This window comes from Corvus cornix, chromosome 9, assembly GCF_000738735.6.
Source record: "Corvus cornix cornix isolate S_Up_H32 chromosome 9, ASM73873v5, whole genome shotgun sequence".
Lineage (NCBI taxonomy): Eukaryota > Metazoa > Chordata > Aves > Passeriformes > Corvidae > Corvus > Corvus cornix.
Window position 1 is genome coordinate 11,564,769 of NC_046339.1, and position 288,358 is coordinate 11,853,126.

Genomic DNA, 288,358 nt, shown 5'->3' on the forward strand with positions numbered 1-288,358 from the left:
TTACTGGCAAATTATTTCCATTCCTCTTTCCTACTTGAGCACCTTTGTGCACTGCTTGCTGCAAGTTTGGAAGGAGCTGGGTGAGCAAATGAACTTTTTGCCAAAGGCCATGGCCCTTATTTATCATCCACCCTGGTGCTGGTGAGTCTGGAACTCTCTGCTTAAGAAAATGAGCTAGAAGTGTGTGTAATGTGGGCTCTACTGCAGTCTTTTCTTTCTTATTCTTTCCATTTTGTTTCAGGTGGATGCATTGAAGACGCCACTGTGTTAATCATGGAGTTAAAGTGGAAGACTGCATCTTGCCTGTATCAGCACAGTGATTGGATTTGCAAGACTATCCAGGACCTTGCATGAGCACAGTTCTAGGTAAATCTGAATTAATAATCCACAGTATACCTGGAAATATTTGTCTAAGAAGTCTGCATTTCAAAAAGGTATCAAGACAAACCCCCAGAATCATAGCCTCATCCCACCCTATCAATACTCCTCTGAAGTTTTCTAATGATAAAAACAGCCATGTAAAATCCACAGCTTTTTTTTTCTCCTCCCTCTCCCCTGCCAAACTTTCTCAAGTATGACATCAGCCTGAGCCCTGCTCATTTAGGATCCTCAGCCTCCAGTGCCAGATGATAATGGAGCCAGTGAAGGGTGCTTTGTCAGCTTTGACTATGTTCAGTGTGGTGTAGCACAACAGCTGGAATAATTGAGATAATCTCCCAGCTTGTGTGGGGGGCAGTGATGTTGAAGGAGAGGGGGGAATTTACAATGAAGGAGGAGTAAGGAGCAAGAGTGCTGTAGTACAGGAGCATTTCAGCAGCCAGCAGGTTTCAGCACCTCTTTGAGGTGTTTGTACCACGTGGGTCTGGTCCAGCACTTAGGGGAGTGCAGTGGAATGTGCATCATCACAGGCTGTGTTTGCCTGAGACTCATTTCCCCTGTATAACACTGGTGTTGGCTGTTGTGAGGCACAACTCACTGCAGTGAAAATGTGCTGGTTACTTTTTACACCAAATATTCACAAGGTCCTGCTCAGAGAGCCAACGGAGGGTCACAGTGATGGCAGGTGTGAGCAGCCACTCCTTGAAGCTGGCAGAGAAACCACTCCTGAAAAGCACAGTGAGATCTCCCTGTCCATGCGGGGACCTGCAGGAGCACTCTGCAGGAGCAGCCTTCTTAAGGATTTGTATTGCTTTATCGTAATCAAAAACACTTCTCTGAGTTTGGAAGAAGTTGAGGCCCGCCCAGGTTTACTCTGTTTTGGATGCAAAGACTGTTTGTAAAATCAGCCAAGAAATAGGATCCTTCTCTTAACTTAGGCTTGCAGTGCATACAGTCCTTCCAGGGCCAAACATGTGTGAGGCTATTTTGAGATTTGCAGGGTGGAAAGCAGTAAATTAAAATGTCATAACCATAGTGGTTTGGAGATTAGAGGTGACACGTATTCTCCAGCTAGGTGTTATCCCAGCTTTCAGCTCCACCTAACCTGGAATTAGGATTTCCTGAATTGGTAACTAGCCTGTTTGCAGCAGTTACATCCCATTTCCAGCATTTGTCATTAGCCCCTTAAGCAAAGATACAATTTGTCTTTTTGATCTTTATAGGTCTCTTCCAACCCAAACCATTCTGTGGTTTTACTTTCCCTCTCCATCACTCTGCTGTCCTTTCTTTCTCTACCAGAAGTGACACACCTATTTCTGCAGGTATCTACAGTTCCAAACCAGTCTCTGGACCTCAGGTAACTCTCAGGTAATCACATATGCTTAAAGCAAAAATAATCTTAAAAGTAAGCTAAGGAGGCTGTTTTGGATGCTACATGTATATAACTGTATAACAAAACCCCTAACATGCCTAAACTTTGCTTAACAGATTGCTTAATCTCTACAAATGTTAACCTCCAGGTTTTTATTTACTGAGTTGGTGTTTTATGATGCCATTGTCTAACTGAAATGTGTTCATTCCTTCTCCAAGTGCCACTGCTAAGCAATTTACTACTATATTGCAGGAGGACTGGATGGTATTTTCTTTGTTTCAGAGTAAACTTGGGATAGAGATGGTGTTCAGACAGTACAGATGTGACAGCTTCCATTGTTTTCTTTACGGAGTCTTTCTTACCAGATAAGCACTTTTGTTTTCAAATGGCAAAACTGTAATTTTCAGAGGCACCAGAGAGAACGGGCAGGAGTACAGGAGGAAGGAGAATTAGCTTTGTTCCTCTTTGGAGATGTGGGGATTTGCTTCCAAAACCAGAGCTGGAGGTGGCTGGAGCCCAGTTCTCATCAACTCTTGAGCTCAGGCCATTGCAGGGACAGCAGCAGCTTGGAGAGTCCCAATACTGCTCTCGTGTTGTACTGCTTCTCTGGAGCTTTCAGAAGCAAACCTATGGCTCAGTCTTTTGCTACAGAAAGGGAGATTGACGCTCTCAGAAGGGATCTGAGCTGCACAGCATCAGGAAGCAGGGGGAGGAGGGCTGGGAATAGTGCCCAGCTGGCCTTGGTCTGGAGCCAAGACCAGCCCAAATCACTCCCCTAAAGGTGGGTGGGGAGCAGAGGGTGAGGGCAGGCAGACCTGGTACTGGTGGTGGAAGCTGACTCCCAGAGCCAGATGGCATTTTCATTCCAGCATTCAAACACCTGTGGATCAGGGACATTCAGACATTTGACATCCTAGTAGGCTGTTGTTCACCCTAGGGAGAAAGAGCCATGGTGTATTGCACAGAGGGAGGATTACCAGTTCTTTTCAAACTCTCTCTCTTGGATTACCACAAAGGTAAAGAGCTCAGCAGAAGAGGTGGAGTTCTGTTCCTTCCCTATAAAGCATCTTAGGGGCAGTCTCGCTGCAATGTTGTTGTGCAGCTCAGCCAGGAGATGGGCTGGAGCTTTTGCCTCTAACAGTCCTTGGGACTCTGCTGTTACTGTGGATTCTTTTCACCACCAGCTACCTGTCTGCTACTCACACTCACACTAAACCACCAGGAGACAGTGATAAGGAAGGTCAGGTCTGGCTCTAGCCCATTTCTTAGAAGTTTCATAAGCCAGTGCTTTCGGCAGTGTGTGTTAGAGAATGAAATCTGAGCTGCTCTGAAACCCATGGAACCTGTGCCAACTGGGCTGGAGTTTCAGCCTGGAACAAAGACCAGAGCTCTCTGAAATACTGCAAAATGGGGAATTTTGGCCACAAGCCTCTCTCACTTTTGAATTAAGAGCTGTACTTATTTATTTATTTATTTATTTTTAAGGGGCTCTAGAAGCCAATTTTCCTCTCTGTGAAGACAGCTGAATCTGTGCTGCCTGCCTTGGATACTCAGGGCCACTCTCTGGACACAATTTACTCCCTGCTCTGGCACCAACCTGGCAGGACAGATGTGGCTGGAACAAGATCCCTGGTGAACGCAGAACAGAGCTGGGCACAGCTGGCAGCTTAGCACAACACTGGTACGGAGTTCAGGCAGTTGAGGACCAGGCAGGCTGTCAGCAGCTACTGCCATGCATTTCTCTCACAGGCATTTCACACGTGTGAATTTCACAATCCACACATGTGGACACGTGGCCAGGGGATCTTGGGGTCTGCCATGCATTTCTGTCTGCACATGCCTATGGACACATGGCTGGGGAATCTCGGACAGTCCTGGCTGTCTCTAATAGGATTAGTGTGCAACAGTGCTAGAAATACTCAGAGCAGCCATCTGTGGTGAGATGACCCTGTCTCTGTGTGTTTATAGCATCTGCATATCTTTAATGTGCTTCTGTTCATGGGCTGTTGTTAATTTTCATTAATTTCATACCATTCAGTGGAGAAAGAAAAGTCTTTGGCTCAGAGCAAAAGCCAGCCTAAGACTGTGAGTCTCTCATTAATCTGACAGTGGCAAGAAATCTTCCACAGTCAGGATACTGTGAGAAGAGATGTTCTATCTGCAATGAGGGCAGCAGGCACTGAGGACATGGCCTGACACTGTGCATAAAGTGATGGAAGGGCTCTCTGCTCCCACAGCAGCAGCCCTGCCACTAGCTGTTGTCCTCACATGATCCCACCCAGTCCCTTTTGCCACTGCTGGCTCTTGGCTGCTCCTGGGGTGAGTCTGCCTCAGAGGCTAAACCAGCAAATAATTTTATTTTGGTTTAGTGCTTTGGCCTAACTCAGACCACAGACAGCATGAGCATGAGGTGGGCCAGCCCCAGCCTTGGCTTGGCAGAAGCCAAATTGCCTCACCAGCTTCACTCAGCCTAAGACATAGACACCAGCTCTTCTCTGGTTGTGGACCAAACCCATCTTCAAACCCATGGGTGGTTGGTGCAAGGATGCAGCATGAATTCAGTCTTTGGGTTCAAAAGGGATGAAATGTCTGCAGGAAGTCAGCTGGGTTTAGCTTATTCTCTTCCTGATGGTGCCATCTCTCTTGCAAATTACTTTGCTTCTAGATGGCTGTGGTTTCAATTCAGACAGATGCTAACATATTTTGTTGTTTATCAGTTTATGCAAGAGGCCCACTGCTGTGCTGTCTGTCTGCAGAGTGCCAGTAAAATTGTCGACAACCCTGAAAGTGCAGTGCCCACATTCCCAGGGCCAGTTCCCTCTGCCTCACATAAGTATGCTGTGTCAAACCAGGTAAGCAGGTAAATATTAAAAATTTAGAAATTTAGCACATGAGCAAAGGTGCCAACTGGCAAGAATCCTCAGAGCAATAAGATGAAACATTTTGAGTTACAGAACAAAATGTCTGTGCTGGGGTACTGAAATACATGTATTTAATGTGTTGTTACTGAGGTTTGGTGGCAAAACATAATGAAAGCTATTTAAACAAATCCTTGCTTCATGTAATGTTGCTGTAGTCCAAGTCATTGCCCAGCATATCATGAAAGACAATATTATCCAGCTTTTGAATTGGTTCAATACCAATTACTTTTCTGCATCAAATATTAAGAAGCATTTTTCAAAAACAATTGGTTTTGCTTAGACATTAGGGAAAATAAAGTTAGCAGACATCAGAACTCTGTCGTGGGAAATTTGCTGCAAAGCAGGTACAAGCATAATAAAAGTAATTGTAGGTGAGTGCAGATAATTTAGTTACTGGGAGAGTGGCATTTTTAGAGATGTCAGAATCCTTTTTTATCTGTGTGTGCACGAGTAGGTTCTTTGAATGGGTTTCCATGCTTCCAGCAGTAGGAGACTCCAGGTTCCTAATGAGGCTGTAAGAAGTACAAGGACTTTTTCATGGGAGCAGGGAACATGGGTCACATTGGATTTTGCAGACAAGCAGTCCCCATTTGAGTTTGGCCAGCAGGTCCATGTCAGACTGGGTTCCCGAGTGAACACTGATCCACTGTCTGGGCTGCGTCACATTGGGGTGGCCATGGAGGGCTTAGTTCATTAAGTGACTTGTAGAAAAAAACTCTTGCAGAGGAGACAAGGGAAGTGCAACAGATCTGATGTTCAATCAAGGACAGGTTCCTCTCTAAGGGTGTCATCATGGGCTCACTGTGGAGCTCCTGCCTCTGGAGAACTCTTATTCCAGCAGGCAGCTGTACTGCATCCCAAAGCAACAAAGTACATATGCACTTAACAAACCCAAGATCAGCTCCTTTCACAAACCAAAATAAATTGTTTCCACGCCTGCCCAGATTCTAAATTAGCAGAACAAACAGTCATTTCAAATGAATGATTTCGAGTCAGAGGAATACAAATCAGACTGTGTTTTTTCTCATTGGAAAAATACTGTTATACCAAAAAATATTGCATAAATTTTTAATCTTCTACAGATGGGATAGAAGATTATAAAGTGGTCAACAGACAATGTAACATATTCTGGCTCCATGTCGGACATATCCAGATATTGACAGATATTCTCTTTGGTGCTTTTACACATAGCAAGGGTTGTCAGCTCCAGAGAACACTTTTTTTTGGCTTATGTGACTCAGCACCCAGAAAGGTTTTACCCCAGAATCCACCAATATGGGCAGTTTCTGTGGTTTATTGTGCTCTGCAGGAACCCCAGCAGCTCTGACAAAAGACGGCATTCAGGTTTTGCTGGAGGAGAACGGTGGTGCAGGAGAGTGGGAGGAAGGAGTGCCTGTGGTGTCCTGTTTTGAAGGGGAAATAAAATAGAGGGATCAGGCAACATTAGCTGAGACTTCACACAAAGCTATTTGGAGTCCTTCCTACAGTTCTGCCCCAACTGCTCCTAACTCCTGAGCTTTGGCTCTGTCTCTCTGCCATCCTCACCAGCCATGCTTTGCTTCATCTTGGCCAAAAAATCATTTTTGCATGGAAAGAGGTCAGTAGGTGATGCTAGTTCAGAGGTCATCTGAGGAAGTGTCAATCCCAGCAGGAAAGCTGCTTGGAACGAGTTATAAGAGGTTACCCTCGGGCAAGTAAAGATGTGTGATAAGCACATTCCTCTGAATGTGCTCATAATTTGATGCAGACCTCTGGAAGCAACACTATCAAATTCCAATTGTGCATATTAAAACTCTGAGCGCTTCAGGTCTGATTTAGGCTGCTGCAAAGTCAACAGGAGTCTCTCACTGCCTCCAGTGGGCTTTTAATGTGATCCTTATTGAATAAATAATCAAGAAGTAAACCTGCATAGAATCTGATTACCTGGTCTACAGCCTCTGAATGAACTCTCTGCTGCATTGTGGAATTACAACACTGGCATGTGAGATTCCAGTGAGCTAAGAGCAGAATTTCCATTGCCCAGCTGGGTACTTCTAGTCAGGCTAATCTCTGACTTCTGCTCTGAAATCACCAGTCTGTGTTACACAAGAGGTCAGACTCTCTGATTTAAAACTGTCCTTTCTGCCTTTAATAATCTGTGATGAGATCTTTTATACATGAACTCTAAGCAGCTGCAAGTGCCTGCACCAGCTGGCAAATCTGCCCCACAACCACTCACCCTGTTCACAAGTCACTGTGGCTCCAAGGCTGCCAAGGCAGTGCTCTGAGACGATCCAAAAGATCTCTTTTATTTAGCAGCACAGCTGTTTGTTATTCTGTCCAGGAGCAGTAAAAGCTATCAATTGCACAGAAGGACAACATTTTAAAGCCCACTAAACAGCAAATAATTCTCTGCTCAGGATATTAAAATATAGCCTTGTGCAGTCTACTTCTGGTCAGGAATTGCTTTTGCAGGCCCTTTATCTCCAGTATATTGTCTTATAGTCACTGCCATGTTTGAATGGCATGTTTTGTTGCCGTGATGAGGTTGAATGTATCAGGTGGAGCCTGATATACATCTGACACAGACCACTTTGTGATGGAGAAGGTGTCTGCAGCCAATCCTTTATGCATTTTTTGACTCATCTACCATTTTTGAAACTTGGAACAATTGCTCTAATTGCTTGCTTGTGTGAGGTCTTTGCCCTCAAATTCTCAAAAGCAGTTTTTAAGGTGCTGACCAAGCCAGGATCTAAGGCAGGCTGACTGCACGATGCTCTGCTGTCATCAGAGATTCCTGCAGGGCCAGATCCATCCAGACATCACATATGCTGGCACAGAGGGGATTACTGAGGAGGGAAGAGGGGTACAGGCCTATAGGCATAGACAGACAGACACCCTCTCCCCCCAAAACCAAAAACCTACAGTTTGGTTTTTTTCAGTCCTTCAACCACCAGAAAAAATGCTGGTCACACTGTTAGATAAAACCTACAGATGTGGAAAAATTTAACTTCCCTGAAGTTAAGACAGAGAATGTGTGGTGTCATTTGGCATTAAGTGTGAAATTTTGGAGACAAAGGAGGACAGATTCCTGCCCTGCACTCTGGAAAGATACTGGATATGACTTTGGGGACACAGGAGAGGTGGCACATAGTAAATACGAGGTCTGGATTTTAACACCAAGAGTCTTCATCCTATCTCCTGTGATCCTCTGACACTGTGCAATCATTTTCTAGCCCTCAAAATGATGGTCAAGGTTTGATAAAATGCATAACTCATCAGTATGTGCAGAAGCCTCTGCAAAATCCAGATGGGAAAATGACCTTGGTTCCTGCAGTTAAAGAGAAAATGAGACTTGGGCCAGAATAATTCCCAGGGTTTCACATTGATTTCATTGGAGTTGCCCTGGGGGTGAGTTTGATTCTCAACTCTTTGAAGTTTCCAAAACAGAGCAGAATCCAGATGGGCGGCAGTATGGAAGTGATGGGCTTTTTTTGTTTGGGTTTTTGGGGGGTTTTTTTGGTCAGTTATTTTAGTACAAGCTACACCGGATGTAAAATTTATTCCTGCAAATCTGTAGGAGCAGGCAACTATTTTACAAAGAAAAGATAAAGCCTTCACCTGGAACCAGCTCATGCTTACTTTGGAAAGATTTCCTTTTATTGATGAGCATGTCTTTCTGTTTGAAGTACCCCCAGCTTTGACTCTCAGGACTGCATCCATTCTCTCTCTCTGAAGCTACCACCTGCTGATGTGCTTGCAATAGCTTGTCCCAAAGAACATATTTCTGAACAGAAAACTGGTTTTACCTAATTAATAATAAGTGAGATCAAACTGCAGCTGTTGAAGTTAAATTTCTACATGGATGTGGACTCCCCAATTTGGGCATGTCTAGAGCTAAATTTTTGTGTTCCTTGGCCATTAAATATTGCCAATACTGAGCTTTTTTCTCATTTTAAATGCTACCAATTTATACAAGGCCTATTCAATCCTACAGATGGAATAAAATTCTGAAATAGTCTAGTGTTTGAATTCGGAGATTCAAGAATACAGAGGTGTGCATGGAATTTAGAAGTTGAGTTTGGTTTTATAGGGAAAAATACGGAAGTGAAATCCAAGGTGATTTAAACTAGACCTTTTTCCATGGCAAATTTAGATCTCTAAGTACCCATAGGGAACTTTCCCTGGGAAGTTCTGGTTCCACACCTTGAATGCACAGTTTGAATTCAGATTTAGGTCCCACCTGGCAGCCCATTGACCTTGCTGGGAGAATCACATGAACTTGTCAGTGAAGGACAAGCCTCACAGCACCCTAACTGTGACCTTGTGAAAATTCATTATATCCTCATGTGAAAACTCCTCATCTGAAGCCCAGAGGAACTGAGCTGGGAGTCACCAGAATATCCCATCTGTTTGTGAGATAATGTTTTCTGCTCCCACAGCAGAAGTCAGTGTTTTCCCTATTAGTTCTGTTTTCTGTGCTGTCTGAAAGCAGGAAGAACAAAACCCAGTGAAAATTAAAAAGTGAAGATAATACAAAGTTAAACACACCTCTTTTTGATCTTCAAATTGAGTTGATGTCAAGTAAAGCTTGTTCCCTATGCACTTTCTTCTTTGTTTAATGGTGAATTGAGTGAAACTATTTGACTTGCCAGCTTGTGCAGTAAGTTGGAAAATAAAATTAAAAAGTGGCAGTGTCAGAGTCACAGCGTGTAAGTGACCCCTGAGAGGCACAGTTGAATCAGACATTCTTCCCCTTTGCAGTGTCCTGTTATCATCTGATCACTCCATAAGCTTTGTGATCCTCATAACCCCTGCTCGGGGCTGCTCCTGGCACCATAGCCCAGACTGGGAACAGCACAGTAGGGGAGCTGACATCTGTGAGATTTTGGGGTTCTTGCTGTGGGCTCTGCACAAATCAGGGTCCTGGGAAGCAGAATTGCTCAAGATGATGAGCTTTGTTTTCCTGTCTTTCCTGGCATGTTTGGAAGAGGCATGAGGTGCTCTGGGGAGGACTCTGTGAGGAGCCCCTCTGGCTTGGGCCATCAGCTGAAAGCCTGAGCAGAGCACTTAGTTTGGGGTCCCACTGCTGCCCAAGCAGGAACTCCTCTGCCCTCTTTGGACCACAGTGCCCAAGGACTCAGAGAGGAGGATCTCCCAGGGAAACTCAGACCTCTGAGAAAGGAAAGCATCACCATACATAGGAGACAAGCCAGGAGCTGGATATAGAGACTTAAACGTCACCGAAGTCCTTGCTTAGGGACTGGCATTAAGATGGATCCACTGGTTGCTTTTCTCCCTGCAATTTTTCTTAAGGCTCAAGGAATTAAAATTCACCAAAGCCTTAATTTCTGAAAGTTATTAAGTCTGACATAATTTGTCCTTCACAATGTCATTTAGTTGGACTGACCAACATGTTCCTCCTCCCCAGGGCTGTCCCTTTATTCTTGTATCAATCTATGAGAAAGCAGGGTCGCAACCAGCTCCCTCAGATACAGATTGCACACAAGGGTAGCACAGCAGAATCATCCTGCTTTCTTCTACCAGCTCTGCTCAGTATTTAAATGGAGTTATTTAGTTCCCACGGGGAAAATTGTACTAGAATAGAGAAAGGCACAGCACGCAGCTATTATTGGGGCAGTGATTGTAATGAGCATGGAAAATGGAACAATATATAACCTATTCTTAATAGACTCTTGGGAGGGTTATCCTCTGCTACTTCTCAGATCCCATACCCAGACTTTTTTTTTTTTTAATAATTGATAATGCCTTGTTTTTTTTCCATTTGTATTGCCCAGTAAACATTAATGGCATTTTCCAAAGATGGATTATCCCTGTGCCTGCACCAGAGTATTTTGAATAAAACAAACTCCCTTCTTTCTTTTCAAGCAATTGTTTGATGAGAGATCCTGTCCTTTCCAGAAAGGACATTTGACCATAGAAGGTCAAATTTTTCTGCATTGGAACTCCAGTTGCCTCAGATGGGAATTCTCTGGAGTCTATGTGAGCTCCCTGTATTTGCATCACCACAATTCCTGCTGAATGCAGTGGTGAAATGGAGCTATGCTGGCCTAGACCTCCTTTGCCATGGAGAAGCTGCCTGAAGTCCAAGAGGGAGGCAGGCTGGGAAGATGTCCAACTTTCTGTGCATGCAGCAGTTCATTATGCAACTATCATGAATAGAAATCCTCTGTCCTGAAATGGGAGTTATTTAGCTTTAACTTCGTGGCCACAAATGTTTCAGCAGTTTTGAGATGTTCATGCTCTTAAATACGGTGCTAAAAATGTATCAGCCTGGCTATGGAATTATTTGGGGTTTTTTTTGCCCTTAATAAAGGTGTGTAAGAAGAATATGGGGAAATTGGTGGATGCCCATGACTGTAGCTCAGCAGCTGAAGCAGAGCAGTCAAGCTTAACTCTGTGCAGGTGAGGAGGATGTGAGCCTTGATGCCTTCTGCTCCATGGAAACAGCTTTCCAGGCTAGAAGGCTGAAGCATTGGTAGTGGGAGAGGGAAAATGTGAATGCCATGGAAACATCTCTGCTTCACTAAGGAAGGGCAGTGCTGTTTCTTTTGGTTTTACTCCTAGGTGTGTGCAGTGGGTCATCCCACAGCAGCAACTAAACATTTTGTTTCAGTTGTGGGAGAGAAATCTGTCCCTGAAGACAGTCACTTGTGTCTTTTCTTGTTTTAAATTTCCTTGATGCAGTGACATACAAACTGATCCTCGCCGTCTAGAACAAGGGCTAAGCTATGTCCCAGTTAATAGAGCTTTAGTGCTGGACATGTTTTGGGGCCAACATCTTCCCCATGTTAATAGTAGTGTATTTATTGCATGCCCATTAGTAAAGCCTGGGTTTGTGTGCTTTAACTAATGAGAATTCTATGCCTTCTTTGTTCTAGGAAGTGTCATCCTCATGAAGATGTTTTTTCATGCCAATCATGCATCCAGGCTGCAGTTTTGCTGGCTTGGAACGAGGAAGGATAGCACACTTTGTTTCCTGCTAGTTCTGCTCAGCCTTGGGTGCTTACTCCATCTCCTCTTCAGCATTGCTCAGTGTGGCAATGATGCCTTTCTGGGGCAGTAACTCTCCTGATGCACAATCAGTGCAGTTTAAGATATAAAGGTGTAAAGTGAAGCCCGTGACAGCTTGAGGGATTGCGTGGGCCTTTATCAGCCAGAACCTCTCTGAGCGCAAACACAAAAATGTTGTTGACAGACAACTTTCATAAATTGCTTTGTTGAGTGTCAGCTTCACTTTATAGCACATTGTCACATGCCAGTGCTGACACTTGTGGCAGAACTTGCTGGCACAGTATGGCATGCTTGTCTGGAGCTTTTTCTACACTTTCTTCCTAGGAAAATCCTTATGGTCCAAACTGGAGCCATTTCATCAGGTTTTGCCCTGGATGCATAGGTGAGAAGGGCTGTTTTGCACAGCATATACAGCCAGAACTGTGCCAACATAACAATTAAAAACAGGGTGAAACAAAATGAATGCTTTAAATGTACTCATATTTCTGTGAAGTATTTGCTGCTGCTGAACTTCTAATGCTCAAGATCTTCTATAGCAGCATCAGTTACTCACAGAGAAAATGTTTGCTGCAGCCTTACCAGACTTAACAGTAGCTATGGGCCAGGTTAGACAAAAACATGCTTCTTTTCTATCATTTACTTTTCTATGGTAGGTGTTTGCCCAAAGCCATGCCATCATAGCAAGGGAATTTGTCCTGCTGCTATCACATGCAGCCAGACAAGGGCTCTGGTCACTATAATGTTAAATTGAATCACAAAGCTTCCTAAATGGTTGTTGTGTGTGTGGCTAACGAATGAAAAAAACCCCATCACTCACCAAGACTTTCACACCAAGAAAGAAGAGTGAGAAGCAATGAAAAGACTGTAGGAACTTCAAAGTAAGCAAAAAAATTCTCTGTGGATTCCCCTTTTCCCTGAAAATTGGGAAGCAGCAGATGGATGATCTACAAAACCCACATCACCTCCTTGAGATACGGGCTGGGGATAGAGTTTGCAAGACAATTGTGTAAAGAAAATACATGAAACCCTTCATGGTATCTACAAGCTGTGGATCCCCTGGGCTTTCCCAGGCATCTGGAAGGTGTTGGGGCACCTGGAACCAAGCAGCTCCCAGTCAGCAGCTGGTGCAGGTGGATACTGTGGAGCTGGGCTGTGCAGCCTCACTGGTTTTTGGGCTGCCATGATGTCAGGAGTCCCTGCATTACATCATGAGCTGATTTTTGCAGCTTCCTAGAGGTCAAGAAAAAGCCCAGTATTTCCTCAGGGCTTTTATCATGGTTTATGCCATCATATGTGGCTCATGGTTAAGCAGGGAGCAAGAAGAGCCAGCACTTAATTTCAACACAGGGCAGAAGCCCTGCTCCGAGGTCAGGCAGACACAGGGTGAGAGCAGGAGCAATTGGCTCTTGCTGTGGGCAAACTCAGTGAGTGTCACATGAAAGGGAGTAGCTCAAACACCATAAAGGAGTAGATTATTTTGACATTTAGGCCTGAATATGGCATTTCCAGGGATTCTTGTAACGATTTGGCCGAAGACCATTAACAAGGCAAAAGCCTAGTGTAGAAGTGATAAGTGAATCTCACAATGGAAAAATTAGCACATGGTAGGACTGGGTGTGCTGCTGCCCACAGCTTTTTGGGGCTTAGGCAAAGGGTATCCTGCACATAAGGCCACAGCAATTTTTAGTCTCTTGTGCTGGAGCTGCTCTAGATGACATTGGTGCCCTTGGCAAGCTGCCCATGGCTGGGTTCAGAAGAGGCTTGTGGTATCCAGGTGTGCTGTGGGTGTTCTGTTCTGTGGCAGGTGCTGGGCTTTCTCTCCACAAGGGCAGCTGGAAGAGCTGTGGCTCAGTGCCTAAACATGGCCTGGTGTTTGGTGACTTGGTTAATTCAGGAAACTGCTAGCTCAACATGTTGGCCTTGAGACTCCCATTTCTTTGAGTGTACATCTCCAGTGAGCAAGCAGCCCCTCATCCTTTAATTTGGGGTGCTCTCTAGTTATTGAGGGAGCTGAAATGTAGGCAATGAATTACATCATATGGGGCTGGGTGTTTGTTGACAAGCTGAAGATGTGTTAGTGACTCTGCTCCAGTGTTGGGGGGCTGGAGGGCAGCAGTAAGTGATACGACAGGGAGCATGGGGGGGTTGCCTGATATAGGTGCAGCGTTAGGCAGCAGAGCCATGGCAAGAGGCTCTTTATTTCAAGGTTTCAACTTTTCCAAAACACAAAAGGACATGCTTGAAATTCATTCCTTCATGCTGATCCTGGGAGTCTTCCATAACCTTGAGATTTGGCTGACTCCTTGCTTCCCGTACGGAGCCGCTCACCGAGCCCTGATGCGCCTGGACACCGCCTCATGTGGGGAGGGAGGCACCTGGGGCAGAGTGGCTTTGCAGGAGCATTGTGGCCAGCCCTGGCACAGCCCTGGCACTGCCCTCTCCCACAGCCATAGCAGCTCTGTCTGTGTGGCTGCTGGCCATCTGAGGCATTGGCCAGGATGGCACAGGAGCCTCCACAATTGTGGTATTTGGGATTTCATACCCAGCCTGTAACTGCTTCAGGCTGCTTCCCCGTGTGTAAAGAGCTGTTCTGCCCCCTCTCCAGGCCCTTGGGTGATTGCTTTTTCATTTTTTTTCACCCCTTGAAGGACCTGTGCCCATGGCCTGAGTAGCAAAGGCTTCCCAGGTCCATCGGCCAGGGCAGTGCCTGTTTTCATCACAGCAGCTGCATCACTGCTGCTGCTGCTCGTGCCTGCAGGCCCTGGCAGCCAAAAGTGGTCAGAGCCTGAAGTTAATGTGTGTGATCAGAAAATGGGGCAGCAGCCCACACTGCCCTGCTTCAGCCCCACCCAGCAGTGAGGGTTCACTGCTGACCCCTGACACACAAGGACAGCGCCAGACAGGGAGGGCCTTGCCAGTCCCCACCAAAGCCATGGTTACTGCAGGTGGGCTCAGCCCTGGCCTTTCCCCATTTGCGATTTCTGAAGTGCTTCTCCAGCATCTGCAGCCCTGGCACTGGCACGACTCGTGCCCACATCCATACCCAGGCTGCAGCATCTCAGGGGCCTCAGACCATCACAGTGATAAGGCTGGGGATTGGAGGGGTTTGCAGCCTCTGCTTTGAACATGCGTGGTAAGTGTGGAGCCAGAACATTTAGGGAGACCCCAGCTGCTAGAAGGAAATGTCCTCACCCTAACACAGCCAGACAGGCACAACTACCCATGTTCCCCTATACCTGCTCCCTCCTTAGGAACACCCCATCTACTCCCTCCCCACATCCCTCATTCCATTGCTGAAATCCTGTTACCCTCTCATACAGCACATGCCTCACCATTTCCGTCTGACAGCAAGGATTTCAGTAGCATTTCTTGATCTGTTTCATATTTTAAAGCAAGCAGCTATCCCTCCTGCCCTTTATCTCCTAACTCTACCCTAATAAATATGATCACTTCATCCTGTGAGACCTGAAAACCCATTTCTGAAATTCCCCTGGCAACTAATACAGTAAAACAAGCCTATAAATATAAATAATTATGATAAAAAGGCACAAAATGCCAGACTTGGGTCGAACATACTCATGGAGTGACATTAGCAACAAATAACTACGCAGGGTTTGAATGTAGATGGAAAAGGCTGAATACAGAGTAGCTACTTCATTGCCCATAACTGTCAGGCTCCTAATTTGGGCAGGTCATATTTTACTGATAGCAGAGCAAACACAGTCATAATGCATCCCTACCTTTCCTGCTTTGTGAAAAATCCCATCCATCCCCAGGGAAGCAAGGATGTTAAAAACAGTGATGTGACCGTGAGGTGAAAGGATAAGACAGAAAGCACAGTCCCAGGATGCAATTCCCACATATTTGTTGCACATCATATGCTAAGTTCAATTTTCCAAAAGCTTTGTTTTATTTTTAAAGGTAACATCTTTATTATTATTGTTATTATATTTATTAGTTATTATTATTATTATGCAGAGATGAGATTTGTTTTTCCCCCTTTGATCACAGAGCAAACAGTTTGCTTTTGAAAATGTTAATGGAGTCCTGATTTAAAACATTTTTTCTTCACTTTTTTTTGTTGTTGTTGTTGTTGTTTTTTAAAACGTTGCAACAGGCAGGATCTGGGTTTCGATTTTCTCGTCCTACACAAAGAAAGATTCTGGAGTTCACACTCCAAGCCACTACCGGTAGGTCCTGCCTTGCTCAGTTGTCATCGTCTCAGTGTGGTTTCGCCAGGTGGGGTGGGTAGGTGGGTGGGAGGGGAGGAGTTGGAAGAAGGGAGGGTATTTGTCAGCTATGTCGAGTCTTGGTTAACAACTTTGCCTCCATTCATGGTTGGTGTCCCTGAACTTTTCCTTGAGCGTCCTTGTTTTTCTCCAATTTCATGCAGCGATGGCTCTCTGTACATGCACACTGCAAACAGAAGAGACACCCATTAAGAGCCCTGAAGTCACAGACAGTCGTGACCATAACAAATTATTTCTTTGTATATGATGCTGAATTCCAGCCCCATTGCAAACACACACACTTACAAAACCTCTATGACACAGCAGCAGCTCCTGCTACTGAGCAGGATCCATTTACCTGCCCTCACTGCCATTTGCTGCTGTCTCTGGATTCTTTCAAAGGCAGAGAGAGAAACGGGATTGACTACTCACAGATAAATCTTTCTAGGTTTTATGTGCTTAACAGTTTTTTCATGTTATATTCATATATATAAAATAAACATTTTAGCTCACAGAACCATATATTGCCTTGAGATGCTGATTATTATCTAACCACAGGTCCAAGAATGACCTGGTTCCCAGCCCCTGACCTGCAACAAAAGCCCTTGAGACCTGAATCAGAACTACACCTGCATCTGAGCCATGCAAGCCTTCTGGGTGTTGAGCTGTGGATCTGAAGTGGTGACTCGAGCCCATTTGGCTCCATCGGCCGAGAGCTGAGGTCTGCTCTCGGCACTTCCTATTTATTCCTCTGTAAATCAAGCCAGCCAGCCAAGGTCAGGGCTGTGAGCAGACACATGGGATGAGTTCAGTGACAGCAAGTCAGGAGCTGTCCCAGCTTTGCGTGGTTGTCTGGCAGCACCTGAGAACAGGGTGGCTGGAGGGCACCTTCTCTCCAGACCCTGGCTATGCACTGCATGTCCTATAAAAATGTACTTGCTGGAGCCCAGACAGCCAGAGAAGGCAATGTCTGCCCAAGGCATGGCTCATCCCCATGTCCTGGGCAGGACAGAGCATTTATCCAACTCACCAGGGGGACTAAGTCCACAGGAACTACAGAATTCTGTGATTCTGTAAGTCCTCACGGCTGTCCTTGTGCCATGTGAGGTGTGCCAGAGCAGGGGCATGGGCTGCCCACACCAAGAGGAGCATCTCTGATGAGCTCACTGCAAATGTGGCAGGGTATAATCATGATTGAAAGAGTGAAGCATCTCAAAGGCAGGCACAATGGAGTTGAGAACATAAGGTAGGTCCAGACTGCAAATGTCATGTCCAGATGTTTGCAAAAATTCGGAAATAAAGAAATGATTGTGCACTGCTTAATTTTGTAAAGTTGTCACATCACAAAGAATGGCACAGAGCTCCAACACAGGACAGAGCCTATCAGGGTTTGGTTCTGGGTAAGCAACAAGAACAAAACTTCAAAAATTATCTAAGAAATGAAAAAAATACCCCATGTATGAAAAGGCAATGTAAGCCTTGTATCTATAATCTCCCCTGATTTGCAAATAAATCCCAGCAATTAGAGGTAGACTGAAAATGACATTATTGCTCTCCATTTTTACTCCTGACTAGATAAATAGTTATAGCACTGTGCAACAATACAGGACAGAGATGAAGTGCAGTCAACTGTGTATTAATAGGAGGGATATTGAATTGAATATATGAGCAGTGAAAAAACATTACTTTTCCCATAGAGTATTTTCATGCAAGGCTTTTAAAGCAGTTTAAACACACACACACACACACACACACACACACACACACACACACACACATACACACAAACAGCCTCCCAGCCAGGCTCAAAGGAGGTACTGCTCTGCAAACTGTTACTGGTACTGGAGCCATTTTTTTCATGAAAATTAGAAAAGAAGAGAAAACATAGGAGTTGTCCCATGGGTCTGGGCCAGGATGAGCACTGCCAGGACTGCCCATCATGCCCATACAACAGATGCTGCAAGGACAATACATAGCATGGTAGCAAGAGATGCAAAAGGGCCCTCACATCCCCTTTCAGTCCTGAGTGCCCCTCACATCTTGGAGAGTGTCGCTCAACAACACGGTAATGGTGAATTTGCCTGTCGTGGCAGAGTACCCAATAAAATCCTAAAGAAAGTATGAAACAGTTAACAATTGAGGAAAACCTCTGCCCTTGTGATTTCTTATCCTGAGTTGCAGAGTCTTTGGAGAGCACTGAGGGTGTGCATCACTTCTGTGACTCACCTTATTCTCGGATGTGATGTTTACCCAGCAGAATTACGAATTTGTGCCAGAGTTGTCCCAGTGCCCCTGACATTCCCCCTGATGTTCCATACACAGTTTTGTCTCAAGCACACTGTTGCCTTCATCCTGACATCTCTGGTCCCAGGCTGGAACTGGAGGGGCCTCCATGAATTCTTCCCTCAGACAGCTGCACGTAAAAAGCTCATCTTGCCCACACCCCTCCCCAATAACCCACCAGGTTGGGCCAGATGCTTAACCACAGAGACTGAACACAGGTGAATGCATACATGCTGCAGCAGCACCATGGCATGTTGCCTTTCCTTAACTCCGTGCCTCTCAACACGGCCTCTGGGCAAAAACCTTGAGCTGCTTAATAAGGCCCACAGAGTAATGAATATAAAGCAAGCTGCAGCAGTAAACAACATTTGCAGCTACAAATGAAGGAAACCCTGTACCTGGCAAACAAATAGGGCAGGAACTATTAGCTTATCTTCCAGTCTAGTGCATGATAGAAATACTGATGTGGGGCATGGCTGGAGACTGCTCACTTTGAGCTTTTCAGACAGAGCTGTCAAAGCCCTCTGTACCAGACAGGCTGTGCCAACAGCCCATGCCAGAAAATCTGTAGCAGTATAGGACAAGCATATTTTCAGTATTTAGATACACCTACAGGATCAGTGTATGCAGTACTTACATGGCATCATGCACAAGAGATGCCTGGATATTCTCCCACTCAAGAGGCTTGTGCACGAGTGCTGAGCTGTGGCCATGGCTCAGCAGGGGCTGTAAAGCCCCTGCACTGTGACACACAGGTGTGTACACCTGCATCTGCACAGGCACAAGGCTTCAAGGACAGCCCAACGTGTTGTGCAACACAGGCTCTTGGACTGCAGCTTGTTCCTCTTTGTACTGAGGAAGTCTGAGCGTGACTCACGTGGGGAGATGTTAGTCATGGACTGGGGAGAGGGTGTTTGCAAATGGACTGTTGTGAGTGCCCAGATCTTCCCAGCTTTGAAAGTACATCTTTGGGGTCCAGGACTTGCAGCACTCACTGGCTGGTCTCTTTGGGACCCCTATGTGTGTGTGTGCAGACACACCTCCCTGTCACCTGCACTGAGGTAAAGCAGCAGCAGTGTGACAGTCGGCACACCCAGACGCCTGGGAGGTCTGCTGGAGCACACAGCACAAGGAGTTTTGGAGGGATGAGCAATTCAGCTAGAACAAGAGTTCCCTCCCTGCTTTGCCTTGCTTCTCCCACCCACCCACACCCACACACCAAGCCAAATACAGCCCTTAATGTCTGGAAACCAAGCTAATGCTTTGGAGTTTCAATCAGATAATCAGCTCCTATGCCCCAGATTCCAATCAACACATCCATATTCATGCTTTAATTGGAAAGTGCTGTTAGCCTGATCTGCTGAAGAGCTGCAGGCATTAATGGAAGGGGGTGAACACAGTGGAGCTGTGCCCATGACTGGTTCTTGCAGCTTTCAATTCCCTGCTCCCCTGCTAACCCACAGTGCCTGCCACTCACAGGCACAAGGGAAAAATTTGCACAAAGAACAAACTCACCAATTAGGAAGGAGACTGAGGGTACAAGTGAGGAGGAAGGTGGTGGCAGGGACCATTCTTCCTGAAGGCAAAGGCGTGGAAGGGGCTGCCTGTCACCCAGAAACAGCTCAAACTCTTGCCTACGTGCTGGCACAGGATCCCACTCTCATTTCTGCTTCCCAGACATGGCACTGGCACACCACCCACATGATGACACTGAAATCACCCTGGGCATCAGGGACTGCTTGAGTTTGGGAAGCATCATTTTGTGTCCTGACCCTAGAGTTTCTCACTTGGCATCACTGCAAGTTGAGGAGGTTCAGGGGATGCAAAAAACTCCATTTCCTTTCTCTAGAATATGGCAAAAAGTGTATTAAGCACTTTAGATATTTTCCACCCGCCCATCTTCACTCTGTATCCTTCCTTGCCCCAGACCCTTTTGAGTTAGGAGGAACCAAAATTTTTCTAAGCTGCCATTCAGCAGGTGGGCAGCCCTGAAGGATCACCATTGTGCCAAATGGTGCCTGGCTGGGTCTGGGCAAGGCTGAGAACACATCCTCTAGCAGCAGCCCAGAGAAGGGCTCCTTCCCTTGACAGATGCCACAGCTCTGGGTGTTGGTATCTGCCCAAGTGCCTGCATTTGCCAATGCTTCAGTGCAGAGAATTAATTGCCTGAGCAGCAGCACTCAGGGGCAGCAGGGAGTGAGTGATTAGGCACCCTCGTTTTCTGCCTCTAATTACTCTGTTCTAAATCCCAGCTGATGCATTTCAGAGGTATTTGAGCTTGTGTGTGTCTGGTGGTAAATGTGAAGGATGCTGCCAGGTGGAATCACACTTTGTTCAGATAAGAAGGGCAGCACAGGATGGCAAAAAGCCAAGCAAAATCATGGTTAAAATACATCATGTTTGCCATCTAATAAGATGATCAAGAGTCTGATAGATGAACAAGTGAGTTAGTGTGGGATAGAAAACATACCAAAGCCTCCCCCCTGGAAGACAGACCCAAGAGAGGAACTCTGTTAGCAAAGATTGATAGAGTGTGGAGATTTTGAGGTTTGATTTTTTAAGAATACTGTTTAGGATGTTGGGAAAGTGATGTTTTACATGGTCAGGTAGTAATAAGATAAGGGAGAATGTTTTTAAACTAAAAGAGGAGAGATTTAGATTAGACATTAGTAAGAAATTCTTTTCTGTGAGGGGAGTGAGGCACTGGCACAGGTTACCCAGAGAAGCTGTGGATGCCCCATCCCTGGAAGCATCCAAAGCAAGGCTGGATGGGGTTTTGAACAGCCTGATCTGGGGAGGGTGGCATCCTTCTCCATGGCAGGGGGTTGGGACTAGATGTAGTTTAAGGTCCCTTCCAACACAAGCCTATGATTCTATGCTTTATGTATTAAGGTGATACCTTGAAGCATTTTCACAAGGCCTACTGCATTTTCCTAGTCAACAGTGTCTTGTACTTCTTTACAACATCTGAGGACTCTGCCTTAACACAGCTTGGATGCTATTTCCCTGAGGAATGACACTGGGCAATATCCGGCTGCTTGGATACTCATCAGTGGTAATAATGGATCCAGACTAGCCATTAACAGGTCACTTTGTATCTGAGATGTGTTCATATCTTAAGGGCTGAAGTACCATAAATTCAGAGTTAGGGGCTGCTCTGCTGACTTAGATAGAGGAAGAGTTTTCTGCTTCTGTGGCCAGATTTGCCACCCCAAATGTTTTCTAGCTTGGGCCAGGAGAGAGAGGAAATATAACTCTTTGGAAGAGTGATCTGGAAGTTACGTCTTCAAGGAGAAGGAAATACAAATAACAGAGCATATCCACAGTAAGCATCTGATAACATTCCTACTTAAATGACTGGAAACTTCTCACATTGTTTGAGATGGATTTGGATATTTAGAAGAACAAGAGGCACTGTGGATGGTAGGGTTGTTCCAGCACTAATCATTACAGACACTTAAAGAGACTGAAATGTCTCTAAAAGATTGCTTGTTGTCCAAGTGACAATTATACTCAAGCTCATTTCTTGTGCAGTCTAGTTCAATCTCAAGGTCTTCACTTTAGGGCTCATTTAGCTCAAATAATCAGTGATCAGAAATAAAAAGAAATGTGTTGCGTATGTGTGTTTTGAAGCAAAACTGGCACCACACAGTACATCAACTGCTGCCTACCAGGCTGTTTGCCTTGGCTTTGCCTGTGCACAGATGGGAGAGGAACTTAACGTCTCTCCTGTTATTACTTAGTAAGTTTTTTGTGCTTTCATATTGATTAAGCTTAATCTTATTTCCAAAAACAAACAAATCCTACCTACACTAAACTAAAAAACCTCCTACCAACCAAAACCCAACTTTTCCAGTTGGTATCTATTGAATTTTGTACAGAATACCTCCAGCATCCTGCCAATCTATGTGAGTCAAAACACTGAGTGTTTAACACAGCAGAAAGCTGTAGCTGCTAAAAGCCACAGATAACACACATCCATACCCAGATACCACTGTGTATATATGCACATGTACTCCCATGAGTACTTAGACATTATCTGTGAGGATACATCTTATTTATGTATTAGTTTGCTGTCCATTTGCAATTTCAAGGAGACTTCTGAATTCAGAAAGCAGGATGAAATAATGGGAATCAAATGAGCTTGGGGAGCAATCTGGGGTTTTTTTCTGTCTCCCTTCCCTGTGAACACTCTCTTCACTAAACTGCTGCATAATTTTTCTGTACATCAGAAGCATCTAGGAAGTTTCATCTCAGAGATAACTGCCATTGAGTGGTAGGTGAAGTGATTCCCAGCAATGGATGTGACACCTTCCCAGGGGGAGCAAATTCCTCCTTGCACACATTCCTGTGTCAGCCATCACGTGGCAGAGCTAATGCTGGTAGTGGTACCCAGCAACAGGAAACCTGGGGGTGTTACTGTGGATGGAAGCTGTGTCCTGAATAAGCAGCAAAGCCCACACGCTGGGGCAAGCCACAGCATTCTGCAGAACCGACATGCAAATACAGTAGGAGAGTGCTTTGAGTATTTCCTTGGAGTCATAATAGAGAGAAAAAAGCTGTTAAAACAGGGTAGGAATTGCCCCTATTCTGTAACATCTCTGCTTTGCAAGCTCTGCTCACAGCAACTTTGATGGATGCGGTGCAGAGAAGTCACGTGGAGATGAGCGGGTTTTACTCCAACCCTCCCCACAAGCCTCTGCTACCTACAATGAATCTTAGGCTTGGGAACAGAGTCCTCCGTCTGGAGCCACAGTCCCAGACAGCTGAATGCTTTGGGAAGCTGACACGTGCCTTGGCTTGGGAAACTGCCAGCTCTTTGATGCAGCAGCGCTCACAGAGCCTGACTGCAAAGCATGTGGAGGAGGGAAAGAGTGGAGGAGCCCTTAATTTGGCTGCCAACTTCCAAGGCGCTCACTCGCTCGGGAGGTTATGTGACAGCTGTGACTGAAGCAAGTGTGGGAGGATGCAACTGCGGGAAAGGGAAGCTCTCGGGCTGGGCTGGGTTATTCAAAATGAAAGCCAGAGAGGCATTTGCTGCAGTAAGATCTCTGCTGTGGGTCGGCAGCTCTGTTAAGGCAAGGCTTTCCATGAGGAGAGCCACAGGAATGGCCTAGTTTAATGCACGCAGAAGGAAACTATTGAGCTGTTCAGCAAACACCGTGCATGCTAGATTAGAAAAGAAGGGTGGATTCAAAGGATCCCACTGATCAGTGTCAACACCCAGCCAGGCAGCGAACAAATACCAGAAGGAGGTGGAATCCCAGCTGGTTCTTGCAGAAGACTCTCCTCCTGGTCAAGGCAAGAGAGAAGCTGGTGACCAACCCCGTGCCTGAAGCAGGCCCTGCTCCTTAGCAAAACACGAGGGCTTAGGGCACCAATCCCACTAATGCCTCAGACAAACAACAAAAGGTTCCTGGCTGCAGAGAAGCTGTTGAAAACAAGCACAGGACAAGCAGCTCCAGGCCATTCTCTGCTCTTTCAACACTTCCATTTCCTGTTCAAAGGCCACAGATACTCTGGGAATGCTGCACTGAATTTCTCTCGTGCTTTGCTTCAGATGGTCTTTTCCTCACACTCACACCGGCCGGCCCCTGAGCTGGGAAGCTTTTAAAAAGGCTACTGCTGTGTGCAGTGAGCTGCAGCCTCCACCACTTGTGAGTGGTACCTGTTAGGAGAGCACGAGTTCAAACCTTCTCCCACAGCCAACATGGGGTAGTGAGAGGGAGCACAGAGCTGTGCAGCCAAGGCCAGCTCCAGGCTGCTGTGTTCCTGAAGGGGACAAATGGCAGGACTAAGATGGGGTCAGAAAGGCATACCTAGTTTGGGGATCAAAAAGTAGTGCTTTTTGCAAGCAAGTAATAAAAAGTGCTGTTTCCACAACCTAGTTAGTACCTGTTAAGTACTAGGCTTATCAGACTATCTCTCCATTTATCAGGGGCCAGCCCACAAAAAGCAAAATGTCCTGGCAGGAGCCTGAGGCACACTTCAGAGAGTGTACAGGCATCAGGAGGAGGACAGAACTTCAGCTCCATGACTTTCACTGAAGCCTCACACTGTGATGAAGACATATGGCACGACAGCATCCCATCTAACTTTGGACAACAACTCTACCCCCCAGTGACTAACTAGGATGTCTTTACATATGAGGAAAAACAGATTTAAGTTATCTCATGGTAGACATATAAAGAACATCCACAGCTGTGCTGGTAGGACCCATTTTTCTTCTGTTACTATGAACAGAGTGCCAAAGTCTAAAATCAGGTGAGATAAATCCTGTCTCTACTGACTCCATATGGGACTGGAAACCAACTGAAATACATTGGCAAAATCCTCTGAGAAGACAACATTATGATCACTGCTGCATCACATTCCTTTGGAACTGCTGGCTGCTTTTCTTTACCAGTAATTTCTTGTGTTGCCCGGCTTTTAAATTCATCCTTTAGCATCCCAAATTTAAGAAACCCCTTTGAGACTAGAAGGAAAGCAGAGGAAATGCTAACAGTGCAGCCCAGCACTTACCTGAAGTGTTACAAATATTTCTCCCTGCTTTCTGGTCTCGAAGCCCAACACCCCCACCCATGAAACCCTGACTCTGGAGTTGCTAACTCCCCCTACCCAAACCCCACTGAGGAAGAGAGTGGGCAGATTCCATACCTTCAATGGGTTTGGGTACAAAATGTGATGAGGGTTTGGTTTTTTTCACTCGGTTTCCCTTCATAATTTGACCTTCTTTATTGAGTCCCAGGAACCACGCTCGTCCGGATTCTTGCTGCCGGTACAGCGTGGAAGAATAAATAACGTAGTAGTTTTCAAAGACGGATTCTTTAAATTTGCACTCTGGTGTGAAAACATCCTGCAGTAAGAGAAAGAGAGAAGAAGAAAAAGCAGTGGAAGAATTAATCACTGATCTTCTAAATTAGGCATCACTGAGTGATACACAATGGTCACGCATTGTAGTTAACAACAGAAAACAACAGGGATCAGCAATGCCAGCTCACAGCAATAATACCCATCTAGAAACCTCCTGGCTGAAAGGCAAGGCTCTCCTTCCCTGGCAGAGCTGTGGTTTGCAAAACAGCCTACAGTGAACAGGCATGAAAAACGTGCAGGAAAAGTCAGAAATTTGCCAGGCTTTAGACTGAAATACTAAGCAAAAGAAAGAAAAAGAGAGCTGAGAAGCAGAGACAGCCTTGCTGTTCCTGATGCCTTCCCCTGGCTTTGCTCATACCTTCCCTGTGATGAGCAAATGTACAATGCTTCTTGTCTAAAATATTGAGGTTTCTTCAAATTCTTATAGGCAAAGGGCAGGTTATTGAACCATTTAAGAGGATTTAAAGAAAGGGGTGTACAAAAGCAAGTAAACTATTTAATTTCAAAAGCGACTCGAGGAAATGCTGGCACAAAGCCTGGACATCTTTCAATAAAGAGAAAGAAGTAATTTTAAAGATTTCTGGCACAGGTGTTTCTTCAGGTACCGAGAAGCATTTCCACACCTGCCCTGGAGCAGAGCACATACGGATCTGTCCAGGACATCCCCTGAGCCTGTGATGGCTGTGGGAGTGGCTCTGCCTTTGCCACTTGTGCTGGCTTTGCATGACGTCTCCAGGACGAAACTACACTCAGATATGGACTAGTACTTGTTATGTGCCAGTATTCAAGATTTTCTCAACAGAGAAACATGAAATCTCTTTTAAAAGATCTGACTGGCCAGGGAATTCTGTGGCAGTGGGCTTCCAAACCTTCAGTGAGTCAGATGTGGTTGTTAGTGGGGTGGGTTTTCTTCCCAGACTTTGATATTGAGCAGAAAACTTATCCTGGGCAAACAAATTCTCCAACTAACTTTCCAAAAACTATTCTTGCAAAAAAAGTTCAAGCCACAATGAAAGTTAATTTTCTGAAGCAAAACTGTTTCAGCAAAAAAATCCCTTCTTACAGGTCCCAGACAAGGCATTTCTGAGCCCTGTGAGTGAAGGCAGATGCTGCTACAGGCAAGTGATTCTCCCTCCCAAACCTCTGTCACTCCCAAGTCTTCGGGAGCTTCTCCATCCTTGCCAATGGAAAACCCATGACCAACATCTGAGCAAAGCATCTGGAGTAATTCCACACATTTACTGCAGACCTTAAGAGCGAACATTCTGAACATTCAGCAACACTCAGGAACGTGTTCCCAAGCAAGCTGGGGGTTATATAAAGTGTTGCTGGTGTGACAATAAATCCAGTGTGCAACAGACCCGCAGAGCCTGGCAGGCTTGAAGCTACAGAAGATAAAGCACAGCAGATAGCACAGAGCTGTGCTGCACACGTGAATTTTACATCAATCATTAGAACCACACAGGTAAAAACACCATCAGCAAAACGGGCCATTTTGCCCTATCTGAGGGAGTCCTTTCTGTCGGAAAAATAAATATTTTTAAAAGAGAATGAAACAAGTTAAGAGAGATCTAGATGACTTAGAGCACTATAAAATGGTGTTTGAAGTAGCTTCCCAAAAGAGCAGTGTTTAAGTGTTCCTTAAAGCTGCCCTTTATCTCCAGGCTTTGTCTTGCCTGGGAAGGCGCAGCTCACCTGGGAGCTGGGTTTGCAGGAGCTGCCTCTGAACTGCTGGCTCAGGGGCACTCCCTGGCACCAGGCCCAGCCAGGCAGCAGCTCTCAAACCAAACTGGACAACTCGATCCCCTTTCCCATGCCTTCACTACCCCCATCAATAAAAACTTACCAAGAAAATTCCCTTTAGGGGGACTAAAAAGTTGGCAGGCTGTGAAAGATAGCTCCCAATTTGACCTAAACATGGAACTAACACAATTTTCAGTGAAGAAGAAATAAAAAAGCTAATGCATTTTGAAAATGTAGTTTCAAAAAGAAAAAAAAAATTTAATTAAAAGTTATTGCAAATTAAGTTTTCAGCTAAATATCTATTTTAAAATTACTGCAGTATAATATTTTATGACATGCAGCAGTAGTTCATAAAAGCAGATGCTGTATTGTATATCCACTTGTACCAATAAACCAACTAAATTCTTATATTATTTTAAAGCAAATGCATGTAAAGACATCAAAGTAATGAAGATTTTTTAAAAAATAAATAAAAATCTATTATTTTCCTTTAAATGTTTAAGCTCTACCACAAGCAAACAAAAGCATCCCATTGGTTTTGTGAGTTGGCTGGTTGATTCCTCATCCCCCATAACTCAGTTGAAACAGCACTTCAGGATATGAACCATGGCAACACTACTATGAAACACCCCAGCTCTGTCCATCAGCACCTCAGAAAACCCACAGATTTGATAGCCAAATTCCAGTTAAATAATACTGGGTTTATCTACTATTACCCTTCTTCTTATGTACATCACCTCACCTGCCCCGACTGTGCCATGTGGGGACAGACACCCACAGGACACAGCTCATCCTGCCACCAAACTGACAAGTCACAGAGTCCCCACAGGCCTGAGCAGCAGAAACCTCTGTGGGCACTACCATGTATGGACTTGACACAAAGAGCAAGAGGATGAAGAAAGAACCAGATGACCAGAGAGGAGAAAGGGCAGAGGAGCAGGACACAGGCCACTCTCCCAAGCACTGCCTGAGGACATTTAGAGTGTCCTCTAAATCTTATTAACATGCAAATCTTTATGTTTTTCTTCACTGCTATCTTCTTGGTGCCCCATGGCCAGCCTTCAGCTACACTGCATCATTTAGTTTCATCACATGCCGTTTGCTGTCAGCTTTGGGGCTACCAATAACAAAAGGCTATTGGGATATTAATGGCAGAACAAGCTTCACTGTCAAAATTAATCATGGCAATTATGCTGAATCAGGTGGGAACTGTTTCAGTTGTCTTAGGCTGAGATGAGCTGGGAAGAAAGACAGAAGTGCAGGCGAGCATAACAGGCTTCACACTAACAAAGCAGTTTGCAGCAGCCACTGCTGCACAGACAGAAATCTGAGATAACAGAAAGTATTTTTGGAAAATCACTGGTCTGTTGACCAGACCTCTAGGGCATGCAAGATTTAGAGGTTTTTTTATTTGTTGGTTTTGTTTATAAGATAAATTCACCGTTGATGAAATGTGCTAGATAGGCAGACCTGGAGTCCAATACTTTCTCTTCATCTCAGATACAGAGTGGGTAAACATAGCAAAGGGATCCTCAGACTGTGCCCCCCACATGCTTCTGACAGGACATAAGGACATCCTGCCCCAGAGGTAATGCTATAGCAAAGCCCCGGGGTCATGAGCACCACTTCACTTCCTCACTTGCTGCAGGGACCTTTGGAAACAGGCTAATAACAAGTCCCACGCTATTATTTTTCCAACTCTCTCCTTGATTGAAATAGCATGACCAGGTACAAGACAGTGAGAGGACAGATGGCTTCTATCTTTTAATCACCAGTCTTTTTTTAGTCTTTAAACAAAGAAATAAACAGTGACTCTATTTTCTGCACAAAGTCCACAGAGGTCTCCTGTCAGGACTGCCACAAACTCAACTCATTCAGAAAGCCCACCAGTTCTTCTCATTAAAGAGTATGCTTGTGATTTGTAGAAAAAAAATTCTCTCAGTTTAACTCGATGTGAAATATGTTTTTGACTGAATAATTTTTGCATACAAAGTAAATAAATATATTTATTTGTTTACCACTTGGAGATTTAGAGCCTGAGGTATTTTGTTAAGTGTCCACAGATATTACTGAAAGTGGCTTGGAAAAGCAGTTCTTTTTTTAACTGTAAAACTAAAAACCTGCATGAAATATTTGTAAAAGAAATGTTAGTAATTTATATGCAAAATGATTAGCATCTGCTTGCAACTTGTTTCTTACATCTCAATCCAGTCCCTTCTACAAAAGGCAATTCTATTAAGAAGAGTAATTAGATTTGTTTTGAAAAAACAAACGTAGGTCTGGTTTGTGCTAACTGTAGTTTTGTTGGAAATTTCACAGTCTAAAAAAAAAAACCCAACACAGTAGCTATCACAGAGAAAATAAGGGAGATCACATTCAATGACACTTGGAATCAAAAGGAGCTAAATGGATGCAACGGCCACTGGGGGGGATTCAGTGTGTCAGACCTGCTCAGGGAGGGTATAAGGTACCACGGACTGCCCCAGAAGTTATTTCTGGTTTAGAAAACCAAGATGTTTCATTTATCCTTGATCCCAGTAGGGTTTTCTGCCATTTGTAGATGGAAATAAAGATGTGACTTCCAGCAAAAGCCAACCTCTGCATCACTTGAGCCAGTTTAGTTCTTCAGAGAGATGTTGGGAATGTCTGGGCCCATCAGTCCCTCACCACAGCACAGGCTGGCAGTGGTTTGTGAGAGGGCAGATTTTTTTTCTAATCCACCTCATCTTTCACCTGGTGTGGTCAAGTAGATCTAACCTAGCCTCTTTGAACACAGCAAGTTTGACTGGACTCTCCTTTGCATTTCTGTAAAGCTGGAGAAGTTCCACAGACATCAGTGCAGAGGCACTGCTGTCAAACCTGTGGGCACAAAGCTTCAGTGATGCAGTGACACCCTCGGAGATGTCAGCTCCTTCAAAAAAAGCCAACCCAACAGTGCTGTAGCCCTGGTGCAGTCACAGTGCTGCCAGGGCAAGGATGGCCCTGGTGCTGCTCAAGAAAACAGTGCCAGCCCCTGCCGTACCAGCCTGGGAGCATCCCTGCCACTGGGCATCCTCAGCCAGGAGGTGCAAAAAAAGGGTCCCCAGTAAGCAACAGCATGGTGTTTCTGGGTTCTGACCATGAGAGCCAGCAATCTGCTCCCCAGAAACCCCTGGTGTCCCCAGATCATGGCAGAAATGGTGACAGATTTCATGTGCAATGCTCAGGGAAAGCCAGCAGGAAACTGTCACTGGCTGCTGTTGCATTCAAACCCAGCTGCTCACTCAGCGTCCCCCCAGACTGGGCAGCTTTGCTCATATTGCTCACCATTTCCCTACAAACATTCCCAAAATTGCCAGATAAATAAAGATCTCTTTTTTTTTTTTTCCAAGATCTCCTTTTATTATAACCCAAAGGAGAACAGCAAATACACACATCCACAAGCAAACCTAATGACTTAATAAATTTAGTCACTGAAACTAGCAGCAATAAAAGAAAAAACCCATTCTGCAAGTAGTTTGTGCCACAGTTTAGGAAAGGGATGTTAATTATGAGTGTTGAAATATCTAACTAACACACTCCCAGAGTAACAGTTTTCCTTTGTTTACAGCACTTATGGGTTTCTCTTTTACATTCTGCACAATTACTAAGCCAGATCTTCAGATGGGATAGAAGCACTAAACTGCACCATAGTCTATGGCATGGCAAGGTTTCCCTCCCAGAGAATCTGACTCAGGATACTAACTGATGTTAGTGTTAATACTTAAGAGCTCGTCAACTCATTTAAAACATATTAAATAGGAATCATAAATATCAGCACAGCTATCAGCAGTGGCATTTCACTGTTGTTGCGGAGGCAGAGCATGGAACGATTGGATTGTGTTCACTTGTCTGTATGAGCGCTGTTCCATCCCAGGGAAAAGGATGGCATTACAGAACAGCATCTGTTTTACGGTGCTCTTTACCTAGTTAAGCCCATTTTACATTCCCCACTGACCTCAGCTAGGGCAGGGCTTCATCAACACTCCTCTGATATCAACAGCACTGAGAAATTCAGCATTGAAATCAATGTGCGCAGGACACCGTAGTTTTGAAGACATTTGGGCTTCCAGATGAAATGCAAATGCCCAACTCCCATTTAAACCCATGAAAGCTCAGAGACCACGTCTTTGAGTATCTGAGAATTTGTGGCCACAAACCTCATACAACAGCACTTGATCCTGGCATACTCTTTTTCCCAGGACAGATCTTTAACCACAGAGATTCCATTTGCAGGATAAGCCCTGTTCAGGCCCCAGCAGCACTGCCACAAGCAGAGATGCCTTGCACAGAGTCTGAGGCAGTTCAGTGCCCACCTCGCTCAGTGCAGCTTCTCCCCTGACCTAGGGTTGCATCTGTCTGGAAATGCTTTAAAATAATTGTAGCTGAGCTCTCTCTTGGCATGTGATCAAGAACCGCAAATGTGCATCCAAACTTTACATCTCATCACATCTTTGTCCAGATGGCAGGTGATATTCTACTCTTCACACTCCACTCTTCCTCCCCCTTCTAGCTCCATAAGAGATTGGTGACAAGTCTTCTTGGTGGCCTTTTAGAAGTAGGAGAGAGCAGATACATTTTAAAATAACAAGCTGCTACATGGGAGTGTACAGCCCCGCTGCAGAGTAGAGATTCACTTGATGAGGCAATATGGTATCTGAAAGCATTCTGACTCCGCCTGGACCATCTGTGGGCTGGAGGGAGCACATTTTCAAATAAATCATCATCCATGCAGGTCTGTTCTCCAGCTCTGGAAGCTGGGAAGCAGCATTAGCAAATCATCTAACTTACTGCCTCTGAAAATTTAACTAGAGAGCTATCTGCCCTCACTTTTGAGGGAACTCTGTGCTCAAGGTAAATAATTTTTCAGCTGGCTTCCCTTTAAAATGCCCATGCAAGAAATGGAGTGCAAATCTGCTAAGTCTTGTGAGCTGACCCAATATTCCTAGACAGGCAAAAAACCCCAAGTGCTGGACAAGCCTCTGTAATTAGGCTGCAGATCTTTGTATGCGGACAAAGGTTGTCCTAAAGCATCTTCTCATGTTCAAGGACTGATTAAATTATTCACGTCACCGCCACTAAGGAATGCTGGAGACAAAGGTGTGATTGCAGTATGGACATGCCCAAGGTGTCCAACAGCAGCAAGGACATCTGCCCAGCACACAGCAGAGTATTGACCAAAACCTGTGGTAGGTTTGCAAGACACTGAGCTCGGTTTCACCTCAGATAACCAGTTACCTCAATCACAGTGAGCCCCTTCAGATCCACACTAATTTGCCTTTGGCTACAAAGCAGATGAGTTTTGGGGATGGTAATCCAGACCTGTCCATCCCACCACAGCTCAGTATTGTGCTTTTTTGCTTTCAGCTCTTGGCCTGCCCACTGTGCAGGCACGTTTTCACCAAGTACTTCATAAAGTGCCCAAATTCATTGCACTGGCCTTTGGTGAGCTGCTCATGCAATCCTCACAGGCACACAGCTTTCAGCTTAATGACTGCTGACAAGAACGTAACTGGGGATGACTCTTCCAGCTAGGCTGCTCACTTCCATACCTCCCTGGAAAGCCCAGGGGGGCTGGCTGAGAGAACAGGCTCTGTCAGTAAGGTCTGGGTACCAATGACTGCACAGCTCCACGTGCAGTGTGACCTGCAGAAGCCAGCACATTGAGCTGCTCACCCATGTGGCACATTGAGCAAGTCACATATTTTGCCCTTTACTTCACTTTTTCTTAAAGATGGACCCCACATTCAAATTCATGGTTGGGTGGAGTAAATCTTCATCCCTCCTTTTCAAAATATAAGGTATATTTGGAATTTACTTGATTGATTTGGTTTTTAATTTTGGATCTTATTTCAAGCTGGAATTTTAAAGCCTCTAAAGTTTTGACTGCTATGAACTGGAGTAGTGATCACAGCACAGCTCACTCATGTGGCACTTGGCCCATCCAGTGCAGCACTGCTCTTCCAGGAAAGCAACTGCTTCCCACAAAAGGGGTTTCTCCTGACACCATTGTCTCTGGTATTGCATTCCTGGCAGCCTAGGGATCTGGTGAAACCCCAGGATAATTTCTAACCTGGGAATCTCAACTCATCTATTGTCTTTTCTACATTCTGCTTTCCTGACAAAGTGTCTGAAATTGCTAACAATGTTATCAACTCTGCTTACTCCAAAACACCATCCAGAAATACATCTTTGCATTCAGACATAACGATCATGAGACAAGATGGGACTAAATGAAGATATGCTAGCTGCATACAAGAAAAACAGATTTCCTAAATTAGCATCGTACTGCCTCATCTGCTAAAGCCTGAAATAACTATAAAGAAAAATAATAATGTAAGAACCCTAGAAACACAGCCAGATGGGATGCTCTGAACCTCTGATCTCTCTGTTTCTTGGCATCAATCTGAGTCTGAGCACAGGGCAGAATAAATTGATTTGTTGCCTTTGGTTACGTTTGCGATCCTGCTATTTTTATTATTGTTGATAATAATTACAATGTATAAACTAAAGTAATGGTTATGCATTTATAAACATGAGATTACTTTCTTCTGATAGTCAAAAGAAGCCTTTTAGTAGAAAATAAGCAGTCAATATTGGGTTTTTTGTGTTGTTATTTATATGAAAATCATCCTCAAAGGCTCAAACCAGAGTATAAATGCCTTGAACATTTAATAAAATGTCATCACAATGACAGGAGGACAGGGTAGACCTCTTCATTTCTACATTCTTTTGCTGAGGTCCTGAGCACTGAAAGACCAGACGGCTTGCTGGGTGCTCTGCAAACAGGAGATGTCAGAGTGAGTGGAGAAACAAATTTCAACCAAGTTCCAGTTCAGTTTCTTAGGCAAACACCCCCTCTTTCTAACAGAAATGAAATAATGCAGTTGTAACAGTGTCAGCAAGAAAAGGACTGTGAATGAGCCCCAGCCCTTGTAAAAAAGAGTCTTACAAGTGTTTTATGGTTTTTGACACACAGACAAAACCATTCAACGGTACAGCCTGCACAGAGTGAAGGTCTGAAAGAAGAAAATGGCCTCAGCCCAATTTTTTGTGTAGTTCATTTTTTCTGTGTAGTTCATTGTCACGTGGGCAGAAGATAAGAGGACTTGCCAAGAAGCTCACCAGGCCTATTACAGCCCTGAGCTGCTGATGTGCTGAGATAGCCTCTCTGCTTTGACTCTTAAATTCAAACTGTGCAACTCACTGGGAACACACTCTATCTTTCTTAATGCTGGAAAGATCTCTCCTGCATTAAACCAATTTCAGAGTTGTCATGACCAGGGCTGGAAATTCAATTTCTTTGCTGCTGAAACTTCCATTTTGAAAATGAGTGGTGCTAGATTATTATTTTGACAGCTTACTGACAGATGGGCTACCACTGGGCAATTAACAGCAAGTTCTGCGGTCTAAAGCATTAGCTGAGGCTGGGGTGAGCTGGTGTTGGACCAGCAGGTTCTTACACTAACGAAGAAATGTTACGAAGTGTGACAAATTTATGTGGCTTTTCCCTCCCCCCTGTACCCGCTGCTGCAGCGCCTACACAGTGAGAAGGAAAGGTTCACAGAATATTCTTGGGAACAGGCCAGCTCTGCTGCCCACTGGGAGAGCCAAGGGGAGCCCTCTGAGATCTGTGTCTCAAAGCCTGGGCCCCAGCAATGTTTCTGCTGGCAAAGCCAGCAAAAAAGGTCCATGGTGCTACCTTAATATCTGCAGGGTGACACTCAGGTGACACTTCACACCCCTCTGCTCATCCTCCCAACCCCCAATGAAGGTCAGTAGCTGCTATAAAGGAAGACTGTGGAGGGTGTGCAGGCACATTTCTGTGGCTTTTAGATATTTATTCACTGGTTTTCTGAGAATTAAGAAAATCAATTAACTCTGCTGTGACAGAATTTCCATCCACATATTGACCACAGTACCTCTGCATAGCTTGAATGAGCTGACAAATCTCACAGCCCAAAACAACTGCACAGACAAGACCGGGCTTATTAATACCTTGAATGGGTTTCCATGATATGTATGTGCTGACAACCTGACTTGTTCTTTTTCTGTTAGTGTCCTTTTGATGTGAAATAACCCGTGGACAATGCACAAACATTTTGAATGGACCCAAACTACGCCACAGCTCAGATCTGACTGTGCCAGTGTATGCAGCCAACTGACCCATTGCAGCTGATGCTTTGCTTCCCAGGAATCAGACAGATGGAAGTACATCATCAGGCATTTTGCAGCAGTGGCTACAGTGAAATTTTTCACTCTGTTGCACACTGCTAGAGAACACAGATCAGCTTTGGCATCTGATCCTGTTCAGAAGCCAACTAATGACTTCAACTTCCAAACTAAAATAATACAGTCACTCTAGAGAGAGTAATATAATACACTAACTCTATTTGGCACAATGCACATTAAAGCAGGAGACCATTTTATTGTGGGACTAGTATACAGAAAATTGTGCAACCATCTTTAAATTATATGACCCAAAATCAACAGAGCAGTCCAGACTTAAGAATTACTGCTTTCTGTTTGTAGCTACTTATTGCAGCATGCAGGCTCAGTAAGATCCAGGGTTTACAATTAGATCTGAAGGCATTTGATTATTTTTTACATAGACTGTGTTTACACTGCAGGACCAAATGCATAGAGTGGAACTGTTGGTGTCAAGGGCTGGATGCTGGCGCTGTAGACATTTCAGGATGGGTTCAGTCTGGTCTAGCTGCCACCTGGTCCCATGGTCTGACTATCTAGTACTTTAGGGGCACTCCCAAAGAGCACCCTTCAGTTTAGTTTCACCCAAAAGGGAAGCTAGTTTGCACAGCCTGAACCACTTGGTGGTGCAAACCAAAGAGCGGCATGTGAAGGTGACTGGAGGGATTTTTCCCAAAGTGCAACCCTGGTCTGAACTAAAGCATTCATCCCAGAGATATCTGGGATAGTTGGCTTACTGCAGTGGGGTATAATAAAGTAGGCGTGCGATGATGTGAAATGTCAGTGTTCTTAAAAGGGGCTGAGGGCACTGTATGCCCTCTGGAAAAGAGGGATGTGAGCAGCTGTAACCTGGGTGGGGGCTGTACACAAGGCCCTCTTCTGCCATGTGGAGTTTACACTTCACATTGTTCCTTTATGATCTCAAATGCCTCAGCCACACTGGATGTAGTAACACAAAGCCTTCCAAAAAGCACTCAACAACAACATCCACAAGCAGCTACACTGGCCGTAGTAACAACAAAATAGTTGCTAAGCCTCCCTACTTCAACTCAGTACCTGGCTTGTAGAAAGCCTGGAGTTTACTACACAGCACAGCTGGATTCTTCAGAGATTTGAAAATATTTTCCTTAGCATGATAAATGTTAAAGAAATCTTATTTATGTGTACCAGCAAACATGCTGAGGGGGAAGAAGACCTCAGAGCTGTCCTGACCATATCACTGAAGAAGAAACATGTCATCCCTGCTTTCTTCTGTGCTATTACAGAACTGGGGGAGGGAAAAAGGCCCCACTGAACCAAAAAAGCCCCACAAAAGAGAAACTATTTGCTCATGGGCATAACCGTTCTTTCTTACCATCCGCAATATTTCTTAGTTTCCATCTGTTTTCATCAATACTAAGTCCTGAATCATTAGTGCAGCAACATGAGCAGAATTGGATCCTCTAAGAATCACTAAAGCTGGACTAAACAATCTGTTCTAGGAATAAACACTGTTTCGTGAATGTTTGTATTAAAATTGATATTATCACTTCCATAACAACGGAGATGAAGGAGAAGATGAGAAGTCTTGGGGAAATATAACTTTCTGGGAGAAAAACCCACAAGGATAACCTGTGTCAAACTGTCTGATTTAACTCAACCAAAGGCAGGGACTTCATGCAAGCAGAATGATCTAGCAAAACTGCAATGATCTGTTCATACTAATGGACCTGAACAGTCACTTCTGCCCCCACAATCTATGGCATTGGGGTCAGCAACAGGCATGGTGCCCCAGCCTAACCTGCCACACAGGGGGTACACACAAACAGTGTAGCCATGAATGACCATCACCCTATGGCACAACACAAAAGCATCTGGAAGGTGAAAACCTGTGAAGCAAAAATTCAACCAGGCAAGTGGCAAAATACTATGAAATCACTCGGTTTTATTTACTAGTTCCACACTACTGCATCTGAACTGACCTAGGCAAAGCATATTAGTAAACTGCTAATTCACAGAGAAATACATGCAACTGCACTTAGAGGAACACACAGAAAGTAAGAGCACCATGGGGATCATTTTACTTAGAAGAGGGCAGTAAAAAATATGAGGCAAGTGAGGCACAAAAGAAAAAAAAAAAAGTTGTGAGATTTTGCTTTTTAAGTTGGTCATTAAAAAATAAACTTTCAACTGACAAGGATGCTTTAAAAAGTCTGATTTCTAAATTTAACTTTGATATTGAAAAGTCTTGGGTTTTGTTCTTTTGTTTTTTCGTTAGCGTATATTTGATAAAAAACCTAGGCGTGATAATCCTGGCGCTACACATTTTCAAAAGCCATTCTTTAGCTGCAGCCTCTTCAGAGGGTGCAGATAACATTTGCATGGATACAAAGCCCTTGCAGAAAGAATGTTAAGGGCAGAGCTGGCTGTAGGGTTTAATATGGTAGGAGCTGAGACTCAAAATCAGCAGCATTCACATTAATAGCCATTAAATTATTTATTCATATCAGGCTCTGGAAGGCAGTAGAAATACTAGGTTGTTCTGAAGGGCTGAACTCCCATAAACTTTGTTGCATGACTTACTTTCAGCTAGCTTTCTGAGGACCATACATTCATTATTACAAGTCTTGGCATACATTAATGCCTTTGGTTCCTTCTTTCCCTGATTTTGTGAATAGGGAAAAAAAAAGTCTGTGCACCAAGTAATGTCCATATCCAGGAAGCAGCTGCCATGGTGCAGCACAGTCCATGCTCCAATGCAGCAGGACAGAGAGGGTGCAGAGTGGAAGAGGCTCCCTGAATTGCTTGATTCTGCCCTTACTATGAAACAACAGTTCTCAACAAAGCTCCATCTATAACACTCCGATTTCTTTCCCCCAGAAATAATACGATCCAAAAAATACTACAAAGCTGTTTTCAGAGATACCTGCTTCAATAGCTGTCACTTTCTGCTTTCCAGCCAAAATCTAGCCCACAGTCCCTACGAACACAGGCATCAGGTTCAGGGGTCAGGAGTCTCGAGGGACCCCTGTGGAAAAGCTTTGCCAGGAAGGCAAAGGGGCTCTTCAAATGATCCAAGCGCCTGCACCCCTCCAGCCAGCTGCTGGCTACCTCACAACTGTGGGAAAAGCCATCTGAAAAGCATAACAAACATCTTGCTTGTGAGGCCAGAGAGACAAGCAGCAAGGCCACAGAAACACTGACCTGAGCTGCTAAAGTTACCAACAAGACGGTATTCTGCACTAAAAAAGTTCTCAGCCTTTTTTCACCCCCACTTATGTCCTGAGCCCTACTGCTGACCTTGATCCATTTAATTACATCCATAACCATATTGCACTGTAGCAGAATGTAATTATGCAATCAAGTAATGAGCTATGGTTTCACTCTTGGTCTTGTATGCAAAGCCACCTTTGAAGAGGGCGAAGAAAGAAGCGATTATTGCAAAAGGACAGCACAGCCCCATGTACTAATTACTGGTCATGACGCAGGGGACAATGCTGGCAACATTGATCCATCAGCTGCTTTTAATAGGGGAACTGAAAACCTTCTCCATGCTGCAGCCTCACAGTCAGAGCCATGGGTTTCATCCTGACGCCAGACCTACACTCACGACAGGCATGCTGTGTGATGGGCCTCCACATCTCTCCAGCCAGCAGCCTCTTTCAAACACACTTACTAAAACTAGAACTGCTGCACTGCTGGCCACTGCTAGATTGGCAGTCTGGCAGTGACCAGCACCAGCACCAAGGGAAAGGTGTAAGAACAGGGAAAATGCAGTGAAAGCTCCTTCTTGCTCTTGGCAGTGGGAAGCTTGTGCCTGCTGGATCCAGCAAGGGTGTCCTGGTGCTTAGGCAAAGCACCCAGCCTCCTGAGTGACCGCAGAAGTGTGGCAGGCACTGTGTGTTCAGAGCTGGATGTGGGAGCTGATGCAGATCCCCAAGGAGAGACAAGAAGGGCCTGAGCCAGGAGAGGCTTCAGTGAAACATCACAGCATGGAGGATTCCTGGAGGGGCTCAGCTTGGAAGAGCAGCTCCAAGATTGCACTTTGCTGCCCAGTTCAGTGCCCATCAGGTCCCAGCCTATGGAGAATTCGCCGTTGTTGAGATTTCAAGGTGTTTGGGAGGAAATGGCAAAAGAAAATCTGGTATTTTATGGAGATAAGAAACTGCCAAAATCAACTCTGACCATCATACTTGTCTGTATCATGCCATACTCAGATTTACACAGGCAGCTCACAGAAGTAGGATCAAATCCATAATGCTACAAGCAAGGGTGGAGGTATGTCCCTTTAGATAAACAAATGGTGCCTACCAGTAGAGCAACTGAGTATTTCCATTTATCACACTCACACAAGGATCCAACAAGAAAGTCTCACCATGGTAAGGAGGTAATGGACTAAGAGGAATGAGGTCAGTTGCATAAGATCCTTGAAAAGGCTGTGCCAGAAGTCAGGATCTGGATTTTCTGAATCCTAGCTTTCACTGTAAAAGCCTTCCTCTACTGCATTTGGGACAGAACAGGAAGGCACTGGTGTGTCAGACAGAGCAGAATCCACTGCCCGAAAGCTCCATTCCACATCACCTTCTGAGCCCAAGATCCCTGGCACCGAGGCACAACACTGCTGTGGCCCATCTTCTTTCTCTCTCTAGCAGGAGTAGCACAACGTTTGGGAAAGTGAAAGTCACTCAGCAGTGATGCTGAGCACACGGACATCAAAAAGCCCCGAAAGGTCTATGGAAATGAATCAGCAGCTTCTCCCTTTGCAAAGATAAATAGCTTTTTATGCATGCAGTATATGTGCTAGCATGTACTCTCCAGCTGACAACGTTCAGCCTCCAGTGTAACTTGTCAAAGTCTGATATGCTTTCCCTTTATCAATGTGGCAAACTGCTGAACCCCGTGTGCTCCAAGCAGTGGGCTGTTGTCCCTGTAGGCAACACATCTAAGCGCACTGTCATTCTTGCTACTGCACTCTGACACACGCATCTCCTGGTGATCAAAAGCCAAAACAGAGCCAGATGCAGCTCACAGCTTCACCAGCACAACCCCTCTAACCTGTGGATCCTCAAAAGGCCCTGAGATGGGGTGCTGTGACATACATTGATTTCATGTGAAGTCAATGAGAAAGCAATGACAGGTAGGGTGGCCACAGTGCTTCAAGGGCCTCTTCCTGTTACGGTTCTAGTTGCGCAATTTCTCACTGTTCATTTTGAACTGAATAGGATTAGGGCCATCCCAGCATGAATCACTCATGAGGCAAATTCCCCCAGTATTAGCTGTTCCCCACCCCCTTGCACTGCTGGGACAAAGGACAAATCTTTGCAGATAGTGACTAGAATTCTGTGGGATGAGAAAAAATTGTGTCCAGATACGCAGAAATTGCTGAAACCAAACAGTTGATGCAAATCTGATGACCAGGGAGAAGCTGGGGATTCCTGAAGTGTGTCAGGCAATCCCCCAGCTCCAGAAGCCATTTGAAAGCTGAAGGTGTGCACTCAGGGACAGAGCACTGGGGAGATGTGTTGGCATTCACAGGCCATGCAGAACAACTGCACGGACTGCACTTTTGGGAGAAATATGCTGGGGACAGCAGGGAAGCACAGTGATTTCATCTTCATCATATCTGACAACAATTTCAGGAATGACCCTGCAGAGTGTTTCTTAGGGCAGTCTGGACTGGGAAAGGGATGTGCTCTCTCCCATGCTTTTCAGGATGCCAGTTTACTCTAAAATCCCCAAACAACTTGTCTCCTTTAGTCTCACAATATGGGCAATACCACATCATACCTACCTCTTCCCTTTCCATTAATTCATAACTTAAAATATTTTTCTTCCTCTTCCCATTCCTCCTTCTTTATTCCCTGGTGTATTTTTCCACTACATAAGCTTCTGTTTCTGAGAGACAGTTTTCAATAACCAAGATAATCTATAAATTCAGCTACTCTGATGGGTCCTTCAGCCACAAGTCACAGGTACTGTGCGCCACAAACACTCAGGCAGTCTCCCCCTTCTTTCCATTTCGACTGACTGCAAGAAGCAACTTCTCTTTGGCAATTTCCAACACACAGAAACGTTAGACAGGAATAGGGCTTTTCAAGCATAATGAGAAGGAGACATCTTGTTCTCCTGATGCCTTAGGTTTTAACTTTTATATTTTTCAAATCCTGTACTGCTAAGTGTTTAACTCTGAAGTTTTGGGTGGCCTGTTAGCTGCTGTTCTCTCATGGTAGTTAGACATAATAAGCCTCTGTAGGTTTCCTCTTCAAGGACACCAGGCTCCAAAATGTGTAAACTAAAGCCTAGAGAAGGGGGGGGGGCAAACTTGGGGTAATTACATCATTAACTGAAGTTATAATTGGAGAATTAACCCTGATACGCAAATGGGCCAAACTTATAAAAGTGTGAAGAACCCATAACCCAGGGTACATCTTGGGTGGAGCCTTTTGACTGCCCAGGGTGTACCTTTGAAGGCCCTTCAAACAAATACCTACTTTTATTCTCTTATTCTTGTATAACCTCTGTTTTTAGGTGGCCCCCTCAAAGCATCACTCCCCTGGGAAACGTTGCTGACATGATGGAGCAAAAAAGTAACAGCACCAAGGCCTCAGTCAGCTTCTCAACCCCACACAGAGAGCCTGAGCCCAGCAGTCAGCAAGCAATCTTGATGTGCTGCACACTTGAAATTGAGGTTTCATGCAACTGATTTCAGCACATCGATTGCCCTCTCTCTGCTGCAATCCTGAATCATGGCACAAAGCAATGACAGATAAAGATCCTTTGGCAGGCAGTCTAAGCCCACAGGACAACACTAGAACTAGGAGCTGTGAACTGGTCCAGTCTGGGCTAACAAGGCATCTTGTGCCCATCATGGGATGGCACAGAGGTCTCCCATCCCTCCCTTGCTCTCACACGCGTAATCCATGGTACACAAACAGGCCTCATCACCTCCTGGCAGGAACTTGGGAAAGAGCCTCTGCAGAAACAGATATTCAGGCTCTGCTCTTCTCAAGCCACCTTGAGAGCCAGCAGAGCTCCTGGGGATCTTCTACAGGCCTGATCCCCCTGGCAGGCAAGCAGGGTGGCCCTGCAGCGATGCCATCCCGGCTGCCCTGTGGGATGTGGGAGTGCCTGTCACACTGTGCTAAGGCTTATCCATTCCTGTCACTCCCCCACGGGAAACAGGAACACACACAGCAGGCATAGATACTCATCATGACCCAGTGCATCAGTACTGCACAGGTGCTGCAGAAAAAGGCTCAATGAGTTCAATACACGCTGTGTTTTAATACTCTAAGCTGATTTGTATATATTGTGCTGCCTACACATGTGCAGTTGCTGCTTGCCTGGGATTTCTGCTACCCTGGATGAAACCTCAGCATTGGCCAAACCTTTCTCTTTCTGCCTGGGAGAAATTTTGGTGCGAAAAAGAAGTGTCCTGTTCTGCTGCCTCACTTCTGCAGCCAAGAACCTCTGGGTCTACCCCTCAACTTTTCCAAACCTCCTGTATGCAACCCTTGCAGCAGCTGGGAAGTGCTGCAGAGATGTGGCTCTTGCCCAAACACATGACAGTTTATTGCTGTTGCTGTCAACTCACTCTTGAAAATAATCCAAACAGCAGCAGCAAGCAACCTTGGCCAAAGAGGTTAATTTCCATGCAAAAGCTGTTTCCAAGGATCCTAGTCTTAGAGGCAGCACGCAGTGATTGATGGTTGGGAGCAGCCATATGCAGAAATTCATCCCCCGAGTGTGTCACTAGGACTGAAAGGGGTTTGCACAGAACAGCCCCAGTGCAAGGAGCTGTTGCTGCTGTGAGGAGAAAAGGAAAGAGGAGGAAAGCAGAGCTCACATGGTGTGGCCCAGCTGTTCTCCTTTGCAGCCTACACTGATGGCAATCCCAGAGCTGGGAGAGCACTCTGGGCAGTCTCATGCTCACAAGGAGAAGACAATCAGAAATTGAAACACAAACCAACCTCAAGCCTCCCTTCCCCTAAAAGATAATCCCTCTGGTTTGGCCATGTGGAATTGTATACCCTACCCCACAGCACCTGCAGGCAGAGAGTAACAAAAGCATTTTTTTTCTCTTAGTAGGAAACTGTTGTCATATAATCACTCCCTCAGCTACTGGGTTTATGGTGTCTTTAGCCTACAAATGCAACAACAAATACACAAAATGTGCTTGGACCACTCTAGGCAACAGAGGTTTCTCCTCCCTTCTGTTTATCTCTCCTATTTAAAAGCAGGTCACCAGAGAATTTCAGTAACTTTTGCTCATCAATCCCCACCTTATCCAAACAGCAGTCTTCCCAAGACAACCATACTGCAACTAGACCTTGGGCTCAGCAAAGACAATGTTGCCACTGCTGAGAGAAAGAGCAAGAGAAAGAAAACCCTTAAACCAGTTTGGGGTTCAGCAAATGCATTCAGATTCTTGTTTGCCATCTGTACTCTCTTTATTAAAACTGATAGAGCCATTTAGCACAAAAAAAAAAAAAAAAAATTGTTTGGGCAGGGCCTGGAAGACACAACAGAGGAAGGAGTTTGGCTGCTAGAGAGACAGCCTCATGTCCTGTCAAGCCAGGGTGGCTCTGTGACAAAGCAGGGGCCCTGACAGCTCAGGGAGAAAGGCATGTTTTTAAAAGAGGCTGTCTGCACAGACAGCAATTTGGTGCCAGTGGGTTACATGGTTTGTGCTTTCTAGGTTTGATTTTGTCCAAATTCATATACTATGAGAGGACTAAAGTGGTGCTGCAGCTTGTTCTGTCTGCGAGGAATTCATTACAGTGTGCTTGGCTCCTTGTCACTTGGAGGCACAGAAACCAGGGACCAGACTCTCCAGGGAATTTCCAATGTCAGTCATCCTTTCTGTACATAAGGCAATATTTAGGGCAATGATTCCCAGAGTCTGAATATTTTATTGATGTTATGAATACTAGAAAAAACAATGATGTGCATTGTCTCCATCCTGGAAGGGCCATCAGGGACCTCATGGGATTCCGAATGTTCACCTTGGTCTGATGGTGCCCACGCAAGGTTGCAGCCTCTTTGGTGTTGGATGAAGACACCAGAGGTTGCTCTTGGAAGGCTACTACCAGGGAGAGGACAGGTTGTGACTGGCTGTGGTTGGCAGCAGGATTTCCCTGATGTTCTGTCAATACAGATTTAATGCTAATTGCAATTTTCTGTGTCTTCAAAGAAGACAAATACACCACCCACAGAGGGCTAAAACTTTTCGAATGATCTCCCCTGACCTTGGAGATCCCTCGATGAAACCTTCCTCTGTATTTCAAATGCTGCTTTTATATTATTGATGAATCCTTCAGTTCTGCCTAGTGAAAATCCTTTAGACATTCAGAGGATCGGAGATTGGCTGTTTGGACAGGTGACAAGCCCATTTCTGCTAAGCCAATATTTTTCAAATCAAGAGTCACCAAGCAGTGGCAGTAAGAGTGAAACAAGATGAGAGCTGGAGATACCAGCCTGGCTCCCAGCTGATTTCCTGAGTGTCCTGCCAGCCTGAATGTGCTCTGGTGCTTGATTAATTTAAATTGGGAGTTTCTGAAAACAAAAAATGTCACACTCAGCTTCTAATCAGAGCGCAAAGGTCCCGCAACTGCTCAGCAGGCAGTGAATGCCCAGCTGCACTGCAAGATCATCATTCTTCCAGGATCTTCTACCAGTAATGATATTTTCACTGTGCAGCTCTTTAAACCGAGACAAATAACCTCAACAGCAGGGCAAAAAACCTCTCACAACAGTGGCTCTGAAGTAATTACTCCAGGGACCTCTGTGCTGTGACAGCCCCACGCAGGCACAGCCCTTGCACAGCAGGTTTTTCCTGAGAGATGGAGCCCAGCACTGCCTGTCTGAGTATCCCGCTGGTCCTTCCAGCTGCCTTCCCGGGTATCTCTACCTGTCTGAGTTTCATCCAAACCTGGGAAGATAAACTTTTCTTTATCCTGCATGTTCCTGGCCCTAGGCTATCCAGCTACCATGAAAATACAAACCAGTGGCTAACAGAAATGGTTATTACTAAAAGGTTTCTTGCTACATTACTTTTTCCACAGACTCTCATTTTACATCGAAACAGCCACCTTTTTCCAATGCATGCATGCACACTCGGTAAGCTATGAAAGTACAACTTTATTACCATGGATTTACCTCAAAGGGCAAAACTGAGCCAAAAATCAATTCAGGTTTGCTGACAAAAAGCAAAATGCTAATACTGGTGTTAGGGAATCAAAATGTCGCTCCTTAGCACCTGCATGAATATTAATAATTTCATTTTTTACATAACATTTTTGTTTCTTTTGCTTCCCAGCTACTTTGCAGAGCAGCTTAAACCTTTCTAAATTTGGCCTTTAACCAATTCATGCCCTTTTCTGTCCCAGATGTGCTTTCAGGTTTGAGGGTCAGAGGCTTTTTGCATTAAAATTAATTGATTTTGAGTGGCTCTTTTAATTTTGTCATCAGTTCAGTAATAACCTCCAGGTTTAATGGCTTCAGATCTGTATGTGTTGTATCACAGTGGATGGCCACAAGTGGAAACTTGACCCTGCATTTTTAAACCTAAAATCATCTGTCTTTCATACTTCAATTACTGTCACAGCCAGACTGTACCAGAGCACAGTACACGCTTGGATGCCCATCTCCCAAAGTAGATATTTAGCAGTTTCAACATGTAGTTTGTTCACTTGCTCAGGATATGAAACAGCTCTGGCACCTTAGCTCCAGCTGAGCATCAAAAGGGAATTAGGCACCTAAGTCATTTAAGCATGTCTGTAAATCCTATAAAGCTTCTGTAAGCATCTTTCCGCATCCAAATACTATTGGAAATCTGTGTTGTAATGTAGAAGCAAAGTAGAAGATGCATAAAGATCTATAAATACTCTGTTAGTGCTATTAAAGACTTACAAGTGGCTATGCTGTCCTACATGCAGGGCTCATTAATAATAACAGGATGTGGGATGAGGCTCAAGTCCTAATGCAACAAAAAACATACAGCAAACAAATTTCTGTGTGCAAAACTGGATCGTAACTATTATCCTGGCCCAAACCATATGAAAATCTTCAGCCTCCTCTGAGAAACCAATGAGACTCCAGGAGAGCCAGCTCACAGAGACACTAAACATTTGCAGCTCTTTTTTTGCCTGGTCCTGATGGCCCTGCAGTGAGGGCTAAGAGCACATAATCTCTGCAGTGGAGGCATTAAACTCGGCTGTGCTCGCTCTCACCATTTGAACTCTTTCAAGGGGAAATGTGCTGCTGTGATTAACTGGGATTATTAACAGTGCTCAATGACTTGTAATGCCATTGGTAATCAAACAGGTCTCAGAAAGTGGAAGAAGAGGAACTGAACAGAATTAAAATGCAGAGAGTGCCTACAGCCTGCCATCCCAGGTCAGTGACATGCCTGCACCTACAGCCTGCTATGTATATATAGAAATTAATTCACTGACTGCAGATCCACAAGATGAGGATGGAATATGATTCCAAATGTCTTTGCTTAGAAGACACTCAAGCAGCCAAGCATCATTTTAATGTGGAAATACTGCTGTCATATAAATCACTGTCTTCAGTGCCAGGAGTATCTCTAGAGACCTCAAATCTCTCTATCTGCTCTGAGGTAGCAGCAAATATACCAAACACAATCCTTATAGGCAATATACTTGCCTAACATGGTCTTAATGTCCCTGTGCCATACTTCACCTTCTCTCTTCTAAGAAAAAAACAAAGTAAATGCACACCATCCTCCCAATATTTCATAATTTTTGCCTCTAAACAATATTGTTTTCCTCCTATCTCTTTTTTCCTCCTAGCCTTCTTTTTTTTTCCCTCAAGCTTTCCTCTCATTTTCTTAAGTACAGTACCCAGAACCGGCTCCAGTCCTTCACCTGAGGAGCAGAGTAACAGCCCTTCCTCCCCAGTGACATCCATTCAGAGCCGGACTGAAAAGTGCTTTTTTAATAAAAAGATTCCCAAGCAATCTTGACGCATGTTCAATTTGTGGTCCACTGTAAGTTCCTGTTTCTTTCCTGCAGTGTTGATGCCTTCCATATTTTTCACACTTTATCTGTGCACTTAAGTCTTTCTAGAGCATAACTCATAAGAAACTTGTCTTTACTGAATTCTGCTCTATTGATTTTGAGTACTTCTCCAATGTATCAAGACGATACTTTAATTCAGGCTATATCCTTCAAAGTGAATCCCAGTTTGGCACAATCCACATAGTTTTTCTAGGAGTACGGTCTCCTATCACACACACTATTAATGAAAATGTTGGTTTAAATCAAACTCAACACAAACTACTCAAGACTCCTCAGTCTGTCCCCCATTTAACTGCAACACACTGCTATGTAGAGTGAATTCTTTAATTATGTGTTCTTCCACCTTACATTAAGTTAATCCAGGCCCCTTTGTCCAGGTAGGAGTTCCTTGTGGAGAGTTCTCACAAGGTTTACTGATACCACAGTGCATCACATCCCCATTCCTTCACTCTAGCCTGTTAGGTCTGACAGCTGCTCTGGCTCAGAAGGCAGGTTTGAAATGAAATGCTGTACCATCTCCCATGCTTTACACTAATGCAAGACCACAGTCCTGGAAGAAGCAAGCAGAGCTCCTCACCCTGCACCCTGATGGCAGTCACTGCATAGATGCAGTGGGTCCGAGAGAGCCTAAGGCCTGGGTTTTCCAAACTTACATGCTTTTCAGATACATAGCTCCTTTCTGTTCAGAAATACAGGTTTAGGCAGTTAATAATGGTAACTGGAATGTGGAAAAATCAGGGTAAGTCTATAAAAATTGGATGAACTTTCATGCAGCTAATTCTTTATACAGCATGTTTTTTCCTCTGTTCTTCAGCTGCTTAATAACTATTTCCCCTTGGAACAGCCCCTCTGTGTCCTTGCTTTCTCTTGTTTTTTTCTCACCCATCTTCAGTTAAATCTTCCCAATTCAGCTCTCCTTTGAGAGAGTGTTTGAAAGCTGCCTAGCTAAGTGATTTGCTCAAAGGGCTCCATTTCACAGAGGTGGGCTATGAGAGCTGGGAGGAAGGGCAAGCCCCAAGGGGAAGCAGCAAGCAGGTCCCTGGCACCGGTTCAGATTTTGTTAATGAGCCTGGCAGGTAAATGGAAGGAGCCAAGAGCCTATTTGGCTTATCAGCAAGGACCCTTTCTAACCTCTATTTAATTAGCTTCTATTGATTTTCAGTATAAGAAAAATTTCTATGAGATTCTGAGCAATTTTAGCGGACATGCTGGACTGACGAGAAGTTTGAATTCTTCCCCACTCATCACCTAAGATTCTTCTATTTGCATTTTTCTCTCTCTTTGGCTCAAGTTTCACCTTTTTCCAGGGCTGAAGGCACAGGTGGCAAGCAGAAGGACTGGAGACAGCAGACAGAGACCATGTTCTTGTGAGCTGTATAAGAGGAACCTGGGTGAGTGTTCAAGCACATGCAACAGGCAGCACAGCACGCTCCTTTATCCAGTCCATCCAGGTCTGTCAGTGGACTTGTGTCCAAACTGCTATAGCAAAGTCAGGCTGCTGAGCCTGCAGAGCCCCTGGCCCACTCGCCTGAGCTGTACAAGGTGCTCCTGTGGCTCTGTCACACCATTACAATTAGCTGTGTGTTCTTGAAATAACCCGAGCGCCATGGTGAAGCCCAGTGGTGATGGTTTTAGAGCATGGGATCAAGCACTGCCTGCCCTGGGTTATGTATCAGCAGCATGTAAGAGGGTACAAGACCTGCCAGGATAACTTTAGAGGACTGCACAAGGATTGGAAGAAAACACAGTGTCTTGCTCTTTCCTCTGTTCTGCCTTCTGGAGAGCTGTCAACTACTGCAACAGCCTCAGGGGAATCAGATTGTTGACTCCAGAATATAGCCTGGGAGTAAGCTGTCATGCATCCAGTGCAAACAGCTGGGAAAACTGGGCCAGGGAACGTCACAGAGAGCAAAATTATCCAACAACACACAAAAGGGTAGGGTTGGCAGATTACCTCAATCCTATCTGCTGGAGGGTATTTTTTTGTCTACTCTGAATGGACAAGCTATGAGATGAGATGGGAATACTGGGAGTTGACCCAGTCTGTTAGTTGCCGTGCTTTTGTTTTTTACTAGCACAAGAAAGCTGATTCCTGCTGTATTTGCCATACTAATGATGAGAGAGGCACCACAAATGACTGAGTTTTGTGAGCTCCAAAGCAAGGATTGATATACAGTAACAAAAAATAAAAAGCCAAAAGAGAAAGCTGACAAGACATGCTCTGTTCATTTACTTGACATGAGTAGTTTGGTTTTAATTATGCATGCCACTGCTTCACAGGGTGCTGGGGACCATCTCACCACAGCTTATTCTGGAAAGTAATTTAATTCTCAGTAACAGGAATCCTCACTGCTGCTCTGCCACGGCTGCTAAATCCTCATTTTGAGATTGCAATAGGAACTAACTGGCATACGAGTGGACAGGCTCTGTGGAAATCAGGAAACACATACAGATACTCACGTGCTCCACGGGCACTCACACAGTGAGCTACCTACTAGTCACAAGGGCTGTAAATCCAATTAATTGATCAAACCAACTTCAGCCACTAAAAATTTCCCTTTTTAAGTGCATGAAAACATGTATTTGCACAGGCAAATACACATCACAATGTCTCTGTTCAACAAAAGTTTTGCAGACTTAAGCACTAGATGGATTATACCAATAAAACTAAGATGGCAGAGCTGCAACCTGAGGACCCTGCAGTCAGAGAGGAAAGCAGGGATCCTGCTTCTCATCCTCCAGCAGTCTCAGCCTTCAGCTGGGCCAACAGTGCCTGATGCCAGGCACTGACTGTCTGAACAGAACAAAAGGAAAAGCATGCTCTTCAAGCTTTTGATGATTTTTATTATTATCTGCAACTAATATTTGGGCTCTGGTGAGACCAAGAGGATATTGATTACTGAATCAAGGACAGGAGAGGAAGGGAAAAATAATTTCAAAAGTGTAGTGACATGACCATTTCAAATCACTTCCTCTAGGTGCTGTGTTAATGAAAGATGGTGCAACCAGTTGTGCAGAGCTCAGCTCAGTATTGATCCTGACAGAGCAGAAAATCCTTTTCATGTCCGAAAGGGCACAAATTATCAATACCATCAAGGACTTCTTCAGACTGTATTCCCCATTTTAATTTGCTGTCAAGGAGTCCCAGATAATATCTGCATTGGATACAGACAAGTGCAGACACAGATTATATTTTTTGCATGCAAGTTCTTTTACTATACATAGGATTTGCCACATCAGATATGACCTGGGGGGTTTCCAATAAAACATCCCCTCTCAGAGCAGCACAAGCTGCTTCAGAGAGCATGTAACTGCTCCCACCAAGGCATTAAAGGCGTAACTTGCCTTGATGAAAATTTCCTCTGTAGCCTCAAAATTTAAAGGTTGGATTAAATAAAAAGTCACTGAATCAATTCACCTCCTGGGGAAGCCAAATCCACAGCCACAGCATTTTTAAACCTCCGTGTCCTACCACAAAGCAGTTCATTGCGGAACAGGAGATTGAACTGACGCATAAAAAGGTAATAGATTTTTAAGTAATAGGAGGGAAGATAATGCAGCCTATAAAGGGCCATCATAAAAAATGTCACACACTGACCAAGGATGGAAAATGACACTAGCACATCTGCCCTGACATGTCGCAGCTGCAAGGACAAAAAACAAAAAACAAAGCGAAGAAATGTTACCATCAGACCCTGCCATTTGTGTCCACAGGACCGTGACATGGCTCCATGTGGATATCCCCACTGCAAGTCAGCCCTGATCCAGCAACACATGAGGCTGTTTCTGAGAGTCTCTTCCAAGCAGGAGTGGGATGGCTGGATTAACCTCGAGCAGCACGTTTGATGTGCATGGAAACCCTGCCAAAGCAGCCTGTCATTTATTAAGAACATTTGTCAAGGTTGTTAAACAACCTTGACAACAAACCCACAGGCAGCAGCAGCAGCAGAAGGGGGCCTGCAACACTCCCTGAATCTGCTTTACTAAATGTAGCCTCATTTGATTCAAACATCAAATGAACTGGCTGTGATCTCTCCCATCTGAGGGCTGATAGGAAGGGTTTCAGAATCACAGCCTGCACAGGTGGCTGGTTGCCTCCCATGGGAAATCTTCCCAAATCCTCCCTGGAAAACACCTACATGTACTAGCAGGGCACCGTGTTTATTCACAGTGCCTTCAACTCTCTCCCTCTGGCCTCCCATGAGTCGCACGGGGGCTTTGCAAGGAAGATCCTCCCCCCCTTTTCAGTCTTTCCATCAGCTGGTGAGGACAGGCCAAGGGCAGGTCCCCAGACGGGCTCTCCAGGTTGGAGACAGCCAGGATGGATGAACTAGGCAAGGTGGGAGGTAGTATGTGGCAAGGCCTGCAGTGCATTCTCTGTGACTGTGAACCCGCCCTCTTGTCCCCATCCTCACCATGGCTACAGCCAGCCCTGCCTGCCTGAGAAAGGAGGGACTTGTGTCTGACTTGGGGGCCTCCACAGTACATTCACACCTCCTGTTCTCAAACTCTTCTTTGGTGGAGCTAAAGAATGATGAACAAGCAAAGCATAGCATTGCCTAAAAAAATTTCCAAAGCTTAAAAGAAACTTCTTGTGAAGGGCTTCATTAAAATGAAAATATCTGTGCGTTGCACAGGGTTCTGGTGGGACGTCTGTGGCGTGGGTCTGGGCCTCCATGCCCTTTGCAGATTTGCGTGCTCTAGCAGAGACTGGGCACCCCAATCTCACCAGCTGTCCCCAAATTGTTCCCAAACTCTCATGTTCATGTGACACCAAGAGCTCCATGGAACAGAATGATTTTCCAGCCACCCCTTATCACTTTGCTATTTGAAGTCTGGAAATCAGCTCCATGATGGGCAGGAGGACCCCACACAGAGAGGAGACTGTGGAGATGCTCTGGGCAAAGACCTAAGCTGACTTACTGCCTGGAAGATGGGAAGAGACAAATGGGAGATGAAAACAGTTCTGACCACGAGAGTAACTGGACATCAGTCCCAAAGGATTGTCCTCATGTATCACACAGCTCCTCCTCAACACAGACTGTTAATTAAGGTGGTACTTTTGGTTACTTTTCCTTATTCTTTTTCCCACTTAGCAAACAGCTGCTGGCAGTACCTATTAAGAGGCTTTTCCCAGCTTTACTTATGCTTTCATGTTCTAGTCATAAACCTGTCGCCAGCAAATAAGGAATGGTTACCTGCCCACTGACACTCAGGGAGACCAGGACTCAGAACATATGCGATACAGAATATATGAAGTAATCATTTCCCTCCAGCAATATAGGGTAGGTTGAGAGTTAATTATTCACAATTCATAAAATTGTTTGCAGTGTCTGCATACATTCAGCTATTATTAAGGATTAATAAATACTGTAACAACAGGAGGCTGTCGTTGGTTTAATTAACTAAACTATTGGTATCATGTTAGTCTACATACACATAGTTGAGCTGTACTTCTACAAAATTTTGGGCATTAGTGTGGTTTATAGCTCGCTATATGAGCTCAGTTCTGTTCACTTGCATACGCCTGTCCTTGTTTCTCCTCTCAAATACAGCCTGAATGGAACCATTTTCATCAACTACAGACAAGGAAATCAGTATAATAGTAGGCATGTGAATGATGACTGAGGAATCGTATATTTTATGAACAGAAGAGGCGGATGTATTTTTCTAGATAAAGGATCTGTCTGTGTTTGGAACGTCCTGTTTGGGAGAGAACAAGAGCCACTAAATAATATTCAGTCAGAATGTTCTGAGCTTTGGTTAGCATTTATATAAAAATATTGTTTCTTTATGCAAAGTTTGAATGGGATGTCTCATTTCTATCCTCTGTAGTCATAAAATTAACACTGTTATTGTGGCCTTTGGCATCTCCTATTATATCCTTTAAGTCTGATCTTTCACAGAAACATTTCGTGGGACTCTGAGTGGATATTCTGTGAATCTGTATCTAATAAAAGTCAATGACATAGTTATTTGTAATCATGAAAAGCAAACATGAAGAACATGCTGTATACCCTTCCCCACCATTTGTTCATAGGACACTTTGATGCCCCATTAGAGGTGATATCAAAGCACCTTATGTCTGTATTCCCCACTCTGAGACATACTCCTTCTTTAGATCTCTTACTCATTTCTCCCCAGTTAAACCACTGTGGTGGTCAGTGGGTAATCCACAGCCTCCATTAACCACAGGAGTTGTAGGCCAGGTCAGATCACAAGGGGAAACAGCTGACTTTTCTTAGATTTGTGGCGATCATTCTGGAAGACTTCACTCATGCCAAGTTTCACCCTGGCAGGGAACACCAACACCTGTGTGCAGATAGGTGTAGATCCACCACAGAGCAGAAAGGCCTCTAGGAGAAGTGGAATGGAAATTACAACATTCAATCAAGCTTAACATATAGCTGGATACAGAAAAACCTGCAGGACCTTCCTCACAATGCAGACAGGGCTAAAAATAAGAGAGATTATGGACTTCTGAGGGCCTTTCCATCCCCAGTCACTCCGAAGATCAAAGGCTGAGCTATCTCCTCCCTGGGCAGGAAGGGGAACAGTGTTCATGTCGGTGATGAATCAGCCTCAGCACCCATGAAAAGAGATAATGCTCTGTTTTGCTGACCATTATTATGTATGAATCAAGGGAAAATGCAGGATGAAAAATTATTCTTCTTGACATACAAATAAGTAAATATCTTTCTGTTTAAGAAGTTTTTCTCTTCTTTATGCCTTTAAGCTTGGACAATTTAAAATCAGCCAGAGGATATCACGACTGGAAAATGTTCCTACAATGCATGATGAATCTAAAACAACACTGTGCATGTCAAATTGCCAGAATTTTAGTGGTGGCTGCAAGAGAGACCTGCAAAAACAGGTGCTACACAGCTGGGACAAAGTGCTGCAGAAATCTGGGGGTTCAACATGTGGCGAGTCCACATTCACATACTACAAATGAGGACTATACAAACTCTGTGTAGCAGCAGCTCTGCAGAACCACAACACCTCTCTCAGTTTAGACTTAGATCACTTTCACTATAATGGAATAGCAACTCTTTAAACAGCCTTTATATTCTCCAAAAACTCAGATTTCGCTCCTGTCCACTCCCTTCCCCCTTATATTTCAAATTCAGGAGCATGAACTGAATACAGATGGATGCATGCAAGCCAGCTGCTCTAGTTTTGGGGGTGTTGAAGGGTGACCCAGTGGAATGTGAATTTCCATCTCTCAGAAGTGCAAGTGAAGCTCACACCGAAGGGAGAAGCAGGAGGGTCCTTCCCATCTGGACCACAGTGCCAAAGCCACAGTAGTTCCACAGGAGGCCCCCACCCCACTGTGCTGGGGGACAGAAATGGTGTGAAGAGCAAAGTGGAGTCAGGTCCAGCACGGAGCAGAGACATAACCAGGACAGACAGTGGGTCCTTACTAAGACCATCTGGGCTAAGATTCTTCTCACATATTAAGTAAAACAAACTCCTCACACCTCTTCATCCAAAAGTCCGTCACAGTTTGATACACTCCTTGTGCTCTGAACATCTCCTTAAACAATGAGACTCTAAATCCAATAGCTAGAACAAGCCTCAGGAAGAGAATTGAATCACTGATCGTCCAAAGTAACTTCTTTTACCCACCTGAGGTCATTGAAGCTTTTTCTCTTCCATTTTGTCCATTCACTTGAATGTTTTATATAACTCTCATTTTCACCAAGTGGGAGTTCTAGGCTCTTTATGACTTCTTTTTAATCTTGCATTTGAAGTAGGAAAGTAGTTTTAATGGATAACTGGGATTCTTGGCTAGCAGTGGATGAGAAGGAATAGAGCACCCAGAGGGACTGGTAAGATGGCAATGCAAGGAGCAAACACACATCCCATCCCAAAGGATCAATCACTGGCACTAATTACAGGGACTTCCAAGAGCAGTAAAGCATCTCCTGAGACCTCTGTGAAAATTACAGGGATCTCTTGTTATATGGGCAGCGGCACTAGCATGTATGGCATTACACACATGTACAAAGAGACACTGGACACAAACTACATTCTATCCTGCCCCAAGGCAGGGAGGGGAGCTGGCTGCCCTCCAGGCTCAGCAAGAGGGACTGATGGGGTGGTGTAGACCCTTGGCAACACTTGCTATGTGCCAAAGGCATGGCCAGCCCACCACGTCAGGACATAGCAAGTGTCCTGCTGCTGGGACAGCACTTCACTCTGCCATTTGGCTTAACCCTAGAGGGAGAGGGAGCCCCATGCTGAAGAGAGAAAAGTCTATTGCAACAGCTTTTGCAGTAAAGAAGGGCAATTTCAAATAATAAAGAACTTCTGCAAATTGTGAGCCACTTCAGTGATGCTCTGCTTGGTAATTCATACCAGGTAGTGCTCACAGGGTGATGAAGAATAATGGTACCAGTTTATGGAGGCCAATCTTCAGGATGTGTCTGCCTCTCCAGGCACCAGCAGGGCCGTATCTAGGGACGATGACATTGTTCCTCCAAAAGAGCCAACGTGTTCTTGTTTTTCAGTGTTTCTATCTCAGCCTTGACTTCAGACTCTCAATGCACAACACCGTCCCTTCCCAATACCATCTAACAATTGGATCTGGAGATAAAACTGGCTTTTTGCCACAAGTACAAAGAAAATATTGGAAGTTCCCTTTATTCTTGAATTTTCATGGGGAAAAAGAAGTCTTGAAATAGACAAGGATGAGTTGCTAAGGGAAGAACAGGAAAGTAATCCCAAAGAGTATTCCAAACTGCATTGTTTAAACTTACATTTCCTTGACATGAAAACCCAGAAAAAAACCCATTGAGCTAGTTTTCTTTACTGACAGCCTAATATTGATTTTAGACTAATTCTCTATATGCAAATGAAGTAATTAAAATCTCTGATTCTTTGCAATTAGTCTTTTATTGTATTTTTCTAATAAGTCAAGCCTTTGAGATAGCCAAGAGTAAGAGGTGATGGATAGGAAAGATGAAGGAGTTTTATGCTTCAAATGCTTCACTACAGTATCTCAAACAAACTGAGGTACAATGAGATCCAACTATAAATCCTCAGCCACGTCTCAAAGGAATCTGATCTGAATTAGTCTGCAGCTCTTTTTCCTTTCAAAAATTTTGCTTTTACCTTTCTTTCACCTTTCTCTTCAGACTTAAGAAGTATAAAATGTTGCACAAGATTTAGTTTCATTCTTTGGATCCAAAGAGGTAGCGGGTGCTGAACAATCGAGACACAAGACAGTGGGACTGAACCAACAGCCTTGCTAGGAAAAGGTTCTTATTCTGGAAATGTCTGGAATGTTCTTAGTTCAAAGCAGGGCGAGATACTGATGTATTAAGCAGTCAAAAAAAAATCAGGAAGGGGAGAAAAGAAAGTGGAATCTGTCACAGCAGAAAGGACATTTTCAATCAAATCATAATGTTATGACATATCAATGTCAAAATGAAAACTTCGTTTCAATTCATCTAATTGCAATATTGTAACATCTCATCAATTTGTCATTCTCCCTTTGAAAAAGTCTAGTTCTGTGAAACCCAGATTTGCCAACTAGAAAATGTATTAGATAAAAGTGTTGAAGTAGCTGCCTGCACCACTACTCTGACCTGTGGCTTGCACTGAGCACAGCTTCACATGGCACTGGTGCCTGTAACCTTCAGACAGTTTCAGTTCTCATGGGTCTGCTTAAACTGCAAGCTTAAAATATGCTCTTGGACTTTTACAGCATCTTTTGTCCCAACATGCCTCATAAATTACACAACATCTAATGAAATGTATCCCTGCTGGATGGAACATGACAGTAACACGTACTTTCATCTCTGGAGTGGTCACTTGTACCTTCTCAGGTCATTTACAGTTGAAGTGCCAGCTGATCAGAAACATGTTGAACATTTATGCAAGCTGGGACAAGAGGGCGTCTCTGTTTTCATCATACCCAGGATAATATGATTATATTCTGTGAATATGTTGTATTCTATTTGTGTCCCTTACTAAGCCCTGCCTGTAAAACGAATGGAGCTTGTGCTAGTATTGTGTGACTCAGAACATTAACGACAGAGAGAACAATTTCAGTGTATCCTATACAGACTGATTTGGAGATAAAGTTCTCAAAAGCCACCCTGGCAAATACAACATCCTTTTAGTGTGTATTGTAAAAGGGCAATAAATTACAAACATCAATACGGATAGTAGAAATCGGAGCCTGTGGGCCAATCTTGTACTGAATTAAAACAAATATCTCCTTGACTACAGCTGAGGGAAACAGCAGTGGCATCATATTTTATTTTAATAGACTGCAGAGAGGTTTGCCTGGGGAGAAATCAAAGTGACTTGATTATCCCATCGTGTTAACTAACATTTTATCACATTCAGGCTATGTCCCTAAACCAATTTAAAACCCTGCCATAAGAGGCTTTCAAAAGGGAGATCTGGGCTAAAAAGCATTCAGAATAACCCCTCTGCTTTTACCCTTTATCCCATGGTGTTACAAACAGATGTCCAAGTAGCTTTAGGTTCTGTAGCAGAAAGAGGGCAGAAGAAAAGCAGTAAAATAAGGTATGATAATGCAGGACCTGGTGCTGGCAGCCCGAATTCAATCAACATTACTGTTGCTAGGGTTCCTGTAAGGACCTGGCTGCAGAGTTTGACCCTGTCCAAAGGTTCTGTCCAAAACCCTGCAACATCTTTGACTAAAGCTCTCCACCACCTCCTCCCACTGTTTTTGCTTTGTGTCTTCTGACTTGCCTTGTCCTCCAGGCCAGTTGCAAATCCAGAGGAGAAAATGAACTTAGGCAACCTCTCTGCTGTTCATCTGCCTACCTGCCTGCTGCACAGACAAACCACTCTGCCTTTCAGTTCTCAGGGGTTTGTGACTGAGATTCACAAAGTGGCGCAGCTGCACGGGCGGGGCTGGTTTCTCCAGGGGCCTCATGGAGCTTTGCAGCAGGAGCCAAGCAAGAACTCTGCTTCCCCTCTGTGCTCAGCTGGCCACCAGAAATGGACATTCTACTGTTCTTCAGTGGAACATGAATGCTGTTCAGTTTTGATGCATTTGTACAGCAAAACCCAAGGAAGAGTTTTGTGATGATGAGAAGCAGTAAAAAAGATATTGCTAAAAAAAAAATCAGCATTTGACAATCAGTTTTAGAGGAGGAAAGGCAGTGTTATGGGTTGATATTTCCCTTCAAGAGGGGAAAAAAGAAATAACTGAAGGAGAGAGAAAGTTTGACACTCTCAGACACTGAGATTTTTCATACTCTGCAATCTAAAACTCAAGAAATGAGCTTCTTCTCACAAATTAACATCTTCACTTGTCTATTTTTTCCCCCAGAAAAACTTCACTTTGCCTTTTTCAGACAGCTCGGCTCCTTTTGCCACCTGCAGCAGTGAAGGCCGAACGCATGGCTAGTCCTGACTCTGCGGGAGCAGGCGGGAGCCAGGGCACAGGTGGTTCCTCCATGCCACATCCTGTCAGCTCATGTACAGAAAAGACAGGGTATGTGCCAGCTTCCATCACCATCTTTCTATACATCTATTTTGGTCCTTATGCTGCGCTCATAACCATGACAACTGCCTGCCCAAACTATCAGACATATGCAGAAGCTGTCTGGTTGTCTTGGCAGCGATGTTCCCAAAGTGGAGACCAACGGAAGGAGAGCCCGAGCTGAACTCCCCAAACCGCCCTGCACAGCTCGGCCCATTTAATGAGGAAAGCAACTGGAACCAGTTAGCTTTTCCCACTGCCGGTATCCCACTGCAACGCCGGGTCCCTGTGGCAAGAAGCAAGTGATAACCTACTGTCACAGGAAAGTACTTCCAACACTTTTGTGCAGCCTTTGCTTGGCTTATCACCATGACCAGGATGACTCATGGAATCTCCTCCTTGAAGAATGTTTTGGAAAATATGGGAGCAGGCCAGGACCAAGTATCAGAAACGGGGAAATACCCTATATTAGGTCTCATCCTGATCTCTAGCAGTTAGAGAATGCCTTAAAGCTCAAAGCATTTTCATAGTATCTCATGATTCGTCACAGAGGCGTCCATAGCTCTCCCTTGCTCCAGCTCGTAAGCTAAAGATGGACTTGCAGAAGAGCCTCAAACATTCTCCCTGCAGCATCAAGCAACTCCCCAGCTGCTGAAAACTCACCAAGTCCCTTCTCTTTGCTACAGCCATTGCCCCTCTTGTAATATCACATTTTCACACACATCCTATTGGAACACCAAAACTCATACTAAGTCAATGTTATCTGTAAGAAGGCAGAACAAAGGCAACTCAATAAACTCAAGAAACCGAGCAAGGAAGGTTGTACATGGCTGGGAGGGATAAACTTCTTTTGTCCCATACTTTCTCTTCCAGCTATTAAGCAAGGATAGGCTAAAATGGCATATGGGCTCCAGGACTGATCTGTTCATTACACTTGAGAAGAGGACATAGGTATGCAGGAGGACACCTGATGGGGATGGATATCTTGTACTCCTGGCACTGACACTGGGAGCAGTGAGAAATTCTATCTTGCAAGCCTTAGCTGGACTTGACAAATGGCCTGGAGCTGCTATCCAGGACATTCTCAATTAGATTTGCTGGCACAGCCTGTGCTGTCAGGGAGGACATTTTAGAAAATTGGATGGTGATCCATCAGTTTGGCGCTGCCAAAAATTTCACTCAAATTTGAGCTGGGAGGTGGAAGAGTGGGCCAGGCGACGAGGCTTAGGTGTGACAGTGCTGGGGACTACCCGCACATAGCACGGGTTTTGCTGCACGCACATCTTGGGAGCTGCTTTCCATTCTATCATTATGCTCAGACCCTTCTGAATACAGAATAGATCCAGGGCGTTAAGTACCAGGGTACTCTGGTGTTTTTCACTCTCTTAGGTCCCATTTATGTAATGGTGTCCATCCATGCAGTGCTGATGCCTCAGAATTACATTGCATTACTGAATTTTGCTGTTGTAGCTGAAACTATTATTAAAGTTGTCTGACAAATCCCGTGATAACCCCCTGTTTTCAGACGCTTATAACTTTGCCAAGTTTTAACCATTAAACTGATAATTTCAACTATTTCAAGATTAATTCACCTGGAAACTTTCAGCGATGACAGCTCAGACATTTACAGGAAAAAATATAAGAAAAATGTGTTAATTCTGGTGAAGTTTTCCTGCAGAAAACATCCCTCAGCCTCATCCTTCAGAGTAAAGAATATTCACCCAAGCTTTAGCTAAGCTGATGATCTGTGAAAATGAGCAGTTCACACATGAGTACAGGGGAGATGTGCTATAGTTCAAGAGCTGTTATTTCCTACTGATTCTGTCCAAACTGAATGCATTCCAGTGAACAAATTCCTGGCAATTTCAACTCTGGATGGTTACAGGCTGTGCCAGGACTGCTCTGAATTGACAGCAGAGAGATTTCTTTTCATCTATCTTCTCTGCTGGATCCTGACAAAATGGATGAGTTGGCCAATTTGAATACAAATGAGAGAAAGCTGGACCACCAACCAGAGAGACAAAAGGAAATGTGGGAAAAGGAAGAAGGCAGGAAGCAAGCTGGGACTGAATGGGCAGGAATCAGTAACAGGAACTACTAAGATTATTCAATTTCAGACGAAGGAAGAATTAGTACAGACTGCTAAGGACAAGAAACCAGACCAGTAGGCAAGCAGGGCTGTGCTGGAAGGGAAGACCACTGTCTCCCTTACTCTGACCACCGATGCTTTCCATGAAGTGGAGCACTTTCCCCAGGAGACACCGGAACAGCCCCATCCCAATACACCCTTCTTTCTGCCTGGTGGTCCTGGGAACTTGTTCAAACTCATGATCCACTGGATATTTATTTACACAAAGTGGAAGTGTGCAACCAAAGTACCAGGTCCAGCCATCCCAAATTCTGCTGTTTTTTACAGGATTTTCTTGGAGATGCAAGTCTTGATGCTCTCAGTAAACAAGGATCTACCTTATCCTGGTAATGAACTACCCAGCAAGAAGAGAACACTCTCATATGCATCTCCTCCAGATTTTGGTTTTAATCTAGTCTTGTAAAATCTTTTTCCATGTCAGGTAAAAGAAGAAACGCAGTGTGAATTCTCATCAATTCACAGAATGGCAACAGGTATCGAAGAAGAGAGGGACATACCTTTAATAGCTATTCACCTTCAAGAATGACAGTGAACCCTTACACAAGCTTCTGGGGAGGAAGTCCAGAAACCACACATCGTTTGCCCACCCATAAAATCAAGCCAGGACAGAGCCCATCACTCCTGCTCACAAGTCAGGACCTTAACAAGGGAACATCACCACAAACAGCTTCCTCTGACACAGCAAACTTTGCCATCCAGCCCGTCACACACTCCCAACACAGAAATGAACTGCAGAATACTCCCAGCTGAGCTCGATGTCACGTTTTCTGCATTTTCTGTCTTCACTGGCTGTTTTCCTACACAATTAACTCACCAGGTGGATATTAGCAAGAGGAAGAAAAACAAACCAAGCTGACTTAAGTACAGTAAGTAGAGCAGGAAATCGGTACCCGTAAGCTCAGCAACTTGCAGAATATTAATCACCACGCTGCAAGTGAGACAAAAACATCATAAACATCTGCATTTCTCAGCAAAGAGTGAGGGAGCCACAGAAGATGCAAAGAGATGAGCAGGTGATTCACTACATTTAGCTTCAGGAAAAATGAAGCACTGCTCTTGGCAAAGGTTGTGCCATGGACACAAAGGGCACTTGCTGGGCACCCAGGTGTGTCCTGGAGACAGCCAGGGCATGGCTGGGAAAAGCCCCTTAGTGAGACATGTGTTTAACCACAGGAAAACAACTTCAGCCATTTACACAGGCTTCCACTGCAGTGGTCTTTGGTAGCACCATGATCCATGGTTTGTAATTTCCTCACTTTTGCCTGTTCTAATTCACAGGCAGCATCCTACAGAAGCACATTTATAAACACTTCTGCAATTTTCCAAGGGAATACTTACAGGGTTTTTGCCATTTATAATTTGCTTCTCTCAATGTCATTAATAAACTACTTCCATTTAAAAAACCAATCTCACCATAACTGGACTTCTGGCTATAAAAAATTACTGTTCTAAGACAGAGGAAAATTACTAGAGGGAAAGTACCCCCCTAGTCCACCACTGCCCTGTTCCTTGCAATACCTCATCATCTCTTTCACAAGTCCATCAAGTTTCACTTTTAAATGAGTTATTGGATTGGATTCACTGCCAGGCAGTGACCATTTGTTCTTGTGCCAGCTTTGGCCTTCAGCATAAATACTGCCAGTATTTACCCCCTGGTGGTAATTTATACAGTAATTACAATGCATTTTCATCTTCCATTTTGCTGGGGACTAAACAAATCAGTGGAAAGCAGATCATATGAAAGAACTTTCTCTGAACTTGCTCTGCTCAACCTTTTTTAATACAACTAATGCACACACAAATTAGACTGGGTGTCTGTATTGATTTTTTTAGCGTTTCAGTATGTGCTCAACTCTCTGTGACTGATCTGTTCCTACTACAACTTGTGTGGTTATTTGGCATTTTCTGAATTGCATTTTACTACTGGTTCACAGTTTTACAGCAAACTTAGGACTGCAAATTCTTATTTCTAGGCCAAATTCTTTAATATTTACATAACACAACAACTTCTTGTGTCACTGATGCTGCACCAACTCCAGCACCCCAGAATTACTCCAGTGTTTCCTACACAATGCTCCAGTTGCCCACTGCAGTGACAGCATCTCCTAGACCTGGCTTTCCTCGTGCTTCCCTCAGTTAAACTTCAGCAGCTTTGCAGCCAGGACAGGCTCACCCTGTAGCACAACCTGTGGTCAGCTCTGTTGCAGGGATCCTCCCTCCCTTTGCAGTCCTCTCTTCTGCTAATCCTGCCCTTCCCAACTGCACTAGTAACACGTGTGGCATGACAGCAACCGCTCACTGAAATCCAGACAAACCAGATTTACTGCATTCCCCCTGTCTAGGACACCAGTAACAGAATAATCTGCACTATCTACCTTTATTAAACTCAGGTTACATTTTATCTTATTATCTCCATCATTTGAAACAGTTTTTCCCTTTCTGGATTACTCTGAAGCCAAAAGGATGAGCCTCTACATGTTCATAATGTTTATTTTGCTCATTTTTAAACAAAATTTTCCATATTCCCCAGTACGAAGGACTTTTTCATGTAGTCTTCATAGAATGAGCAGATGTCTGTGTGTCAACAGACTCATGATTTGGGATGTCAGATCCTTCAGCAGTCTGGGGCACTGTTTCCTATTTAGATGCAACTGCTTCATTCTGCTTCCTAAACACTCGCTTTCTCCATCCTCTCTGGCAACAGATTAAGTGATGAAGAGCACCATTCCTTCTGTTCACACATTAGTGGCTAAACAGCATTCCACTAATTGTTCTCCTTTCCTCTCACTATTTTTTTGATGGTCATCTCACTCCTCTCCATATTGGTAATTCTCACTTCTCCTCTATGATTTCTGGCCAAAGAGCAGTACCTTTCCTCACTGAATCACATTTTGAATTTTTGTGGGTTTCCTGCCTGCAAATATCTCATTTTTTATCTTTGTCTGTGGTTTTCTTTTTTGGGTTATTACTATTATTATTAATATTACTATTATTATTATTAGGGGTGGTTGTTGCTTTTTTCAAAAAATCTCTTAGACTAAATGTCCTTCCCTCCCCACCAGACTTTTCCTAGGTCTGGTATACTAATTCTACAGCTTTTTACCTCTCTCACAAATTAAAAAATCCATCCAGGCCACTTTTGTATTCAAGTCCACAGCTCTACAGCCTAGTTTGCCTCTATAACTAGTTTCCTTCACTTTCATGAAATAATAAATCTTTGTTACAGTTGAACGTTTAGCCTTCCATCTAATTTAAATTGAAACAACTCATGGCCTCTCAGTTGAAGGTCGCTTTCTGTGTCTAAGACTTCTATAATAATCTCAATATTTTGCAAATCTGCACTGCTTTTTCTTAGTTTAGTAACTATTCGGGAAAGAAATCCATGAATTATCACATCCTGGTATATCTGCACCCAGCATTACGAGCAGTATTTGTTCTCCAACATCTATTTGGAAAATGAAAATCTTTCAAAATGACATAATTTCTGATGGTTTTTATCTCACCAATAATGTGACTGAGATTTGTGGGTCTCAAATATGCCTTAATACAATGAAATACTTTTTTTTTTTTGTGATTGAGTTTAACCTAGAATAATTTCATCACAAAATTACAGCCAAATCTCATTAAAGCAGGCTGACTACATATCTCTGCACCTCTGCCTTCAGCAGAGCTCATTTGAAAAAATTCTGACAGGCTGTATCCTGCTTATTCCTGCTGAAAGAGGGAATTATTTTCCCAGTTAATTCCAATTAAAATAATTAAATCATGCAAGCTGTTATGCCCTAGCAAAGTTCTGTATGCAGAAGTGTTACCCGTACCTTTGGCTGCTAAAACTGGGAATGAAACAGTGATGCCAGGAGCAGAGGGAGAGGCACCCACCCCCCGTGTGCTCCTGCTGCTGCTGCTGGAAACCTGCTCTGAGGCTCAGGGCAAGGATTCCTGCCCCATGGCATGGCCACTGATGCTGGAGCAAAGCAGTCCAGCGTCCCCCTCTCCGCCCACTCCCATCACGCCGACAGAAATTCAGACTGCCTCGCCCGGAGCTGCGGTGAGTAATTCTCACTTTCCCCTGGTGAAAATAGAGCTGGGCTTGTCCGTTCTGCCTTCCCAGGGAGATGAAGAAAGGAGGTGCTGAGGCATCAGCCTGAAACACGCTGCTGCATCTGTGCTGATGGGCTGCTGACAGGCTGGAACAAATCCTTGTGCATATCCCTGCTGCTTTTTTCAGGTTCCCATGTGCCCTAAACAGAGAAGCCCTGTCCCCCAAAGGGGAGCAGGGGGTGTTCACAGAGCAGTCGCTGCTGCCTCAAGCACCACAATGCTTTCCCAAGAAAAGAAGTGGCACAGGAAGCAAGTAACAGGCAGCAACTAAGGGGAAGAGTTAAAAACCCTAATAAGTGGAGGCCACAGAGCCCGCACCTGGAGTGGGCACAAGGAGATGTTCACGACCTTCAGCCATGAACAGAGCAAAATGAAAACAACCACATTCCCCTCCCTCCCACAATGGAGCCCAAGAGTCAAATGTCAGGAATACAGCACATGTTATTCCTCTAATGAGCTGGGAAAACATAAACATCACCTAAGAGTCAGAAGTCTAGAAGCTCCTTTAACTAATAGATTTTCAGATCAGATGCACCTTAGACATCCACAATTAATCCAAAATCCAGCAGACTAGAATATATGCAGCACAAACCAGAGAAGGTGCTTCCAGGAAAACCCAACAGGTACAAAAGCCGGGTTAAAAGAATACTGTCATTGCTGAAATGAAAACCTGCCAAGAGATCAGAGAATGAAGCTAGGATGGAAATGCTGCCAGCATCCTTCTTGCAGGATTGCTGCAGGCTCTCCTCAGATCTGTGACTGGACTTTACAGCAGATCCCAACTTCTTTTTCCAGAGAGGATGCTTAAGAAGCTTCAGGGCATTGCACTTAAGCACCTTCTACTAATAGTTAATTTGTGAGACAGACAGTTAATTAACACACACTCAGTGGAAAATAAAAGCTTTCTCCAGCTTCCAAATTACTTGTTATTCTTTGCAAATGAGAGGGCTTTTTCTTCTGTCACAGCAAAAATGTCCATTTTACAAGGGTATCAAAAGAGAGGGTACTACTAACCCCTGTCTTCCCACCCTTGGTTATGGGCCAGGTCAAAGGGATACATCCCTAGCAGTGCAAGGACAGTGATTTCCATCACATACCTGTATTTATGTTCTCTACACACCTGGAAAGCTCCATTTTCCAGCTAAAGGCACTGAACCAGTGCACTTCCATCACCAGGTTGAAAGTCCCTATGTAATTTGCTGTGTTCATTTCATGGTCATTGCTGGTTTCCTGAAAACATCCCCACTCTTAGCCAATACAGCACATTACACGCTCAATTTTCTCCCTTAACAAATGCCAATACCTTTCCCTCTCTTAACATATCCCCTCTAACTCGACCCTCAGCCACAGAACTGTTTTTGTAGCCCTTCTCTGAATTCCTTCCAATCTCTGAGTCATAAAGGAGGATTTATTGGACAAAAGATCCACTTTTAATAATGCCTTCTGCTATATAATTTCACTGCTGAAGCTAACTCAGGCACCTTCTGTCCTGTTGGACTGTGGCTTGGAGCAATCCATGACAGCTCGTCTGGAGGAATTCTGCTGAAAAAAAAAAAGTCAGATACCAAACGAGAGGCAACACCCATACAGAGAACTTGGGTGGCGGGGGGAATCTGTCGAGGAAAAGCAGGGAGACAGCACTACTGCCCTTAATAACATTTGTTGTGTATGTGCTCACAGGTATCTATACATGCAAGTGAAACAATTACAACCTCTCAACCTGTAACCCCTGCTCCCTCCCCCCACCAACTACATCAACAAGTGGAAAAAAATCTTAAGTTGTAATAAAATTTCACAGATGGTTTCTGGAGACCTTTTAATTAACACTGCAGTTTCCAAATGGAACAAGATAATCTCCCTCCCTTCTCACTGAGTAAGAGCAACAAATGAGCTCCCTTTAAAGGCAGATCATCAGGAATGTTACCTCCTCATTCTGAAATGAGAGCACAAATTAAGTGGCAACATTTTTATTAATGATGATTGCAGGATCATCTCAGAGCTTCTGGAGTGTCTGGGAGGAGTGCTGGTGCACACCAAAGGAATCAATGCACAGAGGAACATGGTATTCATTAAAACAGTGAGTATTGCCCAAGAAATGGGAATGCTGCACGGACAGCGTTGGGCAACAGGCAGCTGTACCAACTTCTAGATCACACATCCCTGGCAGCAAACATTTCTTAGTGCAAAGAAACTGGTTTCTCTCCCATCCAGTCTGTTCAGACTGAATTTCTACACTAGCAATAGTGACTAATAGTCCTTGTCAGCAGTGACTGATAACATGTCCTGGATGCAGACATGAGCCAAGAGGTGGAGATTTATTACAGTGGTATTGAGTTGGACAGAGGAATCTGGACATGGAGGTGATAGGTTTTGCATGACATAACGAATCTCTTCCACAACCCACTTTCTCATACCCAAGTCTTCTCTAGCCTTCCTGTTGGAGTGACCTTCCTGTCACTTTCCTCCTACTTCTTACAAAGGAAACTATCAACACAAATGCAAGCATGCAAAATTTTTGGGGGCAGGAGATTTTTTTTACTGTTGTTTTTTAATGGCAACCAGATTGTTCCTTCAAAACAACCAGGACTTCCAGCAAGTTAATAGCTCCAGTCTATATCTAAGTGCTTTATTAAAACTGCTGTGCCTCCCTGGTTTTTTAATCACCTAAAGGCTGATACTGCAATACAAAAGACATTCACGTAGCATAATGCGGAAAGAGGCCCGTATGCTCCTGAGACACTGAAGACTGATTATTACCTCTCTTTTTGATTTCTGACTTCCCTGGTAAGTTTTAGTGGTCTTTGCAGATGGCTGTGAACCTTTCTGCTGGAATATTTATGCACTAGCTTATTGTAGCAGGTTGCTCTGTTGCTGCACTTCTTTCACTGGCTCTAATCTTGGAAACTTATTTGCATTTGCACTTTAAAGACATCTAAAGACACTGGATAGCTTTATTCTACTCTGTGGTCCCCTAGCTTCCAGAGCCATGAAGCCACTTCAGCTGAGTCTTCCAAACCATCTCCAGAGACATCTGCAGAGACCACTAAAACATACCAGGGATGCAAAGAATCAAAGAGGGAGGAAATTCCTCCAAGGAGGGAAACTCCAAAACCTCCCTGGGCAACCTGTGCCTGTGCTCAGCCACCCTCACAGTAAAATAACATTTCCTGGTGTTCAGACAGAACCTGTGTTTAATTTTGTGCCCATTGCCTCCAAACCTGGAGCCAGCTGAAAAATCCAGCCCTGCCCAAAAAGCTTGCCCCCTTGTTTCCCAGGCCTCTGGGCTAATGCCCTCAGGACATGTGACATCCAGAGAAAGACTGCACGAAACATGAGGAGATAGGAAAAAGAATAGCTAAGGCAGGAGAGTGATGACTTTTCACCATGAGTTAAAGTAAATGTTCAGGTCTTCCAGGACCTTTTCTACCCACTCTTCCTTGACCCTCTGTAACACAGGTTTCCTTCTGCCAGGGGTGCATCTAGATGAGTACTTTGTTGCTGGTAGGGATCAGTACTGGCTATACTGGTGAAAAGTTTAAGAACACTGCCCACAGCCCTGATCTCCAGCAATCTGTGGTATCCTTTACAGCCATCACATATTATGTGAAGAACACTTTTTTCTCTGTTTTAAGCTTGCTAATGCTCTCTTGGAAAATGTTGTCAGAGATGCTCAGACAGTGAGGCTCACCCTCCTCTGAGACTTCTCGATGGGGCTGGGCTTCCAAGGACTCACCTCAATGCTCGAACTCATCTGCTTGTCTCTCTTCTCTGCACACCAGCCTTTATGACACTTTACTGTCTCCAGGACCTGCTTTGCCCCACTATGTGCCTACACCTAATTGGTTTTCTATTTGCTCTGCTCTGTCACATCACATGAAACTTTTCAGGTCCTTTCCAAACTGCTGTGAGAGGACAAGCAGTCACTCAGAATACACCATCCTCCTTACAGGATGGATGAAAACCCTTCAGTCCTGGCCCAATCGCTACATTAAAATATTGCTCCAGGTAGAAATGACTCAACCAATTTTGACAGGGCCCTCACAGCTTGCTTTCCACAGAACAGGACAGCTTAGTCACACTTTCCATCTTGCAACTGCTTTCTCAAAGAAATCTGCAGGTATTCCAACACTAAAGGTGATGGGATGTCCTTAGCAGAAAAGGGACAGACTAATAAAGCTACTGAGGTGCCATTTGTCTGGGCAATGAAGGTGATTAAAAAAAAATCAAACCAATGAAAACATGAAAATAATTGAATGGCAGAACTTCATTAGGAGTGTGTATTTCAGTTAGCTGAGGTTGAAAAGGGCATGGTCATTGAATTGCTAAAGGCTGAAAATGTCCAGAAACACATTTCTCCTTCTCATTTATTCACCGTAATCTAAAGAGCAGGTTAAATAAGTTCTCTTTTGCAGTCTGGACAGTTATTTTCTGCTGACTCTGCAATCACACACAAAAGAACTATTCAGTGGCTTTTATTATTTAAAAAACAGAAAAGAAACTGAAAAAAATAGAAAGGAAAATGACTGATAGGGAATTTTAAAAAAGGTATCTAATCAGGAAATAGCATTATTTCAGATGCTTTCAAACCACAAAAGACTGTAGGAGGGGAAGTAAAAAACTGCAAATTTTTATTGGATTTGTGAATAATCCCCCTATTTACTGAAAGAATTGCTTCTGAATCTTTATTTTTCTCTGAACATGTATATTTGAGGAGTCAAGGCTATTTTCTCCATCAAGTATTAAGCTAATACATTAATACATTAGCTGATTTATCTAAATGAGCAAGAATCATATGTAAGCCCACTTTTCCAAATACGTAAATTTGGTTTGTGTCCTCAACATTTTTGTTATGACAGCCTCAGAGCAATATAATTTACCTACCAAGCATGCACACTGTACTTGCTATGCAATTACACATTCTGAGTATGGAAATTCGTCTTTGTCTTACTCAATGTGGATTTAGCTTTGTACAGATGACAATGTAGGTCTTCTGAGCTATTCCTCCTTCCTTCCTCAAACATTTTTCAAAGAAAATTTGGTCAATATTTGCATTAGAACCACAAGATTAGGGTCATCTGGGATGTCAGTTTTAAAAGTTATACTGCAGATTTGAGTGGTGCAAAGAAAGCAAGGAAGCAGCTGTAGCCAGGCTGCACAGAGCTCACCATGCACCAGCAGTCATTGCATCATTGGCTCCATCACTCGAGGACTCTATTTGGATGGTCAAACTCTTAAGCACAGCCATCCGTTAGCCCTGGGAAGATTAGACAGACAGATGGCTCCTGCAGAGAGATGAGTTAGAAAGATGCAGGGAGAGATATTTTCACCACATGGATGCTGCCAAATTCTGCAGAGCACAAGAGGTGCCCTGAGGTCTAGATCAAAAGCTAGTCCCCCAGGATCTTCTGAAGAAAAACACTTCCTCAGTTCAGCCAAGAATTTGACCAGAAGAGTAACTGCAGATACAAGAGACTTTCTGTTGAATTGAGGATATGCTTGTGTCCCTCATGACTTAGTAAGTGTATAAGGCCACTGAATCAGCCCCAGATATAACCAGCTTGAACAAGATGGATACCAACAGCTCCTGGCTCCAAGTGCTAGCAATTCATGGAAGTACAGCAATGTCCACTGCAGCCTTCTCTCAGGTGTGTTTTCAGTACAAAACCCAAAGAATAAAAGTGATCGGAGAATCTACGCAAGGACATCAACTTAAAAATACACTCAGAATGCCTGGCAGCTTTTGCTCACTTCATAAAGGTTTCAATGACTCAAGATTCAAGAGTTGCAGGAGGGAAAGTCCATCATTGATAATTACATCAATGTTCACAGAAACTGTGAAATTGTTAACCATAAAGAATTTTACAATTTGAAGTGACGCTACTGTGAGCAGATTATACCCAAGTATCTGAACATATGATTGATGACTACAGGCACAAAGAAAGGAGACACTGTGAAAGTGAAGATAAATAAAAGGACATAATGACCTAAGAAGTGCACGCTGCAGAGTCTCTCGCAGGGTCTTTGGAAAGATGTACAGGCTCCTACGAGAACCGTGTGGCTGAAGCTTTGGTTGCAGAGCACACAGCTCTTTACAGCTCCCTCTTGCTGCCCTCAACGTACCCACCACCCCTGCTGAGCATGGCAGTCCTCTGCTGTAGAGGGTAATGGTTTGATCTTTCCCAGGGAAGACCCTAGCACAGAGATGAGCTCATACCCTGCCACAGATTTCAGTGGGGTCTTACAGCTTGACTGTCTTGGTGTCTTATGCTCCAGAGACTCCTGGTATTTAGTCCCCTTAGTGGAAACTTTGAAAAGATCTCCTGGCTATAGAAAATTTCTTTCAGACAGTCTCCAAACAGATGACAGGAAAGAGAGTCCTAAATGATGAGCACAAACCTGAGCTTTTGAAGTCTGTAAATAAAAGGGGAAAGAACTGCAGGGCTTGTGATTACTTTGAAATCCCACTGAAACCACAGGGAGCTGCAAGAATTTACAGCACCACTGGTAATGAAGTAACTAGGTGTCAGAACACTGATTTAACTGAAAAACACGGTATCTAGCTTCTGGGTTTATTCTTTAAGGTGGTGTCAGGCCAATTTATTCCATTTTGAAGTCAGACGGTATTTCCCTCCTTCCCCATATCATTCCAACCTGACAAACCTGAAAACCAAGTGCTTCCTTTTGCCTTTTATTCTAATGAATAACAGAGCTATCCCAAATAGAAGCTGCCTCCGAACACGGCTGAATTATTGGGACACTTCTTTGGTTGAGAAATGTGGGGCAAAGAGGTCAAACAGGGACAGGATGGCTGGGCTCAGAGAGAAACCCAGCTAGATCTGGAGCAATTTCAACCCTGGAAGGCTTCAGGTGTGAGAGACTCATGTGAGCTCATCTCTTTCACAGGACTAACAACCTGATAGGAAAAGGACATGTGAAGGAGAAAATCTTCTGAGGTATAGAACAATGCAAAAAAACCTCATGCTGTCATGTAGTCCCCCTCTTATCTACTCAAGCTCTTACACAGTGCCCTTACCACAGCATCCAAGTGCCTGTCAATCAGCAACACGCTTATCTCCACACTGTCTCTGCGGGAGGAAGAAAGGAACCTTATCTCCATCATACTGATGAGCAGCTGAGGCAGAGAGATTAAGGGCTCGATCTAGTTGCCTTAACATAGGTTTCCAGTGCCATCTAAGATGTCCTGGGGCATGCAAGACACGCAGAGGGCTGGCAGGTAGGACGCAGGTCCTAAGGGAGATCCATGGTCTTGTGGAAGCCAGGCAGGGGATGCTGGCACATTGCAGAGGGAGAGGAATGTCGAGGTTTAGACAACTGAACTGAATCATCAAGTCAAGGCAAGGTATTTGTGGGAGAACAGGGAGCTGAACCCTACAGACTGCCCTATTAGCACGCTAAATACAAAACTCCCATCTGCAAAGAAGGACACAACATTTTTTTAAAATGTTGACTGCAGGCCTGTTTTATTACTAAATAGTAGTACCGAACTTTGTGTGCCTGGGACTTCCAAGAAAAACTACCACAGCCAGGAGCCTGTGCATTGTCTTCTTCCAGGCTGAGTGTAAACACTCATCCACACCTTTTGGCCACTATCAAGAAGGTCCCTATGGAACCTTCTGAGGATCTATGTAATATACAGTTATTCCTTGTCAAACTCAATAAAAACGTAGATTGTCATACAAGGAGCCAAAACTGGTATCAGAGTGGCCTTTCTCCACCAAGCCCACAAGCCCAGACCTCATCTGAGAGGTGAATGTACTTCATTGTGGCAGTATTTACAGAAAGACACTTTCATTTTAGCTCATGGCAAATCCCTGATGACGATTTAGGAGCTTGTAATGAGCTTACTGAGGAAGAATGAAAGGATGCTCAAGGTCACAGCACCCATAGGAGCACTATCACTCTTGACATGTACAGCAAACAAGGTTCCCAAACAGCTGCCAAACCAGAAATAAGCTGTATGCAGAGAAGCTGTGCTGGCTTTGCTACAGGCTGACATTTTGGTGCATTAGGCTGAGGACAGACTTGCAAAACGACTCGAGCAATTCGGACACTTGGTTCCCCTTTCCAACAGCTCAATGCAAGAGGTGGTGGTTAAGCACAGCCTGGAAGGTCTGGTTGCTGGAGCAGCTTCCTGCAGCACAACCTGCAGCCACACAAGCATCTCTTCTCTGCCATTTGTCCCCTTTGGGTTAGATTGTGGCCATGTGGCTTGCAGGTCCACATCCCAGCTGCTACCTGAAATACAGGTTTAACCAAATAACCCCCAGGCACGAGCCTGACTTCAATCCTTCCTTCTGGCCTCCCTATGAAGATGAAAAACACACATCAGACACAATCCTTTCCCCAGTCACAACAGGTACTCTCCCTTGTATTCACAGCTTCAACAGGGAGCAGAATCTGATCAATGTCTTAATTTACTTAAGCCTCACAAAGACTTGAAAGAGGAGAATTATTTTTATGTTATTGTTTTTTTTTATATGTGAAATCTGATTAGAATAATCCTGGCAAGGCAGAGAGTGATAAGCAAATAGAAAAGTGAAAAAATGCAGTTTTGAAGGAGGAAATTGATTTCCTTCCCTCCCTCCAAATTTGAATAATAAACTTTCACAAAGAATTTCTTTGCAAGAAACTCCTGGAGATGCAAGAAAGTATAAAATACTTTGTTAAACCTTTAATAAATTGTCTCTCAGAGTTCCTTACAAAAATGGAGATTATTGCACCATGGAAGTTTGAGACATTCACACTTGGAATCTAGTGGGAAACACTTCTATGGGGATGCAGAAAAATTTTACAGACTACTTGAAATTAGCCCATATCATGCAAGAAACTGAGGCTATGGGAGCCTGGGTGCTTTGCCACCGAGGCATTACAAACCAAAGTGTGGCCAACAGGCACCTTTCCCTTTTCCACACCTCTCCTTTCTTGTGTAGAAAAGTGGGTAATTCTCTCCTTTTTCTGGAAAACACTTGGAACTTTCTGGTAGACAAGCCAATCTTGCTATTACATCCCAGAAAGACATGATGAGTTTCAGTTTCCAAAGCAGGCACTATTTCTAATCAATTACCATTTATTCACCAAAACCATCAACCACTATTAACAAAGAACATTCGCTGAAAATTCATACTCTGATGCCTCAAAAAGGAATTGGTCTTCCATATATACAGTGGCATGAGCATGCACCCATTCACTGGACATTACCCAAAGACTGAGCAGACCAGTCTCAGGGATTCTGCAATAAATACACTCATCTCAGTTTTCTAATGAATACCAAGAATACCAGCTGGTTTGCTCTAGGTATAAGCCAGTGGTAGTGACAGCAGACACTAAAATATATCCCTCAATACCACAGAAATTGTGCTGGTCCTTCCACTATTGATTGCCTTGTTATGTGATGCTTTACAGCCATGCTTCCACCACTGAAAAAACCCTATGGAATAATATTTTCTGTTGAGTCCCACCCAATCCACCTCCAAGCAAAATCACCAGTGCAGAGTTGTCCCACAGTTCTCACTGAGTGTCTGGTCATGATCTGATGGCACGAGATGCCCTGGAGAAGGAATGACACAGTGTATGGCACCATAACAGCACTGTAAAGCACTGCTGAAGCTCTGTGAATTCTGGACAGATCGCCCAGCAAGCCACCTGGATGGTTTATAGAACTCAACCTAGCTCTGAGAAAACAAGTATTTCTGCACATCAGAGAGCTCGCTATCTTACTGTCTCTGTTACTGGTTTCTTCCAGCTGTCACTGGGAGTGGCACTCACTGGAGGTGGACACTGAATTAAATGCACCCGCAAGGGCCTCCCTTATTTTCATCTCAGTGAGAGCAAGGGGATGTACTGGGTGCTCAATACCTCTGAAAGCAGGGCTTTAAGCTATCTGAAAACCCATGCCTGCTTTTGTTACTGCAGTCAGTTTTCTTGTAAGACCTGGCTGTTCAGCTCCTGGGGGCATCAGCACATACCAAGTGTTTCTTTTCAGAGCACTGCTGCAATCCTGAGCTTCTCAGGAGCAGTTTCCAATTCTCCACCTGCCATCTTGTGAGGCCGACACCGTAAACAACCCCAGCTCCTTGGGTGGCTGAAAAAGAGATATCTGTGGAGCCCTGAGCAACTGCGCTTGACATATGGTATTAAGATGTGCAAGGGAAGATGGCTGGCAAAGGACGACTCTCCTGTGGTTCTTTTGCCTGCTCCCATTATCCTCAATGATGATTGCTAGGGACATAAATGCTGAGGAGCCAGAAAAGAAATGCAATGGGAACACAGAGGGAAAAGCAATCCCAGCCTACACAGTGCACAGCTTTGAAAGCAAACTGATTTGCTCAGACACAAGATGCTACACAAACAAGTTGTGCTGCTGCTGATGCACCAGTTCCCTAAACAATCACAGTGATACAAAAGAAAGCTTGTGATTAAGGCAAAGCATTAGGATAAGGGAGAATAGAAGGCCTAATCCAGTCTCCACGCTTGACCTTGGGCATATCACATCACTCCTCTATACTCAGTTTCCTTAACTACATGACAAAGTTTCCCACTTTGAGTGGAAAATTATCAGAGAGCATGGGAGAGCCCAGGAGGAACTCACAGGTAAGTGATAACAGATTCTTTTCTGAGCCTACCTCACTGGCCTCTACAGCCCCAGCTAAGTTAATTACTCACACTGTCAATGATCCAGATGATCCAGACACCTTCAAACCCACACATCCCTGGAGGCCAGTCATAGATACAGCTTTAGGCAAAAGAATTGCATTTTAACAACTCTCTATCTAGCAGACATGACAGCCACAGGCTGGGTCCTGCATCTGTGTGGTGCTCCCATCAGACATTAGAGTGACACAGCACATCCCTGACCCAGTCTCCCACCCAAAGCCATGTTAAGCATGAGCTCTCACTCGTTCTCCCAGTCCAACACTGGCAGGTGTCACCAGATGACCCATTACTGAATTCACCTCAAGCACTTTGAGAGTCCTTCCCTGTGCTCTGTTCCCTTCCTGCTCAGCCCAGTGTATGGTGGGAATCTCTGGCATCCATGGGGAAACTCTGCTGTGGGCAGTAAAAATAAATCATCAACTGGGGGCCAGGGTTTAAACCAGAAACAATCTTGAGTGCAACGGGACTATGAAGATTTTAACATGGTTGGCCAAGCTACAGTCTGCTCTTAGAGGTGCTTTGTATTTTTTCTCCCCTAAGCAAAAGCTCAGCATTTATAGATGCCTTCCTATCACACCAGGTGTCTACAGGACACCATAGACATCTCCTGCGGACAAGATCGTGGTGAGCCTCTATGAAGATAGGCAAGGAGGAGGTAAAAAAGACACAGAGTATCTCTAAGGACAGCACAGCCAGTGCTGTTTAGCGACAGCTTCTGCAGCATGTCAGAAGAATCAAGAAGTGCTTTGTCCAGCCAAAATGCCCAGAGCAGTAGTAAGAGGTGCAAGAAGATGGAAGTTGCTTTGGACAAGCCAGTGTAACAGCTGTAAGACTTTTTCTCCTAAGAACTAGGAGGGCAACAACCAACATTATGGAACCCAGCTGCTGCACACCTGCATGGCACTCTTCTCCTGAGCTGGCTGGATCCTTGGCAAAGATCTTTCTTCCAGCAGTGTGCTCTACCCTACTGGGAAAGAAGGGGCTCTGTGCAGCCACCTAATTGCCATGGGAATGGACACAGTACAGGAGAATGGGCTGCAGGGAACAGACAGCAGCTACCAGCCGCAGAGGGTGATGGTTCTCCTTGGCACCGAGTACAGTCCAATGCTCAAAACCCATAAGCCGCCCCAGCTCCACCACCAGCCTCAGGAGGAAGGGGGGAATCTCTCTGCAGTGCACATGAATCAACTTAGAGCAATATGGGACAATGTAGGGACTCAAGCCACCAGAAGCAGGAAAGTCACTTTAAAGGCATGGCTGGCATGAGTGCACAGGCTTCGAACACTGAGCAGGAACACCAAGAACTGCCCTTCTCAACCCCTGCTTGCTTCAGATTCCTGCTGTGGGAAGGAACAGCACAGCATGGCCACTGTGCTTGAGGGAATGTCAGAATTAGGCTAAATCTCACTCCTCATCTCACTCTGCAAGTGCCTAGAAAGTTGGACATTATCTTCCTTGGTGCCTCCTCACTCAATGGCCTTGTTCAAAATCCCTGAGGTTCTATTTTCTTCTCTTCTATTTCATGCTTACAATGATTTAATGGTGGGAGAGAAAAGGCTGTGCAGGAGATTCATACTGATTTCTATCTCAGGGGCTTTAGAAAGAAGCAGATAATCTTTGTCCAGCTACAGTAATTCCTCTGCAGTGTTCCAGACAGCATCTGGGAGTCTGTAAGGTATGGATGCAACTTCCAAGGGCTGTTATCAATAATGCATTTGATGTGCAGCCTTCAGCAGCTGACCAAGGAAGTGTCTTATAAAGAGAAGGAAATCCTTTGGTCTTCTCAGGAGGAAAGTGGTGAGGAGATAGAAGGACTTACCATCGTGGTGCCAAGTCTGATTTATGTCAAGGGGTTGTTCACATTTCAGAAAGCTTTTAGCAGGAGGCTGCTGCATGGATATGTATTTGGGGGATTAGGGAGCACATTGTGAATACCAAAATACTTTCAACTTACTGCAATCAGCTAACTTATAGGGAAGAGTTGCATGAAAGGCTACCACTGCTGCCAAAGCACAGCTCCTCTGTACCCTTGGATACCATCAGTATGTGGGAGGTGGCAGGACATCTTCAGAGTCTCTTTACTGCCTTCTCAATGGCTGAGACATTGAACCACCGTATTAACCTGTGACGTGTGTGTGAGGGACTGATTTCACAGAGGAACAATTAATTTAATGGCATTTAAACATTTCAGGGCTTGTCAGGCTTTTCCACAGAAGAGTAGCCACCTCCACACAACAAAGTATGCAATCCCTAGTTCATCAGCAGGGAAGAAGGTCCCCTTTTTAATCAAGCAAAAGCTGTTGAGGAGGCCACGCACATAAGAACACGTAGTTTGCACATGCTAAGATAAATCTGCTGGTTTGGGTATGTTATCCAAAACACACTGATGTGAGAGTGAGAAGAAGTGGTTAAGGAACAGGAAAAAGGAGGACAGCACTAAGGTGAGCAGCAGAAGCTGTAGGAAATTCTAACTAAAGAACAGCAAACCTGCTGCAAGCAAATGAAATTAGTCACAAAAGATTAAGCATGTAACCTAATTGCAGGCAGAAAGGTGATGATACACCATAAAGGGCCTAATGGGTACCAGTCCAACTACGATTACTTGGTTCTCCAGTCCTGCAAGCAGTCTAAAAACAACTGCTGGTGCAGCAGAGAGTGTTTCATTTAAGTTTGGTAAAGAAGGACCAAGCTGCAAGTCCAAACTCTGCTCTGAATCATCCTGTCTGGGCTCAGCCTCCAGCCAAGCGAGGATTTTCTGCTCTTATTCATGATGCAGAAGAGGCCATGACTTTAGTACTGGAATTCTCAAAATCCCCAATTTCTCATAATCCTGCATCTATGATTACACCCTCTACTCCCTCCTGCACCGCACCATTGTGTGAGGCTGGTGGCCATGAACCATGGCCATTGGGTAACTAACACTTCTCTAACGGGGTCCCGAGCCCACAGGCTGATCAGAATTACTGACAGCACAAACAGGAATGGGCAAGCACATGCAGTGCCCTGCTTGTTATCCTGCACTGTCACAACTTCCTGGGCAGGACAAAGACCAGCTGCTGGGGTGAATGAGCCTTGTATGTGGTTTGAGCTCAGGTAAAGGTCAATGTGTGAAACAACCTGCTCTGCAGGACATTAGTTAAACTAACTGTGCTGCAGAGGGTTTGAGATGATTGCTAAACTGACCTGCTCTGCAGAAGGTCCAGGGTGAAGCAAAGCCTCTATTGTAATAATGATTGTCTTGTGTCAACTTTCTGCCCTAAAGAACCAAGGACTTCTGAAGAATGTGCCTGTCCCCATGGTGTTGGGTGGCATCATCTCAAAACCCTGTGGGCCCCATCCTAGAACTCCCTGTACCATTCCAGAGGCAAAAAAACCCATGGAAAAAACCCCAGGTGTTACAGCAGATATTCATTCATTCAAAATTTACAAGTTGACTAATATAATTAAATGCCCTAGAAATAAACAACCAGCAGATCTGACACACTCAGCCATTTCCCCTCAAGGTTGACATTTTCAGTCTCCCAGAAGGGTTGGGCATATTTTTTAAAAAAAGTCAGTCCCTCTGGCAGTGGCTGTGGTGGGTGAGCAGGACAGGCTCTGCCTCTGCTGCAGGCTGCTTTCCCAGTGCCCTCCAAGCCCTGTCACAGGGCCAGCATGCACAGGACACAGTCTTTGCAGTGCCACCCTGGCACACCTCAGATGCCATGAGGCCAGATGCAAGGACCAGGCGAGGCTCAGGAGGCCCTGGAGCAGATCCAGAGCTGTGTCCTGCCTTCCTGCTCTGCTGCCTTTGGGCAATGCTGCTGGCAAGGTGCCCCTGAGCTCCTCCCCGCTCGCACACAGCTCGCAGGCTCCTGCCACAGCTCGCTGGCCATCCCACACCTCTGCAGAGCCGAGCACGCTTGTCAGCACACACACCTCATAACACATCAGAGCAGGGATAGCAGCACACACAGACCCCTTCCACCCTGTGCATCCTTTCAAGGATGGATGCCCTGCAAGAGAAGATGGGTAGATTCGGAGTTTTCCTTGCAGCATGGAGTGTCTCATTCAGAAAGATGCCAAATGACGCAACTGGAAGAGGCTGGTAATCCCCATAGCCTCCGTCCCTGCGACAGGGGTCATCAGGGAACACAGATTCACAAAAGCACCAAGGTGCAATTCCAGCACTTCCCTGAACTAGATCTTGTACACGCACATTTCAGGCCAGGTTCGTAACTCCTGCTATGCATGTCTACTTCACCAGTTTCAGGGGCGTCCTGTGCCAGAAGCCAGCCCTGTATCTTGGGATCCATGATAACAAGAATTTATAGTACCTGAATTGAGTTCCCATGATTCAGAGACCTCAATAAAGTTATTTTTGTTTTGCAGATGCTTAATCAGGACATCACCCTTTGACAAAAAAGCAGGGATAGTTCAGGCTCCCACCCAGGCCTTTCTGCTACAGTACCCTACATTCCCCACTGTTCCAGCTAGTCTGGCTTGAAATAGCCCAGGGACTGTCTCTCTTCCTTTTCCTTGGAAAACTGCATTACAACTCAATGTTTCCCATTTCAAAAGTTTTCTATCACTTGGCTCCCAGTTATAATTACATGCACACAGTCAGTAAAGTTTCTTCCTTGGGTTTTTTAGCCTCTCTCCAGCTTTCACCTCCAGAGCTGTTAGTCACTGTTTGGCAAAGGCACACCACTTCCTAGTTTTACCCATTCTGTATTTGAGTTTGGTATGATTAGAAAGGAGATCCAAATAATTTCATTAATACACACCTGACCTCAGTCAAACATAGCCTCACTCAAAACTTTCCTTGTTTCTCTTCATATCAGTGTCCTGGACCCAGGAAGGACAATATTTGTCCTCCCTCCACTACAAAATAAAATGTTAATGATAGTCCCACTGTAACCCTGGATATCCTGGAGTTCTCTCTAGGTTTTGCTTCTGGAAAACAGACAAAAGACAAATTATTTGACAATAAATTAATTTTAAAATAGACACTGGATAAATGGTGTTAAAAACAAGCAAAGCAGCCTAGAGAGTTTTAGGAAAAGCCAAATACTAGGCAGGTAGCAGAGAGAGAAGCTCAGTTATCAGTCAGTCTTGCATCCCCCAGCTAGCAGGATGCAAAGGAATGGCAATGAAAGGGATTTCTGCTGTAAATGCATCTCCAGAAGGACATTTTGACAGTCATCTTTTGATTTTTACCTGCTGGGATAAATGCTCCACTTGCACATCATTTCTGCTAAACAGGGGCTTCACCGCACACTGTCCTGCCCTCAGTCTAGACATGTGTTAATAGTTTCCTTCCAAAATCCAACTCAAACACTGTATTGCCATTGACTGTTCTGCTTTAACCTCATCATTTCCCCTAGAGTGGTTAACTGATCACACACAACACACAGGACAAAAACGGGCAAGTTCTATGCAACACTACTGCTGCCTAGCACCTGCTCCAAAGGCTTTGCCTACCTGCTTATCCATGGTTAGGCCTGTCTGGCCTCAAGGAAATCAGCAAAAGAAACACTGTGCAGAATATGGCAGCCTCCACTGATTCATCTCTGATTTCTACTCTTGCCTTCACTTTAATTTACAGCAACCCCTCCCTGCCGGTGTTCTACCCTCCCTCCAAATTTCAAGGCAATCATGTGGGATCAAGATGCTCCACCAAAATCTAAACATTTTGTTCTGATTTCATTAGGAATGATAAGGCAATATAAACCACTCTAAAGTTCTTTCAAAATGGGAATCTGTAATGTTTCTTTGGGGAAACATCAAAATGAGATGAGTCAGCACCTCTGACTGGAGCATTTTCCCCCCATTTTCTTCCAAAATGAAATTTCAACAAAAGATCATAATGCATCCCAGCACCGACAGACCACTGCTCACAAAGGAGAACAACCCATCCCTGCTCCTCCAGCTGGTGTTAGGTAGATCATTTCAGGTTCCTAAATAACCTGTGCAACTAAGGCTACGAGAAGTATCTCTATTGAAGCTTACTTATCCTTTATAATTTGTATTGCTATCAGATAAAACAAGGTAACAGCAGCTAGAAAAGCAGGATTAGGCCCAGCTGGTACTGATTTTGTCCTCTGAAGGTCTCTTGCTTGAACAGTGAAGTCTGATCTAACTCACCCCAGATGTGAATACAAGGGGCACACAGTCCCACCCCTCCTTGAGGGAGCCGCACCACGGTGCTGCGCTGGTAAGTTCAGGGAATACAGGTACTTCAACAAGATACCAGATGAGAAACCTGCTCCCTAAAAGCCACAGAATTTCACTGTGCCACTCTCCTCACCTTATGAGCAGAACAACATGGATGGCAGCAACTCAGCAGCAGAAAAGGGACCTCTTTATTAAGGACAGCTGTATTTACAAGTTTCCACGCTACAAGGGTGGCATGCCAGGGTGCCTGCCAGGAGCTGAACTTCAGGAACATTTGATGCAAGGCAGGAATCTGCTCCCAGGGGCTGGCTCTTCTTAGAACAGCTGCCTCCTTGAGTATCAATTTTGTTTCCATATCTATGAATAAGTCAGGAAACAGGAGGAGTTTTATATCTCCCAGTTAATACCTTCATTCAGCGAGCCCCTTTAAACAGCCAGGGAAGAAAAGCAGATACTCTGGAGAGAAATTAAAAGCACATTACATTGGTCTCCAGCTGTGCTTTGCCTTTGGAGACATTTCTCTCTCTCTCCACTGACCTGGCTCCCTAATGAGGCATGTAAACTAGGGAATTCCCCCAGCAAGTGTGCTTTCTTGTATGACTTGCAAAATGTCCAGGATAGTTGCCTGGCCTAACTGTACTTCTGACCAAATCAACTAGTACCACAGGAGTCAAACGGGGATTAAAGAAACAGCATTGGCAGGAGCGGCTTTAACGCCCCAAGCCTATCAGGGGAGAGAATGCAACATTATTGATTCCAGCCCCTGACCCTGGAGTGATGTAAACAGGAGTGCAGCAACCCTAGAGGAGTTGTAGCAAAATAGTTATAGCATTGCAAGCAGATTAAAAATACGGTTAACATACATACTTCCCCAGATGCTTGTTTGTTCTTATGCAAGACGTGTTTATTATGCAAAATGATAAAGCAGAAAAGAAGGAGAGGAAAAGAAAATGGAAAGACACACTAAGCTTTTAGCATGACTGGGGTTTTCTCAATGCTGCTTAGATTTTTTTTTTAATGATTCCCTTATTAGCAGGAATCTTCGAAGTGATTCAGGCTCTAATTTCAGCATTTCAAACTCACAGGTTTATACTGAAAAACCATAGTGAGCTCTTGTAAGCGACCCATTTTTTTTTCCTCTATATTCTCTATCTCTGCTAGTGTTTTCTAAGTCTTCCCAATAAATTATGTATCACAATTTGCCATTTAAAAAATAATTAGAACTCTGAGCTAAACAACAAGGAATATCTGAGAGCAATACATTTTAGAAGAGAAGTGTTTTGCACTTGGGGCAAAACCAATCCCAGCTGCAATGCCACTGAATTATACATATCATCATATTGAGAGCTGCACTTTCAGTGTACTTGGAGTGATTGGGTGGACCTGTGGAGACTCTACAGCCCCATGACAAAGATTTGCTCCAGGAGAACCAGGTTTGCCTCCCAGCCAGACAATTCACAGACAGTCCCTTTCCCATGCCCCTGTGAGTTGTTGCAGTCATAATAGAGGGTAAGATGGGAACCAAGGAGAGAAACTTCACAAAGAAAAGTTACACAGGAGTGGGAATTAATTTTCTGGTGGAACTATTAACTCCAGACAGACAGGAGAGCATGTTCTGTGTCTTCTCCCGTTACGATTAGGCTGTAAACTCACTGGAGTGGGACAGACCTCTTTATTCCATGTTTCTGAATCCTGTGCAACAACCAGCCCTTGGTCTCAGCTTCCCAAGTGCTGAGGCACCACAGACAAGTTATACCCATTGCCCTTCATTCATTCTGTGCATTTTTACTTTGCCATCAAATGCTAACAGTGGGTCTTCCAGAGAGTCATGCCCCTCCCCAGAACAGGTGCTGACTGAAACCTTTGTGCACCATCGGGGAATTCAGAGCGGCTGTACATTACAGGAAATCAAAAGTGAACAAACCTATGACTCTGCAAGCTTGCTATGCAGACAGTGGCTTGCATCCTACTTTCTGCAAAGCAGGATGCCTCCAACCAAAACATGACTTTCTTGTCTACTTATTACCTAATTCCCATGTCGACCTCAGAGACAGCAATAACTTAGTCTGGGGGAAACAAAATCAGGTATCTTGTGTAAGTAAACAATGCACAAGTCCCAACAGCTGCTTCCCAAACAAAGAAGGTTTAGCATCTAATAAATTTAGGCCTCTAAAGCTGGCTAGGAATATATGGTTGGCTTCAACCCAGCAACCCAACCTCACACTATCCCTACCTGAACAAATGAGGTAGGGATGAGGAAACTCATTGCTGAAGGTATCAATGTAGCCGAGCCCATCAGAAAGTCTCGCATGTTTCCTCAAAATGCTGTCTCACCATGTTTGGCTTTAGAGGACTCTACTCAGCCCTACTTCTGTGCTAATCAACACCAGAAAGACTTTTTCCAGGGGCTGGTTATTCTAAGCCTATTCATTCAAGAGCCCATTGGCCCAAACTCAGGAGCTGGCACAAACCATCCCTAAGACCAGGCTGATAACAGCCTGTGGTTTGATCCAGGGCAGAAGATGTCAGCCAAGACCTCAGCTGTCACAGAGAGATTAAATATCATCAAAAAACCCCACAAAACAAAACCAAAACAAACCCACAGCGATGACATGTTCAGTTACAGCATCAATCTGGGTTCAAGAGGAGGGAAAAACCCCAAACCAAACCAAAAACAAACAAACAAACAAAACCCATTACCCTGGACAATTTTATCTAAAACCAGTCCTAGACTTGAGGGTGTTCTAAGAAGTCCTTGCAGGGCTTCCATGTAGCATGGAAGGCACCCAAGCAATTCATTTATCAATTGGTCTGTGTGAGTGAATAATATCCGTGGGGAATGTTGACCCATTTTTTTCAGAAATCCCCCAAAAAAAGCTAGTGAAAAAAGACACGTACATGCACAGAGAGAGCAAAGCTGTAGTTTAGGGTCTGCTAAGCAAAGAGCAGGGACAATGTGTCCCTTGGTGTGGTCAACAATGAGGTCCAGGCAGCACAGCCTAGGGACCCTCACCCCACAAGGAAAGCTGCAGCAGCCAAAAGAGACTGCCTGAACAGGTGGAGCTCTTCTCAGACATATCCAGTTCTTTCATGGCATCCTGATCTCATCCCTTGTCCTTTACAATGAGCTTGACCCACACTCCCTGCTCCTAACACACTTTATCCACAAATTTTCTATTTTCTTGCCTTGGGGTTTGCTCCCAAGCACAGTGAATTCATTAATTTACTGCTGCAAGACAAAGACAGAGCCACCAGTCATCACAAGGAAAATATCCAAAAAGTTCCATCACCCTGGAGTAGAAACGGTCCAGTATCACCCTTTTACTGCAAGCAGAAACCTTGGATCCCATTGATAAAATGAACAGTTTCACTCTTACTAGCTCAGACAGAGCTCAATGCCATCAAGCTGTGGCATATTATGAGGTTCACTTCTTTAGCCACCAGCCATCACAGTGCATCCTTCCCCATCAGCCTTCCCTGATTAACCTTCCTACTCAAGACAGGCACACTTGTTGGAAATAAGCAGGCCCCATTAAACCACCCTCACTTGAATACATGTGTGATCTGGTGCCTTTTAGGATCCTTGAAATGACTAACAGATGTGCTTCCTGAACAACGTGGTCTTCCTGCCGACTACCACCTCTTGGTGTGTCCCTCCCACCCTTTATATCATGTCTCACTACTACTAGAAAGAGATACTTTTTCTCTGCATCTTCTCTAGTCTTTCAGCTGTCAAACATCATTTTTCCAACTCTCTGTTTCTTCTTTTGCCCAAGACCCACACCTTTCCCTCCCCTGCACTATTTGTTCAGAAAATAATGACCACTCATTGGTCCAAGAAGACCCTGTTGGCTGGCTGTGGCTCTGTGACACACTCTGATTTCCTGCAATCCTCATTTACAGGACACTGGTGGTAAAAGGAGCCTCAGCACTGGGCCAGAACCCTGTTCTGCACTGCACAAACAGGGCAAAGCAGCAGTCCTGAGCCCCTGACAATGTACCCAGAGGGACACATGCACAACAATGCAGTACCACACCATACTTGGTATTACCTTTAGGACTCTAATAGCTTTACAAAAAGAGGAAGTTTTCATTGTTAGTAAAGCAATTTAATTTATTTAGAAGCAGTCAATTATGTTTACTGGGCTATGAAAGAACAGGAAGCGTCTGGCATCCACAGAGATCCAGATTGATCTCTGTCTCTTCTTGACAAGCAGCCAGTTTTGAGACCTATCTCGCCAGGCATACTAACACATCCACTTGTTTTCTACCCTGAGCTGCTGGGGAGACAGAGCCTTGTTACATCTCAAGGGAAAAGGGTAAATCCCAATCATTTAGTGGTATAAAACTGACCAGGAAAAAAGATGGAAGACAGAAAAATTGCATAGAGAAACCCCAACTGCTGTCTTTTCAGTGGTCCCATCTCCATGCTCACATACACTTTTAAAGCAAAGTAAGTGCCCAGACAAAAGCAGAATCGCTGCACTGTAAACTTACACAAAGGCAGACGAGATAAGAATCTGGCTATACACTGTAAAGCTATCATAACTACAGAAATGAGAAGTGTATTATTAACTATCACTTTTTACTATGTAGAACTAGAACAAAGTTATTTGAAGCATAAAAATTCTGGCAAAGGGCTGCCATATTTAATAAATCACCAAATCAATTATTCACTGTGAAAATCAATTACTTACTTTAAATGAGAATCTTATGAATAACCTCATGCCCTTTCATGTCATCTAAGAAAGTTATAAGGGAATTAGTCGGCAAAAACTGCTGCACTTATCTTTTATGTGCATTAAAAAGACCACACAAATACAGGGAACTTCTGCCAACAGAATAGTCCAGAACCCTTTGAAAGGAGTCAGGGTATTGCTGTGGATTTACACTGCAGTCAAAAGCAGAATATGACCCATTGGGGCACCACCTATGACCAGGTATCTGGGTGCAATTCAGAAGCAATCCCATTGAGTCCATGCCATTTCATAAATGTGAAATCAGAGTATAACCAACTCTACACAACCTCCTCTACAACGTGACCTACGTTAAGTATGTACTCAAAGGAACAGAAAGTGTATCTTCACAGGTCAGGAATTATTGCCACAGTTCTCTGTGGAGACACTTTAAAGTGAATATTGCATGGCCTTGCACCAGCTCCCGCTGCTCTTGCTTTTAAAGGTTTGCTGATATGTGACTGTTTTCAGAAAAAGCTGGAAGTCCCAGCGCAGCCTGCTTCCTCCCACCCACAAAACCAAGGCACTCCAGGAGCCCAACAGTGCAAAGTACTTACTGAGCTGTAGAGATATCCCTCAGCGTTCATGGCAACGTATAGACCTGCCTTCACCCCCTGGATTGCCACCACGCGAAGACCCACAGGAATTAGATTGAAAAGGGCTGTAGAAGGAAAAGAAAAGCAAATGTTATGGACACATCACCCTGCATGGCCACTGCTGCTTTTGCCCCAGGGCCAGCCCACCCCACTCCTGCCTCTTCACAAAAGAGACTGAACTAGAATCAACCATCCTGCTTCCAGCCACAGGGAAGGACTGCAGCCATGGAGCTGATGGTGACAGGAAATGTTTGTAAGTACTGGGTTTGGCTGCCTCCCAAATGCCTTAACATACCCATCAGTCTGTCTGATCACTGCCTTTGCAATGCCAAGGGCTCATCTGTGCTCCCAAGTGAGTGCATCGTGATGGCTTTCTGAGGGCCAGCTGAGCCAAGGTAACTGCACATATACAGGACTTTGCCTGTGGCAAACACAACACAACTCAGTTTAGCTCACCCTGAAACACATTTAAGCCTAATCACACTTTCCTGTATTTGCCATATACTAAAAGAGTACACAGACAGTGACCACAGCCAGAAGGATGCAAATTAACTTGACTGTGTGCTTGCCCATGTGATCCTGGACTGTCAAGGGAATGAAGAAACTCAAGAAATAGTGCTCCACTCCAGGACTTCAGCACTGCTCCCCATTCAGGAGCAGCACTGGAGAGGACAGAAGAGGACAAGATCTTTCATTATTCAGTTTTACTGCAGTCCTTCTGATTAAAGCATTGCAACCACTTCCTCCTGGTTAATTACTTTATTGCTTGATTCCCACCCAGCAGACCGTGTATCTCATTGAAAGACCCTTCCTATGAGTATATACATTAATGTACTGTCAGGCTTTCCTACATTTCTAACAGCATGGGCTCAAAGAAGAGACTATTATTACCACTGACAGACTGAGCACTGAAGCATTAGCACAGCTTTGTTTCTACTGAGATTCATAGATCAAGAGTATTTAGATGTTGCCAGATCCCTTGTGCTTCAGCTTACAAAGAGCTAACTAGAACTCATCCCAGGAAGCTGAAGATACGGAATGATGGGCACAGGGTCAGGCAGAAATACAAGCACAAATACAGCGGAAATACTTCGCTCAAGGTATCTTCCCACGCAACAGCCCTGAAACAAGAATATGAAATGCCACTTTGCTCAGGACATCTACCAGGTGTCTTGGCTGAGCTGGTTTCAAGGCTGTCTCCAAAACACGATCCATAAATTCCAGCACACATGAATATAATTTTTTTCTTCACTTAATTCCCAAGGAAGACTGGAGGACTCCCCTCAATGAGCTCCCCAAAATGGAGGCACCTCAAGTCTAGTGAAAAAAACCCTACTCTCAGCTCCTTCTTGTGCTTTTAAGCACCATATTCAGTAAAACATCAAAGCACGTGCTGAAGGCTTATCAAATCCAGTATTTGTGTTTCTGGGGGAGAATGTCAACAGATGTGTATGGCAAATGCGGTCCAGCCTGAGTATTGGTCTGTGAGTAATTGGAGTCAAGGACAGTGCTACTCTGCTACTGTCCCTAGACAAGGCAAACACACCCCAGAGCAACTACTCAGCATTAAAAGTGTTACCTATCCCTTTCTCCCTACCACGAAGGTCTAAAACCTTCTGCAATTAACAAGTCTATAAGCAACTCCCCTTCCCTATTTCTTCCCCCTACTGAAAAATAGAGCATATTATGGCTAATAATGAAACAAAATGGGCATCATCACTCATTTCCTACAGCCAATTTGTCTTGCATAGAAAACTTGTGACAGATTGTTCAAAGCATTCATTAGGCAGCAAGGTGATAACACTCAGAATTAGTGGTTGCGAAGTTCCACTTGGAAGCATCCACATGTTTCCAAATCTCTTTCCACTTCTACATGCAAAGGGAGCACAGGAACAATACTACAGTGCTATGCTACAGCAGGAGGACCACTGCCAGTTCCCAAACTCCCTGCTGCACCCATCATCATGGCAGAGCATCTCCTCAAATGCAGGGGAGCAAGTGGGCAGGCAAGCACAGGGACACAAAGCTGACATAGGTAACTGGCAACCAAAAGTTTTAGAAAGCAAGTATCCTCCTCTATTAAAAAAACCAGCAGTTTGGGTCAATCAAGATTTTGTAAATTCCCAGAGCTATGTCTGCACTCAAATCTAGAAATACCTTCATAGAAGTTGATACCTTTTATTATCATGCTTCCAAATAAGTATTTCATCTTGGTTTAGAAGAGATTTAAAAGCTTATAAGCTTTATTGTAAGAATGTAAAAACGGGGGGAAAACCCCTCAATCAACCTCAAAAGCAAGATGTCTCATTCTTTGTCAGGAAAAAAAATTCTGATTCATTTGAATCACCAGATTTGAAAATGGGAAAGAGGACTAGCTGTGGTAGAATAGAATTGGACACAGGGTGTGCTGATGTGAAAAACAGAAAAATTAAAAACTGCTTTTAAAACTGTTTCTCAAATGCAAATGGCACATATCTTGTGCTATCTGCTGTTTCATGGAAGGGACATGCTCTTTTACCCCATGGGCAAAAGGAAATAAAACCTGAAAATGTTGAATATTTGTGCCCCTTTTCTTCCATTACATCTTACCATCTTCAACTAGCAGTATTTACGCCTGACCCTACTACTTCTAGCACACTCCAGTCCTAAACCCACGAGTATGTTGTCACTGTTATGTTATGGTAATTTATCAGCTAAATTCTGAATGCATGTTTCACTATGGGTCTAAGTTCTCTACAGAAATGGAAGTGAGGCAAGATCTGCCCTATACAAGGTGTGGTACATATGCTCAGCTTTAAACAGTAGTAAGTCAGAGGAGCTAAACTCATCTGTAACAGGTGATTTGTTCTCGAGCAAGACATTTGTGTTACACGTGAATAACAAGAACTAATGGAAGATGCAACGGACAACAGCAGCCTCAGCACCATGAGGTGGTGGATTAAGACCCTGAGGGGATTGGGGAAAGCTGCTGAGACGATCAAGAGGCTCTGGTGCAACACATATGAAAGAAGAAACAGAGGGAACTGCATTTGCTTAGCTCAAAGAAAGGAAAGCCGCAGACAGATTCTTCTCAGAGGAACACAATGAAAGGAGAAGAGGCACTAAACAAAAGCCTCAAACAGAAATGAAGACTGGATGAAGAAAATTCTCTGCAAGGAGAATAGTGCAGCATTGGAACATGAGAGGTTATGGAATAGCTCATTCCTGGAAATGTCTGAAAGAACTGGACAAGGCTCTGCACAGCTGAAGATAACCCAAGTGGGATGCTGAAATGCAAGCCTCCTTAATCTTTTTGTGCTTCTGGCTGGAAAGCCCCAAGCAATATCCTAGATATGCTGGGCTGTTTCGACCTGGTCAGTCCAGTTCACCTATCCTTTCTGTACTGTCTGTTTGCCAAGGCTTTTCAGATGTTCAGCAGGATTATGTAAGCAGACAAGGAAGGCCACTTGCTCTAATGAAGGGGCATTATCCTGCTCAGCCCACGGAAAAGCAGTAATAATGCAAGCACTGACAGCAGCAGTGAGCTCTGAAAGGCCATTTGAGATCAGTGGAGCTGGAAGGAAAGGATACTGCCCCAAGATGGGGTTCATACATCACCCTGAGAACACAAACAGGGGCCTCATACACCATGAAAACGCACTCCAGTGGGAAGAAAACTCTTCACATACCACAATGCCAGCAACCAGAGAATGTGCCCCCTTGCTTACACTGAGATGGCATGTCTCTAACGGCATGGCAGAAGGAACAGATGTCCCAAGTGCTGGTTCCTGGGAAGCTGGCTGGACGCCCATTCAAATGCCATTAGAACTTGGCTTCTGGGTTTTTTTTTCTTTAAGTGAGAGAAGGTGAAAAATAAATGCCATCAGCTTCAAGAACACACATAAAATGGGCAACAAATAATTAACTGAAAAATTGCTTAAATATTAGCAGTTCCTCTTGTATAAATAACTGGGTTTTTATTAGAACTTTTAATTGCATCAGATGTATCTGAGGGACACGGCGTGTCTCATTTTAAACGTTTATTTTGCCAGAGTAAACCAAGCTAATTCCTAATGAAAATTATGCATCCTTTCACAATGCTAATTTGAATAATCAGTGTGGGGACACAGGACACAAAGCAATGTATGGAAGATGGTGTTCACCAGTATTTAACTGTGCTAAGATGACTTCTGCGTGGAGAATAGATGGTCATCTAGAGTGGGAAGGATCTTCTCCTGTGGCCCTCAAGAGTGCCCTTCTCTGCTGTGGATGCAAGTTAACCTACCCCTCTTCAGGGATGGAAAAATATTATTTATCTAGTCTTCGATGAGTTTTGCTCTTGCACACACTTCTGACTGGCTGGTCAGGAATCTTCTGGAGAAGTACTTCAAAACAGAAAACAGCAGTGAAGTGAATCTGTAAGCTATTTACTTAGACAAGTAACTTTTGATTTTCTTCTGGTGAAAAATTGAGATTTTTGGAGGAAGAGAAAAGAAAAAAAGACACTCAGCTTTATTTTGGCACTTCCAAAGTGCAAAATGTGATTTTGTTTTGAAGCCGTAACTGGAAGCTTCGCATAGTTTATAATGTTCATTCAAGCTGAAGATTTATGGAGGAGACTATGTGGTAAAAAGTTACATAAAATTGAATAAAGCACAGTCCTAATTTCATTTTCAGGAGCCAAATATTATCAGGTTGGATTCTTTCCCTCTTTTGAGATCCCCTGAGATCAGAAGATGGGGAATTCTTTGGCTTCGATCTTCTCTCAAAAACTTGCCTAAACTTTCCAGCTCAGCCCCTGACTTTGAGCCAGTGGCTTGGCACACTTCAATGAGATGCCTCCTGTCCCACCAAGCTGCTGAGACAGGGCTGCCATCTCACCAGACAAATTTACACTCTAGAAGGGTACTTCAGCCCATCTATTTCCAGTTAAAAAGACTGGGTGGAAGCAGCTCTCAAGTACTCAGCACCTGGCCAAACTCATCTCTGACATTCCTGGGGGGATATATACATCACAGCTCTTTGGACAAATTGGGGCCCAACCTCAGCCATGGGAACTCAGGAGGTTCCCCTGAATCCACTGCGGGTGCAGCAGCTTCCCTCATCTCCCCTGTCAGACTGAAATATTGCTGAACTGCTCTTACATTTCTCTGCTGTTTACCTAAATTCATCCCTGCTCCCATTTAAGCCCATTACTTTGTTGTTCAGTCCTCCATGATAGATGAGGGCAATGAATCCCTGTCATCTCTAGCATATCTTCCCATGTTTTTGACAAATAGGCCTCCAATGGGATTTTCTGCAGCTTAAGAACAGCCTAGGTCTTCTTCCTTTAAGAAAAAGCAGCTAATACAGCCCACTGAACTCACCTCATGTGTTGGTGTCTGCCTGAGAGTATCTCAAGGCCAGACACTTCTTGAAGGAGACCTGTTGAGTCTCTGAGAGTAAAAGTGTGCGTGTGGAAGTCCACAGATTCTCCTGCTCCGCACATGAATCAGAAATTGTGCTACTGCAATTCCCAATATTTACTTTGTTCAACACCAGTGTATGAAAAAGGACTAAAACCTGACATTTGCATTTGATACAGGCCACATTTCTGGTAGATGCAGCCTCTTGGGTCATTCCACAAGGGCTTTGCCAGCCACCTGCAATTTCAGTCACCATCTTCTCACAGCTCCTCTCTCATGTATGGACCCCCAGCAGCAGGGCAGCTCCAGAACACACCATGCTCCTGCTACAGCACCCTGCAGCTTCCTGGGGATGGGGCAAACACCACGGACGTGGGGCTGCAGCCACCTTGCACCCCTGTCCAAGTGCACCTTCACAGGAGAATGTCAATGCCCTGACATGTGTGTTGAACCCCTACAGACACCCTCACCTGCAGCCCAGGCCCTGCCTTCCTGGAGAAATGTCACCTTCAATCCAGGTAGGAGCTTCCTTAAATTAGAGCAAAATGGGTCCACAAATCAAGCAGGCTCCTCCTTTTACAAAGTACATGAAGCTTGCTTCCATCAACCCTACCACACAGATGAACTTTTGTTCACCTCTAATAATGACTGGGAAGCCAAATTCCATGCTGGCCAGGTTAAAAACCCCTTTAGCAGTGTTACAGGGAGCTCCAAACCAACATAGGTAGGACAAAGCAAGACTTGAGTCCTATTCTATTGATGCAATTTGTGGCAGCAAGGATCTGAGCTTAACTGCCCACTTAGGGGCATCACTCTGATGCCTATGAAACGCAGAGATGCTGCTGAAAATATTCTACACCTTTTTTAACCTTTTGAAGAGCTTTGGTATTAACAAAACAACTTCTTCTTAAAAAGGAAGACTGACTACTACTTTGCACGTATTTAAACCAGTGTGGCTCCTGCACACGGCCATGGATTTTAAACTGTGTGGCTCTGGTGCACTTTGCTGTCCAGCACGAACCCAACTCCTTTGAACACGGTTTTGGAAGATGACCTCCTCTGACAAGGTTATTTGATACCCTCAGCCTTTACACCAGCCTCAAAGCACGAGACTTCAGTGAACAGCTGCTTTTCTCCAGCCTAGAAATTCCTGATGCTTGCTGAATTTTTGAGGCTAAAATAGTGAAAACAATTTTCTCCTCTTCTCCTTGGAGAGAGAATTCCCCGTATCCTTTACCCACGTGGCATGTGTATAAATATAATCTTTCTCTTCTGGCAGCAATTCAAATCATGGGTTTTATTCTCCACCCCACCCAGATGGCAGTTACAGAATCGGGGCAGGAGGGAAGAAGATCAGAGAGGAAACATATGAAATTATACTGGCAAGGTTTAAAGGGGAAGGATAGATAGAAAGAAATGTGCAGAAAACAGCTGTCTTCCTCCTAATCTGAGCTTTTCAAAAATGAAGCTGCACAAGTGAGACCCACTAGGTGATGCATTTCATTGTAATTGGGTTGCAAAACAGGCTAATTTTTCTTACTGTAGTCACTGTTTTCGTCCTTGGTCCCATCAATTGTACCATCTGGGTGCATCTGCAGGAAGTATTCCTGCTGGCTGAATAACCTTGTCACAATTCCTTTCAGCTGGGGTTCTGCAAAACAAAAATAATAATTATTACCAGATATACTGAGTAGCACAAGACTGAATTTGCTTGTCCCCCATTAAGCCCTGAGTAAATGTAGAAGTGCTTGGCAGGAAAGACAACTTTTGGTGACTCCTTTCAAGCGTGGTTGTAAAATATTCATATACAATACACAGACATACAGGTAAATAAAACTGAGATCAGATGAGCAGGTAAAATGAAATGCATACTTGGTGCTGTAGAAATAGACTATGGAAAATCAATTCTCTGTAAGTTACCTACCAAATAGTAGTATTTAGACAGTTGATGTATTTGGAATATGCTGCTTGTTCAGAAGAGTATTTGCTAGCACTGTTGCAAAGAATGTGCCCATTGTTTCTTATTCTGCTTGTGAAGCCAACTACCTTGCTTTTTGTATGGTTGAGTCACAGTCATGCAGTGACAGTTTTATGCCAATGAAAAGCTATTTAAATCACTGGTATTACAGTGGTGTAAACCCAGAGCAACTGAGTGCCGAATCAGGGCTGCATGTGAGTCCCACTCTGTGGGACTTGGGGAGCAAAATTCAAAAAGGAACAGACACAAGACACCTCCAAAACTGACCTCTGAAGCATTTATGGGCACCTCGGACCACCTCTGTTTTAAAATCCTGCATGTTCCCCCCCTCCTAAAACATGCCACACACTCTGGCAGATTAGAATCTTTGTCTCCAACAGGGACCTTTCCCAGCCCGTGTGTATCATGAGCCAGCCATGCCCTGGCTGTGTCTTCCTATTGCCTCTACAACGTTTTATACCCTCCTGCTGAAGGGGAAAAGGAAAACATGAAAAAAGCAAAACCAATTTGAACTTTACATGACAGAGGTGTCGTGCAGCTTTAACTGTCTCCTCATCACCCTACTGATCAAACACAAACTAAGTGGTCAAAACTAAATTCAATTGTAATCATGCAAGTCTTAAAATTTGTTATAGGCATTGCTGCTGGAACACTAGCGAGCTGGCTGCATGTGAGCAGACACACTTGCTGGATGGAGGAGATCCTCCTTGTGTGACGGGAGGTTGTGGTTTTACATGACCACCCACCAAAAGTAAATAAATAAGACCTAATTACTGCTGGCTCAATGGACAGGAAGGAATCCAGCGTAGCATACCAAAATCTCATCAGGCTCCTGCCTTTCATGCCCCCAGTGAGGCTGTTTAATAAGCCATGGTCGTTACATAACCGTGGTCACGTTGTGCGTTAAGTGTTCCCATCCGGAGCGCCGCTCTCGCTGCATCACTGCACGACTCCCCTTTGGGGAACCCTCGCCCTGCTCTCCTGCACTCACAAGCCCCCTGCAGCAGCAGTGGGGATCTCAGATGCAGACAGGCTGCAGGTGCAAAGGATTTCAGTTGCAGCAATCCCTACGCCAGCCAGGGGAGAGTCAGGTACTTTCTCATAGCTACAAAAGCCACTGAATAAATCAGATCAGCTGGTTTCTATGCTGCCTTAAAAAAGAAGTGATTTCAGTGCAGTGAGCACTGTAGGCTGCAGTCAGGCTTTCTCCCGGCAAGACTCAATGCTGGGACAGTAAACAAGTACAGTTGTACTGGTCCTCTACTAAGAGCTAGTGTTGGTCAAGCCAACGACATGTCAAAATGACACTTAGCAAAACACTTAGCTCATTCTTCTTACCTAAATGAATTATCTATTTTGTTGAATGCAGAAGCTTGATTTAACTTGCTTTTCATTAGAAAAGCTCATCAAAGCTAGAGGAAATGAAAAGCTGTATTTTCAGGCACAGATGCCTGCACCACCTTCCTCAAGTCTGTCCCTCTCCTCCCTTTTATCTAATACCACAATAGTAAAGGCACTAATAGGCACTCTTTGATATGAGACACCTACATTTGAGTCCCTGAATGAATCTTAGCCTCAATTTTACTCGCTGGTTAAATTTAATGTTTAAGTACTTTGCACGAAATGGAAGAGCTCCCAGAAGGAAAGATATAGAAGATAGTCCTGCAGTCTGAGGCTTTCTGTATGCTGGAGAAGTGGGGAGGTCTTGTCTTCAAGCTTTCTGAAGAGGAGCAGGGAGAGAAAACAACCCTGACCTTATCTCTTTTCTTTGGAAGATGACTTAGCTACAGGATAGAATTAGAATAGCACCTTTTCCTCCTTCTTTGGGATGAGAACTATATTTCAACCATGCAAATCATTTTGGAAAAGGAAAATCTCTCCCACTTTTACTAAATAGACTACCAAGTAAAACACTGACCAAATCTGTTTATTATTAAGAACTTATCACATTTTTAGAGTTTATCAGAATAGCACCCAAGATTCCCTGATGTTTCCTTGTATCCTTTCTATAGATGCAAACAGAAAGCTGTATCACCATAGCAAATACAGGGTAAAGCCCCAGGGTCCCTTTTCTATTACTGACCTAACAGACACCTGGTCAGCCTAAACAGCTGCCCCCTTCATAATGCCAGCCTTTTCTGAGTCATTGCCTTCCTAGGGACAAATTGGAAGGGAAATCTTGTCTTACATGACCTGGTTTTGCTGAACTTTAAGGCTCACACCCACACTCAAAAGTAAAACTCAAAGGGAGTGAAGCAAAGAGTTCTCAGCCACATACAAAACCACATTCCTCCTGGCCCTAACATAGTCTGAAAGCAGCAGAGCTCCTGTCTCTCCTCACTGCACAGATCCTCTTCTGCAGGAACATCCCTGCCCAGACTCTTTTAGGATGCCCTGTAGCACCAGCAAAAAATGCCTCTTTCAGACACTGAAGGATCAGAGCACTTTGAAGACACACAGTCTCTCCTTCCCTGGTTTCTGTATTTCCGTGGGTCTCTTTCTATAGGAGAGAAGTTGCAGCTGCACCTTTGGGTACCTTTACCTACCTGAACTAAACACAGAAGCAGTGCAGAGAGGTGCACAGCCAGCAGCGAATTCTCTCCTCTAATGCAAAGAGGGTTGGGAAGTTGCCTGGGCAATGGGAGATTTGTCTCACACAGTACAGCCATCTCTCCACCTGAGCTGGTCTCTCTTTGCATCCTCAAACCCCAACAGGCTGGCGAGGCCAGGTCCACAGGGTCTAGAAACCATGTGCATCTCTGCAGTGCCTGCAAAGGAACCAGCTCGAACACGAACAGGTGCACAGGTGACAGCAGCTGCTGGAGTAGCTGCTTCCCACCAGGCAACCTCTTGTCTTATGTCTGGGCATGAAGTGAGCTACTGGGATTTGCCATTCATACCGTAAGCAGTGTGGTTTGAGGCCTACAGACAAAATTTTAGGCAAAGGCAACTTTTAACAAGGAACAAGGATTTATCCATCTTTCCCTCTCACTATGGAACTATTACCTGAAGAGAAAATTGTATAATCACAGGACAGGAATTTTCCTACTAGCCCAGATGTAAAATGTTGCACGTGACTTTTAAGAGACCTACTTTTGTCATATCATATATTTTAACATCACTTCTTTCCATCTACAGAGCAATTTTATCAGTCTTCCAGCACTGCTAACCCTTATGCTGCAGCATTTGTGCTGAAAACCTCAATTTATAGAATGAAACCCCTCAAAACCAGTAAGTCTCCTTGTCAATTAAGGATGCTGAGACACCCTGATAAGTCAGAAGAGAAAGACAATGAAATAGACTGACAACTTTTCAGTTTTGCAATAAAAAGAGAACCACCCTTCCCAGCAGACAATATTGACAGTGCTTATTGGAGTACCAGAGGGAAAAAATACAATAAAACCCCACAACCTTGATACTTTTTTTTGTCTATACTTTCCTCAATGATACTGCTCTAGGCTATAATCGACAAGAAAAATAAGCAAACAGTAAAATAAAGAGAAAACATACAGCACAGATAAGCAAAAACTCTGCTCTGAGCATTTCCTTTCTATAATTCATAGAATGTACCACAAATCAAACTTAAACCTACTCCCTAACCTCAGCCTTGTACAGCAAATAGGGCTCAAATCCTCTTGCTTTTAAAGGCACAATACTGCATAACACACTTGGGATAAGCCTATTCCTCCCACTCAGGCTCCTCCGTGTGTGCTTCTATTCTGCTGTAGAAGCAGCTTTCCCTGCAGAGATGGAACTGAACTAAGATGGACAAGACTTCAGCACCAACTTAGTGTCTCCCTAAACACAAAGTCAAGCACTTCAGAATGGATTTAAGAAAGACGTTTTTGCTGCCTTAATCCCAAACTACTGACTCAACAGAAGAGATTTCCATGAAGCTTGTACTCCCAGTGCAGACCCCATACTACCAGGTTTCCCATGCAGTATGCAAAGGGATATTTTTATCCCTACTTTATAAGCAATACTGCTATACTTTAGGATGCTTTCCTTAAAGATCCTATTCTAGTTGCTCATATACAGCTATTGAGGGCTAGGGAGTACTGGAGAAAACTCAGTGGACTCTACGCAGATGCAGTAAGCTCAATTCCTTCAAATGTGGCAATTCCAGAAGATGCAAGGGAAGATCATGTCAGGAAGCACCACAATGGGGACATGAGAGTGCAGAACAGAACAATAACACAAAGCAAGACTAAGCTGTAACTCTCCTAGTCTGCAGGATCTGCCAGACTGGGCACTTTCCCTACAGTGAAGACACAGCTGACACCTAATGACCCTTCTTAGAGCAGTCATCCACTAACAACTCACTGAACATCCCCTGAAGGGCATCTTGCTTGGTTACCCCTTCCACAGGCCAAACTCACCATTTCTGCCTGTCCTGCTTTTAACTTTCTGAGCCCTTTGGCACAGCTGAGGGTAACTAAATCATGATCTGACTGCTAATCTTCCTGTCTCTTCTTAAATGGTAATGTGATGCTGCCATTATTCACTTCTGCTGTCCTGCTGCTGAGCCTTGAAGTCATCTCAGTTCACCATAAGCTGCTGTGCTTCCTGCCTTATTATGCAGCTACACAGTGATCTTCATCCTCCTGGGGCTTGCCAAGGACATGATAGTTGCAGGGTGCTCACATGTACTTTGATCTCCAGGGACACACTCACTGAAGGCCAGAATATCATGGCTGTATCACCTGCTCTGCAGTCACCTCCCTCACCCTCAAGCTGCAGGCATTGTCGAAGATATCTGCTGTGTGCTATGGGGAAAAGAGAAAGAGCACTGACAGAAATATCCCTCTTTAATGATCTTTTCAATCAGATCTCCTACTTAAGGTGAGTAAGCAACTCACCCCTTAACTGGAAAATGGAGAACACTCAAGTGTAATAACTCCCCTTAATGCAGAGAGGAGCTATGAGGTTATGCATTAATGCAGCATTTAGCAAAGCCCCACTTGAGGGCACCAACTCTTGTTTATTTCCACCAGCGAAGCAGCAGCACTAAACCCCTGCAGGAGGAACCCCACTCTCTTATCATCATTGCAGGGTAGCTCAATTTGCTCCAAACCCTGACCTCTGGAAGACCAAAGAATAGGGCACAACACCCTCTTCCAGCTGCAACTCCACTATGGAAGGCAGTCTACTATAGTCTCATTTCTTGTAACTCACAGAATGCCCCTTATTACGGCAACACAATGGCCTGAGGCTGCAGCGAGCCAGTCCCCACTTTGCCTTGGGCTGGGAATTATAAAAGCACTCAACACAACCCTACTCAGAGAAGTCACCTTAATCTGAATTCTCCAACTCAATGGCACAGAACTCAGAGGAGCCGCTTTTCAATGAACTCTTAAAAAAGATGAAGGGCTTAGTGACCTTTGAGGGATTTGAGCCACTGGCTCCAAGGATTCTTGCAATGCACAGCAATGCTCTTAGTTGGCAGGCAAGCCTCTACTTGAGGTTACTGGTGCAGAACTGCTTCTAAATCTAATCCAGAAGTTACTGTGCTGGGTGTCAGTGGTACTCAGTGTGGGTTATGGCATAAACTCTGAAGCTCTTGGGGTTACTGCCCTCTGCACAATGAGCTGTCAAATAACAGAGGACTCTGCAAGCTCAGATGGGAAGTAGCCATTTTCTATCCAGCAACCTGCAATAAGGTACAAGAAGGTACCTACTGCAGAATTTCCACAGGTGACTTGCCCATTTGTTTGCTCTCTTTCACTGCAGCTCAGTGCCTCTGTCTGGTCTTAGCATAGCAAGGCTGTCAGATGCCAGCAGCAGGCTCCCACAACACTCCCTCTGGCACCTCCTAAGGATATTAGTCTGGTGAGGGAGAAAGCACCTCCACCTCTCATCTGAACCACCTTGGCATGCTGCTGACTCCCTTCTGTGCCTGTGCAACAGTTTTGCTGAGGATGTGACTGCAAACACAGGAACTGTAATACATCTCAGGAGCATATTTCACCTAAATGTTCTTCAAACATTTGTTTATTGAAATTAAACATTTTAGCCTGGAATTTACACATTCCATTATTCTTATTTTCCCCTATTCAGGCTGCAGCTGTCATAATGGGAGGTTGATTTATGACTCACCTAACCAGCACTCAAATCCTTAGCACACCAAACCCAGCATGCAAGTCAGAGCATAAACTGCTCCTAATTTACTTAGATTAACTCTGCATTTTAAGTGCCACTGCAGAAACCGCAGTTCCCCTCCCCTAAAAAGGATGGCTTCCAGAATACTCGATAAGCCAAATTTTGCAAACACAAATTCTGTAGACAGAGAAGGGCACCGAAATCCCTCCTTCAGAAATACAACATTAATGAAGGCTTGTAATAAATCAGCACAAAAATCAGGAAGCTCCATGCAGATTACTACGGTGACAGGCATCAGCACAGAACTCAGGGATGAAAAGCTGAGGGAGATAAATGTTGGGGTTATTTTCCCAGCCAGGAGCTGCCAAGTTCTCCAGGGTGTTTGGAGTTAAGATGAAGTAATTTGGCTGTCTCAAATTAAATGCATCACTGTCGACATTAAGTTTAATAGCTCAACTCCCAACAATGATTCACTGTATCCACCCAAACTGGGAAGCTCAGGAATAACACCACTTGCAGCTGTGACAGGAGCTGCTGCCCTTGAAGACCCAGAGTGTGTTTCCTCTGGCCAAACACCCCGACCCACTCTGCCATGTAGTGACCACGGCTCTAAGTCTTCAGCAGATGTTGCACATGGCTGGCTGTGGCTGTACCTGCAGTGAGTCACGCACAGAGCAGGTCAAAGCATCGTGAGCCACGCGCGGGGATCCTGGAGGACATTCCAACTGTGTCATGCAGGTGCGGAGGTGGGAAATCCTGTTGCAAAGCGCTGAGCGTTTTCAGCTCCCACAGGAGTCACTCAGTGCACAGAAGTGCACAGGCAGGCAAGACAGTTATTTCCCAGCCTCACAGTGTTTTTCAGTTTCTGTTGCTGAACTCAGCAAAACTGTTCGGAGCTGAAAGACAGGTATTCCTTGAGGAAGCCTACAAGCAGGTAGCCAGGATGGCCTGGGCAATGCTGTCTGTAGCATCCTGAGTAACAGGCAGGGAGAGGGCCAGAGAACTGCAGAGCCTAGGGAGGTGAGTGACACGGGAGCATTTGTGTTTATTTGGATGTCTCCTCAGGCTGCCTGCACAGACAGCCAGTCATGAAGGGTAACAATGCCCAAGCATTATGGGGTTCTATCGCAAAGCAGGCATCCAACCCCACCTTGCAAAGCCGCCATGAACCCCTTTAGCTTAGATACAGCCCTTTAGCTTAACACACTGGCATGTCACCCAGCCTGTGAGTAGGATGGAGAGGTGTAAACAGACTTACTGACACCAGGAGTTGCTCACGAGGTCCGTGGTTTTGGTGGCACCAAACAGTCCATCCCAGCTCCTTTCCCAATGATGCAGAATGAAGGCTGTACCCAGCTTCAGTTTAACATGATTACAGGGATAGTGTCAGCCTCCAATTACAAAGCATTCATTTGGAGAATAAAATGGCTCTGGGACAACAGGGCTGCATGGCACACTCATGTATTTACTCATCTCAAGTGTGAATCTCCACCCAGGGCTAATAACTACAGAGAAACAACTGGTGTTTCCAGGATGCATTACATGAAATAACAGGCTGTGCTGGCAGGGCTGGCCTCTCTGTTTGAAGGACGTGCTTCCAAAAATGACATTTCCCTAACTCAGAGGGATGATGGGCTCAAGCCGTTGACAGCACCCATCAAAGCAATCGCCTCCTGTCACCATCAGTGAGTCACTAGAGCAGAATGGCACCTTGTAGGCAAAAGGAGCATCCAGAGAAGTGATTTCCTTTCCTGTGCTGGTGCCTGCCAGGAGGAATAGTAATTAGCTCTCCAGCATGGAGCACAGCTGCCTGCCTGCACCCCTCCATGATGCCTGCTTTGCTCTTACAAACATGAGTTCCTCCAGGGAAGTCTTATTTCTCACTTGCAGAGTAGGTGGAAATGATATGACTGCATCTCTGTGGCATTTATGCAGGCCCTCCCATATCCAGGGAATCAGCTTCACAGGGATGTTAGTGCAAGTCTGAGGTAAGGGGCAGAGAAATTAGTCATATAAAGCATTGAAAATTGGGGGTGCCACATGGAATCACAGCTCCATGTCTGTGGATAGTCTTAGCACAGCCTGTGGATGTCAGAAGGTAGAGAAGTCACCCTGCAGCTCACCCACTCTCCCAGATCTGGATCCCATGTGACAGCCACCTGAGGTCAACCGCTCAAGGATACTGAGGTACAAAGTTGTGGGCGAGTTTTCCTAGAAGGCAAACACCAAACTAATGTACATGACATGAGCTACCCACTCTGCACCAAGGACAAAACAGCCATCACAGCTGTTTGTGTGGGCCAAAGAGGAACCCAAACACCAGTGCAGGTGAAACAGTAGGACAGAAAAGTGGATGAGAAGTGACGGCCAAGCTGTCATCAGGTATTTTGGTACAGAATTGCTGACTACCTCTGGGTAAAACTGTCTAGCTGACTATTTTGCTGAAAAGCTCAGAGTAAGAGTAGATAAAGCTATACACAAACTCCATCTCACTAGCAGAAAAAAAGAGAGAGATCTGAAAATAGTGCAAGTTTTCATTTTTTCTTTTGACACAACTTTTACCTTGGAAATTTAATGAAAAAAATATTAAAAGAGCCAGAGATTAAATCCAAAGTTTCATTTTGAGTACAATGAAATACTGCATTAAGTCTGAATCCTCTTCTCCCCAGAAACTTCTTTTATTTGACCAGAGAACTAAAAAAATCAATTCTTCATACAGTTCACTCCCAGGTTTGTCTCTGCCTCCCCCAGGATGCGGTTTATGTTGCTTTGTTGATCCAGTGTGTTTTAGCAGCAGAAAAAATTTCAAAACATTTCCCTTTCAAGAGAGCAATTTTCTACACCTGTATTGACTTGAGCTCTGATGATAAAACCAAAGCCAGGCAGGAACAAAAGGCATACAGGAGATGTACGGCTGTTCCAGAATTTATGCAGGATGAGCTTTTTCAGGTAAAGGAATTAAAAAAATGAGAAATTTAATGCAAAAGAAGTTGTAGCTACAGCTCCAAAGCTGTCATTTTCCAGCACAGTCAATGCCTTGGCTACTGAAGGTTAAAGCTTGCTCATAAGTATGGATAGCAGAGCATACAAGATGTATTATTTATTTTGAGGAACACCCTGCAATTATTCCTGACATATTGTGTAATTAGCCAAAATTACAGCATATTCACCAAGAGTGAAACAGAAGATAGCATAAATATTATGTATGAGCCCACAGTCAGTGAGCACATTTCATCTGGCTGCAGAGTGTCTCATGAACCAACCAAGTGTGGTTCCCTGGCCCCCTGGGCTGTGCCAGCTCCTGAGCCGACACCCACAAAGGGGAAGAAACACTGGGAGTAAAATCCTGACTTTCCCCATGCCAGTAATCAGAGCTAAAGAGCTGCGGGAGGATTTAACAAATGGGAACAGCCACACTGCAGAGCTTTCAGGATGACTGAGCCCAGAGCCCACACCAGAGAAGAAGGGATATATTCCCACATACATTATCCCAAGAGAGGTGGAAAGGCGGGCTTGGAGGATGTCTGGAGAAGCTACTTGCTAGGGTTTGCTGCCTGGAGCTGACAAAAGGAAAAACTGAAAAGCAGCTCTGACCTCTTGCCATACTTGCAGCACCTCTTGGCCTGCAGTTTCCCAGAGAGAGGATTTCCTACAGACCTACATGTCAGACCCATCCTAACAACTTGTCTGATGGCTCAGAAATCCTGGGGAATGTTGTGGGAGTGCTCTGCTGTGTGTACATTTAGAAAGACTTTGTTTTGTTCTCTTAACTCCAACATACAACATAAAACTTCTTGCCTGTTAATCACATTTCTTCCTGGTTTCCTACAAAGATGTGGTTTGGATATTTGTACATTCTACCCAGAATTTGGTCCGTGGGAGGATGTACAAAACAAGTTTAAGAACATCCTTCTAAGGAATGCATATCTGGACTCAGCATAGGACTGAGGCTGGACTAATCAGTAGTGGGAGTCCCTTTCAGCCCTGCTGCTGGATGACCATGATTTGGTGGCATTTATCACATTCTGTATTCAAGGCAGCCCATCACTAACAGTGCTCACATGAGCAAAGCAGACACCATCCCTGCTATTCAGGCCTGCCACAGAGCTGGGATTTATGCTATTCTCAGATGCTACATCTCTTCACTTCCCCTATCAATCCCGCAGGCCTGAAATACTACAGAAACACGAAGAAGTCCCTCACACAAACAAAACATACTATGGAAACAACCACATCAATCTCCCACCCTGCTCTGAATGCCTAGAAAAGTAAATTCATTAAAATGGAAAATGGACAGAACATGCTACCAAAAAGCACTGAGCAGAAATTAATCACTTCAGATGCTATCGGTCTCGGGGAGGGCACCTGGTCCTACCAACACCGGCTCACAGAAGTGCCCTGAATAATCACTGGATGTCAACTCAGGGAAAAATTTAGGTCCCAGTGTCATTCTGCAAGCTTTAAATAGGCCTAAGTGATAACATCCTCTTTTGCTACAGTACTTCTCCTGCAATCTCGCAGCATTTTCCAATGGATGAGCATGTGAAACTCCTTTATTTAACAGGTAATGAGCCTGTGATGTAGAAAAATTAAAGCTTGAATCAGTCGGGTTCTATTACAAGAATTTTTTTTGCTCACTGCACTAATGCAGCTTAAGCATTCCTGTAGCAGTTTGGAAGCATTTTTGACTCAAAATTATGATGTTACTAAATTTCAACAAATCTTACACAACACCCAAATGCATAATGAAAATGTGCTGCTTGTGCCATTCTGGTCTGAAACCTTATACTTCAAAGAGCAAGATCATGCTAAAAATGGCCAAAACTCCACATCACTTGAAGTTCTTTCCTTTTGCTTTGTAAGAATACACCTTTTTTAATCTGCATAATGATTTTAATTTTCCATTAAAGCCAAAGTTTCCTTCGAACTAATGAAAACACTCCAGGTGTGAGAAAGCCGTCATCCACTTCGTTCCATCTAAAGCCCTGTTTTAAATAATGATGATGTTTTATTGCTCATCTCTCAGCACAAACACCTCATTTCTGGTATCAGGTAGCCCTCAGGACTCCAGTTAAACAGGCAGGTTCACCTGCCACCCAAATGCTGTCTTGGAAGAGACCTGAAATCAGTGAGCTCCCTCTCCAGGGATGAGCATGCTGAGGATGACACAGTGCAGATGGAGTGAAAACAGAAAATGTGCCTCTCCAACAGGTTTCTGAACAGAGCTCCTGCTCCTCCAGCTCCCCAGGATGGCTCAGAGAGGAGCTCTCAAACTTCACCTGGTGCTTGCTAATCATTCAAGAGCTGCTATTGGGCTGTAGCTCTAAAATACTAAAATTTATTTAATGGAAAGTAGGGCTGTGTTACTGAAGAAATAGGAAGAAAAACAGAAGAAGAAATGTTTATGGATGCGACAAAGGTAGGAGTGGCACAGAATGAAATTAAAAGAAAGCCAAAAGAAATATTCAGAAATGTTTCATTACTGATGCTGTGTGCCTGCCAGCAGGCAGAGCCCGTACTGATGAGCACACCACCACACTGTAAAAGCCAGCAGAGAACTACTGGTTACACCACACATTCTGCCAGCCTTTTTAGCCACCATCACAGACAATCCCCACGAGAGTGTGATGCTGATCACCAGAGAATGACCGCAGGGATGGCTGCAGATCGATACCAGAGGCAGCCAGTGACTCACCCCGGCTCCGGTTTCAGGAGCTGGGCCAGGGAAAAGCACCAGCTCCAGAGTAGGTGGATCGTCCAAGCCCCTCACCTGCCAGCACCTGATCCCTGCATCTCCTGCAGCCCAGTGGCTCCCGTCCGCAGGGAACCCTTCAGCAACCCGACCCTAAGCTGGGCACTGAAAGCCAAAACCAGCTGTCTTTTTGCTAATATCTGCTGCTTCTCAATGTTCTGGAAAATGTGGACTGGCTTTTTGCAGCCTGGCTTCATTTGCAGCAGACCCAATCACTTGACCTTTTGCAAACAGTTTTGCTTTGGGGGATGAATGAAATGTATTTATTTGGCAGCTCAGGCAACATGGGTGGCAACTGCTAGGCAAAGAAACTATCTGTGCAGCCAGCAAGGGGAGGGGACAGCCAACTATGCTATTCTAGATAAATATCAATTAAGTGAGCATGTTCTATTAACCCCAAGACCTATCTCTTTTGTTCCTTCATTTCAATCAAAAATGCTTAAGTATCTCAAGAAAGGAACATTTCAGGGGGATTTTACCTTTATCATAACTGCAATCGGGTTTCAGCTAGAAAAGAGGCACTAGTAACAGAATTACATTGCCTCTCTGTGGTTATTTTGCCAGTTCACAGCAAAAATGTAGCTGTCCACTGGATGTTAACACATGCCCTTAACAGAGCAGGCTGGTAGAGGGAAGGTGAGACAGGAGTGCACACAGCACCCCATGGATGCTGCTGTGGGATGCGGGAGAAGCTCTGTGCCCTCCATCACTGTAGTGACTGCGTCTAGCCCTGGGTCTTCATCCTGACATACAGCCCCCACCATGAGAGGCAACCAGCCATTTTCTGACATCTAAAGATGAAGTCATGCACTCCAAGCAAGAACTATTATGCTGAGAAGGTCCCAGGAAGAAGGACAGGGAGCACGGGCAGGTGACAGCATAACTGCTCCTCTCCTTTCACCACAGCTGCCCACCTTCTGGCCAGTGAAGTGCCACAGGTCCACAGCTGAGAGTTTCTCTTCAGGAACACAGCAGTGCCAGCCAAGCACCATCAGAAATCGAGTTTGTTTTTGTGCTCAGTAACACTGAAAGACGAGAGGGCACTGATGCAAATCAGACTGAATTGGACAAAATTCCACCTCCCACACAAAACTTCAGGTACAACAGGTGCACGTGCTGCCAAGAAAAGAGAAGAGCTGCTACTGCTACCTTGCTATTGAGACAAGAGCTCAACAGTCTCCCAAATGTAGAGCTCTGCCTAGAGCAGCAGAACCCCAAGCAGCATTTCCTCAGTGGATACCCCAGCACAGCAGAACAGTCACCTCCTTATGACAAACCCAAAGCCACAGAGCAGATGTAGGAGCAGAGCTGCACAGACCATGATGCTGCTGCTTCTAGCACTAACCTTCATCTCCCACTACAGCCCACTCCACAGGGAAAGGGCAGAGAGCAGAAATGCCCTGAGGTGCTGCATAGAGTCCCATCACACCAGCAACCAGCCAGCAGCTCCTCCCAGAAGACAAGGGCTCAGGACTCAGGCCACCACCCTGCCTCCAAGTTCATGGCTTTGTTCCTCTGTCACCTTTAGCCAGGGCATTCTGGAATGAACACAGGACAGCAGAGGTGTTTGACAGGTGCCAGCTTGCACCCAGGTAAATTTTCTCAGCAGCCACATAAGCTCCATCAGGGTGTCAGAAAGTCTCATTTCAGTGCTCAGAACAAGCACAGTTATTTGTCTAAGCTGCAGCGTGGGGGCTGGAAAAGCCAAAGTGAGTGGTCTGCCTGAACAGTGAATCCCACAGTCGTGTTCCACAGCTCTCAAGAAAGATGCCTTCTACTTTACCATTTCAGAAATGTGTTATAGCTGCTATTTTCAGAGGTACTGTTAAGAAGCTGTAGCCCTACAGCCCTGTGACCGTGCTGCACAAACTCAGTCTCCGCACTGACTCCCTCAAAGCACAAACCCCTCCGTTCCTGCAAGCTGGATGAGAGGCACCCATGAGTGTGTCTGTAGTTCTCCTACAGGTTTTAATAGAGATGCAAAGTAAAACCAGCCTCTGGAAAGGCCGAGTTATTTCAGGACTCTGACACATGTCAGAACAGGGTGAAGATAAAACAATAGATGTAGTAGCTTACTTCATGCTCAGAAAGGATAATGCATTAACATGAAGAATCTTGTGTTAGCTGGGGAGAGATGAACCACACACTGAACAAGAGAACAGAGTACAAAGGCACTGCTTCCTGGTAGACTACAGCCTGTACAGCCCAGGCACAGAGTAGATGACTTCAGTACAGGTCACATCTCAAGATATTTCCAAGATTAAGACACAACAATAATGCAGTCATAGCAATGACACTATGACAGCATACAGAAACGTATCTGTACTCAATGGTTAGCTCTTTATTTAAAAGTTAGTTCTTTGGAGCTGCTTTCTCTGACCTGTTCTTCTCTGGGCTCTTGGTCACCCCTTCTGCCAAGCCATGGAGTTTACAAATACGAAAGGGATATCAATCTCTTACATGTTTTGCTTGATAAAATTCTTCCTTTGGTTTTAGTAATAACAAATCACAGCTTGGTTTCAACTGTGCAGAAGTAGAAAATCCCAGAAATGATGTGCACATAACTGTTCAGAAGGATAGATCAAATGAAACAAATGTCAGAGGGATGAAACAAATACCTACCTGGCCACTGTGGTTCATGGTATTCCTGTTTGGGGAGGGGAAGGAAAGAAAGCAGATAAGCCCAAGTATGTTTGCACTTGCTACCTACCACAAAGAGACTCATAATTATGTTTGTCTTTTAAACAGCCTCGTCAGCTCCCATGGCAGCTCTGCTCTCCTCACTGCCCAAGTGAAGCTGATGATTGTTTTGGTTAATAGATAACTTCTCTGTTAAAATATGTAGTATCTGGGCTACTGAAATTCTAAATTTGCGTTGAATTCAGCAAAGCAAGGAAGGAAGAAAACCTTGTCTCCATTTTGGTATTTTTTTGGAACTCAAGCTTTTGGGTTTATATTTCAAAGGAACATTTCATTTAGAAGAAAACCTTCAGAAGAAAGAAAAATACACATATAAAAATCTTCCAAATGCAATTGCACCCTCCCCGCCCCCCCTTTCCCCAAAAAAGAGACCCAACAGCTGTATCAGTCAATGGTAAACTGATTTATATGGATCTTTCATGGGGAAGGAAAATAATCACTCATCAAACACTTTTTGCCCTGACTCTTCCATTTGGCTGGTGACGGAGGAATCAATCATTTCTATTGCTCTAATGGTGAGCCTCTGCTGGCTAACGATTTCCACTGCTCTCACAAGCACAGCTACCCCTGAGGCCATGGGGACAGAAGATATCTATCCCTCTCAGAGCTTGGATGACTTCCATGGATTTTCCTGGCATCAACCACACTCAGTCCAGAACTAGTACAAAGTGGCTTACTGATGGACATGCTCGCCCATAAGCTGTGTTGGGAAGCAGGCTGGCAGCTGAGTTTTCCATGCTCTGGAGAAAGCCAGGAACCTGCAGCTCTCCCCAGATTTTAGAGACCGAGAGCTTGGGGCTGCTATCTGGCCTCCCAGTAACCGAGCGCAGCCACGCACCACGACAGCCACCACATCTGCAAGTCACAAATGTGTGCGATACCATCCCCAGGGATCAACTGGATAAAATGAAACCCATCTGCCGAGCTGTCATGAGCTGGAGGGAGCCTCTTCCTCCCTCCTGATTATTTTGGCATTCATTAGCCCGAGTAGCGCAGAAGGAGCTTACAGCACCGCCGGCAGACCTGCGACAGACTGCCCCAGCCAAGGAGGATGGATGCCTTCGAGGCTGTGCCCTTCCCCTTGGTGTTATCCAGGCTCATGTCTGGCTGGAGACTTGGCATCCATGCCCTTATCTCAGCTAGCACTTCTACAAGCTCTTGCTGTCTAGGTGATGCCATATTTCCAGCCATTTCCATTCCTGTCAGCCACTTCTTAGATACAGGACACAGCACCAAATTCTGCAGAGGAGCAGGCAGAAGAATGTGATGGACCCCCTTGGCTGGGCACACACCCAGACACGCATGGACACACTTACAGAGAAGAGCGGGGATCCAGACGCAATCATCCTGCAGGGAGCAGCTATGCCCTGGGTAATGCAGCTGGCATTTGGACAGTAGCAACAGAGGGGACAAATTCTACAGGTTGGGCAGATATTACAGCTGTTCTGAGATGTAGCACTCCATAAAAGGAGGCAAGGACTATGAGCTAAAAAGGTGGTTTTTACCCTGAGCTTCACTTATCATTTTCACCCTGCATGAAATCAGAAAGGACTTCAGGATTTAAGTCCGGGAATTTAACAGCTTGCAGATGACAGACTTCTCAAATGTTTTAAATAAATCTCTGAATGAACAAAGTCTTTCTGCGTCCTTCAACTAAAGTTGCTCTTATATTTTACTTATACTGCTGCAAAAATATCTACATCCGTATATTTAAGTTCCAAATCTCTATTTATTATTCAAAATGAGAAATACCGCAAAGGGAAAACATGGTTTAAGTTATTGCTTTTTTCCTACATGCAAGCCATTTCCTTCACTTTGGAAGAAGCCTTTATATATCCTTAAGGAAAAACATCCTTTCCCTGGAAGAGCACAAAATATGTATCAGGCAGGGGGGAAAAAAAGGAATTAAAAAAATGCATTCTTTTTTCCTGGGGTGAAAAACCTGTTTGAGAATGAGCTCTGCATTCTAAACTGGAAATTCATCTACAGAAGCAACATATGAGGGGACGGAGACAATGCTATACAGTACCTGGCATGACCTGACCCAAAGCTGCCTCAATTCAAACAGGATTTCCCCAAGTAATAACACCCTTTCAGTGGACTTCACTTGCATAAAATTTCTAGCAATCCCCAGAGATATTGTGCCTGATGTTCCAGTCTGTTTCCCTTCGTGCAAGGCTGCTAAACTGCTCAGCTTTGCTGTTCAGTGGCCATGGCATGATGGAAGGCCACCTCTACCCCAGCTCTCTGGGGTGTGCTCTGCCTGAGAAGATGGTTGGTGAAGCAACAGTGACAGCTTTCACAAACAAGCTGGACCCACCAGCCCAGGCTTTCCAGACTGCTATAAAACAGCTGAAGAAGGGATGTGCTTGGATGCTTTAATTCAGACACAAATGGGATGAAAGTACTTTTGTTCAACTATTTGTTGGCAGGGAAGCCACGTGGAGAGAGCTGCTTGTCTAGTCTTCTGCATTCAATTCTTGGATCCATCAGTCCCTGAGGAAGAATCCACCTCTTGAAGCTGCACCAACAAGCCATGCCACACAGTAATTTCTTTTAAATCCTCTATCAAGTCACTATGGTTTAGAGCAAAATATATAACTTATAGATGTGCAATTGTAGCAAATGACCTGTATTAACTCACAATAATGGGATTAAGCCCCCGTGTGCAAATGTTCAGTTTAGTCCACAGCACTCAGTGTCCTTATTTGGCCTATTGTAAACTAGTAAGTCATGGAGCAAAACACATGCAAGAGCTCTAAAAGAACATGGTGTGCCTGTAACACAGCTGCCTTTTCCTACTGAAAAGGCAGACAAAACTAGTTCTCATTTTACAACACGGTCCCTATCGCAACCAACAAACAAGATGTTTCTGCAGTCTGTTTTCCCCAGAAGCTGATAGCTTTGATTATACAAGATATCCCTGCATGGATCTGGTTCCCCATAGCTTGCCAAAATCTGTGACTACTCATACCCAGTATGCGAGACTCAACTGCTCCGGGGTGCAAATTCTCCCTTCCCATACGAGAGCAGGAGTATGTCACCCTCAGTTCACACAGGCTGCAAAGTGGAGCACAAGGTGCCAACCAGTGCAAAGTACCTCTGCTCACCCACGTCTTTACTGAATGTTTACAGTACTGTTTGAATCACATATTAAAACATGTATTAAACAGCTTACTTAATTGATGTAAACTCACACAGTTACTTTACAGAAGCAAACAGCAAAGGGAACATGAACCTCCATCAGAGCTGTATTTGTATAAGGTGCAAGCTACAGCTCCACCACTGCTGCATCCTGAGCTCAGTGGCAGCAGGGCCCAAAGCGTGGCGTGCTGGTACCAGCATCAGGAATTAGGTCTCTGTGTCAGGTAACTGCTCCATAGCTGGAGTTAGTCTCACCTTCCGTAAAACTGGAAGAATCCTCTCCATTTGGTAGAGCTTGTTGAGTACTGTAGATGAGAACCACTCTGTAAATTTGAAGTATTTTGACAGTTACTCCCCATAGTTGTAAGACAAGGTCATGTTTAAAAAGGTAAGGAGAGATCCCCTAGCACTGTATAATCTCCAAATACCACTGTACCTCTTTTGAACATCGGTGTTTCTCTCATTCCCTTCAATGACTTGCAAACTACTGAACCAGCATACCATTAAGTACACATAATCACTGGGGTTGTGGGTCCCTGCACAATGTATGCACATTTCTTTAAACCACTTTCAATTCATTTACATGTCATTTTCCGTGCAGAAACTGAATTCTGAAATGAGCAGGTTATCTGGGCACAATACACTCCCTTGAATAAACAGTCTGAGCAGCAGAATGCCTGTGGCCTGCTGCCTCCTGAGCACCATACCCAAGACCAGGAATACAATGTATCAGCGAAATAAATCCCTATTTAAAAGATGGAGGTAGGGAACTAAAGCAGACACAGTCCACAGCCTAGGAAAGCACACTAGGATATTTTTCATAGCAACTTAATTCCTCTACCTCTTTGATTTTATAAAATGAATACAGTACTGGTTACAAGGGACTGACTGACAGCTCTAAAGATTGAGCAGTTCTATTTTTACAACACTGAGTAGTACTGATCCTCCTTCTAAGTCAATAAAAAGATTCCCTTAAATCACTCTGGACTGTAAGTTATCGAAAACATTCCTCAGCATGAAAGTCCATGTAAGTGTAGGGAATTCTTAAAATTCATCGATTCTTCACAGGCATTTACTTAGTCTAAGGAAGCAGAATTGGACCTGTGCAGCTAGGAGCACTGGGGTAGGACCAACAGAAAGCCTTCCCAACCACATCCTGCTGGAAGCCACTCAAACTTTAATGAGACAAAGCATCTTGAAATCTAGGTAACAGTCTACACTTCCCAGCCCTATTAGTCCTTAGGAGACCACACTTAATAGCAGATTAAAACAGAGAGGAAAGAGAAATAGGAAAAGATTACATCAGTGAGACTCCCAGCTCATATTCTTGATCCTGCAAAGAGTGATTCCCAAGACAAAATGCCAACATTTTCGGGGCAAGAGTCGTGTTCTGGTCTTGGCTCACAGATTAGCTAATATATAGGATAGTCCAACAAGCCACCAGTCATCCCAAGTTGAGTAGGAAAAAAAAGATGGGCAACTTTTTTCCCTTTGAATATTTCAAGTCGTGCTATATTGCACGTATTTTACAGCCTCTTGCGATACCTGCTTCAAAGCAGACCATTCAAGAAACCAGTTTGCACAGCCTAACCCATGCATTGAGTCTCCAAACATTCTCGTAACTAAATATGGTTCCTGCCCCACAGCCTGTGAATCTGGAGTGCTGACAGCAAACCAGAGTAATTATTCTTTCCCCTTTGTTGACAGTGTTGACAGAAGTGACCTTCTATGGTCAGGTCACTTCTTTGCCCCATTTCCTTCCCTTGTTCAGATGAGTACAGGTCATGTGCCTCAGTCTACAGATCAGAAGAGCAGCCTTAGCTACCTCTGACACCTCGGTGGAGAGTCATTACCAAGACACCCCAGCTTTGGAGAAGGGGCTTCATGACGAGACTGATCAACAAACACAAAACCAGTGTACACAGAAAACATGGGAGGGTTACACAGGTTGATAGTACATCCTGAATGGCTAAGTGAATGAGTATCCCTCTTTTTTAACCATTATACTGAAGAACACCTGAGAAAACTACGTCTTCACAGCAGCTTCTCAAACTAACCTCTGTTTTCTTACCTTTATGGTGATTTATAGCAGTGAAAAAAATAAAGCAAGACATAAATCATAATTCCACTCAGAAATCATGGAGGGCCTATTCTTGCCAGGTGCTGAGTTCTCACGCCTACCAAGGACAGCTGAGAGCACAAAGCAATGCTCAGAACTGAAACTGTGGGTGGTGGGACTTCACCGTGGGAATGTGAGCAATGTGTATACTAGGGCAAAGTTCTTCACAAAGAACCAAGACTGAGCGCACACAAGCACAAAAGAATAAAGGAAAGAAAGAAGACAAAAAAGGACCACCCTAAAGAGCATTTCTAGGTCCTTGCAAGCTCAGGATCAGGTGCAACCATCGTGCAGCTGCCATTGAGAAAGCTTTCTAAGCTAATGAAATTCTATGCAACTCTGCTTGTGAAGTAGCACTTGATGGATTTAGTTATCAAATGGCCACAATTTTAACTGATCCTCAGCTCATCGATTTCCTTATCTCCATGCAGAAAATAAGAGACCGTTTAAAAACTTATCTACAAGGAAAGAGAAAAATACAATTCTGGGTGAAGCTCACATAGATGAAGCCGCTGGGCCACTCCCGCCGGAGGACCCGTTGTGCTCACGCTTCGGACAGTGGTGGAGGGATGCTGGCAGCAGGTCACTGCCCACCCATCCCATCAGACCAGGGGAGGAGATCCGCCAGGACCCAAGTCAAAGTTGAGCGCGGAGCAAGCCTCGTCCCCAGCCGGTACCCGGCGGTGCCGGGAGCGCCCCCGGGCAGCCATCCCGGCGGGTCCGGGGCTGCCCCCCTCCGTAGAGTGGGTTCCCACAGCCCCGGCCCGCCGTACTCACCCGGTCTCCTCCTCACCGGCCTTTTCCTGCCGCTGCAGAAGCGCACTTTGCTGAAGACCCCCAGGACATGCCTCTCGCATAGGGAGCGCCCGTCCTTGCTGGGGCTGGAGCGGCGCTTGGAGGCGGACACCCGGTCGCTGTTGGACTCCCTCGCTTGCCGCTTCTGCCGGATCAGCGAGCTGGCGATAGCCGCTGCCATCGCCGCTCATGGGCCCCCCGCGCCGCTCAGCTCCGGGGTGCGCCGCCCGGGCGCGCTGGGGCCGAGCCGCCGCCGCGCCCCGCGGGGACCGGGACAACCCGCTTAACGCGCTGCAGCCCCGAGTCCCGGCGCCAGGGAGGGCTCAGCCGGCCAGGCGGAGCAGGGCGCCCAGGCTAACAACCATGGCTGGACGCCGGACTCCGCCGCCCATGGGTCTGTCCCCAGGGAGCGCAAATCCCGGCGCGGGCGGCCGTCGGCGAGACCCCCGGCCGGGTTGGCAGCGCCGTGTAGATCCGGGAGTGGCCGCCCCCGCTGGCGAAGGTCCGCTGTGTCCAAAGGATAGGGGGACGCGGAGGATCCGCGGGTCCCTGCGGCGCGGTGCCGCTCTGCTCCACCCGGGCGCAGGCGGCGGCGCTTCCTCCCTCCGGCCGCCCTCCGGCGAGGGGCTGTGGGATGAGTCAGAGACCCCTCGGCCCGCGGGCAGCCCCGGCCCCAGCGCGGTGGCTCCAAGGCGCTGCGCGGCAGGGCGCGCACATGGACGCGGCTCCGCGGCCGGGCTCAGGGAGAGCCGCGCTGCATTTCTGTTCGCACTCCTCCTCTTTCTCCTCTCCCCCCCTACCCACTCTGCTCTCAGAGAGGGCGGGAGGGGAAGGGAAAAGCAGCCACAGGAAAAAGCAGAAGGCCAGCAAACAAATTAAAAAGAAGGAAGAAAAAATTAAATTATAAAAAAAAAAAAAAAAAAAAAAAAAAAAAAAAAAAAAAGAAGCCCCCGGCCGCGAGTGCGGGCTCACATCGCCGCAGCTCGGCGTCCCGGGCTCACAGCGCCATGGCTGGCGCAGCTTCTCCTGCCCTGCTCGCCGCCTCTGCCCCGGCACCGGCTCTCTCCGACGGCAACAACCCACATCGTCCGGCCGACCGGGCGGCCCCCGAGCGCTCGGCACCGGGGCGGCCCCGGGCCCGGCTGCCGCGGCGGGGACGGCGGCGGGAGGAGCGATGCAAGGCGGGGAGGAGGTGGAGGAGGAGAAGGGCGGGGGGGTGCGGCTGCCACTGCTGCTCCGTGCGGGGCTCAGGATGCTCCGCGGTGCCGCCCGACGGCGGCGGGGCGAGGAGGAGCCGAGCCGCACCCGCTTCCCGCCTGCATCCTCCTGCCCGACCCGGGAGGGGGGAGGCGAGGAGAGGTGGGGGGGAGGAGAGGGGAAGGAGGGGCCGGGGAAGCCCCCCCCGGACGCCCACGCTGCGCAGGGCTGCTGCCAAGGCGGCGGGGAGCCCCGCAGCCCCGCGGCAGCCGGGCAGGAGCCGGGCTTCGGGCTTGGGGAGAATTGCAGCTGCTCCCGCTCGCCCTCCTCTACGCAATCCTACGTGATCGAGGTTCGGATGAGAAATATCGCGCAGGCAAAGCGAGGCAATTGCAGCTCCGCGGTGGCTCTGCCCCCTCCGCCCGGGCAGACCCGCCGCCCCCGCGGGCAGCCGGGCTTCCCCGGGACAGCAGCCCTCCCGGCGGAGCCGCCTGCCACTCGTGCAGCCACCCCGGCCGCCTCCCTGGCCACTGCTGCCGGCGCCCGAGCACTCAGCCGTGGCAGCCGAGCGTGTCCGTGGCTTTCCCTGCTTCTCCGTGGAAGCAGAGAGAAGGGACAACCCCGGCAGCCCGAGGGCTGCTCGGCCGGGGGCCGGTTCCTCAGCCGGGGAGCGTGCGGGCGGCTGCAGCGGGCGGTGGGCACTGCTGGGCTGCTCCCGGCCACAGCGGTCCCACGACACACCGCCATCAGCAGGTGCCGGGCCGGCTCCCGCCTATCTCCAGCCATAAAACTGCCCCGAACAAAACTGAAGGTGCAGATACATGCAATGTAGCAATGGCAGGACATAACTAATCCAGTCCTGAAGGTGTAGGTGTGATGCATGTCCCCAGTTGACAAGAGCATTTTAAACGAGTTGGTTATGCCTTAGGAATAACCAGCTTTAGCAAAATAATATTTTTAACTACTTCGCCTCTAAATTCTAAAAATTTTCTCATTCTTCACCTCTATATTTAAGCCCTAAGCTATTTTAATTTATTGGGGGAAAAAGACAACTAAAACAATCACCCATTATGTCCATAAAGATCAAGTAAACTCTGAGATTACTTCCTGATTTTTACTTAGTCTCTATGCATACCAAAACAAGCTGGAATCAGATTCTCCAGGCTGTTGATCTCTCCTTAACTACTGCCAAGGTTTTTTGAGCAGGTTTGCCCATCCCAATCAATAAAGATTTTTCTTCCCTTTCCTGTAGCTAAAATGCTTCATATTTTAATTTTCTCTATCAGATTATTTCACTTGACATCAAAGAATTATTGCAGTACAAGGTACAGGCATGGCCTAAAGAAAACTGTTTGCAATCAGAGAATCACTGTCTGAACTGCCAGTGAATTATCCAAAGTTTCATCTTCAAAGGATGTGAGAGTATCTCATATCTTTTCAAGAAACAGGTTTTCCATCTATATATAAAGATACTTTTTTGCCTGTAGTCTTCAAATCTAGGGTGAAAAAATGCTTTATCCATCCCATATTAGATAAGTTCCAGTTATTTTGATGTGCAACTCATTTGTTTTGTTGTGTAGCTGTAAACTAGGAGCAGCAGCTCTGCACTTAAAAATGATCCTAATCAGTGATAAAGTCGGCCAAAGTATTTTTTTTCCTCATGATTTGTGGATCTGAAAAGAGAGTTGCTGCAACTCTTAAGAAGAAAGGCTTCTTCCCAGGTCTTTCCTGCTTCTGCAGTGACTGAATTAAATTAAGCCAGAGCTTGTGAAACTGCATGTAGTGTTGCATTTGCCAACATGCAGGTCTGTCTTTATCTCTAGATGGCCAAGGAGTCCACAGGGTTTGGTTCTGAACACAGGCACAGTGCCATGAGCTCCTGGTGACATTACTGACACGTGCATCTGCCCCACACAAGTCAGAGCATGCCCCAAACTTCACAAAACTTTCTGAAGAGCCCAAGATTTTATAAACACCAAGCAAGCCCAGAGTGCTCTTGAGCTGGAGAATGGAAGGCCAACCTCATCATGCTCCTGCACTGTCATTCTCATCAGTGAAACATTACCTTTGGTGGGCTGCCAAGTGAAACAGAAAAGCCTCCATGTGCTTTTATCTCTAACAGTGGAAGTTCTCTCCTTCAACTTTCATTTGGGTAAACAGGGCTCAAAACATCTCCCACTTCATCTGTATCAGCTACACCTCTTCGATGGTTGTGCAGCCTACACTGTTCCAAACCAACCAGCCCCCGTGAAATGCACAGGCTGCATTCCTCATTGCTACCAATGGAAGCTGAATTGTTTGAGTAAACTGGGCCAATACGGCATTTTTCCTTAAGGAACATAATTTTAAAACGTATTTATATGTAATATAATATCTATATTATGTAGTTATTATGGCAGTTTTTCTCCCATGCCTCTTCTCCCCGAGCTTCCTCCTCACTTCAGTCCCAGTCTGCAAAGCTGCACAGTGCACCGTATGAAAAGGGAATGCAAGAGTAGCACCAATTCATAAAAGGACCAAGACAGACTGTTTTGATGACACTGGAGAGACATGCCAGTGCTCCTCCTGCAGTTTGTGGAGAAAGACCCCATCTGGCAGAGGTTCAGACTCGCTGTGCTCACTAAATATCCCCACCTCATCCCAAACAAGAGCCTCTCCATTAGGCCCTCACTATGGAAAGTGACCAATATCAGTATTTCAAGACATTGCCATTTCTGAAGTTTCAGTCTCTTGATAAATAAACTCTTCTGTCCTTAGTGCTGAGGTTTAAAATGAAGGCCTGGCTGAATTTCAGGGCTTTGGTGACTTGAGCAGAGAAGAGATCTAGAATTGCATTCCCTTACCTTCCTAAACAGAATGATCTATCTAGGTCAAAACTGAGGTTATTGGCATCTTTCCTTAGTGAAGTGCAATAATTCCCGCAGGGTTGCTAACAGAATATCCTGTTTATTTTTCATAGAGCCTTCAAAAGCCATGGGCTATGTTTTGTAGATTCAGTAATTAGGCATATCTCTGCTTTACTAATTCTGTACACACAGAGCTAACTACAGATACAAACATATGCAGGTTTTTTGCTGTTTTTATCTGCAGAGCTACTGAAAATGCATACATAAAAATTAGGGAAGAGATTTACATTTAATACCACTTTAAAATAGTGTGCATGTTGCTGTAGTTGAATGGGAAAAAGAAAGACGCCCATCTCTGGCCAATAATTATGAATGGCCTAATTCACCATTTTACAGCAGCATAGCAACAAATCTCTTCCAATAGGAAGGCACTGTTGAGTTTGAAAGTCTGCATGCAGACACGTCTTAGGAATTGTACCAAATTTCCATGCTGTGTAAATTACATCTAAAATGTGCATTGCCAGGGCTGCTTATTAAGCAGAATTAAACCCATATCCGTGTTTTATTAGTCTTATTCTTTACAAGGTAGCCCCTTGTTGCATGTCTAGCATAATTAAAATTCATGCAGCTTTGGCATTCTCCAGTCTCTCTGCGTGGGTGGACTTTTTGAAAAAAAAAACATGCCTAGGTAACCTGATAAAGAAAAGAAAATACCTTACTGTATTTTGCTCAGTTTCTGTGCAGGGTATGTTTACAATGCATGAGTTTATATCTATGTTTGGATGCCTAATAAGAATTCACATGGCCACTTTAAAATGTGCTATTTGGGGAGAGAGATCTGGCCCTAAAACAGCAGCAGAGTAGAAGAACTGGCCAGCTTTCTGGGCTGTTCTCGCACAGCTGAGTTTAGAGCTGACTTGGCCTTTCAATAAACACAGAAGAGCCTGCATCACCTGATTACTATATTGAAATAATTCATTTAATGGGCCCTTCACTCCCTTTTTTGCCTTCAAAGATTCAATTAAACAAAATTTGCAACTCATCACAAGAAATATTTATTAGTTTAGCTGGTGTCTTTCAGACCAGCTCCAGCCTGGGGAGAAGTTAGGCTTGTCTGGGTGTTAAAGCAAGGGGCAGGTACACAGCTGGCAGATTGCAGAATTAAACCACTACTGCAAAAAGCAGGCCACAAACAGCACCAACACAACAAAACTAACTGCATCCTAGAAAAAGAAATAATTCTACTAGGATTTTATACATTCACATACTTTTTTTTCCCTTTTTAAGAGAAGATTTTCTACTTAGCAGGAGCTTTTATTTCTCCTTGTTGACTTGCCACCTATATCAGATGGAGGCAGGGCAACACAAGAAAGCTTCTCCTCACTGAAGGGAGCTGTGGCTGTCTAGAAATGAAAGTGTTGTGAGGCATTTTTCTTCAAGCCTCCTGTATGGCTGAATAGACTTTTGTCTCCAGGGCTCTGGAAGCACCTGCTGGGATCAATTCCCTGAAACGAAGCCTGAAAAGGAGCAGTAGCAGGAACCATCTCAAACTGTTCCCACATATAGAGAGACCTCCCTGCAGACAGATCAGTGCCTGTCCTACATGCCAGACCCAGATATGAGGCTTGTTCAAGGTGGGCTCATCACAAATATGTTTTTATCACCTAAGCCCAACAGTCCTGTTCATCAACCATTCTGTCATTGCCTTCCCCAATGGGATCAGGGCATAAAAAACTGCTGTCCTTGCAATGATACACTTCAGTTGTGGCTTCATAAGTGGCAGGAGTCCAAGAGAAAGAGCCTGCAAACACCTGCCCAGTGACAGCTCCCACACAGCACTTCAGTCATAAGGGCAGTGCAGGGAGGAGGCCTCACTGAAGGATCTCCTATCAAGGAGTAATGGAAGGATGGACACTCTGCTTGCAGGTCACCTTGTGCAAGGCAGAGCCAAGAGCCCACCCTTGCTGAGCAAGGGGCACACAGACAACCAGCTGCTCCGGGCTTAGAACCACCCATCTACACATCTGGAAAGAAAACTCAAATATTTCTTGCCTGTACTAGAGCTGCTGAATTTAAAAGACAGGACAGACAGCTGCCTCTATTCCTTTCTTCCTCCCTCTACCTCCTCTTCCTCACTGGGCTCCTCCTACCACCCAGCAACTTACTCCATCCACTTTCTTAGGGACTTTTCACTCATGGCTACCTGTCAAATAGCCTTAAGCCACAGGAACTACAAGAACCTGGAAGAGGAAGGAAAGTGTGGACTTGAAATTTCACTCCAGGTCTTATGTCTGCATTCACAGTGTGTTAGAAAAAGACCACATCCCCTGTGCTTTCAGTGCAGAGCAGAAGCTTGAAGAGAACAGGTGGAACAGGCATCACCGAACAACCCCAGCTGTGAGTCTGAGGCTGAATACTCACACATCATGCCCTTCTCTGTCTAAAGCAGAGACTGAGTCCCCAGACCTCAGGAGAGCGGCACTTTTAGAACAAGACAATTCCTACTCTTCTCCCTAGGAGAGGTCAGCCATCCCCACTGTTCTCTTTGAATCCTATTTGATGACAACCTGTAGCCCATTTTGGCCTATAGTTTCAATATGCCAGAGATGCCCAGGTCCCATGAACACTGAACCTGGTTGTGACTGGATTTACATGTCACCTGCAAGAAGGTGGTGTGGTCTGGGTAGAGAGAGGAGTCTGACCCCACAGCGTAGCTTCAGGCCCAGGTCCCCCAAGCCCCTGGGCTCAGGAGGTCTGAGAGGCTGCCCATACTTCTCCCTCTCCCTGGGAGGAAGGAAAACTCCTCATGTTGTAACCATGCAGCCAGACACCAATTTCAACCAAAACCATTTCCAAGTGCATCAGGAAAAGCCTTTCAATTTAAAGTTTCTGTCAAGCTGACTTTTCTGAAAGTCAAAGAGATCCTTTCTGATTAGATCTTGGCTGAGGCAAACCAGCCCGATTATGTGATTGAGAATGATAAAAAGGAGGGAGGGAGAGCAAAACCCCTATTGTGCTCCTCCAGCAGGGCTGTGGGACAATCTGCTACAGAGCAAGTCAAGGCTTGGAGATTGAAGACATCCACCTCCTTAATGCACCTTTGTGGCACTGGAATAGGTCAAGAGGGGGAGGAAGGGCCAGAAGCTGTCAAGGAGATATACCGAACTCCCTCCAGACCCATAAATCTGTCTTTGTGCACATAATGGATTCTGACAGACCTAAAGAGGCCATGAAGAGTTCCCTGACCTCAAACTTTGCTTGTCCCTTCATCCAGTCTCCAAATCCACAAGCCCAGGATTTGCAGTCTGAGCTAGGTCATATCTCAAATCCTGCTGGCTCAGCAGAGCAATGCTTCGCTGGGGCAGCTCATCGCTCTGCCACTCAGCAAAGGGTCCTTCCAGTTTGGAGAGCTTGGAGGAAAAGCAGCAACTCTGACAAGACCTGGTACTCCCACTGCCATCAAGCTCTGCAGTACAGGAGTGCTGGGACATTAATCCTGCCCTAAGGATGCCTCTGAAATTGCATGCATTCAGATTGCATCTTACTTAACAAAACCTGCTTATTTCTCCTGTGTACTGCAAGGGCATATTCAACACTAAATGTAAATGCGAGACTACAGCTGTCATGCAGCCAGGCCAAGGTTTGAAGACTCCCTCATCCCCTGCTGACCTAAAGTGCTGGGTAAAAAGGATCTGGGTGAATACATTGCTTCCCCCACAAACCCCTGGCTTCCACATAGACCTCTCACTATTTGCATTGTAATTTATTTCCCTCCCCAGCAATCAATCAACTCCTCTATCTCTCCAGCAAAATGAAATCCTATGTCCTCTTTCCCTGGACTCTCAGAGCTGCTGCAATCCAGACACCAATAAAGATATCAGTGGTCTGGAAGGAAATCTAAGTTTGCCAAGGATACAAAGACTAATGCAGTAGTAATTAATGATCGCAGTAAGTCTGGTGAAGAGAATAAACTAACTGACACAGAAACTGAGTTTATAGAAACAAGTTTCCTTCTAACACAGCCCGATCAAATCTCTGGGGAGGAATTGTGCAGTCTGTATTACTTCAAGACTGGGCAATTTTTTTTCCTCAGAAAGCAGTGACTCTGGGAATTGGAAACCACAAGAGAGATTCAGCTAAGAGGAGCTTTCTGCACAGAACTGCAGCTAGAAGAGACCAAGCCCACGCATGGATGGATGGAGCAATAGAGAGAAAAATAAGCAGTGCTCTGTTACGTTTGTACCTAGTGCAGCAAACACCACTATCACAAGAGTCCCAAAGTCTGGTTCCCACACTTCAGAAGTGGCAGAACGTAGAGAGTCTGAGGACTACAAAGAATATGGATATAGTGAAAGACATGAGCAGTTTGGTCTCTTGGTTGCAGTAATAAGCACATCTACAGGGATTCACATAGGGCCACTCTTGAAAATGCTCTTGGTGCTCACCTGTATTTAGCCTGTTAATACCATAGCCACTGATAGTTTGGTGTTGCTGAAAATCTGTCCACAAAAGACAAATGGTTGAGATCCTCGGCGTCCAAGAAAATGACAGAGAAAACTTAGCCCTGACTGATAAATCTCTCACCTCTCAGTAAGAACATTTTTGAAAGGAGGGACTGTCTCAATCCAGCAAAGTCAGAGTGAGATCTGGAGGCTGTAAGTCAAGGCAAGGCTCATGTTTATTGTTAATATCAAAGGTAATTCATCAAGAGAACAACATGGAAAGAGTTATGATGGATTTGCTATCATTTCATCCTAAGAGCCAACCTCTTTCAAAAAATAGATGAGCTGATATCACAGTGCACAGGGTACAAGGCACCCTGGAGAAGTCACCCGTGTACTGAGCCAGCAGTACCTTCATCATCACTGACAAGGCTGGTCTGATCAGGGACCTGCAGCACTGTCAATCCCACAGCTCCCTTAGGAATGTGGCTCTCTACCACCCTCAGCTGAGAAAGGCTACTTCTAACATCTCCAAATCCCACTTAGCTACCAGTTTCTTGCCCTATTGATTATGCCTGCCACAGAGGACTTACTGGGCGTGCTCGGTGCAGTCCTGACTTGAGTTATGCTGGAGACCCGACTCATAATCACAACCGGTCCCTTCTGCCCGGCTTCTGACGCTCACCCAGCATTAGAGCTAAGATGAACAGAAATCCACTCTGCAGAAAATCCTGCATTCAAAGCTACATTTCCTCCCCACATGAAATTAAAATGAGACCTTTTGGAGCTCACTATGAAATGCCAGAAAAGAAGAGAGCACACTGATGTGGTAGAACTGGTGGTCTCACCACTGACCAGACCAAGTCTCTCCTTTTGCAGTAGGCAGAGCAGTGGCATGAAACTTGGCATTGAAACCCCTGTGCAATGTGCTCTTCTGAAATGACTATTTCCTTTCTCCCCTGCACAGTTTTGATAAAGTGGCATTTTTCAAGGGAAAGAAAGCACCACTACTGATTGTTTGGCTGCTCCTTCTGAATGCATCCATCACAGCCTCCCAGCCTGTACCACTCACACGTGTCTCTCTGACATGAACTACAGTTCTGGCCTTTTCTGCTCTCACACTGCTGAACTCCTGATGTGCCTAAAGCAGAAGATGCAATAGCTCCTTCTAACCACTTTCTGGGGCTCTTCTAGGGCTTTGTAAGAACAGCTTTTGGACATGGACAACCCCATTTCTTTGCATCCTTTATTCATGACCCCTCTACAGCTTCTATCTTGGACAAAGAATTCCTGTACGGCGTGACTTCTTTCTTCCTCTCTGGCCATGCTTGCCTGCCCTCCCCCTTCATATGAACATTTCTGTTCTCACTCCAGGGAGAGAGTTAGTGTCCCTTTGGTCTCATTCCATCACATAACAAAAAAACCATTCCACTAAAGGGCTGCTGGAGCCTGCTACAAACAGGTCATTGATTTGACCTGGCATCTGGAGACTACCCCAGTAAAACAGTAGAATTAAGCAGAGAGGGCAATGCCTTCTATGAGTCATGGAGAAACAGGCAACAGACCCTGCTTACCCATAAAGTCATGATCTAAAGCATTCCCTGTTGAATGCAGCTGGGTCCTACAGGATGAGAGGACAGGATCCCCTGAGTTTCCCTTCCTACTCTCACAAAGAAGGCTGCCAAGTTGGAAATGCTGCCTTCCCACCACCCCAAGGGCAGCATCAGCTTCCCCTCCTGTGACACCCAGCATGATGTCCATGGCTTATCCTTGCCACCTGCCCCCTCAGCTTTTACAGGAGCCCATGGGGCAGTCCTGCCCCTGCACAGGGTCAAGGGGCAGCCTCCAATAATGAGAGGAGCTGGCAAGACAGCCAGCAGCAGTCCAACAAGAGATGCTGTAGCACTGCCAAGTGTTGTCAGATGTAGGGAAGCTCACAACAAGAGCTTTCATCTTTCATTATGATTGAATGCTTCTGCTCTAGCCTGGTGGAAATACCATCTCCTGAGATGCTATGGGCTCACTGAAGCTCATGCAAGGTAGTATAAACCAGGGGGGAGGTTATTAGCATTTTCTTTTGGCAGAAGCTTATATATAAGACTAGCTGTGCTTGGCAACTGGAAAATACACAAGTGTGGGGGTGAGGAGCTTGAATTAAAAGCCACTTAAGTGGGTACTTGAGTAATTATTGGGAGGCTTCTGAAGAGACATTTTTGTCAGTAATTAAGGAGAACATGGCTTTGTACTGGGTACAGGTGGCAATATGGCAACAGAGATCCTCAGCACTCCACGGAGAGATGACCAGCTATCCATTAGCTGCAGAGGCGTGTTGGGATTTTCTGCCCAAAAAGCACCCTTCAGTCTTGAAAGAGGGCCAGAGCAGCAAAGAGGCTGAAATCCTGATACTCTCACAGTCTCAGATTTTCTGCACCAGGGAAAAGGAGGCAAAAAATTATTTTTATAAAACTGCCTAGTTCCTGGGGTAGCTGTTCTTCAGCAGAGTTAGGTCCCACTGGTATTTCTGTCTTCCAGAGGCCCTGTGTCAGCTCCAGAGGCTCTGTATTCCTGGGCAACCTCCCCATACAAGGAAGTGAAGCAAAACATGTTGGGCAGTTCCAGCCTAGGGCAGGGTTGGCTTACGCTGCCTGTCAGTGGCTTGGACCAGTGTAGTTGTGATTTGGTTGCAAGGATGCTCTCTCTCCCCTAACTTGTTTTCATAAGCCTGATGCAAGCTTTGTTGCTCATTTGCTTGGCTTTGGGAGCCCTTCTGTTTGCTAAAGAACGCCAATAATACACGTTCCCTTCTCATTGTTAAGAGGCAAATCTATTATTTCTTCAGTCCATTAGAGCAGCTACTTCTAGAAACTCAGATACTAAACTGGATACTTCTAGTGCCTCTAATACCCACTTCAGCCCACCTCAAACGCTGTAAAATGTGGGGTGTAAGATGGTGCCCTCAGATGAAAAAACTGATTTGACAGGGCAGTGACTCAGAGCTACTTTTAAGTCTGCAGTGACGAAGTCAGGCACTTAGGAAATTAAGTGTGTAGACCTGTAGCTACCAGGGCAGTGTCTGTCTCCTCATTAAAGATGCAGGTAAAGAAGCTTGAAGACAGTAGCAGTAAAAGAAGCATATGCAACACAAACATGTCCTTGTGAAAGAGCATAATTCATAGACACTTCATTACCTTCAACAACTTTGAGGTCCTTGCTTACTCATCAGCAAGTCTTAGCTGCCATAAGCCAAAAAAAATGTGAGCTGGGATTACCAAAATCTACATAAATGAAGCCGACTTCCAGATCTCACTGATGCCACAGGGATCTCCCCATAAGCTCCAGCCTCAGCCCCTTACACTACCAGTGCTCTGTGTGGGGTGTGCAAGAGATCCCTGTGCAGCCGGCACCCGCTCTCACCCCAGTTAAACATGCCAGACTGACTCCTGCAAAGCTCCCCTTGAAAAAAATCAGCTGACATAAGGAGGCAGACACCAGGAATTCATTCTAGAAAAGGCTACATGCTACTCTCAGCCTTTTTATTTGCACATGGATAGCTCCAGCAATTATTACAATTCTCTCACTTTTCTTCCTTGACTCCTGGCACAATGTAGAGTCTGAAAAGTCTTCTTTTGCTTTTTATTTATTTAATCATTTAACATGGAGTCTGTCAGCTTAAATCTGACCCAGCCTTGCAATTTTATGGGGAAAATAAAAATAGAAAAAAATATGGAGAATTCATAAACCCTCAATAAAACAGGAAATATGCCCACAATATTGTGCAGCTTCAATGCAAGCTTTTCTTTTTAAAACAAAGGATGCTCCCTTGTGCTGTTTGAAACCTTGGCACTAGAGCAATTAAGAAAGTGAAACTGGCTACAAACTAAAGCAGAATGGACATGTTTCATAGATCTTCATTGCCCAGGCAGAAAGAAACATAAACGGGGCATGAATAACAGCAGTCAGAGGACAGATAAGCTGAAGGACAATACTGGCTCAAGAGGAAATGGGTAGAAACTGGCCAAGAATAAATTTAGACTAGAAATTAGACATGGTTTCTAGCAATCAGAGGAGAATCAGGAATGAGACACTTCCAACAGGACCAACGAGCACATTGCTGCTCTCATCCTGGTCCTTCTGTTCCAAGGAGGCTTTTTGTGCACATTTGTGAAAAGATTGTGTGACACAGCCTGCAATAACATGAGCCAAGAGATCCTTTCTCTCATCTGTATCACGAATACTTTTGGTCTTTCAAAAAATCTCTTTAATACTCTAAGAATAGGGACACATTTGATGTGCATTCAGTAGGGTTTTTTTATTTAACCTTTGCTAATTGATCCATCTTAAAATATATCTACACTAATCTCCTTGCACATTTAATTGATGAATTGAAGTAAGCAACAGCAATTACTGAGTGTTTTTATTTAGTGGTGTCATTAAATAAAGTGAAAGCAAATAAGATCCCATAAAACACAAATGGTCTTATCTAAGAGTTGTTAGGGATGCAGTGACAGAAGTGCATTCAGTTAAATGGTTATATTGTTACCATCATTCAGACATCAGCTCCAAGCTTATCTAATTTGAAAGCCACTCCTGCAGATCTTTGTTATTGATTGGTGCAGTCTGCAGAGACACCACTCTCCACAAACTCATTCCAGAATAGGGAAGACGTCAGCTCCCACATGTGGGGTCCCCTGGCCAACTGGTACCCACATCTGTCTGCACAGGTCTTTTCTACTTGCTGGATACTTTGAGGATACCCAGCATCATCTGGGAGAGGAGAATTCCACTGGCAGGGCGAGTTAGGAACAGATGCACCCTCAGCTCTTCACCCCACATCCCCACTGACCAGGATTGCTGGTGTCTCAACTTAGCTACTACTCAGCCTAAGCAAAACATATGCTAATGCCTGTAATTTCTGCACTGAACTGCTATAGTGCCAGTTAACGTTGTTCAGAAATGAATTGCTGCTGCATAATGTACAGAACAACAAAATCACGTTTGCTACATATCACAGATCAGATAATTACCAACCAAGATATTCGTACACGTGTTCAACCTCTTATACGATGTAATAGGACACTATCAAAATAGAGCTCACATTACAATGACAGTTTTGGCTTCTAGCACTTTGGCTTTTATTGTAATAAATCCTAATTTTCTGATTTTTATCTGCTCCTCCCCCCCTACTCCTAGTGGCGTAGGAATTATGATTATGCCAGCTCTAAAACTAGACTGCCTGCTTTTAAAGCAGTCTTTCTGCCTGATTCAAAAGCACAGCACTAAAGCATTTGAGACACAAACACTGCAGATCACCCTCAATGCCAAGAGAAAGCACCAGCCTGACCAACTTCACTCCGACTGCCATCAGACCACAGAGTGACCACAGGTGCGTACCCCTCCTCCCCACACTGCCGATTCCTCCATCCATGAAATCAGGGTGATGATACTGCTTTTGTAAGCCTTCCCCATGGGAAAGCTTGCAAAGACACTTCCCTGGGGGGCAGATGGATTTCAGGGTGGGCTTTTTCACACGATGCAGGCAAGAGGTGCTGATGGAGGAGCTCTGGCTTTCCCCATGCTTGCACAGATGGAGCTGTCACGAAGGGCTCCCCTTTCAGAAGGGACCGACACTCTTCATCTGACACCTCTGACAGCATCCCCTCTGCTCACACCTCAACTTCTCTGCCTCTCCAGCAAAGACCTGATCATATCTCACTCCCTGATGTGAGGCCATAAGGAGAGACTTTGGCACAGATGCTGCAGAGCAGCCTTGGCCCCCCCAGCCACTCTCGCCCCCCTCATCAGCTCTTCCAGCATGTTCACAGGATTCCTGGATTCGCACTGCAATAAATGACAAGGTTGCCACCTTGCTTCACCAGGACTTCATTTTTCAGACTCAGTCCTTCTGCCCCCAGAACCATGAGCTCAGCAACCCAAAGGCAGGGGAGGTGTCACCAGACAAGCAGCAGGGACCCACTAATCCCCCCCAAACCCACACTTGCCCCAGGGCACCAGCAAAATCATTTTGACTGGTGAGAGACTCATAAGCATCAGGGAAGCCCTATCCTTCCAGTGTGTGAAACAGGGATTAGTCCTGCAGCCTCCATCCAGCTCTGGGGAAACACCAGGGCTTCACAGAGATGCTTCCCACTCAGAAAGATCTCTTTCCATCCTGCATAAATAAGTGAGGAATCCAACTACAGCAGCATGACTAGAGTAACTGTGCCCCACAGGGTTATAGGATTACAGCTCTCAGCACATACAATTTCAGAAAATTTCCAGGCGTTTTTTCACTCGTGAAGAGAGTGAAAAATAGTAAAATACAGTGTTTCACCAAGTTGTCTTCTTTTCCTACAATGAATTTTAAAAAAGTAGAAAACAATATTGGGGTCACAGAACTATTTTATTTTACTTTATATTAATCTTGTTTCTTTCCTACATTATTTAACCCTTAAATGGTTAGTCTCGAGGAAACCGCCGAAGTTTGTAAACTTTCCCCTGTCTTTGGGGGGTGTGGGGGGAACTACAAAATATCTTGGAATGTGTGTCTCATGGAAAAATTGGAAATGTAATTAGATGAAGACTTGGAAGAAAGTAATGCTTCCCAGATGATTAATTCATTTTTGGGCGGAGGGTTTATAGAATTGGGAAAATACCTCATTTTGCCTTTATATCTAACATTGGTTTTTGTTTGAGGTCATCGTGGTCACTGCTGCACCTAAACCAAAGCTTTCCCAGTTTTGTTTCCAAGGGCCTGTGGATTAGAGCAAGCCTTTTTTTTTTCCCCCTTGTGCAGATAGAATAGCTTGAACCAGGTATTTACAACTGAAATCAGAAGGGACTCAATTAATCCCTGTTATAATGGAAGTGGACAATCCCAGGGCACAAGGATCCACAGACTGACACATAACAGAGGGGAACAGAGCCAGGTATGGGAGCTGGAAAGTGAGAGCACTGCTGTCCAAGGTGACCAGACCACACCAGAACTGCTCCTGAAACTGAGCAACAATACAAGAATCACCACTGAAATTAGGGGAAAAAAACCCCAAATTTGAGTTTCTTTTCATCAAGTTACAATGCTGTCCCCCTGGGACTGACCATCTATATTGAGCCACAGGTAGTGACACCCAGAGCCACAGTTAGTGATTCCCCGTGCAGGAACGTGCACTCTTTGTGCTGTAAGAGACGCTCAACCAAACCCACAGGGATTTAAGAAAATTAGGATAAAATTCACTGCCTTCTTACATCAGTCCAGATTGGGTGTGCACCCCTGAATTTACACAGGAAGGACACCGCTACCGACTCCTACCTTAAACTACGCCTTTTCTGAAGCGTCCCTCTGTCTCCCTTTCCTTATTTCCATCATTTTTAAGGGCTGCGAACGCTCGCCCCAAGGGCCCCGAGCAGGGAACACGAACCCCACGAAGGCGCTCCCCGCACGGGCCCGGCGGCTGCGGAGCGGCAGCGCCGCCCAGCGGCACCGGAGCCGCGCACTCACGGCGGGCACGGGAGCCGGGAACAGCGGCGAGACACCCCCTTCTCCCCGACTCCAGAGGAAAGCCAGGAGAAAAACGAAAGAAAAACACTAAAAAAAATATTAAAGAAAGGTAAAGGAAGAAAGGAGAATATATAAAAGGAAGGAAGGAACAATAAGGGAAGAAACACGGAAGAGAAAAAGGGAAGAAAAAAGGAAGAAAAAGAGAAGAAACAGGGAAGAGAAACAGGGAAGAGAAAAAGGGAAGAGAAAAAGGGAAGAGAAAAAGGGAAGAGAAAAAGGGAAGAAAAAAGGAAGAAAAAAGGAAGAAAAAAGGAAGAAAAAAGGAAGAAAAAAGGAAGAAAAAAGGAAGAAAAAAGGAAGAAGAAAAAAGGAAGGAAAAAGAAGGAAAAAACAGGAAGGAAAAGAGGAAATATGGGGGAAAAGGGAGAAGAAATAAGGGAGAAAGAATAAGGGAGAAGGGGGAATGGAAAAAAAAAGGGAGGAAAAAAGGGAGGAAAAAAGGGAGGAAGGAAAAAGGAGGAAAAAGGAAAGAAATGAAAAATTAAAAAGAAAAGAAGTAAGCCCTAGAGTATAAACGCAGCGGAAAATTCCTTACAAGGACCTGAAAGGCTTGTATTAATAAATCAGGACTTCTGCACACACCAGCCCTCTCACAAGGCACAGTGGGAGCGCTCCCCTTGCACAGCCGGGTACACCTCCGCTGCTTGCAGGGCAGGGAGCTGGGGCTCCCCCACGCACCAAAGCTGCCCCAGGAGATTGTACCACGGGCCGGGACTTGCTGGAGGCTCAGCTGGAGGGAAATGGAGCTGCTGGCAGCCCGAGATGCTCCTCTGAATACCAGCGTTTAGAAGCAGGGGGCCGGACCCCGCCGGGGCAGCTCCCATCCGCTGCCCGCAGATCCGCAGCCTCCGGCCCCTTTGTGCGACAAAACAGGGACAACTGGTCGGGCTCAAGGGTGGGGCTCTCTGCTGAACAGAAATTTGAAATACACTATTTCGGCTTACACTAGGAAAATACCCGTGGCCTAGAAATCCGTGAAAGAAGAGAGGGATGCTCAGCGCCTAGAGAAGAGGGGGCGGAGGGGTTTGGCCACGCAGGACGTTCCCGGCGCCCCATCCCTCCGCAGGCGCGCTGTGTCCCCGCGGCAGCACTGCCACCTGGTGCTCAGGGACACGCTCACAGCCGCCCGGCGACAGCAGCCCGTCCTGCCACCCCTCTGCGGCCGGCACCAGCCCGTGCCCACACCCAGCCGAGCCGTGTCCAAAGGCAAGGGTTTCCCCGGCTGCACCACGGCTCTGCCCCTGGCCCGGGGCACCGCTTGCTCCCAGCGAGGCGTAACAGCTCTGCGTTGTTCTTAGCAGGGCCTTCCCGTCCATGTCACAAGCCTTTGCACTCGTGGCAGCTCTGCAACAGAAGTGCAGGTACCCTGTGCTGCAGGTGACAAGTCAATGAAATTATGTTTCATCATCTCCACGTAAAAAAAAGAAACCAACCAAACAAACAAAAAAAATAAAAAAAAAAAAAACACCCAAAAAACCACGGAAAAAACCCAACAAACATCGGCATTTGGTTTGACCAGTCTGTGGAATTTGTGACATTTTACAGTGCTAGTTTGAAAACAACTTGGAAGAACTGAAAAGAAAGAAAATTCATTTATCTTCAAGTCAAATGCCTGCCTGTTGTTTTATTCACAGTACTTTATTCTAAGTCTTTTTAACAAGTTAAAAACAGTGTATTTTTTTCTGTTGGAGTTTTGGACTAAGTGTGACATGTTTCATTCCTTCCCTCCAAACTTTTTGGCACTGCGCAAACCCCCACATCTGTTGCTCTCCCGGCACTAAGTTAAACTGTCTCTCCCCTTTGCACCATGCAGCCTTCGTGCTCTGTACCTAGCAAATCCAAGTGCTAGAACTGCTTGCTGCTAAATATAAAGGTCTATAACTGACACTGGGAATGCCCACTTGCTTCCACAGATCTTGCTCTGCCTTACGTATCTCAAAAATCTGAGTGCACACTAAGGTCACCTTCACTCCCTGCTGAAAATGCAACCAGCAACAGGGTAGAACAAATCGCCTGTATAAGAGTGCAGAGCAGCACCCTGCAACGTGCCCACCACACTGGCCAGGGACGGGACTTTCGAGCAGCCATAGGCAGCCAAGTCAGGAGCTGACTAGAGCCTTGGAGTGGCATCATTAAACACCCTGGGCTTGTTCTACAGGTAATGAGAGAGAAAAAAATGGGTTCAGTGCTTCTTTCCACCCCTTACACACTCCTTCCCCTCCTGCCTGGTCCTGGTCACTGCAAGCCAGAGCTCACTCAGAAGCAGGAGGAGGCTGCCTAAACCTGGACCTGCAGTTTTTTCACACACAAAATTTACAAGGGAGGCAGCTTTTGCCCCTTTCCCATCTGTTTTAGTACAGTCATCCTATATAAAGACGAGAAGGGGGAAGCTTAGGTTCTGCATTTTGGCTGCCTGAATATACATCCAGCAAAATCTGGGGAGCATCTCTGGATATACTGCCAAGCTATAAGGGACACTGCTCATACAGATGTACTAACCCACCAGCTCTGGATATTACCACCTGCAGGGTAATGCAGGTGCACAGATTACAAAGAAAAACATTAGCTAACTAGCTTGGCCTTAGCTGTACTGCTTGTTCATTTGTCCACAAGCAAGTTGTGTTCATTTGTCTACCACTGGATCTGTTATTCATAGCTATTTGTTTATGTTGCCTTGAGCAGTTCTCGGTCTGCCAGTCATGCAAGCCCAACATTTCTAATTTCTCCTATAAAATAGGAAAGTAACATAAGAAAGAGGCAGCATACAGCTTTCCACCACAGCATTAATGTCAAGCACTATATTCCACTTTAACAGAATAAAATGGGTTTTGCGGTACTGGCTAGTTGCTCACCTGGGAAAAGGAAATTTCCATGGTTCCCTTGGTCCCACGTCCTGACCCCACAGCAAGAATTGAGAATAGATCACAGGGGCAAATCTTTTAAGTTGTTCTTTTTTTTTTCCCCCCCTCAGGAAACAGATCTATTCAATATTTGTTCTTCAGATGATCTTTAAAACTTGCAGAAAATGAACAGAAAAAAAGCCACAAATGCAGCTATTCCTGTCTGAATACCCACTTCTCCTACTCAGAGAAAAGTGTTGGGTATTGCTTTAGCTCACCACAGAACAAGCACTGCAGAGCCTCATTTTAAATGAACTTGTGTTGTAAAAAGCAATGCCTTTACTGCTATCTGCTCTCTGACTGGCAAATACATTACAAAGTGAGAACGTAGCAGTCACTCATATCTCTGCCCCATTTAAATAAATCTTTGAGGTTACCTTGCCCAACAAAATCACACTGATAGAGCCCGTTATTTCTAATACATCACCGCTTTCTCTCCTGGGTACTATTTTCCTTCCTAGTATAGGCTGTTTATACAAGAAGGCATTTCCTGCCCTGGGAAACAGCCTTTGCAGTGCCATTGATCACAGCAAATAATAAGTACACACAGGATGCTGCAAAGTCTCAGTGGGCCAGCACCAAGCTCTCCTCTTAGCAATTGTTCCCATAGATTTTGTTTTGAACAAGGTGTCAGGACAAACTCCTGTGTATCTGCAGCACAGCCCTGGGCACAGCACAGGTGTAAGATTAAGTCCATTTGGGAAAAAAACAGACTCAAAAAGAACACAGCTAGTGTTCTACCTTGTTAGCTTTATGCTAGGAGAAGTAATTAAGGTTTCTGTGGGATAGCTGCATTTTAGAAAATTCTTCCCACTTTCTTGCTTGTAATTACAAAGCCTTCACAGCCAATGCCTGTTACACCAATGTGAACAGCATGAAGTGCAGCCACTTTTTGCTGGAGCTGGACCCTGGCTCAGGCACACAATGCCCCACCAAAAGCAAGAGGTGCAAACGCTGTTCCTGCTCATGCTGACATCTGGGGAATCACCTCAGACTTAGAGAGGGGCTGCCAGCAGCAAGCCAAGCCCCGCTCACATTTCTCCTGCTGCTGCTGTGTCTGGTGCTGGCAGCCCCAGTGCCATGAGCTCCTGCGTGCTTGCTGGGACCGGTGACAGCCCCGGCACCCAGCCTGCAGCATGGTGCCCATGGGCCAGTGTCACCTCAGCAGCAGGACTGCAGGCACAACACAAACCAGCCTTCCTAGGACTCACTCAGGTAGGAACCACAGCAGTATCTTTATCACATCTTGAATACACGTTGGCTGTGGGTTTCTGCCTCCTCCTCTCACCTTACAGTACCTGAGCTGACGGTTCCTCTCTCACAGAAGGAAAAAACGTGTCCTGCAGAGCAATAAACCCCTGGTTCATCTGTGTGTCTGCACACCTGGAAGAACATGGGTCCAGGACAGCTTTGCTTTTTGCAACACAGCGCAGCAACCTAGGCAGGCTCTGGGGGTCCCTGGAGGTTCATGCTCTGTGCTCATTGCCTCTGCGAGCTCATGGCAGGCTGACACAGTGCTCCAGCTCCCCCCAGTGCCTGCCTCCCCCTTGGGGAGTGGGGTACTGGCCTGGCAGCAGCTGCCGGTCTGACAGGCTCTCAGGGGGCTCTGACCCAGTGTTCCAGCACAGAGCAAGCCCCTGTCTCACTGCCATGGTTGTTTTCCTGTGGTCCCACACGCAACCTTCTTGCAGCCAGTGAAAATTCAAAATTACTCTTAGTGAATAATTAATTGTCCTCATCCTGAATCATCTTTAATGAATGAAAAAGCTAGAAACCTGCTGGGCACAAGAACATGGCTCTGTGATTGGAGCACAGATGTGCATTTTGCATTTCTGCACGTGCTCCTTGGTAGAGATTCTGGGACTGCAGGTTGAAATCCCTCTGCATTATCTCCTCTTGGGACCCAGAAACCTGAAAATGCTGCAGGAGAAATGTTTGTTTTCACTGAAGATGTCACATGGGTCACAAACCAGACACAGAAAATGCAATTCCCTGTGGAAAAGGCATTTCTGAGATGGGTGCAGAGAGAATAGTCCACAGAAAGAAACCAGGCCGAGCTTGGCAGATACATTAAGTGCCTTCTGTCTCGGCACAGATGTTTGGAGCTCCCTGAGACGTGCCCATTTTCAGGGCACCCCAGGAAGAGGGGACTCTCAGCCACCCACCAGCTGCCATCACTACACTGGTTCTGTGAAAGAGGGTTAATCTGTCCCTGCCACCAACGCTGCAGAGTGCATGGCCCATTTATCCCTGCCCGGCTGCTGCAGCGCTGCCAGCTCTGCTGGGGATTTGGCTGCTGACTGAGAGTCCGAGGCTTAGGGAAGGGCTGATGGAGGGTTCCAAACCTGTGCAGCATTCTAGCAGAGGCAAGTGTTCAAAAGGGAGCAGTGAACTTCTTCTCATCTTTAGAAGACAATATACTAATTTAAGCAGCAAAAACTGCCTTTAGGAGCTCATCTTCCCCACCCAGTGCTGGGCTATATAGGTGATGGCAGAAGCTCCACAGGCTGTAGGGGGAGAGAGCAAAGTCCAGTTCCCACTCACATACAGCTCCCTGCAGCCACGAGAAGCATCGAGGGGATGTTGTGGCTCCTCATTAAACCAGGATAAGGAAGGAAAAGACCTTAGGCACAATTACCTTAATGAAGCTGGCAGCTCTACATGCTAACAGCACCTGACGCCTGGGGTTTGAGGCACAGCTGCACAAACACTACCAAAAGCACTTCCAGACCCCTGTAAAAGCGTAAGCATACAGCAAAGCAAATACCTGCCTGAAAGGAGCCTGGATACCCATGCTGCAGAGCAGGTGGTGAGTTTGCCTCTTAATTAAGCATATGTTCGTGGAAAGCATCTGTGCGCTGAGAAGTCTCAGTCTGTCCCTGCTTCCACAGAAAGTGGCTGTCCCTGCCAGCAGCTGCCTCCTGGCTGGGTAATGATGTGGGTGACATTGGCCTTAATGCCCACGGGACACCTGCGTGGTGCTGGGAGACACAGCACAGACAGCAGTCAGAGGGTGGATGGTGTGTTTTTTTAGAATTTCTAGCCTTCAGAAAGCACCAGTGACTTGAGGGTGATGAAAAACTGCAAACTACAGAGGAAAAAAGTGTAGTGACAGTTCTGGAGAAAAGAGAGAAAAAGGACCACATGTTCTGCCTGGCACACATCTTTTGGGCACAGATTTTGTTTGTGCTGTGCATGGCTGCAGGTCAGGCTGGCGAGCTCGGGTAGCAGTGTGACATATGTCAAGGAATGTTTTAAAGTCGTGGCTGCTCCCACCCTGCTCAGACCCCATTTGCAGGCGGGAGGTGAGGAGGCTGCTCCTGCATGGGCTGAGCGAGCTGTCGGCAGCGTTCGATCAGCTGCCTCGCTGCAGGATTTTCTGCTTCATTATGGAAATATACCAGGACACGTTCAAGTTCAGTCTGGCTGTCACAGGACATTCTTCAAAACTGGCTTCATGGGCTTCTCTTTCCTGGTCGTGACAGGAATTCATCGCAAATACTCCCCACCTGCATCTCTGCTCCCCATATTGCATGTACTTTTGTTCCCTACACTGATATGTACGTATTTCAGTGTCAGAAAAAGCAAAAAGAGCACAGAATTTTGCACAAGTGATTCATTCTGATAAACACACAAAGCACTTTAACAGGTATCACAAAATTACATAAAAATGCTCTTCTCAGTTCCTTATTTTGTTCCACTCCATGAATATTACAGTACAAACAAAAACCAACAGCTACATGAAAGGTGGAAAATAGGCTGATATTTTAAGACTGTGGATGCCACCAGGTCTATCTGTCACTCTGTATCACTAATTTTCAGGCTTGCTGAGGGTTATCATTAAAGGAAAAGGCCCACATACACATCTAAACTGGGCAGTAGTTTGTAAAATTATCTTGCAGATTTGGATATGTATCTCTTGCAAGTTACAAGAATAAATAGAAATTGAAATCCAGTAAAGAAACAGTAACCCCAAAGTTAAGAATATTTTCTAGAACAGAATTTGGCCATGCTTTTCTGTCATGTGAAAATATCTGACATTCCCTTCAAGTGGTAGAAGCTGGGCACATCAGGGGCTTGGCTGAAAATAGCTGGGTGCTCAAAATTTTTCTATTCTAGGGATGATCACATTGACTGGAAGAATACTAACTATAGTCCAAGAGAGGAGTAGTCCTGGTGTTTCTTATGGGATATAAGTTTAACTGGAAAGTCCCATGGAGCATGGGCTGAAATGGAATCTTACTGAACTAAACTGAAGGTATACTTGAGCTATTGGCAGGCACATCTAACTATGATCTATTTATTTTGAATGACAAAAATAGCAGAAAAAATTTAAAAAGCTCGAACTGCAGAATAATTTATACCAGCACACTGGCTGCTCTGGGTATGTGCTTATGTGATGAACATACCAACACTGTTACTGCTGTTGGACCTAGCTAGATTAAAGAAAATTATGCAAATCTCTGCTCTGCAAGTCCCCAGATTCACTACAAACATCCTAAAGGGAAATAAAGAAGACTACTACTACAAGAAAGGTGAGGAGAGGTACAAGTCCAGTGATTGCTAATGCACACTCCAAGAGACAGCATCATTGTGAGATGTTACTCACAAAGGTGACTCACCCAAGGAGGGGACAGAGGTGAGACAGAGCCCTAAGCCAGAGCTCTGAGCTCTGCAGTGTGAGGGACTGGTCAGGTCTCAGTGTCTAAGACTCCAAGGAGGCTGTCACTGCTGACCTATGATCACCCAAAGCAGCATAACACAACAAGACTTAAACAAAGAGACATGCAACCACCACAACTGAGGGGAAACAGCAAAGTCTCTCTTGTAACCATGAGGGACCAATACTCCCAGGTAGCCCTCAGGCAACAAACGTGCCCTGCTCTCCTAACAGGACCACTCAGGGTCAAGGGAGTCCCTACCCCACCACCCCAGGTCTCTATCTCTTCTCCCATTATCAGCCCCTTGTCAGTGGTTCAAAGGACTCCAGACAGTTACCAAGAGCTGTAGGTCTGATGAACATCCTGCTCCTGGGGTACTGACAAACCTCCTCTACCCAGTGTGCTGTTCAAAGGACTGGACCACACAAAAAATACCCTGGTACCCCTGTCTTTCCAAAACATATCCCACCCCTGCCCAAACTGGGGAAGCATTTCTGCTAGTGCTACCAGGCTTATGACACAGCCAGCGAGAGCTCACCCCAGGCACTGGGAACACAGGAACAAATACACACATGCTCACCTGCCGTTCATTTCACGACAAGAGTGCGATTTGTAAAGCACCACTGCTCCTACGTCCTTGAACATTTAGGGAAAGACTTTTTCCATCAGTAAAAATGCACCCACATTTTGCCAGAGGAGGCTTAGATGTAGAAAATACCCTGTGGAAAGATCCCTTTTTTTTTTCAGAAGAAAAGTCATCTTTTCCCCAACAGACCAAGATGTTTATCTTTTTTTTTTTTACTTAGCAAGTTATGTTGTCATGGGGAAAAAAACCAAACCCAAATCAAAATGTTGTCTTCTCCTGGCTCTTCCCTCTACATCCTGCACTAGGGCAGCAATTTCTAAAAAACTTTTTGAATCTTTGGGAGCAAAGCCAGAAAGCATCCCCCATGCCCTGCAGACTGCTGGGCTCAAATTATTTAGTGGATTATCGCTTTATGATTAAAGGATTTTGGTTCATGTTCAGAGATGTTACAGTCCTTCCCATGAGGAGTCCTGTTCACTAAGCTACATCAGCAATTGATGCAAGTGTAAATGCTTGGAGAAAGAGGGACTAGATGCTAATTTGGGTCTCGTCCAGTATACTCCTGTGAAAAGCTGCCAGGCAATGCTGAGTTTGGGCATAGGTTGGCCACAAAATAAAGCAGAAGCAGTCATCGACATGTTTTTTACCTCATTAATGCATTTGTTTCCTGAATTATATGAAAACAACAAAAAAAAAAAGCCTCATGTCCAAAAGGGGTATAAGAAATAATTGATTCCAACAAAGTCATAGAATTGTAGAGTATTTTGAGTTGGAAGGGACCCATAGGAATCACTGAGTCAAGTCCTCAGGGACCTTCGGGTGGAAGCAAAGGCAAAAACATATATTTGTACTTCTGATGCATCTTTTCTTAACTCAGCGGCTGTTCTATATAAATATTTATCCTACAACTCTGGCTGCTCTGGAGGAATACAATAAAACACCATTTAATGAATTCACTCTAAACTAAAATCAAACAACGTGCTGCATCTACCCAGCTTACTAGGAGGACTTTCAAGCTCTCCCTTACAAAACCTGGCAGAGGTGGGGCACAGCTGGTGCCCCTGTTATTCTTTCAGTCTTGTCACAGCCCAGGGATTTTCTTTGCAAGGCACGGCATGTGGGCAGGAGGAAGAGGGCTCTCATGCTCCAGAGCACCCATCTTCCTGGCGAACACTTTTCCAGCCCTAATGGGATGGGATTCATAGCACTGCATGGTCTGAGCTTAAAAATAACCACTGAAGGTGGTTAGAAAAATTTACGCCTTTCAGCAAGTATCTTGCTTCCTTCCAGGCTCTGTATGAGCGATCTCCTGACACAGCACAGAAACATCTTTATTTTAGGAACAGAGTGTCGTCACCCTTTTCACAAGGGTCATCCTAAACCTGATCAGGTGCCTTTGCTCCACCATTTGTCTCAAATTCCAGGCTGATCACGCAGCCCCAGTGGCCAGAGAGCTCCAGGCTGCCAGGTTGGCCAGGTCTCCACAGCCCACTGCTGGGTGTAGGTTGGGGTTTTTCTGGGATAACTACATTGCAGGGGAAAGTGCAGAGACAGGTAAGTGACCCTGGCTTGCTTCACCGTGTGGCCAAATGAAGCTACTTGTGAGAGCCTCCACCTGGCATTTTGCATTTGTAACCATTTTGCCCTTCCAGGGGGCAGACAGAGCTCCCTTTAAGATTCAGGCTGTGTGGTGGTGAGCACTCCGAATGCGCGAGAACTTGCATTTCCAATGGAAAATGAAAATGCCTGAGTCACCGTTTTATCAGGTGCTGAATAAGAACAGATTTATTTTTTTCATGCCTATAATTATATGTTTGGAAGGGGCTGAAGCAGCTCTCAGAACAAGAAGGGAAGATGCTTGAGCAAGCTCTGCTGATGGAGAGGGCCTTTGGTTGGACAGAGCAGGGGGAAGAGCCAACAGAAACTGATGCTCCCTGGCAAAACATGTTCTGCTTGTTCCTTTCCAAAGTTCTTCCTCACAGCACAATAAATGTTTGCGCTTTGGGAAGGATCAGAAAGACTGGGCAGGTAAAAACAAAGGTTTTGATTGGCTTGGGGGACTTTTTGGAAAGGGTACTACATTCCTTTTAATTAAATCAGTCCCAATGTAGGCCAGAAACAAGTAAGTACAAACAAGAACCATCTTACCCACTTAAAATACATTAACTTTCCAGCATTTCCTAGCTAGCAGACAGGCCAGGATTGACATATTTAATGTCTCATCCGTATAAATTGTTTCTTCTCAACAAGAAAACAAAGCACAGAAAATAACAAAATACACTGCTGGTATCTTTCCTGACATATTGTTGTATCTGTATCTGGGTGTTCTTGGCAGTTCAGTGCCTGCCACATAGCACAACCCCTCCACCAGGCAGCTATCAATACAGGGAAAATTGAACTTACTCTTAATGAAAGGCCACAGCCAATAAACAATCAGGCAGTGCGTGTTCTCCATCCCATCATAAATGAGCCGGGGGATATTTGTCTTCTGTACACTGCCATGGCTCTCCCACCTCTGCAGCTATAGGCCTGAGTCACACCGCAGACTGGAAGGTCCACCTAATCTTTAGATTTGACTTAGTTGTACCTCAGGATGGAGAACATTTGAGAGCAATGAACACAATGTGAATATCACCAGGAGTGGGGTAGTGCCCCATTGCTTCAAACCCAGGTACATGTGGGAGTAGCTGTGAACAGGAGCAGTTCTACCCATTCCTTTCCCTGCCTCAGGTTACACCTTTCCTGCTGATTCACTCCCGACAGCAGTCGCACTTGTGTAGCCACATGATGACTCGGGTAAGGCTGGTTTGATTAAGAACAATTCATTTTTAAAATACCAGTAATAAGAATAGGTTAGTTTCCCACTGGCTTAACCCCCAGCACCAGCACAGGGAGGGAATAAGAGTACGTGCCCACAGAGGACAGATTCACAAGCTCATTCCCTTCTCTTACTCAGCAGTGAAGCCACTGAGGAGCTGCTGCCTTGATACCATGCTCCTACAAAAAGGACTCCCAAGTCAGCTCAAAGATATCTTGAGCTGACATGCCCTTCAAATCACTAACCTGAACCAGGTTTCCCAGCTTCCCTGAAGGGAATACTCTAGAGACTCATCTATCTTACCTTTTTAATTCATCACATGTTTAAAACAAAGCAAAATGAAACAATCCCACCTTGTCACCAATGTATGTCCCTTGCGAGCTCAGGTTTCCTCAGGAGGGAGTAAGAGACCTGACAGATGAGAGCTGTGCATGCCTGGAAACTGCTTAAATATTACCATGGCCATTTAAGAGTCTACAGAGATGCCAGTGAGATCTGACTCTCTAAATTGCAAGATCAACAACTTAGATGAAAGAACCTCTTTTACATTGCATCAAGTAGACTTGAGAAGGAAGCAGAAGGGAATAATAATCATTCTCAGCCTTTTAACAAACACCTGAAAGTGGAGAGGTAAGAGATGAAAGGATATCAATAACCATATTACCAAATTAAACTTCCCTGGGTAATATTAAGACATCATAGAAGTTGCCACCTTCAGGAGGAGAGAGAAAACAGATCAGAAAAAGACAGAAGTCTCCAACAGTCTGTTCTCAGATGGCCATTTCCAGTGGCAATCACGCTAATTGCACACAAATTAGACAAACTATCATGAATGTATTTTTCAAAATCAAGCCCCATTTATGTTAGTCTCACAAGGGTTTCCAATCAACAGTTTTCAATTGCAAATACAGAACAGTTTAGTCATCAAAAAGCAAAAGGATGAAGAATATACTGAACATGAAGGAAAACAATCTCTTCCCTCTCTTTCCCATATTTCTGTAACCAATTCCTTCTGAACATTTAAAAGAATATTTCCTATTGACACAAGACATAAAAATACTTCCGTTTAACGAGCTCTGCTCATCTTAAAAATACAGAGATAAAAATGTAAATGCACAATACAGTGTTTCAAGTAGCTTTGAGGGGGTTATTATCAAAGTATGAACATGGCTATCAATTATCAGACATACTGACTGATACTAATGTTCTTCATGGGAATGTGAATAATTGTTTCAAAGCATAATATGCCCCTTCATCATTAAAATCACTTAGATGTTATAATTCACCTGGCTTGAGCAATGAAAATACAGTCTGCTTTCCTTCTCTGAATAAGCACAGTTTTAGCAAATCACTTAAGCACGGGCTTAAAATTAACTAGCTGATTGAGGTCACAGCCCACTTTGCCTATGTGTTAGCACACTGCTGCAGGTAATGTAGCGAGGATAAGCAAACCCCAAACAGTGAAAAAAACCTTTTTCCTCTGAAATCTGCCTCCTGAGATATCACCATTAACCTTTAGTGTGCACAAGCCACTAACTCTGAGCCCTTTAGAGAGCCCCCTGTGCTGTTGCTGATTCAGCATTAGAAACCTTCACTGAGCAAGGCTCTCTTTGGAGGAATGGAAGGACAGGGCACTTGTTATCCGTCACTGAGCTATTCCAGCTGCTGGCTGGCACTTGCTAACGCTGCAGGCCTTGGCTTACCAGGTCATACTTAACCCTTAGAAAGCAATTGCCTTCATCTGTTTCTCTTAATAGGCAACCAATATATTCTCCCTGGCAAGCTGCACTTCTACTGAACATTAAATACTTTTACGTGAGAAATTTGTAATGCATGTGCTTTTAATGGGAGCTTACTGAATGGCTGGGAGTCTCAAATGCCTCTTAAAGCACAAATGAGGAATTTCAACCATACTCTCAAATTCCCATGGTGCATCTTCTGCTAAATACCTAAAATCCTAGCCCCTTTCCCCAGTTCCTGTGTACACACAGAGTAATATTAAACAGCTTTGAGACTTACAGTCCTTCAGTTGTCCACACAGGTCCTGGGTTATTCCCACAGGTACTTTGCAAAGAAGACAGCACTGTCTCCGCAGTACAGACAGGCAACGAGGCAGAGGAAGGTGTGGTGGCACCCACGGTAGAGTTACATGCAGGTACCCACAGCCTAAATATCAGACTGAGCAACTCTCCCTGGCTTCTCCCACACTCGGTGGAGATCTTGTCAATGCAATCAATGGGGTTTAAGCTCCATCTCATCTCACTGTGCAAATGTATACGAAAAAAGGAACTGGGTTTCCATGATCCTTGTGGGTCCCTTCCAACTTGGGATATTCTACGAAGGGAGCTCCGTTATGCCCCAGGCATCCTGGTTTCTCTCCTCGGGCTGTGAGGGGCAGCATCTCACATCAGAGTGGAACCAGCTCCCCCACTCCTGCTCTGGTCCATGGGCAGCCAGCTGCCAGCACAGCTCATCAGGCAGAACAGAGCTCAAAGCATCCAAAAGCTGAAATCGTGTCTCAAGGTGATCCCCCACGCTTCATCACACAGAGCTTCCGGCACGGCCATCCTCGTCTCCTGACGTGGCAATCACTGAGGCTGTGTCCACCCACAGCTTGAGATGCCACTTTAATCACAAGCTTGTAGGGACTGACAGCTACAGAGCTCATCATTTAGCCATAACAGCCTACTTACCAGCCTGCTTTCCTTTCTGTACCCCACATGACAACTGCTGTCTCTCCAGCTGAATTGACCCCACTGGTTTTGAGCCCCTAGGCATAAAGAAAAGCAATGCCTTACATGAGGCAAGTGTGCACTGTTGTGCTCCTCTCATTGCAACAAGCATTTACTAGAACTGGAGAAGCGCAACAAGAAAATCCAAGACTCTTCAAACTGTGAGAGACAGCTTAGCAGGAGTATGCTTGTGGTCTCTGCAAACACAACTAGCATAAGAGAAGAATAGGATCTGTTATTCACTATCTTGTTCACTACTGAGTCTCTGGAAAGCATCAATCCAAGCTAGCAGGAATCAAGTTCAAAACAAAGGAAAAGAGGGGCTTCTTCATGTAACAGGACTGGGGAAATCCTTTCCACAGGACATTATGATGCTAAAAATGTCCGTGAACTCAAGGGGAGACTGGTCAAGTACACAGAAGAAAAATCCATTGAGAATTTTTACGTACATTGAACCACGTCTGACTCAGATAATTTTCTAAGCTGAAAATAGCTAGCAGCTGGGAGAGCATTTCGGGTACACATCATATTCCTGGTTTCTTACTTTTTTCTAACTGTTTGATGTGGATGGAGAAAGACTACTGGGCTAGATGGACACTTTATTCTGGCCAGGATTAATTGCTCCATATTTTTCCGTTAGTTGATGCTACCTCCCTATGTCTTTCTATTGGTAACTTTTACAGAGAGGTTTCTTTTTTTTTTTTTTAACTAATTCTCTCCAGGCTACACTAAACCCAGTGAAGATCTGTCTCTATAACATACCACCACTGTTGATAAAGCAGAGATGAAGTAGGGAGTAAGGCACATTGGCTCTCAGTGTCAAAGCTTAGCGAGCGATTATAGAAGTGCTAAAACAGACAACTGTCCTTTGGCTGTTAGTGGGGCAACATGTGCTCGCTGAGTATCAAGACATAATTCCTCTAACATTTAATTCCAGCAGCATTTTACCAGACAAGTGAACAACATTCCCATAAACAATGGAGATGCAATGCCTTTCTCTCCTCCCCAACACTGTGCTGTCCACCTCTTCTACAGATCAGGAGCAACGAAGCAGCAGGGAAAATCTAATGAGTCTGAGACTTGCAGTGAGTCTGGAGCTCACATGAGTGAGCAGGGGGACAGGAGAGAAAGAGAAGCAATGCCTCTGGGCTGAGTGAGCAGGATTTACCAGTCCTTTGTCCCTGCTCTGGGTGGGAAATAGACCCATAACGGTCTTCCCAGCACATTTCAGGGGTCTGCATTTCTCTCTCTGCACCTTGCCAGTCCCTTGTCAAAACACGACTGTGTTACTGAAAACCTTTTCTTCAGTGGACATGCACGTAAGCAATGAACTCTCCTCACTGAGCAGACACAGCCTTATGCCAAAACAGCCCTTAGCACAGTCCCCAAGAGGCACCTATGGCTATTCCACAAAGCAGTGTCCCTGTCTGGATTTTTCTGCCAGTTTGGAGTTGTTTTTTTTCCCTTACTACTAACAAAGAAAAGCCTCTGGTTTGGGTATTTTTATATTTAGCAGACTTTTTCTATTATTTAGAAAGTGTATTTCCCGACCTCCTCTAGGAGGTGGGAGCACCCCTTGCCAGACAGCATGTTAGACAGAGAAGTATCGACCCAAAGGGCACGAGCTGTAGATGAGTAGGAGAGAAACTCTCATGGGAGCGCTCTCAGCAAGACCCACCACCTGCCAGAAACGCCAAACAAGTGCGAAATTCATTCAGTAAAGTGTTTCCTCAGGAAAAGACATGCTCCCATTTAATCGCCCTCCTTATTCATGCTTCACACACCATCTGAAAAAATTTGATTGTTCTAACTCTAACCTTTTCTAACCTCAAAAACAAAGCCCTCAACCAACTGTAAAACACAGTCACATTGCCTTCTCGGCCAAGGTGCTGTGAATGAGCTGCAGGGCAGAAACAGAACTCCAGCAAGATGTTGTAAGATGTGTGTCAGCCATTTAGCAGGAAAGGCAGGGCAGGGAAGATGCATTTCATTGCTGAGCAGCCTGCAAGCATCTGAGAGCATGATTTATAATGCCACAACTGCCTCTTCAGGTTAAGGGTGAGCACAGTAAAGGATCCATCACAGAAACTCCAGAAAACGCAGAAATAGAGGAAAAAGCAGACCAGGTTTCTTTGTCTTATCCATTAAAGGTAAATTATAGTTATTAGAGAGGAACACCCAAGCACAGCCACAGGACATTAAGCCATATGTGAATATATACATATTTGTCTGATCAACCCACTGAGTATTTACAAAGATTATACCCTGCTTGTACTGAGCATAAATACCTGGGGAAATCAGCCTTTCAAAAACAACACCTAAGAGTCCCTCCAGCCTCACAAATACACCACCCAGGATAACCCTATGCTATTTCTAAACTGAAGCAGCAGGGAAGTAAAGGGCCTGGGCACACAGAACTGAGAGCAAGGGGAGCACCATCCACTGGGACATAGGAAAGTGTCCCAGTCTGTCAGGGTCTGCGCTTGAATTTCACTGCTGCGATTCGACGTAGGCTCATGTGCCACTCTCTCCACCAACAAAAAGCCATAGAAGAGGATAAACAATGGCAACATTAAGTCACAGAAACTTACTTTTCTTACTACAGAAAAGTAGTGGCAGCACGTTGGCTGCCCAGTCCCACCAGCAGTAGAATCGTTATTTTCTCTGGTTTGGTTTTCATGTCAGATTGCAACAAAAGAGGAAATCCAGAACTAAGAAGGAACTTGCAGCATGGAGGACATTGCAAGACCATTCCAGTGGTTATCTGCAGACACACCAACATCACAGAGAGACTCGAATATTGTGGAGTGTCACACTTTTGATTCTTGTGCTTTTCCAGTTTGAATTCTCCGTGTAAATATGTCCAGCTCCACCCCCAGCCCCATAAGGAAGACTACTATTGCCTGTCCCTCTCTCCAGACGTACTTTGGATCTTCCCAGCAGACCTCCCCATCCTGAAAATCAGTAAGGCAGAGGAGGGAACACCAGACTGGGTACTCTTGTCCGCAAAGCAAGAACAGCATGTTTAGCTACATTTTAAAGCCAGTTTCACTAGAAGTTCCCCTTTTTCCATTGCTCTTTTTCAGTGCTCTCAGCTCCTTATTCCACTCCCATGCTCATATAGGCTTCCCACTCTGTCCATGTCTTTTCCACCCACTGTATGTTGAAGTTTTGAATTTAAATCACTTCTGTATACCCATACACATGCAATTTCCCACTCCTGGACCTTTCCTCTGCAGGACCCAACATTTCCTCTGCATCCCACCCACAGTCCCTGCAGCTACACTTGCACAGTCCATGGCACACCAAAGAAGTCTATTTGAGAAGACAGCCTGAAACAAGAGCTAAAAGTTGGGAACAAATTGACTGTTTGTCACAATCCCAGCACAGGGCATGGCCTTTTGTTCTCTCAACACCTTGTCCTATCTTCCAGTGGACCAGCAACCCCAGCAAGTGGGTATCAGGTGTAAGACCCTGGGGATCAGGCCAGTGCACTCCTCAGATCAAAGACTCCTGACCTACAGCAAATGGATGTCCCAGCTGGTCCCACACACAGCTGTGGCTTCATAAAAACACTCTCTGAGAAACCAGCAAGATAAATAGAAGGGACAGCAGAAACTCCCCACCTCAGCTCTGCCAGAGCCAAACAATGACTTCAGCCAAGTTGCCTCATCTTACTGTACTTACTGTTGCCCCCCCCAACCCCCTTGGCAGCACAAAGCAAACTGATTAGGACTGAGCAGTGACTGCTGGGCTATGTACAAGTGAGTTTTCAAGTGAACAAATGGCTTTGAATGCACATTAAAAGCAGGAAGAGAACACTAATAAGGAAACAATTATTTCATGTTTTTTTTTAAACAGGTTTTTTTCCTATTCTTTCCTCTTATCTGGAACAAACAAAGCTTTGAGGGAACAAATACAATTCCAGAGATAATCCACGCTTTGGATCCCGGAAGCATTTGGTACCGACTGCTGGAAAACAAAACAATGATAATGACTCACGCTGGGCCTGGGGGTGGCTCATCACAAAATTAGCAGCAGCTTCCATGCTCCCAGCTGAGATTGGCTTTGCTGGGTTGTTTTCACAGATCCCCAGGACTGCAATTTAGCACATGCAAATCGGCCCAGCAGCCAATCACAGCCACCATGCTAGAAAGGCATAAACATGCTATTTAGAAAAATGCTTTGCCATACAAAACATGATTACCTCCTTCCATGCCATTTCAGGCTATGGGAAGAAACGCTATTTTTATTATTAAACATTACACATCTCTTTTCCTCCAAGGGGAAGAAGAATTATTTAAAGGCCTTTTAAGCAAACATCTATTCACACAATTGAAAGCTTTGTGCACTATCATTGCATCTGGGGAGGTGATCATTCCTGTGCTGGGCACTTACGAGGCCACAGCTCAATTCCCGTGTCCAGTTTTGGGCCCCTTACTTCAAGAAAGACACTGAGGTTCTCTGTCCAGCTCCAGAACGGAGCTGGGGAAGAGCCTAGAGAACAAGTCCTATGAGGAATGGCTGAGGGAGCTGGGATTGTTTAACCTGGAGAAAGAGAGAATCAGGGGGGACCTTATTGCTCTCTACGATTCCCTAACAGAAGGTTGTACAAAGGTAAGGGTCCGTCTCTTCCTTTAAGTAACAAGTGACAGAACAAGAGGAAATGGCCTCAAGTTGCATCAGGGGAGCTTTAGATTGTATATTAGGAAAAATTTCTTCACTGAAAGAGTTGCTAAGCATTAGAACAGGCTGCCTAGGGAAGAGGTGGAGTCACCATCCCTTGAGGTATTTAAGACACGCAGATGTGGCACTTAGTGGTGGATTTAGCAGTGCTGGGTTAACAATTGTACTCAATAATCTTAGAGGTCTTTTACAATAGAAAAACTTCCATATTCTACAAAAAATCTCATCTAGTTTTCAGACCATGCTAAACTTTTGACGATATATGTACAACCTGGACTAAAAATTCAAAACTAGCATCAGTCTGGTAAAAAATTAAACAGGTTACTTCTGGAAAGCAGCAGAAAGGGCTATGGGAAGACAAGTGGCTTGGTTTTGAGACTAAGTTCAGTGAGCCAGAAGTAGATCACTCTCACAAACAAAGCAGGAAAATTTAAATTTCTTTAATGAACAGGGCTTTCCGTCTGGGAACTGATGGCTGTGAAATACCTCCAAAGGGATCTGCTGGAAACAGAAAACAAGCCTACTGTCAATGATCTGTGGACAAGGAAAACAAGAAGAATTTTAGGGATGATACATACCACTCATCTAAAACAATGGTTCTGATAAGTATTCAAGCATGTGGCCATCTTAAAATGGACTAGGTGCACGCATAGAGTTAAATATGCACTTAGATGGTTCAGTGAGCTGAGACCTGTCTCCGGAAATACTCCTTGGTCTTTGAGTGGACATGACCTAAGACAGTCACACACACAACTCCTAAGCTGAAGGCATCTGCTCTGAAAGTCATCAACTTTAAGTATCTGCCATTGACCCCAGATACTTTTGTTACTCTTAAGAGTGGAAAAACAGCAACACAGAACACAGTATTTTATACACACAGTCATTCTGGAAAACCAATAAAAAAGCTGAAAAATTATTTCATTATATTGTTAGTTAACATTTCCCATCAAACTTAGAGTTTATAATGCATCACAATTGCACATGGTGTTTAATCTCAAGACAAACTCTTCTCTTGGCTGAGATTGGGAAGCAAAGGAAGTTAAGCTTTATTCCTTTTCAAAGCCATGCAAACCTTCAGGTGAGAAGTACCATAAACCAGCAAACCTCTGCTTCAGAATACTGTTAATCATCCTGATTACAAGTATTTATGAAAATTCAAATTATTCTTATTTTTCTTGAACTTGCTCACTCACAGAAAGTAAAACATTTTCCAAATATGATTCAATATCAGTGACACTCTGGTAGGACCCAGACAAGTTTCAATATTCAGAAGACTGACTGAAGATCCAGCAATTCCAGATGCCTAGCTCTGTAACCTCAGACATCTGGCTGACAGCTATGCATTGCTAAGCCACTTTACACCCAGGGAATTCCTGGACCTACATTTCTTTCAAAGATTTATGAAATACTTTATTGCAAACTGAAAAATAAAATCCTGCAAAATATCAAAGTCTTTCCTTTACATAACTATACAGAACTGGGTGCAAGCACTTAAAAAAGTTATATGCATTTAACTAAGTTCATTATCTATATCTCTGGAATTTTTGTATGATAGAAATCAAGTAATTTCACCAAATAAAACTGCTAAGAAATTCATCATGTCTAGCTCAGTCAGAACAGATTTTTTTACAAAGATCCACAGCACTACGGACTTCTAGGAGAGATGCTTAGCCGACATCTGCATGAGAGGGTTACTTCAGAATAAAGGGAAGTGTGGATTTAAAATGCTATAGCTATTCTTGAATAATACCCCAGAGGAGTGCTCCTGTTATAATAAAAAAGATTTTTCAGACTTTTGTTTAATTCATTTCCCAGGTGAATTAAACTAAATCAGACAAAGGTATTCTTTCCACTAGCATATGAGTGTCAACAACAGGCATAATCCCAGAACAGCACAGGCACTTCATTTCCACTGGTCAGCAAGTGTTACTTTTCCAAAAACACAAAACAGGAAGAGGACGCCTGAGCAAAATACGTGCAGCAACAGTGGCAGAGAATGGCGGGCAAGACACCTGGTGCAGGAAGGAGAAAGTGCTGATGACCCCCAGTCAGATCCCAGTGCTTCTCAGCCTGGCAACCCACTCCCAGCTCCAGCTCAGCACCACTAAGCCACCGTTCCCATCTCCCACTAGCAATGCACATCCATACTCTGAGCTGCCACAGATCAAAGAGTCTCTGTGCTCCCTGAACTCAGCAAGGAACTGCAAGTTTCACTGTCTGTCGCTTATTTGCACAGAGCTGTTGCTTCCAGTAATTTGAAGCTGAACTGTGCAGTATTTGCTGTGCACTGTACTTGCTGTTTACTTGAATAAACAGCAGTGGGAAAATTTTCAAGAACTAGTGTATGTAAATAAAATGTAAATGAATGCACAGATGACTGTACAAGCAAACCAAGGAGTGTCTATTCTGCTCATAAGCCAAATACTATTCTTGAATATGCAATTGTACCTCCTATGTGCGTGACTCTGTTTGCATCTGCAGATGACTTGCATATGCAGACACGTTATGACAGTGCCCCAAACACTTTCAGGGCAAAGCAAAGATGTGTATGGGTAGCAACAGATTGGCTAATGGCAGAGGCACAGCCTGACCCTGCCTACCTAGACAGAATGCTTGGTCCTGTTGCTCCAAATACCAAACTTAGTGTTGTGATGCCTGGAGAAATATGAAGACCTACTGTGCCAGACATCATTTTAATTTGCCATAAAGCCAGCATCAATCAGCATATTTCCAGGAGCATCTCCAGATTTCACCAGTGTGAGACACCCATGGAAGCCAAGTTCAGGATTTACTTTCAATATGAGCTTAATTTGTACTGAAGGCATCAATTTACAAAATAGGGACTTAAACTGAGAAGTACTCTTATAAATGTTTGAGAATAGATCAGTCTCTGGATACAATCAAACCTCTACTACTGAAAATAAAGCTGAAAATGCATTGCTGGTGAATGCTGTTGCTGGTCGATGTGAGAAATATCTGTGGTTTTAGCAATGATGCATCCCACAGGAGAGTCTGTACAGGAGCCAAAGGGAGTACAGGCATGAGACAGAACCACTCATAGAGGCAAGTGAGAAATCCTTATTGAGGAAGACAAACACTCATTAGCAGAAATCTCCATGCTGCTATTATCCAGCCTATGGGTACAGGGCCTTTGGCATCAAAGTGACTGCAAACCAGGCACAGGTCACTCAAAATACTTTTTCACAACTCTATTCACAGCTACAACAACAATACAGTAATTATTTAATGTTTACCTTGAACTTAACAGTGTAGTAGCTACCTATTTCATAATGTTGGCTAGGAAGCCAAAAGCAAAAAAACCACACCTCTCAAACAAATGGGAAAAAGTGTTAGCAGAGAAAAGAAATTAAAGAAAAAAACACTTAACAAAATCAATTGTGGTTGCACCATCAAGAAGGGAAATATCTCTGCACATGCAAGACAGTCAGCTTACAAACTCTGAAACTAAGATAACAATTGAAGCACCTGAAAGATGATACAGGATGTTGCTGTGCTAAAATACTCGTAAAGAAATTCACAAAGGAATAGGATAAATCTCTTACCCTGCATTGCTATGAATTACTTGCACTTTTGTGGTGGCTTGGAGACCCATTAAGCCCCATTTTGCAAGGTGCTGTTCAAATAACCACAGCCTCCCCCTGCACAGACAAAGACAAGGCCTGCACACCTCAGAAGTGGAGCATAAGAAAACAACAGGCTAGAGTAAGCTAAAGTAAAGAGGTGAGAGGTCTTCACATAATAACAAAAATCTTGCTAATAATTTTGCCAACATCACAACAGAGCTGTACAGTACTGCACAACTACCTTCAATATTTGACTGTTTCTCTTTGAAGCATCATGCATTAGCTTCTATCAGAATCAGGAGTGGTCTAAGGCTCCGAGTCAGCACAACACACAAATACAAATCTGACTTCAAACGTGTGCTCACATCCATATGAGTTGTTTGCGTTAAAGAAAACACAGATATGAGGATATGAGCCAAGGCAAAAGGCTTGGTCAATCTGTCAGAGTAACTTCAGATCAGAGGATCAAGGGCATGTAAGTAGCTCACAGCACTCTGTGCCACCACTGTTGCAGTCCATGTTTCCACAGTCCTTCCGCTCCTGCAATTTTATAATCCTTTTGTTGGTTTACAATCTCTGACTGGCTTGACCCCACAGTGCCTTGCTGGGCACACCACTACACCTTTAGGGTTGTCTCCTGGGGCACGTTCACCTTCTGAAAAAGTAGCAAGGAGATTTCTCCTCCAGCAGGCCCAGCCCACAGTGACCCCTTTATAGGTGGAAGCTTTCATTTTTATTGCACGTTTTTCAAGAACATAAACCCCAAACTTAATGGAAAATTTAAAAGTGCAGCCAAGAAGAGGGAACATATTTTAGCAATCTGATTCAAAGCAACAGACCCCATCTGAGTGCTCAGGCTTGTGGTGGCATGGGGCTAGTACCTGGAAAATAAGCTCAGTTGGGATAACAATAGGAGATCATTCCCACAGACTGTCTCCTTAGAGCACAACCTCAGGAAAGACATAGGCTATGTAATGTTCAGTATCATTCTTCAGAGAGGGGGAGATGAGAAAAGGCTCAAGCACCACATATGCATTAAGCACGCTCCAGCAAGGGATCCACCTGTAAAGCCAAACCAGCTCCACCAGGAAACTATTAGGACACTATCATCAACTTCTAGTTCACTAAGTTACAGCCTAGCCCCCATGGCCTGAGCACCACCCCACTTTTACAAGTAGCTGATTGTTCTCTTTACTGCTCCAGGCTTCCAAAAGACACAAAACAAACACTCACACGTAGCACTATGAAGAAAACTCTATTATAGTTTTGCACTGAAAAGAGACTAGTATGTGTGATGCTTCCAAGTGCAGCCACGATTTATTCTATTTATTTATCATATTGTTCTTCAAACCAGGGCAGAACATACTTTGAAGGGAGTTCAGCATTCTCTCCCAAAGATTCTCCTGTTACCGTGAGCTTGTCACAGACAGCAACTTGCACACAAAAGTGTCATGGGAGGGAAGAGGCTACTGAGGCATAAATGGGTGCCTATAACCATTAACAGCTGTTCCTTAGCAGGGCCGTAAGGGAATCCAGGCTACCTCAGCAACAGTGTTCCCCCAAGAACAGCCTTTCTTTTCAAGAAACAACACCAAGCGTTTGCACTGGAGGCATGGACATTTTCTGCTTCTAGGACCAAGATCTCACAAAAAAACCCAACACAAGTATTAGGAAAGAATACTCTGAAAGACGTCCTCATAAGCATCCAATTAGTAGCTTCTACTACTAATAATAATAACATAGGGTTTTTTTCCATAGGCATTTACCCAGTATCATAGAGAAGAAAAGTCAGATTCATGGAAGAAACACATATAGCACAGAAGAAACTTCAGAAACACCTCTTAAAAAGCTTCAACAAGACCATCCTAAAACTCAGGGCTAGTACCACACCAAACCAAGACACTCATGCACTTATTTGCCTCTTCAAAAAGTGCTCAGGGAAAGTGTTTAGGATCAGGAATATTGTTCAAAAAATCATCCCACTGCTCTTCCTTCCTATCCTAGTGAAATGCTCTCTCCCCAACAGGCTAGAAGCTGAGAGGGGAGTTGGGAGTCTCCTGGCCCCCCATCAGGAGCCGGCAAGGATTTCCTTTTGCTTCTAAGTACATTCCCACTCAAAAACACATTAAACACCTTCCACCAGAAAAACATTGTGACATTACTTCTACCAAAAACAAAGTACAGTGGGGCCAACCCCAGAGATATGTGGGGCCACTGGCACTCTGGGGAAGGTTATCCCCATATTCGCCAGGCGGTAACCGAGGCCACAGTGGGGGATTCCAGGTGAGATGGGAGATACAGAGGTTACACAGGAAGAAAAAGGACCTGAGTGGGCTGCAGGTGGAATAGGGAACAACAATGAGGGTCGTGTGTGAGGTAGGAATCTCTGTGAGGACAAAGGACACACGTGGGGGTTCTGTGTAGGTGGGGACTCCAGGTGGGATTAAGCACAGGATGGGGGGCAGGCCTCGGGTAGAGGGGGGCCAGGTTGGGAATCCAGCGGGTGGGGATGCTAGGGGCGGAGGGGACCCGCGTGTGGGGGATGCCGAGTTAACGGGGACTCGGTCCCGGGGACGCCCGGCGGGGTCAGCACCGCGGACAGCGCCCGGCCCATCCCGGCCACCTGTACGCGGCGCCGGCGAGGCGGAGGAGCAGGGGCGGACGGCGAGGAAACGGGGCCAGCCCGGGCCGAGCGGCGCCCGGGCGGGGAGGCGAGGGCGGCGAGGACAAGGACGCGCGCTCCCCACCTGGGCTGTGGCTGGATCTCAGGCGCCTTCCACAGAGACACTGCAGCATATGCGAGCCTTTCTCCAGGAGAAGCCCGAGAATCCTCATGGATTTCACTTTGTGGCGCCCTCCCGCTCCTCGGAAAAGGGACCAGCCCCGGAGCGGCCGGCTCTCAGCGGCGGGGCGCCGGGCCCCCTCGACGCCAAACTTCCCGGCCCATCGCCGTGGCCCCGCCGCGCCCGGGGGAGGGAGGGGGACCCCGCCGCCACTTCTCGGGACTTGTCCGCCGGCGGAGGGCCGGCCGTGCCGGGAAGCGGGGCGGGCTGGCTGGAAGGACGTCAAGCCCTAGAAACACGCGCGGCCGGCTCCCAGCCCTGCCCCCTGCCGGCACAGCCCCCGCCGGGGCGGGCAGCGCCGCCGGGACCCCCCCGCCGCCGGGGCTCGGCCGCTCCGCTCTGCTGGGGCGAGGCCGGGCGGGGGCTCTGCCGCTTCCCCCCCGCCACCGAGGGCCCGGTCCCGCCGCCCCGCACGGCCCCGCCGCGCTCAAGTTCTGCGAGTCCTGGCGGGGAGCGAGGAAGGGAGGGAGGAGACAGCCCCGCCGCCTGCCCCAGCAGCGCCGGGGCCCCGTGCGGGGACGGGCAGGGTCGGTGCCCGCGGGTGTCCCCAGCGACCGAAGGCACCACGTGCGGGGGCACCGAGCGCGGGGCTCCCGGGGGCTGGAACCACGGGACCGACAACGTGGCCGGGAAGAAGACACACCTCTGGTCTTAAATCACCGGTGGGAGCGGGTGCCTAGCTAGGCGTGCTCCTTTACGGACACGCTGTAAACGAGGAAGCGTGCATATTTCCACCTACAAACCCACCAGCTTCCTGCAAAGGGCGCTCCATTGAAACTCAAGGTACCTTCTTTTTTACCCATTTTTAAACTGTCACTCTTACAGCGCTGCAGACTCAAGTCTCAGTGTTGGTGCTGCACAGAGAAAGGTAGGGCACGTATTTCACATGCAACGATGGTTAGGGAAAGATGCTCTCCTTAGAACTGTCTCCAATTCATGAAATTACACAAAACCCACAACACAAGGCTGGAAAGCACAGAAGCACAGAAAAACTCCTTCGATAAAACAGTACTATCATATACAAAAGCCGTTCAAAATAACTCTTTCGCCTGAGTAAGCTCTAATACTGCACTAAAAAGCAGCTCCCTCTGTGACAAAGAGGAACCCAGTACAAGGGTGATTTTCTAACTGAATTACCTTGTGCTCAACCAGGGTTCCCTACTCACCACCTTTCAAAGCTTTCTCTGCTTTTGTTTCTCCTAATACCTGGCAGAAGCGGCCAGGTGTCTCTGGCCAGCTCATGAGATGGACATTTTTCCAAAGAGTGCACTCTAGGATGCAACAGGCTTCTGGCCAGCACTTCAAACGGATTCAAGAGTGGGGATACAGACTTAGAGGTTAACATCTAGATCATACTACTAAGGCACAGAAACCAGGCATAACAAAAGAAATGCTGTTTAGGCGTGAGAAGCTATCAAGTATTTGTGGCAAAACTAATATTTTTGAGAGCACCTGGAGTCTTTCATGCCCTCAATAAATACTCCACAGTTTCAATTTTACTCCTGAATAGAAAAGGGAAAAAAACCAGTTAAAATGCCAAATTTTTCGTGAGATGGTAGCTCTTCTTTTCCAGTCAACTCTAGTTCATATGCTGAAAAATAGCATTTAACTAGAAGCAAAGCCAGTAGCATACAGTTCAGGACTGTTAGAAGGATGGAAGGTATTACTAACTAATCCCTGGGATTCATACTAAACTCAGTTTTTGTTGTCTGCTGTGAGTTAGGCTGAAAAATCATCACTCTCTCTGTCTTAACTTATAAACTGTTTTAGACAGGACCTTGCACATGCACCAAGTCACAGCAAAAAGCTAAATGAAACTGCCCTTCTCCATGTCCCCAGTTACCCAGGATCATTGCTCCATCGCACTCCTCAGCAATCCCTGCTCCACAGCCAGTCGTTCAGCCAGCATGAAAGACTACGGTGCCATGTCAGGGCAGGTACCAAACTGAGACTACAGCTGTTACCTCTCTCCTTCACCCAGAGTTGTCCTTCAGTCCTCTGCTACATCTGATCCTCAGAGAGCAAGCCTGTAGCCCTGCTGGAACAAGGCCAGAAGTAGTTTGCACAGTGAAGCTCTAACACAGAACTGGTGGTTCTTGGGTACTTTGGTAATAGCACAAAAAATAACAGTCCTCTTTCTGCAAATGCATCAGCAGCATGTTTGAGACGATAACAATTCTGGATCTGGCAGATCAAGGACAGTACAGTGAGATCCAAAGTCAAGGTGCCCTCCTTGCTTAGCAGCCAACATGGAGCTGTAAATGAGGGGGCTCTCCTTTAGACATGCCAGGACTGAAGTGCAGCACTAGGTACAAGGGAAGAGTTGCACTTAAATGTTATACATATCAAGATAGCATAGGAATGGGCAGATTTATCACATGAACATGGCAAGGGCAAGTGTGTTGGACACAATACAAATGTTTGTAAGAATAAAAAAATGAAAATGCATCAGGTAGCTGAATTTTGGGACCTCTGTTCATTAAACTAATGCTGTTGTTCTTGGAAAATCTACTCAGAATAACCCATAAAACCATCAACAAAATAATCCCCATTTCTTTAGGAAGCTTCCATCACCTTGCAGCAAGGCTGATAATCCAGCCTTTGTGGGGCACACTCCAAGGGGTCAGTTCCTGACTCACACTAGAGGAAAGGAGGGCAGACTCAAACCAGTGAAAAGAATGAATGTTAACCTGACATTTCCCAAGAAGGGCCATAAGGACTGCAACAAGCACATGTTCTTTCAAACTGAGTATGTTTAAGTAGGTTTAAACAGCAAAATGGAAGCATAAAAATGGCAAAGGAAGAACTGTGGTGCATATGACTCAAGTGTTTACATGCCACAAAATACTCAGTAATACTGTGTACCCAATTAGGTAAATCTTAGCCCAGTAAACAAAGCTTAAAGAATTTGAAAAGATAAATAGAGCTGACATAAATCAAGACATTGCTAGATGTGTTAACTCATTTTAATCTGAAAACAAGGTAAACCAAAATAAAATTTATTTCAGTGCAGAAGGACAGCATGTACCCAAACAATACTTCAACGGACATAGTGGTGCATACATCTCACCGTGGCTCCATTGATGAGCTTGCACTACTAAATAATGATGCAACTAACATCTCAAGCATTACTGTGAAAATGCTACAGATATTTAAATTTTTAGCCACTGGTAGAACAGAGGTATTAGAAATTATAGTGTACTTGAATAAAAGCAGGGATTGCATTTGCTGGAACACAAAGAAAGCTGTGAAAGCATCACTGAGGTCAGAAGACATTTACATGGAACACAGTGTCACGTGTGTTTCTCCCTTATTAAATTAAAATGCCATTGGCCTTCTGAAGCACTGAACAGAAACGAGAATATGTTTAGGATTATAGAATTTAAATTAATACCTTCTACTAAAAAGAGGAATGTACTGCGCTCTGATCAGAGAAAAATAAGGTGATTTAGCCGACAAGGCTCTTTGCTAGGTATTAAAATAGCATAATGTGTATGAGTTCACCAGTTACAAAAGCCAAAAAGGAAAGAAAATCTACAAAGCTCAAAGAAGAGACTACCCAGGAAAGGTAATTTCCTAGTTTTCATACAAAGGCAGTAATAATCTTTCAAGGTACTGGATCCATGCTGTTCTGTTTTCACCCAATGTGACTGGTAGCTCTTTGAACACTGTGACTGGTGCACAGACAAACAGCTCATGCAGGTGCGTTGTTTCTGGTTGGTTGGTTGGGTTTTTTGCAAGTCTCTGCCCTTGTTGTATTTTCTGGCCAAACACAGGCGGATATGATGAGAAAGGGCCCATTAACCTCAAGAGCTTTGTCCAAGCTGGTGCTGATGCAGATCTTGGACCTTGTCCCCCTCTCTGTAAATTTACAAAGCTCCTTGCACTTGGTGCTCATTTCTCGATGCTCACTCCATGGGTCCATATGTGATCAGTGATTACATATCAGAGATACTCCTCAGTGGTGGCAGAGAACTACTCCACAACACCTTTCTTCCCAAGAGCCATTTGAGCAAAATTTACGAATGGGCCACAAACTACAGCCCTTTCCAGTGCAAACCACTATCACCACTGTGCTCTCTGGATATTTCTGATTACCCTCTTCTTCCCCCCCCCCCCCCCCTTCTTTATGAAGGGGAGCACTGCTGGCAAGGAGGGATGGTGGGGTCTGCTTCAGGGACATACCAGCCACATACAGCTTCTACTGCACCCAGCCCCACCAAAGCACAGCACAATCACACAAGAGGCAGTGGGAACTGCAGTACAAAGTTGAGGGGTTTGCTGAAGGTCACACAATAAATTTGTGGACAGGTAGGGAATCATCTGTCAGTCCTCATTCTGGTGGTTTAATGAGAGGATTAGCCTCCTCCTGATCAGTAAAAAATTGCACTCATTATAAGGCAAAGATTCTGCTGAAAGCTCTTCCATGGATAAAGTATACCACATACCTTCTGAGAGCAAATAAAAGGTGACACAGAAAAAAAGACAGAGTTTGATTTTGTACATCAGACAAGAAAGACTAATTTCTTAGTAGCATTTCTGAACAAGAGTGAACAGAAACCACCAACTCCAGCTCCTGCTGAAGAGATTGACTTGGTAAAGTCTCAGCCCCTCTGAACTCACCAAAGCAGGTTCTGGAGCAAAAGAAAAGATGTCCCATAACCTTGATCATTTAATAGGTTTATCCTCAGACACATAAAAAGCTTATAGTAATGAGCACTCAGGAGCTGAACTTCCTGACATTAAGAAGAAATGTAATATTACATGTAAAGAAGGCTTTGTGTATCAAATGCCTCCAGTTTGAATTAGGGAAAAGTGGTTGTTCTGAGTATTTTTCAGTACAGTGACACTTCCTCTGAACCTGAACTTCTAGGGCATTTCCAAACATTTTGGCAGTAGTATGAGCAGCTCAGAACAGACACTCTAGAAAAGGAGCAGACAGACCCTGTTCCTTCCACCCACTTACACTGCCCAGCAGATGCCCTCATCTACAGGATGTCTCACAAGGTTTTTAAGAACCCATGATAGCTTTCTCCCCAAAAAAATTTTATACTCATTTTTGGAAACCAGTAATACCATTGGCCTCCTCACTATCTTTTGGCAAGGAGTTCTACAATGGCAGGAAAAAGCTTTTATTAGATTAAAACTCTCCTTCTTGATAATTCCATTTAATGCTCACCTCAACTTATAAGGTGAGCATTATAAGATTATATTGTGAAATGGTAATTTTATGCTCTCCATAACAGTCATGGTTTTATACACCTCTGTTGTATTTCCTTCCTCAATTGTTTCATTTCTGCAGGCACCTGAAAATGCCTAATCTGTTCCATCATTCCCTGGGCAGCAGCTACTCTTCACGCTCCACTGACCTTGTCACTGTTTCCTGCGCCTTTCTAGTTCTATCACATCTTTTCTGAGACAGGATAACTGCAGCTGCACACAGTACTCAAGGTGCAAGTGCTCCAGGGGTTTCTAGCATGGCAGGATGATAGTTCCTATTTGCTTTCTATACCTTTTCCAATAATTTCTGCTTGCATCTGCTGAGCTAGCACTTCCAGAGATTCACACTTTCTCTGCGGTCTTTTTCCAGTGAGGAAATAGACCCCAGGTAGCACCCCTTACCATGAGTGCCCATAAATTTTAAATGTGCGCACATATATATATATATATAATATTTATATATACACACACCCCCCATATATTTGGGTTTCATCAGTGGGTGCATTACCCTGCACTCCTCCCCAGTTTATACTGTTGTTAGTTCAGCAGAGACTCTGTATCAAGAAATCCTTCTGCAGCTCTTTCCTGTCCACTTCTGTTTCTCTAATGATTTTGTCTCCTCTTCATCCCCTCACTTTTCAAGATCATTTAGGAGCATGTCCAGTATTGCACAGTTCAGTCTCTCTTCACTGGCAATTTCCCCACTGATGAGACCTGCCCTTTTTTCCTTGAAGGAAACACCCAGTGAGGGAAGCATTTTAGAAATCCAGACTTCTGCCTCACCTTTACCCAGTTGCTCAGTGAACATTAAGGAATCTGGGGGGATGTTCCCGCCCCAAGAGCCATGCAGCCCCTTACCCAGATGACCAAACCTGACTGCCAGCCCCTCACAGGATGAGTGCTGTGATATTTTGCAGATGTAGTTCATGGCAAACTTTCAGATATTGCCACATTTGTCCTTTGAACCTGAGAGTTGCAGAAGCACCTTCTAGGTGCACCTCCTTGGTGGGTTCAAGTCCCCTGCCAGCTGTGGTTGCTGTTTCACATCTGCAGCCCTTCCAAGGGAAACATGCTGGAAGGCAAAAGATCTCCCCTGCCTGCCGATCTCTCCGGGCTCAGAGGTTATGAGAGAGAGGAAAGCAGATTAAAGGGCAGTAATGCAGCCAGCACAGGAAGATCTGACCCACAGGGCTCCAGTAATTGAGGTTATTAATCCACGGTAGGTAATGATGGCTTTGCCTGAGGCATGACCCAAGTTTTGAGGGCAGCAGATCACAGTTAAGCCAAGCCTTTGAGGTGGGCAACAAGCCAGCCTGCTGTCCAGCAGAGCTCCTGGTCTCTACCCACCAACAGCCCCTTGGCTCCTCTGCTTTCAGCAGGCAGCCACCAAGGCAAAGCCAGAGCTGGGATAGGTGCAGCTTCCAAATTCAGGACGTGCTCTTGGCTTTCCCCCCAGTTCCCTGCATGAAACAGGAACAACTGTCAGGCCACTTTCCTCATCTAGGAGTACGACCAATCCATCCACCTCACAGGGAAAAGTTGTCAGTCTTAATAAAGAGGATTTTCTGAGGGTAAAAGTACAATAGACCAACCATGCAAGAAGCCATCTCCCCTTCCCCTCCAGCAAACTCACTCCCTAATGTTCCAGAGGGCATCTGAGGTTGGGAGCAGCATCTGTGGAAGCACAAGCCTCCCCATCTGCCTACTTTGGTGACACTTAGAGCCTTTTATTGTTGTCTAGACCTGAAGCGTATTTATTCTGGCATGCTAATACAACACATGTGGCACAGCCTCATCAAGACAAGCAAGTTCTTGCCTAACTGCCTGCCTTGGGAATGATGGTACAAGAAATGCTTTCTGCTCCAATTCACAGCTGCTCCAATGACAGAAAAGCCACTACCAGGACACCATGGTTCAGACCCTCACTCTTTAAGTGGCCACCATGGCTGAAGAGTGCACGGAGACATGTTTGAAACAGATTTCTCTGGAAAGACCACTATTCTGGAACATGCAACTCCCAGTGCCTGCAGGATAGCACAGCTAAGGTTCTTTGTCAGACCTACACACAGACTTGTCCCTCCTAGCTCTGAAAGGAAGAAAATGACAAAAGCTAGGTATTAAATAATAACATTACAGCACAGTTATAAAGGGTCTATGTAGGTAAAGGAAAAATAATGTTTTCAGAGATTTGAAGATAGGATTTACAAGACCTTTATAAGAGCCACCCTTGAAATCCGGGCTTGTTAAGACAGGACTTCCTACTAGGTGCATTTTTTCCAGGTGAATTTAAGTTAAGAAGACTTTCTGTTTGGAAAATTTCCTTTTCTGAGACTCATGTAGTGTAGTCCTCACCAGAATGCAAGAGAGCTAAAAAAAAAAAAAAAAATTGTCTCTTTCTCAGAGCACGCTATTACTTTGGGGCAGATACTCCAAGGTAATAGTAAAAATAAAAAATAGAAGTAAAAAAAAAAAAAAATATTAACATGTTATTTTCCTTAAAATGACGTTTTTCTAAAGTATCTCAACTTTGCTGAAGTATTTTCACAATATTATGAAAATAAAGTTGCAAGGAAAGGCTTTGACTTTATAAAAATAAAACATTTCCATAAGATTCTCAAAGGCAGACAACTGAGGAATGCCAGGAGTGTTTGGCTGAGAGTGGTGTGGACAGAGAGGAACTTAACTTGCTCCCCATGAGGTCACAACCCCCTCTGCTATGCAGCCCCCTGCACACGGATATACACGTACCACACACTAGCTTCACAGGATAGGGAAGGTGTTTTTGCTGTTCATAGTTTCAGGACAAATGGTGAAGGCAGTTTATATGACCAGGCTCAGACCCTGCCAGCTACAAGGCAGAACCACTTCCTCCACCCTCTGCTGTAAGAGAAAACCCAAACCCAAGTACCACATTTGGGGTTCCTTTTTGCATTTGACTCATGGTCCAGCATCTTTTATGGTTTCTGTTGTTAGCTTTTCTCTGCAGCCATTAGAACCAGAAAATCTAAATATACCAAGTTATCATTCTTATATAATGGCTCAGGGATTTAAGAAAGGCCCCAAATCTTCTAAGTGTTAAAAACACCAGTTTGCAATAACCACACCAGTGACAGGTAACATGGCTGGCTCTCAGGGACAGGAATCACTGCTGACATGTGACATACTCAGTAATGGCCTTACTGTGCTTCTGCTGAGAACACGGCAGTGCCAGCCCACAGGCAGCTCAGAGTGATTATCAGCCCCTGAAAAACTCTGCTACCCTATGAGAAAGTAAAAATCCTACTCTCCTCAGCAGCTGAAGATATTTCACTTAAGATGGAATTAAAATTCTAGCAAAGCCCATTCCGAAACATGCATAGTCTGGCAAATTAGGGAGGAATAAGAAGTATTTGAGTCAAAGATGAAACACTATTATGTGAATATTGCTGTGGAGCACAACAAGAAAGTGGAAATCACAAAAGATAGATGACCAATGGGTAGAATTTCAAAAGGGGAGTAAAATACAGGAGGCAAATGCTTCTACGTATGAGCAGATAAATCAGCCAGGCATTTCTTTATCAGGCATTACCAGAGGCCTTGAAGGTCAAGCACCACGATGATTATCTACTTCCCACAAGCAAAGTTCAAAACCTGGACCACACGCACAGCACATGTAATGGACCTGGCACAGCACAAAATGCAGCTCAGCACAAGCTAAAGCTGTAACTGCAGCCACAGAATGGACCAAGCAAGGGTTAGAGGAGAGAGGATTTTCCAATAATTTTAGAGACCTAGAGCTAGATTCTGACCTGCTATAACTGGTATTGCTTCATGAGGCCTGAATTTAGCCCATACATTTCAGGCACTGATTTTTTTTTTTTTTTCCAATGGGCATGTTAGGGATGCAAAGCTGAAATGATAAAGCTGAGCTACTGCTCCATCAGCATGTGCTAAGCTATTTATGAGGCACTAAAACACACCTTTTCTAATTCTCACCTTAGCTTGTGAATAGCACGTGGCCAGGATGCCTTCTCCAGCTACTTGAGAAAAGTCACCACAGTGTACTATGTACCAGGCTATTGGCAGAGCCACTGCACTGGCTCTGCTGCAGGACATGTTTGACTTCCAGCCAGACCTGCATTAGCCCTCTGTCTGTTCACACTGGGACAGTCACAGACGTTATCTAAACAAGTGTCACCCGATGGCAGCAGTAGATTTTAGGAATTTCCCTTAAATGAGAAAGCCTCTGCAGAATCAAAAAACATAACTGCAGGCTTGAGTCGTCCCAAGTCCCCAGTGCTGCCTTAGCCCCATACACCATTTCTGTCCCTGCACAAATCATCCTACCAGGTATAGGGGGCTCACAAGCGAGTAGAACCACAGCCATCACTTTCCATTCCCAAAAAGCTGCATCCTGCAACTCAGCAGTGAAACAGTAGTTACAATGGGGAAAAATGTCCAATTAAAGCACAGCTGTTCTGAGCCAGTTCTCATGTGTCATGCATCCACATCCTCAGACCACTGACAAAATTATTTCCTTTCAGCTGGCATTTACTTAAACCCCCAACACAGAGGCAACCTCAACTATGCAGCATTGGGGTTCACATAAACCCTCCTTAGAGGTTACATCCCAGCAGTAAGGCCTTTGCTCTACCTGGATATCTTGAAGGTCAGTCCCACATTCAAATCCCTACCCTCAGAGGCTTGATGTACTTTTTCTCCACCACTTTCATTTCTTCACTGTTATCCTGATCCCATAGGGGATTTTCCATCTCCCACTCCCCTTCTCAGCCAACTGCTGTACACAGATTTAGCAGGATGACTCAGAACCAGGGAATGACAGCTCAACATTTTCCTGCTATAGAGCAATCACTGCCTATCTCCAGAAGGTCCTTGGGTCGGGATTGGGGCTTCTGCACAAGGGAGAGGGAAGCAATGGTTGCTTTCCAAGGAAAAACAGACCCACTGTGTGGGACCTCCTGCTGCTTCCCTCTGTCACAGCCTCAACTCGTCCTTGTTTAAGTCTCACAGGAGCAGCTTGTTGTAAAATACAGATTTAGCTATTTACTTTTCATGACAGCAGAGCCTCAGAGCTCCTGAGGTCAGCGCCAGGCATTCTGTGAGGCAGCACAACACTGGAAGCTGTGAGGAATGGGAAGGCAGGTTCCCAAGGGGGTGTCTTTTCTTTTTCCCTGCTGAGTTACAGCAAGTGTCATGGCCACATCATCTATTTTTCATTCCCCAGTGCTCAGTGTCAAGCCATAATGAAGCCATAAAGGAATCCAGCAGCACTCAGCAGTGCACAAAAGCACTCTGGCTCAGCTCTGCAGAGCTGTACTGCATAGTGTGCAGTATTGCAGGAAGCAGAAGAGTCTGATACCAAGAATGCTCCCCATTTTCATATGCTACGCTCCCAGAACTGCAGTGATAGCAGGTGAGAGCGAGGCAGGGCAGAGAAAAGCCTCGCTCCTTGTCACCCAGCTCCCTCAGTCACCACCCTGGGTGCTGCGAGAGCTGTCAGGCAAGGCCGCAATGTCCAAGGTGGTTAATGTCAACAGCCAGCTACACAAAGGCAAGCAGGCGAAAGCAGAAGGATCCTTCTCAGGATGATGCCCTCAAAGGACAGATGGTCAAAGATAACTTCTGAAAGAGTGCATAAGTGGGACTCCTGGCTCTCCACACAGCTGCAGTAACTCAGCTGCCTTTCCCCAGACCCAAGGCATCACTAACTCTGGCAGCAGGGGAGAAGAGCTTTGCTGCCAGAGCCCACGGGTGTGCACTGAACACAGCATGGCCATGGGTCAGGCTGTCCATGCAGAGGAGCAGGCATCACTCACAGGGAGACCCAGGGATCCCTCCTGGTGCTCGGCCACCTCCATGCTCACCACCCTGCCCCTTGGCAGAGCACCCCCACCAGGCTCAGGCAGGGCACCTGAGCTGTCTTTTGCCCATTTATCCAGACCAGAAGTAGGGACAGTTCTCAATGAGCACAGAAAAACTGGCAGCCCCAGTCTCCAGGTAAAACATGCAGTGCTTTTGATGAGATAGAGCAGAAACAGCTTTACTTGTACACCACTGGGGGAAGCATCTGGTAACAGGCCCACATTAACAATCAGGTACAACCTCTGAGCTGGCATCTGCTCCAGCCTATGGGATAGTCTGAGCAACTAAAACTGGAGCAGAGCAATTCCTGGGGAACAAGTCATAGGGGAAAGCCTGCACTAGTCTGTCAGGGATGCAGGCAGCAGTACTTGGATAATCTCATTTTAACGTATTGTTCTGCTCTTCCTCAGCGTGCTTTCCAGTTAGGTATTCACCTTGTAGTACCTGTTGGACCATGTCTCTGGTATCCCATAATTTTTCCCACAGTGCCATACTCACCAAGGAAGCTTTCATAGAGGATTCCTGCTGAGGCCAATTACCATTTTTCTTGGGGGTGTTTACACCAACTAGGATTGATGGAAGTGGGCACTTGGCCATCCTGCCACGCAGCAGCTGTGTTTGCACTGCACTTCACTGAGACCCTGATAGCTACATTTATTATTCCAACTTTTTAGACTTCTTTTTATTCCATATTAAAAGTTTCCTATTTCCTCACTATCTCTTTGTAAGTCCTGTTAAGATTCTAATGTCCCTGTCAAGATCTTACCTACTAGAAAAATCATGCTGAAAAGAGAGCTCAAATAAGCAAGTGATGGTTCAGCCCAGCGTCAGGGTAGTTAACAGAGACATGACATGCTGGGTGTAGACCAGCATGAGGCTCTTCTCCTAACACATCACAAGACGTTACAGAACACAGAGCTGCTGCCATCACTTTCATAAGGGCAGTAGCAATGAACACCCTTTCATAACCTTATTGCTGTCAGGATTTTTCTACCCTATAACTGCTCTTGAAAATAGGAGAGAGTCCTGGTGGCTGGGACCAAGCAGGAGCACAAGGATGCTGTTTCTGCATGTGGTGCAGTACAGCAGTTTCGCCATGTGGTAGGTCCAACTGGTCAGCATGCCCACCCCAGTCTTTCTTGGAAAAGGGAGAATAGGTTTATTCTAGGCTTAATAGGCTTTGTCTGATTCTTGTTCTTTACACAAACACTGTACCCACAATCTAAGCATCACAAGGGTTTACAGAAGCTTTCCTCTTTGGTGGTGTGGCATTTAGCAGCAGACTTTCTGCATACTTAAGGGTTATAAATGACACTATCTGTTCTTAAGACTACAGGCAATACTTTCCCATGGTTTAGTGGTTGTGCTGAGATGGGTCCTTGACTGCTGGCAGCAGTAGGGGTCACTGTAGCGTGTGTTAAGTGGGAGAATTCAACTAAAAATAAAAATCTAAGGAAAAAAAACCAAGCTGAAGCATCCTGTGACAACTCACCCCAGAAGCCCTGTCAATCTGCCAGGACTGCATTACCCAGGAGCTGGGAGTGAAGCTAAACCATCCACCCTCTAATGCTCGAGAGCTCTTTAACCCACTCCATCTTCAGCTGCTTTCCGTTGCTAGCTGCTTTTAACCTAGTTTTCAACCTCCAGAACTCTTATTTCTGGCTGCAGCTTTCATTAGCAGAGACATACTCCCCATTCCATTCCTAGAGATGAAGGCTACATCCCCAAAGTGCCCTTTTGGGAAAGTTGTCTGATGCACTTGCAGCCAGAGGGTGCAGTGCCCTGGAAAACAGGAGGAATGTAGCTTCCAAAGTGCATTTTTCCCCTCAGTACTAGAAGCCAAACCCCACTGGTGAGTTTTGTAGATGGGATTGTTCTTTCCTAACCATTGCCAGTTTTGTTTCTAAAATTGATGAGAAAGACTGATTTTTAAGGACACAGAGGGCTCTTCTCCCTTTCTTTGTGTCTTTCCCCTCTCCTTTTGGAGTAGCAGGTGATTCATTGCTTCTTTCTCTACTTTTTCACACCTCCATTGTTGATGGCCTCTTATAGAGGCACCTGGGGAAGAAACAGCTTTCAGGAAGTCCCAGTGATCACAGATATGCCCTCATCCGCAGCTTGCAAAGTGCTTTCTTGCTGAACTGGCAGAAATACTGATTTCCTGAAATACTCATGATTTCCTGAAGGAAAATCATCTCCTGTTACTACACAGACAGGCTGTACAAGGGGGAATGCAGCAGTCTGGGGTCCCCTCTGCAGAGGTGCTCACATATATACCTGCAACCTCCCTTACTGCCTGACTTTGAGGCTATCAGTCTGCATCTTGTCTTCCTCCAGAACTAGCTGTGGTCTGACAAGATCAAGATGGACATTGATAATAAAAGTGATTTTAAAGTGTAAAACACCTCCACTGAAGCCTTCTCAGTTTCATACTCTATGTCATTCTCTTAGTCTTCCTGGGAAGAGGCTACAGGGCTTTCGAAGGCTGGTGCACATGTTTTCTTTTCAGAAGTGTCCACACTCTTTTATTGTCAAGTGAATAGTTTCCCTAAGAGGGAGAGATGTAAACTGTCTCCAGTCCCAAAGTTTGTAACCATGTCAGCAAAGCACCACACTTAGCTAGGAAGGTCTGCTGGGAGACTGGATTGATCAGCTCAGACACCCCGGCTGTGCAATTACACAGCCTGCAGTCTTGAAGCAGCCTGAGTCCAGCCAGCCCAAAACACAGCCCAAACAAGTTTGCATCTGGCTGCAAAAAATCTTGTAAGACATATCCATGACTACTGGCATCAGCTCAAAACACTTCTTTGGTTTAGAAAGCATCAATGCCAGAAGATAGATTGGGGATGCTGAACATCAACAGCAGAGCTGCTCCCACAACAGCTGTGTGTGTTAACAAATCCTTACAGTCCGCCTTGGCAGAGACGCTGAGGTTGGCATTTCTGTCCCCACTTCACAGGCAGGGATATTGCAGCAGGACTGGAATAAGCAGAGCCTCACACGAGCAGCCCACAAGGCCATGGAAGGAGCTGTATTACAAGTGGCTTTGCACTGAGGACTGTTGGTGCCATGTGCTGGGCTCAGCACCCTGCCAAGAAGAGGCAAGACTTTGAAACCTAAAAGCCTGTCCCACACCTCCACACTGACTTCCCACCATCTCCTGTGGGGTTTCAAGTGGCTTTAAAAACAGCAAGTTTGGCTTGATGGAGGTCAAGCCACAGAAGGAGTTGGGTCATGTTGCTGTCACAGCATATTCTGTGGTTGAAGTAACCCAAATCTACTGCATCCCTTTCCTCTGGCTGAACCACAAAAAGCTGCTTTCCTTTAAGATGGCCTTGTAGATGGGCTTACTGCCTGCCAGACTTGTGGTCATACTCTCTCTCACGGCTTTTGTAGGCTAATCCAGCACAAAAGGCACTGGCTGCTCTCCACTCCAAAGCTCTGCCAAGTTGTGAGATAGATGGAGCTGCTTATAAAACATATCATAAATTAGAGCAGCTAACAACAACAATTGTTGTGCTGAATGTAGCAGCCTGCATCCCAAAGGACCTCAGCACAGCTGATTTACAAAAAAAAAAACGCACTCAAAACAACAAATGTTTTTGTAATTCAAGAATTTTCTTGTGAAACTCAATCTCTGCAGGAATTTTGCAGTAAGATCTCACTTGAAAACCTGCATAAATCCTCCCTAAGTGTTTGTTCTAAGTATGCAAACCCTAGAAATATCCAGTGCAGACAAACACTGGGGAAAAGCACACACACTCCCCATCATGTCCTTGTATTGCTCTTTCTGTGAATTCTGGGTGATGAGTTTGTGATTTCACATCCCACCCCACACCTTCCCAGTCAATAACATTAACAATATTTCACTTCTTACAACCAAGGTGCCTCTCAGAGCTCCACCTGGTTGGCAACTCTATCAAGACTGTAAGTCCTACATAGCACAGAGTTCTGGCAACACACGGCTTCCCAAACACACAAAGCAAAAAGAAAACCCAAGGCTGGAAGCTGAAACTAAACAAAGCAAAGTTCAGAAGTATTTAATGTTAAAGGTGATAAAGCACTGGAACAATTTCACAAGGTGAATCTTCCATCACTGGAAAGTTTTAAAGTAAGAGGGGATGTTTTCTTTATTCAGCACTGCACTTCAAGCAGGAGTCAATTGAGGGCAGTCCTGTGACTGGCACGCCCCAGGAGGTCAGACTGAAAGATCACAAGAGCCTTTCTGACCCCATAACCCAGGAATTAATACCTGGGAGGAGTTTCTTGTAAAATCTGTCAAACTACTGCCCTTTAAATCCCTACCTACAGCTTCTGTGCTATGAAGCCACAATGGAAAAATCAATTAAAGAACAGTGAAAATGGAAAAGGGAAAAAACAAGAAGCTACTGACTGAAAAAGGCACAGTGAAGGATGATGGAGGTTTGAACATTGCCCCTGCACCAGGCTGAGCAGGACTTGTTCTGGACCTCCTGGAGACCATGGGAGGTTGGCTGTTAGTGATTTCACTGGTACTCGCTTGGTGTCCTCTGCAGGTAAGTAGAGGACAGGGGTTTCCACTCTGCAAGACTACGAAACCTGTGTCACTCCCAAACACTGCACAGCCCCACCATACAGACGACCGAGTTACAAAGCTATTGTTCTTTCATTTGACTATCCCAATCAAGCTACCTTTGTGATTATAACTGTAGACCAAAAGACAGTGCATATGAACAACAGAAAAAACCCAAAACAAAACAGAAACCCAACATAAAAACAAAACCACAAAGCTGCTTTTTCATTATTATTGTACTTCTGCTTTGGAATCAGAGAAAATATAAACCTCCAGCAGCAGATCTGGGTTCCTCAATGCAGCTCAAAAAGTTGGCAGGAGATTGTACAAGAAATGGAAACTAGACTGCACAGATCCTCGGGAAGCCACCAGAGGGTAGCAAAGCATTTTAGAGCGCAGCTGACAGAAGCCCAGGCAAAGCGGTGTGCTCTGTACCTGCACCTCCCTCCTCACTTTCTGGTTGCTATTTCATTATTCAGGAAAATTACATTTTTATTCATCCCTATGCATTCCCTTTTCAAAATTCTGCCTTGCTTTCTTCGCAGATGAGAAGGAAAATTTGTATTTCAATTATGCCTACCCTTCTCCCTGAAAGAAGCTTGTTTCTCTCTTATTTTCTTCATAGTGTCTGTATCCCTCCCCAGCCAACTCTCCCCTGCAGCAGTGGGCAGCAAGCCGGGTCCTAAGGGGATGGCCTATGGTTCAGCGGTGGGGTACAACCCTGTGGGGAGGTATGAGGAGGGGAAGAGAGTCAGGAGGGCAAATAGCTGTTTCCAGCAGTTTCAGGAAACTGGTACACCAGAAACTCCCCACATTAGGAGTCTGGATTACCCAAACACCCTTGCTAGTGCAACATTCAGATAACACTCTGAATTGTTGATGGCAGTCCTGAGGTTCTGACTGTTTCAAAGCTGTGAAAAGTACAGGAGAGGAGGAGACATAATATTTTTGCAATGCTTTCTTTGCCTCTCCAAAATTCTCCATTCTCCACTTTGCAGATTCCCACCCCAGTTGCCCTCAGCCCCATAAGCACCTCAAAAAGCCAATAAACCAACCTCATCCTGATCCCCCTCACATGCCCTCTGCTGAGCGTAAGAGTAGGAAGGTTTCCAGTAACTTTTTTTTTTTAATTGTTCTTTTAAGGTTCCTGTGTGTTAAGTCTCAAGCCAAGATACAAGGAGTCCTGTTGCCCTGCTCTTGGAAGCTTACATGGAAAAAGGAGACCAGACAGTAACACAGGGGAGGGGATGGCGAGGGGAGAAAAGTCTGGCTTTTAAATAGCCAACTTTTTCATGCACGGTCTGCAGGAACCAAAAATAGCTCCTGAATATTTCAGCAAATCATTCCCAATAATTAAAATTGTGATGTGTTTTCTGTCAATCCCAAATGCAGTGAAAGCCTTCAGATATATTATTCACGACAAATTATTCATCCAGCTGCACTTGCAGAGTTGAAAATTTCCATTCGCTTAGACCTAAGTGCAAAGAAACCCTTCAGCCCCTAAATGACAGTCTTTCACATCTGCCCATTGCCAAAAAATACAACAAACTAATCTTCCCTGATCTATCCTATTTATTTATTACAGGTATGTCTTACTCAGGAGGTTAAGAGTGTAGTGCAGCTGACACTTAGCACTGATTAAGTTGCATCTGTTCAGCGCAGCTGCTTTCAGACCCTATTACAGATATATGAAAGTCACAAAATACATTTTCCACAAATTGTACTTCTAACTGGAATATCCCACTTGCTCTACCCAGGTGCTGTGCCAGACCGGAGGATCAGCCCTTTACCACATTGTCAGGAAGCAATGGGAGGTAGAGGAAAGGTTCTTGCAGACTTCCAGTTCTGGGCAAAAGCTTCTGCCTCTGTAGAAAACTTGATTATCAGTCCTGCCCCACCAACAGCAGACACCTTTGCTCACAGGCTCCCCAAAACAGACACCAAAGCTAAAGACATCAGAAGCATCACCTTCTTGTAGCACTATGAAAAATCTGTGGCATCGCTTAAATCCAGCCCAGCAGCTCACTCCTCCATTACAGCCTCTGCATGAATTACAAATGTGAAGCAGCAGAGGCTGAGTACAAGAGCACACTCTGGGCAAGGTCCATTTACAGACCTTTTTAAAGAAAGTACCCAATACATAAGGGTGTTTTCATTCTCTTGTAGCCGAGGTCAGGAGACCTCAAGGGGACATCATGTTTTGGAAGCATTGAGCATCCTTGATAGGGTAGTTGGAGCATGAGTATCTCAGTTTGAGACTCCCTGTCTGTCCAGTGGCTGGACATTTAATATAAATTAATCTGTTATTACAAATCATTCAACCCAGTTCTCCTTGACCTGCAAGGAGACATCCTGGGACAAGACAGGGAGCTAAAACAGGTCCTTCCTCAGTCTGTTTGAAGGCACAGCTGTTAAGAGAATACAACTTCTCTTCATAATTAAAGTATGATTATTAGGAGTGATAGAAAACACTGGAGAATCACAAACGTTCCCCTTTGCAAAAGACTGGCAATATGGGGAAACATCACACTGAAGTCACAGTTCCCTGTTGAGCACTTCTCCTCCTCCTCAGTGATGTGTCGCACTGTCATTCCAGAATGTCACCTTGATGGAGAGAACAACTTCTTGAGAGGAGTCATCAGCTTGGAGCAACAAAAGCCACCTCCTTCAGAAATACACCCACAGAAGTGTGCAAGGCCAGGACAAAAACGTCACATCAGGGCGTAATTAAAACTCCTGAGCAGTTCCAGGTCCTCATTGACAGTCTTTTATGTAATGACTGAACGCAATTAAGGTAACGACCTTCCCCATGCTGACATGTCTGCACAAACATACAGTTACCCCAGTGATGGGAAGGAGACTGACAAACAATTTGCTCAGGGAACAAGAAACCCAGCTAGGAGGTCCCAAGCCCTTTGCTGCTCCTGACTTCTTCAGGACATTGCATCAAGCCCTGAAGGCAGGGAGAGAGGCCAGAAGGTGCTCGTACATTAATAAGTCCTCACCCAGCAGATGCCCTTTCTTGGCAAAACATTCCCTTTCTATAGAAGATCAAGCACGTGTTGTTGCACAGCTGACCGGCAATTTTACAAACAAGCTTGGACAGACTTTCTGGGGACACAGAGACATGAAGCAAGAGAGATATTGACAATGTCCTAATAGACAAACAAACAAATTATAAAAACAAAAGCTATCTGTGGTTTCTCATGGAAACATTCACTCTTAGAAGCCTGTTTTTCCCTAAAGTCTGTTTTAGTTCTTGCAGGATCAAAGTGGATAATCAATAGTAAGCAGGGAAAGACGATCAACAGGAAGAAAAAAGTTAAACTCAAGTTTACATGACAGAAGTTGCACAGAAGTGCTGTGGGAAGACAAAGGCATTCATATTCAGATCTGAATTAGTGAGAACTATATGAAATCTGGACCAAAGGAAAATAAAAGCAAAAGTCTGCTAACAGTGGTTAGATCGCATGTGTTCTCATGCAGCCTTGTCTCAGTGACTCAGACAGCAAGATTTTAGACAAAGAGGGTTTAGAATAAGCATTAGTAAAGATAAAACCCAGCAGCAATACAACACACAGCACTCTTACACAACATCATACCTGTCTCATTCACCCTTCGACTTGTCCTGCAAACAGTGGCACGCAGAGCTAAAGCCTCTAAATGAAGCACAGCTCAGCCCATGTGGGCCAGCAGGCATGGACAAGTCATGAGGGCCAGAGACTGTAAGCTCTTTGGGAGTCCTCTTCTGTAAAACTTCTAAGATCTCATCATAATGGAAGTTACCCTACCAGAAAAGTCCCAAAACACACAGCAAGAAGACAGCCCATACAATTATTTTAGTCTTTGCACCTTTGCATCAGTGTACTAATAAAGATTCTCCAATTAAAACTCTTACCACCAACTTAATATCCACTCCTTGACTCAGTTTTCACTCATGTTGGTCTCCAGGCTGTACTAGCTCTGCTTGCACTGGTGCTACATCTGCCCACACTAATGTGAACATCCTACATTTCCTGGGGAGATTGAAATGGCACTAAACATCAGTGCTTGGCAACTGAACTTCACCCATAAAGCCTTTCTGGACAGGCCTGGTTTTGCCTACAGTCAGTCAACATGCAACTGAAGCCATTCTGCCAGCATTGCCAGTAAACACTTGTGCTCCTGCTAAAAGTCTTGTGTCAGGCTGAACAGTGAAGTGACAGGGACCTCACAATCCTTGTTTCATTATGACATTCTCTACAAAAATATGCCGTTGGACCTAGGTTTTTTCCCCTCCAGCTTGGAAGAAGTACAGTAGTTTGGCTGACTGGGGAAAAATGTTCACATTTCTCACTAAGAAAAACTGTGTGAGAAAAAAGCATTTGCAGAGCATGTGGTATAAGAGGAAAGGATTGATCAGATTACCTGGAGAACTGATACTTGCCTCTACTAAAACTCTATTTCTGTTCAAAGCCCTGCTCTCAAATTCTGAGAGGAGATAATACAGGATTTTCTTATGGTATTTCAGATTAAATGCTGCATAAGAAATGCAGTATCCTCAAAATGTCATAGTTATAAGCTTCTGATTCACATATTTGCCATTTGGGAATATTAGGTATGATTCTATTTTTTTAATGAAGATATAAAACATCAGAAGGAAAAAAGAATCCAATTCACAATTCTATCTGTCAAGTTTAGTGTGCACTGACTCCAGATTCCATAATAACATCACGCTGTGAGTGTGCTTTCAGCAGCAGCTCCAAGTGCATTCACATCAGGCAGTGGGGAAGGCACAGGCTGAGACAGATGACACCCAAAGCTCATCTAATGCATTAAAACCTTTTTGTCTTAAATTGATCCCATCTCAGATATGCTGAGTGTTCAGTCTCTTCTTTTTCTAGCTGATTTAATTATAACTTTCCAACTGGTAAAAACTGTGATATGAAGCTTTGTAAATGAGCATTTTAAAGAGAAAGGGGGATAGAAAAAGACTTAAATCAAAAATCTGGGGATAAAACACACTGGGTACAGCCATACAGTTTAACACAGTCTCAAACACAGGCACAAGGCTCTGCATCACTTGAAACGTGAGTTACAGTTTAACCTCTGACCACTCAAGCCACTGAGCCAGTCTGGCACACCACATGGTGGGCTTAAAACTGACCCAGAGCACCCATAGAAAACACCTCCTGTATTCACAGTCCCAGACCCCACATCTACATGAATAAATTGTGTCAAAATTCCCTTCACACCTCCCACCACTCCTTTTCCCTAGGTCCCAGTTTTACTTCAGTAGGTTTTCCAGAACAGTTTTTTCCCAGTATCTGTTTGTACAAGCAACAATTTTCTTGTGTTTTCTTATTCAAGGGTGAAGTTAAAGGAACAAAGGCTCCTCTTTCATAATGTATCACCTTCCTGAACAGACCAAACAAGGTCTCAATGAAAAACCACATGCTTTTATTCGTACCCATCAACCTACCAATAAATGTACAGAGAATAACCACAGAAATAAGGAGCTTGCCACCCTTGAAACCTTCCTGAGGGCCTTCCAGAGATGAGGTGTACTCCCATACAGCAGTGGTGGTCTTCAAAGCACAGTATAAATCATTTGGCATGTGAAACAATAGACAGGATATCTTCAGAAACGCATGTTCAAAGCGATTAGGGAAGGCGATGGAGCATGACAGCCACAGATTTTCTTCCTACTTCTCAGTGGAGACAGAATTGACTCATCTTAGTACAGTACCACAGTCCAAAATATTACATCTATAGTTGTTTTTTTTAAGCTGTATGCTTTACATGTAGAAAGAGAGCATGGAAATAAACATGAAAAAAGTTAATCATTTTATGGCCCCAACTCAAACTTTTTTTCCTTCAGCAGACGTAGGCATGCAAAGTGGGATCCCAATTTAACCAAGAGCCAACCTTGGCATCAAACAAGTGCTGATACAACCATATGGTTTGAAAGAGTTTTCTCTCCCTCTGCTAAGTACCACCTCACATCTTGGAGAGGACATGTCTTACAACCATTATCAGCAGCAATTATAAAAGGCATCTGCCTCTGGTGACAAAGAAGTGGAACTGCTGTGATGAGGGGCAGGGAAGGCTCCAGGCTGATGGTACTTCCTGGAGTTCCCATTGCTCACTGAGGACACCAGCACATGGCAAAGGATCTAATTAAGCAGCTCTACTGCTGGGAGCGAGATGTGGGGCACAGACAGGTGACTGAGCTACAAGGGAAGGGAAGAAAATGGAAGGGATGGGGTATTTGGGAACAGCAGAGCCAAGTGAGCAGGGATTTAGGCAGAGGAAAAACATGGGATTGGGGATACAAAGATGCTCCAGAGATTTTCCTGGCCTATTTCAGCTGCTGCCCAACCAGTCCTGTCTGTCCCACAGAGCAAAGGAGGAGCTCCTTGAAGTCAAACCTGCCCAAATGCCTACAGTACAAAGGTAACACTCAGCACAGACCCACAGAGCCTTGTGCTCAAAGAGTCACTTAAATGCCTGTGGGTACAGAAGCATCTCCAAAGCCAGCTGTCCACATCTGCACAGCCCTGTGCCAGGCTCTGGCCTTGCTGCTCTGCTCAGAGCACCCACACCTGAAGCACCATTACCCTGCAAGCTGGGGAAGTGACCCCAGGTAATCCAGGTAACTGTAATTTCATTGCAGAAAGAGAAAGGAAGTGAAGTCACTGCAAATATGATGTTGAATGAGGCCCACAGGCAACTGCTATGGTCCCAAAATGTCAAGTACCCTGTCCCTTATCCACTAGTCTGGATCATCACTTCATATGGGCTCACCACAAAAGCTCAAAGAGAATCCAGAAAAAACCCAAGCAGTTTACTATTCCTATGAATGCTGCCCTGCCCTTTTTCTCATCACAAACTCTTTTCTAAGTTCAAGACTAAATTCAATGTAATCCCAATACTGGCACAATACCTCCTGCACGTAATCATCAAGACTTTTAAATAATTTATATGAGACATGAATACGCTGCCATCTGCACACAAAGGAACTGCTCACTCCACAGCACTCATGCAGGTGTTGGTACCTCTGGAGAAAGGAGAAGGTGAGGTGGGGACAGCAGTAGGGTCATGCTGGGAAGCTGTTGCTACATGGTGGCTCTTTGGTGACTTAGGTAACAAACTGGATACAAGCAATTTAATCTACCAAAGCAGTGGGTGCTAACAGGAATCCCTGCTGGCAGGTGCAGCAGAGAGGACAAGCATCAACAAAACAGGCATAATAAAGGTCTCACCCCAAAAGACAGCCTAGACAAAGGCTGCATATCACCTCTGATAGTCTGGCATCACAATGGTGGGATGTGAAGCCTTGGGACCCCTCTGTGCAGCCATGACTAGTCTGGGCTAAAAAAAGTGAGACTGTTCTTTGACTTTGGAGCTCCACAAAGCATGGAGTTTCATGGAAAATTTAAGAAAAACCAGGGTATCAGTTACTCCTTCCCACACTGCAGAATCTCATTCTGCTCTCCACTTCCAAAACCTTAAAAATCTAAGGTACAGTCCAGGAAGCATCTGCCTTGATTTCAAACACAGGACAGAGAACTATCGACAGACCAGATAAAAAGGAATGGGCTTCTGTGTGGATGCCTCAGGCTAAATTAACTGAGCCACAGATTACACAGACGAGTACACAAGGCCAGATCTCATACCAGTAGATTGCACCATTTGAGTGGCAACATCAGCATCTGGAGGGTGTGTGAATTCAGCTCTGCAATAACAAACCTGTGCAGAGCTCAGCCGGTTGAGGCCATTAGGGACCAGGGCATGAGTCCCAGGCAAGCTGTTCAGCCTCTGACATCTGCAACACAGAGTTACATCACTCACAAGGTAAACTTCATAAAGTTTAAGAACCTTGCAGGATGACAGATCTACTGCAGCACAAACAACTCCTCTTCAGGGCTTGTACTGGCAGAGATGGACCCTCTATCAACGGAAATTTTAAGTGCAGTTTTGATTTAGGTAAGTCTTGACCAAATACTTCTGTACACAAAGCAAATAAATACAAGTCATAACTACTTACATACCCCAAATGCAGCAATAGCATCACATATTTAGTCACATGTGCCACTTTTAAAGGAACACCCTATTTTTTCCTGATACATTAACTGAATTAGTGGAAGATTTCCATCTGGAGTTCTTCTGCAGGGACTTTTTTTCCATCCAACTCCAATAATTAAACTTATTTTTTAGAATTATTTTTAAAAGACTTGTTGCTTTGATAGGGAGCAGGAGTTACAGAAGTGTGTCTTCTCTGGAGGCTCTCCCTCCAAATAGATTTCAACAGGAAAATGGTCATTGCAGGCTCAAGACTACTTTTCCTTGGGTGCTGCCCAATTCCCAGTACATATGCTGGTAGTACTCCTAGGCACAGTAGGACTACAGCATCAAATCAGATAGAATATTTAAGGGAACACAAATTTGGAGGCCTATCCCAGGAGGCTCAGGAAGTGGTTGGCCATTTCACAATGCTAAACACAGTGAGGACAAAGGAATTAAGAGATGACAGACTGAAACAAACGTTGCTGTGAAGTGGGACAGACCAGTAACAGCCATCACTAATTGCTATTCCCCTTGGGCAGCCCTTAGAAACATCATGAGTGGCTTGAATTGCTTTATTGATATTTACTCTGCCTTCACCCTTGGTGATTTATACAAATAAGAGATTAGAAGAAGGAAGGAAGGAAGAGCAGCAGTAGCAGGAGGGAAGAGGGGGGTAATTAGTGCTGTGAGAATTCAGAAGATCAGTAGGGTCCTAGTGATGAGGGAAAAGAGAAGATGAAAGAAATAATAAAGAAAGGGACTGACACACATTTAGTATTTCAAGCACAGAAAGTTTCTTGCAGCTAGGGATGCTGAAGCAAGACTTGCTTATTATTATGACTATGACAAAGCAGAAAAAAAGTGGAACACACATTGATTAAAGCAGCAGGCATCTCCCTTGGATGCTGAGACTCAGCAAGGGGCTGCAGCTTCCCAAGGAGGCAAGCATTTAGATTTCAGCTATTCCGAGACATGGACCATATGTTGGGGCCATCTGGAGACTGCTTTATTTGATGGATGTTGGATGCCTCCAAAGGCACCAGGGAAGGGAGCTGAAATATTGGTAACTGATTGATGCTGAGGGCACTTAACTAAAGATGACCCCACTTCTTCACAATTCACACCTGCTCCACAGGAGAAGCTCAGAAATTGTCTTCCCAGTGGAGATGATCACTTCTACAGCTTCCAGAAGGCAGTGGCTCCTGACAAAGCGTGCAGCCATCATTTAACTGGCGCAGCTGGTGAACTCAGTGGGATGGCCCTAAGTGTGCTCAGCCAGCACTCAACAGCTGATCCAGCTGGAGTGTCCCATTCAGTACCAGACATGAATTATCAGCACACCATCAAAAGATGTGTGTGTCAATGGATGAAGCCCAGGATGCAAAGAGCCCTCCCATGCCTTCAGAGGCTGCCCTGCCCTTTCAGCACCTTCTGAAAAGCCTTGCCAGGAAGAGAAGCTCCACTGGAGCACCATTCACAGCGATGCAAAGATGGAGAGAGAGGACATCCATGTGGGAACTCTTGGCTGACAGCTCTGCAGCACAGCTCATGAGGGACATTTTTGTTTCACCCCCAGAAGACAGGAAGCCAAGGCCCTGACATGGACAGCTCAGATGGAAAAGGAAAAGGCACACCTCTGTCCAAGCCACAGCAAACCCGTTTTGCAGTTAAAAAACTAAAACCAACAGTAGCAAAAAACACCACCAAAAACCCCTCCAAACTAAAACTACCCAAAAAAACCCCAACACCCAGACACTCTTGAAGGCAGGCAGTGTTCCTCTGTGTGAATATGCTTCATGTCTAGCAGACACCAGAAGTATTTAAGTTACCAAAGACCATCACATAGAAATCCACCTGCCAAACTATAACCAGGCCTTTTGCTGAGACCTGTGCAGAGAATCAGGTTTTGTCTTGCACCAACAGAAGGTGAAAGAAGGCAGAATGCTCTGTCTCTGTACAAGCAGAGAACAAGCAAAAGAACCCAATAAACACCTCTCTAAGAGCAGCTTCCAGAAAACAGCTTGCTAGACCACCCTGCACTTTGTCTCTGCCTGAAAAAACAGCAAACACTTTCTTCCACAGCATTCAACTCCAGAGCTTGGAAAATCATCTGAATACAAATGTTCACTACCCTCAGTGTACAGATTTTGCATCCAAGGGCAGAGTGTGAAACATGCTTTTACAGCTCTTCCTAATATCCTCTCACCAACCCAGTGCACAGTTCTAATAGTCCCTGGGATTATGGTGCAGGAATTGCTGAATTATAACCCTGAGGCTTGGCCATGGGATGCTGTCCTGCTTTGTGCTCTGCTTCTCAAGGAGAAGAGGGACCCTTTCAAAGGAAGCTGTGAGGCAGTCAGCACCCTCACTGCCACAGCCTGAGCCTCAGATACTGCGTGCAGGCTTCACTCACTGCCTGGGGATGCATGACTCCTGATGCCAAATTTCCCCAGTGTGACACCAGAGGCTGGGAGCTGTCTGACAAACCCCAATTTCTCATTTGTTGCCAAACAAAAGTGAGGCACAAGTCCTTTGTGAGGGCAGACTGAATCAGGTGATGGAGCTGTGACAGTCAACACTGGATGAGAGTTGGCCTCTGCTCTGCAATCTCTTAGGAGTATATCTCTGGAAAGAATGTGGAGACGGGCCTCCCTCTGTTGGGAGACTTTGCCACTTATTGGTTGCCCACAGAAGACGTCAGATAGCTGTGCAGTGACAGTCAGCCAGGTGTCCTGGAGTTGGAGGGATTTGACTAAGCACAGGTTATATCCCACTGAATGTCCTCACTAGCAGGCAGCAAAACAGTGCCCCTTTATACACCTGGAGCTCAAAGTAGAGCAGAGTAAAAGCAAAGCAAGAGAGTCCTTCCAGCCCTCATCCCCCACGCTGCAGCTTGTGCTTTGTATCCCCAACTCAGACAAGGACTGGGGATTTGGTAAAGTCAAAGGAGAAGAAAGTACAGAGGAGGGGTTATAAATATGCATCAGTGTCTCAAGGCTGGAGATCAAGGACAATTTTATGAGAAAATCATTTTAGAATAAAAAAAGTGGTGGTGAGGGTGTATGTGAATGTGTAAAGCTTCATAATGGCAAAGGAACAATCCTGTCCTTCCTCCTGGATAGGAGGAAAGGAACACATTAACTGCTACCTGACACAGGAACTTTGGAGGTGTAAACCTCCTCCTGCCCTCTCCAAATTATAAGCTTTTTGGGATGGAGGATGTCTTTAGCATGCAATTATGCACCTGGTAAAATCAAAGGACTTTATTTCAGTTTCTGACAAACCAGAGCAGTAACACAGGTTTGGATGTAGCTGCATGTCTCTGTCAGGCACCACAGTCCCCTGCTGAACATGGAAACCAACAATTCTTCAATAAGTGAAGGCTCTAGAGACCCCCAGTGCTAGAAGTGAGGAGGTATTGATCCACTGAGACCTGACCAACCTAGATACTCCAAAACAGGTACTTCTTAATCAGGTTCTGAAAAACTGGAAAGTAAAATGCACAGCAATAGTCTTTGTGGGATAATTTACTTCAACAGACTTTTAGTTGGTCAGCAGATCACATGGTGATTTATTACCCTTGGCCTAGGAAACAAAGAATCAGCACAAAAGGTGTAAACTGATAGTAGTGCTTAGACCTAATCTACCAACAGAACAGAGAAACATTATTCCACTTGCCAGAAATACTCCACGTGGTGACACCAGTTACCATGAAACACATCAGATAAACTTTGCAACATTAGCTTACCTTTTCAGAAGAGCCAGCCAAGACCACTGCAATGCACAGGAGGCAACGCAGAGCAGCCAGTGGTGCTGCACTAATTTCCATGGTGCTGGGACTGATAACTCCTCTAGCTCAGCATTATGAACCATGGTGAGTCAGTCTTCAGCTTTATCTTTGCAAGTAGTTTCTGCATACTTAAAAAACAACTAGCTTGGAAGAATGCATGAGGAAAATAAGGCACAGGACAGAACCCTGCTCAGCCAGAAACTCTCCACATACTCAACCACACATAGCATCAAGGTGTAGCACTCACCTATCTCAGAGAATTTTTGACAGATTTGGGTCTTGGCTTTCTTACAAATTCCACTCCCCTACTCCCAGCAGCACCTGGACCAGGTGAGACCACACATGCACACAGCAGCAGCTCAAGGAGGGTCAAGACAGCTGCTGTTCTCCAGACTGAATTGTGATCCCTTACTGTCCCCATGAGCCATCAACTCTTGAGCATATGTGGCTTTTACATGAGCCCATATGTTAAAACAAATAGTATGTGTCTAACTTCTGCACCATCCTTTCAAACCAGACACTTCAAACAGTGCATCCAATCGTCCTCCCATTGCAAGGAGAGCTATTAAGTTCAGCAGGTGCAGCAACAGAGTCCATTAAAGCTTACCGTGTACTAGTACAATTGTTGCCATTAGTGGGAGGTAAACTGAGACACAGAAGGACACATTTTCCTCCAAGGTCATACAGTAAATCTACTGCAGAGCACAAACAGAAATCAGTGCTTCTCATTTCCAGCCCAGGCTTTGACCATAATTACAAGTGAGAGATGAAATTTGGCTCCCATTCTAGAGGTTGGGGAAGTTCAGGACCCTGAATCTATTCTTGGCTTTTGCTTCCCGCTTCAACGTGTGACTTTGAATAGGTCAAATTTTGATGCCTGTGCATTTGGAGTGGCATGTCATGCTTAGGTTCCCATATATGCAAGATGTATCCATTAATACTGGGTTAGGCAGTTTGTATGCAAATAAAAGCACTTTGTGCACACAGGGTCTCATTTTGATACTGTCACCTTCTGGTGACAACGAGTTCTTTGTCTGCTGCACCACCCCAGAGAGCACTAACAGCCCTGTCCCTCACTTAGCAGGTACCATGATGACAGAGGCAAGTTCAGGCAAACCAGGGAAACCTCAGGAACACAAATCCCCTGTATCCTCTCACTGTGCACCAGGGAACACGCACACTAATACAAGGAACACCTTCCCGTCCCTACCCAGCTGACCTGCCTCAAACCATCTCCCCCCCCATGAGAGGATGCAGACTTCAAAGGGTCCCCCCCTTGACCAGGGACCACTCTGGTGTTACCAAGACTGACTCAGGTAAAAACGCCACTGTTGCAAAACACCAGCTCATTCAGACTAAACTGTTTCAGTGGAATTGCTATTAAAAACAGAGCTTATAGTTTAAACAAAACACAGCAGAACAACAACAAAAAAAACCCACTCCACGAACAAAAAGCCACAACAAGCAAAAAAAAAAAATCCCAAATGGAAAAAAAACCCAAAAAAAAAAAATCAAAAAAATTGCAAGAAAATAGGAAGAAATGATGCTTGAGTCCCCTCCTGCAGCACTGTCTGTTCAGAGTCCTGCTCTGCCCAGCTTGGAGCAGTGCTCGGATGAAACACTCATCCTCTCCTTGGGTTTTTACACAAAAGCATTTACAGACAACACACACCAAATCCTGACTGGCTTTTTGCTTCTTACAAGACAGCCCTCGTGTTTCCTGGCCAGACAGCAGGTCAGCTCAGCCGCTCTGCGCCAGGCAGCAGCGCGAGCGTCAGACACCAGCAGCGCTGGGAGACGGGCACAAGCACAGCCACCCTTCTGTGAGCCCTGTTCCAAAAGCTCATGAGGTCACATAAGTGTCTTTGGGAGATAATGGTCAACAGTAACTCTTGTTTCACAGGAACCTAACCTCGTCCTCACAGCAAGGATAAAGCAAAATTTGTAGATGTGGGTTTGAAGACACAGTTCTTCTTGACCTCCAGTTCTGGAGACACTAATTTCTCCAGCTGACTGCTGTATTTTCACAGTTGCTGAGCAAACTCCAGTTGAAATGAAGAGACTTTGGATGATTCAACACTGTTAAAAGTCAGCACTGGAGAAACCTTGACCCTGGCAATTTCAGTCATAATGTTGCCTTTGAACAACCTTAGAGCTTCGACTTCATTGGTAGCACTTAAAATTACAACACCCCCCCCATTAAACCTGCCTAAAGTAGCACAGTGAATGGATAAGGCCTTTTTTGTTGTCTGTTTGGGTCTTGTACCTTACACAGTCCAAGACATAGTCCAGAATCAACTCTGATGAAAGCTGGAGTAGAAAAGCATTCAATCTTCACTTTAACATTTCTAGAGATTAAGAGGTCACCATAGTCCTCAGCATCAGATACAGTACCCATGGCTAATTAGCTTCACAGTTAAACCTCACTTTATTTCTGGTCAGAGTGTGCTCACCTTTCATTTCAACCACTGGATCTTGCAGTACATTAAAAACTGCTCTCCATCTAGATACCAGACATATCAATCACTCTTCAATTAATCAAATTCCTGCAGCCTCTCATTATAAGTCATGCCTTATGATCATTCTCATGCTATTCTCTGACTTATCTCTGATATGTTTTTCCCCCCAATATCTTTTTTCTAATTACAGGTATCAGAAACTGCTGCAGGTATTCTACAAGAGATCTCACCAGTGCTAATTTCAGAGAAAACATATTAACCTTCCTACTTCTTCCAATTTCTGTGCCTGCCCTCCCACAGACAGCATTTGCTGTGCTGCTCCCTGGGTAAGACTCGGCCACTGGGGCAGCAGTTACCCCATCACTCCCCTACCACAGGAACAAGGGATGGGAACACAGAGCTCAGGTCAAGTCCTGAGGGCTCTGCTTCACCTGACTAGTGAGTGAGTGGCCCTGCACCTTTTCTGCTTCCCATAAATAGGCCACCCTCTCAGCTCTCTGCATCCAAATACCTGCTTTTACAGGTAACACTCTTCATACCATTTCCTCGTGCTAGTTCACTGAGCAACTCAATGACTGTCCATGAAAGACCTGTCCTTATCTTCATTACCCTTCCTCCAGGTCACTCATGACTGAGCAGTAAACAGGCACGAGCTGACCTCAGACAGACCCCACTAAAAAGCCCCAAGAGCTGAACCAAATGTCCTGAATTGCACTTTGCTACTCTAGCAGCCACATCATAGTCCCACTTGTAATTCTAAAGAATGGACTAAATTTCATAGATTAAGCTATTACTTTTCAAGATTGCCATAATAATGATACTTAACATTCCTGGAGCAATTTACATTTTCAAAGCACTGCAAAAATGTTAATTAACAGCATGCTTATACCAGCTTGGGAAAGCAGTCACCTCAAAACTGCTGCTCTGCTGCTTCATTCACATACGCTCATTCTAGACAAATATCAGAAATCATTTAACTCCCATGTTCCTGGTAATCTTTTATTCTACCAGTTATTTAAGATTAATTTAAGGTTCAGCAACAAAGTGGAACTAAGGATATTAACATGAGCCTTAATAAATTCATGTAATTCTGATTGTCTATTAAACGACCAAAGAAAAACTTGTATTACAAAAGTCTCAGCCTTCACTGACTGTGTTGCACAATACTATGTGCAGCTATGTTTTTCAATAAAAATTCATACATTTAAAGAAGTCTGACTTGTAACTGGATTGCAGTATTTCCAAAATTCACCCTATTTTTACCTTGCACAATTCAGCTATAACAATCTTTGAAACTCAATGTAATTGTGCCTTATATTGGAAGAGACTGGCACAAATCCACAAAGGATCATCTATTTATAAGAAAAAACATCCAAAGGTACTGGCTGACACATTTTATGAAGAATAACACTCCTGCTTTAGGGAATAAGCCAAATATTGGAGGTTGGGAAGACACTTTTCCTACAGAAGCATTGATCTGTGGCTGCTTTGTGAGAGTTCTGGTGAGGCACTGGCCCTTCGACACAGTCAGAGAGATAATGGACAAAACCAGCCATAAATCTCAGATACTGTGACAGCTTCCATTAGTTGGCATTTGCCAGGCTCTTAGCTGGATCTGAACTTCATAAACCCTTAAAGGTATTTGGATCCAAGTGTTTCTACATTCCTCAGCCTCTGTGAAGGTTGGCAGAGCTAAACAAGCACTTTAAGAAGTGATGGCACAAGAGTTGAAAATTAAATCACCAAAAAACATTCCCTGCCACAGATCTGGGGAAGGGCTGCCAATAACTCTTGAAGCCTAATTTCATCCATCACCGAGAGCAATACACAACAGAAAGCCGCTTATGCAGTGCCCTGCTGAGCATCATCTGTTTACTGTGTATACTGCAATTTTTTTAAAATGTGTGAAAAATGAAAAACTATTTAAAGTCCAAATGCTGAATTTGCAGACTCCAGCCTTATGCCAGACAAGATGCTGATCTTTAAGCCTATTGGCCTGAAAGAGTTTCATATTTAAAGAAGTGGCTTTCTTGTGTTGCAGCGTTCAGGTCAGATGGAGCCCATCTGGAGCAGGAGCGGAGCAGGGTCAGCAGGATCAGCCACAAGCAGAGCTGTGCACAACAGAGACTAAAGCAGCTTGGCCCACTTAAACCCAGCAAAGAAAAATGCAAGAGGGAATATGATCCTCCCTGAGGTATTTATAGGACAGCATTGGAGCCCAGTGCAGATAAATATGGCCAAGAATACACATAACCTAGAAATCAGCAAGGTTTGATCAGCACAAGATGGCTTCAAAGCAGGTTCCCAGAAGGAATATGGATTTTAAGAGGGCACTTGAAGTTCATTAACATGGTGTACAATGAGGTTTTCAGCAAGAAAAGAAAGACAGGGCAGCTGGCCAGGGAAGCTTTTGCCCCTCCTTGGCTGGCATAATGGCAGGTTGCAAAGACAGAGGGCGATTTTAATCAAAACCCTCTTTACAAATGTGTTTCAGTTTCCCCCCTATGGCCCAGCTGCTGTCTAAACATTTTCTCTTGGTTTTGAAACACAAATACCTTGAGGGAAGATTCACGTTGATGTTTCTCTTGAGATAATAACAGCTGCTCTCTATTAGTGTTTCTTATAGATTTACTCTCACTAAATGCCCAGTCAGCTCAACACAGGTTTGACAGGAAAAAGAACAAACAAGGAACTCAGGAATTTGTTTAATGGAGGGCTAGAGCCAGCTGCAAGTATAAGCCAGCACTGGGACTTGCATGCATGCATTCAGGAATAAACTTTACTTATGTAAAAGCTCTGCCGTCCTCAGTCATGTGCCAGGGAAAAAAAAAATAGCTGCTGCATCTGTTGGTAGTATTTGCAGACTCTGGACAAAATTCAGGCAGCCAGCAGCAAAGCAGCCACAGCTGAGGAAGTCATCTGCAGCAAGAGCACCTGCTACAGCCTTTTGCTGCATGAATGAAGTAAAGACCCAGCCATGACACTGTCCCTGCCCATGGAGCACTTCACCTCTAACTCAGGTCAAATGCTAAAGCACCAGTTCAGTCTAGCAAGAACTCCCCAGGCAGGAGAGGACACCAGCTGGATGGTACGTGACAGATGTCTGGGCACACAGGCGGTCACATTTGCTACTTAAGTGCCTGCAAAATAAGGGATCTTCCACTTGGAGACACGCTTTCATGCTAGGATTATTCTCTGCACTTCCTCAGGAAACAATTCCAAATGCCTAGATCTCAAAATCCCAAGTATCTATTGCAGGTGAGCTTGCTGCACAACAGGCTGCATTTGCAGAGAACATTTAAAACCACCAGGTTACTCCATCATGACTCCTTCAGAGAAGCCAGTCCAGGACAAAACCAGGTTTTCTGGGGACAGTGTAAACCAAGAAAGAAGTTTATTTGGGATTTGTGCTTAGAAACTAAAGTATCACCTATTCAGTCTAGAAAGATATTTTTATGGAAAAATGTCCTGGCAATATTATCTTGGTTTTTTATCCCTAGCCCATGTTCCTTCCCACCATCCAGTCTATCCCACTTCCCCAGGCAAGTTACAGTATAGGCAGAAAACTGACTTTTTTGTCACATTTACAATGACCTAAAGAAACCATGCTTGACCCCAGGCAGTCTAACTTATTCATAAGATGCTCTCACACCACGCATCACAGCTATGATTTATTTATAAAGCATTCTTGATCTGACACATTACCAGAATATGTTCCACTTATCACTGAAGCATCTGTTTATTGGAAATCCATCCATATAATTGCCCTGTACATATCTATGGAAGTCACGATATCCCACACATTGAGAGATTTGTGGGTTTACACTAACACCTGCACCGTGGCCTAAGCAGGAAAAGAGAAGCAATTGTGGGTGACACCACCAGTACCTGGTTTCTCCCACCTGAGGGGACATGATGTTTTTCCTCAGTAGGAGCCCTGGGATGAGTTCACAAAATGGATGGTTCAGCCATGCACTGAAATGCTCCACCATGCACTGCTGGATCAGACCCATCCTCAACTGGGCCAGTAATCTAAACATTACATAATTACAGTATTACTTTACAAAAGAAGTCTTTATACTATTGGCTTCACTGACCCTTTGCTTTTCCCCATTGTCCTGTGTACACACTGCAGCTCTTGATGCTGTAAGAAGTAGGTCAGAGAAGATGGATATGCAATGAGGAAAAAAGTCTGGGTTTACATCACTCTTGAGTAAATCCTCCATTAAACCAGTGAGATTGCCTAGGACATGCACCATGATGACTCAAGGGCAGTATCTAACCCTGACAGGCCTCTTTGGGCACACTAAATGTGCGTGTCTATTTCCCCCCCTTCCTCATCCTCAGGCTCACCAGCAGCGCTGGTCCTGGCTACCTGTACTGCCAGAACAGGATTGTCTCATGAACAGTCCCCCAATCCCTGCAACTGCACAACCTCTGGTAGTTACAGGGTTTTGTGAAATAGAGCTTGAGAAACCCTAAATACTTCCGTGGTTTTCACGGGCTCATAAACTGCAACAATTAAACAAGAAAATAGATGCCTTCTATCATCCTGCTGGAGAGCTAGAGTTATTAGAGTTCAGGAAAGCCTTCCATCTGTTTCTCCTTTTACCTTTTGCCACATAAATGTCTCTTTGGCTATATTAGGAATGGACTCTTGCTTCTCCTCCTCCAGACAATTTTTTCAAACTTCCCTAGCAGTCAGTACAGAAGCAATGGCAAATATATTCAATAACCCTGGTAGATATTTGAAAGAACAACTGGGAGAAAACTTTTCAGGTTCCCAACAGCATCAGGACCTGATGAGATGGTCCTGAGCTCACAAGGAAAACCCTGAAGCTAAGAACATGTGTGCCCTCTGGTTCAGTGTGCCCCTGCTCTGCCAACATGATCTAGAAGTGTCACATGTGACATTTAGGAGGACTGTCAGGACTCAAAACTACCATGAGATTATAACGAGTGGGCCACCACAAACCTGCAAACCTGTGCCAGTACCACCAGCAGAAAGATGCTTTCATCAAGATACATTCAGGGATGGTGTGGGGAAGAGGACTGGGTCTCTGAACACTGGTGTCTTCTTCCAGTAAACCTGCAACATGGCTGAGAGTCCTGGAAGAAGAATCACCCGTTTTTCATAAAGTTCTGGATATGTTTATCACAGCAACGAGGCCTGCCAAGACCAAAGAGAGAACACAGCTGAACTTGGCAAAAAAGCAGCTCATGTCAAGCTCCTCTTTTACCATGTCATTAGGAGGCTGGCTCTGCAACACAGAGAGCATCCAGCAATCAGTATGAGATGGGATGATAGGTAGGAGAGCAGCAGCTGGTATCAGAGAGGTTTAAGCACTCTGAGATCTTTCAGTCCTGAGCCATCACACCCACAGCAAAGGATTTTCAGCTGCTGTTACATCTCCTCTTGGATGGGCTTGTGCTGGTGGCCTGATGGAGAAGAAAGCCAGGAAGAAGCTCAAGGCCCTTTCATCCTCAACTGCCCAAGCAGCATGGAACAAACAACTCATTTATATAGTTTTGAGCCCTTCTGGCCCTTGCCACAGGCTTTCTCTACAGTCACCTGAAATCAGGAACCACTACTGAACAAACTGTCCATGGCAACTGAATTACAGTTTCACCCATCAAGGACAGGCTCAAGGAACCGAAACACCACCAAATCCACCCTGAATCACCAAGGCTCAGGGCAGCAAACAATTATTATATTTTGTATATCACAGTGCCTCATGTGGGGTCAGCCAGAGACTTTTACCCTGTGTTTGTTCCTGCCCTTCTCAAGAAAAAAAAAAAAATTCCTTAAAATGATTAGTTGTCCTCAGCAGTAATTAATTATCCCCCAAGTAGTGAACTGAAATGACAGTGATATTTCTACTTGAATCCTCAGGGGAAAATCCGGTTGTCTTGCTATGCTCTCTAAACCTGACATAAAGTTAAAAATAGGAAGTTTAATATGCAGTCTGCAGGACTTTTTCTGCCTGTAAGGCAATCCCAAGGGATGTCTCAGTTCAACTGCAAGCTCACAAAGTCCCGCTGTCCTAGAGAAGGCAGTGACATTTATTTCCCTGTTTGGCAGCTCAGGCTCAGTGAAACACTAGCAAGAACTAAAAAACTTGTCAATTAATACAACTGAAGATAATTTACAGGAAAAGCTTTTAAACATGTTAATCTCCAGTGAAGCCTGCTTAGAGCTACGTGACAGAAACAGCATGAGGAAAAGTGGAGATTTGGGCTTCCAGTGACTGGGAGCAGATGTTATACCTACAGATGAGCAGCAGCTGGGTGGGCAAGGACAAACACTAATTCAGGTTTCTGCTGTATAAGTAGCCATGGTGGGTTGGAAGCTGTAACTTGGGGAGCAAATTGGGTTTGTCTTAAGGTGATTTTCCATCTCAGGTTTCAGGTCGTGATATATATCCATGCTTGTTACCTTTCCCACAGTGATCAAAAAGCGAGACTATTGAACAAGTATTTTGGTTAATTTGTATCAGTTCTTCATTCAAAGTTAAAAGCTGTTACAAGCTCATTTTACCAGATTTTCTTTTATTAAGAAAAAAAAGTCTGAAATCCCCTATTTTCCTCTCTTTCATTAATGAAGCAATATCTTGGAGTAAGAACAAGAAAATCCCCAAAGGATTAGTCTAGTTTCTCTCCCTGCTGAACTGACAGTGCATTTCCCTAGCACAATTGTAATGAGAAAGCAACCACTGAAAGTGAACCAAGCCTTCACTCAGCATTGAATCCCAGTGTGCTGTAAAAGCCAGGCTGGTTGTCAGGTGTTCTTTAAAAAACTAGGAGTTTATTTAGGCAAGATCTATTTTCAGAAAAGAGGAAAACAACTCTCTTTTTCTATGTCATCTTCAGTAACAGCACCTCTGTCTCCTTAGTGTTTGCACAGCTCTGCCAGAGAAACCCAAACTCTGCCCTGGCCAGGCTCCCCTGGCACAGACCTGTGGCACCAGTACCCCAACTCCTTTTGGGAGGCTAGGTCACATCTGTCATGACTTTTAGCCTGACTTAGCAGGTCGAGGAAAATCTGACCTGTCAGCCAGACCTTCTACAGCACTGTGCTGATTTAATAAGCCCTCCCAGAACATGAAACAACAAGAAACACAGTGCAAAGACACCCAGCTGAGGTGTGGAAACCTTCTAGCAGCCAGGGTCTTTTATTTTGCTTGGAGGGGGTTTTGGTGGGTTTTTGTTGTTATTGTTTGTTTAGTGGTTTTTTCTTTCTATTGTTCACTGTATCCTATATTCCCATTACTCTCAACCACTCTTAGGGCAATTATACAAATAGTTTCTATAACTCTGTAATTGTATATCTGTAACCATTCCAGGTAAAAATTCTCCCAACTCTTTTTAAGCAAAAGATCTCCCTGGCACAGGCATGCAGATTTTTCTCCCACCCAGCTTGCCCTAGTCCACTCCTAGGTGGGGCAAGGGTGTTGCTACAAGCTGTGTAACACTGATCTTTGCTGTGGCACCTGCAGCAGCTCTACTTTGTCAGAGAGAAAAAACATTGCTGCACTCTTTGCTCCTGCCACAGAGCTTGGATATGCTCGCTTTAAAAACACAGCTGGCTCCGCACGGTCTGGTTAAAAGCTGGCCTACGATCCCAGGCTCTGGGCAGGCTTGGTTTAAGCCCCGGCAGGCAGTGTGCAATGTTTGTTTCCCTGGGAGGACAGGACCCCAGCTGCAGCACCCTGTGTGCGTGAGAGCACCCAGCGACACGCTGTCCCACACGCCGCTTCCCACGGCTCCAGTGCCGCGGCCAGCCCAGCACACGCCTCGGTCACGCTGCAGGTGCCAACACAGCATCATGCAGCAGCAAAACTGACCGCAGGCATGGACCCCACCCACGGCCAAGTGCTTCCCTCTCCTTCCCCTCACCTTGCTCAGCTTCCAGATGCACTACTGGGAAGCCTGCAAGCCGAGGTGGCTGCAGCCTCTTGGAGAAGAAGGTGACCCCTTTCCTGCATGCTTCAATCAGCCCCATTCTCTACCTTGTGCTGCCTGTCCTCTGCATTAACCCCCTTTCTGGAAACGTGAGGTTACAGACTTTACCTGTGCTTTCAGATTTGGTTTTTTGGCCCCTAAAATGAAAGCAGTTGTGGGAGGAATAAGACTTGAGCTGAACTTTACTGCCTAACGTATGATAAATTATTTGTCTGTGCATCTCCCTTCATTTCATGTGAAAGCAGCTCTATGCTCTCAGCTCACAGCCAACTTGGTTGGCTTTATTTAATCTGCTTAATGAATTGATGGGTAACAGAACTTTTGTGCCCACAGATGAGACATAAATCTCTTACTAATCAAAAAGCTTACAACCCCCCCAAGCTTTTTAATATGTGCCTTTCCAGGGCCATCATACTGCCACCACTAAAACCCTTGTAAGTCATAAATAAGAGGCTTTTGTTTCAGTTACATGCTAATGCAGTAAACATAAGAGCAAAAGAGGAAAAAGATCAATTTTGCAAAAGAAAGTGGCTTGTATTATGCTTAAATAGCTCTGCTTGTGATACAAACACCAGGCCAGTGTAAAAGCTGTGTCTTAGTGCAAGAGGCACTTTGCTCTTACATCCAAGTGATTTAGGCTACATAGCACAAATGCAAATAAATATGCAGGGACACCTTTTGGTTGGTGGCATCCTGTAACAGAGGCAGAGATCTGTATACCAGAAATAGACACTCAGCACCTTGACCACATGCAGCCTGGAAACCTTAAAATAATCAAATTCCAGCCCATATTTCAAACCTGCTGAGCCCCCAGAACCCCAGAGTCCCTTCCTCTGGTGCTGGAGATGCCTTGCATTCTCACAGCCTTTTGCAGGGAGAATGACAAGAAAGCTCTTACCAGTGGCTACTTACAGCTCAGACCAGTGGCTACTTTTGAAAACCTGGTTGCAAGACGCTCATCGCAGGTCACTTCCCACACAGGAGCTGAGCAGAATGAAAACCTTGAACCAGCCAGAAATTGCTGTTGTCCCTGATAAGCACAACAACAGCACTGCATCGTTTACTACAGATTTCCTGCAGCCACTGCCAAATATGGCACTTTGGGGACATTTATTTTAAGCGTCATTGTTCTCTGTGCATTAACATATGCTCCAGTCAAACCCTTTATTCATCATTGCCAGATATGATGAGCCTTGTTAGAGCCCCAATTAAAGAGTCTTGAAAGCACTGCCTTAATTTATAACCAGGAAAAGAAAAACAGATTTTAATAAATATAAGGAACCTGAAACCAGTCAAAATCCCTTTCCTGATAAGCATATCTGACTTGGCTTTTAGCTCTTCAAGAAAACACAAAGTCCCTCGTGGGACTGTACCAAGCAGCTGAGATGAGACATGGACAGCCCCTGTTGCCACTCTCCCAGGAAGGGACATGAAGTCCCCCAGGATTCACAAGGCATCCTCACCATTCCTCACGTCTGCAAGGGGAAGCTTTATCAAGCCACCTTTTCTTGAGGGCAGATGAGCTTGCTGAAGTTTGTAAGGCAGTAAATCCTCGACTGAGGCAATACCATTTTAAATTGCTTGAAGCATCAAGGCTCCAGGCAATCAAAGTTATTTTATCAGTTAGACTAAAATTACTAGAGAAAACTGAGGCACAGGACATCCTCCCTTTCCCAGCGCAGCCTCCAGCACTTTAAAGTTCAATAACATGAAGTCCTCCTGAAAAACTCACATTCACAGGATCCAAATGCCTCACCTCAGGTCACTTGGCAAATTTCACTAACAGCCCTGGGACTCATCACCCTGAGTGACAGGTCCAAATTCTGCATGCAATTCCATTTGTGTGCACATGAAAAGCCCCATAAACCACCACAGCTAATATCAGCCTAAGGGAGGGAAATCTAGTTAATAGTGCATTAAAAAGTTAAATTCCATTATTAATGAAAATACGTCCATCAGAGCAATTATGCAGCACCCTTAGAGAAAGCTGCCAGGAGACAGAGCACAAGCAGAAGCAGAGCTGGCACTAGGGTGTCTGTGTATGGACTGGCTGAGCTGCTGCCACCCTGCACCTACTGCAACCTCCCCAGGTAGAAAATACAATTGCAAACATCACTTCTGTAGCTAATTACTGATCTGCAGCAGCAGGCTAATAAAAGGCCTTGTGTAGAGGAAGAAAAAGAGACATTTGGTGCTTATAGAATTAAAATTCTCCACTCTGGGGGAATGTGGGATAAATAAACCAATTTCATGCAGAAGCCTAAGTGCTGAGAAAGAAAAATTCGACACAGAGGCTGAAAAACGATTTGGGGTTAATTAACATCCATGAGTCAAAGCTTGCCTGACAGCATGAGCAGGGATGGCACAGCCTCCGAGTTAAGCCAGAGCACTGCACAGCAGCCCTCCACTACCTGCCAAGTCCTGCACCAAAGCAGCATACACATCGAAATCCTAAGCAATTCTTTATTCAATATTCCTCCTCCGTAGAGAAAAGGGACATATCTAGTGGAACACTTCAACAGTACTTTGCATGTTCATTTCACAATGAAGTGTTTTTAGAACTAGTGACTGGTGGCACCACATGTTTCCCCTTCTCTTCCACCTTTCTTGGGTGTCCAGGCAAAACCAAAGTCTCCATAATCTGGTGCTAAAAGCATAAGTTCCACTACGGGACTAAAAGAAACAAAAACAATGGCTATGTGGGACAGTGACAGATCAAGAAATAACTGGCATTACGTCTTGTTGCAAAACCCTTCTGAGTGAGGTATAATAAAAGCTGGCTTTGCAGTTGTTTGATTTTCACACTAATGAACAAATTAAAGTTTATTTCTATCATCTTTAACATTCATAGTGGCAGGCAGCTGAGGAAGCACTTGAGTTTTCAATGCATCAGCTTATAAGCATGTATGCAATTTTTATGGCTAAGCATTATGTCTCATACTGTTACTTGTGATCGGACCAGCTTTGTGTTTTTCCTCTCTCAATGTGAAGAGTGTAGCTCTGAGGAGTTTTTGTCGAGCAGGTTGTGAACAAAATTGAAATAACCACAGCAAATTAATTGGCAGAGACAGAAAAGCTCCCTGGGGTGCTACAAAATGATGAAGAGACTACAAAACTTCCTAGAGGACAATAAAGAGGTACATATATGACCAGGTATTCCTCAGCCTTGTGTCCTATAAAGGTGGTTGTGAAAGCTGCAGTCCTGCAGGTTTTCAGTCTGACCTTAGTACAAGTGCAAAAATTAAGAGGTGGGCATGGAAAAACCTGCCAGTCAGGAGAACCACCACCATCCTGCTTTGGATCATGACTCCCGTTGCGCAGCAGCCCTTGGAGTCACCTGGGACCCACTCTGCTGACGTGCAAACACTGATCTCTGACCCGACAATGTTTCCCTGAAATGGCAACAACATCAGGAAGGTGCGATCAGGGGGATTCAGGTCTCTGCTTCTCTCAAGATGACCCCTGAAATGCTTAGCTCGTGATGTTATTAGCATCAGCAAGCAAGGAAGCCAGCCAAGAGCAAAATGTATTTTATCTTTCCATCAGCAGTTGAAGTGGGCCAGCGTTCAACAGCACAGTGTGCCAGCATTTCTTCGAACGCCAAATCCACCCTCCAAACTCCGGCTGCAGAGGGAACAAGGCTGAACGCCGCAGCTTCTACGTTTCAACGTCAAGCACTGCTCAAGGCAGTAACCAGATATTGCCTCTACATTACACACACAGATGAAGTTTTCCTACTCTGGGCCAATTTTCACCATCAAGAAGAACAGGCTACTCGAGTCAAATTCTGATAGACCAAGAGGGAGCGGGAGCCTGCCCGTGTCTCTCTGCGATGGTTTAACCCAGATCAAGGCACATCAGGCCAGTCCCAGCTACATGCAGTGTTTGCAGTTGGGAGGCACAAAAGCACAAGTTCACTGCTTTAGAAAACTAATCTGCTTCTATCTAAAAAAGAAACAAGCAATCTTCATAAAAATAGATGAAATTGGGATTTTCCATGGGATAGCACAGGACATGGAAAGGACTCCTCGCACCAGTGAGACTATTACCATCTTTCACCAATAGACTGATCCAAATGGTGCTTCTGCTGAGCAATTCAGTGCACAGACCCCAACCCCACCTGTATCTGGTCTCTATGGAGCTGTGCAAGTGAGGAGAGGACATCCTGTGGAATTTATCTCCCATAGCTGTAAAGCCTTCAAACCAACTGGCACCCTTTAAATACAGCTCTGCAACACCTAGCAACTATTTTACTGGTAACACCCTCATCACAAAAGCCCTGACACATTTACTGGCCTGGAGCAGAGCAGATCCCGAGCAGCACTCCAGCACCTGAGACGGGAGATATTCCCACTGCAGCCATCAAGGACAGATGTCCTGTGCCTGGCAGCTCACACCAGCCTACACAGAGGGGCTGCATTTTGCACACACACCAAAGGAAAAGCAGGAGAGTCCTCCACAGGTTACATGCTCTAAGAAGTGTACGCAGGCAGCCCTCAGGCACTGCACACTTCAGCCTCAATGAGCTTTAAGCCTTTAAACACACACCAGAAGTGCTGCTGCTCAGAGGCTACAGGCCATATATCATGCACTAAATGACTTAGTACCCTTTTTGTCTCAACAGAACTGTCACTTCACGTTGTAAGAGCAAAAGAGCCAGGTAATGCAGGTTTTTTGAGTGCTTATAGTCTGCAATAAAGGTCCATGTTTATGAACCCACGATCCTGAACAAAACATAGCATAATCACCCTTTCCATTCCCAAAGAAAAACAAAGAAACTTTCATCTCTGCAAAAGTACTGAAAGCGGTTCATTTAGGAGGCTTATTTTGTTTAGAAAGCCTCTTTTAGCTTTTCCAGACTTCTCAGCTATAGTACATTTTTCTTTAATTAGTTTAGCTCAACCAGCAAAGAGCAGGAGTTGAGCAACAAGGGTCTGCACATAAAAGCATTTGAAATCTCTGGCTGGCTAATACAGTCTAAATATACACTGCAATCTGCCTGTCAGACTTATTAGAGGGCAGCATTGTGTTCTGTATACTACATTACTATTACTGTGTTTTCCAGGAGAGTGAGTTATCCACTGATAGTGATTTCATGTGGGTAAATGAGGCTGCTAGGTTTGGTTCGTTAGCATCTTTTCTGCAGCCACCAGCATTTAAATTAGAGATTCTCCTGGACCATACAAAGGAATGAGTGTTTACTCAAGTGTTTCACCAGCTTGTCAACACAAGGACCTCTCATACATCCCACACTCCTGCCTTTGCTGAGGCTTGTAGAAGCTACAGAAACAGGTACCTCAGACCTGAGCAGCTCCTGACAGAGAGAGAATTCAATCCCCACATTTCATGGCAGGAGATATCCTGATACAACCTTTGAAGCAGACCAAAACAAATATCAAGTATTGTTTGGGTGCAGGTTGCCATGCTAACTGCCCTGTGAGCACTTCTGGATTTCCCATCAAAATCTCAGACTCACTTCTGCCCTCAGACCCAGTCAAGGGGCTGGCACAGCTCCTGCTGCCCTGCCTAGAGCCCATTTTGGTCAACAGTGCAGGGCTATGGGGAAGCCTCCCAGGCCCCAGGGAGCACAGTGCTGGGATGCTCAGGGCTGACATTACCTTTGTAGCCTCCTGAACCACCAGCCTCCCTCCAGCACCCAGCTTGGTTATTTCTACTGCCCCAAAACCCCACACAGCCAACAACACAAGGTGAGATGCAGGCAGTGCTCAGCATATGAAACACTGCAGGCAAACTCAAGGCAAATAGAGGGGCAAAGAAAAATGGTTTTATCTCCTCTGCTGGCTTGTCTGGCAGTAGGGAGAAGAGAGGGAGGATCCTTCTGCTCAGGCTTTGTCCCCATCTCCAAGACTTCCTCCATGTTGAGTCATTCGCACTTGCATGAAGCAACATTGAAGTCAGTGATAGGACTGGGTAGGGAGAAGGGAGAACTTTGTGACAGGATGTGACATGGTACAAAACCACGTGTGAGAGCAAACAGGCTGCTGGTGGGAACAGGAACATAGGCATATGGCAAAATCCAGTTCCTGGAATGATTTATTAGACAAAAATAATCTTAAAGGTTGCTTTAAATTCAGTGTTTTAATGCCCTTCTGCTCTCTTAGTGAGGCAAATAGCTGGCTATACACTAGATTAGAAAACTGAATTCCTTTCACATACAGAACATGTGAAATAGTGCTAGTTGTGACTCAAAGCCCCTTCCACAATGTCTTTTAAAAGGCAATATGTGTTTGGGTAAGTAGCTGGTGTATTCCCAAGGAAAGTTTATTTCACCAGTGCTCCCCATGTCGTCAGCTAATTTTAGAAGCACTGCAGCTATGCGTGGTGTCGTGGTAATTGTGGCTGGTGTGCAGAAAGCACAAAGGAGCAATAGCCATAAAACTGCTTTTCACTACCACTTCACAGCAAAGGTTCTCAGAGCACTGCAGTTATTTGCACCTTCACAGCTCCACAATTTATCAGTCATTTCACAGTCATGGAAATCCAGGCAGAGATGAAGTGAGGCAGGCATGAAAGACTCAGGAGAACTCCCCTTTCCCAGAGAGGGGTTCATTCCTGCCTGGACAGAGCACTGAGTCAGCACTCAAACTCCACTAACATCAAACAGAGAGCTGGGGTACAAATTACAGGCAAATAATTGGTCTTTAATTTTAAAAAAATGCCTTAGCATAGACAGAGAACCCCTATATTTAAAGGTTTAAGCTTTTGAAAGAACTTCAGGGGCAGGACAGGGAGGCTCTGTACACCAGGTCCATACATCTAATGAGACAATAATTAAACATCTAATTTTCTGATCATGCTTTTGACCTGGTGAGCAGTGCTCTGGGTTAAAAGCACCCTCAAACCTACGGATGCAAAATAAAACCTGCTTAGCATGGACAGCAGCCCTTCAATTCTGTCAGCAACAGTGAGGACAGGTGTCTGTTCTATATCATGCTTCTAGCTCAAGGATCCACCTTCTCCAACAGATTTAGATCTTCTTCAAGAATACTTGGCTTCAGCTCCAAGCTGAATCCCAAGTTTTCCAAAAATTACAGCACTGATTAGATTTATGAGATGATTAAGAGGCTTTCCAAGTCCAAAATTCAGGTAGTTATGCTGTAACAGGCTGTTCCACTAAAAACCCCTGAAGGCAAAGCCAGTTTCAGGTCTAGTTTCCAAGAACAGCATGTACTCTGAAGACACACTGCACACTGCAAGGTGTGCCTGGCACAGCACCTTCAGGAAGTCACACCTACAGTCACATGCCATCAGCTGCTGTGGGGCTGATGGACCCGACCTCTACAGCCCTTACACAGCTGCAGTAACTGCAGCATCTCTGACTTCAGTCTATCTATGAATTATCCAAAGCAAAGCTCAGCCAGCACCTGCAGCAGTGACTGACCCACACAACTGGACCATCACAGCCACAGCAAGATGTGCCCTCACACAGCACCAAAAGCCTGCTTGGGGATGTATCAGAGAGACAAGCGAGCCTCAAAGCACTGAACTAGGGATGTATAGCAGGCTAAGCAAGAACTGAGTAAAACTCAGCACAGACTGCAAAACCAGCTTGAAAAACCTGGTGGCCCTAACGAGGCCTCTGAGCTGCTGCTGCTGCCACAAGAGGCAGCTGTGATGGAATAAACTGAGGTGTAGCATCATGATGATGCAGGGTAAACGTGCCCTGCAGACCGTCAGCTGCACCAGCAGCAGAAAACCCTCCTTTGGCTGCAAATGGCTCTGAAAAAGTAATTAGTTTTCCCCGAGTTATTAGGAAAGTGAGTAACTGTGCGCACAATTACAGCAGTGCTGTAGACACTGCGCTCCAAATGAGGGAAAGGCAAAGCTGAAAAGAGATTTGTTTGCAGCTGTAATTGTTCTCTGTCCTTACTTTGCTCAAGCAGCTACAATTATTAATCCATAAATTCAACATCAAAAGCTAAGATAACTAAATAGAGGCAAGGTCAGATGGAAAAAATAATCTAATCTTTTACATTACATTAATTTTTTTCCAGCTGAGATGGCTTTCTTTCTGAGCTGATATCAAGAGCATACATATTTTAAGTAAGTCCCACTGGCCACACATGCCATCAGCAGAGTGCAGCATAGCAAAAAGTAATTGAAGTAATTGTTTTTAAGGACAAAGCATATTCACTTTAACCAAAATAACAGTTTATGTAGCTGAAAAGAAATCAGATATAAAACTCCACAACGAATTTATTTCCCTGCTACAAGTAATTCTTTAGATTCTTTTCTGTGAAAAGAGATGCTCAAGAGTTTAGAAGGGAGGTGAGCCCTGGATGACATTACCTGTGTTGTGGATCAAAGCAGCTGGGTAGAAAAAAGCCCTATTGATACTAAAGCCTGCCCACAGGGAAAAAGCCTGCCCACAGGAAAAACACAGACACAGACTCCAAGACCTATGCTCAACTACAGTGTTGAGGACAGGAAAGTATTCTTAGCCTGGAGACAAAAATAAGTTAATATAATTACTCCAAACAACAAGAAAAAGTTTATTACAAAACAGAAGAGAAATATGTCTTTGTCAACAAAAGCAAAATAGTTTAATTCCTCCTACATTCTAGTTCAAAAGAAAAGTGAAGAAAAGTAAAGAAAGGAGAAGCTAAGAGAAAAAAAAACCCCAAAAAATACAACCACCTTTTCCTCACAAATCCTAAACTGGAAACTGTTTCAAAACATTAAAAGCTTTTCAAGTAGCACAGCATCTGGGACCCTTTCACACTGAAATCACATTAGCACATCTCTTTCATAGTGCAGCCAGGTTGGTTCTCACTTCTTTAATAACTAAGCTGTAAAACCCTTTCTATCCACCAAATAAGCAAGTCTGTGCTGTTACAGAAAGATAACACTATAAGGACTACAAATCTGTCTTGTTATTTACTCCACACTGGCAGAATCCCACCAGGGATGAATTAAAATAGATCATTTTTCCACCTTTTCCAAAACGAGGACTCAGGTATTTTCGAAATCCTTTACCATTCATCTCTGCTCACAGCATGTGCAGCTTGTGAAAAAGTTCCCTTTCTCATGTGCTGCAATTAATTTTCTCTGAGGTGGACAGCAGAAAACAACAGACCCATGAGAACCTCGTACTTGGTCTGCAGGGAACTGCAGCACCACATTCCAGAAGTGGCCTTGGCAGACTTGGCATGTTGCTGCATTGATTCATTGTCCTGTCAATGAATCTAACTGGATGTTTATTAACAGTGAAAACAAATACATTTTATCTTCTACACCAAGAGCTGTCTTTCTGAACAAGAGAGAAGTGTGAAGAAGCAACTGAGATATTAATATGCTTAAAATAAAAATACATGGCTGGCATCATGGTATTTGATTTAATGATTAGCACATGAGGAACATGAAATTTAACATGAAATGTGAACTGTCACAAACAATTCCAGGTTTTTTTAGATTTTTCCATTCTCAGCATAAAGATAGGCTGTATTAGATCAGTATCCTGTTTCTAGAGGGTATTAGCAGAGAGAGGGAAAGTTATCTAGGTACACATCACATATTAGCTATCTGCCCCAGTGAATATTCTTATATTCACTGATCATTTTAACACTTTTTAGAGTTTTCTGAACCAACACTTCTATGATTTGAAACACTCAGGGAACTCAGTATTCACTAATCCCATTCACCTCTCCTTTGACAGCTGCAGCTACCCTGGGATGGATGCAGCCACTGCCACATCACCTCCGTCAGGTGAGCCCATAGCCCCTGTGGGGTAGTTCAGGGGAATTTCCTTCCTGAGCCATTTCCCAGAACAATCTCATCTCCAAAATCACCTGAAGTATCAATGATTTAGAAGCCCAGCAGAGGTGCAGGACACAGGAGTGAAGGTTCTGGCCACAGTTAGCACAGGTCTGCAGGAAGAGACTGGTGATACTCTGAGTCACCCAGTCTATCTGGGGGACTACAAACCTGCATCACCACAAAGTCACCTGCTCTGCTGACAGGACACACGTCCTTGGAGCCAACAGCTGCTCCAGCAACAAGAGTTTTTGAACCTCAGTGCTGAGTGGCTTTGTGACATCAAGCACACAATAGCTTTGAGACCAACCCCAGGAGCAAATGCTCCTGCTTCCTGCTAAAGAATCCCAGTGTCAACTGTGTCTGACCAGCCCCCAAGCACGTCCCGTACACAACACTCAGCCTCCATCCTGCTCCAGCAGGAAACATCCCAAAAATCTGATCTCAAACCTTAAACATAAAAAACTACAGCTCTTGAAGGCGACCTGGATCATTTACCATAAGTCACTTCTGAGGTGACTCAAATAACATCTCCCCTGTAATGAATTCACACCCCACTGCCAACAGGGTGTCAGAGAGACTTGCTCATGGGCATGGAGTACTTTCTCCAAAGCAGACAGGAGCCATCTCTCATAAATCATCACACACCAGAGGCACCATCTGCAATAACAAATGAGATCTCTAAGGCATCTTTAAAGTCTTGGGTTTGCTACATTCAGTTTAAAGATTGTAGATGTGTCTTTGGTGGAAGAAAATATTCCAACGGCATACTACTGTGTATGCCACTATTCAGGGAATGAAGAGGTCCTGCCACACTGCTCTAATTAGTGGAGACTCAGTATCTCCAGCCCATGGCCAATTGGGGCTGCCCCCTCCACTACTGCTTTGGAAGTTTAGGGCACATTCAGATGAAGCAGACTTACAGCACAGAAAAAACAGTATAAAGCAAAAGGATAAAAAAATGCTGTTTGTGAGTGCCATCTGCACGAAACTACAATTTAAAGCATCAGCTCCCAACCACCCACAACCTGAGGCTGTTTTCCAAAGGACATCTTCCCTTTTGCAGGTACAATGTGTGCTTGGCAACACCTGCAGTTACTCTTAAGGGTTCAGACTTGCAAGTGCACCTCAGTAACAGCACTGACAAGGGTCATATTTCATTCTGTGTGTTTTTACTGATTAACAGCTACATTACAGCAGAGCGCAGAAGGCAGACAGACCTATAATACAGACTATCCAATACCACAGAACATACCAATAATACAGAACAGACCCACCCATTGTGGGACATTCAGACTTACAGAGAATCTTCTGCAGCATCAAACAGGTAGGTCTAAGTACTGAGTTCATCACATCTCAGTTCTACCCAATTGAGGTGGGAGGGTCAAAATTAAAAGGGGGGGGAAATCCATGCAATTTTGAACACTTGTTTTGTCTGGCAACAACATTAGCAGTATTTGCAGTTATCCAGTGTAACAACTCCCATCTTCATTCCCATCACATCGCAGCACAGGGAGAGAATTAAAGTCGTCACATTTGCCAACAGCCCATATTGAAATCACATGGCTGCTGTATAAACTTTCAATTATGGAGGATAGAGGCTGAGGGTGGAGGAGATAATCCTTGTAAGAACTGCTTCAAAGGTAGAGTATGGATGAGATTTCAGAAAGGCTAACTTAGAAGCTGTGTGATGTGTCTGTTGTTTTGATATCAAGGTCATTCATAACAGTTAGACGTGGTTTTCACAAAGGAAGCCTTTAAAACATAATTTATTTGTTTCTACAAATATACTGATTCTAGTTATAAAAATCCCATTAATTGAGTGCCACACAAATCATCAAAGAATCCCCTCACTGTTCAAAGAATAAGACAAACAAGGCACAAGACAAACAAGGAACCCTGTTTACACCAAGCTAAGGAAACCCTAAGATCAAGCTTAACACAAAGAGACTTGAATAATTTCAGCTTTCAGTGAAAGCAAGCTGAGCATGCCTGAGTTGCTTTGCATTTGCTCCCCTGCCCCAAGGCTGTGCACTCAGTAGATGCTGTGGATTAGCTGATTTTCTCACTATGCACTGCACTGACTTGTGCATACAGGTGAACTGAAGCTACGTATTTTGGGAATAACGCACTATTCTGTCCTTGTGAAATCTGGCTTTAGCAATTAACTATGCATGGTGCTTTCATAATGCATGTACTTGGGAGGAATTTTCATTCCCACAAGCCCTCTGCACTGACAGCTTTCAAACCTTGCATGGAGTGTTCTTCAGGGTGGCAAGACAACAGGATGGCCTGCTGTCCTACCAGATCCAGGACAAGAGGAAAACTTCAGGGCTTCTGAAGCTGGCTGGCAAATATCCCAAGGGATAATAGTGCTTCACTGCATACAGCCACATCTGAGCAATTCACTGGAAGATAACACCTCTCTTTTTCAAACTTATCTATGTTTCTCAGCTAACAAGTGCTCCACCAGGGAGCCCTGTAGGGCACAGAGAACATCCACTTTGTGCAATGATGCTCCACCAACTGTTAGAGTGAGATGTACAGTTTAGTACATGAAAGGTGTTCTTCTGGGGCTCTCACTGGAAACCAACAGCAAAGCATGGATACCCAAGGAAAAATGTTGTAGCAAATAAACCTCAGATTTTTTTCCTCTGTCTCTCATATGGTTAATTTGTTTTATCTGTCTAGGCAGCAGAAGACTACAACACACCAAAGTAGCCAGAATTGCTCATTTCTGGAACTCCACTCCTCAACGGTGCTGCATGCTGGCAAACAGTCACACAGCAGAAATGTGGAGAAATAATTGGTTTTCATGTATTTGTGAACAGCAAATAGAGAAGAAATGGAACAACTCTCAGTATTTCCTTCAGTCAATGATAGCTCAGATAAAAGATAAAGCTGAGATTTTACTCTTGTTCTTCAACAATCGAGAATTGGAAGAGAATAAAACCTGAGCTACTGCAGGGGATTTCAGCACAGAAAAACTGGAGGTCCCACATGGCTGCCACCAAAATGCCCTCCAAACATTATCGCCACCACCCAGATGACAACGTACGAACTCAAAAACGCTGTGTCCAACAATCAGCCACATGGAAGCACAGAATTAAACACACATCACCCTGGAGAAAGGGAAAGGTGATGACAAGAGACCAAAAACTAGCAATTATAAGTTTCATACAGGAAGGCCCAGAGGCAAATTTAGCTAGTAGAATTAAGAACCATATAGGTGGGTTTTAAGGCAATTAAAAATTATTCCACTGCTGTTCGAATCAGTTCCACATGGTAGGGGTCAAAAAAAATAGAAGATATTTTTAAAGCTTTTCATTGCAGAGTGGCAGTAGTTAAGTGGTGTCTGCATGTGTTACATCATCAGTTCCACACTCCTTATTCTACTACCAACTAAGCAGAATCTGAAAGTGCAGCTAATTAAACAGAACCTAAATTCAGCAGGTTTGGATGATTTGCACCACAGTTTTAGAAGAACATCCTGAAACACTCTATTATTGATATCAATCTCAAATATGGTGGGTACATGGAAGTCACAGTAGCTGGAAAAAAACCTGCTGATGTGCCAAGTATTTTAAGAATTAAATAGAAAATCCTAAGAATGATCTCCAATAAACAAAAGTGATAAAATTAATCTGTATAAGTTGGAAATTCTCCAGAACACACAGTACCTAGTATTATAGATTTTTTAAAGAGTATTAAATAATACACTTCAACATGATTTTAGTCAATAAAAAGATACCCTGGGCTTTTTATACAAAATTTTGCTTCACGCTACACAATTTGATTGAGATGAGGAAATGATATGACATGTATTAACAGATGAAAATCATTTCATGCAGTGGTGACTGAACAGTCACAGGTATACATGCATGTTCCTACTGAGGACTTGGTAGAGGCTGCTCCTTGGCCCTGCAGTGTAAATGAGTGGGAGAGAGTCTAAAATTACTACTTGTCAAGCCTGAGGATGGCAAACATTGTGGGACTGCAAAATAACTGAGAAAGGAACAACAGATCCACATGGCCAAATAAGCTCCACCAAAGAACACAGTATAGACTTCAGTACTGCCACACACACAGAGCAACACAAACAACAGGACAGCATCCTGTGAAGCCACTGATTTTGGCAGAAGCCTCATGGCCAACATGCAATTAGAGAAGCTGAGCACACTGTGCTGAAATGGTCCTGTGCTCAAGGGAAGCTCAGAGAACTTTGGATGTGGGATGCTCAAAATTAAAAATAAATCAGCATGTGGCATTAGCACTGTCAAAATCATGATAAGTTTTAATGCTTGCAATTCAAGAAGAATACTGAAAAACTGAATCCAGTGCAAAGAACCTCCAAGAGGATGATTAAAAGACCAAAAGCTCAGCTTAGAGAAAGGCTCCAGAAGCACCATCTGTTCTCCTTAACGAAGGGAGAAGGTTAATAGGACAATCTGATCACAGTTTGCAAGTACCTACGTAAGGAACAGAAATTCGATCAAAGAGCTCTGTCCTTTAGCAAATCTGATCTAACAAGAGGTAATACAAAATTCAGACCAACTCAGGCCCAAAGTAAGATACGTTTATGATGGTTAACCAGTTAAAGCTGACGTTGCCAGTATTACCAGTATGGATACCTGTCAGAAAGGCTAAACGCAGGACAGTAAAAGCTGTCGTGGATTTTCAATCACACATTAAAAACATGACGGCACAATTTCCTCCCCCCCACTCAGAGGCAACTTTATAGCTAAAAATGAATTAATTCAGAGCAGCCAGGGAATTTTACAGCACAGACTTTACACAAGCAGTTCTGTCTGTCCCACGAGGCCCATACCACAGGAGCATCACTCTAAGGTATGGACTGTGATGTGCCACCAGTGACAGGCTCTGTCATTCTGGCATCTATCAGGAATTAAAATTTTAAGACAGAAGCTTCTCTCCTGTACCATTGGCTGGCCAACATTGCCACACCAAGCTAGTATTTATTACTGTACCTCATCCCTCAGCATCTCTCACAAAATGTGACTCTAGAATAGAACATGCACATTCAGATGGAGCCTGAACTCCATGGACCTTCAGCTCAGGTCACATCCTGCAGCATCCTGAGCCATGCAGAAAGGCAACAGCTATAATGGGCATAAAGTGAAGAATCTAATCATTATTTAATCCAATCATTATTTAATTAAATATTCATTGCTTATTGTGGGGTTTTTTTGGAAGGATTGGGGGATGTGGCATTCTTTCAAATGCTCTTTGGCTCTGGAAGCTCAGGGAGCAGAGCATCAGCTGCAGGACCCCCCAGGTTGCTACTGGTTCAATAGGTTTTACTGAGATGAGCCTTTAGTATAAACACATCCCAGTTACAAGCCTGGGCAGCCCATTTAACTGCCACCTTGTTAATAACTCAGCAGTGTTAAGGAGTAAGTAGAATTACAGACTGAATTAGGTTGTAAGGGACCTTAAAAATCATCTAGTTCCAGCTAGACAGTAGAAGACGTTTCAAGCAGCACCTTCCTCTAGACCAGGTTACTCAGAACCCCATCCAGCCTGATCCTGAGCACATCCATGGGTGGGGAGTCCACCACCTCTCTGGTAATTTAAGTCCTTCAGCAGGTTTTCTTAACAAGCTCTTTGACTTCTGGGCACCAGAGGCTTGTTTCCTCAGGGCTTGCACTGCAGTGTAGTGCATGAGGAGCCTTGGACTCCCCACCTCAAGCCCAGTTCTCTCACCACATGCCATGAAAGCATTTGCAGCTCCAGCCTTTTGGTACAAACCTATTCCTCCTCTTCTGTCCCTTACATTTAAGTACAAATCAATGTTTCCTGCCCTACACACAGCATACAGACACTGTTTTTAAGGGAAACACAACTACAGAACAGAACCCAATACCACAAATCAGAAATGCAAAAAGCTGCTGGTGGATTTCTAGGAATGAGGGCCTGGGGAAGAAGGGGAGAGAGTTTGGCTAGAGGCAAAAGCAGCCTATAGAACAACCAGCAGCAGGCTGGCTATGTGCAACCATTCATTAATTCAGTTTATAACAGCCACAGCCCAAGGCAGAGTTGAACTCCTCTCTGCACGTAGGTGCATCGTGCAGCAGCCTTCACAGCAAAGGCTCTGCTGAAAAATTCCCAGCCCTGTCCCTCTGCCGAGCCTGCTGCTCCACTCCTCATTCCTGCATGGAGCCACTGATGTTTTGGAGGGGGTGGGAGCCCGTCCCTTTCTGGCAACGCAGGCACCTCATGTAAATTCATTGAATAAATGCAGTCATTTCTCTCAGCTGATCCATCCCCACGTGCATGTGCTGAAGCTGTGCCAGACCCTCAATGCAGCCAACTCTCCCACAGTTCATCACTCCTGAAGGTGAAACTGTTCGTCACCCTTATCAGCATTTCCCCCTTTCCTTTCTCCTCCCCAACTGCCTTTTCTGAATTTCCTGGCCTTCCTTTCTCACAGGAGCCTGACTCTGCACAAGTCAAAATCAAACCCAGGCAGAGTCTTGAAAGAGACCTTGGAGAGTAAAGGACATTATAAAGTTATTTTAAGCTGAGGAAAACTGCATTTTCCCTTAGAGATTGACTTCAGTCTCTAGAGCCCTTGAATTTTTAGACTTAAATCTGTCTCCTTGATAAGGCTCCATAGTAGCTGAGACCCACAAAGAAGTTTCCAAAGCACAAGTTGGCATAAATAACTAGAAACAAAACTAGAGCATCATCACTAGATGCTCACATGAGCTCTGGCTTCTGCAGTCAGTCCATGTGAGCCTTTAGTCATCTGAAACAGCACAACCCTCAGCTCTTCATGGATGAGGAAAGCTGTGCTGGATTAGCTAGAGCCGATTCTTTCTCCCCTCTATATTTGAGTAACAACCAACGCTTAGTTCCAAGCCTGACTTGAAGAAATTACTCCAATTAAACGAGGGTCTGATGAGCAGAGCTGCAGTGTGGAGCCCACCCCACCTGCTACTGACCCCAAGCTCCATGCAGGTCGGCAACACCCCATCACATCCCACAGGGCTGGACAGAACACAAAAAAGATTTCCTTCCTGCAAGGGATGCTTGTCACCTCTGGGTGCTGCTCTGAGCAGAACCCCCCACACTAACCATGCACATCCAGGGCTTTCAGTGGCTATTTTGCCTTGTAAAGTGTAACTACTAGAAGCTGAAAACACATGGTCAAAACAGACTTCAGAATTCACAGACTCAAAACTTTTATCCAGCTGTGGAAGCTCTATGGGCTTAAGTTTACATCATCTTCATTTTTATTAACTTCAGCAGCTGTAGAAGCCTTCTCAAACAGGAAAATGAGGGTTTGGTTCTCTGATATTAAGAACCTTGGAGAGTAAAGCAAGGGAGGTACTCAGAGCACACAGTGAGAAATCTGTCAGAAAAGATGGAAATAATCTATTATTTTAAAGAGCACACAAGCACCCAGCCAGCCAAGGAATCTTTCAATTATTAATTAGAGATGCTTCTCCGGCTTTTTTGAATTTGGAGAGGGAATAATAGAGATCTTTATCAGACTCTTTTCCAGATTCAGTTATATAGCTCTAGCTCTGTATGCGCTTCTAAAGAAATTAAACATTACTTACTTTCCAGAAGTGACTGGTGATTGAGGATGCCTTAAATTGAGACTTTGAGACCCTTGATATGGCTTTTAATTGCATTTTAAAAAGTGTGCAATCATTTATCAAATCTGTTACCTTTCAAAGCATTGTCAAGTTAATTTCTTCAAAGAGGCACTAGTTTCTGACCACCAAAAAATTTCTGTCAATACCTTGAATGTTTTCAAGGTACATTTTCACACCCAGAGCAGCAACGACAGAAGTAATCCCATGGGGACATCCATAATAATACTTTTAAAAACAGGGTGCATCAGACTTGTTCCGAAAAAAAAAAAAAAAAAAAAAAAAAAAAAAAGGATCTCTACATGTCAAACCTACACAAAATTCAAACCTGAGGACAGCCAAAAATTTGGCATTACAGCTTAGATCCATTTGGTTCCCTCCCTGACTCCCTCTGCTCAGACAGGCAGTTTTTTGCATCTGCTCAGCACATGCAGCCTTGCTATGCTGCCAGAGCCAGGAGCCACACGCCCCTGCCAGTGGCAAGCAGCCCATCAGTAGCATCTCATTCCTGGGAAAGGCACAGCTTCAGACCCAGCAGAGCTCCAAACTATAGGGGAACAGACAGCCAATAGCAAAAGCAGAGAAGCTCCTTGCCTTTTTTCTCCTCATGCATTGTACAAGCTAAGCTGTCTGTCATTGGATCTTGTGGAATCAAGACTACATCACCATTTGAAAACCCAGATCCTGATTCCAGCTAAAGGTCTCCTGGTAAATCAAAGATGCTCCTTAAACATGGTGACACAGTAATTACCTGCACACAAGCTCCTCTAACAGGACACACTATGACACTAGAAGCCAAGCCACAGGCACTTCTTAGTCTGAGAGTCCAAGAGAAGCTGCTGCAGTAATTGGGTTTAACCTGCACCACAAAGCATAGCACTGCATGTCTGGGTTGGACATATTGAAGCAAATCTGTGTTTTGATCTCGTTAGCCCGAGATCAGTGTTACCTTTTCCACAAGTAAATCTAGTATCTGCTAAGCTCTCTGCAGTCCTCACCCTCTAATGTGGACAGCATCAAGTCTAGCTCCCTCTGCATGTGGCTCCACCTGCATGCTTGGGGCTCAGATGTGGCTCACCTGCTTCAGCATTGGTAACTACACCAATAACTTCTTAGTGAGATTTAGGAGGCAGTACTTGACCAGTGAATCCAGGCTGGCACTGTGTAATCGTGTGCTGCAGCTCTAAAGACACTGAAGGGAGGCAGCACATCTCCAAGGAGGAGCTGAGCCACGTGCAAAGCTTTGCAAACCACTTCTGCTTAGAGCTGCTTTGAATGGGCCACAGCCACCTCTGCCTGGCCTCCAGCTACAGGGATGAAGAGGCCTGAGCTCGCAGCAGTTCTGGAAGCTAAAGGTGTCAAAGTTTTGCCCATTTTTTTCTGTGCTCCCCTACTTCATGCATTAATAAGATCAAGCCACCACCTCCAGATTTCCCTCAGCTTTAGAGAGCTGAAACACTGCAGAAACATATAAACCATATTTGAGCTCTCTAAAGACATATTCCCTGAAGGGGGAAAAATTTCCCTAGACTGTCACACTCAGCTCCTCTATGCATCGTAACTGCTACTTGATACTTTTCAGGAGTAATGCCCTGAAGGAATGCCTGGAACCTGGACTGAAAGCACCAGTTACCAGACACAGACACCCAAAAGGGACCATGCTTCTCAAGTATTTGCAGTCTTAACAGGTAAATAAATAAAAAAAAAAAAAAACCCTGAGTGCACATCAAAAGCATGGTAAAGGGACAAAGCTCGATCAGGGTGTGGACAGGCAAGATTACCAGCACATCCTGAAATGCTTCCAGGAGCTTTTTCTCCTTCCCTGCCCAGCTGCCAACCTGCTGAACTTGATCCTTGGCTGTAACTTCTTTGTAGAACTATCTTATTGATGCAGAAATGTTAAGAGTAAGTGGAGCTGCACCACAGCTGCAGTCATCATCAGATATTCTTCTCAGCAGCCACGGGATGATTTGTCACTTCTGCATCAACATTCATTTTGGGTGCTCAGCTCTACAAACAGTCCAAACAGTAGTCATTCATTCACTATTTGATCCATAAATAGACTTGGGTTGGCAAGAAACAGGTCACCAGGAAAATGTAATTCAGCAGACAGAATCAGCAGCTATCACTACCCCCAGCAAACCAAAGTCACCCCTGGCAACTTCGAATCAATGAGTGCACAAGAATAACCAGCCCAGTTCCTGATGCCAACTTCTTCATAAATACACTTCCATTCATCTTCCATCTCTTCCCATCTCCCAACTCAAAGTCATCGTCCAGATCTCAAATACATAACAGAACAGGTCTTTTTTAGCACAACTCAGAAGGTCCAACCTTGTTTCTGCTTCCAGGTCAGGTTATTTCTCTCACTCCCGCAATGTCTATGCTGGATCAACTGAATGTTGTTAGAGCTGCAGTCTCTGTTCTGAAGTGCTGATAGAGGGATTAGCTTTGAATTTACTTGTGTAACTTTAAATGCTAGAGGCGACTTAGAAAAAAGCCAAAACATTTTAGCAATGTTGCTCTAAATAAGCTAATTTGCGATCAGAGTTCAGGTGCCATTTGCCATCACTACTTCCTATCAGTTGCACAGACAGTGTGATAAACAGCTGCTGCTGTTGTTAATAAGCACAGGTATTTTTTGCACTTGTGCATACACACAAACAATAATGCAGAATGTGTATGTTCTTGGTCCATAGTCACCGGCCAAATAGAGCTGCTGTTTGGTACTACCAGAGAAATCTCTGTTACAAGAGGGCAAAACTTCAGACCTGGAGCAATTCAGGGTACCATCCGACAGTACTCAGTGTACTTTTGGTGCACTTCTGACATTTGACACAGACAACACCTGGAACTGCTGCCTCCCAGGAGCTCCTAGGGGAAACAAAGTGCTCCCAGCTGGCTCTTTAAGAAGTTTTTTGGTCATAAATGCATTTTAATTGAAGCTTAATTAGAAGAAGCAATCTTGATTAAATTTACTTATGGAAAAGGTTTCTCAGGTCCAGGTTAGAAATAAAGACAAGTACTCTGAACAGATGGGGTTATCCAGGTATCCTGGACTATTTCACTGTGTGTAAATAAAGAGTGCGAAAGCATCTATAATACCAAGAAAAAGCTGTGGAAAAAAAAAAATCATTTTTAACTGCCAGTAAAATGACCTGCAGCAGTTGCTGTGTATGTGGTTGCAGAAAGGCAGGATAATTCCCAAGATCTTACTTGGATTTAGCAGACAAGAGATAAGCATTTGATTCCCTGCTCGCCAAACACTCAAGGAGGCAGAAAACTAAGAACTGTTTCTGTGAAGCATATTGTTATTGCAAGGCTGCATCTTGCACGGCCGTGCTGGCCAGAGGCCCCACTGAGAGGGCGAGTTTGGAGAACTGGCTCCTTGAGCCAGCCCAGTCTTCCAACACTGCAGCAACTGGCATGAAAACCCTCCTCCTAGGCTGCTATGGAGAAAGCAGAGATTTATGCTTGTCATGTCCACAAAGAAAGTGTGATGGCTCTGTGCTTAGATGTAGAGCATCAACCGCTATATTAAGAATATATATTAAGCTATATTAAGAAGTATGAAGAATTTCCCAAACAGCTTTTATTGGTCAGGCACTAATCTCAACCCAGAATTTTATTAGGTATTACCTGCTATTTTCTTTTTCATTCTCACAACACCTGCAGGTGATAACTGTCAGAATGATATTAGAGGTTTGGTGTAGAAGCATCCGATTTTTACTTGAGAGCAATGCCAGCATCTCTTTTCTCTATTCACTAGGAAGATGCCAGTGTTTTCATGTGTCTGCTGTGTCAACAAAGACAGTTGGGGACCATTATAAATGCCCTCTACAGCAGGCACCATCCCAAAGTTCAGAACATTTCACAAACACTAACTAAGCCTTACGGCATCCACAGTGATTTATTATGACCTCCCTTTCACAGATGGACACACTGAGGTTGTGACTTGCCAGTGGACAATGCTATTTCTATTTCTGCTTCTGGCTCCAGCTTACAGAGCATCCTGGCACAGGTCCCTGCACCAAGCGCCTCCCTGGTGTGGGCAGCACTTCTCCACACACTTCCAAAAGCTTGCACCAGGCCTGCTCCTCATTTAACAAAGACACAGGACTCAGCACATCAGGAAAGGATCACAGCTTTGGAAGCTCCTGCAATGACTGTTCTGAAAGGCTAGCAACCTTCAGGGCTTCTCCTGGAAGCCTGAAGTCCAGGGCTCTAACTGTCCTTCAAAGAGGAAAGTTTAAATTGCAGCCCATAGGAAAAGCATGTGTATCTATACAGAAATACAGCAGAATGAACCCGCTTGAATTAGTTTTTAAGTTTTTTTTTTAAACACTCCTCCCCACTTTACCCCATGTTAACCAGCCCAGCAACACTGCCAGCATCAAGTTAGAGCTATGAGACACATTTATCAACAACCATTCCTCCAATAACTAAGTGAAAGGCTGTATGGAACCCTGCTGTTACCACAGAGAGGCACTTACCCCATCTCAAAGCTTATTTTATGCTCATGAGCTTATACCCCGATTTCATTCTCTGCTACAAGCAAGCTGTTTAAAGGGTTTCTAACTTAAAATGGAAAATGGCTTTTTTTAAGCTTAAAAGTTGCAACAGAATGCTCCACACGCCCAGCATGCCAAGCCAACACGCACAGAGCAAGACAACCATAATGCAGCATCTTCTTAGGCAGCTTCATAATACCTTCCTGCCTCAGGAGAGCCTTCCTTCACTCCCTGTTTTCCCCTCCTGCTGGCATATTTTTGTAAGCCCCTCAAGCATTATCTCAGTATTGCTGCTTCATTCTGGTATGCCAGGGTGCTGCTGGAGGTGCTCAAGGGTTTTAGCATTACCAGAGGTGTGCACAACTAACCTGTAGCTTGCAGCCTTCCTTCTCCCAGGCAGACAGATGTTAAGTTCAGCTGAAGCTATTAGGGAAGACAAACCAGGTTTCCATGGTTATGGGAGCCTGAGCTACTCATCTCAGGGAAAAATGCAATGCACGAACCACTGTTAGGAAGCAGCAGAAACAAGGCCAGACTTCTGGGCAGCTCTGTAGAGCAGCTCCTTGATGTTTTACATGCAAGCACCAGCACAAAAAAATCAACCAAACAACAACTTTCTTGACAGCCTGGAGATCTTCAGGCTTAGGCAGCAACAGAGTCTTATACATGTTCCGCTGCACTTGAGCTGTGACAATATCTGCAGCACAGATGGGCAGGGCTGTGCTTCTGGCCCTTGCTCACCTGGGAGAGCCTTACTACCCGCTAAAGGGGGTCCATGCTGCAGAATGAGGCATTTATTTATTACCAGAGAATAAACTGTCAATAGATCTGAGCTGCTGGTCTCGCAGGCAAGATGAAGCAGGTGCAGGCTGTTCTACAGGGCACGAATAAAAAGCTTGTGCATGAAAACCCTGTGAAGACAAAATCTGCAGGTGTGAATTTGCAAATCTGTCCCATTAAATTAGAAGGTTTTGGCTCAGCGTACTGCAAAAATACACACAGAAAGCCATAGACCTCTCCTTCTCCAGAGAAGGCATAATACACATTCCTTCATGCTGTCCCAAAAGTAAAATGGTTTACGATCAAAAGCCTGCGCTGCTTCAAACTGAAACACTGATCAGGCTGAGGATGCTGATACAATGTGGAAGTGACAACTGCAGAGCCCCAGCAAATTTCGGAGGCAGTGACTCTCCAGGGCAGGGAACATCACATTCTCAATCCCATTTATGGTGCTAGAATAGCAACACAGCTATGTTAATTCCCAGGCAAGGAAATTATTCTTTCAGAGCAGAATAAAATAGATTTCAGGGTTATTTTGGGAGTTCAGACCAGGGAATCAGTTGATCACCTTGCCCCATCCCCCCTGATATGTCTCTCTACAGCTACATGTTGACTGCCTGTCCTGACATCAGAGCAGCCCAGGCTTAGCAACACCTATGCCTGGTAATCAAACTCCACCAACACCTTGCAAACCTGTAAATCCTGTGCTGCCAAAGCAGCAGCCAGCCAAGACTGAAGCTCATGACCTCCTGCCAGGGCAGGAACCATGTGCTCCACCAGCAATGGGCACTGCCATGCACACTCCCAGCTTGTTTCATTCCCCTAAGCCACTGCTCCATTGCATAGCACAGGGGTACCAGAGCTAATGAATGCTGGAATAGAGACACTTATCCAGTAAGGAATCGGATCAAGATAAGCCAATTACTTTTCCACAGTGTTTGACCCTGATCTACAATTAATAAATCAATGAAAATATTATTTTCCCTTCTTCTGAAGAGAAACAAGCTGTCACCATCAATAATGATGTATCCTAGTCTCTAGGATTTTCCAGTAGAGCAAAAAAGGCTTGAAGAAAAGAAACTCAGAAGCATCCAAGAAGGAGGGCTTTTTTTTCCTATTTTAGGGCAGATTTGGCTGGTATTGACCACTCAAGAATAACTTCACTTTCTAAAGAGTCAACTGTGGGACACTAATTTGTTCGACAAATGAGACTCTGTGGGGTGCAAAAGCACAAACACACATACGATGCCAAGGCAGTGATTAGATCCCCACAAAAACTTCTCCAAAGTGCCTAGCTGGAAAATAGGCTTTCACAAATCCATATTCTGTAGGACAAACAATGATTTTGTAATTTCTTTGACCAGACCATACTGCATATTGCAGCAGACCTAAGCAATCTCCTCATAACCACACAAAAGAATTGCTGGAGCTCAGCACCTGCCCATCAGGATGTCTTAGGCAAACTGCTTGCTGAGGCAGACATTTGAGACTCTATTTAAAATATATTTGCCTTATCAAGGGTTATTCCTAAACAATTAGTGCCACTCTGCTCAAGGCTGTACATTATTCATTTAGCTCCTCTGAGGCACCCGAGAAGGATCCAAGATGTACAAGTCTTATGGGCAATTCAAACTCAGGGCAGGGATCTGATGCTGTTCTCTCCCCAGTAAAACTCTGCTGGCCAAAGGCACCCAAGAGTGGCTCGTGAGCTCCTCAAGCTGCACACATCAAATGCATGGAGGTTTTTAATTTGTCCAGTCTGCCATTTACTGCAATGACTTGTGTGCCATAAAGTCTCATCCGCTTGACCTTCTCCGCCTAAATCCCTGCAATAAAAACTGCAGTAATTCATGCTCCTTGCAACCAAACTTGATCCCTCTTCCCTGCATTCAAACCAAGTGCATTTTAACAGCACTGGGAATGCCTTGGGACACTCAGGTGCATCTGCTGTGGTTCATTTTCCTCTCTTAGGCAGAGATCAAGAAGGAAAGCCACACACACCCACAAAGCACTGCTGCTCTGCGAGGGGCTGCAGGCTCTCAACAAAAGGAAATGTCCCTTCTCCTACTGATTACAGCCCTCAACTCAGCTTGGCTTTGGTCTCTGACTTGCAGAGTCAAATATCCATCCCAAGGGCTCTGGCTAGAATTGGGAAGAAACTGTCCTGCACTGGACAGGTAAGGATACCAAATGTCTGTGTCTGCATCCCACTAGGCATCCCTGTTACTGCCTGGCAAGCAGGATGGCCTACAAATGAGTGAAGGTTTGGGTTGTCACACCTGTTTCTTGAAATGACCACACAGAGACTGAAAGGAAAGGAACTCTAGATCTATTATCAGTATAATCCTTCCATGTAATAAGCTAATAAGTATAGTTCCAAATAAATCAATAAACCCAAGTAACCAACAGAGGAAGGAATTTCTTGATGACAGAAACATCCATTAGTGTCTTGTTGGTTGAGCTTCAGAAAAGGCCTGGCAAATCTATAAATAGCTATACATAGTGTTTCCTATTCAAAAACAAGAACAAGAATGAAGTGCAAAGGCAAACTAATCTGTAAGGCTGGTGCCCAGTGACATGGAGTGCTGGCACGCTTTTCTGTCATTCACACAGGGCCAGAGATTAAGTCAGTCTCTACACGGTTAAACAGCTTTCCAAAAGTAGTGCTGGCACGGGGTAAGGCAGCAGTGGAAGCAGGACTCTGCTGTCCCACAGCATATATCACAGAGCTGACACTTTTGATAGCTTTTCTCTCACAGCTCTGTGAAGCAGCCAGGGTTTGTCCCACCAGGACTACAGATCTGAGAGGAGGCAAACCCTCCCAGCATGGCCCTACATGCAGCTCTCACACAGCCAAGACTGAAACAACTCCAGAACCCGGCCAGCATCCCACCCTCCACCTGCACACCCCAACCTTTGCTGTGGGTGCTCCCAGCAAGCAGTGGGGGCTGCCTCAAGCACAATACACCTCCAGGGCAGCTCAGTACAGACCACTGGGCTAGGAAAAGCCCAGAAAATAGGTGAGATTGCACCAGCTGTATGATTGGTTCTGTGGCAGCAGGAGCCTCCAGGAGCTCTGCACTGACTCAGGTAGCTCAGTTTGTAGCCCAGAATAAACTTGCTTTTCAGCTGTCCCCATGGAGCAGGGACCACTACCCACACTCAGACTGGAGCACAACCCTTTGGTTTTAAGTTACCATGACAAAGAAAGTAGCCAGGGTTTAAACTAATACTCCATGGTCATGCCAACCCTACAGTCCATGCAGGAATGTACTACAGTAACATTCTCATGTCGACCCTAAGCTTCTGGTTGGTTTCTAGGTGGAATTTAACAAAACCAGGATTTTTTGGACTTACATAAGAAGCAGCCTGTCACCCAGGTAAAACCCTTGAAGATAACTAGCCAGCAGCATAGATTTACACAAATTTAAGAAATCACTTCTCATGGCATACATTGCTTTTTGAAGAAAGCCCACGCTATAAAACAGCTCTTATCTTGAGCCTTTTCCTTCAAGTTTTGAGAAGCGTCTTACTATTTGTTTGCTGCTTTTCAATACTATCTGAGCAGAGATTAGACAGCAACTGATGTTGTGAACACTGTGCATAGATCTTTGAGAAATATCCATCTTCCATACAGAGCAATCAACCATGAGACACTGAACCACAGACTGAATAGCTTCAATTTAGAGTAAAAGCAAAAACTAAATCTGCCCAGATATATGTTATTTTCTATATTAAGTCTAGGCTTTCCAATAAATTACACTTCATAAAAACTGGAGGACCAGGAAAGCTGTATTATCTTTTCACAAAGTGTATTCTTATGTGTCGGCTACAGAAATAAACACTATGATTTGATATCTCCTTTTCCATAACAGGCAGCAGTATCACCTACACATAGATACTTCTGCACACTTCCATTTCTACTAATTTCTTGGGATCTAAGGTCCTACCTACTCAAAGGTACATCTTAATGAATGCATACTCACCTCTCAATCTCTGAGCAGTTCACACCCATCTCTGGGAAAAACATACATTTAAATCTGCATTATGTAACCATTCCCCCGTACTCCCTGATTTTTCAGCAGGTAACTTGTTTTTGAAGTTGCAAATCAAAGGCTGACTTTGAAGGATGGGCTACGCCTCTAAAAGCACAGCTTCCATGCTTGCCACCCCAAGCAAAGGCATTGCTCTGTCCTCAGAGCAGCCCTCTTCTGAGTCAGTGTTACTCCTGCAGGGAGCCTAAGGCTTGGAGGCAGTCAAAACCTTTTTGCAGGTACTGAACTCTAATTTATAAGGACCACAGTACTCCTATGGGAATGCTCAGGATGCTGGCAGGTGGAAGAAGAAAGTGAACACCCTGGAGACCTAGCTTTCTCTTAACTCCACAAAAATCTTCATTTAAGACTTAAAAACTGCATCCTTTAATCTCTATAAATACACCGAAATATTTACACGTGGGTCAATAGCAGAAAACATCACATTTCCTCAAAGCCCCTAAACCTGGGAATCATACATGCTAAAAGCAAGCATAACTACTGTGCTGACTTATTGCTGCTCCATTTCTTTATGCCAAAGGGGGGCAACTGTATCCCCACTCAGAGATCATCTGCTTATGAACCAGGTCACAGATGCTTCCTCAACAAGCCCCCAGACTTTCTCTACTACCACTGTTGAGAATTGCCTTTTGGATTCCTACCCCACCCCACCAATTATGCAAGAACAACTCTGCATTTTCCAACAATGAGACAGTCATCAGGGTGACTGCAGTGAAGTATCATACAGGGCCAAATAAAAATGTTCTGCCATCTTCAACTAACCCAAAAATAGTTGAAGAATATTTTTAATAAGTTCAGCTGCCTTTCCCTACTAACACACTGCTTCAAACTTGTGGTTCACACCCCCATTTCTCTTATTAAGGGAAAGTCCCTGGAGAACTCCATCTTTCACACTGCAATAAGGAGTCTCCCTATCGTTCATTGTAGATACGAATTTTCTGATATTCTATCTCAGAGTATCAAGGAAAAGGTGTTTTATTCCTAATTGTGCTAGAATGAGAGTTTTCCTTGCACTTTCAAGAGTGACCTTGAGCAAGTTGCTTTACTCTGTGCCTCATTTTCCTTTCTAGCACTGATAAAGCTTCCTTTTTGTAGCACTGATACTCATGCATGCAAAGAGCTATATAACAATTTAGTGTTGTATGTCACAAAGGTTGGCATTTCACCAGGCAGACTGATTTGAGAGGAGGAAAGAATGGAGTCCAGCTGCCAGACTCAGCTCCAGAAGCCACATGGCATTAGGAAAAATATTGAAATTGATGAGAATGAAGCTTTTGGGCTCTTTTGGCAAAACATGAAATGCCACATGAACACGTGTCACCTGAACATGCTTAAGATGCTGATCTAGGTTCAAACAGACGTATCAAAACAAAGCAATTCAATATTGATGAAGTGACTTCATGTCCCACAGATTTCCCATTCTGTCTGTTTTTTTAGTCTGGATAACTGCTAGTATTGAAACATTTGAACTTTTTAGGAAATAGGTATTTCAAAAGTTATTCAAGTCTATACCAGAGCCGAAAGGCTTTACCTTTGCCAGTATTTCTGATTGGCTCCTGGGACAGTAGTTGGGTACACAAGGTGAGCTGCAGTACCACCAGAAGGAGCTGGCATTGCTTGTTCCTGACTGTTGTAAAAACAGAACAATGTGGACCATTTTCAGAAAAGAATTTTAGGTTCTTTGTGTTCCACCCTGTATTGTTGAAATAGCTACATTATTCAGGCAATACCAGGTGTGGAGCATTACAGCACCTCTGCTTAAGCACCAGCAGCATAAGATGCATACGAATCCGAGATGCTGACTTGAGATGTGCCAGTTCTATTGCTGGCACAGATGGGTGTGCCAGGACAGGGGAGACTGCAAAAATCAAAGGCAACATGACAAGGCAAAGACAGGAAAAGCACCCACTGATACAGGTGCTTATTGATTTGGGCCCCTCATTCCTCAACGGCAAATGTACACTTTTATGTAACTAATTAGTGGTGTGCCCTCATCAGGGTTTGGCAATATGGACTCATGGATCTCTCTGAACAGTCCCAAATACATCCATCACTCACAGGAACAGCCAACTAGTACCTGAGAGACCTCAAACATTAAAGCAGCACAACTCTCCTTCCCCTTCCCTCCCGGAAAGGCAATTATAAATAGCCACCTGCTAGAAGCACGCACATCCACACAAAGCCCTGGGTATTTACCTCCAGCAAAGAGCCATAAGATAACAATTACCCAAAGAATAACGTTCTTTCACATCATTTCTCTATGTTGCCTTTTCTATTACTGCAAATATTTGTCTTTGAAGATCATTTTCTGCATGAAAAATTAGACTTACTGTGCATAGAACCTTTACAGGTTATTAAGCCAGACCAACTACAACTATTTTAAACTTAGAATACAGTTGCTATAATAACTTTATAAAACACGTACGGATTTTAAAATTAAAGGTGATTATATACACAATTCATAACATCTTCATAGCTCTATAAAAATTCTCTGATATTTAAAAGTATTAAATGTTTTATGTAGGAGAACCCTCTCTTATCCTGAAGGATTTCAGTCCCACCAGGAAGTGCCTATCAATTGATTCTTTTTAGTAGGGAAAATATTAGCAATATCTTTTACAAAGAGGTCTAGCGTATCCTGCAAAATGGTGCAAACAAATGAACAAGCCCTCCAGTCCTGGTTGATGGAAACATTACCCACGCAGGACAAAACGTGAAGAGGGCAGTGACGCACACAGGCGTTTGATCACATGCACTCGTACCTCCATTTACCATTCAAGGGAATCTTCATCCGCCGACCTCGCAGCAAACCAACTATAAAGCAATTATGGGATTGCAATCTTCTGCCATCCCAATGATTGCAAGACTGTACAGCAAGTATTGGAGCTGACAGCACAGGAGGAGAAAAAGATGTTATGAAATGCCAGGTGATTAGCAATTGTAACAGAAATTGGACAATTACATAGACAGCTACTTCCGTCTCTTCGTCTGTGTTTCTGTAAGGGAGCCCTTCTGTGAGAGCATAGATCAGCCTAGAGAACACAGCAAACTTACAGGAACGCTTCTCAGACCTCATGTTCTCCTAATGCCCCTGCATCGCTGTCTTTACCAGGGACAAGATTAGGGCTGAGGCACAGCAGGGACATTACCACCCATATAGGACCCACATCAACTGACTGCCTAAACATACAGGCCTGATAACAGCTACAAAAAAACCCCACAGAATACAAGGTGTTACCATGGTGATCACCTGGAAAGAAAAGAAAGCATAACGGAGGTTTCCTTGTGTCCTTGTCTATCCTGCCAAACAGGTCAGATGCACTTTCCTCCTTCTACAATCTTCAACCACCATTTAGGCTGCTGCAGCACTAATGCAATGCCTCCAGGCCCAACACTATGACCTTACCCACTGTTACTAAACACTGCTGCTCTGTTTGTTGCTGAAGTGGTGAAAAAATATTAGGAGTCATCATCCAAAAAATAACTAGTAAACTTCAACTTTGCTAATCATGACGGCAGCTAGCATGGGATGCATCTCTCCGGTTTAAACTCATCTGAGACATTTCAGAGAACAGTTGTGAGCTATGAACTTCAGAGAAAGGTACAGAGGGAAGCTAACATCACTCCACTAGGCTGGGGGTGAACTTGTGCTTTAGTAGTATAATGGCTCAAAACCTTTTGGATTAGCAGGAGAAAACAAAACATCACTGCCTTGGTTTCAGAGCTGCATTACCCACTAACCTTCATTCCACTGAGCAGCACAAAAGATTTAAAAGCAATCTCAACACCTGAACATTCAGAGGTAAAATTTAACCCAGGAGTCCTGCTACTCTGAACTGTCCTCTTCCTCATCACCAACAAGATGAATTTTCCAAAGTTCCCTAGCCAACAACACAACATCAACAGCTGGATCCAACCACTCCCAAATTGTAAATGCTACCCAGGCAAGGTCTCAGATCAGCACTGATCTGACACTAAAGCCACACTGGTTTCCTAATACTACTCCTACACAAGGTAATGAAGACCTCAACCCCAGAGCACACATGAACACATACTGTCCAGACAGCCTCCCACTTGTGTCCAGGGCCAAAGTCACACAGTCCCCACGCACAGTAACTCCACTAACCAGAGGGTTCTGTAGCCACTTTTTCTTGATAGAGTACAGACAATAAGGGGGTAAACCCCGGTGATTTACAAGCTGGTGTATTGAACTTGGCACAGCTGTGTGAAACTCTGGCTCTCCATCCCCACACTTTTTTGCCAGCATGGGTTGAGCTGAGAGCCAAGGGGTTTCTTTTCCAGAGGAGCAGGAGCTGATTTATTGCCTCATGTAGCTGTAATTAGCCCCTCCAGGAACAGAAATGACAGTCCAATATGTCTTTCAGCAAAAAAGAAGGATCCAATATCAGGCCCATCCAGGTTTGTCTTATATCAAGGAAGTCCACTGAGTTCACTGCCCATGCTGCGATATTTCTGGATTGCTCCATCATTATCTAGGGTCATAATTAGGGACAAGCTGATTGTATTTTCCCCTCAAGGAGGTACATGAGCTTTTCAATTTGTTACACTCAGGGCATTCAGCAGTCATTGGCTGATAGCCACCTTGGTCACTATTTCTGGGACCATGCACCACCACTATAAATACATGGAGTTCATAGCCATCAGTGCCAGCTGGGGCTATTGTGGGACATGAGGTAAAAGCCACATAATTCATAAACCAAGACAGCACAATGTGATTTGAATGGTGCTTTTTTGGTAAAGCTACAAGATAATCTATCTAGATGAGATCAAGTCCAGTTTCACATGGCCTTGCATGTCACTTGAGCCAATAATCACTGGCAGAGAAGGGGCAGAACACTTGCAGGTGGTATCTTCTGCACAGAAATATGTGATATAGCCAATTGTAACACCTGCTATTTAGTCATCAGTTCTGTTGAACTTTCCTGGGAAATCCTAGGGAGAAAGTAAGTTTTAAAGTTTTCAATAATTCATTACTGTTTGTTAACAGTATCAGTAACATAACAGTAATTAATAATTTTTTCACCTAAGGAAGTAATTTCAAAATGACTTCAAACTAACATGTTATTTAGAACTGAAATACAGTATTTTTGAAGAGAAGAATACACAGGCTTTCCTGACAATGTGTCTCTCCTTTCTGGCAAGCAGCACTGTGTCTCTTTTACAAAGGAAGTTAAAATGGAAACCTGGAAACAACCATTTTCCTCATCAACTTAAGCTCCAAACTTCAACAGATAGAAGATGTATAAGGTTGATTAGGGAAATAGTATAAGAGAAAAACAGTGATAAAGCTTTATGGTCCATATGTACCTCCACCTGGAAAGGCCTTAAAAGCATCCCGTGAAATCCACAGTCCCACAGAAATCTGTAAGAGTTGGCTATTGTGATACCTCCTTACAAAACCAGCACACAGTAAAACTGTTTAGCTTGCAAACATGAGCTTTTACTCTCAGTTGCACTGTTTATACTACCACAGGTGTTGACAAACTCTTGTGAATCCAAGGCAAGAGCCATCAGAAAGTGCAGCGTCCAGGAAGCCCTTGACTGGCCTGGATGGTGAGGAAAATACTGGGTCCAATCCAGTTCAGCACAGAAATTTCATAAAATTGGATTTTCCGCAAAATAGATCTGATTTTCAGGCACCTCCATTGCAAACAGGAGGGAGAAGAGGTAGATGCTTAACTTCAGTGCTCCTGACAGACAACAGCCCAGAGTGTCCTGCCTTAAGCTTTGCTAGAACACCAACTCCCCCTAAGGCTGCTGTCCCACACACGAAGGAGAGGGACTGTCCACAGGCAGGGAAATCGCCGAAGACAAAGTCCTCACACACGTGAGGAGGCAGGATGGAGAGCCAAGCACCAAGCACTCCTGCTGAGTACCATGGGCAGGCTCCAAGCCAAAGCCCAACTCACAGAACTGATGTACAGGTACTGGGGAGGGACTGAAGTGGGAGATATCCACCTACGTGGTCCTGATTTTCTCCAAGCCAATTGCCCACCACAGCTACTTTCTAGATCAGCTGGAGCTGCAGTCAGGACATGCTCTGTTTGGTTTGGATTACCAAATCACCATGCAGGCTTCTGGGTAACAAAGCTGACTTCAGGAACACAAGAGCAGCAAGGCAGCTGTGCAGCAGCCTTACCTTTGAGGTTACTGAGTATAAATTCATGCTCCACATGAGCATAAATGCATTTTCAGTGATGGTGATGCCAGCTTTAACAGTGCTGAGATTGAGACTGTTCTGGATTCACTGTTCCCAAGAACCTTTAAATAAAAAAGGAACTTCCTTTGTTTTCATGTATACAGCCATATATCTACAACGGGCCATCCATCCAAAAATTCCCACTGTTTGGCTGACTTGCACAGCACAGAGCACTGCTTGCACTAGAAGATCCCCCTGCATGCAAAGCTCAGCATCAGCCTCAATGCCCTGTTCTCAATTTCACAGACAGCAGAGCATGAGGCTAAATTCTGCACTTGGATCTGCTGTCATCAACCTTAGCATGGTGCCACAGAAGGGACAATTTAACCAAAACCAGTATTTTCTTACTATAAATAATTAAAATTTTAAACACTCTGTTCTTTGTCTCTGTATACTGCCCACGGCTGTATGCTTTAGTATGTCAGGCTTGTCCTCACTAGTTCTGGGAACCTTCTAATCAAAGGGGGTGGGAAATTCATCCTTAGTGCCTTTACTTTTCCTTTTTTAAAGAAGCAAACAAAAAACCCCACAAAGTCTTGCTGTTCCTGGATGTTAATATTTTTTGAGAGGGGAATGCACTAAAAGCACCATTTAGGTCTGAGAGCCCAGAATGAATGCTACTGAGAGATGAATCATGCAAATAAAACTGACAGGTAAATCTAGATATCTGGCACTATGTTTAGTAGCAATGGCAGAGACATGTCTCAGCACAGAGCAACTTGTTGTAATTCATAGTCAGTTTTAAGATGGGGTGGATATTCTGACTTTTGAAAATACTATATAGTAATTTTAATAGCAGTTGCTAACACAAATGCCTCAAGGCTATATAACTTGTAAAGTAAATCACCTTCAAAGTGGTAGGAAGAAAGTAAAAGTTAAATAAGCTACAAATGTTTGGGTTTTTAGCATCACCTTGAAACAATATAAAATTACTTCTTTAAACCTTTACTACTTCTTCAATAGTTAACAATTGAGGTCTAAAGGCATTTAATTAGGTCTTAAACCATATAATCAGTATTATTTCCTCTGTTTTCAGTTCAGTAAGACATTAGAGACCTGAACTTTGCCTACTGCCCAAATGAGGCATTTACCTACACCAGTTCAAATTGAGAACAGCTCCATGCACTTCATTTAAAATCTTGACTGGAAGAAGAGACTCAGGACAGTAATTTTTAAACTTCTCTGCTGATTCCCCCATCACTTCTCATATTGCAACAAAATGGTTATAATTTGCAGTATGATATTTCTCCACTGGGGCACACTAATAGGAATGAAAAGTTTAAAAATTAACAGATGACTTTGTCAATACAATTATTTGATAATGTATGGCACCGGTTAACAAGCAGTCTCAGAATACCAGGAGCACTGGTCAATACTAAAAGGGAATATGAATTCAAAGCCAGAAAATATCTCAAAAGCTCAGATTCAGCCTTCAAAAGATCAAATAAGCTGGAAATACTATAAAAAGCAGGTCTTGCTGAGGAAGCCTATTCTACTGTCAACCCAGTTATGCTGCAATGGCTTGTTAGTATCAAATTAGAAAATCCAAGTCTCCCTTCATGTATAATTAACTTTTTTTCCCCCCTCCATTTACTAGAAGGTGCTGGATTCTACATTTTTTTTCATTTTGTTGGCATTACTGCTGTTCCCCTGTCACTTACAGTGTGGTAGAGCCACTAGTATGTATAAGACTGAATTCAGGGCTATTCTAAAGGGGCATAGAAATGGACATTTCTGCATCACAGCAAGCACAGTGTGTGCAAGGATTCTCAAGCAGAGAATTAATTCATACTGTATGTCTTCTTGAAAAATTTCAGAAAACTAAGCTGACTCTCAATATCATCTATGATGAAATAATAATTCTGGATATGCAGAATATTTTGGTATTTGTTTATTATCTTTCTAAGGCCACTGCTGCAAAATATTCTTAACAAGTTTTATACTCACTGAAGTGCTCCCCCAAAATATATATTCAGGACTACACATCAATTAAGGATGAAGCACTGAAGGTTCTCCTTCAAAGCAGAACTTTATTCCACTCTGCTCAATTTCATACAGGTTTGATCTTTCAAACTGCACAGACACCTGTAATTCCACTCCACCTCAAACAAATCACAGTCAAACAAGCACCACAACATCTGGATCCTGCTCTTCAATGCCCCAAGTAAGGATAAACACTCAGAAATGAGAAGGGTGTAGAGACCAGTGTGCAAATGAGAGGGGGAAGTGGCGAGGTCCAGAATCCAGAACCAGAGAGTTCAAGCTCCTCAGTAGGGTCATGTCAGAGACCAACATCAACCGAAGATCCCTTCAGGTCTCTTGTCATACATTTGTGACTATCACAACACTTAAGCACACCCATTCTACCAATAACCTTGTCTGCCTGGACTTGGAGAGAAAAATAAACAATGATAGCACTTTATATTGGAGTAAGCATGGCATACAACTCCCAGCGACCAGATGGGCCTCAGTCTTCCTGAGGAGGCCTTCCTGCTTGTCAGCCTCTTTTGGAAATAGCGTTATATGCCAGGAAAGTGTTTTTGCATTAATAATACATTCTCAGTGACTGAGAAGGAAGGCAACTTTCCCTCATTACGCCAATAAGACATTCAGCACTTCTGGAGGATTTGTGAAGAAAATCCAAGTAGCTACATTCAGCAAATTAACCTTGCCTATTGAAGGCTGATGGCAGATAAAGCCAGCCTTAAGCCAGCCTCCAGTGGCAGGATGAAACATAGGAGGAAGAAGCACAGCTCAAGAAAAAAACAGTTTTCCAAATTAGAAATGCTGTTCCATGCTTCCCTGATTTCTTGCTTTGCACATGCTATTAAAAATAGCAAGCAGAAACGCCTTACTTCTCCAAGTGCACATCCTGATGCACACACAGCCTCCCTCGGCCACGCGGCACGCCGCAGGATTGCTCCGGCGCTCTACGGAGCGGCCATCATCGCCAGCCACAAGATCTCTACTGAAACATGACGACACCATAAATGGTTTAATTCAATCTGAGGAAAAAAAGCCGTAGCTTTCAAGGTGCATCCCGCATAAGTATCAAATCATAAAGTTCATCCAAACCTGAGACCTGGGAGAAGAAACTCAATGAATTAGCCCGATGATTTGTAGTCTTATTGACTATAAAGAACACTCTGAAAAAACAGGGATATAGGAGATAGCAAACATCCTTGTATCACTGACAGGAAAATAGTCAACTTTTTCTTCAATCATTTTAAGCATAACAGCATTATTAAAGTCTTTATACTTGGAGTGAAAGCATTAATTACTACACCCATCAGGAATATTTTTCATTGTCAAATTGCCTTTTACCATGCTAATAAACACCAAGATTTGCATGTAAAAATTAATAACATTACCTCATTTATAGGTCAAAACACACTGACTAAAATAGTTTCTGCAATTCTCCCTAAATAACTAGCTCTTGCATATCACGTTTTATGGCACATTAGAAATGAGTGCAATTCAGACAAGATTTGAATAGCTGAGTAGATAGAGAGGGAAAGATAAGAGCAGAGAAGAAAAATCTTGTGGTAAGCTAAGCCTTAAAAAAAAAGCTTAAAAAAATTATTATTTTTTTTAAATTTCTGGACCCCAAGTGACCTAGGGATGAAACAGCTGTATGCAGGTCATTACTCAAAGTATCCACAGATTATGCCTCCAGCCACTCTATGTATAAATGGTATGTCAGAACAACTGAATGCATTTAAAAAAAAAAAAAAAATCACTTTCAATTACTCTCGCATTTCATTCAGTCTAAATGCAACATCCACAGTTCCCATGTAACTTGTGGAAATGGGTTGAAGGATTTGGGTATTTTCATAAGAGCCAGATGACAAAGTCCTGCACCAATTTTTACGAGATTTAAGACTATTACGAGGGTCCTCTTCCCCCTTTGTTCAGTAACATGGTGGGTTTGTTGGTATGGAGGACTACGAGCACAGCCATTTACTTTTCCCCCCTCATTACCCACTTGAGCACATTCGAGGCCTGTTAGAGCACAGATACTTCCTGGGGTACCGTATCTACTTCCCTCTGCATGAGATAGGCTTGGGTCACCCTTCTCATTCAGAAGTTGAGGATGCCCACCCACAGTATTTCAGCAGCTACCAAACGATGGCTAATAAAGGTATTAGACTGCTACCTGCTCTTCTAGGTGGCAGCAAATAGCCAAGGTTGGCTCATTTTGCAAGTACCACACAGCAACCCAAGCTCTTATCCTCTTTGAGCCCTCCCAGGACAGTCATATTTGTGTTGAGTTTAATGTGATTTCTAAAGAGGAACAGACATTTCTCTCCCTTTCTGAAATGCGTTCAAAAAAAGCAGGAATGCTGAGTGCTAACTTAGTGCCTGACATTCCCCTCCTCTTTCAGTGGAGACTGAGTCTGAAGAACAGCACCAAAGTAATCTCTCACAGCACCCAACTCCAGCCTCAGGGATAAGGTGTTAAGGTCAGGCAATCAGTGTTCCCCCACTATAGCAAAAGCTGGTACCTACACTGAAATGCACAGCCTGGGGCATGGGGGAGATAGCAAAAAAAAAAGATCAGGCCACTTACTTACCTCCCCAAACACACTTCCCTGTGTCAAACTTCAAGCAGCCAGTTTGAGAACTGCAGATCTCAGTAAGTAACACGCCCTGCATCTCACCCAGCACATCACTGTGAAAGGCTGAGAACAGGGAACTGCCTCCTCTATGGAAAATGCTCTGCCCAAAGAAGCCTCTGACCACCTGACAGAGATGCAAGTATTCCCCAAAGAAAGAAAACAGTTTTGTAATAAAAGTAACTGTACCACTATTTTGATTGTGTTACAAACAAGCACGTAAGATGGCTTGTGTGACCCAGCCTTTCCCAAAGCAATCTGCACTACTCCAGCATATGTGTGTGACAGTATGTGCTGCAGACTCACCTCTAACAAACACAGGATGTGTCAGGAAGAGATATCATGGGTAAAGTTTGACGTGAGCATTTCTAACAGCTTCAGGACATGAACTATGTCTTGGATCTTTAAGATCTCTCCTTTGATTGTTGAAGAAAGCCACAAAGGTGGGAACAGTGCACAGCAACCACTAGAACTGCATGTTCTCACTTGCCACCCTCTCTCACCTTGTCCACAAAGTCTGTCTTCAATCCTAACATCCACCAGCTCTTGTTGGGTTTTGATCACAAGTTCTTCAAGGTGAAGATTCTGTCCTTTACAGGCATAGCATGCAGGCAGCTGCACAGAGGAAGCTGGCCCACAATGCTGGGGCTGGCCAAGGAGGCTTCAGAGCACTTCTGGTGGGACAAGATGGATTAAAACACACTGTCCACGCCCATATCCACAAGACAGCACAATGCAAAGAGCTCAGACCTGTTTGCCAGTCCCAGGAAGGGGAACTCTGTGCCCTAAGTAAATGGGATCTTACTGTTTAAGGCCTCCCACTTAAAGGTTTGAACATCCCACGTGTACGAACAGCAACATTGTGGCTTTTCTACAAAGCAAGAATCCTGCTCCCAGCATTGTGACTGGGAAGAGAACATGACTCAGGTAGCACTACTGTGGCAGCATCTGCTTAGGACAGTCACACTGCAGAGATGTCCTCTGCAGACATCTTCTCAAAGCCCTTCTGCTTTGGGACCCTGAGCAGAAGAGAGCTGTAAGGCCAGGTTCCCTGGCTTCTCCCACACAGCCTTCTGAACACAAGGATAAGGGTCCTGTGAGACCCACTGCATGGAGAATATCTCTCCAACAGTGCAGGACCATGGCTCAAGGGACTGACAAGAGCATCTCCACATCTCAGCTAACATGGTTTAGCTTTGCTGTCCCCATAGACCAGCTGACAAGAACAAGTCCTGCTGTATTTCCTAGCTAACAGCATGCAACCTATGCTGAAAGCAGCCTGCCCTGCACCCAGGCAATCAAGCTGCCCCAGAGCCACCAGGGCCTAGCACTGACATCCACGGACAGCAGAGAGTACCAAAAACTGGCTGGGCCCCTGAAGAAGGTTCAGGCAGGCAGCCTGCCCCTGCCCCCCCCCATACAACACTGACACATCAAGACCCCAATCCCCACATCAGGCAAGATAAAAGTAGTAATCTGTGTTTTCTGGCAGTAAGGGAAAAAGGGATTTCTGTGTTCTCAGGAGTACAGAAAAGGATACAGCACCTTCAGAGGAAGGGAGTCCTCCCTGCAGCAAGGCTAGCCTGCAGTCCCTCTCTACTCCATCCAGAAGCCCAGGGATCCATTCCACACTGTGCGGCTTGACTCTTGTTCGGCCGATTCCTTTTCCAGCCTCTGAGTCTGAACATCACTGCATGACGTTTCTTCCTCTGCTAAGCATCTTTCTAACTGTGACTGAAGAATCTGGCAAATGACCAAGTATTCTTTAACCTCCACATTAACTATTGTTAGCTTTGGCAAAGTCCAGCTCCTGGGATGTCTGGTGTGGTATCGCTTACTGCTGCAGCCTACAGGAACTGCTGTAGTGGCGAGATTCAGAGAAGAGGGATCAGGTAGCAGATGCAAAACAGAGCTCTCACCCACGGCACCCTCCATCCCCCCATTGCCTAATGAGCTTTGGGAACAGCCACAACTTTTAAGCTCCTTACTTCTGCAAAAGCTTTGGAGACAGTGAATGTGAAGAACAGAGTAAGTCAGAGAAGCTGTAAGTTAGATGAGGCCAAATGCTACTTTTAGATCACCAAGATGTGTTGGTAACACTGCAGCTCCATAGTGTTATTTATCTTTTAGGCATCATGAAGAGATAGAGATGTTTGGCTCTAGCCAGCTTTGTCTGCTGGAAGGCTGCACCACCTCCTCAATCCTCACCAGACCCTTCCTGGCTTGTAATTTTACTGCAAAAGTCCTAACAGTAAAGTCCTTAGTCCCACATCCCACTGCACAAAAACTAGGATATGTCCTTCTCCCCTCATTCTCATGAATAAGTCCAACCAGTGAAATCAGTTATGGCTGCTCTGAGCAGTGCCAGAGATGGTTCTTTAGCCCATTTTTACGGCAGACTGCAGGCTTTGCAAAGCATCAGCTCCAGCCATATTCAGACAACCAAGTTCTACTGATGGCAAATCATATGCAGAAATGTCCACAGCAGTCATCAGGGATAGCTGAATTCAGGGACCAGACGGCAGGTTTTCTTAAACAGACTTCATGTTGCTTAATATAGCACACACTCTTCCCCAGTATCTGCACAACACTGAGTTGGAGATGTTCTGAGATTTGCACTGAGGAAGACTGGAGGGGTGGGAGAAAGGCTGCAGGAGGAAGCATTTAAAAAGCAAGAGATGACTTTGGAGAAACATCGTCTTCAAGCAACAATCTCCTAACAGAGGACTCGCAATACAGAGGCCTGGTTAGTAATGAAAACAAAATGTAAACCAGTGCCTAGTAAGGCAATGCAGTTGCAAGTCCATCTAGGATTAGTGTCAAAAGCTGAGGATGTGAAGAGTTTAGTCTGGCTCATCCTTTCCATGGGGGGAGATGTCCTGCATTGTACCTCTCTATACACCTACACAAAACTGCTCCATGAGACCCGTGCACCACAGGCCTTCTCATGCTGCTCCAACGCCATTCAAGTTACAAAAATTACTTCAGTGCCAACACAACTGGATCCCTGCCGTGAGAAGACTTCCTTTGCCTTCTCGTTTCTTCACTGAGATGCCAAAGTTCCTTGTGTATTTCCTTTAACATCATCCTTGCTTTGGACCTGTCCCATTTTGGTGCCTTGATTTCTGCTGGTTTTGCTCTTGACAGCCCTTCTTTTTACATAGATAGGGGAAACCGGGAAGAGTATTTGTTCCCTACCTCTACCCCACGAAGGAAAATCTCTAGTAACAGCAAACTGCTCAGAATATTTTGCACAAAAACAAGTAGTGACTCTTGGGCTTGCCTATCCCTTCCACCAAAGCCAAGCACCTGGAAACACGGACTGCTGTGGAGCCCATCTTGCAATTAATAAACACCAGTACCAGCAGCCCCAAAATCTGCCTTATCAGATGCTCCCTGCCGATTCAGGCAGCGACTGCACCATAACAGTTGCTGTTTGCACAGGATAGGAGCTGGGTGACCCTCCTTCTGGAGGTGCTTTTGCCACCAGCTACCTGGACCCTTGCTGTTTTATTGCAGATGTTTCCTTCCTGCTCCCTGCACAACTCCTCCAGCTACACAAGCACCACCTGAAGTTCCACTGAGAGCCTTTTGCCTGCTCGTGTAGTGCATGACAAGGCATGCAGTGTGTTATACTAAAGTCACAGTCCATTTGTTTCGCATCAAGACAAGTACCGACAGGACATTCAAAAGGCAAAGATGGCCCATCTCAGGTTAACTGTGAAAACAGCATGGATAGTAAAAATAAATTATCTTTAAGGCTAACATAACTGCTGTGAGCTTTTTAATTTAAGTAAAGTCTTTGCAGATACGCTTTCTTAGGAGGTACTTACCTGTCCCCAAGCCCTGGTAGTTCTATCGATCACTGCCCACAAGAAACTGTACTTTATAGGACATACTGCCTCCTTATGATTGAAATAGCTTCCTTCCTTAATCAGCATATAATCAGATATTCCCACACAGGAGAACTATAGCCCTGATTGACAAGATAGTTATAAAAATAAACCTGAGGTTTAAATATAGCTTGCTCGTCTCCCTGGAAGGTATGTAGTATTGTGTTATACAAGTCTACCATAATTTTCCTTGAATTAATATAGTCCATATTGTCCCACTGCCTTGATCACTATCAATTAAACTGCTCCCAGATTTGTGTTATACAGGAGAGCTGGCAGCTACATTGGGTGGGAATGGCAACTCGCCTTTCCTCCGCATGGACTGACTTACCATCAGTATTTCATTGGCAATTAACACGTACAGGTTTTGAGTTCACGTACCAGTTGAATGTGTGATTTCCAATGAAACTGTAGAGGTGGATAGGTAAATAAGCGTGCAGGACCGCACAGCTACATATGGAAACAAAATGCATATGCTCAACCTGAAGAGATATATGTGGATGAGATATCTCTGTATGCAAACACAAACTAGCCAGGCAAGATTTAATTATCTCCTCTTTCTAGGGTGGACAGCTCAATAGCACAATACTCATTGCATTTCTCCCAATCTATCAGGATATTCTGATGTATTAAATATGCAATGTAACGAGGGCAGAGCTCTATAGCTCTGATCTCGTTTCAGAAAAAAAGAAAAATTAGATTTTTTTTTTTTTTTAAACCCATTCTAATCGTAAAATGCTTCTCATCTGTTAAAAACCTCCCCATTGCTGACTGGCTAAAAAAACATGGGACAGACCTCATATTTATTATGCAAATCCTCAGCATTAAGAAAACAAATCACCAACTAACATCTGTCTCGCCCTAAAGGAAAATAAATTAAAAAATCAGCCGCCCTTCCCCTCACTCCCTACGCAGCGGGCCGAGCACCCCGCGGGATCGGCAGGGACGCGCCTCCCGCCCGCTCCCCGCCGGTGCTGCAATGTCCCCAGCACAGCGGCAGCCTCGGCCGCCCGGCCCCGCACCAGCCCGGCCACTGCGGTCCTTTCGCCGCCGCCCCCCCCGCGCCCGACCCACCTTTCCCTTCCATCGTGGAGCCTTGCGAGCGCCGGCAAGTTGCGGGAAGACGCGCACACTCCTCAGCCGAGAGCCCGGCGGGTAGAGCCGGCCGCCGCTGCCTCGCTCCGCGGTAGGGACGGCGCTGTCACAGCCCCGGAGCTGCAAGCAAGCAAGCGGCGGGGGGGACGGCGTGAGCCGCCGGGCCCCCCGCAGCCCCCGCGGCGCGGGGAGCGGCGCGGAGCGGGGCGCGGCCGCGGGGGAAGCGCGCGTTACCTGGGCGCCGGCGGGAGCTGTCCCTGGCCGAGCGGTGCTGCGGGGGCGAGTGGCTCCGCGGCCCGCCGCGCTGCCTGGCACCGCCCGCATGCGCGCCCCGCCCGCGCCCCGCCCCCGCGCCCGCACCGCGGCACCGCCGGGCCCGGCTGCGGGATCCGCGCCGCGCAGCGAGCGCGGCACCCGGCGAGCGGCGGCGGCTCCGGCCGCGCCGCCCCGTCCCGCGCCCCGGCGGGCGGCAGCGCTCGGGTGCACGGCGCGGGCACGGGGGCCGGACAGCGCCGGCGGGAGCCCCCCGCCCCGGGCCGGGACCCCGCAGCCGTGCGCCGCACGGCCCCGCTGCTGCAGGAGCGCGGCCGGTGCCGCGGGGGCCCCGCAAACCCCCAGACCACGACTCCCCACACGCCGGGCGGGTCGGGGAGATCACTCCGCTCGTTCCCAGCCTCCCTGGATCCTGCGCGCCAGGCTGAGCCCGCACACCTGCAGACTCGGAGAGGATCTCTCAGGAGATGCCCAGTCTCAGGTTCAGGCCTTCCCTGGATGTGTTGCTTCAAGATTAATTATGCTGATTCATAAAACATCCACCTCATGGCTAGTTTATGCTTTTCCGCCTTCACATCCAGCCACTGGATTTCACTCCTGGATTTCACTCATCCTCTAACTCATTAATAAAATAAGCAGTCCTCTGTTAATAAGAAGTTGATAAAACATTCATACCAGGATCAAGTCACTTTTTTTGGAGAACAAAGAGTTTATCCCTGTAAGAAAGTTTCTCCACACTGGAATTACCTCAAATTTTTTTCAGATTTTTAACTTTGGTGCAATGGGGATGGTAAACCCAGTTCTGTGTTTATTTTTACAATTTGTGCTACTGAAAAGGCAGCTCAAGGTATCCATTGTGCTGGGAGCTGTACAAATAGAGGATAGATGGCTCCGGCACCACATAAGTTTCTAAACACAGGAACTTGTGTATTTAACAGTAACTCCTTTCTCACTGCTCTCCTTTATACAACATGATGTTCATATCATCCTTCTTACCTAGGGCTGGCAAAACACTCAGTGTAGTTACATGGTCTCTCATTCTGGACTACTGCAAACCATCCTGCAGACACTACCTATGGGCATCCTCATCCCAAAGCCAAACCCTGAATTTGGTTATGGAGGTGAACATTGCACACATTATTCCACCTTAGAACACAGCCCCAACAGTTCAGAGCAACATCTGCTCAAATCTCAGCTGCCATCCCCCACAAGGTAGCAGGGAACTTTAACTTTTAGAGATGGCCTATTAGTGCAAAAACAATCAACTAGAAACAGCCCAGGATGAAGACCCAGCATGTAAAATTCAAATTTTAACTGGCTCCTACCCATTTATTAGGTCCTACACTATTTTGAAGAATGACATTAGGGCTTTTTTAATTTCAGGACTGAATAGTCAGGTACAGCAGGCAAGCTGTGAGTCAAACTGTGCTTAGAGAACTGATGAAGCAGACTTAGAGACTGAAGAGGCAACAGACAAGACATTTACTTTGACCTTCTAGTCAAATTATCAATTCTTTCTTTGACTGATGTGGGATCCTGTTTCCCTTTTGCTATGTCTTTATCCACCATCAATGCCAGACTGACTAGACTACACTTCCAGGGGCAATCTATGGGCTTTTTCTGAAAAGCGATGAAACAATGACTCATTCAAGGTCTATTAGTCCTCACTAATGTTCCAAAACACAATCAGAATATACAAAAGAGTGCTCCACAACTCCTCAGAGTTTTTTTATAACTCTTGGACTCAAGTTATCAACTCCCACAGATTAAAATCAGGCAGAATCTCAGAGAACATTGAAGTTCCTGGCATCCAAGTTCAAGAACAACTTTCAACAGAAAGAAGAGAAGGCAAAGAAACACCCTAACTTTTAAGGTACAGCAAGGCTGTTTACCAAGAACACCATCTAAGGCATCATTTATAATAGCAGCCACTGCACCAAAGAACTAGGAGCCTCATTTCAAAGCTGTGCACTCCCTGGAAAGCTAACAGCCATCAATAACTCAGCTTCACAGAAAAAGCTGGGTAACAGTTCCAAACTGAAGGCAGCAGGCTGAGCCCCACTGCCATGAGAATACATGAAGACCAAGTTTCCCAAATACAGGAAGTGTATTTTTCCAGTGTTTTGACAGGATCAGCCATAATAGGCTCCCCACTGGCAAAGATAAATTGAGATTTGGGGTTTTTGTGGCAGTCCTGTCAATGGAGGGGGACATGAATTAGCTGTTCAGAGGTCTCACTCTTGGAGAGCAAGGCAAAATTACATTCCTGTTATTTTTTTGTTTTGCTTTTGAGATGTGAAGCATTTCTTCCTTTGAGGTAACAGAGGGTAGAAACATAGTTCAAGCAAAACATCTAAACCCACTAATCCACACATTCAATTTTCAATCACAGTTTATCAAAGCTTCCTGGGTCACATCTGGGATATCACAATTTCTCTTCCAAATCATGAAACCATCACAAGGCCCTAAGATTCATGTTCTTAAAAAGCCAGCTTGAAGAGAGAAGTCCCTCCCTTTGCTCCCTTCAAGGCTTCTCTCCTCAATGCAAAGAAGCAAATTCAAAGGAACAAATCCAGTGAATATTTTCCCTCCCTTGCCATTTACTGGTCATCTTTCAAATTACTTATCAGTAGAAAGAAATATAATATTGCCTGTGCTCTATTCTACATTAAAGTACATCCTGCATTAAAGTATCAAGTGAGCTGGACCAGCTCAAGTTAGATCACTCTTTCTCCTTTAGTCCCTCAGGAAAGTCTGAGCCTACTCTGGCTTTGCAAGTATCAAACATCAAATAACACCACACACACTAATGGCATCTCAGTAGTGCATCAAGTTCTTCCCCAAACCACAGCAAGAGAAAGCATTGCAGCACTCAGGAGGTGCAGATGTTCTGAGCCTACAATCCTTCCTGCTCACACACTTTAGCCGAGATGGAAGAAGAAACTTTGAAGCACCACTCTGCTGTATCAAGTCCACAGGGTCACTGGGGTTGCTTCCTTCACATGTTCAAGCTTTGGGAGTAAGCTGGAATCATGGTACAAATAAGAAGGTGGCTCAATCCAACCACAAACCACTCTCTGCAGACCCTCCTCTCCCAAGATGCCTCAGCATATCCTTGGCCCCTGTCATGGCAAGGAGATGGCTGTTTGCAAAAGGCAGAGTTATTCCCTCTTGATGTTAGTCTTGAGTGGTTTCTGCAGGGCTGCAAACACAGGGCTTCTTCATGGCCACCTGCATTTTTGTTTGATCAGCAGGGCTCTTGCTCAGCCTGTGCTGCTGAAGACCTGCCCAGCTCCACCAGACTGACTCACTCTGAACAGCAGAGAGCTACCCCCTTGTCCCAAGGGTGGCAGGACAGTGTGTAAGGTCCTACTGGTAGAGGCGAGGTTCTACTTGACCAAGAGCTCAGCCTGTACAGGTGAGAGGGAACAGCAAGGACTCAGCTTGGCTGCTCTTACAGGGTGCTCCAGAGAGAAATAGAAATGTTGCCTAGGCCTTCAGCCCTTGAGGAACCTGCTGCTTCCCACCTTGATGGTGGATGCTGGGCAGAGCCTACTACCTGCCCCTGTACCTTTCCATAAGCTGCTGCCGTAGAAACGGCCCCGAGCACAGACAGGATAAAGCCAAGTGGTCTTTTTGGCATTGCTACAGATCATAAGCCCACATGATGATCATACATGGCCTCCCAGCTGCTGCTGCTCCTGCCCATCTGCTACCCTGGCACAGAGCCTCCTTCTCTAAGAGGGAGCCTCCATTCAGGAGGGCAGAGACACCAGCCAGCCTGCAAGGTTGTGCACATAGCCACACACGCTGCCATGCCTACATGGGGCACTTTTGCATGAGGCTGGAAGTGCCAGGAGGGAGCAGATTGCCCATGGTGGGATATCATCTGCCCAGTGCCAGTTTTTGGTGATGACCATCCAAAATGGAAACAAACCGTGGCAAAGAAGTACAATCTCAAGGGCCAGGGGACCTACTGGCTTCTATGCCAAGCTCTGCAGAAACCAGCCACAAGCCAGCTTCACTTTCATTTCAAGAGAGAGTGCAAATTGAGATGATCATGTCTCAGCCTGTTCCCAAAGTGCCCAGAAGCCAACTTCAGCACCCAGATAAGAGTTCCCAGCCAGAAACAGAGCTGCTCTCACTGTAGGCGACAGAATAAACTTTGTCTCACACAAAGTTTAAAGACAATGTTTCTTATAGACAATTAACAACTCAATCAAAAAGGAGCTGAGTTCTGGCCAAGGGGGAGAATTAGCAACTAACCTTGATGTTCAGTGTGGGTCTAACCTCAAAGCCAGCTGCAATGGGGAGCAAGACTCAGCCAAGTGCTTATGAAAGTCCTTTTTTGAACTCTGAAGCATATACCCAAAACCACCAATGGGCATTGTTAGCTAGCTGCCATCATTAGCCAGCAGAACAGATTCCTTAAAGACAGAAAAAGAAAACAGCTCTGTACCACACCATGCTCAGAAGATGCTCACGTGCCATGAGCTGGGCTCAGATAAGCACAAGCCAGAGCAGCAGGTTCCAAGAAAGTAGGCCATGACACAGCAGCAGCAGGAAGGACCTCTAACACTACTGAGAAAGCGAAGAACACAGTGGGGGGAAAGAGGAGTAAACAGAGACCCGAATTTTTAAAAAATATAGATAGAGAAAAATACAAAAAAACATTCTAGAAGCTATAACCCATCACCCTGATGATGAACAAAACAGAAATGGTTACTACATCATCAGCTGATGTCACCTCCTTGCATCTCCCAAGTAGTTGCTAGAAGCAGAGTAAGTGCATTAGGAGCTGATGTGTGAAATAAAGATCAAAGTAATACAGAACCTTTGAGCTAGCACAGACTTAATTACATAAAATTATTGATTAAATGTTGTTGAGATTAATCAGAAAATATTATATTAATAAAGGAAAAAGCACTAATGTCCCAAAAGTACCAAAACAAGGGAGAAGTTTTGCAATTACTTGCTACTAAGTCAAAAATTACTATGGAAGATAACCATGGGTGGGGGAACCATCCTGTTATTGACACAGACAAAGTTCCTTCTGAGCACTTCTTCTGCTACTATTCTTCATAAGCATCCATATGCACCCATTTACACCAAGAGTCTTGATGTTGATTTTAACAGTAGTTAGATCTGACACAGCTCAACTCCCAATTTTAGTTTTCTGTGAGATACTGAGCACCCCGAGCTCACCAAAATCTATGGAAGGTGGAAGTCATTCTCAGTCCTTGCAGCAAAAGGCTTTGTGTTTTCAGGGCTAGCTCTCAGACCCTCTGAGACCCACCCCAGGCTTCTAGTTACTCAGTATAGTAAATAACTTTGTCACCTCCTCAACCAGACGGAGACAGGGAGGAAGCTGTCTGAAGTCAGGTTATTCTACCATTATAAAAGCTTGAGAATTTCATGTAAGTAGATAATATATGAAAATTAGCAGCTGAATGGAGCTCCTTAAGCTCTAGTCCCTTTTTGACTTGATTAGAAAAGGTAATTACATGCAGTTGGAATTTACGCAAGGTTAAAAAACTTTACAGGGCAGAGGCAGGAAAGAGCTTCCTGCTGACAGCTCAGCCCTCCTAAGAGCCAGGTGCTTGAATGCTTGCAGAGAATAGACTATTCACCTTAAAATCTTATTTGCCTGTATCTATTTCCTACAATTAAAAAAAAAATCTATTAGCTCATCACTAATCTACAGCCATCAGGGCTGAGTAGTATTCACATTCTTTATCTGCTATTTCAAGAAATCATGGAAAGCTGACCTCTACCAAGGCCCAGAAAGCAATTTCTTTGCCTTATCACCCCATAAGAGCCATTTCTAGAACCCTGATCTCTGCCCTCAGACACCACAGTCCTGAGATACCCCCTAATGTGGCTATTCAATGCCAACACCCACCCCAAAATCCTAAGCATGCGTCATACTACTCCAGTGACCCTGGGGTAGGGAACAATAGAGCCTTGAGCACAAAGACTCATCTCCTATCCAGCTCCAACATCTTTTTCCATTTGTCTGTTTATCCTGTTCATTTTAATGCTATGTTTTGCAGAATGTTAGAAAATAACAAATGCAATAAAACCTGCAGAGCCAAGACTATTATCATCAGTGTGTTCATAGTGGAGCTTTTCCATGCCTCAGGGACTTGATGTCTGTGATATTTCAGGATGAAACTCAGTTTGTTCAAATACAAGAGACAGATAAGCACTGCTTGATACCAGCACCACTGACAGCCTTTTGGCTGGACCAGTTCAGAGCTTAAACTCCTCTTGGCCTGTGTCATGAAAAATAGTGAGAAATGAAATTCAAATAAAAGTGAGATGTGCAATTGAAAACAAGGGGAAGAGGAGTGAAGAAGGGAAAATGGCAAAATCAGGGGACAATCCTAACTGAACTCACTCATTCTCACCTGAAAGAATAGCAAGAAGAGTTCTTAGGAGTGAAGCTCTTCACTGGGGAGTTCAGCTGCCTCACCTTTCTGCCCAACCAAATCTCATGCCTTTAACCTAAGCCTTGCAAAGCATGACTGCTTAGAAGGAGCTCAGCAAGTGAGTACAACTCTCCTCCTTTCTAAACGTTGCAGCAGCATTTTCAAAGTGACAGTTAAATATAAATGTAGAAAATAGCGGAGACTCAAGAAAGAATCAGGAGTTGCACTCAGTGTAGCCAGCAAGTTACTTCAGTCCCGTTCATTCTACAGCAGTTCCCCATCTCTGCTCTGTCCCAGACCTTTCAGCAAAGGATGAAGCAAGACTGAGATCATGGGCAGCATTTGTAACCTGCTGCCTGTTAGATGTTCAAATAGGCTGCAGCAAGTGTAACCCTGAGTTAGAAGAGCCACATGCTCCTGGGAAGAGTCTTCCTTTATTCAACCGAGCTTAACTCATGTTAAGTACAAGAGGCTGATTTTCCCATCAAGGAGAGATGTCCAAGCTGGGTTTGAGAGGCATTTGCAAGAACCAGGTCCTGAAAGCACTCAACACCTAGGTGAGATCAGAAAGGTTCCTGTTTCTCTGCCCATCTTCCACTCTTGCCTCTGAAAGTCCTGCTGTGGCCCAGAAGCCCTGAAATAGCAGAGCTTTTTAGCTGTTGGAATTACACACACATGCCATGCAGACCAGAGCTGGCCATAACAGCTTAGCCAACTAAGAGGCTGTCCAGGAGCACAGTCCTGCCCATCCCAGCCATGCCCAAAGCTGATCTCCTTTGGCTCCAGGAGGGTCAGATTGGAATCACTATTGTCCTTTCCCAAAAATCTCATTTTCTACTGCACATAAAATAAGCCTTTTCTGCCCAGCATTTTTTAGCAGACTGATGAGGAAAAAGTGTGTTTCTGTTTCTTAGTTGAAATGGTTACCCTTTAAAATGTAAATATCAGAACCAAACAGCAGCTTCAGCAAACAGTGCCAAGAGGACTTTCCTCTCTTGTCAGTGGTCCAGTTGCACAGGTACAGAATGGTGAGAAAAAGAAAACAGCAATCCCTTGGGCATTATTACAGTATTTGCTGCATGAGGGGTCAGGTTTGTAGAAACACCAACTCCAAGAGACATTTTTTCTGGGCTAGGGAAAGGATCACCTTGAAATCAAAACTTAGCATAGACAGAAGAAGCCTGGGATCAGTCTCATCAAGGAGGGAAAACTGTGTCAGTAAGAGAAAAAGATGCCAGTGGAGGTTTGTGTGGTGTGGGAGAAGGAACTTTACACAGTATGCATTAAAATAGCTGTGACCTGAGAATCCAGTGCCATACTCAAGTTAAGTGACATGTAGTTTGAGGGCCTTACAGCAATGTCGGTTGTCACTGGAAAAGCAGGAATGGACTGAAGGTGAGGGGATGCTGAAAATCTCTGATTGAAGCAAATACCTGGATCTGCACAGAGATCTTTGAGACATACCTCTCTCCTCCTGTACTCAGACTGAGGAGAGGGGACAAGGCAAACACAAAGGCAATTTACTGCTTGGATTAGATCAGTCAAATAAGATGTAAAGGGAGGAGAGAAAGAGCCCAAGGACAGAGTGATATAGGACACTCAAACAAATTTAGATTGGAAAAGGCCAAAGGGAAGAACTGCATCCTCCAAGGAACTTTGTGGATAACAGTCTAGGGAGGGAAGGAAAGAACAGAGGAGTAACATCCCAAGTGAAAAGAGTAAGGACATAAGAGGAAAGAAGGGCTGGCTGATGAAGACACGTTGCAAGTCAAGGTGCAGTATTTAGAGAAATACGTGGGGGCTTGAATAGCAAGTTTGTTTTTTAAGGAAGAGCTGCCAGAAGAGAGGGTGGGCTGAAGGGAAAGAATAACAGCATGGATAGGAATAGATATAGGGAGTCTGGAAGATGGGAGAAGGTGCTGATGCTCACATCCAAGAGACAAGGACAAGAAAGGAGAGCATATCATCTTGCATTTCTTTTTAAATGTAAAAGAAGTTGAAGAGATTTTGGTCAGAAAAAGAAATGAAGGCAGAGGAGGAAGGTTTGGACTGACTCAAGGTGGCAGGAAGCCAGTTGTGACTGAATCCCATGCCAACAAGAAAGCTAGAGAAGGAAAACTATTTAGTCAGCAAGGTGGCAAAACTGGAAAAGTTTAGCACACTCAGCATGGCAATATGGTTTGAGACCCTCCAAGTAACGGGAGCAAAGCCCAGGATAGAGTGAACCAGGACTGGGAATCAACAAGTGCCACATTACAGTGGAGAAGACAAGGTTCAGAATGAGAGGAGATCAGCTAGAGCAAACAAGAGGATGGACAGCAAGGAAACAAGAAGATGCAATGTCAAGGCTAAAAGCACTAGAAGCACCAAGTGATGGGATGTGCAGCCAAGCAGGGGCAGGGGAAAAAAAATAATAAATAAAGCCAGCAGGTGGGAAAGGCAAAGGAATTGTTTTCCAGGGGAAGATGTTTTCCTGTCAGCCTCAAGAAAACACCGTCCAAGGGCTCCAAACTAAAATCATTTGCTGGAAGCAATGCTTGATCCTGAAGAATTCCCACATCACGAATATGTCAGCAACAAAATAACATCCTCAGTGCAGGGGTCAGAGTTCCACCTCTAAGGTGACAGCCCCGGTAGAAGCGATGCTGAACTGAAACACCCTGGGCAGTGCGTGCAGGCTCCTTCCCGAGGCAGATCCCAGGCTGCGAGCTCCAGCTAAGCCGTCTCCCCCGTTCCCCGGCTGCAGCCCTCCTACGTGCACGAAGCACTGCAATTCTGGCATCTGCACAACGACACGAGCCACGTTTGCCACATGAAGGGAAAGCTCATCTCCCTGCCCGCTGCCACCTGCTATTCCTCCCATTGCTGCAGCACCCATTCTCTCCTGGGTTTTTTTCCCCCCACTCCTCCTCCCCCCTGCGCTTTCCACCCGTGCAGAGCCTCCGTCCCCTCACAGCGGAGCATCCTGGTGCCGCAGCTGCCCCGCAGCGCTCCCGCTCCGGGGGGGGGACCCGCAGCACCGGGGGGCTCCCGAGGCTGCGCGCGCCGCCGCCCTCTCCCGGCGGGATCGGGAATTCCCGGGCTCGGCCGCGCCCGCCAGCGCCGGACCGCAGCGCTGAGCATCAGCCTCGCTCCGACAGCCCTCGTGGGGCCGCGGGGCTGCGCAGGATACAGGTTTTGTACCTTTCTGAGCGCTGTAAATGCACATTGGCATTTCTCAAATGCATTCCCGATACATCGCTTATAGGCACCGTGGTAAAAGCCCAGTGTGGATTGTGACACTCAGCTGTGCATGGAGCTGCTCCAAACACACCCATTATCCCAAATATTAAGGTACAATTATCGCTGAGTAAGGCTCTGCTCAGCTACTAGAGCCAGGTTCATTCAGGACATGGAGAAAGTTACCTGTTTATTTTCCCTTTAGCAGCTGTTACTCCTATGTGCACACATTTAGGCGGCTCTCACAATAATCCATTTCTGGTTGGGGGAGTTAAATAAACTGGGTACCAGTTCCTCTGTAGGACCTCGTGCTTCAGGTGTTAGGAATCTAAATCCCTGCCTTTTGGACCAAATTTGGTAACAAGCACACGGTCCCCCTTTTAGGCACCACTACCAACACATGCCCAGGCAGCTTCTTTCCCAACCCACAGCGGGAGAGCCTTGGAGGATTTCAGTATCACAATTGTCAGAATTCCTTGTTTATCACCTGCATGTAACTGCTTTGCCAGAGATGGGATCAGGACATGGATCACTTCACCCAGCTCTCCTGCAGCAGTAGGAAAGGAGTCCTGCCTCAGCTGACACCACCTGTTCCTCCTACTGGACTGGATCATTCTCTTTACCACACCAATTCATTTAAATTGGCATCATACAACAGTTCCCTCACACATACTCTTTGTGAGAATTCACAGAAAGCAAATGCAGGAGTCTCTGTAGCCCCCAAACCACTTGATAACCAACAACTTACTTACAAACAGTGAGAAACACCAGGAGACTCCCATTGCAATGCCAGTGGCAACAGAGCACCACCACAAACCCTTATTTATTTAAATGCATTACAGATATTGCCTCAAACAAGGGACTCCAAGTGCTACAGATGCACAAGGGGGCAATCACCCACTATTTCTGCCTGATCCTGGCCTTGCAATCCCCATCCTGATTAAATTACTGAGGGTAGGATTATCAGCAGGATAATCAGATGCAGTGTCTAATCTGGATAACCCAGCATTACTGGGCCTCACGACACAGGATTTCACTGACCACCCAGCCAGGGCATTCCAGAGCATTACATCTCATTTTCACCTCTTAAAGGATTCAAACACCCTAGAGACTTGTGCAGCAGGGAAAGCTAAGGAACATACTCACAATTTCAGTCAAATGCAGTAGTGTTTGCATAACTGCTGTGTTTCCAAGAACCCCAGAACCAGCACAACCAGGATTTCAGAGCAATCACTTATCTGAACAACTCACTGTGTATTTACAGGCTTCAGAAACTACACCTTTGGGTTTTTAATACAGCCTCAAGTTCTCAACCCATCTGTTAGGAGCAGCAACATGCAGCTTCATCTGTCTCAAAGCAATGGCACTGTCCAAACAGCTTTTTTTGGTCTGGATACCTCCCTCAACCCTCCTCCAGGATTTCCATTTTCTTGGCCTTAGCCTTGCCAAATAACATATGTGTTTGTAGGCAGCCATGAAACCTCCCAAGAGGTTTCTGAGGTTCTGAGGATAGGGACAAGTTCTGGAAATAAGAATTGTCTTATACTTGGAGGATTTCAATACCACAGTTGTAAAAATTCCTTGTTTACCACCTGCATGTAATTGCTCACCCCCAGTCTGGCTTCCCCTCAGCCAAGACTTTCCTCCCCATGGTTCTACAAGTTTCTCATTCTGGAACAGAAGGTAGGAGCTCAGTGATGTTCTGAAAAAAAGATCCAGCTTTGGGAATCTAAACTTGCTTAGCTCTCATCGCACAGCAAGCAGGGGTTTTGTTCAGTAACAAAATGGCCTGGATAAGGCACAAAGACAGAAAATGAACCTGATCTTTCACCTAGTCCTCCATTGTTCACAGACAGCATGAGAGGGTATTTTAAAATCTCTTCTGATGATCTGCACAGACTGAACTCCTGTTCTGCTCAAAAAATGAAACACTTAGAGGCTTTCATCACCTTATCAAAGTCCCTAGTGGCCCCTGCTTGCCCTCCTATGAAGAGTTTCATCTCCTTTTAGGAAGAGGATAAAGCTGTCCTTGAGCAAAGCTGCTTTTCAGTGAAGTATTGTTCTGTTTTTGTGAGAACATCAGACACCTCCAGGTGTCCCTCAAACATGTATCCCTCAATAGTTTCAGCTCAGATTTTTTCCAAGCAGCTCACAGAAAATAGACTGTAGGCATCTGACTTGTGTTTGAAGGGCACATTAGAAACGTGCTTCATGGAAGAGATGTCTAGATTACATTTCTGATGCTGCATAACTGTGTGGGTCCATCTTATCTCCAATTACAAGGGCAAATACAAAAAAGAGGATTGGGAAGGAAGAAGTTGAGCTGAGAACAAATGAAAACATTGCTGGCTGCCTTCAGTTCATGCTCACTGCCAAAAGCAAGGTCATGCAATACTATCTCCCTGCATTGTTAAAAATCTCAAAGGTAAAAGGGTACTATCATTTCAAGAATAAAAAATGGCTGCATGAAACAACCTTATCTCCCATGAGGGATGATGTCTTTTTACCCAGGATAACCACATCCTTCAGCAGCTACAAAAATGCACAAGATCTGGAGCATCACTGCTGATTTAGCTCATCTCCATATAGAAATCAACAGCCCTCATTCACTAAAGCAGCAGGGATAGGAAACAGGAACAGCAGCTGGCTGAGTCAGACACCAAGAAGGGAGCACATTTATGGTGAGAATGTTCATCATGCACTTAATACCCAACAGGTAAAACAAAAGTAGATAAAGAAGCACCCTTCCCATTAGGTTTTCACATTAAACCAGAGGTTGAAATACAGAAAAGAGAAACTCCCATTCTACCACGCTGGAAAATGGTAGGTAAAGGCAGTTATTAGAGCCTCATAGGAGGGAGAGCACAGGAGAACAAAGGTGGGGGTTTTTCTTTTCATACTCTAACATTAAAATTCTGAAATTGAGAGCTCTGACTTCTGCCCATTTCCAGTGATATACGACTCAGGCTATGCAGAGAGAAACAACAATGAAACTACCACCTGCCTGAAATTCTCACTTCAGGGCCAGTATAATGAGCCTCTCCAGCACTTGGTGGATTTGCTTCTTTGGAGTTTTGTTTGTATTTTTTAAAAGCCATCTATAGGGAAACTTTCCCTTGGCTCCACACCCTCAAGATAAGTCACACGAGGGCTTCACTAAGAAATCAGACAGCAACTGCTCTCATTTCCACGTCTAGGATCAGCAGAGATAGACAGCATAACCAGACTCCTTAGCTATGTTCACAGGCAAGCAGAGCTGTAACAACGGGATAGGAATTGTGGTCTAAACAACACTTCTCCAGAACAGGACTTTGCCATCCCAGGCCATTCTTTCCTTTCTTTAAGAAAGATAAGGAAATGAGGTGGTGTAGCACAGTGAGGAATTACAGCCTATAAAATGCAACAAGCCCAAATCAGGCTGCATTGCACGATTTTTGCTTTTAAAAACCTGGGGACTTTAGGAAGGCAGTAAGGACTTTGAGAACACAGCCTGGGACACTTGTGCATTACCATTAAAAATACACCTGTGCTCTGCTGATGACTCTCACATTGCTTGGGTCAGTGAAGTCATTCCTGCAAGCATTTCAGGCAGGGGCAATCCAAAGTCAACCTGCAGGTGACATGTGCCTCAAGTAAGGAAATAACATAAAGAGAGCTTGGAGCCCAGCTGGGCAAACTCTGGGCTTCACAGCAGGCACCCTGAAAGGCAAACAGGCCCTTCAAGCACCCATCCAGAGCAGAAACAGGGCTCACAGACACACCTGCACCCCAAACTGCATTGAGTGAGCCCCTGGAGCACAAACACAAAGCACATAGACCACAGTACTCTACAGGGTCCCTCAACTCACACTGTAAAGGAATGCACCTTCCCAGCAGCTTGAAGCATAAGCCAAGGGAACATTTCACCTTCTCTCTGTGACACCTCACAAGGCTTTATAACCACTGATAAGCGCCTGCTAAAGTCCAGCTCACTAGTGACAGTAGCAAGCAAAGCTGACTGTATGCCAGGATGTGCCCTTTCTTTCCAGTCTGACCACACAATTCCCCACAGAAGGAAGTCTGCAGGCTGAGTAGTGTTACCACACAGGGAACCAACAGCTTCAGACAACTCAAGCCCAGCAGGTTTTCCAAGGCATCCTGCCTTCAAGATCAAACAAATCTCTCCTGTTTGGCTCTCCCCAAACCAGACTCCTCCAGAGAGCACATCTGGAAGGCAGTCACACTAACTTCTTGTTTTGTTTCCTTGATACTTTCCTAGGGAAAGAGCAGGCAGCAGGACAGTTGCTGCTTCAAATTCCCAGAACATTGCCTCAGGCTTTCCAGGCACCCCAGCTCCCGGCATACACAAGCAAACCCTGGCCTTTCATCTCACTCAGTTCACAAGCTTGCTTGCAGCTTTGCTGTAATCACTAGATAAGAGGAAATAGAGAAGTGAGAACGACAAGTACACCCTTCCACCAAAATGAGAGTTCACCCTCTCCCACCATTTCACAGCTCAAGATGTACCCCCTTTACAACTACAGGGTCTGCCTAAAGCTCCTCAGGGGCCAGGCTCAGGACACAGAGCTGCTTTTTACACTGTGCACAGATTCCTACCAGTACCACATAAAGGCTCACTTACTTCCCCATCCATCACTGACCTTCCTCCAACAGCAGCCCCCAAACAGTCACCTTCAGAGCACAAAGACCTCTCCCTCAAAGACCTTCTTAAAGCCCCTCTTTCCTTCTTTATAACCTTGCTAATGGTTGCTAATGCCCCTCACCTGGGCTGTTGCTGTGCCCAGCCTTGCTGAGCACTCAGTTCCAGCTGGGAAGGGTGAACCTTCCCAAATACAGCCATGGCCAGGTGTGCCACGATGGTCAGGGCAGCCCTGCAGAAAGAAACAAGAAAACAAAGAGGTTTTTTTTTCTCCTAATCCACTTTTCATTGTGTGACAGAGGGAGAAGGAGGTCAGTACTGCAATTGCTCCAGGTTACAGATGGAGTAAGATGTAATCCCAGACCCTGAGGACCTGCCTGTCATCAGTGGTCTCCCTCCACTCGTCACCTGTGTGTTCAGAGCAGATGAATTGGTTTTCAGCATGAGCACATTCCAGGTCCAGCCACTGGCACTCCTGAGGACATGCAGCTCCTGTTTAGCTGGTGTGAGCAGCAGGTTCTTGGCTACACGGGCTGTCAGGTCCAGCTTCAGGCTGAGTGGCTGGTCAGTGGCTGGCAATGCAGGATGCAGAGTGGGGGTGCCTGGGAGCTACACAGGAGGATGTAATAGCCAGGCACCAGATCTGCCTAGAGCTGAGTCAGGGGCATGTACCTGCTTTGGTCGGAATCAAGATAGGAGCTGAAAGGCACTGAGGAGATGAGGGGGGCAGAACCCAGCAAACTGTGTCCTGATAGGCTTGGAGATAGCCCAGGATGGCTCAACTGTCCTTGAGTGTGTGAGCAACAGACATTTGTCCCAAAAGGAGAGGTGCTCTTTTTTTAATTTTGGCTGCTATTACCTTCTGCAGATTCAGCAACTCTCCCTCTCTCTCTTTTTTTTTCCCCCCCATAAGATACACAAACCACAAAAAATAGAGGAACTATTGGGAATTATTTAGGAAATAGAGAAGTCAGTCCTGTTTCTTTGCTTGTCTGAGCAGCTGTGCTCTCTGTGAGAGGTAGGGTTTGCATAAAGAGCATAAGAGCTGCACTTAACAGTTTCAGGTGCTGCATTTCCACTATTGATTGCCACCATTCAAGCCCAGCTTTAATGCCTGACAGCAGACAGAAGCTATGAGGCAGCTATGTCCCCACTGGGAGCAATGATATATTATCACTCTCTTTAAATGAACCTGGAGAAGTACTATATATATTTAACAGGAAGTCCTGTCTCTAACTGACTGCAAAGGAATTTCTGTGGTTGCAGAAGTGGAAACCAACATAGCCCCTCTGTGACTAGACTGAAAATCAGGTACTAAAAGTGAGTCATGGATACAGGAGATTATTTTACAAACACATTCATTAGTTCGTGTTGCTATTCTGTCCTCATGCCCCTCTCTTCATCTTTTGAATTCAGGCTGGCAAACGTGGACATTTGCTGAAGTACTGTGTGTTAAATTGACAACAGCAGATATCTTCCCCATCATCCCCCTGACCTCAAAATATTGCCTTTTCCTGCCAGATGTGTGAAGGGACAAGACCATGGGCAGATGAGATGAGAAGGTTGTTTCCAGTAAGAAATGGGAGGCTGCAGTTCTGCTGCGAGACATTATTTAGCTTTGCAAGCAGAGGGGATGTGTTCCCATCTGGCAAATGCCACGCAGCCAAGAGATACCCGAGCTGGCTCTAAAAGAGCTCTTCCCAGAAATGGGAACTGGTTGTGGTCTCATTAGTGCCATGGAAGGAGAGAGCAGGTCAGTGCAGGGCTGCCTTGCCTGGGAGAGCTGGGCTGGCCCCGCGTGGGGCTGTGCTGCTCAGGTGCTGAATGTCCCCAGGAAAACACCCAGGTGTTGACTCCAAGCCAAGCACAGAGCACTGGGAGGGGAGGCAGACAAACCCCATCTCCTCCTGGCTGTGCCTGGCCCTTGGCTCCCGGGCAGAGCTCTTTGGGCTCACAGGGTGCCTTGTCAAGGGAAGAGTTCAGTGAGAGCGGTAACTATTGAAGGAGAAATGGCATTTGGATCTTAAGGACCTTTTTGCAGTCAGGTCAGAGGAGTACATGTGGTTACACTGGGCCCAAGCAGCCCCTGGGGTGAGTTATTATATGACAATGGCATTAAACAAGTATTTGAGGGACCAGGTCTGTGCCTGCAAGCACCAGCAGTGCTGGAGGGGTGTGACTCAGACGTCTTAAATATCTCACTGCTCCCTCAGACTTCAGATCTGTTTACACAAATAGGCACATTAACTCAGTTCTTTGTGATAAATAAATCCCGCCTCCAGTCATAAACCATGGTAATTCCTAACCCTTCAGCTTTGTGCAAAGATACATTTCATTCTTCAAGGCAGGTGCAGCTGCACAGCTGCAGGTATTTATGCCTGAAAGGTGAGCAGCCAACAGGATTTGGGACAGCTGTGAGCCACAGAGACACAACACTCCTGACTGCTCTGAGGGGCTGACTCCAGAGCCCATCACAGGGAAGGATAGCTGTACCTGTGCCCAAGACCTCCAGACCACACCTGAGACCTTTCCTGTGTGTGCCTGGGTGTGAAGGAATGGGGGGGCAGGAAAGGCAAGCCAGGCAGGACCTGGCCTACAAACACCATGCAGATCTCCTGGCACACTGTATGGGAGTTACAGAATGTGCCTCATCCTTGCACTGTGGAACTGCACTGACTTCCTTTTAATTTGAGACAAAAGTATCAAGGTAAGAAACACTTCACTGTTCAGGAGAATTTTTAAGACACTGATACAGCAAGAAATTGGAAGACTAAGAGTTCTATATGCAGCCACACACAGTGGAGCAGTCACACCTGGGTTTGTGTTTGCCTCCAAAACTGCATCTTTCCAAAGTTATCACAGCTGTGTAACCAGAGCAAAACCCATTCCAAGCAGAGCACAACAAAGTAAGGTTCCTTGTGAGGCAGCAGCTGAGCAGGAAATCTGAGTCTACCACAACATTAAAACTGATCATGTGAAGCTCCTTTTCACTCTTGCCCCTGCACTGTGGAAGGGCTGTGCACAATGTATTGCTTCTTAGGTGTTTTGGGGTTTTTTTCCCACCCTTTTTCTCTTGAGCTATTCAGAAATGGCTTTCAAACCAAAGCACTGACTGGATTTAATCAGTTTCACAATGGAGCACAGCAGTGCCATCGCAGGTGCCAGTGCTCAGGTACTGCTCCCACGCCCTGCAGCCTCACTCCACCCCTCCCCACGGCCACGCTGCTGAGTTTTCACCTGCTCAATGAGCTGGAAAGTTAACAGGCCGGAGGGTTCGCTCAGTTTCCTCCATATATTTCTTTTCCTTGGGAGAGCATGATTTCTGTGCATGCTGGACCAGTATGCCCTGGCAGCTTGGGCAGCTCTGTGTATCAGAGCAACAACCAGTGCCTCTGAATTATTTACTCCAACTCACATGAACCCGCATTTCTCCTCCTTTTCTGCCCAGTCACCACGGTGCGTGCTGCTCCACGAGTAAGCTGGAGAGACAGATGACACAGACGATGAAGTCGCACTAGGTGATTATAACAAAATATGACAAGGCACTTATGCAGCTCCATTCAGCAGCATTTCATTTCATTTGAGTTCATTATTGTGTAGCAGAACACCTCTGGAGAGTTTATTTAAAGACGGAGAGGGGAACGGGGCAGGCCAGGTGCAGTGGCAAAAAAGACCAGAGGAAACAGTTAAGACATATTTCTTTCCATATCTCCTGGTGCACTGAGTTTCACATTCTGCCTTCAGAGGGTTTTGATGCTGAAAAAAGCCATGCCTTGGGGAAAGAACAACTGAGGAACTGGTTTTGTGCTACTGACCTGGTAACATAGGCCTTGCTGGACTTAGTCACAATGGGCTGGTGGGATCCAGGACAGCTGGGTTCCATTTCTAGAGTCTCCTTTAACTGGTGCGCTCACGCTCTTTTCTAGAAACTTTCTGTAATGACTTCCCACCATTGTTCCATCCATTTTAATTATTAGCAAAGATGATGTTAGGGCAACCAGCTCAAGTATTCCACAAGATAACATATGTGCCCACAGCAGTCCAGGGGTTAAGTACAACACTTGTCAATCCCAGTTTTGCCACCACTGATTAACAAAATAATGTAATGAATATAGCACTGTGCACATCAAGCAAGATCAGCCAGAACCATTAGCAAATAGAGGAAACATCTGGGAGAAGCTAAATAAAGGTTGCAGCTTTGATTTTTTTCATTACAGCCCTTTTGCCTGTTAGGATATGTTAAAAAGTGTGGGTCTGGAGGTGGACCAGACAAGCTCTGGAGCCTAAACATCAAAACCACCAGAGACAGTTCTGGTCTCCATCCCTCATGGTGGCAGAAGGCATAAGAGCCCCAGCAGCTGTGGCTGCTACATGACACACAAAGACACAAGGGTGCCTCTATCGTGGCACGAGTCGTGGAGACTGCTCCTGGTCACTGCACAAGTTATGGTGCTGGAAAGGTTATACTTTGCAGTGGCCTCCCTGCAGGAAGGATTATCTTCTTTGTGGTCTTTCAGATCAGACAAGTGGAGTTGTCTCTTTGTGTGTCAGCTGTAGGAAGCTGTCCCCTGGCCTGCCATCACTGGTGTACACAGACCCAGCCTGTACCCTCCAAACACAACCAAAATCTGCTCTGAGAGCACAGACTTCAGTCAGGAGCAGACTTACCCTGCAAGGGATGCCGAAGGTTGAAGACTGGTTTGCACAGAAGCACCTTGGCATTTATTGTGTGATCAGCTGCAGCCCGCAAAAGTGGCAATTAATACACTGTGTGCGTAAGCCTTGGCACACAGGAGGAAGGAGGACACAAAAGGTCACCAGCCCTTCATGAAAAATGCCCATTCCTTTCTCTGCACAGTGCTGAACAAATCATAAAACCCTCTCCCATCCTGTCAATGTCATGGTAGGGCGTAAGCAATAGGAGCCCTGGAGAGACAAAGCCATTAATGAGTGAAGTGCCTAACATCCTGGGCCAAAGCTATGATTTGTAGCCACTGAAGTGGACAAAACCAGCTCATCTCTCTACTCTCCACCTCCCCAAAATAAAGCTAAAACAAAGGAGTCAGAGGGGTTGAGAATCAGGGAGAAAAGTGGCTGTTTGGGCTCAATTTTCACTTTGCAATGGAGCTTGCTTGACTTCAGAATCGCGTATCATGTTTTCTCTGTGCCTAGAAAGACCACAGTCACGTCTTCCATACTGATATTCCTAACATGCAAAAACTGAGGGAAAGACAGGGCTGAGTCAGTTTGAAGAGAGCCTGATGCCCCTGATATGCACCCACATCTCTTCCTGGCAAACCAGGCTGTCTGGAGACTGAATGAGAGTGTGTTCCTCTACCACAGAAGGCCAGTAAGATAAAAATAACCCCCAAAAGCCTACATTCAGCCTGAAAGCACAGTGCTGAGCCAGGGACAATGATAATAGGAAAACACAATAGTTCCTCAGAGCAGTCCTAAAATAATCAATTATAAATGGCAAAGGAGGAGGAGAAGGGAGTGTGGGCTATTTTATCACTATTCTAAAAACACTCAGAGGAAATAAATTTGGATTCACTTGACAGACAGTTCTCGAAAGTCTCAATGTTCTAAATATAATGCTGAATGTCCCTAAACCCAAAACATGTCAGCAAGAGTCCCTTGGCCAGGGTGTTCTTTTTCCCACCTCCCCTGGTTTAGCCTTTGCCCCATGATGGTTATTTGCCTTTCTGGAGAGCTTAATCAGGAACTATTAGAGACAGTGCTCTCTAAGCTGTATAATGTTAAAAGTCCATTAGCTCACCCCAAGCAAGGCTGGCAGGAGGGAGATGATGTACTTGCTGAAGTTGAACAAGCTATTTGCATGCTGAATACTTCTAATCACTGAGCAATGCCAGGAGAATGTGAACATTATTACACTCAGCTGCCCAGTGACCTTTCGAACACGCTCACTTTAATACAAGACAAAGTGGCAAAATGCATCCAGCACTGAACCTGCAAAAAGGGACAGATGGGTGTTTTTTAAGCAATTCTAGGCCCCTTTAAAAAATTTATGAGAAATAATCATTAGCAAAGTCTATCTTCCTTTCCCTCTGCCACAGTCACTTGCATTGTGCATGGCCACTTGTATTATGCAAGGGTTAATAAAATACGATACATGTCTGCTTACTTTTGGCCTGACCACAATCAGCTTTATCCAACAAAATACACATGCTTTGTTTCAAGCATATTTTCAAGTCTCCCAATGGAATTTATTGTGACTGCCACCTTTCAGTGGCTGTTTCAGCCAATTTGTAGCAGACCCAAGCCTGTCTCACAGCCCTCCATGAGGAGACCAAGGAGGGGAGGGGCACAGAGCTCAGGTGTCCAGCCCAGAGCCACCACTGCTGCCAAAACAATGTTGCTCTCCACTGGAACAAGGCAATCAGGGAAAGTCCAAGAATCTAGATCAAAATTAGTGCTATTTGTCACAATGACAACAGAAAAGACAGACCACTAAAAACCAGCTCTTTCAGAGGCTTTTGAGGACTGGCTTCTACTTTGGGCAGTGCATGGTTAAAGTCCTGCTGGTATTTTGCTGCAAAGAGTGACTCTGATGCTCAGTTGTAGTTTTCTGGTTAGAGCACCAACACTTCTCCAGGCTAAAGCACTGGAATATGTGCAGAAACCAATTTATCACAGCCAGACAAGAGTGACTGAGGTTTCACATAACATGCCTGAAGGAGTAGAGACTGCAGGCTTACACAAAGCTCTTGGTCTCTTGTTCCCTTCTGCCTTAAAATGAGTTCTCCCAACACAGCATGGAGTAACCCCCCCACTAGCTGGTGGTTTTGTCACCTCTGCAGCAGTTCAGGTGTCCCTCTGAAGAAGTGACAGCTTTTTCAGCATCTCCCAGAACTTACAATAACTGGAAGTCAAATTAGCTGCTTCTCCCATTGTCCTACTGGCCAGAAACTCTATGGAAAGAGCAAAGGCAAAAGCATGTTCCAAGAGTAGGACCAGAGCCAGGATGCCCAAGGAATACCACACCGAGGAGAAGTGGAGCATCTGAAGGGCACTTTTTCTTCCTCCCCACCATTCAAATGCCTCAAAGCCAGACCCTCTTGGCTGGGACTCCCTCCCTTTTAACCCTGTAGGAGTCAGTAACTCACAGACTCACAAAGGAGACCTCTTACATGCCACCAACCCCTCACAAACTGTCCCAGTCCTTTTGCAACATCACTCAGGACAGGGAGAAGCCAGCAGAAAGGTGGCTAATGGGCAAAAGGAAAAGAAAAAAAGAAATCTTATCTGCCACAGTAGTGGGTGCAGAACTGAAGCTCCCATGGAGATACTGGCTCACAGCACTGTCTTGTCTCGACATCAGCAGGAAGATGCCTACACTGCTAGTTTAAAGCAAATTCCCTCTTATTCCAGTGTTTGTCAGATTGGCCAAGTCTCTAACCCCATGGGGCTGAGTGCTCTAGAATGCTTGTGTGAATGACTTAAGAACTCTCTCATAGGAAAAGCACCATGGTTCCCTTGAAACTTGCAGAGAGAAGTAAAGAGTAAAAGGTCATTGGTATCTAAACCCACTGACTACTTTGAAATCCCACATAGAGACCTCTGCACTTCACAAGTCTGTGCCAGCATATACTCAAAGGCAATAGGGGACAATAGAAGAGGAAGAAAATAGTCTTTTGTGTTCTCAGATATACAGAATACTTGTCAATTCTCTGGGCTGGCAGCCTGCTTCATTAACTATAGTACGTGGAGAGGAGCAAATACCAGACAGATACAAACCTACTGCAGATTAGGATTCTGTCTCCCTGGAAGAGAGATGATCCAGGTAGAAGATACAACATTCTCACAAACCTACCTGGAAAACTGCTTTTCAGTCCAGTAAAAAGTCAAGCCTCCATTCCCCCCCCCAAAAAAAAACAACCCAACACACAGAATGCAGGAAGAACAAGTACTTTTCAAAATGTTTTTTAATTAAAACCAAAAAAAGGAGCACACACCAGAGCTTGACATGGGCTAGTCAAACTGCTGGTCAGCAGGATGTTGAACTGGCATGAGGAAGGCTGTGTTTCTGCATATCTCAGGAGCACTGACACAGACAATGGGACTCCTGGGAGAGTACTCTGCCTGCCAGGCTGCTGCTGCTTTGTGCTGAGCAGATTTCTGATGTGGTGATGGGAAACTTCATCCTGCAGCCCAGACTCTTCTTTCAATAAACAGAAGTCCCAGAGACTGGGGAAGAAACCATTTCAACAAATCTGCATTTTCCAAGCATTTCTGGAGAGGATTCCCTGTTGTTTCTCCTGCCTCCCCAGGCAGGTTACACAGGTTTATATGGAGACTCATCTTTGGCAATAGCCACACAGGTAGGACCCGGTTCTGCTTCTGCTGAAGTCAATCCATCTCCTTCCCCAGACCAAACTGCAGCTGCACCAGGGCTCATGATCATGAGCCAGTTGTGCTTTAAGGTTAAATCCTTGTCCACTCCATCAGGCCAGCAACTTCTGAGAGCTTCTTGTAAGTGTGTACCAGTAAATTCAGGTAAATGTGAACATCTTGGCTATAGCAATGGGGTGTAAGTTATTTTCAATTATGCCCAAGAGATGGAGGAGCTAAAGTTTTGTTTTAAGACATGACTTGGGCACTAGATCAGGTATTGAAACCTCCCTGCCATCTAATAAAGCAGTTGCCAAAGCTGTTGGTGTGCTGCTCCACCAGCCTGGTTTCTTTACCAGAAAGGCTGGGCTGAAAAAGTGACACATTTTTCATACACAATTTTTATCAGTTAGAATTTACTAGATATGCACCTCATTTGTCTGTCAAATATTTAAAAAATACTTCAACCTGCTCTAATAATCACATTTTAACACATGCATCAAGTTTGGATCAGAACAGCGTCTCTGGGATAATCAGTAAGCCCAAATTGCTGATTTAAGGCCTAAATATCAGTCACTGGCCAGCCAGCCACAATAAGTCACTCTATCCTTGAACTCTTGGAATTATTTTTGGCTCAGACTAACCCTTGTTACCATACATCTTATCCTACACACAGAAGAAGTGTATGTGTTTTTCAAGGCTACTGTTGCACCACAAGTTTACATACAAACACAACTTTTGCAAACATGAGACCAGAGTAAGATCTCCCATATCCCAGGGTGAGTCAGAAAGTTCTCAGGAGTCCAGGGAATGGTAACTGCCAGAAAGGATCAGGCCTAATACATGCATTAGAGAAGCAAGGTAGCTCCTTTGCTCGAGGTCTGGCTGATTCACTTTGCACATACCACTGCTTTAGCATTACATCCTTATCTAATGGTAAACCTGTTTCAACAACATGCAATACATATTAATGCAATATGCACTGCAACACACAATACGCATCCAAAGAAATATGCCAATGCAAAACTCTGACTGCTCACACATAGCCGGGCTAACAAGGAAGAGTCTTTTACAAAAGACAATCAAGAAATCACCTGAAACCATGAGACCTGAGGGGTCTCAAGCAATCAGCAATATTGAGACCTAATAACAGATGCTAATTCATGAAAGAAACACAAACAGTGGGACTGAGGTAATGGCAGAGATTTCATTAGTGCAATTACATTTAAAATGGTATGTTCTTTAATAGAATTTAAATAAGGCTTTGAATAATTACACACACTAAAACTAACATTCCATAACCTTATTCCGCATGGAAAAGCAGCAGAAACAACCCTCTGGACTGTACAAGGTCCAATTAATGAACAATTACATTCAAAAAGTAGATCAAAACAGAAACAACTCTTTCCCCAAAAAGCTGCATCATCATCTTTAAAGTCAGCTCTCTCCCCTAGTATCAGAAATGTGAAGAACAGATGAACTGGGGTTCAGCCCAGTAGATTTGGCCTTGCCAAATTACCAGTAGTGCTTTCCAACCCAGTCTCTCCTCATTTCTTTAGGGTGATGGAAGCTCATGGAAAAAGAAGTGAATTTCTGAAGCAACGAAAGGTGAGTTGTCCTTTCTCCAGGCCCAACAATGTACATGAATTATGGAAGCTTGGAAAAAACCCCTACATTACACTGTGGCTTGTGTTTATGATGCATGTCCTCCTTTAGAAACTACTCACAGACAATGGGGCAGGGTAGGTGAAAAAAATCAAAGCAGCATATGAAATAGTAATATACTGTTTCAAAATCTGCACTGTCCTGCAGAACCAGGATTTATAATTTATTCAGATTGTTCTCAATCGATCAAATCTACGTTGGATATGTAAAAACCAAGAGACTAAGTCATCAAGGAAAATCAAATGAAAAAACCTGCACACTGCAAGAGTTTTTAAAAACAAAACAAATAAAAATCCCAAGAAACATTGACGAAAGCTCAGAAAAATTTATCGTCAATTCTGAAGTGGGGCCTTGTGACATCATCTGGATTAATGAAGACAGAGATGGACTTCCCAGGGTTCTCAGTCACTAGCTGTTGCAACTTTTTGGCTAATCGGTCATCAGGCTGGTTGGGGTCCCCTCCATCTGACTGTGGGGAGGGGATGCTGGTGGTGCTGCCCCGCCGCTGGAGCTCCAGGGTGAGCCTGTTGGCTGCTTTGACGTGTTCGATGGCAGTTCGGAGGTGCTCGGCAGGGTCGGAGCGCACCGAGGACAGCTTCCGCGCGTGGAGCATGACGGTGTCTTCGGAGAGGTGCTCCAGCATATTGCACTGCGGGATGAAGTAGTTAGGGCACATCTTGTTGACCAAGCAGTGCTGGAGATCATCAATGAGACCCAGGAGGAAATGGGCTGCATAATCCTCCTGGGCCAGGTAGCTGGCTGGCAGCCTGTCACAAGCCCACAGCATCATGCTCCGCAGGTGATATGGACTAATGGCTTTGGGGCGGGACAGCAGTTTGATGATGATGGCTTTGCAGGCCTGGTAGGCTTGCATGAGGCTGCTGGAGATGCACTTTTTCAGCTGCACTTCACTCCTGGCAAATGACAGCCTCCATTCATTGTCCTTCTTCCCCTTGTAGGAACATGCAGGCACTAAGTAAAACCCACTTATGACTTCCTCCTCTGTGATCTTCCCATCCCAGAAGTGGTTCTCCATCAGCCAGCTCTGTGCCACAGCTGGCCAGCCTTTGAAGGACACCACAGGGACAATGTCATACAGCATGCGGCTGCTGCCCACTCCCAAAATGATGGATATGATAGTCCCGTTCTTTTCTACCTTCTCCACCTTTGGCATCCCTCGTTGGGGCTTCTTCTGGATCTCAGAGAGGACAATGCTAATGGATTCATAGAACCAGTCTGCAACTTTTGTTGGGGAGAAGAAGTAATTGGTAGCTCCATTGATATGGTCCACGATTGTGCAGCAGTCCTTCCATTTGCTGATGGTTCCTTCATCGAACAGGCGCAGGCTCAGCCAGGAGTGGCACAGGGCCGAGTGGCGCATGTCCAGCGTGACTGGTTGGTTGCGGTCATGCAGCTTCAGCGCAGGCACCAGCAGGGTGAAGTCCATGTCATAGTCTGTGCCCCGGGCATAAACATTCAGCTCATCAAGGTCAATGTCCACCACACCTTCCCGCACGCCTCCTGACAGCAGCAGATACTCGTTGGCTACAGGCAGCTTCTGGTCAAGTTTCTGAACCATGCCTGAAAAAGACAGAAAGAGAAGTCCTTTCATAAAAGGCAAAAAATTTCAGGATTCAGGACTTAATCAGGATTAAAATCCATTCCATATCAAGCAGGAAAAAAAAGCAACCAGAGGTATCTATCACTTTTGGTGTGGCAAAAATATGCATCAGGCCCAGCACTCAGACAACCTTTGATCTCACCTGACTCAGGGCATAGCCTTCCCTGGCATTCCTGGGAATGTATGAAGGCCATCCTAAACATCACACTGCGAGCAATGGAAAAAAACAGAAGCCTCTGGTGAGACACAGCAAAGCTACTTCCAGGACTAAATTTAGCTTTTTAAACACCTTCTAAACCAGTGTTTCACCATATTGACATTCATTTCCATGGTATCCAAATGTTTCACCAACACTCCAGAGAAAAGAGAATATTAATTGACTCACTATTCTTACTTTCTCTCTGGTATAGATAAAAGCTGGACCAGCATCAGGGAGTTGGTTTGTACATGAGTGAATGAATAGGTACAAATGTTAGTTCAAGCAAGTCTAATATTACAATCTGCTTTACATTTACTGATGAACAAGGCAACGTGAACAAAGGAAATGCATCCTTCTCTTATGGGTGAATGGAGCAGGTTAAAAGATCAGGCAATTAGAGAAGCCAGCTTTGAAATTGGTTCTTCAAGCTGCAATGACATAAAATATCTGATCAGCTCCCCAGAACACAGACATGAAGACAGATTTTTATTTTCAGCACCAAAACCAGACACTTCCCTTCACCCTGCAATGCCTGTACCAGTTGCACAAAGCCAGCTTTTCACTGGGTATTCTATATATACACCACACTATACTGTGTCCATTGAACACGAGCAGCAGACTGAGAAGAGACACTACACAGGAGCTGAGATATTAGCACCTCATTCAGTGTTCAAATTAGGCTTAAAATTGAGCTCTGCACTTCAACTGCTCTGTAGTCTGCTCCTGCTTTCTGGGCTGTTTCACTGCTGGCGTTTCTCTTGTGGTTCAACGCTTTTGGTTGCTTCCCAGCCTCAATTCAGCCACCACACCTCAGCCATGAGGGAACAAAGGCCAGTGGCTCTGAATGGAGATGCTGAAGCTGTTATAAGCACTGCAAAAGGTATAGATAGATACTTATTCCTTACAAGCACAAATGCACTAGTTTCTGCTGGCATGCATTACTGACTCCAGCTTCTGAAAGGCGATATGGTTTGTTTATATCAAGAATGGTCAAATGGACAACTTCCACTAAAAGGAAGCCAGTCTTAGAGAGACAGCAGTGGGAATAACTAGCCAGAGGCATAACAGAGTGAGCCAGAAAGCTGCCAGTCACTCTGTCAGCCCAGAAATCACAGGCAGACACATTAGGAATGTTTTTTACTGAGACACAAATGATCAGCACTACAGTCTGAGCACCCATTCTGTCATAGTCCCAGTGACTGCAGAGAGTTTCCTGTGGTAAAGCATCCCTGTAGGATCACAGACACTGTCTGTACTGAGTGGGTCATCCTAGCAGAGAGGAGCAGCAGCATCCCAAGGCACTGATGGCTGCTCTAGGCTGAGTAGCAGAGAGACTCACCTGTTCTTTCCTGCATGCTAGGATAGCAACAAGGAAATGCTATCTGTATGCATATAGGTAAGCCATGACCAGAGCAAAATCTAAAGCTCTGTGGACACTCGTTCCTTGGAAAAGCCAAGGAGACTACAGGAAGAGACCTCTGTGTGAAGCAGAATGCATCTTGGGACAATATTCAGTGTAACTGAAACCCTGCCATGTGAAATTCCTTGTTAAATACACTTTACCTGTTTCATTCCTTCCAAGAGCACTGGACCCAGTCCATTTTGCTGCACTGAGCTGGGATGATTTTCCTGCCAGCCAGGCAAGGACATAACCCCTTCCATTTCATGCAGCTCCAGGGGCTGCAATAGAAGGAAATAGCTCTCAAGGAGTGCTAAGAAACTCTTCCTGCTAAATCCTGAGTTAATCCCATTCTGCGATCTTGCCACACGTTGCCCTGTTCATCCTCAAAGGGTAATAACTAAGAAAAGCTTCTGTCAACCTCAAAAACATTTTCTGAGGCTTAGATACACAGTGAGCTATGTTACCCTGATCTGTGGAACGGCAAAGTCTTGCACAGGCTTCTCTATCCCAGAGGCCAAATAAGTAGCAGTCACTCCTTTGCTGTACCCAGAAGGGGTTTTCTAATGGGTACCTAAATTGACGTGACTTCTGCAGACAGTACTGACACACTGCCTCTGAATCCTCTCCTTGAACCAGTGCAAGCAGCCTCAGTGCTTTACACCTCTGTTGTAAGTTGAGTCCAATACCCATAAAGTAGAGTCTGGATCAATCACATCATAGGGACAGGGAGCAATTCTTTCTTTTTCCCCAAAGATTAAAGTACTACTGGCCCTAACTGTGGGGCAGCACAGCTATTCACGATATGAAGGGTTCTGATGGCCCATCCTGCCTCTACACTCACACAAAATTTCCCACTCAGAACTGTGATCTGCAGATGTTCCTGAGATAGGCACACAGAATGTAACTATCCTACAGAAGAAAATGCTTGAACCTACAGGATTCAATAAAGGATGCATTTTTCTAAGTGTTTTAAAACTTGAAGGATGAAAAATGCTCTGCGGCGTGCCCTTTGCACCAAACTTCTATCCCAGAGCCTTTGACTAAAAAGGAAAATCACGATTTTTCTAAAAGGTAGAGGTTCTCCACTATGGAATCTGCTGTTGGATGAGTTGCTCTCCTTCTCCTGAAGAGATTCTTTGTCCTTAAGTGAACAGACTTGATAGTCTAACCCCATTCAACCAACAGCAAGTGGGACTCAAGCCCTGCCTTCTGTACACCGTCAATGAGTCATTTGATTTTCCCTCTCCAGAGCTCTAGAGTGACCAGCAGACAGGAAATATTGAAAAATAGTAAGGAAATGGTTACAGGAAATGATCTAATATATCATCAATATCTCTCTACCTGGCTGGCTGCAGTTTAAATTCAAACCCTCGAGCTCTGCTTGGCACAGAATTTCCCCTTCAAGTCCTGAACCAGCAACATCTGCAGCTCTGCCACAGAACAAGAGAAGGAATTTTTGCTAACAGATCACAGCAGCATTGCTGATCCAACTGAAGAGGTGGAGCAGGGAGTTGAGATAAGGTCCCCTTGAGGAAAGTATATTTAGAATAGGCATAGAGCGTTCTATAAATAGTTTAGCTAGCCAAATTCAGGATTACCTAAGGCTTTAGGGGTTTGCAGTCTCTTCAAACTGCCCCCCTTACTCATAAATCTATTTAACATGTGAAGGGATTTCAAGGAATCCCGTCAGCCAACACTGTGTGGCACACACTACCCTGTCACAAAGCTTTCATCCCAAGTTTCTACAGCCCATGAATGTACAACAGAAGTAGGCATTCCAGTTCAGCAAGCATGTAAGTGCAAATACAAAGAAGGAAAATACCAAGACTGGTACTCAACCCAAGTACTTAATAGAACCAGTGGGCCATTTGAGCTCTGTTCATCTCAGTCCCAGGAACACCTGGGAGGAGGAGGAAATAGGAGTTACAGAAAACCTAATGAAATTTATAAAAGCCCTGTGGAGTAGTCTGTAAAGACCGAACCAGAATTTGTAGGGTCAAACACACAAAAAAATTATTTTAGCTGTAGGACCAGCTCTCGTGGCATCAAAGTAGGTTCACTGATACTTAAGAAGCCTCTTGCTGTTACTGGGCAAACCACATAATTTGCAGTAGTATTTTGTGTGACACTGAAAAGGTTATTTGGCAAAGCTAAGTGAGAGATTGGTGTACAGTTACTTCTTTCTAAAGCACCTTAAAGGAGTTCTGTTTTCCTAGACATGTAACTAGTTTAAGATCTTCCCGAGCTATTAAATTTGGCATCCTAACAGGTAAGTATGCTTGCAAGCATGAGAAAGGCAAGAATGTGAGAATCAGGAGCACCACCTGTAGGCCAGGCTTGCTGGTTGGTTTACTAAACACGAATTCATACTAACACAGGTGAGCAAGTGAGTTCTACCAACAGAACTTCATTCCTTTGTTGTTTCTTCAGTGTCAGGAAAAAAGGATTTATTTCTACTTCAAGCACTAAGACACAAAGAGAATAAAAACAGAGAAAAGAGATTTTACTTTATATAACAACTACATTTGGGACACATCCTTGAATGAACTGTGACTCTGATGCAGATGACCAGAGACTATTCTTTCCATTAAAAAAAATGAAAAAAAGGCAACGCAAAGATGCTCTCCACCCATTACAGAATTTCAGATGAACTGGTTTCATGACCATTGTAGTGTGTGCTGGGATCTGCTGCTGTTTCATGACTAGCTTTGTGTAAATAAGGAGGAACACAAAGATTTGTCTTTGAAGAAACTGATCACAAGAAAAATATGACATAAAAACTTATTTCTAACATAAGTATTTCCTAATTTTGGGTTCCTTCTTGAAGCCTTTCTTCCTGATGCCTTAGATGTGCAACCATTGCCACCAAAAGAAAACACAGGAAAAACAAGATGCTGTTCTGTTAGTCTAACTTGGTCTCATCAAACTGAATGGGGTGATGTTCAGGGCAGTCACTGAATTCAGGGAGACTTCTGCTGCATGGGAACTAGAGAGAGGTCAAAGGAGCAATGGGGTGCTCAGAAATGTTCCACAAAGGAGAATCGGCAGAACCTTGCACACAGAAGAAGCCTTTCACAGGAATTCTTCCGGGAGCCAAGCCAGACCCAGGCACTAACTGGTGTATGCCCCCCTCGAGTTCCCTGGCAGTCTAGGGAAAAGATCTATAGAAGGGATCTTCCTTGTATTTGTTATCTGTTATACAGGGAAAGCTAAGGATCATTCATACATCCACTGCTTCCCTCTTTTCTACTGCTTAATCCTTCCATAGGAGCCAGCATAGTCAGGACCAGTCATACTCTTGATTTTTCCTCTCAGGTTCATCCTATTTGATGCATAACCTTGAAAATGCCTTTTTTCTACATGAAAACATTACCATCCTTTAAGTCCCAAGACCTAAGGAAGTCTGACCTCCTGGATGATCAGAAAGTGGCTGGAATTGCTCAGACAGCAATAACCACACAATGGATGCTATTAGCAGACAACTAATTTGTAAGCTCAGGATGTCTCATGCTGGCCGGGCAATTCTTACCCTTGACTGCTATAAGAAATACACGAAACCCCAGGCTAGTCAAAAATACAAAGATCTTTTATCATTTTTTGTAAAGACACTAGACAGGGACTGTGAGGTTCCTTGACAATTCTGCTGCAAACAGCAGATCCTGCAGTATAGGAATGCTGCTCAAAGGAAAGATTTCTGCAGAGGTCTCCCAGCTATGCCTGAGCAATGTGTGTTGAATTTCAGAGGCTTCTTTAAGACAGGATGGGAGGCCGCTCTGATGCATCTGGACTGCACAGATTCTTCTGTTTCCCTTGGTAATTGCAAATCTATTTATGAGCAGCACAAGTTTTTGTTACGCAGGGAACTGGAAGAGTCAGCTCTTTAGAGGAGTCTTTAGTTACAAAGCACATTTTGAGAGGACTGTTGGCGGAAGCAGGCAGCGGGTGGGAGAAGAGTGGGGAGACTGAACCATGTGATACCAGTTTAGTCAAATATGGGATGTGAGCGAAGGAAGCTGCTCCTTGCAGACTGATACACCAGTGTCCTACTGATTCTGCTCCTTTTAGAAATCTTGTGACATGGTGACAGAACACACTGCAGGGAGACAGCACCCCCTCGTAAAAGAAATCAGCTTCTTTCTCCAAAGTCTTCTTTAAAAACAATCTTAAAAGTAGTGTCCCAGTTTTTTTCCAGTTTTCATGTGTCCTGGTGGAAGCCACCCACCTCGCTGAAATCCTGTTTGGCAATGGAAAGGGGTGTTTCATGGTGCAAGCAGGGAAAAAAAAAAAAAGGAAAGAAAGAAAGAACCCAGATTCAAAGGGTGAGCCTGTACAGTGAAGACTGGTGCTGTCACAAACACCTACATCCACTCTGGCACCAAAACCAGCAGCAGTGTTCCTGTAGTGACCTGCTTGGCTAAACCAGTCAGGTCTCAGAGACCACAACAGCAGGACCAGATTGTTGCCAGAGCTGGAACCAGCATTTTCAGAGGGAGCCCCTGCACTGCTGTGCACCTCTGCTCTGGGCAGGAAGAGTTTGAGAGTCAGTTCCAAACTGATGCTGGGTTTCCAGCCTGCAAGTCTGCTTATCCAAGAGTCTTATCTCCAGAGTCATATTAGCCAAACTAAGATAGGAATGATGAAAGCTGAAAGCGTACATGGAATATGAAGTGCAAGTCAAAGAGGTGCTCTAGGGTCTGAAAAATGTGGGTGATGAGGTCTGAGAGCAGCTGACAGGCAGAACAGAAGGAAGAGGGGACAGAGAGGATAGTTATAAGAACAACTTGCTGCTACACCCCAGTTAACACTGCACACTGTGTCCATACAGTGTCCATATTTTCAAATGTGCATAAGACATAAAATTTCCTTTGGAAATGGCAGAAGATGCCATCTATCCTGGAACGGCAATCCCAGAGAAAAAATATGCCAGGGGACAGATTGTTTTAACAGTTCCACCCTCTGGGACTGAGAGTGCACATTTGGCAAGGGCTACACAGGGTCTAGATGGGCCATTTCTGCTCACACCCCTACAGAGCACTGCTAAGTATTCAGCAAGATGTTTCACTGGGGGAGACTCACCAGGATTCCTCTCTTGGATCTGCTTACAAGGTAACAGCAGTGGGCACAAACCAGGTTGAGCATCTTGAGTGCAAACATGCAGCTTGCAGGAGAGGCTGTTCTGCTCTTGTTTTTCCTAGTCCCTTCACTGTTAGTGAGATCTTTACAGGAGCACAACAACCTCAGTGTGGTACATAACATGTCCATCTACTGTAGCATCCTGGCTCAGGCAATTGCTGCTGAGTGCTTTCAGGGGAAGAGCATTAAGAGCGAGGAAAGTGCAGCATAATAACTTTCCCTCTGCAATCGTCAAGCATTCTCTGTCTTTGCTATTTCCCAAACCAGAGGTAGTATTTGCAGCTTTGTCTTTAATAACACTGTCAGACTTATCTGCTTGGAATGCCTCTCACTGCTCTGTATATCAGTTACATTTTTGCTATAGTCAGTGCCTGGCAGCACCGTGCTTCACAAAGCACATGTGTCAAAAGAATTTCCTTTTGCTGGCTTGCTAGGAAATAAATTCACCTAACCATGGCACCTTCCAGAGATCACTGAAGATCTCACACAGCTTCATCAGTCATCTTTTTTCCATGTTGAAAAGGTCAACTTACTTAAACTTTGTTTAGCCAACTGTCCTGATCTGCAATTGTGTGGGCCCTGGTATTGCTACACTCTTAAGTGAAATGAGATGGTCAACTCTGCATGACACATGGAAAGGTGACTTCTGGGTGAGTGCCTTCACGGTCCTCTGGGAAATACCTCAGCAGTCTTGCTTGATAAATTAGCCTCACTCCACTGCAGGTTTGCCCAATGTAATGGAGTCCTCCTCCCCAAAACTCAATTTCACCTTCAGGATGTTCCCCTTGCAAAAGCCAACACCAATCCCATCACTTTACAAGAGGTGTTGCTGACACTGGAAAAGAACTGTGGAAGTAGGACAGGGTAAGGTTTTGGAGACTGCACAGGAGAACAAGGTCCCCAGAACAAAGTCCCCTCAGTCAAGCTCTCATCCCAATCTGACGAGTCAGCACCAGGTGCCTCTCACAGAAAACACGTGGCAGCTCTCCACTGATGAGCAAAGCCATTCCCTTCCAGACCTGGGAACACATTCTCCTCTCATTCCAGTCAGCCACAGGGGCATGAGTAGATATCAGGCAGAACTTGACTCCAAGGCTATAAAAGCACTTTGGGCTCCTCCGGGATCGTTTTGTGTTCTCAGTTACTGTCTGGTATCTTTTGCCCATCCTGAAAGGGTTAAATTGCTACACCACTTTATGTTCTGGTGCCAGTTCGCTGTGCACAGAGGAATGTCACCACACCCTCATATCCTCTAAATAACATAAAAGCCTCCACTGTAAATGCACTTTGAGCTGTTCTACCAAGCCTCCTGCTTACAGTAATCCAACACACCAGAAATTCCCTCCCCAGCTGCTAGATTACCAGCTTGCTTTTTGTCCCTTTAGAAGTTGTTTTCTACAAAGGTAAATCACAGCCAAGAGCAAATCACAGCACTATTCCTTATGAACTGGGCCACAGCTAACACTGCCCATCCTCAAGGCCTGCCTGTTCTGTAATAACAGCTCTACCTTGCTGCAGAGCAGCAGGAGATTGGTCCTTGACTCAACAATTCTTCACTAAATCATCCAGAAAAATTAAACTTACATGTGGAGTACACATGGTGACTAACAGCCACCAGGGAGCTGATGAATAACCACAGCTGTAATTCATGTCCTTGATTTTCCCTTAAAATCCACCAAACTTGGCTCCTGGGGTCAATGACATGATCAGAATGGCATCCCTTTCAATTGCTTTCATTCTCTTCATCTACCAATGACTAAATCTATTTAGGTTTATACAATGGGACATGTCAGAAAAAGAAGGAATGAAAGATGATTCCAGGAAACTAGCCAAGCACCAAAAGAGGGCTGGAAATCCTGAGTTCTGAGTACAGAAGGAAAGCAGGTATCTTCAGAAGCTTTTCTGAGGCATTTAGTGGAGAAAATTACATGAACTGAATCTTCTCTCCAGGCTTTAGAATTCACTGGACTCCATCCATACAGACCTAATCTGGACCCTTTGACAACTCCTGTATCCAAACACTGGGAGAAGCCAAGACAGATAGGCCAAATACAGCTGAGACAACCAATGCCAGAAGCACAGTATAATTTTTCTCTTGCACGTGAGCATGGATTGGACTAGCAAGATGAGGCAGGGAAAGCAGATCTTTGTCAGAGACTGCTGGAATCAAAAAGGCTTAAACAATACAGTTGTGTCTGAGATCATGAAGCTAAGAGCAAGCTTTCCTGCTGTACTAACCAACTTCCCACTCACCACTGAGAACATGGCCAAAGTCACGTGGAGCTGGATCAAGTCACCTATAGGAGATGCTTTTGCTAAAATGTATATATGTCCATATGTACAGCATCAGCTGTACAAAAACTGCTGGTTGGCTTTGACATTCATGCAAAATTCTTCTTCATCCATATCACCAAGAGAAGTTGACAAAGGCCAAATTTGTTGTTAGCAGAAAACAGAGCAGCTCTCCTGAGGTGAATGAAAATTTCAAGAGCATTTCTCCTTGCTTTCCATGGGAGACAGGCAGAGGAAAACCTAAGCCCTCCGAACTTGCCTGTCCATGTCCCATTGCTCCTACCATCCTGCCCCAGCTTCATCTTGCAGAGGTCCTATTTGACAGCACACAAAAGCCAGCAGAAGTTTCTAACCAAAATCTCAGATTCTACAGCCATTTTTTTGCAGCTGAGCACTGTCATCTGTCAAAGAGCACAGCAGGAAGCACTGTGTGGATTCAATCTCCATCGAGCGCCAAGCCCACAGCCCCAGCAGCTGTCAAGGATCTCTTATCCCTGCAGCACAGGCAGAGGCCAGGAAACATGGAACTGAATAATTAGAGTGAAAGAGAAAGAGCAACCACTGCTACAGCAGGGTAGAACCTGGACCACTTTGTGTGAAGGTACGCAGTAAAATGCCACTGTCACTTTGGCACAGGACAGCAAAGGTGAAATGCAGTCACCTTAAGAAAGCAACAGTAAGAAGTCACATTGCCAGGTGGCCCTGAAAGATTCAGGTGTTGCATCTTCCCTCCTTCCAGTGTACGGTGTGAATTGGCTGGTGGGAAGGAGGAGCTGGTGGAGCTGGCAGTGCTCACTGGCCAATGCCCTGGAAGCATTTGCAGTGAGATGAGGGCTGTATTTTTGGAGCAGTTCTCTGTTACCAGGAACAGGGCTTGAAATGCCCTTTGCACAGAACTCCCATCCCACTTTACCCACTCTGCTCATTCAGGAGAAATTCCAAGAGAACAACCACATCTGTTGCAAAGCCTTTTTGTGCTTACCTGGAATGAAATAAAGCCTCACACACACATTTATTTAAAGAAAGGCCTGGTGATCTCTCAGCTCATCAGGATGAAAGCTACATTGCAAGGTGAAGGAGAGAGGAGAAAGCAAAATTGTTGCTGATCAAATATAAAATTTGCAAAGTATGTTCCAGGAAGAAGTCCCCACCAATAGCCTATCCCAAAGTAATGTCTAATCTAAAAATCTAGTGGAAAATGGCATAAGCAAGAGTTGGGTCCAGAAACTGTCAGAAACTTATGCAAAAGACCTCACAAAGTAGGATCTCAAGATCTTCTTGCAACGGAAAGCTGATGACACTCAAACCTCATTCTTCAAATCTCATATCCTATCAGGGGTGCTTCACCTTCCTGACTCTGAGAGCTCAGGTGAGCAGAATCCCATCCACCAATCCCCCAGTGTCTTAGGAAGCAGTGTCCCCAGCCCAAACATACATGAAAAGACAGGCCATGAAATCATAACAATGTCTTCCTGGTTTCATTTTCTCCAGCCATTTTTGCAAGGACAGAGGAAAGGCAACTACTGCTCAAAATTCAGTAGAAGTAGAATTCAATAGAATAGAAAATTCAGTTAGCTGACTTAGCTTTACCCTGAAAATGTGAGAACTAGAAATGCTTTGTTTACACTCTATTTAACAGAGAACCTCATATCACTCCAGTAATATGCCTTAAGGAAAACCACAGTATACTGGTAGAATTTCCCTACCTGCATTTGAAGTTTCTTTCAAAAATTAAACTACCTTCTTTATTGTCTTACACAGTACATAACCTGGATTTTTAATCCTATAAATTCCCTGTACAACTATGAAAAATGCTAAGAAGCTTTGTTCACAAATGACGATAAAGAAATTATTCTTAGAAGAGGCAGGTACATGGAGAATACAGATCCTTCAAATGGATTCAGTATTTAGAAATCTCAGCTCTATTTTATAGATGTTGCTGTGAAAACACTCTGTAAAATTTCCCTGTGAATATTCAGCTCCTGCAAAGCTTGCTATCTCTTGCATGAAAACACTTTCCAGCACAACAGAGATGGATATTGTTTGAATACAGTCCTGCTACAGAGAAAGTAACAAATAACAAAGTGCTTGCTGGTTTTCCACTAACAGCTGGTCCCCACACTGTGATTAACAGACAAAGAAAGAAGATTACAGACCTCCTAAATTTGCTACCACAGTCTTCAGAATTAACTGCATGAGGTAGAAGCAGGAATATGAGGGTGTGAGCTGGTCCTGTAACAAGGATGCTTGTCCCTGAAGTCAGACAAAGCTGATGTACAGCTCACAACCAGCAGAAATGTGAGCACAATCCTACTTGTTTGTTCCTGGCTGTACTTTAGGAAGGGGCTGGCAGAGACAGAAAAATACTGGTTTGTAGCTGAAGCCAAGCAGCACCAAAGCACAGATCGTCCACTGAGCTGCACTGCTGCTCTGGCTGGTATTGTTCTACTTGTGCCCAGGTAGACCTGCCTTGGATGACAGGCTGAGCCCAGATCTGAGGCCCCTGAGCTTCTCTGCTCTCCTTGGTTCAGACACAGCCCACAGGGAGGAGTGTAAAAAGACCTTTCAGATTTCCTTCCCCACTTGATGGGGTTTGGGGCACTTCCTAGTTAAGCTCAGGTATCAGGCAGCTCTTATCCACAGGCAGAGCCCAGAGGAGGGCAAAAGTACGTCAGTTCCCAAACAGTCACTGGCATTCTCTGCCTATAGATAGGGGCACCACTAGGAGGACCCTGCAAAATAGAATTTGTTAAAACACAACACCCTGCCCCAAATTATATTCTGTGTACTCAGAAATTAAGCCGGAAATATTCCAATGAACTTCGTGGTTGAGGAAGAAGCAGCCCTTTACTCCTTCCCAGAGAGATGGCTTATGAAATCACAATGCTGCTAAAACATCTATTTGCTTTCCCAAGCTGAGGACATTCTACTTTGCTGCTGGTTCTTTAGATCACCATATTGACCTTTAAATCTTACTTCAAACTTTACTGCCGCCTTAACGAGAAGGCAGGAAACATTCCGCCGTGCTGTGGGTATGTTCATTGTCCTTCCGTGTAAAAGGTCCGGGGAAGCCGTGCCAGCTCCAGCAGCAGCGGTGCGTGCGGTGCTCTGTGCCGGCAGCAGATGGCAGGAGCGCACCGGCGTGCGCGGAGCCAGCGCCGCATCCGGCGGGACACGCCGGGAATGCTCTGCCGCCGCACCGGGACAAGGCACGCAGACACACACACCAACATCCCTCCCCACCACCTGACAGGGCTTACAGTGGAGAGCAAGCCAGCTCTGACACAATTAGAGCTTCGGGACCAGCGCCAGGCTACCAAACCGCATTCGCTCCATCATTTTCACCGGGTGTACGCCAGGAGTCCTCTGGTAGCAAACAATGTACGGGGTTGGGAGCGAGATGCACCTTTAAGAGGTTACGCCAGAAGATAGACACCAAACCTGTCTACAAATCCTATTTAATGCCAGATTTTCAGCTTGTGATGACTGAAGGGAAAGGCCAGCATTTTTGTCTAAGCCATCTGTACACAGCTCCTTTTGTGTCGTTTCTCTTTGAGTATTTATGCCACTTTGCACAGCAGCACTACTGAGCAGGCAGTGAGCACCACGGCATCAAAGGAGAACAACTGCTGTTTATAGAAGCACTGTCAAGAATTTATTGCTAATGCATTTTGATAAGTTATGAAAAGAGAATGAATCATTGCAGGTAAATTTAGTTCAAAAATTAGATTTTCTATTTCTTCATCGAAAACCAAGTAAGCTCTCAGCAAGCACAGAACTGCACAGGAGCAGTTCTTGTGTTCAATGGCAGCAGGTACTTCAGTTTAAGGACAGAGCCCTCCAGAGAGTTGGATTAAAGGTGAAATCAAAATCTAACTAATCCGTTTCCCTTATTTATTTTCCTCAGAACAGAGTGAATACAATAAAAGTACTCTAGGAGCAATCAAAATTAAATGCAAAGGGGATCATCTAGGAATGCAAATACATCCATGTCTATTTGAAGAGCAGGGCTGGGATTTTGTAACTGTTTCAGGGCAATAAACAGAGTCTACCTGGAAATGAGGGAGGAGCAGAAAGCATTAAGAAAAAAACCAACAAAAACTGTTATTGTGAAGTCCTATTTGCCTGTTTTAATCCAGTTTATAAAATTTCTGAACTAAATAAATTTCAAATGCGCCTAAATAGCAGAGACAAAGGAAGCTAAAACTAGCTTCTTAGTTAACGGAATTATATTCCTGTTTTGTCAGTGTGACTTCTCAGGGATTTAAAATACAGACCCTCCTCTGTGAACGACGTGCTGCAGAAGTTATAGCATTAACTGTAATACAGTTAGGTTACAGCAGGACTCCACCTGTAGGACCAAGATCCATCAAACTGTCCATGTGTCAGCTGAGTTACAGGCTAGTGAAGGAGCAAATCCAGAGTGGGAAGCGGGTGTGCTTAACGCAGCCTTAGATGTGTGTGCTCAAACAGATAGCTGTGAACATCTGGCAACACAGAACAACATATCTGGGATGAGGGAGCATCAAAGGAAAAAACCCAAGCATCCTTTGAGTCTACAGAAATAGCAAACTACCACCACAAGCACTGTGTTGGTAATGCTGCCACTGTGTGAACTACAGCACCATACCCAGCAACAGCATCAGCTCTCAGGGGGACTGAGTGTCTCCTACAGACACTTCAGAAGCTGCATTTAAATAGCTATTGTCACACCCACACTGTAGCTGTAGGCCAGCAAAAACCTTAATGGAGGACACAACCATATTTTTTACCCCAGAACACTCCCCAGCCTTTGAACACTGTTCAGACACTGTCATAGGAGACACTACTGGGGTACCTCTCTTGCTGGCTCCAGACATGCATATCCAGAAGCAACCCACCAGCAAGCCCATTTCAAGCTTCAGAATTGATTTCCAGATTTTGGAACATAATCACTGGACAGGAGAGTGATGCAGGATGTCCTGTCATGTTCTTCCCCCCCCTCCCCCAACCCCATATTCAGTCAGGAGTCTGGAAAAAGGGAGGTGGGTGGGTAACTCTAAATCTTCATACCCATTGTCCCATTCCACTCCAGTTAAAAGGAAAGGGCCAAGCCCCAGAAGTCATTGTGGGGGACAGGTCATTTGTTGCAAGGGGATTGGGTGGAGGTACAGTTTAAAGACCACAGGAGGAAATTCTCTCCTTTGGGAAAGTCAGGGTAGCAGGGACAACAAAAGGAACACATCTGGAAAACAGCAGACGAAGCAGAAAAAGTGAGTGAAGTGGCAAACAGAGGCCACATAGGGCCATAAAACTTGCAGATTCCATGAGGAATACTTGTCGAATCCAATGGGATGCAGTCTGAGTTTAAAGCAAAATTGTGACAGTTCAGAAGACATACACAGTTTTTAAGCATTGAACAGCAACACTCACTAGAGCGCCTTGACTTTGTTACTCACTCTGCCAAGGGTAGGTGAGCTGGGCATGGAGAAGAGAGGGGCCAGAGATTCCGCAATTCAGTGCCATGCTTTTGAAAGCCCAGAGTATTTCAGCTCAGAGGCCTGAGACCAGAGTTTGTGTAACAGAAGAAACAAATGTGGAAACAAGCGAAGCAAAGACTGCCTACGGCAGGGAGGAAATGCAGGAATTGGGCTTCAGGGGAGCCTGCACTGCTAAAGAGCAATCGCTTGATTGCATGAAGGACGAATGCTGGGAGGTGTCTGACTCTCCTGCCTGCTTGAAATGCTCAGCACACAAACAGCCCTGGCTCAGTGAGTCCCAAACCACAGCAGCATTCCCCACACCAGTGGCTGAAGTGAAAGCAGCTTCTCTCACCTATTTCCCCTCCTGCTTAACTGAGCTGAGCTGAATTTGTGATCATCACGCAAGCCTTGTATCTCTTGCAAGCTGAAGCACTTTTCTGGCTCTTCCAAACGCATCAACTAGGATCGGAGGCTGCTCTGCCAATCCTTGTGTTCAAAACCTGGAGCATGGACTTCTCCCACGGAAACATGGAAGGAACACGAGGTCCATTGCTTGTCCCCAAGCTATAAGCTCCCAGACTGCCTTCCTGACTTCCTTCCCCCACTCAGAAACAAAGCTGGAATTCTCACAGCATCATCTACTGGCTCCAGAAGCTGGAGCTTTAATGACAGCATAAAATTTAACATCATACTTGATCAAAAAGAGAAACAAAAAATGTGATTATGAGTTGGCACCATTGCAAGGCACTCAGTTGGTATTTTGCCCCCTGCACTGGAGAATGGCAGGGACAAGCCCAACCACTAGAGACTTGCACAAACACAGCTCAGGTGTAAACCCCCTTGCCCCTCACTGCTCAGGGCAGAGTTGGTGTGTGATGGTGAGAGACAACCTCTCTGCCGACGTGGCAGTGGCATGACATGCCAGCAGCCTCCAGGGTAACAGAGGAGGACATTTTTTACCTCTTCTCTATTATTGCTTCAAATGTGTGTCTCCACACACCATCCCCCTGTCTGCCCTTCAAGGTCACACACACACACCATTAAGACAAGGGCTAGGACAGACAACCACACTGCTGCCAGTATGGATGCTCTTCCCATTTTATGTCTTTTAAAAGCTGTTAACTTGAAGCAGAGAGAAAAAGAATCAATAAACTGAGAAGTTGCAATCTCTTTTGGGTATCTTAAGAGCCTGGCTTTTGGCTATTTTCAGCAAATTAGTGTGGGGCTCTTACACACTTATTTCTGCTCTCTGTGAGGTGAAAGCAGGACGGCCGCCAGCTCTGTGACTCATACAAACACAGGGGAGGAAACATAAAACAAGCTGCCTGCTTGCTCTTTCCCAGGGTTTAATCACACCCTTTGTAACTATTTGATGTGCCTGCTCCAGCGCATTCAAAGTTGCAGCATGAGAACAAGCAGGGCTGGGGCTGGGCTTCAACAGCTTTTGCACACAATTGCTGCCACAGCCCCATCTCAAACTTCCCACTGAACAGAGAGAGGAAAATAGAGATCTGTCTGCACTTTTGAGACAGTAGCTCTCAACAGTCCCTGGCAGCTGGACAGAAATAACTGTTATGTTTTGTTACAAACCATTTTTGGCTAGGACACACAAGAAGATCCATTCTCATCCATCACCTCCATGTACCAACCTAACAAACACTTACAGAGCTGTTCCTCCCAAAGTCTCCAAATCCTGAGCCATAGACAAGTATTTGTATTGGACTCAAGTTCAAGCACTTGGCAAAGATGTGCTGGAGGTGCTTGACAAATGTTCAATATTTATTATTTGGCCTTATTGCCAATTCTTGTCTTCTGTCTTTTTCTGAAGATCCAAGTTTCTGGCGTCCTAAGGCAGGCAAAAGTCTCGGCTTAAATTTATGTAAAGACATGAGCAATTCCTATCCATCACAGCTGCAAATAACCAAAAATACCCTGAAGGAGATGAGTCTCACTTAAAAGCAGAAGAAAACAGAACAGAAATAAAAATACACCAAGAGCTTTTAATTTTAGAGTCCAACTCAGCTTCTGAATGCCTCAAGTTTAGCAAACCAGCTCACTGCTATTCCCTCTAAACTTTCCTTTGGATGGCTGGCATCAGCTCTCACTACAAATTCATTGAGTAAAAAAATGGTGAAGCAAAACCCACTGGGTCTCATAATAGGGAGATGGAGAGATGGCACTGAGGAAAGGGACAGAGGGATCCCATGTATTGTTCCCTGGGACAGTGATGTCCTGGGAAAACACTCCAAAAAGGAATCTGCCTGCAGCCCTAGGGATGGCAGGGGCAGGGTATATTCTTCCCTGGACAGAGAGCTTCCTCCTCTGGAGCGCAGGAGTGCAATGCATCTTTTCCCAGCACCTACTGGTCCCTGTCTTGCTGTGATCTTCTAAGTGCCCACTTTCACATCACAAACTCTGCTGGATTTCTAATATCCCTTCACAGTTCTTCCACACAGGCAAACTCCCTCCAGACTCAAAGCAAAACAGCAGCAATGCACACTTGTACTGGAGGTGCCAGAAACACCACAGTGAGCAGGGAAGAAAAGCTCTGTTCCAGGGACCACTTCCTGCCAGGTCCTGCAGTGCAGCACAATTTGGGTGCTTCTACCAGGGACAGAAGCAAGAGGCTTCCAGGAGCTTAGAGAGCCCTCACTTGCTCACCAGCTTTACTGCTGGGCTCCTCACTTGCTTCCCTGCTCAGCCTGAGTTAATTATTCCCACCAGAGCACAGTGCTTGCCCCACTGGGGCATCTGGAAGAAGCATTCACACAGGGCAGTGCTGTGGCTTGGTGCAAAGGAGGACAGAAAAGCAAGTTGAGTTTAGCAGTTCTTCTAAGGCAACACACACCAGCATACCCAAAAGCTGGCTCCTGCCTTCCCTTCCAGCTACTGTCATAGCTCTCACAATCCCACACCAGGCCAGGCGAGGCTGTGTCCAGGGCTCCGCGCACCTCCAGGCTCCTCCACCTTCAGCTGATGACCCAGAACATCCCCTGGGACACTGACCAAAGGAAGGGGACAGGCCTATCAGTACCCCACTTCACCCCGCTCTCAGGACTGCCAGACCTCTGCTGATACCCAGAGCCCAGCAGCAGCAAACCTCTGCAATGCCACGCTCTAACACCAACAGCTGCAGCCTTCATTGCTGCCTGAGGATTATCCTCCTCTGACCCCCCTGCAGCTCCTCTCTGTGATCTGCCCACCTCACTCCACAACTTGGCATAAGGCCAGGCTCCCCCGCCTCCAATCTCCGTTACTCCATCTGTCCAAGTCCTAGCCTTTTTCAGCACCCATCTGATGCACCAAGGGCACAGCCGCTCAGCCCCAGAGCCTTTCACCCATCAGACACCTCCCAAAGGGCTCCTCAGGGGCTCACAGATAGAGACAAAATGAAGGTTTGAATGCCATGCTCCTTCAGACCACTCATTTTTCCTTCCCCCCATCTGTGTGCACACAGGGAGCCAAGAGCCTCACTCCCTCGCTATTTCTGGATGTGGGCAGACCCTCCTCAGCCTCTCCTACTGAAGATGTCTGACATAGCAGACAGGCCAGCGCCTGGCATTTGGTTACCTTTCAGGCTCTCCGTTTAGCTTCTACCCAGAGATAACAGATCCCTGCCAAGAAACTTAGTTGTCACGGAGACCACTTTCAAACAACAGTTTGCTAGAAACTATGTTACTACCTAGGGTAGCACATCTCCACTGTGGAGCACTAGGGTTAACTGCCTGCTAGCTCTGCCTTAGTTAAAATACAGCCTCAGAGAGAGAGAAAATCAAAATGAAGTTGGCAGCATAACCAAGTCCCAAAGTTCATAATTTCACATATATACAGGATTCTCTGGAGGCAAGGCAAGGTCACCAAAGAGAGCTGGGGTCCGCCTCCCTCTCATTCTCTTACACTGATTTTACAATCCAAATTCAAGCCAAAATGCAAAGAAACAGATCCTAGCCTTTCACTGACATTGACTGTGTCTCCTCTGGGAACTACATATTTCAGGTGGCAATATTTAACCTAGAAACAAATGAAAGCAGAAGCAGCTGTACAGGGAGAGCACAAGACCAGACAGGTGGGTTGGGATGGTGCTGAGCAGAGGGATGGCAGGCGCCTAATGAAAGATGTAGCCAAAGGGCATGCAAAGAGTTTCAGTCTATGGATGCAGTTTTCTAGCTCCCACTGCATGTTTCCTCCCAGCCCTGGTAGAGGACAGATCTCTAGGGCAATAAAAGCTCCTTTTCTATTTGCCTCTGCCTTCAGCAATAACAATTCCTATTTTCTCTGCTTCCTTCTTCAGACACTGGGTTAGCTAAGAGGGAGAAATCTGCCACTTCCACCCCTCTTACATTACAAATAAAGCTCCCTCACAGCAGAATTACGAGCTACCAATAACTTCACCAACAGTGAAAAGGCAGCCAGAGAACAGCAGCCAGGCCAGGAACAAAGAGTGCATGTGGGTAATAGGGAAGAGTTACCCTGTACGTAATCTTCAAAATCAGCCAGAAATGAAGCAGTTGCAGGAAAGAAAGGCATTTGCAAAACTACCAGGTGTCAGCTGATCTATTTCTAATTGCCTGAAATGACAGCTCCTGACAGCATAAAGCTAATCTTACATCTCTGGAGAGGAGTTTCAAAGGTAGGAGATATTTCCTGGCATGGGGAAAAAGCTGAGCTGGGAATTCAGGTTATAAGGCACATAACAGAGTGGGAGCCATTTAAAGGTCTTCAATCACTTACTACAACACAGAGCTTTATTTGGTGCAGCCTCTTCTGTACAAAACAAGTAAAAACAGCAACTGGTGAGACATGAAAATCAGAGATAGTGAGCTTGTACCAGAGACATCTAAGGGCAATGATGATCTGCTGTTATGGCTTCAAGCAGTGATTTAAGACTCCATAATTAATTCTTTTCTTTATGCTGGCCATGAATGAGGGGTGAAGTACCAAGGGTTATAGCTCCATCTTCAAGATAAAGCAAGCCTGAAAATGCACTGGATGTAAAGGAACAAAATTTAGCAAAGAACTCAGAATATGAAGTTGAGAGTTTCATTCCATACCAAGTTTTTTGCTCAGTCTCCTACCGTAACAAAGATCTAGACAGTTAAACTTCTTATGCAGTTTGTCTAGAGATGAAATTCAGCACCAGTTTATCACATGGCAAAGTCTTCTCTGAAGAACCTTCCACTAAAAGAGCAGAAAGTATTAGCAGGTAAATTCTTTTTACTGTATACAGTTATTGAAATCTGAATTCAGCCTACCGGGTCAAACTAAAGATTACAATAAAATTTTAAGCCCCGAATTTCTTTTCTCCTTTTTTTTTTTTTCCTCAGGTCACTACATTTTCACACTTTATTCTCAATAATGTGCATTTAGGATCTCTGTCAATTTGTATAAACTCTAAAAATTATCACATTGAGAGGCCCTCTATGCCCCCAGCACCATGGTGAATGCATGGTGACTCCCTTAACCTAAGTGGTATGTTTTTTCCCTGGGAAAACAGGTTCACAGCCCAGCACCAAAAGACCATTTGGTCCCTTATTGGGCCACTGGAGGCCCCTAGAATTAATGCTGAGTGGAGGAAGAAAGTACCTTAGAGAGGAAACAGCAACTCCAGAAATATGTCTCCAGTGAAACAGTGGGTCTTAGAAAAAAAACTGGGAAAAAAAAAGGTAAAATGCTGTGCTGAATTCTGTGTTTTTTAAATATCAAATAAATCCACAGAGCAGTACAGAAGACAGAAATCCACTATGGCCAAGATTAAAACATTCTGAAATTTGACTTCCTTTGGAGTTGAAACAAAGGACATAAAACTTCTGAAATTATTCACACGAGGAAAAGTCTAAAAATATTTCAGGTACAGGAACAGCAAATAGAAAATACACAAAACATTTCAAAAACTTCAAGTGTTCTGTTCCAGAAAAGAAACATCAAATCTCATTATTTTTCCTTTACCACGGAAAATCAGGGCAATGCAGTCTTGTGAGTTACCCCACTCAGATGGAAAATGATCAAAGGTTTTTGCTACAGCTCTGCTTATCTGGTGTTTAAAATAGCTTCACCCATGGCCTTTGCCTTCCAGAGCAGGATGCTCTGGACTGAGAGGCCAAACGGTTGGCCAAGAGCAGCAGAGGCCAACTTTTCCTTCTTGGTAACCAGTGGAGGACACGTGTGTGCACAAGGGAGTGGCGGTGCCCGTGCAGACGGACAGGAGCGGGACTCCATCCCACAGCACCGGAAACCCACAGCCAGGCCTGGCTGCCCTGACACGCACAGGACAAAGGCGAACAAGCTGGAACCCAGCCGGGAGCACTCTGCCAAAGCTGTTTGCCAGAGGGAAATCCCAAAAGACTATGGCCTGGAGCCAAGGATGTGGGCAGAGGGAGTTAAAGAAGACAATCTAAAGTTGACTGAATTTCCTTCTCCTCCAATTGCTCTGCAGTGTCCTCAGGACTGATGGGGTCTTTCTGTGGAACAGGTGTCAGGAAGAGGAGTGGAGCTCCTTTGGAAAAACCCAGGAGAATGGGCAGAAGTATCTGTGAGGGTCAACACAAGCCACTCCTTGCTTTAATGACAAATGACCACACAAACCACTGTTTCCACATGGAAAAATGCCAGTGTCTTGTGCACCTAAGTGACATACATATATGAGCAGCAGCACTACATAAGGACTTAGGAAAGATCTGGTGCCAAGACGGACACCAAGCAGCTGGTTCAGGACCACAATACAGGACTGGATTTTCCACAGAGTGGGAAAGGACCCAGACGATCCAAGTAATTTCTAATCTGGGAAAGTACAACAAAACCAGAGAGTTTGGTATCCACAGTTCATACCAGGACTTGGCCCCCTTTGCTCAAAAAAAGCCCTAGAGATACTCAAACAGAAAGAAATGAGACTGGGAGATCAACCAAAACCAATTAGCAGACTCCAGCCAGAAGGCAGAATTATCCTTGCCATTACTGGCATGCTGAATTTCAGCTGCAGATGAAGGCTGCAAACCTTGACAGTAGGAGAAAATCAGCTTCAGGGCTTCCAACAGGCAGGTCCCAAAACACATAGTTAGATTTATTTAACAAACAAAATACACTACAACTAGCATTTTCTCTTATCACTGTTAAGTGGGGATTTTCCAGTTTGGTTATTTTTAACTCTTTGTAGTTTCCTAAAAAATTCCAGGGTAGGCACTGACTTTCTTAGTGGATATATAGCCTCCAGTAAGCTTGTTTCTCCCATCCACCTTTCACAAGCCCTGGAGCAGTTAATATTCTTTTTTAAAGTTAATTGAGTTGGGCTGAATGAGCAAGATGTCAGTCAGCAAAGCATCAGCATGTTCTGAGGGCTCAAACATCCAGAGGGGTGGGGCAGAAATGAAGAGTTGAAAAGGATGTGACATATCCATCCCCAGGACTCAACAGATCACTGTCATGAGATATCCCTGGTCATTCTTTCCATGGCCAGTTATCCATGCTCATGTATATGTGTGGGCAGACACCAATCCCCTTTCTCAAGATGCAGAGCAAGTAGTAATTCCAAAGAAGCTCCGCTGAGGTCCAAAAGATTTCTCCATGAGTAAGGTACAACTCAGTGAGAGCAAGAACATCAAAGACAGCCTATAGCAAGTCTGTAGCTCTCCTATCCTGGATTGATTTATTAATTTCTTCTGTGCTGGTGATTATAAAGAGGGGGAAGGGGATGAGGAGACAGAGACAAGGCCCTTGTGTGCAATGAAATTAAATGCACAGCAGCAGCCATCATTAATGATGCATTATGGAGTAACAAAGGGAGCCCAGTTGATTGACACTCCCTAACAAGTTGTGTATAATAAACACTTCTCTCTAAACAGAAGGTTCCTGATTATGGGATATGTTCCCCCTCACGTTAATGATGATGTTTATTGTCATAAACGTACCCCACTTGAAAGGGAAGAGGCACCCAAAATAAAAGGAGGATTGACCGGGAGATGCTTGACTGAAGAAGCCACGAGGCCACCTTGCTGAGATCTGTACAGAGCAAAATGCACGAGGCTGAGAAGTCATCCAGGAAAATAAGTGGCTGCAAAACAAGTATGAAGATCAGGGGCACGGATGCTCTGGATTTAGTTTCCTCAGAACAGGATCTGGACTGTATTTTTATGATCTTCCCAAAATAGATGAATATTAGTGTAGAACCTTGGTTCCACAGCACATTGGCTTCTACACAGAGCACAGAAGCTTCCTGGGGAGCCTCCTTGGAGGTACAGGCAGCCCTGCTCACCCACCTGCTCAGAGGAGCACCCCGACACAGGAGACAGGCTGCTTTCCTTCTCTCAGCACCAGCCTGGATAAGGGGTTGATAGAGCAGACCTGGAGTGTCAGCACTTAACCAGGACTGCCCACTCTGAACTGGTGGGGATCCAGCCAGTTCATTCTGACACATTCCTGACCCCCAGGATCTCACTTGCCCTCAACAGCTTGTCCTTCCCTCCCTGATAACTCTTAATGCAATTACTGTTATCTCCATCCCTCATTCCTCTAGCAGAACTCTCTTACTCCTTCCATTTGACCCTAAAGATTAGAGGCTGCACAGAGCTCATGACAGTCCATGGGTGATAGACTACAAGGCACTACTGGCTGGGTTCAAGCCACAGCCCCTCAAGCAGGTGGAGTCCAAGCAAAGGGCTGTATGGTCCTCAGAGGACTAGGACACATCCCAGGCCACTCAAGCCATGCAGAACTGCACCAGTTCAGATTTCCCAAACCCTGTCTTACCAGCAGAGAATTTATCTCCAATAGAAACAGGGTCATCTAGTGAGGGACAGAATTCTCTTAAAGGGAGGGTTAACTTCACTGCAGGGTTTGAACACCTTTTTCTCCTCAGGACTGAATACAAAATGAAATTGGATGAAAGGACACAAGCTCAAGAGAAGCAGAGGGACTATTCCTAACCAGAAGTGCTCACATTCAGAAATGCATCTGAGCAAGCACCCCAAACAAGCCCATTTCCAGACATTTCTACAGGCCAGAGGTTAGGCCCTGTAGCATGGCATGTGGAAGGTTACTGTCAGACATTGAACAGAGGGTGTAAACTCTGAGTTTCCCAGAGAGCAATTAAAAGAGAAAGGCAGGAAATTTGCAGCTCTGTAATTAATGCCAGTGAGAAGTCAGAACAGAGGGTGACATCACCACAGCTAATTACAGCTAGGGGGAAGGGTAGGACTAATCATTATCCTGACCCTGTGATCCATATCTGACTTGCTTCAATTGTGCTCCTGGCCAGACTTCCCAGGATGAGCATGATTCCCATGGCATGTCTTTGGCTCTGTTCATGCCAAGCATGTGTGAGGCTAGACCTCCATATATTTCACATAGTTATTAAAAAGAGAGAGTAGTCAGGAATGAGTCTGGGGACAGATCATAGGGCTGCCCATGGGTCTTGCAGCAAGACAGTCCCTTAAAGCTTCTGCTGTAAGAAGATCCTGTAAGGCACCGAGGAGCTGCCAGGCCTGACCTCTCTTCCCCTTCCCGCATTTAACTGCCCAAATCCCTTTTTCCACACCCACCCCAGAGCTGGCGTTACTCCAGCAGTCAGAAATAAGTAGACATCTGGCACCAAATGCGAGTGAAGCACTTCTGCACTCCTTGTGCCAAGACAATTCTCCCCAGGCTGTCACCATCGGTGGCCTGGAAGCTGCTATTTCCACATGCACGCAGGGGATGGATGGCAGGGCTCTATAGCTCATTGCCACTGCTGGGTAGATGGGTCACAGAGCAACAAAAGCCAGAAAACGCAGGAGTTGTTTGAGGGAGGTCTGCTCTCATCTGCCGACCAGATCTGGGAAGACACTGTTGATACATCTTGCTGTCCTGATGCTATCAGTATTCTGGGAGAAGCCCATGAAATGAACTCTGTGCCACCATAGGAAAAAGTCAAAGGTATGTCCAGATCTGAAAAGCAATTGTTGTAGTGCTACACACGGTCACTAAAACTTCAGGGTACCAAATTTTCAGCCATTGTCTTCAGCTGCCCTGTTCAGCCATTGCAGCTGATCCTCAGAATCTGTTTAACCCTCTGACTCAGTGGTATTTAGCTCTCCCAGTGCCATGCAAAAGGATACCAGAAGATTGACAAGTGGTCTGCAGAAATGCAACACTACAGCAAAACATCCCTCTGAAACAGGAACCGAAACAAGGCAGCCAGCATACTGTAGCCTGTGCCCTGCACCACCCTGAAGGGACATACATCCACTCTGCCATGTAAAGGAAATGATTTCCGAGGTTCTTTGAGTGAAATGGCATATCAGTAGTGGGAGCTGTCAGTTGCAAGAAAAACTAAACAAGGTCAAAAATTAACCAGATAGAAAAAGAAAAGCTACATCTAGAGGAAAGGGAAGGGGAAGTTGCATCATCTTGGTTTTATTAAGATTGTTCTTTATAGAAAATGTGACGTTAATATGTGGAGTAACTATTTTGGCATTGCATGAAAGCAGCAGGCTCAGTGCAGAAGCAGAGAAAGTAACCAGCTTCTGATGAACTCTTCAGGGTGAATCCTGTGCAGCAAGTTAAACCTGACAGCATAAAGAAAGGAAACCCACCCTACAGAATTTTACTTTGAGTCTTGATACAGGAGGTGTTAGTAACACACAAAAATTATTTTTAAATGCTTTTCTAAATCACTGTGTATATGAAGCATACCTGCCAAAAATATTTATCTACTATATTTAAATATTGTCAGCGACTGCACATATTATATGTTAATGAAAAATTTTTGGTAGCATTTAGATATGCTTCAATAATGTTTCAAAGATTAAAAACATGATGGAAATCTACAGCATGGCTTCAAAGTAAGACATCAGTCAGTTTATACAGAAAACCACAGTAACAGACCTGTAATACCTAACTGCTAGTCTGCAAAGGTTCATTACAAATTCCTTTTAAAATCTTTCTCACATCCTTTTCCCCTTTCCCTGTTCTTGTTTTCAAAAAGACTGCAGGAATCCCCTGGATTAAGGGAGAACTCATAGTCCAGTAGCATGCAATACTCAGTCAGTCCTAAGGCTATTACAGCACGCTGCTCCCATGCAGAGATAAGCAGTGGGTTAGAAAAATATCTGAGCAGTTCCAAACATCAAGATGATTTCACACCTCGATGGAAAACATGCAGGCTAATATTGCAGCAGTCATTATGGCATTCAGAATACAGTCATGCTAAAATCCACAGAAGAATACAGCTACATTCCTTCATAGGATGAGAAGACTGATCCATACACCACTGAAACCAATAAGATTTTTTTTCCATTAAGTGGGAACTGGGTTGTATCCTACAAAACATTTACTCCATGAGCTTTCACGAGACACAGAAGTGCAGAACAGCTCCACTGTCAATGCTGAGATACACCAGCACACAGTGATTTGTAATGCAGACTGCACGTGCTTATTTTCTTTCCTACTAGAAGGGAAGAGCTGATTACAGAATGA

General features: G+C 44.9%; 2 protein-coding genes across 4 annotated transcripts; both read right to left on the bottom strand.

Annotated features, from left to right (window-relative positions):
• Positions 1 to 15,757: 15,757 nt before the first annotated feature.
• Positions 15,758 to 236,550, bottom strand: FGF12 (fibroblast growth factor 12). 3 transcript variants are annotated; one of them, XM_039556821.1, is made up of 6 exons: positions 236,460 to 236,550; positions 236,205 to 236,345; positions 93,869 to 93,979; positions 86,906 to 87,009; positions 24,855 to 25,053; positions 15,758 to 16,101 (listed from the first exon to the last, which is right to left on the bottom strand). In XM_039556821.1, the coding sequence occupies exons 2-6, from the start codon at positions 236,215 to 236,217 to the stop codon at positions 15,983 to 15,985; spliced, it is 546 nt and encodes a 181-aa protein (XP_039412755.1). In that variant the 5' UTR covers positions 236,218 to 236,345; positions 236,460 to 236,550; the 3' UTR covers positions 15,758 to 15,982. The 3 variants fall into 3 exon arrangements, with proteins under 3 accessions (XP_039412755.1, XP_039412756.1, XP_039412754.1); XM_039556822.1 differs by lacking the exons at positions 236,205 to 236,345; positions 236,460 to 236,550 and adding an exon at positions 155,670 to 155,981; XM_039556820.1 differs by lacking the exons at positions 236,205 to 236,345; positions 236,460 to 236,550 and adding an exon at positions 114,898 to 115,793.
• A 22,150-nt stretch (positions 236,551 to 258,700) lies between these two features.
• Positions 258,701 to 264,287, bottom strand: MB21D2 (Mab-21 domain containing 2; the record flags this gene model as incomplete). The annotated part of the gene is made up of 2 exons (XM_010397179.4): positions 258,701 to 262,385; positions 264,188 to 264,287. Coding segments are annotated over 2 exons (1,365 nt in total), but the record flags the coding sequence as incomplete, so codon positions are not given.
• Between the last annotated feature and the right edge of the window lie 24,071 nt (positions 264,288 to 288,358).

Coding starts and splice junctions, on each gene's coding strand:
- FGF12 (XM_039556820.1), bottom strand. CDS start 115,096: ATGGCAGCGGCTATCGCCAGCTCGCTGATCCGGCAGAAGCGGCAAGCG. Junction 25,054..86,905: donor AGGGATATCTCTACAGCTCA/GTAAGTACTTTG, acceptor CTCTTACTGCAG/GATGTTTTCACACCAGAGTG. Junction 16,102..24,854: donor TGTACCCAAACCCATTGAAG/GTATGGAATCTG, acceptor TTCTGTTTGCAG/TGTGCATGTACAGAGAGCCA.